Consider the following 288358-nt stretch of genomic DNA (forward strand, 5'->3'; position numbering starts at 1 on the left):
CTTGGTTTAGGATATGCTAATTGTTTATTACTCACATGTTTAGTCTATGAGATGTCTCCCAAACTGTGCAACTGGGAATTCTCCAAGCCTTTCCTGCATTTCTTACACTAACTAGGATGATCACGAGCATTGATACACTGAAGAGGTAGGTAGTAGTTTCAGAGTGGCTTTGTTGAATTTTTTAGACTATATTTTGCCTCACACTGACTTTATTCGTGTGTATGTATGCATGCATGCAGGTACACAGAAATATATCTACGTTTTCTGGGCTCTTAGGCCCACTGCTAAAAGCAATAGCATAGAGTACCTAGAGTGTGCCATACTTTGTGTTAGATGTTATGAGAGATTCGAAGATGAATAACGTAGTCTCTTCCCTCAGGGATCTCCATAGAAGAATTGTGGAAAAAAGATCTACCAGAAATATGAAGAAATAAATAAATGCAATGTTAAGGCACACCCTCGGGACAATAAAAGAGATGGCATTAAAAATACTCTATGACTTTTCATTTTAAAATAAACTTTATTGCGGTATAATTTACATACAATAAAGTGCACACATTTAAAAAAAAAGATCAGTTTGCTTTGTCATTTTGGAGCCACTTATGAGTGTATGACCATAAACTCCTCTGTGATGAGAATGATTAATGTCAGCGTCGCAGGATTATAACGAGGTTCAATTTCAAGATCATGCATGTGACATCCCTTTGTAAATTACCAAATAATATACAGATCAAACTTATCTGTATTTTGAGAAATGTTTTTTGCAGAGACTGTACAACTTCATGGTAATCAGTGTGGTAAGCATGCAACCTGAGTATCCCTTTTAGTCCCCAGCTTCCACTTAGCTAATCTCCCTTTCTCACTCCTAAGGGTACGCCCTTTGACCTTCACTCCTGAATTCTTTTTTGAGGTGTTTTTCTTTTTTTCCACTTTAGAATGCCTGAACTATTCTACTTCTCTTGGAAGAGTAAACATGATGATTTTTTGAAAACACTTTTTCAATTAAGACAGTAATTTACTATCATCATTAATATAGATAATAACAGAAACGATCATACCAAAAATGAGCACATCCTGTAGCTCAGGAAATATGAGTAATTGGCACAAAATACATAGGGATCATGTGTTCTAACCTGTAAGAAATTCAGAAGCATGTGGAAATTTAATTTTTGTAATATTATTTTCTCTCCAATTTGTATGTTGGTATGAGGCAAACAAAACCTGATTCAGTCTGCCGAGTTATTGCCCCTCCATTTCCCATTACCTAATTTTCTTCAAAGATACAAAATATCAACTCATATCATCACTGACAATCAAGAATGATGGTCAACTTATTGCTAGAATATGGAGGAATTTCTCACTAACCACAAGGCTTATGGAACAGAATTAAGATTTACAATGGTGGGCTGAAGTATTTTTTCATTCACGTGTTTTATTTCCAAAGAATCATATGGAATATTTAAAGATCACCATACCAATTTTTCTGGCTATTTGTTTTTGGTACTGTGGGGAGTGGAGAAAGAGCAAAGACTGCCATATGTTGTTTGTTTGAGGCAAGTTTGTAGTTGATAAAATTCCTGGTTGGAAAAATATTTTAAACCAGATAATTAAGCTGCATGTCAAAAGGTTTATTTTAGTAGTAAGTATTGGACTGCCGTCTAGTACTTCATACGTTTCATCTCTAATAGGGACATAGTGGGAGTAATTGACATAGAACTACTTCCTAAAAATTCAAACAAAATAAATTACATGCACTCATCATTCTCATCTATTTCCCATCCCCCAAAAATATACCTTATAGGAAAACATTGGCTCACAACCTGCTTTATTCTCTGGAATTTATTCCCTGTTTATTAACTCAAAAGGAAGTAAATACATCTTTTTTCTCTGACTTTTTCTATGATATTTATGTTATCCAGTTATTATGACAGAGAGCAATTATATTTCATATACTATAGTGCATTTGATTGGGGTGACAATTTTAGAAGCTATCTATGTTTAATAGGTCATCTGCAATTTTTCAATGTTCCTGGGTGATAAGTGAGGGCTAGTGAATTGGATTATTCATATTTGGAAAATCAAAAGATACACTCAACGTTTTGTTTTCCTTAAGAGAAGTGTTTATTTTAATCTAAATGTTAGACAATGACTTTCATAATTGTTTCCAAGATTTTTCTCTCCTTGGAACCTGAAATTTTACAACTATGTTAATTAATAATAATGTTTTGCAGTACAATGGCACCCTTCTGTCTGAGAATCTCAGTGTTTACTTAATCGTCATCATATCTTCGGGGAGATGTGACTCTGTGATGTTTTCTTTTCTGCTTCTTCCTTTTTAAATATAAAGAGTGCATTAATTCAAAACACCCACTTTTTGTCCAGCATTGCACTTGTGTGCTACATTGTACAAATAAAGGGAAGGTCTCACTCAGCTGTTGTTCTCAAGAGCTTGAATGGGCTTTAAGTACTTTCCTCCCTGCATTTGGTGAAAGTAAAAGTGAAGGCATTAGTCAGCATGCAAAAGCATTTCACAGACTTTTTGGAGGTAAAGATCACAACTTTAATTTTTTGCATTTATTTAATATTTTTCACATTATAGGTGAAGCCAAGTAACTGAACTTCATATATACACATTCTGTAGGATAATGGAATGATAAATTTTTAGGCTATGATGAATTATATTCATGGAGAGTTTTGAGAACCACAGATTAAGTCTTGATTCCTTGTGTTAGCAATGCATTGCTGCATAACAAATTACCACAAACTCAGCGTCTTAAAATAGCACACCTTTATTATCTCATGGTTTCTGAAGGTCAAAAATCTGGGCACAGTTTAACTGTGTTCTCTGTTTAGGATCTCAGAATAGTGCAATCATAGTTAGCTGTGCTGTGTTCACATCTGGAGTCTGACTGGGGAAGAATTCCCTTGCTTGCTTACTCAGGTTGTCAGCAGAATTCATTCTCTTTGGTTATAGGCCTGAGGACTTCAGCTTGTTGCTGGCTGTTGGATGGAGATGACTCTCAGATCCTAGAGACCATTTTCAGCTTCTGGCCAGCTGGTCCTTCCAACATGGCATATTCTTCAAAGTTAGCTAGAGAGACATGGTCCCTAGAGTTAATCCCCTAACAAGACATAGTTTTATAAGCATAACACAAACCTAGGAATGACATCCCCTTATCTTTGCCATTTTCTACTAGATAGAAGCAAGTGACAGGTTTTGTCCACACTCAAGAAAAGACAATAGTGTAAGGACACGAGAAGTAGGAGGTGGAGGTCATAAGGGCCACCCTAGAGTTTGCCCACCCTACTCCTTAACCTGTCTGTATCGATTAAGATTAGAGAAAGATGTATATAATGGGAAAGCCAAATTGACAGTGACAAGCAAGACAGAACTTTATTCCTCTTACATGTAAAAAACGAAGCAGATAAATGCAGAGGAAGGCACATCGTGACCAGTATTGCAACTCCACCTATTCATCTGGGGCTCTTTGTCTCTCTCTCTGTTCTGTGCAGTTCTTAGTATGTCTTCCTGGATCTCCCATAGAACAGTCCATCCATTTGTCCAAATCTTACATATAGCTGAGGGTTATATGCAGCTTAGTTACACGTAGCTGAGAGGGAGGTTGAGAAATTAGTTCCTATCTGGAGCTATTTTTGACCTAAATAAAATTAGGGCTTTTGTTTGTTTGTTTGTTTGTTTCTAAAGAAAGAAAGAAAAATAGCTATCAAATGGTAACTTTCTGTTTGTGTGATGCTGGCATTGAGAGCTCCTCACAAGGTTGCCCTGACTAAATGTTGAAGCTCATGTCCAATACTGACCTCTTATGGAAACCATGCACCTGGACCTGCCTCCAGCCACCCCTCAACAGAAAAAACTTGTTGATCCCTGCTTTTGCTGGTCCAGGTGTCTGCACCATTGAAAGTTCCATAAGTTGATTTTTGCATCATTGCCCGAGTACCTGTATTGGTATATTGGTAACATGTATAGTGAATCAACCAATAGTACCTGGGCTGTCTCTTATTTTGACTAATTCCATCTTTCATCTCCACCTTTTAGCTCCCAGAACTCTTAGGTCAGAGTCCTGGCCCAGTGCCTGCCTCTCTTCTACTTGGTGATTTATTGCCTGCTCTGGAATCCCCATCACTGTGCACTGGCTCCATTTCCGGACACAGATCACTCCCTTTTGCAGGTCCTTGTTTGGGCAGGTCCTGTTCTCTGTCCTCATACTTCTGGTTATTTTGAAGTTCTTTTACTTACAGCTGGGGCTGACCCCAGTGCCTGCCAGGTATCATTGTCTAGTTCACATTTTATCTTCCTGCAGCCTCAGTCTGTCACTCTTACAGCAATCATCCAGGTCATGCCAGAGGTTGAACAGCTGGCAGTACTAGTCTAGGTGCATAATAGGTACTTGGTGAATATTTGAACTGGGTTTAATGAGTCCGGTATTTTAGGAGAAGATTTATTAGTCTTACTGATACCAGTTTCCCTCACATACTCGGCTTATGCTCGTTACTTCTCACACAATATTCTAGTACAAGCCCCAAACCATTTAGGTCTTAGGTAATGATCGTGAGACCTAACTTTGTCAATGCCAAAAGTAATTTGAGTAGTAACATCAATCCGTGGTGAAATATTTTGGGGACTTTTAGGGCTTTGAGCCCCTGGTAACATGGCCACTGAGGTTGGGATTTTCAGGTGGAAGGAAAGTAGATCAGAAGTCTGCTGAGCTGCCTAGGGCTTCTGCTGCCACCTTTATACTTGCTATTGTTGCCTAAAACCTTCCCCTTTCTTACACTTGCATCTCTGTTGCTGGAGATCCTGCAAATGTTTTATTTCTCTGGAACTACACTTCTTAGATGATTGCCTTAGCCTATCCCACCCTCCAAGCTCACCTTCCTGCCTTAATGTCTAACCTGCATTTACCTGTAGGTTCCTAATATGAAGTTACTAGTATATTAGGCAATCTTGTCACCTTCTTCATTTAAAATGGTTAAGATATCACAATCTCAGTTTTTATTCACAGTACTAATATTTATGACACCTATCTTTGTGTAAGACACTGTTCTTGATGTTGGGATACAGGGCTCAAAAAGAGAATGTCTTTAATTGTACGTCATTTATAACACACAGAGAGACAGACAATGAGGAACTTAATGAATAAACAAACACAAAAACATCAACTAATGATAAATGCTTTCTAGGAAATTAAAATAAAGTATTGTATTAGTGAGTGACTTAGGTTTAAGTAATTAAGAGAGGCCTCTGAAGAATTAAAATATATGCTGGAAATTATTCACAATAGCCAAGATATGGAAACAACCTAAGTGTCAATGGACAGATAAATGGATAAAGAAATTGTGGTATATATGCAATGGAATGTTATTCTGGCTTAAAAAAGAAGGAAATCCTGCCAAATATGACAACATAGGTGTACCTGGAGGGCATAGTGCTAAGTGAAATAGGCCCAGCAGAAAAACACAAAGACAAATACTACATGGTATCATTCATATGTAAAATAAATAAAAAAGAGTTAAACTCATAGAAACAATAAAATGATGATTGCCAGAGGCTGGGGGTGGTGGCAATAGGGAGAGCTTGGTCGAAGGGTACAAACTTTGAGTTACAAGATGAATAAGTTCTATGAGTCTAATGTATAGCATGGTGACCATAGTTAATAACACCGTATTTGTATTGTATACTTGAAATTTGCTGAGAGAGTAGATATTAAGCATTCTTACCTCCCACAAAAGCTACGGGTGTGAGGTGATGGATGTGTCAATTAGCTTTGGTGTGGAAATGATTTCACAATATATACATATATCAAATCATCATATTACACACTTTTATATTGTAATTATAATTCTACTATAATACACACTTATATATTATATATTACAATTTTATTTGTCAAGTATACCTCAATAAAAAATTAAAGTTAAAAAATAATAAATGCTGGGGTCTAAAAAAATACCTATCCCTAGAGAATTGATAACATAATGTTTAGTGCATCCAAACAATATGCTGCCACTAAAACTAACCATTATATATAGATGTGTGTATATACATACACACACACACATATTTGTAAAAAAGAACTGTATGTGTGTTTGAGTGTGTGTATAAGTTTGCAGAAAAAGGTATGTAATAACTATCTCTGGGTGGTCAGATTAAGGGTGATCTTTAAAATTTTTCTCTTCATGTGTTTTCTGGATTTTTTTGCATTGTGTAAGGTTTTCTCTGACAGTAAGAAAAGACAAACAATAGAAATATTTAATAAAATAAAGAAAACAGAATACAGACAGGCTGCCTGTAAGCATCTCCCCTCTGCAGACAGAGGTCGATGCCTTTCATCATCACACGGAGGAGCTGTTCTTATTAACCCTTTTTTGGGGCAATAGGATTAAGTATTACCTAAGCCTAGATTTATTATCGGTCTGTCTGAACATGGATGGAGCCATGTGCAGCTTATAGTTGCAGGGAAATAGAACCTCAGACAGGCTAATAAGAGAAGAAACAGGCCACTGAAGATGTCTGCTTGTCACTGAGTTATAACTTCTTTACCCAATTACTTCTCTTCTGCCAGCTGTGCTGTGTGAGCTGATGCTTTGCCCAGGAAACCTTTTGTGTTTAATGGATTGTGGTAGAGCAAAAATTCTCTTATGCAGAAGCATTTATATGTTTCCAAAGAGGAGGATTATGCAAGTTCAAAAACAATTGAAGTCTTATACCATTTTCTCTTTTTAATGTACATATATATATTATACGTATGCTCAGTAGACTAAACAAATTTATTTATTAGGAAGACATAAGAGTCCATGCTGATTCCGAAAGAGGGAATCAGATAAATTATTATATGGGCAAATTTATCCTATTGTTCCATTTTGTTATACCTCTGGATAATTAATATTAGGTCTAGAACTACAGTCAGTATGTATTGAAGTACCATGAATATTGTACTATAATGACAATTTATAACTTTTTCAATAAGCACAGAGATTAGTTTCTATGTATGTTACAATCTACTTACTGCCCAAAGTTGGATTCAAAGCTTTAGAGTTAAACATGTCTCTTAGAAATCATCTAGTCTAGCAGTGGTTCCAGTAGTGCCAGAGTTGCTTATTCAGGAAGTTGAGGGTCACAAAAAGCAGGACAGGAACTATAAAGGATATGATCCTTACAGGCAAAAATCTTCACTGGATGGGATGCACTTTAATCTGGCTTTTCTCTGAGGGAACTCCTTAGTCCGAAAGGCACAGAGCAACTGGAAATAAGCAGAAGCCTGTTGTGTTACTGACTTGAGATGGCAGAGTTGAGGGCTGTCAGAGGGGCTGGAAATTGAGTGAAGAAATCCTGGTGAGGAGGAAGCCACAGAAGGAAGAGCTTTAAAATCTGTGTATAAATTCCCCTCAATTTCTTGGCTAACCTCTGATATGCAATATGCGGGAAGACTTTAAGGAGTGTAGCAGAAAGCAACAGCTGAAAGGTTGAATGAGGTGTCAATTGCTGCCCTCCATAAGGAAGACAGAATTCGGAATTTGAGTGTGGCCATATTGGAAGGCTTGGTAAATACACGCTATTCATGGAAATCCAAGTTTCATGCTGTAGGAGTGAAAACTATGTTCAAGATCTAAAAGATTCATCCTACATCTAAGCATAAGCCATGAGATCCACTCCCAAAAGTATAAAGCCAAGCTTCTACAAGTTCAATGTGACAATCAAAAGTTCTAACTGTCCGTTAGAACAAAAATCAACACCATCCAGAGGATAACAGAATTTAGTCTCTGCAATGTATCATCTAGAATGTCTAGTACAATTAAAAAATTAGTAGATATGCAAAGAAACAGGAAAATGTGACTCATAGTCAAGAGATAAATGAGTCAAAAGAAGTCAACTCTAAGATGATATAGATGTTGGAACTAACAGACCAGAAATTTAAAGCATCTATTGTAACTAGTCTCAAATTGGCAGTTATCTATTTATTCTTTCTCAGCTCCAAGCCTACCTTTTTTTTTCTCCCTGCTTTGTGATGCAGGATCTAGAGTCTATAAACATTTCTCTTTTGCCAACTGGCAATGTTAAGCTTTTTTAATAGAGGGTACTGAGTTGGGTGCTGCAGGAGGAAAGAGCTTCTCTTTCTGGTTCTGATGTGTGCTCTTTTTTTTTTTTTTTTTAGTTTCAGGTGTACAAAATAATGTAATAGTTAGACATTTCACCACTCACAAAGTGATAACCCCCACCCCCAATCGATTGCTCCTCTGACATCATATATATCTATTACAATTCCATTGCCTCTATTCTCTATGCTGTACTCCATATCCTGTGACTATATATATATATATATATATATATATATATATATTAAATTATAGTTGATGTACACTATTATTCAGCGTCAGCGTCACGTGTACAGCACACAGTCTACAGCCATATCATCCTGAATGCGCCCAATCTTGTCTACTGTGCTTTTAAATTTTTAAAAATTCTGGCTCCTGCAGCCTGAGGCAGTCAGTAGAATGTAAGACATTCACAGAGTGGCTTTCCAATGAGTTTCAGCAGCAAGTCAGCAGGCAGCTTCCCACTAATCTTGTCACTGGCCTTGGCACTGAAGCAGAAGATTTCCTGCTTGCCATCCCCAGCCCAAAACACATCATGAACCTTCTTGCCATCTAGGATGTCAAAACAACACTGTCTCCAATGATGTTTGAATCTCAGTCTTGGGGGTGCAAGTGACATACGACGTGTGATCAAACAATATGGTGAATGTTTAAATGAAAAAGAAAATTATTCAAAATGTAAAAAACACATTGCCATTAACCCTCCCTCAAAACATTCCCCCTCACTTCAAACACACTTATCCCATCGTTCCTACCACTTTCTGAAGCAGTTCTGGAAGTCCTTTTTCATGAGTGTCTTTAGTTGTGCTGTCGTGGCTGCAAAGATCATCAGATTGCCTTTTTTTTTTTTTTTTTTTTTGGTGTCAGCTGTAAATTTTTTTTCCATTTTTTAAAATTAGTTTCAGGTGTACAAAGCAATGTAACAGTTAGACATTTAAACTCCTTATAAAGTGATAACCCACCCCCAAACTACTACCCCTCTGACATCTTATATAGCTGTTACAATACCATCTACTATCTTCCCTATGTTGTACTCCATATCCCGTGACTATATATACCTATATATTTTGTTATAGTTGACATTCAATATTATTCTATAATACTTCAGCTTCAGGTGTATGGCACATTGATCAAGCATCTACAGTCTATGATGTGATCCCTCTGATAAGTCCAGTGCCTGTCTGGCACCTTAAATCATCTTTACAACATTGTTGATTATATTCTCCATACTGTATTAACTACCAATTTGTATTTCTTAATGCCTTCACCTTTTTCACCCTTCCTCCAACCCCATTCCGAACTATCACCCTGATAGATCTAGTACCTATCCGGCACCATACCTAGTTATTACAATATTATTGACTATATTCCTTATGCTATACCCTGCATCCCCATGACTACAGTATAACCACCAATTTGTACTTCTTAATTCCTTCCCCTTTCACCCATCCTTAACACCCCTCCTATCTTAAAGAAGTCCCTCTAAGAGTCCTTGTAATACTGGTTTGGTGGTGATGAACCCCTCCAGTTTTTTCTTGTCTGGGAAGCTCCTTATCTGTCCTTCAACTCTAAATGACAGACTTTCTGGGTAGAGCAATCTTGGTTGTATGTCATTGCTTTTCATCACTTGGAATATTTCCTGCCACTCCTTGCCTGCAAAGTTTCTGTTGAGAAATCAGCTGACAGTCATGTGGGGGTCCCCTTGTAGGTAACTAACTGCTTTTCTCTTGCTGCTTTTAAGATTCTCTCTTTGTATTTGACCTTTGGCATTTTAATTATGATGTGTCTCTGTGTTGGCCTCTTTGGGTTCATCTTGTTTGGTACTCTGTGTGCTTCCTGGGTTTGAATGTCTATTTCCTTCACCAGGCTAGGGAAAGTTTTTTGTCATTATCTCTTCAAATAGGTTTTCAATTCTTTGCTTTCTCTCTTCTCCTTCTGGTAATCCTATAATGCGAATATTAGCATGTTTGACATTGTCTTGAAGGCCTCTTAAACCCTTCTCAATTTTTTGGATTCTATTTTCTTTTTGTTCTTCTGGTTGGGTGTTTTCTACTATCTTATCTTCTACATCGCTGGTTGGATCCTCTGCTTCATCTAATCTACTGTTGATTCCCTGTAATATATTCTTCATTTCTGTTATTGTATCCTTTATTTCTGACTCATCATTTGTTATGGTTTTCATCTCCATTTTTATGCTTCCTATTTCGTTATTGAAGTTCTCCCTGAGATCATTGAGCATTCTTGAGTGTTTGGAACTCTGCGTCTGATAGATTGCTTATCTCCATTTCACTTAGCTCTTTTTCTGGAGCTTTGTTCTGTCTTTTATTTGGGACATGTTTCTTTGTCTCCCCATTTTGGCTGTCCTCCTGTGTTTGCTTCTATGTATTAGGTAGAGCTGCTATGTCTTCCTGTCTTAGAGAATGGCCTTTTGTAATAGGTGTGCTGTGGGGTACAGTGGCGCAGTCTTTCTGGTCACATGAGCCAGGCACATCCCTTGTGTGGGTTGTGTGTGCCCTCCTCTTGTAGTTGAGACTTGGTTGATAACTGCATATCAGTGTGAGGGACTGACCCTTGGGCTCACTGGTTGTGAGGACTGGCCTTGACTACAGTGGAAGAGATGTGCAGGGGCTGACCCTGACCCTATATCTCCAGCTTGTTTTGAAGCCCACCACTGGGGGTGCCAGACCCAGGACCACCTTGGAGGGGGTCCACTGAAGGTCTACTTCAGCCACAGACCATGCCCTACTGAGGGCCACCCAGCGGGAGCCAGAAAGAAATCCGCAGATGGCTGCTGCCAGTGCTGTGCTTTGAAGTGCCTTGAGAGGCCAAGCTGCAAACCAAGACTGGCTGCCACTAGTGCTGGCTTAGGGCTGCTGAGCTAGAGGCACCAGACACACTCAAGCCAGATGCTGAGTTTCTGTGTTCGGTGAGCCTTTGAGAGACCCTATGAAAGTCTACAGCTTGAGCCAAGGAGGGCAATCTGCATGAAAAATCTGCTGGAAGTGGTCTGGGTGTGCCCAAAAGTTGGGCGGGGCCAGATCTCTAATCGCCAGGGCACGGGGAACAAACTGCGGAGACTCAGATAAGGCAGCTGCACACCAGGAAGGGGGAGGGCTCAAAAAAGAAACAATGGCCTCCACCAGCTCCCCTGTCCTGGAGAAGGCTGCCTCTCCTGCCCCAGTCCCAAACCAGAAAACTCAATTTCTCACCATCTGTCTCTGCCACATTTTCACCTGCTGCCCCTGCACTGGAGCTCAGGGTGAGTGATTCCATTGGTGGGTAAGTTCAAGTGCAGTCCCTTTAAGAGGAGCACCTGTGATTGCACCTGTATTCAGTCTCACTCAGTCACAATTTCTGCTGGTTTTCACAGCCAGAAATTATGGGGAATTCTCTCCCTGGCACTGGAACCCCGAACTGGAATGGAGCTGGAATCTCTTGCCCTTCTAGGGGATGGGGGGATCCCCACAGCCAAAATAGCCCTTCTGATCTTTAATGGTCACACACGGGTATGGGACCAGCCTGTTCCACATCTCAGACTTTCCTGCCAGTCTGGGGGTGGCTTCTGCACGTCCTTAGTTGAAAGGGTTCAGTTCAGCTTGATTTTAGGTGATTCTCAATAATGGTTGTTTTGTAGATTAGTTGTAATTTTGATGTGGTTTTGAGAGAAGGTAAACACAATGTTTACCTACTATGCCATCTTGGTTCTTCCTCCAGATTGCCTTTTGTAAAAGAAAAAAAAGTAATATCTTAACTTGTAGTATAAAAGAGATACACTATCAATATAAAGATATAAGTATATAGAAAGTAAAAGAATAGAAAAACATACATTATTCAAAAAGTATATATTTGAAAGCTGGTGTGGCTATATTAATATCAACAAAGCTGACTTCAAGACAAGAAATATTAGCATATTACCGAACTTTACTGCATAATCTTTACTGCATAATGATAAAAATGGAAAATTTATCAGGGAGAATATATATATATATGTATGTATATGTATATATATATATACACACACACACATACATATATATATACATATACATATACATAGATATATGTGTGTATATATATATATCCAAAAAATGTATACACATTTTAAGAGATGGTCAGTGTTGCTCAAGCAGTAGTTCACCATAGTCAGAAGTCTCTGGACGCTGATGGTAACCACTTTGAGCACCTCTTGTAATTGTGGACGTCAAACATGACTTGTATTTATCTTTTGTTGTCAGTATATATTGGGTATTACAATTTTAATACAGATTTTTTTCTTTCTTAAACTGTATATGCATTTTTCTGGCACTCTCTATGTATATGGTCTGACAATTAAATTCACGAACTTTCCACTGTGTAAGTGCACGGTGAAAAGTTTGTGAATTTAATTGTCCGATACTGTGTGCGCATGCACGAGTGTATGTGTGTGTGATATATATATATATATATATATATATATATATATATATATATATATATATATATATATATACACAAACAGAGCTTCCAAATACATGAAGTAAAACTGACAGAACTGAAAGGAGATACAGACAAATCCAAAATCATCACAGGGGGGTATCTGCCATTCCTCTCTCTTTAATAATAAGAGAACTTGATAACAAAACAGTAAGAATGTAGAATTTATTTAACATTATCAACCACCTTGACCAATTATCATTTATAGACCTATTGACAGTTACAGAAGAATACATATCCTTTTCACCATGGGATAAACCCATGGAATCTTTGGACAGGCTGTTGATTATTAAGTCTAAGAGCTAAACGAATCCAGGCCACCTGGAGGAGTTATCAAACTAAAGGGCAAGATTTAGCACATCTCATCTTAGAAGGTAGGAGCAAGATCCAAATCCAGTGAGATTAATAAATACCAAGGCAGGTCAAGTGAGAAAGAACCCGAGGTACCAGGTGGTTACTGGCACAAGACTTGAGCTAAGAATAGCAAGACTTTTAAAAAAATAGTGCAATTTTTTTTTTCTTGAAAGCAGATACCTGCATAGAGGAACAATTTCAGAAACATCAACAGCATGAAGAGCTTAATGCTGTATCACTTCAGCAAGAGCCCCTTAATTGTTCCAGGCTAAAGGCCAGATTTAAGCCTTAAGAAAGCTCTTAGGGAGGCATTTAACAGATAACTGATAATTGAGAATCATATCTATGAAAATAAAGTGAATTCAGGCCTGCTGGATAATAAAACTAAAACTTGACTAGTAGCCTAGTGCCCTGTGATAGAGTCTGCTTCTATTATGTTAAGACAACAAAATATAATCACCATTATGAGACCAAAAAGAAACTGCTAGACTTAAGGTTCATCATCACCTCATGAGTGAGGTTGGACAACTGCCATAGGACACAGTGAATAGTAATGTGAATATTTATATTGAAGTCATTGTTTATTGAAGTCATTAAATGTTTAAAACAGTCATTTTTCAATTGACAATTGTGTCTCCTATATCTTCTCAGCCTCAGAGGAATTCTCCAAAGCAGAAATGGTATAATTACAGGCATTCAGGAAGATGACTGTGCCCAAACAATATCATATAGTTTTAAATAGTACCACCAGAGACTTTTACTTAGGATTAAGCATTGTACTCTTATAAATCCTTAAGAAATTAAGTACTCTGAAAGGTTTTAGACAGGAAATCAATAGCACTTTAGTGAGATTTATTTTTTCACTCATTGTATTAGTTATCTGTAGACGTGCAACAAAACAATGACCATTTATTATATATACGTTCCTTCCATTGGTCAGAAATCTTGGTGTGACTTAACTGGGTGTCTCTGGATCAAGTTTTCTCATGAAGTTATAGTCAAGCTATTGGCCAGGATTACAGTCATCTCAAGATTTAACTAGAGCTGAAGGATCCACTACCAAGATCCATGGTGGGGTTATTGACAGGCCTGTCCCTCTCTGGCTATTGGCCAGTTCCTTGCCTCTTCTTAGGCTGCTTGGGTGTCTTCAAGAACATCAGTTAGCTTTTCCCAGAAGGAGCTATCCAAGAGAGAGCAAGAGAGTATGTGTGACAGAGTTCCTAAAATGGAAGTCATAGGCTTTGTATAGCTGAATCTCTGATATACCATCACTTCTGTTATATTCTTAGAAGGAAGTCACTAAGCCCTGCCCAAACTCAAGGGGAGTGGATCACTCAAGGATGTGAATACCAGAAGGTGGAATCATTGGAGGCTATTTTAGAGGCTGCCCCTCCAACTCATCACTTTAATCAGTAATAGGTATTAATCTTTAGGTGTCAGGTGGTTCAGAGTATTGTATGATGTAGTGAATAATAAACACATATTTGTGTTGTAGTTAAAGGTGTTGGTAATTCTGATTAAATGCCACCTCTGATATGAATTCCATAATATGCATCACTGTAGAGTCACCATAGTTCAAATGTTACTATAAATCTGGAAATTGAAATCATGGGCACAATCAAATTTGATCCCCAAAATAACTTGTACAATCTAAATTCTTATACCAAAATAGATCTTCAGAAGTTTTAGAATGTATACAGAGATTATTTTTAAAAATTGCCATGTCTATATGTTTATAAACAGGAGCTGTAAAAATACTCAGAACATAAACAACTTAAAGTAGAATATTTTGAATACATACATAGCTCACATACCTCATCATAATATTAAATATTAATAAAGAGAATGCTAATTCTATTTTTTTTCTTAAAGAAATTAACCATCTAAGCTAGTAACAGCTTAATAGGTACTATCTCAGTGTCAGTACCTTAGGCCACAAGTAAAAACACTGAAACAAATGTTTACACCAGTTAATTTCATATGCTAATGTCTGGAAATACTTTTAGCAAGAGGTTAGATTATACAAGCAATGAGAAATGCTGTCAGTTCACAATAAGCTGACAAAATTTGGGGCATATGAGCAAAAGCAGGGAGGACAGCAACAATCAGAAATCAAGCCCAAACAAGTTATCACAAATTCAGTTTCTTTCTATGTTGGTTATGGACATCAAGCCTGGGGTGATGCATGGGGGAAGGTACGGTGTTAGAGTTATGCAGCAGTGAGGGGCCTGTCACTGTCGGATATCAATTGGGTCATTTAGCGGAGGAAACCAGTCAGTGAGAATAGACAAGGTGCAACTCTGATATCCTACAGCTTCATTAAGGAATCTTTCTCGGACTTATTTGCTGGTCCCTTCTCTTTGGTTTGAACACTACATATTTTAATACTCAGGGCTGGGTCATGAGCTTTCTTTCCTTCTGGAATCAATTGATTCCTTCTGGAATCAATCTTATCAAATTCCATCACTTTAAATATCACTATATTCTAATGACTTCCAAATTAAATCCCCATACTAGACAACTCTCCTACATTTTAAATTTGTGTGTATAATATCTTACTCAACATCCTTACTTCCATATTTAGTAGGAATCTCAAATTTAAATGATCAACATAAAACTTTTTTTTTTTAAATTTCAGCTTTACTGAGGTACAATTCACACATAAAATTATAAGGTATTTAAAGTATACTTCATAGTGATTTAATATATGCATACATTGTAAAAAGATTCCCTCCATCTAGTTAATTAACACATGTATCACCTCACATATTTATCTTATTTGTTATTGACAATACTTAAGTTCTACTCTCTTACAAATTTCAATTATACAATACAGTGATATCACCATGCTTTATATTAGATCTTCAGGTCTTCTTTATCTTGTAACTGAAAGTTTGTACCCTTTCATAACCTCTCCCTGTTTCCTCCACCCCCATAAAACTTCTAATTACTCCTTCCCTACAATTGCTCCTCAGGCTTCCCATCTCAGTGAATGGCATCATTTATCCAATCACTTAAGCCAAAAACTTAGTTTTTCTCACCTCTCATATCCAATCTATAAGTAAGTGATGTTAGTTTTATCTCCAGTATTGCCTTTAGACCTAGACAAATGGGGGACCCAGATTTTGCCTCAGGAGACCCCAATAAAAGTATTTGCTTAGGAAATTTTCTGTATCTCCCCAAAGTGCCTGGGACAAGCCTGGGCTGGCAGTGCCATCCTGACAGGGTACCCCAGTCCCTATTTGTCTCCTTTGAGGTACTCTATACTCCTTTAAGCCCCAAACACTTGTAGGTTCCATCAGCTGACCCCAGAAGCTCTGCAACGTGCACTGTGGAGTTATCCCCAGACTCCATGGCCAGGCCCTGATTTCAGTAGGCCACCTCTGATTCCAGTCTGCTCTGCGGATCTGTCCCACTGGCCTTTGGAATGGACCACCAGAAGGAAGCTGACACACTAATTTGGAGTGACTCCTATTCATGTTGGATACAGGACAAGTTCAGGGCTTGAGTTGTATTGTAGTTTATGTGTAGGCTCTTGCCATCTGTGTTCTGACCAAGGTGACTCCTCTCAACTCTACTACCTGGAGATGTCAGGGTGGAAACAGCTACCCCTTACTCTGTGTATCCCCACTGCTGGAACCCAGGGTGATTGCCCACTCCCTCTGCAGTCTCTGTGACACACATCAGGCAGTAGTCCTCCAGAGGTAACTATACTTATCACTTTCTAAGGCCTCCAGGACTGTTCTACAATGTCAACAATCAATGTCTCTTCTTGCCTCCAATTAATGTGGAGATCAGTGCCCGGGGTGGTCTTCAGTCATGCTGGATGAGGGATGATCATTCCTTGAACAGATAACAGCACTCGTAATACTTATTTTTTTCACTTTCTTAGTATTGTCTTCTGAATTCTACTTTAATAGAATATATTAAATTTTCATTTAAAGCTAATTCTTTTTCTGTCTTCTCTAAGAAATATTTTCCTATCCCCGAGATCATGAAGACATTCTTTTGTTTTTCTCCAAAAGCTTCACAATTTCACCCTTAACATTTAGATCTACAGTCCAGTTGGAACTGACTTGAGTGTGTCAAGTTGGGGTCAAGATTCATATTATTTTTATATGGATTCTAGTTGACTTAGAACCATTTACTGACATGTACATCATTTTCCTATTGCTTCACAATGTCACTTATGTCATAAATCATACTTATGTGTAAGTTTGATTTTGGCCTCTGTAATCTATTTCATTGGGCTATTTATCTTAGCATTAACACCATATTGTCTTAATTACAGTAGCTTTTTAATAAATCTTGATATTAGTTTAAATCCTCTAACTTTTGTGTGCTATTAATACTTCAAGATTGTGGCTACCATTGGCACTTGCTTGGCATTATCTTGTAAAATATAAAAAAAAAACTGATAAATACATAAATAGATACTCAACATCATTCGTCATCAGAGAAATACAAATAAAAACCATAATAATATACCAGCACCCACCTACCCAAATGACTAAATTTGGAGCACATAGAATTTTTTTAAAAAAAATAATAGCCCAACTGGAAACAATCCTAAATGTTCATCAACAGGAAAACAGCTAATGGTGTAAATATACTACAAACAATTGATATATACAACATGGAAGACTCTTAAAACATTATGTTGCATGAAAGAAGCCTGAAGAGTATATAATATGTGGTTCCTTTTATACAAAGTTCAAGAACACAAAAAAAGCGATTTGTTTCAATCATTATTATTATTTTTTAAATAGCACTGTTTCCCTTTCTTCTTCTTCTTCTTCTTCTTCTTCTTCTTCTTCTTCTTCTTCTTCTTCTTCTTCTTCTTCTTCTTCTTCTTCTTTTTATTATTTTTTAAATTGTTATTGGGGAATATTAGGAAACAATGTGTTTTTCCAGGGCCCATCAGCTCCAAGTCAAGTCATTGTCCTTCAATCCAGTTGTGGAGGGAGTAGCTCAGCTCCAAGTCCAGTTGCCATTTTCAATCTTAGTTGCAGGGGGCGCAGCCCACCATCCTAAGTGGGAATTGAACCGGCAACCTTGTTGTTAAGAGCTCATGCTCTAACCAACTGAGTCATCCTGCTACCCGATTTGTTTCAATTATTGATTGGGAAGGTGCATAGGGAGTGATAAAAGTTCTGTACAATTTTTTAAATTTAGAAGTGGTCATTACATGGATGTATACAAGAAAAATTCATTGAGATATGCAATCAGAGTTGTGCATTTTACTGCATGTAAATTATAAGTCATTAACAATTACGCTACATAAAAAGAGAACATACGTATTGAATGAAAGAGTATAAAATTATTTAATACACAAAAATGAAGTGTTCAATAAAGGCTGTAATACATTCTTCCTTTAGAACCACATTTATCTTAGTTGATTTCAAACTTTAATGCTGCATTTTTTTTTATTAAAGTTTATTGGGGTGACAATTATTAGTAAAGTTACATAGATTTCAGGTGTACAATTCTGTAATATATCATCTATATCTTACATTCTGTGTTCACCGCCCAGAGTCAGTTTTTCTTCCATCACCATACATTTGATCTCTTACCCTCTTCTACAACCCTCCTTCCCCCTTACCCTCTGTAACTCCTAAACTATTGTGTCTATGAGTTTTTGTTTCTTCATTTGTTTGTCTTGTTCTTTTGTTGTTTTCAGTTTTATATACCACATATCAGTGAAATCACACGGTTCTCGACTTTTTGTGTCTGACTTATTTTGCTTAGCATTATAATCTCAAAATCCATCCACGTCATTGCAAATGGTACTATTTCATCTTTTCTTATGGCCAAATAGTATTCCATTGTGTATATATACCACAACTTCTTTATCCATTCATATATGGAAGGACACTTTGGTTGTTTCCATGTCTTGGCCACCGTAAATAAAGCTGCAATGAACATTGGAGCACATACGTCTTTATGGATAAATGTTTTCAGATTATTTTGGTAGATACATAGGAGAGGGATTGCTGGGTCATATGGTAATTCTATTCGTAATATTTTGAGGACACTCCACACTGCCTTCCAAGGCAGCTACACCAATCTGCATTCCCACCAACAGTATATAAGGGTGTTTTTTTTTTCTCCACAGCCTCTCCAACACTCGTTACTATTTGTCTTGATGATGATAGCCATTCTGACTGGGGTGAGGTGATATCTCATTGTGGTTTTTATTTACATTTCTCTGATGATTAATGATGTTGAGCATTTTTTTATATGTCTATTGGCCATTTGTATGTCCTCTTTGGAGAAATGTCTCTTCAGGTCTTCTGCCCATTTTTCAATTGGATTTTTTTGCTGTTTAATTGGATTTTTTTTGCTGTTGAGTTGGATATTATCCCCTCATTGGAGGCGTTGTTTATAAAAATCTTCTCCCATTCAGTCTGTTGCCTCTTTATTTTGTTGATGGTTACTTTTGCTGTGCAGAAACTTTGTAGTTTGATATAGTCCCATTCATTTATTTTAGCTTTCACTTCCCTTGCCTTTGGAGTCAAATTCATAAAATACTCTTTGAACCCAAGTTCCATAAGTTTAGTACCTATGTTTTCTTCTATGCAGTTTATTGTTTCAAGTCTTATGTTTAGGTCTTTGATCCATTTTGAATTAATTTTGGTACATGGTGACAAATAGCAGTCTAGTATTCTGTCCTTAATATGTACCTACTATCTTGACAGTATAAGTACAGGATCACCTAATGTCCTGGATATTTGTTTGCTTTTCCAAGTATATGCTCCACCTTTGCTACTGGGCTCTGTGCCTTGGGAAACTGACTACCTTAACTGTACCACTCACAGTCTTTCACTTTAGATTCTGGTTGAATTTTGCAGGTGACTTTTAGCAGCCAGATATTGGTAAGTGGGAATAGAGAGATGGGGTATTTATTTTGAAGGTATTGCAGTGATTGCATTCCTCTATCTAAGGCCATTGTTATTGTCAGGTAACCCCTCTCCCACAACTATGCATGTTGCTGAGTTATGTTAAAAACTGCTTCCCTTTACCTTTTTAAACCAAAGGAGGCAGAAGTTTCCTGCCATTTCTAGTCCCAGGATTCTTCACCATTTCTTGTGTGTTCCTGTAACTTGCTCAGAGCCCCTCAGGTCATCTCTTAATAAAATTCTCTTTGCTTTCCTCTTTGGGTCTGCCATCTCCCAAGACTCTTATTAATACACCTGTTTAATGTAAAGCAAATAAAAAAAGAGGCTTGAATATGTGACAATCTCAGAGGACATGGATAGTTTTGCTCAGTTTTAGAATAAGTTGCATTTCTAGAGGTTGTGTGTGTAGATTGCAGCAGCAGCCTGGAAGCATCGTGGAACTCTGTCTACATTTTAGTAACTGGGGTTTACCTAGTCTGCAACTTTGGGTTTCATGTTTGTAGGAGATTTGAATCACAGAATCATGGAATTAGAACAAGAAGGAACTTCAGCGATCCTCTACTATAATACTTATTTTCAGTTATACTCATGGGAACCAAGTAAGGCCCTAGACTGTAGAACCGATGGAGGAGCTGAGCGGACAAGACTCCAGCATCCCTTGAAAACCCCTCTGCATGAGCAGCTTCACTTTAATCTATTTTATAGCTTGAGTTTTTACAAATAGTAGGGTTTGAACTGTGTCATTTAAGGTCAAAGCTCTGGACACAAATATTATAGAAATAGTAAACAATACCTGACATTTATCAAATGTTCACCATACATTAGGATGACTGATTTACATTCATACATCATTTAATTATGACTCATTCGACATTCCCCCTGCCACTAAAAAATAAAGAGTAATGAAAGTTCACCCAGACTCTGGGAGTTTTATCACATTTGTGTATAACCTTATGTGGCAAAGTTTGGCTCTTTCAGTTGATAGCTGTCAATAGGATGAGAAAATTAAAAGGATACATATAAAGATATCTTTGAAGTTTATTCATTGGAAATATTTTATTCCTCTAATAAAATTCATTACCTGAAACAGTATACCTAGATGAATTTTATCATGGTGACTGACTTGTGATGAGGGAATGCTTTCAATTAACATTTACCGAACATTCACCGAGTATTTGCTATGTGTAAGATATTGTTGTTTTAATAATAAAAAGATGGACAAGGTAAAGCTGTGCTCTCAAACAACTCACAACCATGAACATCAACAAAATGATCATGCAAATATAAAGTGTCACCTAAATCTCTTAATTATAATTTATGAAAGACCCTCGGAAACCACCTAAATTCATCTTGTTTATTTTACACATTAAACCCAACTATAAATGGCACATCCAGTTTCCAGATCTTCTGAATTCATGGGCTCTTTAGCTTAATGTATATATACATATTAAAATGTATTGGGGTGATAATTGTTAGTAAAATTACATAGGTTTCAAGTGTACAATTCTGTAATACATCATCTATATATCACATTGTATATTCACCACCCAGAGTCAGTTCTCCTTCCATCACCATATATTTGACACCATTTACCCTCATCTACTACCCCCTCTCTCCTTACCCTCTGGTAAACACTAAACTATTGTCTGTGTCTATGAGTTTGTTTCTTTATTTGTTTGTCTTTTTCCTTTGTTGCTTTCAGTTTTATATCCCTCATATCAGTGAAATCAGATGGTTCTCTACTTTTTCTGTGTGACTTATTTCGCTTAGCATAATAATCTCAAGATCTTTGGCTTAATATTTAATATCTAAATGACTAGAGGCCCTCTTCCCATGTATTCAGGGAGTAGTGTGTCTTGCCCAGCACATATTATTTGTCAGGGATTTTTACATTTTTATGGTCTTGTTCCACTCCAGTTTCATGTTTTTAAGAACCTTGGTCTTATTCAAGTCTTCCCTCCTGCAACCATTCTGTCCTTAGTCTCTGATCAAGACATGGATCAGAAAAGTTTCTGTGATTTTTCAGAAGCATCACCCACACAAAGTAAGTCAGCAGTTTTGAAGGTAGAGATGTACTGCAGCAAACCAAAGCACATAAAACTTAATATTTAACATCTGGTTCATCAAAGTGACTTGGATATTCCCTACATGATGAATTATGTGGAAGAAGTAGCATAATGAGCCAGGCTTTGAAGACAATAGTATTTTTACAGTCAGAAATTGGGGAGAAGGGCATTCAGAGAGGACACTTTAGACACAAAGGTAAGAATAGGGGATGGAGCATGAATAAAGATCTTTCATGAAAATGTCGTTCCAGATTGTCCACCTCTGTTCTTACTTACACACTGTTCATCTGGCCACAACAGGGGCCTGAACTGGCCTAGGGAATAGTGGTTTGACTAAACCGAGTGGTGGTTTGGGCTATCGGAACACATAAAAATGGGATTAATGAGTGTGGTGGATTACAATGGGGAGAAGTTGAAAGCAGGCAAACTAGTAGTAAAGAATAGGATGTGCTCCCCAAACGGAGGGGAGTGGTGCTGGGGTGTTGTTCATAGAAAGCTTTCGGTTGTTACACTTGCCAGGGATTGTCTCCCTGCAGAGATCTACCACAGCCAAGGTCAGGCCCTTTGCAGGAGCAGCTCATATCCAGTGACTGCTCTATGCAGGACTATAAAGGCCTAGACGTCTTGTACCAACTTGGGGCAACTCTGAAGGGTCATTGTGGCATGTGCGCTTTCCATGGGGTGGGGAGTGGGCTTAGGCTGTGCTTGGACGTGACTGTAGCTTGACTTCTTTCTCTGTCCATTCCTACTTCCTTCACCTCCCTCCCACAGGTATTGATCCCAAGGGCACTTAGTAAATATCCTGCATCCTAAACTCCATCTCAGAGCCTGTTTTCCAGAAAACCCAAATCTGCGACATTAGTCAGAACATGATTACACTAATCTAGGTGATAGGCAATAAGGACCTCAATCAGAGTAGTGTCATTTGAAATAGAAAAGTCAAACATAAAGGAGTCAGGTCATCCCTGAAATGGTTTTGCTGTCATGTAGACATCATTGGAGATTGGGCAATTAGGGTTCACTAGGACCAAGTCTCTGTGATTGCACAAATGATACAGCTTAGTCCATCAAAGCATAGGTGAAAACATGAATGAGTGAACAAATTAATGAATAATTCAACAGGTGAAACAGATGTGGTAAGTCTGTTTATAGTTTCACGAATAGAGTGGGTCCAGAAATGCAGATTCTATTGTTCATAGGGGTATGGTAATAAGCCATAGAGAAGCTGACTGGCTGTCTTTGTGGTTGCATCTGATTCTGCTGTACTTGTATACACAAAGACTGTGACGAGGAAAGCAGTGCAGAGCATTTTCAATGAGATATTTACTGTGCTACAATTGCAAGCCCCATGAATGCTAATCGGGGATTTGAGATATCCTAAAATATGCATCTTACCACAGTCCACTGCCAGCTGGGAAACCCGAAATGGCCCTTTGTTTCCCATTTAAGGCACCAGCTTTATAAAACGGTGCACTAAAGCTTCACCTAACCAGACTAAAATAATTGCAACTGTGAAGCATCCAGGATTTCTTTTTCCTTAATGCTTTTATTTTATGAACTAGTAAAAATAAAACCAAGTGGTAAACAGAATTTATAGTAAATAAGCTTGTTCTGGTGTAATTCATCTCTTTGTACTGAAGACAGCAAATAAAACCTAGATAATTTTAAATACTGTTAGAGGATACAGGCTAATAGGCTTTTTATCCTATTAAGAAAAGATAGTTCAGAGGATGGCCTACTTTCTACACTGATACAAGCAGCTTTCTATCCTAAGTATGTCCATATCTCAGTACAATGTAACAGTCCTTAGAGACTAAAATATACTTAATAACCAAATAAAGTTCATTTTTGCTCAATATGTTATCATTATCAAAGCCATTCTTATTAATTCAACAAATATTTATTGAGTACTAAACATGTACCAAATACCATGCTAAGCAGCGATATTTGAGATTATGAGAGTAAAATCAGCCAAGGAGAAAGGGAGGAAGAGGGAGATTGGGAGGGAGGGAAAAAGGTGTCTAAAAGGAAGGCATCTTGACAGTGTCAATGTTCCCGAGGGTCCAAATACCATAAGAACCAAAAACACCCATTTGATTTAGTATCATGCACATTGTAAGTAACTTTTGAAAGGCAGTATCTGCAAGGTAGAGACCAGAATGTGGTGGTTTCATGTGAAAAAAGGACATGCACAATGTGATATATAGATGATGTATTACAGAATTGTACACCTGAAATCTATGTAACTCTACAAACAACGGTCACCCCAATAAACTTTAATTAAAAAAAAAAGAAAAAAGGAAGTGGACACAGCAGGTTTTGAGTAGCTTTCAGGGAGCTTGATTCAAAGCAAAGTGAAAATTCAGGTTGACTTGGGGAGAGAAACTAAGGCCGAGGAAGAAGTTATTTTTGTTGTTTTCCAGATGTGAGAGAATTGATCTTACACACTGAAAGAAAAGAACTGATAGAGTGGAAAATGTGGAAAATATGGTAGAAATATGAGGTAAATGAAGTGAGCTTCCTCCTGGAGGCAGCTTTAGATGGGACTGAGGGTAGGCATTAGGATTAGGTTTGGACAATACCATAATAATCACAATAATGATAATTAATAAGTATTGATCACTATGTGCCACACCTGCATAAGTATTGCATACGTTATTTAATCTTCCCCCAAAGCATTATTACATGTGTATAATTATTACTGCATATATATACATAGCTGAGAAAAGCAAGACACAAAGAAGAGTACCGTGTTTCCCCAAAAATAAGACCTAGCTGGACCATCAGCTCTAATGCGTCTTTTGGAGCAAAAATTAATATAAGACCCGGTATTACATTATATTATATTACATTACATTACATTATATTAAAGATCCGGTCTAACATTATAATAAAATAAGACCGGGTCTTATACTAATTTTTGCTCCAAAAGATGCATTAGAGATGATGGTCCGGCTAGGTCTTATTTTCGGGAAACCATGGTAGTAGAGATGGAGACAAATTTTTAGGGGAGGAAAGAAATTGAGGTGTTTATTACTTGGACACCTCAATTTGGTCCTATAAAGCAGAAGGTGAGGAAATCTGCTGAGAATGAAGAGGAAGCTGATACAGTAAAGAACTGGAGTTGGATTTTGAAGGTTAGAAATAGTTGGGAAGGGTCAGAACATGAGCTCTAACTACAAATCACAGGAGGCTTTCTGAGCATCTCTGAGGACCTAGCTTAAGTTGAAGACCATGGGTTTTCACTAGTTCTTATTAACTTAGCTTCCAGCATTGGCTCCTAGGAGCAGAGGAGATGAACACTTGGCATTGACACCATTATTACAACTCTTCTCTGCCCCTCTAAGAACTTCCAGCCTCCTGAAGCCCATCAGTGTCCACATGAAGGCCATTCTTCCGTCATCAAACTTTCTTGACCCTCTCTATTCCAATTGCCTTCCTTGCCACTCCGTTTCATCCACTTGTTCCATGGACATTTTGTGAAACTTATTGTGGACCTTATTCACATAATACATGTTCTAGGACCAGATTGAGACTTCCAGCTTATGTGTCTCCCATATGCTCCTTCCTATAGCTCTCTGCATGACTCCTCACAGTTTGCAAAGTGATTATTAGTTTGTTTTCTGGTCTCCCACACAACGAAATCGTGCAACCCTTGAACACTGGTATTGCATTTTTGTTTAATGTCTGTATGTGTATAACCTCACATAGTGACCTCTCATAGAGTGATTGCTTAATGAACACTTGAAAGATATAATCGATTTCTTTTTAACATTCAAGACTATACAAATGTTCCTCCAACTACTATTTCCTAAACTGGAAAATAAAATTCTGAATGGAGATATATATTCATTATGCAAGGATTTACTGAGCCCACACAAATAAACTAATTTTCAGTAAACTACACAAGCGTTCAGGAGTTTTGATGCTGTATTTATCCTCTTATGATGCATCACATGCCATTCTTGAGAAAATATCTCAACATTAACATCAGTGATGTTAACACTGGACTGAAAAAGTTATTATACTTCAAAGAAAGTATTTTTTAAAAGAGAATTATCTTTAGATTCCAAAGCTTTGTGCCAAGTTTTATGATCATAGAAAAATTAACTCTGTGATCTGACAGGGCTCAGGTTCATTCTCTCCATTTCTTTAAACTTGGTGTTGTGCAAATCTGTCCTCAATGGAGACAAAACATTGTTTTTGCTATTAATAGAACATTTGACTATTTAAAAGTCTTTAAAAATTAAACTGTCATTGATTGAAGAGTTGTATTCCATTTCTTTTTTTTAAATTAAAATTTATTGAGGTGACAATTGTTAGTAAAGTTACATAGATTTCAAGTGTACAATTCTGTAATACATTATCTATATATCACATTGTGTGTTCACCACCCAGAGTCAGTTCTCCTTCCATCACCATATATTTGACCCCATTTACCCTCTTCTTCCCTTCTCCTTCCCCCTTACCCTCTGGTAACCTCTAAACTATTGTCTGTGTCTATGAGTTTTTATTTCTTTGTTTATTTGTCTTGTTCCTTTGTTGCTTTCAGTTTTATATCCCACATATCACTTAAGTCATATGATTACATCAATAGATGCAGAAAACCATCTCAAAGAGATATCTGCAACCCCATGTTTATTGCAGCTTTATTCATAATAGTCAAGACATGGAAACAACCAAGTGACCATTGATGGGTAAATGAATAAAGATGTGATTAAAAAAAATTATATATATATATATATATATATATATATATATATATATATATATATATATTCTGTAATAAGAAAGAAGGATATTCTGCCACTTTGACAACATGGATGGACCTTGAGGGTATTATGCTAAGTGAAATAAGTCAGACAGAAAAAGACAGATACTGTATGATCTAACTTTTAAGTGTAATCTAAAAAAGCGAAATAGATAGAAACAGGGAATAGCATGGTGGTTACCAGGGACTGAGGGCTGGGGAAAATGGGAAGATGTTAGTCAAACAATATAAACTTTTAAGGTGAATAAGTTTCTGGAATCAAACAGAGCCTGGTGACTATAATTACAATACTGTATTGTGTATTTGAAAGTTGCTACGAGAATAGAGTTTGAATGTTCTCACCATAAAAACAACAATAACAAAATGATAATATGTGAGGTAAAGAATATGTTAGCAGACTTTATTGCAGTAAACACTTTGCAATATATACATATATGAAATCATGTCATTGTATACCCTAAACTTACATAGTGTTATATGTCAGTTATATCTCAATAAGGCTGGGGAAAAATAGTAACTTTACTCCTGAATTTGATTCTATCAACTTCTCCCTCTTTCATATTCTCTCCTACTTGTCTCTGTGAACCCAGTTTCTCTAAGTTTTCTTTTTTCTTCTTAAATAAGGAAGGGAAACATTTATTATTTTGATTAGAAGAAGACAAGAAGAGAAAGGCAAGGCCAGTTGTGGGAAATAATTGACAGTCTTTCTTGGAAAGAAGGAGTTGGAAGGTAGATCTTGACATCCCCAAAGTAGGGCAAACCTCCTACTTTGTTTCAACTGAATTAATGCTAGTAACTGTGAGATTCCTGGGGAAAGTGTTGCATTTCTCTTGAAAAGGAAAGGAAATCTAATAAAAGACCATATAGTTCCTCGTAGAGTGGGTGCTGTCAGCTCCTACCCTCAGGTTTAGCTACAAACCAGATACCATATGCAAACTGCCCTCATAATGCAAAGGAACTGAGCTGGGCACGATATCGTCCGCATTAGTGATTGTTAAAAGTCTTATATAGCTTTATACCAAGGATTCGAATATTGGAAGAAATTAAGTTCTTTTGTGTGTTTTAGAGATAATAACAATTGTCCAATTTCATGGAGGTCAGTCTGTCCAGTCTTTTGGGTTCCAGAATTTCTCTCTCTCTGCTAGGTCTTCGGACTCTGTAAGGCATTTTACACTGTATCCAAGCCAACTGGCTGGGACTTACATTCCTTTCTCATTCCTGCTCAGCTTTGTTTTGAGTAGTCTATGGTTCATCTCAGAAAGAGATTATCCAGGGCATGTCTCTGCTGTCTGGTTGCCATGTCATTTTCTGCTCTGTCCTCCTGGAGTCAAACCTTTGTTTTGTTTCTTGAACTTGAAAGTTTGCTAATTGATGTGAGCCTTGGTGGCCAGTCTTTCCTAGGATCAAACATTTCTACACTTGGTGGTGCCTTCTCACTCCTGCTAATTCTCTCCTCCCTCATAAGTCCCCCTGAGAGGAGAGAACATGGATGGGAACAAGCAACAGACATGATTAAAGCTCTTAGAAGCTTGGTTTCCTGTGGCTGGATACTTCTTATGTCATTACTCAGTTAATTAATCAGCATTATTGAGCCTCTCTCTATTCACACTATTCCCAACCATGCTAAATATTAGGTTGGTGCAAAAGTAATTGCAGTTTAAAAGGTTAAAAATAATTGCAAACCTCAATTACAAAAAAACCTTTGCACCAGCCTCACATGTACCATGGAGGAGACATAAGAGGAATACTCATAGACCCAGACTCTAAATAGTCTATGATCTAATGAGTATATGTAGAAACAAGTGAAAATGAGTGAAAAGTAACTAGATCTTAATCCAATAGTGCTTTCCTTCTCTATAGCATACGCATATAGAACTCATCCCTTTAGATTGTTGTGAGGATTAAATAAGACTGTGAATATACAAAGCATGGTGTCTGACAGACACAGTGAAAAACTCTCATTATTCAAGCACTCCATCAGTAAGGGTCCAATCAGGTAAACAGAAACCACTGAGTTTTTGGAATAGAAAATGTAATGCTCACAATTAGCTATCCAGGTGCATAGAAAAGATGCAAAGACCACAGAGGGGAGGGGAGAGGCAGCCCAGACATTTGCAGCAGCAGGAAGCCGCTATCATCTGTAGACTGGAGGGAGAAGGGGAGAGTCTGAGTTAAAATTGGGGTCACCCAGAGAAAGATGGAACTACAGGAGCACCTAGAGCAGGAGCCGGAGCCACAGAGAAGTTGCGCTTAATGCTTGAGAAGGAGACCTTAGCACAGAGAAAGGGAAAGAAATAACTTGATTTCTCCTTTCCTTCTGCCCCCCAATCTTCAGTGAATGCCACCCATTCACTGAAGCCAGCTGGGAGCCAGTTTACTCGAAACTGGGAGTGCAGCTAGAAAGGTTTATCCTTATTCCCCAGCTACAATACAAGCACACAAGAACAAGGGTTAGAAAAAAATGTAAGAGCAAGCAGGACTGGTGTTGGCAGGGGCACTTGCTTTGGGCATGTGTGTTGGGTGGGTGGGTAGTGGGGTTAGGAATGTGTAGCGCATGTGCTAGAGAGGGGAATGATATGGGTAGTGGGACAGCAGGTCATGTGTGAGACCTAGGGAGAGTAAGTCTAGGCCAGTAGCCTATTTAAGGAAACCAGATTGAAGGGATGTTGATTGCTGAGCGAGAGCAGTGCCAGGATAAGTATAGTGTCTATGCCAGGACCTGGTAAGCACTGATTGCATTTCAGGGCCAAATAGATTAAGTGCTTAAAATTTAAATGATGGCTACCCTTAATCATCTACCTGCTGGTCTTATGTGGGTAGTAAGAAACTAAAACCCACACAGTTATTTATTTTTTAAAGACAATTTTTTTTAGCAGTTTTAAGTTCGAAAACCCCATACTTTACCTGGGAATAATATATGAATGCAAACGAGACTCTCAAGAGTTTTCATGATTTAGTCATTATTAAAATATACCTGACTTTACTCAGTAAATGTAGGACAGAATTATCACTTTAATTAAAAGATTATTTACAGAACTTTATTTTTACACAGCTGCTTTGGAAATTTATAGTATTGTAGAATTTAATTCTATTTCTAATAAGTTTTCTTAGATGTCTCTGTGTAATATAAATCTGGTATCTCAGATAGCAGATGATGAAGCAGAAAAAGGTATGTTTCATGCCACATGGTAAATTGGTGGTGCTGAGATACGTACTGAAGAGTTTCTATTACTCTGCAGTGTTGTGTCCTTAACATTCGTATTGCTCCCTCGCTAGGTGCTGAGCTCCTCCCGAGCAGGATGTGTTCACTCATATCCCGGTATACTAAGGACCTAGCACGATGTCTGACGCATAGTAAGGACCAAGTGCATGCTTGTCAGTTTTCGATCATTAAATTAACTGCAGATATTCTTACCAATGAGGCCACAAGAGGATACTCTTTCTGTCTCCTCTGTTTCTCTGATGAATGATCCTAATGGGACTTGAAGCAGTGCTTCCAACAAGCAGCAGACTCCTGTGTCCTGTCATGCGCTCTGTATGAGATGTAGTCAGATTTCTGCTGTACTGTGTGAAATTAGTCTCTAGTCACATGACAATAGCTTCTGGGAACCTCAGCTTTCACATTTGTAAAGTAAGCTACCCATAATTACATTCAGAGAGCTGTGAAGGTAAAAGAAAATCACATAGCTGGAAGTGAATAATCATTATTAAGCACTTACTATGAGGCCGGCACTGTGTTACTCAGCCATTAATCTGCTAGAACACTAGTTATTCTCATGGGGCGACACTTTGGATTGCTTTCTTCATGATGATCTGGAAATCTAACTGAATTTAAAGCTACACAGTTAACTTCAAGGAAGTTGGTTAGATGTGCTACAGCTGCTTAGCTAATTATACCATCACTACATGCCTTTAACAAAATAGAATTAAAGATTCTGAGTCACCTTCATTATTTCATTTCTCTTGAATCATTTTGTGTTACTCACTTTGTATGCTATTGTATGGAGCAGAAACTGGATGTCCTCTTAACATGATGTAGAGAATGAGTTCTCGATTTTTCCTAACATCTGTGTTGCCATTAGAACTCTGATTGTTAATGGAATATGTCACATCATTTGAGAGAAACAGAAATTAATCTAAAACCCTCCTTGAAGTATTAATTGCATGTATATGAAAAGGCAAGCAAAGGAGTATGGGAGCAGGTAAATCCAGGAAATAAGGATTATAAGACTAGTGGGGGAATGTCCAATAAGTCCTCAGAAGGAGGCTCAAAGGAAACAGATTCTGCTTCAGTGCAATAGTAAAGGTCACCCTTGCTTATTTTGGCTGCTTAGGGGAGAGAAGAGAGGCAGACTTAAATATATTTGAAGGCTTAAAACAGAATAAAGTTGAGACTGTCTGGGTTATCTGGCTGTTGGACTTTTTCAGTTTTACTAGATACTAAACAGAATCCATCTATGTGAGGTATTTAAAACCCACACTGAGAAAATAGATAGAGGACACAGAACCACAAAGACTCCATGGAAAACAAACCAAATTTAAGAGAGCTAGTATGCGGGGTTTATGACCTGGCATATGTAAATATCACCTGTAAATGTCATGAAACAAGGTATATCTTGAGTCTGGTACCTTATAAAGTTAGTTTTATTATCTTCCTTTAAAATCTGTGAATATGTGAACTTCTGATACAAAATCTAAGAAAGTAGTTTGATACATTGAAACATAGCACTAAATGTGTACTTTAAATGTTTTAGAGTGAAGAAGCTTTATTTAATATAATTGATCAAGCAGTGATTTGTCCAATATCTAATTTGTGATATTTACATAATAGTACTGTGGGGACAGAGCCCCAGAAAGCAGTTTCCAGGCTCTCAGCCTCACATAGAAAGGTGCTGGCTCAGGTAGTAAATGGCCATCAACTGTGATTGGATGGCCATCAGCTGTGGCTAGTTGGCCGTCAGCTGTAACCAGTGAGCCATTGGCCACTAATATAACTGCTGTGGCTATGCTAGCTGCAAATGGGGGTTAGCAAGAAGATGGTGGCTGGGCTGGCAAGCAGCAGAGTGAGGGTTGAGGATTGTGTGGCTCCTGTTTCCTGTTTCTCCAACCCAGCCTCCAGCAAGAGTATAGTGGTATGACTCCCCCACCTATGGCTCCGTGGGTGTTCCTTTTTGGCCTCACCATATCCTGCGTTCTTATGTGGGGAGCAGGACCAGAGACCCCACAGGTCACCCCACACAACAAGTATATTTCTTTAAATGTGTGATAATGTGTCCCCACATTATCCAAGTGACGGTCAGTAAAGACTAGATGGTGAGAGAGATGATGGTGGCTCATTCCTCACCAGCCAGAAAGCTGCCAAGTGTAAGAAACGAGTCTCAGGAGAAGGAGCTGGAGTGAAGGCCAGTTATTTAGATCAGATCACAAGCTGACCTGAAACAGCTCCCACCTATGCCCTTCACTCTCCCGGGACTCTACGTCCTTTGGATGAACAATGGAATCCTAGGTCAAATCCAGAAAGAATGAAAGTGAAGGATTACAACTAGAAGGGAACACAGAACTGTAAGTAGCTTAGACTACTGCACTGGAAGCAAGTGAGTTTTAAGATCCTAAGGAAGTTGTGGATAATGCAGAAAGGCAAGATGGGATTAGAAAAGATTTTGTGATGTGCTTAGAACTGCCTTGGATGGTTCCCCCTGGTGAATTAAAAGTATGATTACAGCTTCTTTTCCATCACCTTTGGTCTAGAGGAGTGATCTCACCAGACACCCATTCCTGCCATGCACCAGTGAAAGCCATCCTGAAATCTTTTCCATCTTGAATCCTAGCATATATTATCATGCTAAGATTTAGTTATGAAGAGAATCAATTAGAAAAACCTGAAAAAAAAAGAAAAACCTAAGCTAGAGGACTACAAAATAAAAATTCAGTAGAAAGTTTCTGAGAGAGTTCTCTATTAGCAAAATGGGGTCTTGAGGCTGTTATCAAGGTAGGTTAGACCACTGAATTCTCCTAAGTATCCATGTATAATTGAAAATAAGGTTTAGAATTATTTTTATTTGGTTTACCTCAATTTTATTTTGGTTGTTTTGTCTCAATTTTATTTTGCTCAAAAGGGTTTATTGTAAGGGTAGGAACAAGCTGTGGAAAGCATTCTTAGCTTAGATTATACCATTTAGTGTTATAGAGGTCTTAGAAAGAAAATAATCCAAAATTCTCACTTTGCAGTGGTGAGAAAGCCCTGCCAAAATGAAAGAGACTTAGTCAAAGTTACATAACCTATTCATTTATTCCTAACTATTTTTATAGTCTACAATGTTCTAGGCAGGTACACCAAATAGTGACAAAGCCACGACAAGAACCCAGGTATTCTCTACCCTAACACAGTGGCCTTACTACTAAACCACAGGTACTTTGTTGACCATTAAGCTCACAAATCCTTCTGGTTACATCATCTCCTTTAGAGGAAAATGGTGCCAACTAGTTCTTTTATACATAAAGAATCAAGTAATGGGAATCTGTCTCTCTGGCTGTGGGTCAAGTGAAAGGAAATCTTCACGAGGTTGCTGCAATTCAATATGAAATGCCTTGACATTTTCAAATTTGCTCTTTGGCAAGAATAGATACTAGGAGAAAATAGGTGGGTTACTCAAGCTTTGTTGGTCAGTTTGGAGAGCACAAGGCCTAGATTGACTATATGATGATGAGGCAATTCCTTGAGCAACCTGCATGCCTATTATATTTGCCATAAATCCAAGGGGGAAATAAACAATGCATTGCATCAGGGACTGAGGGATATGAAAAAGCTGCATAGCTTTGTTCAGAGGGAAAGGCCATAAACTGAAGGGAAGGTATACAACATAAGTTGAAGGAGTAAAAAGAAATCAGAAGAGGTAACACAAAAGGATTTGAGCCACAGTAAGGAATTGGGATTTATTTTGGCAAAGAATAACAAGATCAATTTATACCTTTAAAGTTGTCTCAATGAAACCTAAAATTTAAAATTTAACATTGAATTTCTATAATATATTAAGCAATTGTTATTGATTGCATGTAGAAAAGATGGAATTCCATTAAATTTAAAATTAAGATAAAAAAGAAAAAATGTATTTCAAGTGACCAAACACTAGAGAGATAAAGAGAGAAATTTTGGTAGGCCTTCTGACCTCATCTACCCAACAAGGTCTTTTGGGATCCAGCTTCAGATTTTTATAATAATGTATACAAAGTTTCATCAGTATATCAGTGAAAATTTAGAAAAATATTTTCAGGGAATAAACAATAAAATTATGGATCATATTAAAACATTATCAAATAAGTTTAATTTATGACAAGTAATATATCTTCTTTCTACAGCAATTGGTGGAGCTTCACTTAGCATGAGTGATCAAAGAAGGTGGAGAATAAAGGAGTTCACAGTACCCTTTGTATTAAAAATTTGGATGATTATCCTAAGGCTTCTCTTAAATTTCCTCCAAGGAATAACTAACTCTATGCCCACAAATTTAGGCAACCTAGATGAGATGGAGCAATTCCTTGAAAGATACAACTTGCCAATATTCACATAAGAAGAAATAGACAATCTGAATAGGACTATATTTATTAAAGAAATTCAATATATAATCGATAACCTTCCAAAACAGAATTAATAAGTTTCAGATGGGTTCACCGATGAATTCTATGAAACACTTAAGGAGGAAATTATACCAGTTATCTATAATCTCTGTAATTGTAGACTAAACCAGACAAAGACATTACAAGAAAACTGCAGACCAATATTTCTCATGAACATACTTGCAAAAATCCTCAACAAAATATTAGCAAATCAAATCCAACAACATATAAAAGGAATTATACACCAGGACATAGGGGTTTTTATCTTGGTTCAACACTCAAACATCATTAATGCAATCTATCCCTGGCTAAAGGAGGAAAATCACATGATTTAATCAACAGATACAGAAAAAGTATTAGATAAAATCTAGTATCTATTTATGATAAGTAGGGATAGTAGATTCAGATTGTATATTTCTTCTCATGTGGGTTTTGGTAAATTGTGTCTTTCAAAGAATTGGTCCATTTCATCTAGGTTGCCCAAATTTGTGGACAGAGAGCTATTTGTAGTATTTCTTGATTATCCTTTTAATGTCCATGGGGTCTGTAGTGATGTTTCCGCTTAAATTTCTGATATTAAAAATGTGTGTCCTCCTTTTTCCTTTTTTAGCCTGGCTAATTTTATTGTTCTTTTTCAATGAACCAGCTTTTAGTTTCATTGATATTCTCTGTTGATTTCTATTTTCAATTTCATCGATTCTGCTTTAATTCTTATTTTTTCTTTTCTTCTGCTTACTTTTGATTTAATCTACTCTTCTTTATCTTTTTTTTTTTTTTTTTTTTTTTTATTTCCTGAAGTGGAAGCTTAGATTATTGATTTTAGGTCTTTCTTCTTTTCTAATACAAGCATTTAATGCTATAAATTTCCTTCTATTGCATCCCACAACTTACATGATAAGTTGTATTTTTCATTTTCGTTTAGTTCAAAACATTTTCAAATTTCTTTTGAGATTTCTCCTTTGACCTACGTTTTATATAGAATGGTATTATTAATGACTCATCGTATGCAAAAGAGTCTCCATAAGACTATTGGTGAATTTCTCAGCAGAAACTTTGCAGGCCAGGAGAGAGTGGGATGACATATTCACAATGTTTAAAGAAAAAAACTCATCCAAAAGTACCATGCCCAGCAAACCTTCAGAAATGAAGGAGAGATAAAGCCTTTCCCAAACAAAATATGAAGTTCATCACCACTAAGTTTGACTTACAAAAATTACTAAAGAGAATTTTTCAAGCTGAAATGAATGGACACTAATTAACAATAAAAAAATATGACGTGATATATACATGATGTATTGCAAAATTGTACACTTGAAACCTATGTAATTTTACTAACCATTGTCACCCCAATAAATTTTAATTATAAAGAAAATAAAAACTGAAAACATATGAGTCTATAAAACTCATATGTTTAAGGTAAAGGTAAATATAAATGGTAAAGGTAAATGTAATGGTTTACCTTTATAACCATTATACCTACATATAATGGTTATGGTAAAGGTAAATATACAGTCAAATTCAGATTCTCTAAAATTGTAATGGTGGTACATAAATCATTCAATTCTAGTTTAAAAGTTAAAAAACAAACATTAAAATAACGATAACTTTAATAATTTGTTATTGGATACAAGATATAAAAATGTAAATTATAACATCAGTAATCTAAAATGAGAGAGAGAGAAGTAAAAGTATAATGTTTTTGTATGCTATTAAAGTTGTTATTAGTTTAAAATAGGATGCTGTAACTATAAGATATTTTATGTAAGCCTCATGGTAACCATAAAGAGAAAATCGTTTTTGTGTAGTTGGTATAGAAAAATTAAGAGAAAGGAATCAAGGTATATCACCACAAAATGTCATCAAATTACAAAAGAAGACAGCAAGGGAGGAAAAATTGGAAAAAAAATCTACAAAACTCCCAGAAGTTAATTAACAAAATGGCAGTAGAAAGTCCTTATCTATCAATAATTACTTTAAACACAAATATATTAAATTCCCTAGTCAAAAGACATAAAGTGGCTGAATGGATAATGTAACAAGATCCAATAAAAGGCTGTGTTTATAAGAGACTCACTTTAGCTTTAAGGACACACATAGGTTTAAAATGAAAGGATGAAAAAAGACATCCCAAACAAATGGTAACCAAATAAGAGCAGGGATGGCTGAACCAATACAAAACAGACTTTAACTAAAAATTGTAACAAGAGACAAAGAAGGCCATTATATAAAGATAAAAGGATCAGTTAATCAAAATAATTATAAATATAATAATTGTAACTATATTCACTCAACATTGGAGCACCTAATTATTTAAAAGAAACATTAACAAGATTGAAGGGAGAAAAAAATAGCAGTACAATAATAGTAAGCAACTTCAGTACCCCATTTTCAACATTGGACAGATTACCCAGACAGAGAACCAGTAAGGAAACAACAGACCTGAATAACACTATAGACAAAATAAACCTAATATATACAGAATATTTATTCCAACAGCACCAGAATATACATTCTTTTTTAGTGCACACAGAACATTTCCAGGGTAAATTATATATTAGACCAAAAATCAAATCTTAATAAAATTAAGAGGATTGAAATTGTATCAAGTAATTTTTCTGACCACAATGCTATGAAATAGAAATCAATAATTGGAGAAAAACTGGAAAATGTATAAATATGTGGAAATTAAACAACATGCTCCTGAACAAGCAATGAGTCAAAGAAGAAATCAAAAGAGAAATCAAACAGTACCTTAAGAAAAATGAAAATGGACACACAACATACCAAGATTTATGGGATGCAGCAAAAGCACTTAGAAGAGGAAAATCTATAGCTATAAATGCCTATATTAAGAAAAGGAACTCAATCAAACAACCTAACTTTACACCTCAACGAACCAGAAAAAAGAACAAACTAAGCCCAAAGTTAGAAGAAGGAAGGAAACAATAAAGACTGGGCCAAAATAAATGAAATAACGAATAGAAAAATAATAGAAAAGATTAAAAAAACTTGAGTAGGTTTTTTTAAAAGATAAACAAAATGAACAAACCTTTAGCTAGACTACCCCCCAAAAGAGAGCGAGAGAGATAAAGGTAACTTATATAGCTAAAATTACAAATAAAAGAAGATATATTACAATCAACACCACAGAAATACAAACGATCATAAGAGACTACTATGAACAATTTTACACCAACAAATTGGACAATCTAGAATAAATTGATAAATTTCTAGAAACAACCTACCAAGTCTGAATCATGAAGAACTAGAAAATATAAAACAGACTAATAATGTGTAAGATTGAATTAGTAACAGTAATAAACAACAACAACAACAACAAAAACCTCCCAAGCAAGAAAAGCCAAGGACTGAATGTCTTCACTGGAGAATTCTATGAAATATTTAAAGAAGAATATAAATGCCAATCTTTCTCAAACTTTTCCAAAAAATCGAAGAGGAGTGAACACTCCTAAGCTCATTTTATGAGGCCAGCATTGCCCTGATCCTATTACCAGATACACTGATACTTAAGCCAGATGAGGACACTACAAGTAAGGAAACCACAGGCCAATATCCTGGGTGGGTCTAATAGATGAAAAAATATAAGTAATATAGATGCAAAAATTCTCAACAAAATCTAGCACATACAATAGAATATTATCCAGCTTTTAATAGGAAAGAAATTCAGAAACACACTACAAAATGGATGAACCTTAAGGATACTATACTGAGTGAAACCAGCCAGACACAAAAGGACATTGTATGAGTCTGCTTATGTGAAGTAACTAGAGTTGTCAAGCTCATAGAGACAGAAAGTAGAATGGAGGTTGCCAGGGGCTGGGGGTTGGGGATGGGGAGTATTGTTTAATGGGCACCGAGTTTCAGTTTTGCAAGATGTAAAGAGTTCTAGAGATGGATGGTGGTGATGGTTGCTCAACACAGGATGGCTAGAGTGGACTGGAGTTGGTTATTTCCCTTCTCCTATGTGGAAGGCTAGCAGGGGCTGGAGTTGAGTATTTCCTTTCCTACCTGGAAGACTAGAGATAGCTGGAGTTGGGTATTTCTCTCAGGTCAGTTAAGCTCCAATTAAACACCAGCAGGTTAAGCTCTGGTTTCTCCTGAGGGCAGACCTTAAGGACAGAACACTCTGGCACATTTCAAAATGGTGCCTTTCCCTTCCCCCTGTAGGATGCACTAGGGAATGTTTTCTCTGATATTCATTTAGAACCTGGTAGAGTTTCAGGAGGTAAAATTTGCAGAAGTGTCGGGGCCTTCTGATGACCGTGTCCCTGGAGTTTTTATCTCTCAGACTTGCCCATACTAAGCCTCCAGCAATTGGTTAACTACAATTCAGATTTTCCTATGAAGATTTCTACAGACTCCAGTGAATTGTGATTCTCTGGCAGTTTTCCCTGTGGCCTCAGTTCTCTTATAGATCAAAGAAAAATTGTTGATTTTTCATTTTGCTTGTTGTTAGGAAGAAGTGGTAACTTCCAAGCTCCTTACATCTAGACCAGAAACTGGAAGTCACAATACATTAAAAAACATATATTGGATAAGTAATGCTGGACTAAAAACCATATGAACTTGGATTTGAGAGGGTAATCAGAGTTATACAGACAAACATAATGTCATGCGGGGGACCCTGCTCGCTGCACCATTTGTCATGCAGGGCGGCCTGCGGGGTCTCTGCTCCCGCTCCCCATACAAGAACGCAGGATATGGTGAGGCCAAAAAGGAACACCCACGGAGCCATAGGTAGGGGAGTCATACCACTATATTCTCTCTGGCGGCACTATACTCTCAATGGAGGCTGGATCCACACTGTCCACAAACCGCCATCCACACTGGCCAGCCCAGCCGCCATCTTCTTGCTAGCCCCCATTCTTCTCTCTCTCTCCCTCTCTCCTCTCCTCCGTAGCCGCAGCAGTTATATTAGCGGCTAATTGGCTAACTCGCTACAGCTGACGGCCAATCAGCCACAGCTGACGGCCACCTACTACCCGAGCCAGCACTCCTCCACGTGAGGCCGAGAGCCTGTAAACTACTTTCTGGGGCTCTGTCCCCACACATAATTAAAAATAATTTTCCCAAATGGAACAAAACTGGACTTTTTGTCTAATTTGCAGATGTTTCATTTACTCATAGAGCTGATATCTTTATCTATTTCCACTACCTATAGCAAGAGTCAGTAGTCACCCTGGAGAGGGTGAGCCCACAGGAGGAAATGTTGTGGTATAAAAATAAACTTTCCACCTTTCTATTTTCTCTGTGACTGACAGAAACTGAGTTATCTTTGGAACATACAGCTCTTTAAACTGTATTTCAAGAATATCTTGGTATCATTCAGCTGGGAAAAAAACAAATTTTCTGTCTTCATGGTTCCCTCCAATTCCCAGGGGCCTTTTAGGACAGAATCATAGACTAAAAATAGCTTAGACTAATTTAGGCTCAGTTAGGCAAGCTATTTACCCTGTTGTACATAGTTGTTTTGTTTTTCTTTTTCCTTTGCAAATATCAAGTCATTCCATTAATGCTATGAAAGCATCTATGTGGTATGAACAAGACTGCTGTACATACTGAGTCACTTCCTTGAAAGTAATTCTCAGAATTCAGCTTTTGTTGAACATCTATTGTTTGTCCCTCACATTGCATTTTATTACATACTGTTAACTCATTATAACCACCAATTCTTTACCATCACCCTAAAACAACATATTCGGTTATGTAAGCATTATGATTGTAACTAAAAAAAAATTAGATCATTTTATACATTTTCTTTAATTTCTGAGTTTCATAGGTGTGGGGACAGAGCCAGGAGTGCAGTTTCCAGGCTCTTGGCCTCATGTGGAAAAGTGTTGACTCAGGTAGTAAATGGCCATCAACTGTGATTGGATGGCCATCAGCTGTGGCTAGTTGACTGTCAGCTGTAACCAGTGAGCCATTGACCACTAATATAACTGCCATGGCTACGCTAGCAGAAAATGGGGGCTAGCAAGAAGATGGTGGCTGACCTAGCAAGAGCAGATTGCAGCTAGCAAGTGAAGTTGGTTGGCAGAGAGAAGTGGCGTGGTGGAGTGCGGATTGTGGATCGTGTGGCTCCTCCTTCCTGTGTCTCCAACCCAGCCACCATGGAGAATATAGTGGTATGACTCCCCTATCTATGGCTCCGTGGGGGTTCCTTTTTGGCCTCACCATGTCCTGCGTTCTCATGTGGGGAGCGGGACCAGAGACCCCGCATGACATCCGGCATGACAATAGGTCACGCTGTATTGAGTATTTGACTCCAGATATTTTTGTGTTTTTCTTTTCACATATAAACATGTTATTTGAGTGAAAATACTTTGTTTTCTTCCTTGAGCACAGTGCTCATCATTCATTAATGCTTCACCCATGCTTAGGTTTCTTACTCATTCTAGCTTTCAAGTTTTTCCTTCAAGTTTCCTTCAAGGTCTTCAAAATATGTTTAAATTTTTTTATTTTTATACGGCTTTTTATGAGGGTTCAGTTTGTGATTCTCTCAGTGGGTGCAATAGCTGAAAGACTAATGGTAAATATGTACTTTCACATAGTTAAATACTTCCTGGTTAAGTACTCTCAACCATGTTTTAAGTAACTATTCCATCTTTTAACTCACTGTATCAACCCCACCCCCAAGAAGTGTCAGGTTCTGGTGTATTATATTTTGCTAAATTAATAAAGGTTAAAGTGGTTGAATCGGTAAGACCCAAGGTATATTTCAGATGTGGCAAATAATCTTGTGAAATCATTTAAACCACAGAGACCTATAAATCTCAGTCTCACATAAAGGGTCAAAGCAAAGGTGTGGCCATGAGGCTCACTGTTAACATTCTGATGAATTTAGGTGCATGGAATAAACCCTGTCAAGTGAAAAAGGGTGTGGAGCTCTCACTGCAGCCTGATACGGGCAAGGTGTCTGCACTTGCAAGAGATAGTGTGAGAGTAAGAAAGAGTCATGGGGTGAGAATATAAAAAAATATGGCAAATCTAAGAAATGTGACTAGAAAAAAATGTGGATTGTGGGGGCAGAGCCTCAGAAAGTAGTTTCCAGGCTCTCGGCCTCACATAGACAGGTGCTGGCTCAGGTAGTAAATGGCCATCAACTGTAATGGGATGGCCATCAGCTGTGGCTAGTTGGCCGTCAGCTGTAACCAATGAGCCATTGGTCACTAATATAACTGCTGTGGCTATGCTAGAAGGAGAAGAGGAGAAAAAATGGGGGCTAGCAAGAAGATGGTGGCTGGGCTAGCAAGAGCGGATTGCAGAGAGGCGGATGCTGCCAGCGAGAATATAGTGGTATGACCCCCCCATCTATGGCTCCGTAGGTGTTCCTTTTTGGCCTCACCATGTCCTGCGTTCTCTTGTGGGGAGCGGGACCAGAGACCCCCAAGGCCGCCCTGCACGACAAATGGCGCAGCGAGCAGGGTCTCCTGCACGACATGGATAATCACTGGAACATGAAGCTGACTGGAATCAAATGGAAAGAAATTTTCTAAATTTCAAGAAGAGTATCCTGCCAAAGGAACTCTGAACCCACAGTAGAACTGGAGCTTTCAGCTGCTTCCCATTTGAATACCGTCAGGGATAAAATGGTTTGGGTGGGTGGCATTGATTCAATTCTCTGACCTATATATATTGCATATATAGGTTTTTGCTTTTATTAATCAAGTCTATAAATATTTTCCTTTATTGTTTCAGCTTTTGGTGAATGCTTAGAATGGTGTTATCCACCAAAAGATTACATATTTTTCAAAAAGAGTTCACCTGTATCTTTTTTCATACTATCTTTTCATAGGTTTTATGGTTTTTAAAATTATATTCAACTTCTTAATGTATCCCATTTATTTTGGCAAAGATGGAGACAGAAATGTCTTACCCAATTCCATTTATTCAATATTCCTTCATTTCCCTTCTGGGGATAGAGTCCCAAAGAGCAGTTTCCAGGCTCTTGGCCTCATGTGAAAAGGAGCTGGCTTGGTTATTAGATGGCCATCAGCTGTAATCAGATGGCCATCTGCTGTGGCTGGGTGGCCATCAGCTGTTACCGGTTAGGCATTAGCCACTAATATAACTACTGGGGCTATGCTAGGGGCTTGGTTGGTTGGTTGGTTGGGAGGCAGAGACGCGGATGGCAGATTGAGGCTCCTGATTCCTGTGTCTCCCACCCAGCCACCAGAGAGAATACAGAGGTATGACTCTCCTATCTATGGCTCCTTTGGTGTTCCTTTTTGGCCTTGCTATATCCTGCATTCTGGTGTGGGGAATTGAGAGGGAGCTGAGACCTTGCATGACACATGACGCAGCAAGCAGGGTACGGTGCCAGCCAAAGCTCCCCGAACGGCAGTGGAGCAGTTTGTGTGTATGAACACTCAGCCTCAAGAAGACCAGGAGGAGTGGCGCCGGGAGCAGATGTGGATGGTTCTCCGACCAGCATAGTAAAAGCCATGCAGGTGCCAGAGAGCTGGACTCCCATGGAGGGGTGGGAAGACAGTTCTCCAACCAGCATAGGCCAGAAAAAGCGAAGGTCATTGCGGCCCTGTGGGCTGGGAAGTGCTTGCTGAGGCAGCCCAGGTGCGGGTCTTGTCGTCCTAGAAGGAAACGCTTACTGAGTCCTCGGCGGAGGATGTGGGTGAGGTCAAGGTCGTCCCTCACCCCCATGTTGGGGAGGACTTGGCGCTCTCTCCCTGCAGAGAGGGCACACATTGTGAGGCCAACACACAGCCCTGGCAAATGACTATGGACTATAGGGAATTGCCTTCCGTCCCTGATTTGATGGACGACTTGGCTGTTTGCTTGGGAACGTACCACAATGTAGTGGAACAGGCAGATGTTTGCTTCCTGTGTCTCGCCTGGCTGCCAGCGAGACTGTGGTGCAGGAGGACCCTTTGTTGGAGTACAGGCGGATGTTTGCTTCCTGTGTCTTGCCTGGCCACAGTCAAGAATGTGTCAGCACCTTGGCTGTGCACCACTATTGTTCCAGCACGGTACCCTGAGAACCCTGGCTGTGCCCAGGAAGTTTGGCTATGCCCAGAAAGGCTGGTGGTACACTGAGAATCCTGGCTGTGCCCAGGAGGTCTGGCTGTGCCCACAAAGTAGATGAACATCAAGAAACACCCCCTGGGACATTACTTGAAGTGGACTGAAACTTTTTCTCATGAGCTGGGCTCCTGACAGAGGGCCCCTCGAGGAAGACGCTTGTTGTGTAGATTGTCAGGTGAGACCCTGGAAGGGTGGAGTGTGGAGACAGAGTCCCAGAGAGCAGTCTCCAGGCTCTCAGCCTCACATGGAAAGGTGCTAGCTCGGTAATTAGATGGCCATCAGCTGTAATCAGATGGCCATCACTGTAGCTGGGTGGCCATCACTTGTTACCAGTTAGCCATTAGCCACTAATATAACTGCCGTGGCCACACTAGGGGTTTGGTTGGTTGGTGGGCAGAGATGCAAATGGCAGATTGCAGCTCCTGCTTCCTGTATCTCTAACCCAGTTGCCAGAGAGAATATAGTGGTATGACTCCCCTACCTATGGCTCCATGGGTGTTCCTTTTTGGCCTCACCATATCTTGTGTTTTGGTGCAGGGAGTGGGAGCTGAGATCCTGCATTATATCCCCCACTGAATTAAGACATGTACTTTATTATACTATAAAATATTTTATATCCTGAAGCCTTTGACTAAACTTTCTGTTATAGTCTTTTAATGTTTCTATTTTGTGAATACTAATCTATTTATTGTGGTTTTACTAAATAATTTAATGTTTAACATGGGAAGTTTCTTTCATTGCTTTCTTAAAATGATTTTTGTTTTTGCCTTTGTCACATTTACTCTTAGAAAAAATAAATCATAGAGAAAACCTGTCCCTAGAGGGGAAGACAATATCAAAAATACTACATTCTATCCAAATTAGTCTATAAATTTAATATCATTCTCATCAAACTATCAATAAAATGTATTGTATAATCTGGCATAATCTGATGTAGGCCTTGGACTCGTTTTTAAATTTCAGGTATTAGTAAAGCTTTATAATTATTTTTTCATTGATCTGATATTTCTTGGTTAAAATTTGTAATCTTTTGGTGGATAACACCATTCTAAGCATTCACCAAAAGCTGAAACAATAAAGGAAAATATTTATAGACTTGATTAATAAAAGCAAAAACCTATATATGTCAATATATATAGGTCAGAGAATTGAATCAATGCCACCCACCCAAACCATTTTATCCCTGAGGGTATTCAAATGGGAAGCAGCTGAAAGCTCCAGCTCTACTGTGGGTTCAGAGTTCCTTTGGCAGGATACTCTTCTTGAAATTTAGAAAATTTCTTTCCATTTGATTCCAGTCAGCTTCATGTTCCAGTGATTATCCACATTTTTTTCTAGTCACATTTCTTAGATTTGCCATATTTTATTGTATTCTCACCCCATGACTCTTTCTTACTCTCACACTATCTCTTGCAAGTGCAGACAGACACCTTGCCCGTATCAGGCTGCAGTGAGAGCTCCACACCCTTTTTCACTTGACAGGGTTTATTCCATGCACCTAACAGCGAGCCTCATGGCCACACCTTTGCTTTGACCCTTTATGTGAGACTGAGATTTATAGGTCTCTGTGGTTTAAATGATTTCACAAGATTATTTGCCACATCTGAAATATACCTTGGGTCTTACCGATTCAACCACTTTAACCTGTATTTAGCAAAATATAATACACCAGAACCTGACACTTCTTGGGGGTGGGGTTGATACAGTGAGTTAAAAGATGGAATAGTTACTTAAAACATGGTTGAGAGTATTTAACCAGGAAGTATTTAACTATGTGAAAGTATATATTTACCATTAGTCTTTCCAGCTATTGCACCCACTGAGAGAATCACAAACTGAACCTTCATAAAAAGCCATATAAAAATAAAAAATTTAGACATATTTTGAAGACCTTGAAGGAAATTTGAAGGAAAAACTTGAAAGCTAGAATGAGTAAGAAACCTAAGCATGGGTGAAGCATTAATGAATGATGAGCACTGTGCTCAAGGAAGAAAACAAAGTATTTTCACTCAAATAACATGTTTATATGTGAAAAGAAAAACACAAAAATATCTGGAGTCAAATACTCAATACAGCGTGACCTATTGTCATGCCGGATGTCATGCGGGGTCTCTGGTCCCGCTCCCCACATGAGAACGCAGGACATGGTGAGGCCAAAAAGGAACCCCCACGGAGCCATAGAGGGGAGTCATACCACTATATTCTCCATGGTGGCTGGGTTGGAGACACAGTAAGCAGGAGCTGCAATCTACCATCCACTTCTCTGCCAAACAACCAACCAACCAGCCCCCTAGTGTGGCCATGGCAACTATGTTAGTGGCTAATCGTACTATTTAAATCAAACATTTATTAACTAATTCATTCAAGCATTAAAGCTGTTGAGTTGGTTTTTTTCTTTTCTTTTTTTTTTTATAGCAGATGCTATAAAAAACACACTTCAAGCAAAGTAGTTTATTGCTATGTATATTTACTGGGAAATAATAAGATTTTTAAATTATGGCTCCATGTGTTGAGAGATCAAATAGGAGATTCTTAAATCAGAACTAACATACTTCAGAATGATCAACATGAGTTTTTCAGGGATGTTCTTTTAATGCCCAAGAATGTTTTCTTTCTTTCTTTGTTTTCTCTCCTTCCTTCCTTCCTTCCTTCCTTCCTTCCTTCCTTCCTTCCTTCCTTCCTTCCTTCCTTCCTTCCTTCCTTCCTTCCTTCCTTCCTTCCTTCCCTTTCTCTTCATCCATCCATCCATTTCTTCCTTCCATATACATCTTTGCCAAGTACATAACCAGGCTCTCAGGATACAATCGTTCCTATCTTCTCTGAGCTTTAGTTCTTAGCATACTGTCTAAGTCAAAAGCTGTAAATTTGTGACCTTTTCCCCCCTCTATCTTGATTGCTGTTGCTCACACTTGCAACATCCGTTCCATTGTTCACCAAAGTGAAGGTACCATTACAGACAGGATTACAGCCTGGCTTTCTTCAATTCATTTGCCATGGACTTCTGATCTTTTCATGTCTGGCTCCTTGCTGACAACATCCCCACTTGACTAGCCCCTTTGGAAAGGTCTGTTGTAAACACCCAATCAGTCAGTCCCCAGTTACTATGATATCAACTTGTCTTATTTCCATTGCAGTTTGTCTTTATTTTCTCAGTTGCTTGTTTAATCTCTGTTTCCCTCTCTTCCATAAAAACTCTGAAGGCAGACAAAAACCTTGTCTGGCTAGTTTGCCTCTGAATCCTAAAATGGTTCTTGGCACACACTTGGCATTGATTGAATATTTGCTGAATGAATGAGTGGATTCCTGATTAATTACTGCTTGAACTACTACAGATACTGATTCATCCTTGTTAAGAAGTTTTTAATTCTCACTTATATGAAGATTAAATCAGAATTTAAAACTAAGTCTTAAAATTAAAAACAGTTTGTGTCACCCCAACAAACTTAAAAAAAAAATAAAAACAGTTTGAAAATGTGGGGAACATCTGGCAGAGAAATAATTTCAGGATTTGCAGTGATGGAAGGAAAGTTTTTCTCTAAAGTAAGCAGGTTGTTCGCCTCCATTGGTATCAGCGGAAAATGCTTGCCTATTTTTGTTAGTTTGCTCAGGAATTGGGAACATCTGGCACTGGGAACACAGACGTTGTTCATTTTAAAGTGAAGAGTTGTAATAACTTTGGGGGTTGGGAATGAGAGAGAAAATGCCTTAAGAAAATAAAGGCAGCCTGGAGAAAGGAGAGGCTTGTGTCTTTTAAAAAAACAGGTTTCCTTCGTTCTTCAGGAGTCTTACTTTAAGGGGAGCTTCCTAGAAAGTTCTTAATTTGTATGGTTTCTAAATAAGCAGACTCTTGAGGGTGGTTGGGGGGGATGTGGCTCCGCCTCGTTTAGGTTCCTCCTAGCCCTGAAAGTTGTGGCTACAGGACAGGCTTTGGCCTCTGCTTTCTAGAACGTCGTTCCGATCCCTTTAAAGGTGGGGATCATGACGGAGGATGCGGGGGAAGAAGGCGGGAGCCAACGGCTGGAGAGTCTCGGTTGACATAGTAACTCTTCAGCTCTGTCTCCCCGGCTCTCAGGCTATACTACCACCCGCCACCCCGCCAGTGCTCGGTCGGCTCAGGAGACCCGGCCGCCTCCCTGCGGGGTCCCCTAGGCCGGACGTGCTCAGGTCAAGATCCCCTTAGTGACCCCCTAAGTGGTGACTGCTCCCCGGGTCAGCAGGGAAGCCTCTCTTGGAGCTCAGACCGCTGGGTGTCCGCACCCCCTGCCTCGCCCTCATCCCCTGGGCACCGGTCTGCTCCGGGCCAGTCCGGCGGGTGACGCTGAGCCTCCGCACCGCGTCCCCTCCGCACGGCGACCCCTTGGAACTGCTGAGGCGCCGCCCCAGGAACAGGACCTCGGCCAGTCCGGCGTTCCCGCCATGAACCAGAGCTCAGCGTTCGGGCCCCGGAGGGGCGGCTCTTCCCGGGTCCCGGCTGGGGCCGGCGCGCCGCGCAACGAGAGCCAGGACTACCTGCTCATAGACTCGGAGATGGGGGACGACGGCTGCCCGCAGCCTCCGCTGCCTCTGTACGGCTACTACCCCGGCTTGTAAGTGCGGGCGCCGTGGGCGGGCGGGCAGGCGCGGTCTGCGCTGCGGGAGGCTGTGCGCTCGCAGGAATGTACGAACTGCATCGGCGCGCGTGTGAACACGCGTGTGTCCCTCCGAGGGCCTTGCGAGCTTGGGCTGAGACCCCAGGGAGCGGGGGGCGTAGAGTGGGGGTGCGTGAGGGTCTAGGTTTGCTCTTGGTGAGCAAGTATGGGTATGTTTTTGCCCACGAGAGTGAGACTGACACCACTACGGGTGGTCAGGTACCTGGTCAATTTTTTTCAGTTCTAATGTCACCTCTTGCCCTCAAAGAGACAGAGTCACTGCGCCAAAGGCATGGTCTGGGCAGGGGACTGATTCAAATTTGTGCTCCTGTGACTCTTAGCCCATGTGTCAGAGATGACTAGAACGCTGAGGGTCCTTGGCGCTGCCTTCGTGCGTCCGGGGAGCTCGCGAACTGGTGAGCGCAGCAGGCTACACGCTCTGCCGGCTTTAGCCCTTCAGGTGGCGCGCACAGGCCTTCGGGGTCCCAGACGGCGGGAAAGTTCGAAGGTGTGCGTGGGAGAGGGTGGTTTTGTCCTGGGGATATCCTCCTCCCCGCCTCCGGGTCACCGGATTAAGTCGGGGAAATAGAGTTTTTAGGTTTCCCCACCCACCGCGCGAAGCTTTTACCAACCGCATCCAGGGGAGATGAGCCTGTTAGAGGTGAGAGCCTGGAGACAAGTAAACTGTAGAAACGAGGGGATCAGGTCATTTGTAATGGACTCAGAGTAACTACGAGATTTTATTTAAGAATCTGTTTTGTTTTTGTTTTGTTTTGTTTTGTTTGTTGTTTTGAGTGGGGGGAGGTCGCAGAGGTGGGCAGAACGCGGAATACAGGCGAAGTCTCCCCTCCTCCACACCCCTGGGCCCACTTGTGCAGCTGGCAGATAGCATTTCTGCCTTTGTGCTCTTTTACTTGATTGGGTAGTTTGGTTTCCTGAAATATCACATCCATCCACGTGCGGTTTCCCTCCAGAGGAAAGCAGTTTTCAGTAGCAGTTCCTTAAGCAGCTCTAGAAATACATGTGTGTGTTGGGGAGGATGTTCCCGCCCCCCGGTGGCTCCTGCCAGACCCTCATGATACATGGGCGCCCCTTCCAATCTTTGGTCAGGGCTGCCCAGAATCAAGGCCTGCTGCGATTCCCTTTCACAGTAAAAGGTGGACTCCAGGAAATGGTACATCTAATTTTCCCCCAGGATAGAAAAGAAGTTGTAACTGGTTCCATTCGCCTATGTGCTGTACAATTTGAAAGCATTTACTATTACGTTTTTTTGTTTTGTTTTGTTTTTTAAATCAAGATGTACTTCACATACCATAAAATTCACCCCTTTCAGTTATACAGTTCAGTGGTGGTTCGTATATCCAGAAAATACAACACTATCTAATTCCAGCACATTGTCATCACCCCCCAAAGAAATCTTGTACTTGACTTTAAGTTAGAAAATATTTCTGTTTTATGCTACAGATCTTCTCAAACTTTCATAGGCATGTGAATTATCTTGGGATTTGTTAAAATGCAGATTCTGATTTGGTAGGCTCTTGGTGCAGCCCAAGATTCTGCATTTCTAACAGTCTCTGAGAAACGTGGAGGCTGCTGGGCCATCTGTAGACCCCTCTCTGAGTACCAAGGAGATATATGCCAAGGAAAATAGAAAGAAAAATAAATTAATCCTGGATATTGTGAATACAGCTATTGTCAAATTGCTTTGAAGGTATATGTTTAAGACATAGATGGACCTTATTTATTGGCTTAGACTTGAGATCTACTAAGAGGCTAAGTTAAGCAACTTAAAAAAAGCTGTGTTGCTTTTAAAAAATCAGACTGTCCCATAGACAAAAATCTTCTCTGTTTTCTTTTAATTATCTGATCAGTATATAATCACTTATTGTGTCTGAGAAAAATAATTTGATTTAAAAAAACTAGTGAGAGAGACTAAATAATTCCATGTTGTCCTGAAAACTTTCCCCAATACTTTCTTCAAATGTGGTTCACTGCCTTACTGATTTATCCAGTTCTTACATTACCTACTATTTGTTTTTTATTTTTTATTTTTTTTAGTTAAATGTATTGGGGTTACAATGGTTAGTAAAATTACATAAGTTTCAATTGTGCATAATACATCATCTATATATCACATTGCGTTCTCACCAGCCAAAGTCAGTTTTCTACTATTTAGAGAATAAGTATTTTTTTTCCCTTAGTTCAGGAATTCCAGACCACTACTCTTAATGGATAGACCTGGGCAGCAGAGAGATGAACAGAAATATTTGAGGGTGCTTCAATTCATAACGTGTCATGTCAGAGGTTCTATAATAAATTTAAGGGTGAGCCTTGTTTCAAAATTAGACTTTGGTCTTTGTGTCTGAATCTATTTCCAAAAGGTTCTATAGTTACTTTTCATCACTGTTTACTCTGGCCAGGTTTTTATTTTCACCAGTTGAAAAATTAAGTAACGGAAAAAATTTAACCACTAACCACAGTACTTCACGCCTATGATATAGGAGAAGGAGCTCAGAAAATTACTTCTCTCTGGCAGAGTGTCCAAATAGACCCTTCCATGGGCTTTTGACTTGCAATTTAAACAATTTCATACATTTTCCCCTAGTTGGGGGTGTATTATTTGTGAAGGTGGCAATCACTAGTACACGTTAGATATGTGGATTGCCATTTTCTCAAATCATTGAGATTTTTCCCTTATAACATCACAGGTTTTTTGCAAGTTGTCTGGGGTACATTCTGTGACTCTTTCTAAAAAAAATTCTGTTTCATAGTTCACTTACATAGAAAGATTTTTACATATATTTATGATTTTGCTACTGAAAATTGTGGCACACTATCTTGTTTGGGAGCAATTACATATTCTCAGACCTTAACAGTGTAGGTAGTAACATTTTGAAATGGTGTTTAGAAGGAAAATACTCAAATTCTCCCCTTTTCCAACTTTTAATGGGAAATCAATTCCTACCAACTATTTGGATCAATTTGTAATGCTCATTAGTAAGAAATGATCAATGTTCTGCTAGGATCCCAGAAGGTGTAGCAGAGAGTTCCTTCATTTAGAATTTAAAAATATGTCTTTAGTTCATCACTTCTGAACATGGGGAAGAATTCTGGACATAAAAAAATAATGTCAAGAGTTTCTAAATTCTCAAGATCTGAAACACAGTCCAACTAAACATTCTATTTGGGAAAAACTGACTTAATAATTATGAAAAATGAAACAGTAAACTGTCTGTAGACTAAGCTCTGTCAATACAGTAGACTGAAATAATTTAAAAATTTTATGGTTGCAAACCCCTAGCAATGTTGGATGAAACATTTAAAATAATTTTAAAACATCACCCAATTTTGCAAAGAGTAAAAGGGACTACCATGTGCCACAAGCAAAGAAATTAAAAGCCAAAGCCGGAGTATAACCTGTGAACTGATACTGTGGCTGTCTTGGGGATTATGGATTTGAGTGACCAGGAGATTGGGATCTAATGTCCATATGAAGTGGAGGGAGGCTAAGGCCTTGGTTCCTGATGAGGCAGAGCTGGAACTGAGACATTCCTACTCCCTCCTCCCCCGCCGGGTAAAACTAGGATCCTTATTTTAATGACAAGTTAGGCTAGAAAAATGTCACCAGTATAGTGAGAACAAGAAACTTTATTAGCAAGAGGAAAAGAAATCTTCCTCTAAGAATTTCATTCTTTGGCCTGAATATCATGTGAATTTCTGTATACTACTTAGCTGACCTAGAAATCTTCACGCTGAAAATACTCCAGGGGCTCCTAGAAGAGTAAAACACAAAACCATTTTGAGAGAATAGTACCAGCCGTCTCGAGTGCCAAAGATTTTCAAGAAAACAGCAAAAGATACAACAGCACAGCTAAAGATATGCTCACTATAATACAAGGAAACAATTAATCAAGAATGAGAGTCAGCAGATGATACAATCCATGAGGGAGAGTCAACATATGACATAACAGCAGTATTGAATCCTTAGGAACTTGAGATAATATAAGAACATGAAAGAGAATATAAAATTCATATGTATAAAACGGTGACAATATGTAAGAAGAAATCAAACCCTAAGAAAAGAATAAAACTTACTTTGAAAAAAACAAATAGAAAATCTACAAGTGAAAATATGATTTTGAAATGAAAAACTCAGTGGAAGGGCTAAAATGCAGATTAGACGTAGCATAATTGATGGCAATACCCAGTATGCGGAGACATAATGAAATGGAAAAATAAATATTATTGAGTCATGCATAAAGATAGTAGGAATTACAAAAGTAAAAAATATAGAGAATGGGGGAGAGGCAACATTTGAATAGATAATGGGTGATAATTTTCCAGTAACGTGAAGTTCTCATGTTTATGAAATACAACAATATTAGTGCAATAGAGAAAAATAAACCCATTTAAACATATAGTGAAATTGCAGAGCACTAAAGATGAAGGAATATTAAAATGAACCAAAATACAAGGGACTTGAATAAGTTTTAAAATACATGCAATGGAAATACACTCCTGATGTATCTTCATACTTAGGTTATATAATGTGTGGCTTGTAAGAACTATGGTTATTGTTTTACATAAAGGCGCTGTTTGTTCTCTAGGAACTAATGTAATGTTTTATGCAAAGTTAGTGTTCCATTGCTGATGAGCTCTCTTTAAACAAGCATATGGACAAGAAGGGGTTCCTGTTTAAAGGGCAACTTGTCAGGGGTCGCCCCGGTGGCTCAGGCGGTTGGAGCTCCATGCTCCTAACCCCGAAGGCTGCCGGTTCGATTCCCACGTGGGCCAGTGGGCTCTCAACCACAAAGTTGCCAGTTTAATTCCTCGAGTCCTGCAAGGGATGGTGGGCAGCGCCCCCTACAACTAAGATGGAATGCGGCACCTTGAGCTGAGCTGCCACTGAGCTCCCAGATGGCTCAGTTGGTTGGAGCACAGGCTGTCAACCACAAGGTTGCCAATTCGATTCCTCCACTCCCCCAAGGGATGGTGGGCTGCGCCCCCGGCAACTAGCAATGACAACTGGACCTGGAGCTGAGCTGTGCCCTCCACAGCTTGAAGCTGAACTGCACCCTCCACAATTAAGATTGAAAGGACAACAACTTGACTTGGAAAAAAAAAAAAGTCCTGGAAGTACACACTGTTCCCCAATAAAGTCCTGGAAAAAAAGAAAAAGGGGCAACTTGTCATTGAATCACAGTCTTAGGAGAAACCCAAAGAGATTCTTAATTCTGTTCTTTATTCCACATGACAAAAACAAAAATGACTTTTTAAATGGGTCATGAATTCTTCAAAATTTTTATTGACTTCAATATGATTTTAGGTGAAATCTATCTGTGAACCCTGGGACCCAGACTCTGAACTCTTGATTTAAGAGAGCATAGATAAATAAAATTTCCCAAACACAGACTTCTTTACTCCAGGCAAAAAATGTGTCTTGAACACATTTACGTATAAATAAGCATATGAAAATTTCAGATTGCAGGCTAGGAAATGTTTTCTGACATTAATTGCTGATAGAGCACACTATTCTCTTGCAGAAGTTTAAGATTAAAATTAGAGTATGGACTCAAGCTTGTGAAACATATTACATTTTTATGTACTTTGTTATTTCTCCCTTGTTTTTGCATTCATCTATCTAATAAATATGTCTATTCAAACATTTGTTACACTTTTTTACATTTGTCTACTTATGGACAATTAAGTTCGTGAATTTGTTGCAACGATGTTGCTAACCTTTTTTAATACAGAGGGATTGTTCATTATGAATTTGTACCAACTGGAAAAACAGTTAACCAAGTTTACTATTTGGAAGTGCTGAAAAGGCTGCGTGAAAAAGTTAGACGACCTGAACTTTTTGCCAACAATTCATGGCTCTTGCATCAGGACAATGCAGCAACTCACATGGCACTGTCTGAGGGAGTTTTTAGCCTGTAAACAAATAACTGTAACACTCTCCCTGCTCACCTCATCTGGACCCAATGACTTCTTTCTTTACCTGAAGATGAAGGAAATACAGAAAGGAAGATATTTTGATGATGTTCAGGACACCAAGGGTAACACGATGACAGCTCTGACGGCCATTCCAGAAAAAGAGTTTCAAAATTGCTTTGAAGGGTGGACTAGGTCCTGGCATTGATGCATAACTTCCCAAAGGGAGTACTTTGAAGGTGACTGTAGTGATATTGAGGTCTGTAGCACTTTTTCTAGTGTGAGCTTGCAAATTTAGTTGTCAGAGGTATATCTCTTTCCGTCTCCTAGTAGACTGTAAGCCTCTAGAGGTGGGGTGATCCTCCATCCCTGTACATTTAGCATAGTGTCTAGCAAAGAGAAGGTAAGAATTAATTTATTCCTCAGCAAAGATATGATCCTGTGCTCAATATTTGTTTTAATAAGGAATAAAGTGATGCTGGCTCTTTTCATAAAATAGCATCTGAGTCCTCTAAGTTAGGCAGAAGAGCCAATGTCCACATAGAAGGTGATACACAAATCTTATGTTCCAGCTGCCTGCCCCGAGAATCACATTCTTCTGGAGAATCGGTTACTGATCAGTACTGACACTACCATGCTGCTCTCCTTTTAGCTCTTTAGTCCCAAGTTCTTCCCTTCAAGTTTCTTCTGACATGAGGTCCTTTATCAGGACCTGTCAAATGCTCAGGGATAACCAGAGAATTCACCTACAGAGAAGAACTCCTGGCTGGCTATAACTGTTCTTCCAGCTTATATGTGGAGTCTCCTCCCTGCCTAGCATCAAGCTTCATCCCACTGGCAGAGAGCATTCTCCCCTCCCTTCCTCAGGCCATCCTCAAACAATCTACCCTTAATAAATTCTAGCCCAGACATACAACCCACCTCTCTTCCAGTGTAAGGTATGACTTTCAAACTCCATTTCTTTTTGTAGGGTCTTCTTTTCTGAATCATTGACATTAGGTATGTCCATTTTTTTAAAGCAAAGACCTTACCCCCTACCCATAGACCCCTCAAAATGGCAGTCACATTAGAATATAACCACCTAGCAGCGTTATAAGGATAAAACCAAGGGACTCATTTTTTTTTTTTTTTACAAGAACATACTTATCTAATGATAAATAAAATCAATCAAAGGAGCGTGTGTGACATCTTGATTTCTTCTGCATATGCAATGGTTTAGAATTTAGAGATAATTCTAGTATCTGTTATGTCCTTTGAAATAACTTCTATAACCATAAAGCAAGGACCCTTGCTTTATAGATTTGCATTTTGAAGCTGTTCCCAGGGGAAAAGCAAGTGTAAAAAATCACCTTTAGATCTGCTTTTCTTTCATTTAAGAATCAACATCTTCCCCAGCACCTTGGATTAATGGTGGGTCTCTTTTAATTTACAACTTTGGAGGTCTGTGTTCTGCATGACAGAAACCACCTGTTTTGTTTCCAAACTTCCCCTGGCTTGAAGTAATCAACATCCGTTGATAACAAATTAGTATCATGAAACTTAGGGGACCAACATTATAGGTTGTGGAGTTATTATTACCAGATGTGCTGAAATGCCAACACTTGTTCTGTAACAGAATGTTTGTTTACCTCTAGGAAGACATTGCATAATTTTTTTTCTCTAGACAGTTATGTTCCTTGAGTTATAAGAAAGAACTTCAAGGCAATTCATCTTTTTCCCTTAGAGTGTCAGTCATACAAGTGAAACATTTTCTTAAGTCCATTCTTGTTTTTCTCCCTCTTTTATAAAAAAATGCTAAATATAATTGGATCCAGTTGGATAAAATTACCATCTGTGATTGCTCTTTGTTTATGAATCTTCTGCTTGCTCTCAGTACAAGGAAAAGTGCTCATCTATATGCCAAAATTCAATTAGGCTTTGGCATCTAAAATTTGGTATGCTGTTCAAGACTCTTAAACCATTGGAATTGATTGAATGATATTTCCTATAGAACGTCTGTTTGTAACAGCATACATGAGGTCTGACAATTAAGTTCGCAAACTTGTTGCAACGATGTTGCTAACCTTTTTTGATACCAGAGGGATTATTCGTTATGAATTTGTACCAACTGGACAAACAGTTAACCAAGTTTACTATTTGGAAGTGCTGAAAAGACTGGGTGAAAAAGATGAAAACGAACTGAACTTTTTGCCAACAATTCATGGCTCTTGCATCACGACAATGCACCAGCTCACATGGCACTGTCTGTAAGGGAGGTTTCAGCCAGTAAAAAAATCACTGTATTGGAACACCCTCCCTACGCACCTGATCTGGTCCCCAATGACTTCTTTCTTTACCTGAAGATAAAGGAAATATTGAAAGGAAGATATTTTGATGACATTCGGGACATCAAAGATAATAAGAGAGCGCTGATGGCCATTCCAGAAAAAGAGTTCCAAAATTGCTTTGAGGGGTGTACTAGGCACTGCATAGATTCCCAAGGGGAGTACTTCAAAGTGATATTTAGCAATGAGGTATGTAGCACTTTTTCTAGGATGAGTTCGCGAACTTAATTGTCTGACCTCATATGAGTAGAAATGAATGTTACAGATACCCATGCAACATACATGATTGTGTTATAACAGTTCTCTACCTAATTCAGGTAACTCAGCCAGGAAAAGGGGAGAAATGATGTTAACAAGAGTTACTTACAGTTCAATGCAAGTTGCTATTTCTGTAGAGGACTAATCTAAAATCTCTACATATATTTTGGGTAGGGGCATTTTTTGAATACCTACCCAGTAGCAGGTCCTTTTCCAGTTGTCATGCAACTAGTTGCTCTTTAGAGAAGCCACTTAGCTATGTTAAATTTCCATTTTATAAATGACAATACTTGAATTCAGAGATGTTAAGCAATGTTCAGAAAGTTACACAGTTGGTAAGTTGTTGTGAAGTGGACAATAACCCATACATTGTAGATAGCACAGGCTGGATGGAACACATGGACAGAAAGGCTGAAGGTAGGTTGCAGAGTCTCCTGTTCTTTCAGCATCCCATAGACTCATGCTTGTGCCTGGCACAGCTGGATACATTGGTGGGTTTAACTCTTGGAGAGCACATTCACCATTCCTTTTCCTCTTATTCCATAAGTCCTTAAGAAGTCACAGATTGGCTCTCACCTACTGAACCAAGATTCCTATTCTGTGCTCATTATATCTAAATTATATTCTGAGTAACAGGAGAAAAGAAGAAGAAAGGTTACAGATAGCAGTAATAAGTATGTTTAACCTCCACCTTCTTTTTCTATTGAAATCTTAACCATGTTTTAAGGTCAAGCCCTTTATATTTCACTTCTTCTTTCACCAATTCATTAATCTATTTATTCATTCATCTTTTATATGGTTATGTTGAGCAATTATAAAAAGAATAGCTAGATTTATTAGGGGATATTATGTGGTAATCCCTACTCTAAATGATTTATAGATATTAACTCATTTAATACTTAAAACAAACCTACGAGTTTTATATGTACTTTTATAATCCCTACTCATAAGAATTTTACTAATAAGAAAGAGAAAAATACAACAGCAAAGAGAAGTTAAGTGACTTATCAAAGATTACATAACTAGTAGCTGACAGAAATGGGAAGAAACAAAAGAAGAAGCCGAAGATTATCTTTTATCACTTATCTAGATAAACAGGTTTTCAAAAACTGCCAATCTTTGTCACCAAAGGAGGGTTATGAATGTACCCAAACTAGGTAATATGTAGATTATTTTACCAAATGGTCCACAAACTTAGCAGACTCTAAAGATTACAAATGATCCTTTCTTTTACTCTTGATTTCTCTCTATCATGTGGATAAAATTGCTTGTATGCTACAATGTGGTTGTTTCAGAAAAATGAACCTGACTCAAATCGTAGTATGAAGCTGGAGATTTCGTTGTAGGATTTTGCATAAATTTTAAAAGCATTTCACATGGTATTTATGTGGAAGTGTATATTACCAGACATTAATTACAGTGTGGATAGTCATATTAAGATTGGTTGCCTATTCATGGAAGATTTCATGTTTCAGTTACAGCAGCTCTGGTTTGCAGCACAAAGAGCATTTTGTCCTGACATGTAGTTGGTCAGCACAAAACCCTTGCACAAAACTGGAAAGATTTTCCTTCTTCGAGGGAATTACTAAGAGAGTTATGGTAAGAATTGGAAATCATGTGGTTTCTAAAGCTCTTTTTAAAATTCTTTTATGCAGTTAAACTGTTATAAATAAAACTCATTTTTATTATTACTCTGTTAACCCTCCATGAAACAGAATTTTGCATTGAATAGGTTGCAGAATGACAGTGGTGGCTATGAAAAGCTGTGATAAACTTTGCTACTTACCAGGAAAATGTTTTCTGCAGGACCCCTTGACTTGCAGGGGAGTTCAGGGCCAGACATTGTATTCCACCTTGAAGGATGCATTAATTGCTTTCAACAGATGTTTGTTTAAGCAGCTTTGATGTGCCAGGTACCTTACTGAGAACCACAAACATCATATTTTATCAAATCTAAGTTTCCGTTAATTGTATACTGCTTTGATATAAGATATACCATCAAAAAACAAGCAAAATAAGGTGCTATCAATTAAACTATACCTTATATTTTTATTTTATACCTATTGAAGCAGCTCTTTGCAATAGATTTGGGTCATACATAACTGTTATGCACACATGTAAAAACATATCTAAAACAAAGTTTAGTTAAAGTATTCCCAAAGCTCCTTTCCATTCAGAGATGGTCACCTTTTTGGTTACTTTTCAACCTAGCATCTTCAAAGCCCATGTTTTTCTACACACGATTGTCCTCTGTGCCAAAAAGCATATTGTTGATGCAGCATTTCTTTAAAGAATGCAAAGAACCCATGGTAGACCAAAAGCTTTTGGTGCTAGGCAAGTAAACTGACTTTACGTTACATAGAGCTAGACTATTTTGATTAACAGTTCCTAGATGTTGCTAAACAAATCTGATTCACCATTGCTCCTCATGTTTGTCCCACCCTCCCCCAACACATACATGCACATACACACACATACAAGGTATCACAATTAAATTTGCGAACTCATCCTAGAAAAAGTGCTACATACCTCATTGCTGAATATCATTACAGTCACCTTTGAAGTACTCCCCTTGGGAAGCTATGTACTGATGCCAGTGCCTAGTCCACCCTTCAAAGCAATTTTGGAACTCTTTTTCTGGAATGGCCATCAGAGTTGTCATCTTATTACCCTTGATGTCCTGAATGTCATCAAAGTGTCTTCCTTTCAATATTTCCTTTATCTTCGGGTAAAGAACCAAGTCATTGGGGGCCAGATCAGGTAAGTAGAAAGGGTGTTCCAATACAGTTATTTGTTTACAGGCTAAAAACCCCCTCACAGACAGTGCCGTGTGAGCTGGTGCATTGTCGTGATGCAAGAGCCGTGAATTGTTGGCAAAAATTTGGGTCGTCTTTTTCACACAGCCTTTTCAGCACTTCCAAACAGTAAACTTGTTTAACTCTTTGTCCAGTCGGTAAAAATTCATAATGAATAATCCTTCTGATATCAAAAAAGGTTAGCAACATCGTTGCAACAAGTTTGCAAACTTAATTGTCAGACCTTGTGTTTGTTTCTTTGGCTTGGAAGGAATGCTTAGCTATTGTTTCCAGGATCTATTTACAAGCCACTGCCATCCATTCTGAAATTTTGGATGCAATTGCTTTTAATGCTTGTACATGCACTGGCTGCGAAAACTATGTCATGGTAATGATTGATGTCTGACTGGCAAGAAGGTTTAGATCATAAGACGTGTTCTCTAGCAGATAAGTTAAAATGGAAGAAATATGTGTCTTAAAATCAGTGAAATATGGTGTTTGGTGTGTTAGAGTTAAGGTAAATGAGACATGAAAGATTACAAGAAACAAGATATCCTTTATGATCTGTCCAAAGTTTGAGAGGTTTAAACTTTAGTCTCTAGCTCACTTTAAAACACAGATAAGACTATGACAGTTTTTTGCTTTATTTATATTAGCTCATTTGGTCTTCAAAGCAAACCTGTGTGATAGGCAATGTTATTTTTGCTTGTAAACGAGGAAACTGAAGATCAGAAAGGTAAAGTAACGTGCCTACGAATTTATGGCTCTCCAGCATCTAAGCCAGTACTGAGCCAAAACACATATATGATTGTTTGTTTGCTTGTTTGTTTTTGACCCTCAGTGTCTGTACTTCCCCTCCGGTGGAATGGCAGCTCCATGAGGGCAGAGATCTTGTCTATAAACATTGATTAGCATTTGGTGGGGACTCAAAAAATGTTATTGTGGATGAATGAATCAATGTCTCCCTTATACAAAGTGATTTCAGTGGATTGGCCTTATCTCTAAAATTCTTTCCTGTCTGGGCCTGATATGGTATTGCTACACTTTGTCTTTACCATGTTTTTGTTGTAACCTTTTCAGAACCCTACAATATTGGAATTTTATATTCTTGCAGCTTCGGTCACTTAATGAGTTCTAAGAGCTTTGCAGGATATGCTTGATCTCTAAAATGGTGCTTTTTAAATATTTTTATATAATCCTACAGACAAGAAAATATGAATAGAAACTCTTCCTTTGTATTGTGTTGACAGAACACCCATGAGGATTTATCTTTTTTGTTTGTTTATGTTTACTAAAATACACAGAAGAAAGGTACTGGAATTTTTATTTAATTAAGTTGAAAGAATTTGTGAAAACTGAACTTCCTGAGACCAAAACTCATTACCTCCAAGAAAGTCTTAAATACTTAAATGAAATAATTCAATTTGAAATTAAGGAAGTGAGAAAAGAATGGTTAAATGGAAATTGGTTTAGAAAGTTACATACAATTGATAATCTAATTTTTTGAATATTTTTTTAAATTAGTTTCAGGTGTACAAAAACAACATAATGATTAGACATTTACATCCCTCACAAAGTGATAACCCCCCCGCCCCCAAGTCTATTACCCTTCTGACATCGTACATAGCTGACAATATAACTTTGATTTGGACAAGTAGTGCCTGGGTAAAACTTAGTCAAAGTCCAATAGTTGATTTTTATTGCAATCTGTCTTCCAGAAATTAATTATTTTCAAATTGGATTACAATTCCTCTTATACCAAGAAAACTTAGAAATGATCTTCATCCCCCTTCTTCCATGCAAAAATCTGATATTCCCTGACTAGAAAACTATAGTGAGAGATATTACTAAAGGAAGAATGTTGCACATTAAGTGATGTAAACACAGAGAAAATATTAGCTAAACACGTACACCAGATGACGTGGATTAAGAAAGATTTTAATTAACGGTTTGTAAATCTGGTTATAAGAATCACCTGGATGATTTTTTTAAAATATAAATTACCTAAGAATTAGAAGAGTTTAAATAAATGAGAATTTGGGGGGATATGGCCTAGGAATAACATTTAAAAATTTTTCCAGATGATTTTAATAAGGAGCCAATTTTAGAAAACTATTGTTTCAGATACTTTAGATTCACCATGAAAACCAGAGTTAAGCACTAAATCTAATTTCAGTCAAGAAAGCCATTACTGTATATTCATTCATTCAACAGTAAAAATATGAGATTAAAAAACTGTTGTTTTTTTTTTAACTGAGGATCCAGTAGTCAGATATTATTAGAGAAGCTGGGAAACAGGATATTTTAATTCAGCAAATTCTCATCAAATACCACCACAGATCTTTAACTTAACCTCTAAAATTTTTCAGCATAAGTTTAAACACTTGCAAAGGTTGCAAATGTATATTGTGAAAATTAACATTTGTAAATAAATTTGATCCATCACCTTTAAAATTATATTTCATTAAACCTAAGTGGTAGCAATGTAATATTCATCACCATTAATTTTAAAATGCACAAGCTTTTTAATGAACATATTTTGCTTCCTTTTGCTTGAAATCATATTTTCACACAACCTAAATATCATGTTATACAATTTTTTTCTTGACAGCTTTTCATTGATGACCCTATAAGTTTCTTGAAACAAAAGGAAACCTATATAAAATTTAAAAATAATAAAATTCTTCTGAGTTATTATTACAATTAATACGATTACAACAACACAATAACAACAACAGAGTAGCTCACACAGAGCATTTCCTATGCGCCAGGTACAATTCTAAGCACTTTACATATACTAACTCATTTAATGCTCACAACCATCCTAAAAGGAACTTAATATTATTATCTGAATTTTATAGATGAGGAATTTGAGACACAGGGAAATTCTGAAGATTTCACAATAAGTAGTAGTGGGTTTGAGATTGGATCATAGGCATTTGGGCTCCAGATTTTCGACCTTTTTGGATCAAAGTCTCACACATTTTGATCAGTAATAGTTTGTTTTTTGTTTAATAATGATTAGAAATGCATTTCTTAAAAGGATGGGTGGGGAGACTTTTAGTGCCTTGATTATAGGAGGCTTAGTTTGATTTGGGACAATTATTTAATATTCAAGAGGCCTTTACACATTAGGGCAATGCTCGGAATAGGTAAGGGTTATACTTTTCCTTAGTAAAGTGAGGGAAGGTAGATTGTGAAATGGAAAGTGGAAAAGGAGAACTAGTGTGACTAAGTGACTACAAGAGTGTTCTAAGGGAAATCTGAGAGAAGTTTTAGGAAAAAAATGCATATGGGTACAGAGGACTCAAAAATAGATTTCAGTAAAAACTACTTCTGTCCTTGTATCTCTTGCAAAGATGTTATATGCTCCATGGATACGGATTCTCCAGTTTAAAGACAGTTGCCCTCGAACAGGATTTCTCAAAGTGTGTGCCCAGCATCACCTGAGAACTTGTTAGGATTCCAAACCGTTAGGCCCTACTGCGGACCTACTGAATCAGAAACTCTGTGTGTTTTTGTTTTTTTTAATGTGCAGCTTCTGTTTGGACTCCTGTTCTAATTGTCATAGGCTCTACACAGCTCTCAGGGCATGATGCTACTTGGTGCTACAGTTACTATATTTTATCCAGTTGAAGGCATCACCACTGTAAGATAAAGTCCAGCTTTAAAGGCTTAAAAACATGAGGACATGGGTGTCTGAAATTGAATGAAATATGGTCTTGCCTTGTGTACAAGACTGGGCCTCTCTGCTGTCAAGAATCCTGGCTTCCTCACTAGTATTCTTCTCACCTTCCAGTGCTTAGTTGAGTGTGAGGTGTTTAGTAAATACTTGCTGCGTGCACATCAATATTGGGCTGCTTTGTTTATTGTGTTTTCCTGAGGAGGTAGTAGATGCTTAATAAACATCTGTAGATTCATTGACTGATTATGAAAGGGGCTGTAGGCTGGTATGAGGAATTGTAGTCAGGTAGGAATTCGAGAACTTGCCTTGTCTTTGGCTATGGAAATAGCCACTGGATAGTGAAAGAAGGGACAACATATCTTTTGCTGTGAGGAAGATGGGATTAGAGTCAGGAGATAAGGAAATAGTCTTTGATTGGCTAGTATTTGTCTGTTCATTATCTGAAATGACATTGTTTGTTTGCTTGACTTTTCCCCTTATATCCTTATTAGTGTATAGTGTCAGTGAAGGAAGGGACTGGGCTTCATTTCCCACTATCTTCTTAGTGCCTAGCACCTGTCTCATAGCAATCAATTCATATGTTTTAAATTAACAATGTAATAAATGTATCAGCTGAGATTTACTGAAGCCTGAGAGGAAATTTTGTGTGTGGAAAATTATTTACAATAATTGATGTTTAAATTTAATCTGCTTACACTGGGTTGCAAAATTTAAATCCTAGTGTTTCTCAAGCTTTTATTCTTTAAATAATTAAACAATTTATTTTTATTGAAATATAATTGACATATAACATTATATTAGTTTCAGGTGTACAACAAATGATTTCATATGTGTATATTGCAAAATGATCAGCACCTTAAGTTTATTTAACATCCCTCACCACACATAGTTACAATTTTTTTTCCTGTAATGAGAACTTTAAAGATTTACTCTCTTAACTACTATCAAATATATAGGAGAGGATTATTAACTGTAGTCATCATGTGTACATTACATCCTCATGACTTATTTATTTTATAACTACTTGTACCTTTTGAGCACCTTCACCCATTATGCACCTCCCCCCTCCCCAATCTCACGCCTCTGGCAACCACCAATCTGTTCTCTGTATCTATGAGTTCAGTATCTTGTTTGTTTATTTATTTATTTATTTATTTATTTATTTATTTATTTATTTATTTATTTATTTATTATTTCACTTGTAAGTGTAGTAACCTGTGTTTTAACAAGTTCTCCAGGTGATCCAAATACCTGCTAAAGTTTGAGAGCCACTGCCCGAGAGAAATTCTTACCCATGTGCCCCAGGACAAATACACAGGAATGTAACAACAAATGTAAACATCATTTGTGCAAACATCAATGTAACAAACAATGTAAACATCATTCTTTCTAATATTTATTGTTTCTAATAATAATATAATAATGCAACATTCCTAAGAAGAAGTTGTAGGCTGCCCATAGGTCTGCCTGAATCACTGAATTTCCCTCACCTTAGGCTCTTATGGGAGACGGGAGACCAGGTTTGTTAGACTCTTGCAGTGTGTGCGTGGACGTTACCATTTCTATAACTGCACGCAGTAAACACATAACCCTTTCTCCCAGGCCGTCTTTTCTCACTCTGGATGTACAAGTAGAAAATGGAACAAGAAGGAAAATACTTCATATGAAACTAGCTGGAGCGCTCCTAGGCAAAAGGATGAGGAGGCCACTGTGCTCACTTTTCTCTACACCCTCTCCACACTCACCCCCTCCTCGTATGCTCCATGTACCCAGCTTTGATAGAACCCTTAGTCTCTCTTCCTCCTGCCCTTCTCTTTCCCCCTCCTTTCAGCCTCCTTTCCAGACACCTCATCCTCACCATCCTCAGTCCATTTGTATTTGACTTTTTAAATCCATGAATTCAGCAAATGTATGGTGAATGCCTAACCTTTGTACTAGGAACAGGGAATAGAAAGGGTGAACAAGACAGACATAGTCTAGATTCTAATCAGGGAGACAGACAATAAATAGCTTTAAAATGCTGTAATGTTTTCCTACCTAAAAATCTATTCACCCTTCATGTCTCCTTAAACTTCATTTCCTGATACATCTCCTGCACCGTGGCCCTTGCAGGCACATGGGACAAACAGACACGTGCACATACACAGTGTCCTTGGTACTTCATACAGCATCTGGTCCACAGGAAACCCTCACTCAGCATTTACTGACTGCCTGACAAAACACATTCTTGTCTTTAATCCATTCCCTTGGGTCTCTGTTGCTGTTGTTACCAGTTTCTAATACAGCACGATGCAATGGAACTTCCTGCAGTGGTGGAAGCATTCTATATCTGCTCTGTACAAGGTGACAGACAGCCCGCTGGTACTGGGCACTTGAAATGTGGCTAGTGTTACCAAATAACTACATTTTAGTGTTATTTAATTTTAGTTAATTTGAATTAAAATTTGAATTGCTACTTGTGGCTACAGGCTACCATATTGGACAGTGCTATTACACCTTTACACAGCTTTGTTTTTCAGATTCTTAGCAGGGGAAACATTCATAAGGAATACACTATGTGCCAAACACTATCATAAGCATTTTACACATACGAACTCCTTTAAACCTCACTGTAACCCTATGGGGGCATTCTTGCAGTTTGACATGACACTTTTAAAATAGAATTCTCTCCCGATGATGACTTGAGCCCTGACATTCGATGGGAGAAGCAGCAGAACCTGTAGGATCTTATTTGCAATTGACATCCTCTATTGTCATTTTGTGCCTTTTTTTTTTTTTTTTTTTTCACATCTCCTCTATGTTTCACAGGAAAGGAAAGATGATACTCAGTTTTAAACATTAAAAGTGTTTTTATCATAAAACTAAGTGGGTTTTATAAGAGTGTTTTTTACTTTTGTAGATTTTTTTATTAAGTTATCTATGTGACCTTTCACAACTATTCAAATGGAGTATTCCATATCTTTTATCATAAATACCCAGAAAGAACAGCCAATTTTTATTTTTATTATTTTTTCTGTCTGAGGCACCCCTGACATTCAGCGCATCCCAGCCCATCCTGTCCCTGCCTGTCCATCAGGACCCAAACTGACTCCCCCAACACACCACATGTCACATTGCACACCGTATGGGCTCCAATTGTGCCCTGTTTGCCTTCCTAGGAAACCCCACTCTCCACCCACCTACACCGTTATCTCCATTTTCCAGATTAGTAAACGTAAGGCCAGACATCTAAAATAACTTTTCCAAAGTCACACAGGTAATTGACAGTTTGACTACTGAGTCTATATTCTAAATTCTTACTCTATATCCTCTTAGATAAGGCATTTGTAATACCCACTTCCAATATCATATTCCAAAGAGTAAGAAACAAAGACAAAGGAACTTTTCCTATTACATTTGAACTCACAACAGTAGGTAGCTACATACATATGAGTATGAATTGCAGTATTTTATTAGGCAAAGTAGAATTTTTGGTAGGAATATTTGGGACAAAATCCAAGCCACTTATGCTAAAAATTCAGCTTGTGCAGAAAGAAGTGTCTTTATTTAATGAAAGGTGTAAAAAGGGAAGAGAATAGAGAAGGAATTTGAAAACATGTGATTTGCAAAGGGATTTACCCTGCAACATTCTGGGACTTAGGATGAAGTCATAGCTTCTTGATTTAGGGACTGCCCCAAATTGATAGATACTAAATATATAACTGCTTATTCAAATCCTTGCAAGTCCCACTGAAATTGGGTGATTTCTCCTATCCTTCTTCCTCTTTGCACTTCTTTGTTTATTGTTAAATACAATCTTTATTTTAAATCCCTGTATGTTTTTTTCTCTTCCTTTCTATGACCTGGTCTATCCATTTTCAGGAGGATTAGAGGAGGAATAGAGATCAGAATTAGGAACCACCCATAGTCAAAGCATGTTTGGATTTTCAGTATGTCAAAATATTTATTTTACCACAGATTCACTTCATTTATCCTGGCAAATGAGACCATCTTTCTGTGATGCTATGATGTATCTTAGGCATTTGGGAGGTGTACCCCAGGCAATTCATTAATAATAAGAGTTAAAGGACCAAACTCTCAAAAGAATTTGCTTTTTAAAAAATTATAGTTTATGAGATTTAAAATAATCCCTAGAATCCCCTGATATTGACATGCTTTTTCATCTGTTTTCCTGAGTGGAAGAGAGACTGGAGAGTGTATAACTCAGCCTATACCCTCTATATGCAGCCTACGGGAGCTTTTCTGCCTTTTGACGTTCCACCAGGTCAGATTCAGAGTAGAAGGATAAAAAGGAGGACAGCCACTGTTCTTGAACATTCTCAAGAGGCTGCATGAAAGTTAAAAAAAAAAAAAAAAAAAGTTGGGGGGGTGCTTCTGAGTAAATGAAAGAGTTGACATGAAGCTCATGAATACAATTTATGAGTGCTCATTCCAACCTAAATAAAAGACTTACTATATGTATATAGTTCTAGTAAGCTTCATCCTTTACTTTTAACTTATAGTGTATCAAAAAAACAAAAACAAAAAACAAATGAGAAGGGAGAGACAGTACTTGAGACACCTTACTTTTCTGTCAATTGCTGTCAATTTACCTAAAAGCAAAAAAAAAAAAAGAAAAAAAGTTGCTCAAATTGAATATTATAGAGGAAAAGTCCCATAACCCTTAAACCCACTTATAGCATTGTTATTTTATTGGCAACATAGTATAAGAATTTACATCTATAGTGGTGTCCTTGAGTCATCAAAAGAAACTTAAATTGATCATTCCGAACATAATTCAAGAAAGGAGAGACATATGCAATGCATTTTGGAAAGATTTTAAATCCAATATAGTTAACAAAAATGTTCATGCTATAAGACATGATAGTAAACTGGAATGTTCCTGTATGTGGATTGGCTTATTGACAACAGTCAAATATAATCTGAGGACCTACTGTGGGACAACTTGTCTCCTGGCTTCTACCATCTGACTTCCTTCTTTATCCAACATCAATTCTCCTCACCTTCTTCCTGATCTTTATGTTCTCACAATATATGTACTGATGCTCTTGACTGCTATGCCTTTCTTTAGATAATTCACTCTGCCTCGATTACCTTTGCCTGCTTTTTTATCAGGCACACCCCTTCAGATTCTCCTTCCCTGAACCCTCTCCACCACTCCAGGCTGGTGTTGTTTTGCCTCAGCATTCTCTCCATTCTGAGAGAATTTCTTCATTGCTCTTAACAACACTGTAGTTCAATGATTCATTTCTATGCCTGCTGTATGGGTCTTTCAGATATGTCAGGGTAGGGGATATGACTTAGTAATTATGCTTGTTAGTCCCAGAACAGTGTGTCATACACAATATCTAAAATTATCTGCTGTGTGGAAGGCTGGTTGAATGAATCAGTCTTGCCAACTCAAATGCCTAGGCAAGTAAGCAAGTCTGATGTAAAGGCAGGGAGAGCTGGGGATGTAGTGACCTTGAGAGGGTGACCTATGTAAAAGTGGCAGTCTCCACTTAGCCCTGGTCAATTGTCATTGGGAGGGACTAGAGGGCTGTGTTCTTAAATCCTCTGATTTTTAAAGAGAAGCGAGAAGAAAGATTTTTATATGTGAAAGGTTTCGACTTTTAACACCAAATGGTCTAAAAGGACTACAGGCCAGCTCTAACTCCCAGACTGACCATTTTTAAAGATTTAGAATGCATAAGGGGTCAGTTTCCATGAAACCCTAATTGAGGGTTGAATAAATTTTACTTGCTAATATGCCACTATAAAGAAATATATCACTATTGACCCCCATGCGCCCTCCAACCATGTAATCATCTTGGTTTCACGCACGTATTAATTGTATTTCTCAACTTGGGCTGGCAGATGTTACTTTTTCACAAGATGGCCAGCTATTGCTTTACAAAGAAAATGTAAGATATTGAATTTATAGTAGATATTTTCATGTTTATGGAGAAATAAATCTTGAAAAATCACTGCAATAAAATTCCTTTCAAGTTATCAAAAAATTCTGTTACCTCCCTGTTAAAAATCAGTTCACCTTTACTTAGAGGTATGTCTGTGTTATGTCATGACTATTAGGCTTAAAGTATTTACTCTGTTAAAATCTATAGAGATAACTTCATGGAAAACCACTTCCTAGGGAATAGCTGGGATAGTGTGCCTCAAAGTTTTATAAATCAAATTTTATTTACATAAAAATTTTCAGCATTTTTTGTCCTAAGCACAGGAAGAAAAAAATGTCTGGTTCTTATAGAAATCTGGTACAACTCACTGTAAATACAAATAGTCTTTGACATCTGTTTTACATTAAACGTTTTCATCCTAGTCCATAAAGCTCCCATGTTTATCTGAAAAGAAAATAGTTTTCCACCACCCCTTCTTCCAAAAAGATGTAATATGTTTATTCATAACTCTGTATGTCATTAGGTCTCGCCACAGGCTCGGGGGTACTCATAACAGGATGGGGAAAAGCCAGTGAGTGACTCACATCAGTGACTATGAGCAGAAGATATCAACTCAATCACTCCTCAAACTTAGATCATGAACACATATACTGAGCACATCAGACCTTCCTAGACAGGAAAAGGTAGATAGAGGGGCCAAGAGGGGAGCCATTAAAACAATGGGTTAACAGGAAGGTCCATTTCACATGGTGAAAGAGTAGGATGCCATGTGACAATGTTGAAAGGAGAGGTATTTGAAACGGCAGAAATAAGATGGAGCACCCCATATGTTCTATGACCAGTTGACACCAGCCCAAAGCATCTTGCCTTTGAAGAATAGGTGAAGAGAGCTGATTTCACCTACAAGAGAGTCAGTGGTATCACCTAGTGAATGCGCTCTCCACATCATTAACTAGTTATACAGAATAAGTTCCAAAGCCTCATACAACGCAACAGTATGTACATTGCCTAGCATAGGGGTTGCCACAGAGCGAGGGCTCAGTGACTATCAGGCCACACTGTCCTAGCACTAAAAATCATGAACAGTAGGAAACAAGAGGAAGCAAACTCTAATATAGCCTGGAGCAACTTGAACCTGTCGAATAGAATCTTTGTGGCCTGTTTTAAGACTCTGAAGTGCAGAGAACATGATAAGCTTAGGGAGACTAGTGACGGGAGGGAGCAAGGGGGCCAGTGCCCACACTGGGGTGAGGAAATAGGGCTGGGATTTATTGAGGGAGCATGAGTTCTGATAGCTGGAGAAGCTGCTCTCTGTCTGCGCTTGGAGAGTAGAATAAGTTTCTTTAATCTTTAGTTAATAAAGAATTTTGTTGGTTGTTTGTATTTCATTTTTGTTTTTAATGTTTTTCTCATCATCTGGGTGAAGCAGAAAAAGGGATGCAGTGAGATGGATAACTTGCCTTTTCTTGTTGCCTGGCGCTGGGCTGCCATGAGCTGAAACTGGCCAGGAGCTAAGGAGTACTGTAGAGGTCAATATCTCTCCTTGGAGCCAGGAAGTCACCATACTCCTAATCCTTATATGTTTTATACATGGAGTCATACAGGCATGGGGAATATGAAGGATTCCCATGTACTGAGGCTGTTGCTTATTCTCTTAATGAGGTAAATTTTGTATTGGTGCTCAACTTTCCAACAAACTTAGGTGCCTAGTTAATATACCAAGCATAATATAAAGGCAAACAAAATTTTTAAAACATGAATATATGCAAATCAAAACTTTTCTGCACAACGTCTCTGAAACTGGCCCCTTAATAATAATAATAAAACAAAGCAGAAATAAAAAGGAACAATTTCCGCTTTCCGTTCTTCCTGTTGAAATGACACAGTCGACAGTCTCATACATCCTTTTTCATTGCATGTATGGGTTTGTCTGTCTGGAATGCAGATTCTCCCTTCCTCTTCACTAATAGAACCTCTTTGCATCCTATCAGTGCATCCGTGTACTTCAAAATCCCCTCCCTGTGAATTCAGCTCCAACTCAGGCTGAATTCACTGTGTCTGTTTCTGTATGCTCATGTGCATTGTATGCACCTCTAGGACAGCATTTAAACCAAATGCGCAGCGTGCTCATATGACCGTTTCTCTGCTGAGCTATGAACACTTAAAACAGCATCTAGTATAGAACAGACATTTACAAAATGCCTCTTTTTGCAAGTGTCTTATTTTCCTTGATATACATCCTATTGCTGTTTACTTTTCTAGAATGAACTATGGGAGCCAAAGGAGATATGAATAAAGGAGCTTTTTCATACATGTGTGGTAGAATATTTTATAATTCTTAGTGGGCCTGATGTATTGTAAGCTGAGATCTCAGCAGTTGAGCTGTTTAAGAAGGTAAGAAAGCAGGAAACTATTAGGAACACAATCTGGGAGGATTCTAAAGTATTGATCAGCAGTCTAGGTTATAATGTCCAAAGGCATGAGTCTAATATTGCTTGGTGTAGGTTAACAGTGATACCCAAAAGATCTGATCCAAAGGGTGGCCAGGCAGCAGGAGTTAACTGATAGTGAGATATTGGGATTCATCCTACGGTGTCACCTGAATTATTTTTTATTTATCCAGTTTGAAATATAATACCCATTATAATAAAGATTCAGGGAGAAGATTACAAAGCCTAGTCAGGCAGAAACAAAAGCAAAAAAATAAAAATAAAAATTGGCTGACATCAAGGTTGGCAGATACGAGATAGGTTATAAGGAAGAGTACAGTACAGGGGGAATTTGGTTTTTGCATCAGGACTGTTTCAATTCTAAACTTCACAGGCTGAAGTAATTGCTTTGGTCAAGACTAGCTCAGGTTCTTGGTCTTCAGCACCAGCTGCTGAGTCAGGCACTGAAAGCAGGGCCTAACTGCCTCTTTTTGATTATGCTTCATCTTATGGCCCCTATCTTACTTCCCATTAATACCCTACTTCCTGAATGTCTACAAATTCACACTTTAAGGAAGCTTCTCTTTTAATTAACTGGATACAACTTAGTTTCTTTTCCATTTTTGGAGTAAAGAGCAATTTCCCAGTCCTGATATTTTCATTTCATTTCTGCCACTCGAAACAGAAAAACCACACTGGATATTGTCTGACAGTATTTGTAACTATCATTCTTGTTCATGCCATCGTATTTACACGTTTTTCTAGGCACTATCCAGAACTGAGAATTAGACCTGATCCTCATTCACTGGGGAAAGATAAATATTCAATACTAATAGAAAAATAATTATGCAGGAATTATAGAGCAAATGTACAGAGTTTGAGACATGAGCTTAATTAGGCAGAAGTTTTAAAAGTTAGGTAATCTGATAAATAAGACTAAATTTCTTTTAGAATTTGTTGGAGTATTGATCACTGCTCTCTTTTTGCTTCAAACAACAAGTAAACAAAGCGAAGTGGAAAGAAGAGGTGTCTCAAAAGCAAAACATTTCTCGCTCACCTCTTTAATTTCTGGTTTGTGCCAGGATGGATTTATTAAAGTTTTATTATTTGGTTCACACACTTCCTGAACCATTTTGGTTCTTGATATATAAGCCACAGAGACAGAAGGTGATACAAATATTGAGAGCCAAGTGATTTTGGATAATTAGAAAATTCTACCTCATGTGGCTTTGTTATTATTTTTCCAAATATAGGTCATTGTGTATTTCAATGTGGGTTATGTTTATTTCTCTTCATTGTATATTTCTCGTGTCTCTTACAGCTAAGGGTGACCTGCTGCCCAATAGAAAATGTACACTGAATGGCCCTGGCTTCACTTAGTTAAAAAAATGATAACCTCATTGTTTTGTACACCTGAAACTAATAAAGAAAGAAAGAAAATGCAGTTTTCAGACCTAAAAAAAAAAAAAAAAAAAGATAACCTCTAGATCCTGCGAATAATTTCTAATTTGTAAAAGTAAATTATATGATCTTATTGATGTCCAGAAATGTGAAGGGTCTGAGATTTTACTTCACTTGCAAACTTACAACATAGCCTGTCACATGGATACTGGTGGAAGACACAAACCTCCAGGGACAGAGGTAAAGGATAGTTTATTATCCCCACAATAACAGTAGCCAGTGTATTCTCAGTTTTGGATTCGTTCCCCAGTCCTCAGTTTCCAGAAGGAGACATGAAAGGACGAGATGTCACTTCACTCACAGTGAGTTGTGTTACAGGAGAGAAACTCTGAGCTTAGGGAACCTAAATGCTCTGGAGGGAAACACTATCTCTGTCTTCCAAGGATGTTGGCTCTACCAAATCCTTGAAATTGTAGTTTGGAACAAAGCACAATCATTGCCTGGCACATAAGAAACTGTAGACCCATCTGTGAATAATTGGATTTCAGAAGTCTTTCTAAGTAATTGGTAGAGACACTATATAGGGAGATAAGTGATTTAAAAATTATCTACAACTACAGAAAATATTTGCAGACTTATAACTGTATGAGGAAGTAAAAAAAAGCAATTTAACTTAGGTTAGAAAATTTAGGTTTTTCTAAATGTTATCTCTTGGGAGAGTAATTTCAATAACATTACTTATTTTTTGAAAAGAGAAGCTGTGCCAGAAAAAGAAAAATAGTTTAAATGATCAAATCTAATATATTTTTGGCTTTCTTTTTGACCAACTGTTCATAAAAATATTTAAAAAAAAAAAATAAGATCGTCACCCTAAATTAGCCATAAATACAATTTACTCTATAATGCTTTAAAGTATGCCATGCTTAATGAGTGCCAATTCATGATATTCATTTAGTTCTTTTAATTCGTTTAGTAGTTTCACTGAATGCATTTACTGATTAAATGTTAAATACTCATTTCCAGGAAGTTTAAAATTGAACTATTTTTTTATAGAAGTATGTTCACATGAAAATATGTCCCTATATGGGTAAACTATTTTCTGATTACTGAAGTACAGAAGCAGTTTCTCCAATGAAGCCAGACAGTAGATGCTGACTACTTTGTCCTAAATACTTGTGTATTGGTAGTCATATAAGTGCTCTTAATGGAAATGATTATTTTAAGTTTGGTTAATGCATCACCAAAATTAAATATTTAATTTTTAAGTCATATGGCTCAATTTCTTCTAAATATTACAATCCAATAAAAAATAGAAATCATCTCTTGTCCTGTGACAATATTAAAGAAACCTAATAAACATATAATTAAGCATGTATATTATTTTCTAAATTAAAATGAAATACGTCAATGTGGAATATGAAAAAGTACTACATTTGATACAAACACATTTTGACAAAGTGTAATCAGTTATAGTACTTGCTCTGCATGCATCATGTATTTTTTTTTACTTAATCTGTTTGTGGTTTATGATGTATCACCTTGCAAAGTCTCTAAGAAACATTTATACTATATAAACAATAATATAGTTATTCAACTGCCCTTTGTCCCTATTTATTAATGCTTATGGCAAATTAAAAAAATTTCAATGGAAATTAATTTTTCTTTTTCCTTTTGTTACTTAAAAACACAATATGTTTTACTGTATAAAAATTATTTTTATTAGTTGCACACATATTTTCATTAACAGAAATCTAATTAAAATTAAGAAGAAAGGTATGAATACATTCAAATTCTAACAAATGAAATCATATTTCTCTGTTACCCATCTATATCTATGAGTTTGCTTTGATTGTTTGTTGCTTTTTGTTTTATATCCCAATATGAATGATATTACATGGTTCTTGTCCTTTTCCATCTGTCTTTTTTCACTTAGCATGATACTCTTAACATCAAATTGCCGTAAATGGCAATATTTCTTTTTTATGGTTGAGTAGTATTCCACTGTACGTATGTACCACATCTTCTTTACCTAGTCATCTGTTAAAGGACACAGGTTGTTTCCATGTCTTAACTATTATGAATAATGCTGCAATGAACATAGGGGTACATATATCTTTACATATAAGTGGTTTTAAATTTTGGGGGTAGATACCCAGGAGAGGGATTGCTGAGTCATATGGTAGCTGTATTCTTAATTTCTTGAGAAACCTCCATAATGTTTTCCATAGTGGCTGCACCAACTTATATTCCCACCAGCAGTGTTCGAGGGCTCCCTTTTCTCTACATCCTCTCCAACACTTGTTATTTCTTGTCTTATTGATAGCAGCCATTTTAACAAGTGTGAGGTGGTATCTCCTTGTGGTTTTGATTTGCATTTCCCTTATAACTAGTGAAGTTGAGCACCTTTTTATATATCCGTGTATATCTTCTTTGGAAAAGTGTCTATTCGGGTCCTCTGCCCATTTTTTAATTGGATTGTTTGTTTTGATTATTGTTGAGTTGTAGAGTTCTTTATATGTTTTGGATATTAGCCCCTTATCAGAGCTTTCATTTACAAATATCTTTTCCCTTTCAGTTGGTTGCCTTTTTGTTTTATTGATTGTTTTTATTTTTGTTTTTTTTGGTTTTTTGTTTGTTTGTTTGTTGTTTTGCTGTGCAGAAGCTTTTTAGTTTGACGTAGTCCCATTCATTTATTTTTTCTTTTACTTCCCTTGCTTTTGGGGTCAAATTCACAAAAAACCCTGTGAGACCAAGGTCCGTAAGTTTAGTGCCTATGTTTTCTTTATGTATTTTATTGTTTCAAGTCTTGTATTCAAATGTTCAATCCACTTTGAGTTGATTTTAGTGTATGGTGTCAGATAGCAGTCTGGTTTCTTCCTCCCTCCCTCCCCCTTCCTTCCCCCCTTCCTTCCTCCCTCCCTTCCTTCCTCCCTCCCTCTTGCTTTCTCTCTTTCTCCCTTTCTTCCTTTCTCTTCCCTTTTACCCCACACTCCAGCCTCTAGTAAACCACCATTCTACTCTCTGTAACCATGCATTCAGCTCTTTTTTTAAAAAATATTCCACATATAAATGAGATCATGCATTTTTGCCTCTCTGTGTCTGACTTATTTCACTTAACATAATGCCCTCAAGTTTCATCCATGTTGTTGAATTTTTAAAGATTATATATATATATATATATATATATATATATATATATATATATATATCTTTACCATTTAACCATCTATGGACATTTAGGTTGCTTTCATATTTTTGCTCTTGTAAATAATGCTTCAGTGAACATGGGAGTACAATTCTATATTCAAGTACTGATTTTATTTCCTTTGGCTTTATACCCAGAGTGAGGTTGCTGGATCAAATAGTAGTTCTAGTCTTAGTTTTTTAAGAAAACTTCATACTGGTTTTTATAATGGCTATACCAATTTTCATTCCTATCACCAATGCACAAAGGTTCCTTTTTTTTCATTGCCTAAAGAATTCTGTTAACTTTTGATTTTTTGATAATAGCTATCCTTGTAGGTGCGCGGTAATATCTTATTATGGTTTTGCTTTGCATTTTTCTGGTGATTAATGATGTTGAATCAATCTTTTCATATTGTTGTTGGCTGTTTCATGTTTTCTTTGGAAAAATATTTATTCAGGTCCTTTGTCCATTTTTCAATTAGGTTATTATTATTTTTGCTCTTGATTTGTAAGAGTTCCTTATATATTTTAGATATTAACCCCTTATCAGATAGATGGTTTGCAAATATTTTCTTCATTATGTAGGTTACATTTTCACTTTTTTGTTTGTTTCCTTTACAGAAAGGCTTTAGTTTAATGTAGTCCCACTAGTTTATTTTTGTTTTTGTTGACTGTACTTTTTGTGTCAGAGCCAAAAAATCATTGCCAAGACCACATCAGGAGCTTTTTTGTGTGTTTTCTTCTAGGAATTTTATGCTTTTGGATCTTACATTCAAGTCTAATCCATTTTGAGTTTATTTATTTTGTATTTTTTAAGCATTTGCCATATATTGTATTATTTGACAAAACACCTATATCTAAGATATAGGATTAACTTCCATAAATCATTTAGAAAAAGACAGATAATCCACCCCCCAAAAATGGGCACAGATTTGAGTAAGCACTTCACAGAAAAGATAACCACATCAAAATAAGTATATCTATTAAAAGGTGCTCCACACGATTACTCATTAGGAGAATGCAAATGAAAACTTCCATGAGGTACCATTACCCATGGCCACAATGTGAAAATAAACCACTGACAAGACCGAAAGTTAGGGAGGATGTGAAGCTACTGGAACTCTCATAATGGCTATGTTACTGTTAAAATTACTTGTGTATACTCTTTGGTGGTTTGCATTATTTTTTGAAAGGAACTTACACAGACAAACTATCTCCTTAATAGGGGATAGTTAAGAGGACTTGGATCCTCTAGACACAGCTTTAACAAGCCCTCATTGTTCATGGGAAATAGTTCTGAGGCTGTTCCCTTTCTAGACTCCCGTAGTTACGTGCTCCTTATCACAGTGCTATAATAACTTGTGGACACATCTGTTCTCCCCAGTAAACCATGAGCCCTGCAGTCTTCTGGGGTGGCCCCAAGTTGTGGAAGTTGGTGAAGGAAGGAAGGATCAGGTGACAAGGTACCCTGGGCATGGCTGTTCCCACAATGCTGTGACTCTTAGCATTAGTGGCATTCTTGTTTTGGGGTTGATTAGTCTGTTAACAAGTCTGTCAGGCTCACCTTGTTCATAAGGCCCTTCTCTGCAGAACCAACAGGATTGTCTAAAGATAGGCTTCTTAATCTGGGGCCCATGGGTTCCAAGATGATCCAGAGTTGGATGAGTTTTAGAGACGGGCTAGGTGGTGACGGTCTAAGCCCCCATGAAATGTATGGGACATTTTGGGTGTCCTTTTTCTGGGTAAGGTAATCGTTCCCATCATACTCTATTTTGAGTTTATTTTTGTATATGGTGTAAGATAAGGGTCCAATTTTATTCTTTTGACAATAAATATCTAACTTTCCAATACCATTTATTGAATAGACTATCCTTTCCACTTGTGTGTTCTTGGCACCTTGTTGAAAATTAAATGACTGTATATTATGGGTTAATTTCTGGGGCTTTTATTCTGTTCTATTGATCTATGTGTCTGTTTTTATTCCAATACTACACTGTTTTGATTACTATAGCTTTGTAATATAGTTTGAAATCAGGAATTGTGATGCTTCCAGCTTTGTTCTTCTTGCTCAACATTAGGGCCCTTTTTTGGTTCCGTATGAATTTTAGGATTGCTTTTTCTATTTCTGTGAAAAATGCCATTGAAAATTTGATAGGGACTACAATGAATTTGTACATCACTTTGGGTAGTATGGGAATTTTAAACTATTTAAATCTCACATTTCTCATCTTTAATGTAAGTATAATACCTATATTCTTAGGCTGTTGGGAAGATTAAACAAGGTGGTAAATTGTAAATACCTGGCATATAAGACAAGAAGGAAAGGAAAGAGAGAACTATATTACAGCAAGCCTTCTTTGTTGAAGTTCACTTGGACTATGGTTGGTTTTATAGAAATCCTATTTTAGACTCATTACTAACATAATAGCTTCAATATAGATGACGAGACTTGCACGCTCTGAACAGCCTTTAAGGCGTCTGATAGTCATAATTGGCATCTCCTCGAGACAGTTTATATGTGAGAAGTATGTGCAAATATATTTGAATGTAGCATATTTATTGACATAACGGTTACATTTTGGTGTCAAAATCGGCTGGTAGTCTCATTTTAGTGTCGCTTCGTTTGCTGTGTAATTGTGACTATTGGAAATTCATGAATAGGAGAAGAGATGCAGCAGGCTAGGATCATATAGTGCCCACGGAGACCAAAGGAAATATAACTGTGTATATCTGTTCCATTCTTCATGTCCCTTGTTGGTGTGTATGTGGACTTTAGCAGCCTCATAGGACACAAGTCTGAAACACTCACAGAAAGCTTACCACCTGGATGTGTGTTAGGATAGTTTGTCTTCTGTATAAAGTTTCAGTACAAACTCACTGCTTTTTGAATTACAGACGGGAAGAGACAGTCATAAGACTGAGGTATAACAGAAATCGATGGTTCCCTGGGGGTATGCTTGGCACAACTGCAGGGATCATAAATTCTGAGTTTGAAACAAAGAGATTTTGGAGCTTTCTAAATCAGGTACTAGAACCCTGAGAAATGTTCTTGGCAGCAGAGTTTTTGTTCTATGCCATTCATCCTATGCACACTTTGGAGAACTTGAACTACTTTCTCATTTCCCATATCCAAAAGGAAAATTTTATGGTATTGATGTTTGTGAGAACCTAGGAATCTTAGGGACCACCTAGCTCCTAGGTGTAAAGATACTTTGAGGGATACTGAGAACACTGGATGCAAAACACCTTTGTGAGTTTCTTTCTTTGATGTCTCTCCACTTGAGACCACAGCCTGAGATCATGTCCTCTTTTTATTTATTTTTTTTATTTTTTACTCATTCCATCATTTATTTTTTTGTTAACACCTTCATGCTCACAACTGTAACCCAGTATTTTCATCCAAGTTTCTGCCCCATGAAGCCTACATTTTCAGGGGGGAAACCTGACCAATACATAAGTTAAACATAAAAAGTAATTTTAGAGAGTGGTAAGCTTTGCTTTTGGAAAATAATTTGTGCAGTGGGACATAAATTTGGGAGAGCTACTTTAGCTAGGCTGTGCAAGGAAGTAGTGTCTGAGGAGCAGAGAGCTAAAACGATGACCCGGAGGCAATTATATGTCAATCTGGAGGGAAGTTCATTCCAGGTAGATCAGAGAGACCTTAAAACAGAAATGGATGGACCCGGCATATTCTAGGAACAGCAATGATGAGCCAGTGTCTCTGGAACAGAGTAAAGATGGGGAGAAGTATGAGCCATGTATAATCAGACTGCTAGTTACCTACGTGATTTTTCCCCCCTGATCTGCCTTGGGAAAGAGTTTGACACTATTTGATAACAATGGGGAGTTATTAAAATTTGTTTGTTTGTTGGTCTTTTATATTTTGAAAAAAGTATTTGAACCTCTCCATAGGGGGCAAGGATGGCTGCAAAGAGACCAGTTAGGGATTTATTATAGGAGGTCAGGGAAATGGAGATGGAGGCTTAGACCAGGACTTTAGAAGCAGGCATTTTGATAAGTATTGGATTCCAAATGTATTTTGGAATTACAATCAATGAAAATCATATTGATACGTAGATACTGGATATAGGGAAAAGACAAAAATTAAGGACTACCCCAAGGTTTCTGGCCTAAGGTAGGTGAAGCGGCCATTTGCTGAGTTAAAAATGACTGAAGAACAGGAAAATATGAAATATAAGGGTACCATTAAATTTTAGGTGCCTATTAAGCATGAGGAAGTGGGATCAGTAAGTCTGGAACTCAGAGATTAGCCCAGATCTGGGGATATTGATTTGACATTTAAAGCCAGATACTGAACGAGCTCTTCTAAGAAGTGAGTAGAAATAGAGAAGAGAAGGGAACCAGGACAAGAGCCCTGGGCATTCTAACAGTTAGAGGTCAGGCAGAGGGGGAGGGATTAAAAAGGAGAAGCTAGTAAGATGGGAGAAGAAGAGGGGAATTTGACATGTCAAGAGCCTAGAGGAAACAAATCTTTCAAGAAGGAGGAAATACTTACATGTGTCATTGATACTGGGACAACAAGCAAGATGTGAGTAGATGAATCGATTGTTGAATTTTCAAGCTAGAAGTCAATAACAACCTTGACGTAAAGTATTCAGTGAAGTAATAAGTAAAAAATCCTGATAAAATAAGTTGAGAAGAGTATAGGTTTAAGAAAATGGAGACAATAGGTCTATGCAACACTTGAAAACTTTTGCTACCTATGGTGAGATTTTTTGAGCCTAACTTTCAGTATCCTCTTCTTGCCTCTTTTTTTTCATACATTAACCTGTTCAAAATGCAATAAAATGTCCTTTTATGTGGCCCTATTGGGACCAGTAGTTAATAGTTCAATTGAAAGAGTGAATTGAAGCAGAAAATTATGAAAAAGGCTTTATAGTTTAAGTTAAAACATACATTAGGATTGATTCACTGATATTTTGATGTAGTGCCAAGGTTATTCATTGAACATATTCAAGACTCAGCGTCACTGACTGGTGCTTTGTGTCTTTCTTCTATCAACTACAGCAAAATGAATAATTTTTTATGTACAACATTTTTTTTTAAAACATAGAATGCAAAGTTAAAACTCCAGTGCAATCTGAGTATAGGATTTTTATTTTTCATCTATAGTTGCTTTGCTCAGTTATATAGCAATTTTTTTCTTAATACACTCTCTCCTATTAAGTCTTCCCAAAGAACACAAATTACTCTTTATAAAATTGACAGATCTCATTTTACATTCCTATTCTATTAATAAACATACATAAATAATTTTTGTTGGAGCTGTTGAAGCAGAGTGCCATGTACACTCGCAGTAAGCATTCAGTGTGGTAAGAACATCATTGATTTTTCTTTTTCCCCAAATGTACCGCATTGGTTAATCTAGATAAAAGGAGGTCATTTAAGAGAGTACGTTGTATGGTTGTTAGATTGTGTCTTTAAGTTGAAGAATGCAGGTATATTAATTAATGTAAGGGTTTGTATTTTACTAAAAATCTCTGACTGGTTTCATGCACATAGATTTCATGTGTTTGTGAAAGAAAAGCAACATTAATTAAAAACAATCGATGTCTAAGAGTAATGATAACTGTAATTTTGTTCTCATTCTTTATTAGAGACATGTCACATATACAGAAAAATAAATAAAACAAACATGTACAATTTAACTAATACTCGTAAAATGAACCCTATGTAACCAATGCCAAGCTCAAGAAATACACCATTGCCAAAACCCAGACGACTCCCATGGGCCTTTCTAACCTGACTTTTATAATGATCATTTCTTTGTCTTTCTTTATTGTTTACCACCTATGTATTTATCCTTAAACAATAGTGTTTGAACTCTATGTAAATGGATCATGCCATTTGTATTCTTTTATTTCTTGCTTAATTTACTGACATAATTTTGGGATTCATTAAGTTGGTGGGTAGCTCTAGATCTTTTGTTTTCATTAATGTACAGTTCTCATTGTATAAATATACCATAATTTATTTTACCATTCTAATATTAATCAATATTTGTGTTATTTCTAAGTTTGGACGATTATAATCAGTGCTGTTCTAAACATCCTTATATGTATATCTTAGTGTGTGTTTATTTGCATTGCTGTAAGGCTGCACTGTCAACTATGGCAAACACTAGACAGTGACTATTTAAATTTAATTAGTTAAGATTAAATAAAATTAAAAATATAATTCCTCAATTGTGTTAGCACATTTCAAGTGTTCATAACCATATGTGACTTATAGTGATAGTATTGGTAGCACCAATTATATTTCCATGACTCCAGAAAGTTCTATTGAACAGCTGTTTTGTGGCACATACCTAAGTGGAATTGTTAGGACCTGGGATAGACATATCTTCAACCTCACCAGATAATGGCAAATTGTTTTTCAAAGTGGTTGTACTAGTTTATATTCCGCTTCACAAAGTCATTGAGAGTCCTGCTCCTAACTCTTTTACATCCTCAACAACACTTGGTTTAGATATTCTATTAGTTTGCTAGGGCTGCTATATAACAAAGTACCACAAACTGGGTGACTGAAACAATAACAATTTATTGTCTCACAATTCTGGAGGCTGGAAGTTGGAGATCGAAATCAAGTTGTCATGCTTGGTTCCTTCCCAGGGCTGTGAGGGAAGAATCTATTTCTAGACTTCTTGATGGCTGTCTTCTACCAATGTCTTTACATTGTCTTGCCTCTGTATGTGTCTTTGGGTCCAAATTTTCCCTTCTTATAAGGACATCAGTTATATCGTATTAGAGCCGACCCTAATGACCTCATTTTGACTTGATCACTTTTGTAAAGATCCTATCTCCAAATAGAGTCACATTCTGAGATACTGGGATTGAGAACCTCAGCATTTGAATTTGGAGGGGAGGGGCACAATTCAGTCCGTAATATGTTTTGGAAGTCTTAACATTTGCCAATCTGGTAGAATTATAATGGTATTGCATTGTAATTTTAATTTTATTTTTCTTAATTACTGAAGAGGGTGAGCACATTTTTGCATATTTATTGCCCATTTGGTAGTCTTTTTTTTTTAAGGACCCGGTCAAGGTTTTTACCCTTTTTTTCTATTAGGCTGCCTACTTTTCCATATTGTTTTATAGGATTGCTTTTACTATTCTAGACCCTACTGCTTTTTTGATTATAGGTGTTGCAATTATCTTTTCCTACTCTGTTGTTTGCTCTTTACTTATTTTGATTAATAAAAATAAATTCTTAAATTTAACACATCTAATATAATAAAGATTTCCTTTATGATTGGTGCTTTTTGTGTCTTTTTAAGAAATCCTTACTTATCCTGAGGTTATAAAGATTTTGTTTTTCTGTATTGTCTACCAAAAGCCTTGTAGCTTTGCTTTTCTCATTTAGATCATTTTTCTACCTGAGATTGTTTTTTGTTTATGTTAGGTAGGGGTAACTTATTTTTTCAGTAGAGAAAAACCAGTTTTCTCAGCATCATTTATGGAAAATTCTATTCTTTCTCTAAAAATGTGTGATGTCATCCCTGTTATATAAAAAATGTCTATAGGCCTGTTTATACTACTTTTATTTCTAAATTTTGGTCTTTTCATCTACCACTATGCCAATATTATACTTTCTTCATTACTAAAACCTTATAATAAGTCTTATCTGATAGGGCAAGTCTTCCTAACTTGCTCTTTTTCTTCAAGAGTTTCTCAGCTGCAATTGGCTCTTTGCATTTCCTAGTTTTTATAAATTGGTTTGTCAGACTAAGTTCCCTTCTATTCCTGGTGTGCTAAGAGACTTCTTTTTTTAAATCATAAATAGTGTTTGAATTTTATCAAACATTTTTCCTGCAGCTGCACTGTACTTTTTTGAAAATCCACTACATCCCAAATGGTGTGCTAGATGCTTTATACACATCCTATCTTCAAATCAGTTTTGCAAAGTAAGTATTATAATTCCCATCTTGTAAATGAAAGCGGAAAAAAAAAAGCTCAAAAAGGCTGTGTAGCTTGCCCACATTTTCAGGTACTCAGTGGAAGAGCTAGGATTCAAACTCAGGCTTTTCTGGGCCACTTCATGCACTCACTCATTAATTCATGCATGTGTTTATTCGATAAGTTGTTATTGAGGTGTTGCAGAATCCAAGACTGGAAAGAACCCAAGTGGCACTCAGAGAGTTTAGGAAAGTCAGCTTTATTACAACGGCGGGCTCAGCGGGATCCTTCCCAAAAGACTGAGCCCCTAGCAAGGGTTTGAGCAGGTTTTTATGGGTTGGGGACTTTCTTGAGTCAGGGAAGGTGTAGGTGTCATCTGGTGATTGGCTCAAGGTGTGACTTGGAGGGGATTATGTGGCAGTGGGCTGGGGCTTAGGCTGGGACCTCTCTCTCCACTTGGGCCACCATTTTAGGTTTGTTCCACATGGCAGGGAACCATTTTAAGGTCAGTTTCCCCATCAGAGGAACCTCTATGTTGCCTTGAAATCTGTGCAGTTGCTACTTTTACCTCCTTTTCACCTGAGTCTGAATAGAAAGGGTTCTATGATGTGATCCTAAATCCATCACTTTTCTGTTTCCGGTGAACTCAGATAATTTTTCTTCACTTTCCTCTCTTCTTTATTGCTGTATTCATAGAATGAAACAAGCTGATAGTCACAGGCCAAAACAAATACATGGAGGGCCCGTCTATGTGACAACTAGATGACACTGGGGGTGCTACAAGGGCAAATGGGTCAGGTAAAACTGATGCCTATCTCTAGCAGCTGATGTGAAAAATAAAGTTCATCTTAGCAGAGTAAGGCAAAGAGAGAGACGTAGTAGTTAAGGGATGAAAAAATAATAAAGACCTCCATCATCTGCTTAAACATTTTTTGTTTTAAATAATGGTGAAAAACTTCTGCCCTGTCAGCCAATAAGAAATGTTTTGGGGCTGAATGAGAACTGAATGAATAAAGCTAGATAAATGCTTTATCCAGCTGTTGGGTTTTCAGCAGGAGATTCTGTGGTATGGGGAATAGAGTATTAGATTTGCACACTGTTAGACACTATGTCTCATGAAAGCTTTTTAATGGATTATAGACAGAGGCCATTGTGCCTTGTAAACACATCAGTTTTGTTTTTTCAAATATGATGGCAATATTATGGGTACATAATATGTACCCATATACGTGACATGGATATGTATAAAGACTAGTACAGACCTGTTTCTTCTTGAGAAGCACAACTCTTAGAGGAGTCACACACTTCAAGGGCTTAAAGGCAATCTTCATGAATCAAACCCATCAAATTCCTAAGATGCTGAAGGTCAGAGTTTCTATATATAGCAGATTGCTGGTGCTCCCATTCCATTCCTTGAGAAGTTAAAAAAGTGTCAAGTAATTTGAAGGCAGATATCTATTTTCTATGTATTTTTTTATGGCATTGGATATTGATGTGTGGGATCTAGACAAGCTAATAATTTGACTTTCTTCAAACATTGCTCTTCTTAAATGTAAACATGTAAACATGTCATTCATTGAAAATGACTGTGCATGGTTCATTGGATATCAGTTAATTTACAGTGAGATTTGAACAAAGTAAATTCCCATGGCATTTTAAAGAATCTCAGAGATTCGGTTGACATAAAATCTAATTTTTGAAAAACTTTAATTGAGTTATAAATTACATACAATAAAATTCACCCTTCTTAAGCATATAGTTCAGCGAGTTTTGGCAAATGTATGCAGTCAGGAAATCACCACCAAAATCAAAATATAGAACATTTTATTAATCCCCAAATGTCCCATTTATCTCTTGGCAGTCACTTCCCTCTCTTGATCCCACCCCTCTGTAATCACTGACTTATTTTTTTGTTCTATAATTTTGCCTTTTCTAGAAGTTCATACAGATGGAATCACACATATGTTTTGTTTCTGGCTTCTTTAGCTAAGCAGAATGTTTTGAGGTATATCCATGTTATTGCATGTCTCAAAAGCTTATTCATTTTTATTGATGAGTAGTATTTTATTAGATGGATGTACCATAATATTCATTCACCAGTTAATGGACATTTGAGTTTTTCCTATTTTTTTTTCAATTGTGAGTAAAGTTGCTATGAATATTTGTATACAGATATTTGTGTAAACATATGTTTTCATCTGTCTTGGAGTAGGATTGCTGGATCATAGTGTACATGTAGGTTTAACTTTATAAGAAACTGCCAAAGTGCTTTTCAAAGTGGCTGTACAATTTTGCATTCCCAACAACAATGTGTGAGCTGCTGGTGCTCCACACCCTTGACAAACTTGGTATTGTCAGTCTTTTTAATTATCCATTTCATAAATAATTAGGTTGAGCTTCTTTTTCACATGCTTATTGGCCATTTGTATATTTGCTTTGTTGAAGTGTCTTTTAAATCTTTTGTTCCCCACCCCTTTTTGAATTTTTGTCTTTTTGAGTTGTACAAGTTCTATATATGTGTATTCTGGATACAAAATCTTTATCACATATATGTTTTGTAATACTTTTCTCCCCAATGGCAGTTTGTCATTCCATTTTCTGAGTGTCTATCAAAGAGCAGAAGTTTTTAATTTTAATGAAGTATAGTTTATCAATTTTTAATGGTTTCAAGCTATATATGAAATCTTTGTCTAATCTAAAGTCACAAAGGTTTTGTCATATGTTTTCTTCTAATGTTTTTATCTCTTATTTTGGGATCTAATGTCCATAGCATGTTAATCCATTTAGATTCATCTTTCATTTCCATTTTTTTTATCATTTAGAATTATAGATATGTCACATTCACGAAGCATAATGATAGCTTATATAAATCTAGCTATAAAGACTTCTTTAAAATTTGTTTAGACACTTCATTTTACTGGCCTCAATGGCAAATATTTTTACATTTTACTAGACACTAATCTCTCTTCAGTTTCTGTGTGTGTGTGTGTGTGTGTGTGTGTGTGTGTGTGTGTGTGTGTATGTGTTTCTGAATAGTGTTACTTTTTAGGACTCATAATAACGGGTTTAAATTTTGGATAATGAAACACTCACTCAAAGTAAAATTCATGACATAGGCATCATTTGGTTTCTGAATATCAACTGGGTTTGACTGCCGACTTTAATGATGATTATTAGCCAATTGAAATTGGTTTTTACACAAGACAAACTGGCAAAACCATCCAACAGAGCTAGTTCTGTCCAGTAAAATGGGTTTTCAGATGTTCGTCTAAGGGCACTATCTTCCTCAGTGGGACTGAGTAAGTGACCAATTCACATATTTTCAGTCATGAAGAGTTAGTTGGCACCATGTTTATGACTGATTCCAGTGTTAATTCATTATCGATTTAGATAGGTGTCCCCAGAGTTGGGACAGGTACCCAACTCTGCACTTCTATTTGACTCTGTGTCCTAGCTGATTGTGTCCTTGAATTACAATAGTTAAAACAGTAGAGACCAAGACACTAGACATTAGAGACAATCAGTAAACTAAGTACAACAATAATTCCAATTTCAATTCTTTTAAGAGTTTACCCAGGGATTTGCCTTCTCTTTTAATAGAGCATCCACCAGCCAGTCTACCAGTAACACTTTACACCTGACAATTCCCGATCCCAATCTGAGCAGTTCAAGAATTGCCTGATATTTCCAGATACTCCAGACTTCCAGACACAGTATATTTTTCAAGTTAATAGAAACTATATGGATGGTTCCTGGTTGGAAGAGTTCTGCTTAATGTCCTGCCTCTAAGCCACTTAAAAGTACATTGTCATTAATAATGATAAACATGTATGTATGTTAGCACTCTCTGAGCTTTATTTCTTGAAGTATAGAGACTACTAATAGGGTAATGCTAGTTTTCCCCAGCACTGAGTGGCAATTGGAAAAGGCATCCTTTAGCCCAACATCCTCCAAGGTGTTTTGCAGCTCTTGTCAAAATTGGTGATCAATTATAGACATGAGTGGAGCCCCTAATCAGAAATTGTGTATGAAGAATTCCCTGATCATATATCATCCATTCAGCCTGCCCCAGCCTAAGCTTTCCATCTCATAGAGACTGTGAGAAATACAGTCATTTTTACATGTCGCAACCCAGTTAAAAAAGAATGAATTTCAATATACTCCAATCACGTATGATAAATGTAGACATTTAACACTACATAAGCCTGGGGAAAATGCATATTAAAAATCTTTAGATATATGTACTGTGAAAACACCACGCTTTTCCTTTCTCTCATGTCTTTAAGAACGGTAAAAATTAAAAATGATAATTGTTTTGAGTACCTAAATCTACTTAGTTCTCCAATTATTCCTTAGACCCTGCATTGTTTTCTGTTTCTTCATCTGCTCTTGATCTGCTTATACCCTTGCAGCTTTTTAGCAGAAGCCTTAGACAGTTTTTTGTGTGTCTGCTCTGTGGTGTTACCTCATTTCCACTGCTGATAATTGTTTCAGCATTTCCTAGAAACCGAAAGTTTTACACATATGCATTGCTCAGTGCTAAGAGGAACTAAAGAAGTTTTGAATAACATTTTTATCTTTTTATATAACTTGCTCAATTCCCTGCTGTATTTTGACATAATTGGAAGCTCAAAAATAATTTATGTTTTAAATCTATAATTAATCACAGATAAAAATGATCCCATTGAAATTTCCATGAGTGACTCTGAATGGCTGTTGCTTCACCACCTGACAATTGCTTAGCATTGATGCACCTTGTCTGTGTTTTATAGATTGGGCTCACTTTATAAACACCCTAAATTCATATAATGGATAGCCTAGGACATAATTAATAAATTTTTAAGTAACCCTCTTTACAGACAAGCTTATTAAATTTCTTTTTTTTCCAGTTTCTCTTTTTTTTGCTTCTGTTTGTTTGTTTTGTTTTATTTATTTTTTTAATTTATTGGGGTGACAATTGTTAGTGAAATTACATAGATTTCAGGTGTACAATTCTGTATTACATCATCTATAAATCCCATTGTGTGTTCACCTACAAGAAGATCTGCCATTAGGGGATTGCACTATAACCCAATTTTTAAGAATAATGTTTACAAACAATTTTTCAAAAATATGTCTACATTAGGCCCAGGATTCTGGGAAGATGCTGATAGCAGAAGAAGCATAGTTTTTTAAATGTCTTCAAATTCCTATAAACATATAAACATACAAACAACCAAGGCACCTATTTAACAAAACCAGAAACCAATGGACAACAGTTACAGAAAAATTGGTGACAGAGTAGTTCCACAAACCCCCAAAATGCAGGCTGATGGGATAAACCAGCAACAGCCAGAAGGCCTGCTTGGTATCAGTGTCTGAACTGCATAAAGCAGAGGGATACTCAGTGTGGCATCTGAGAAACTGACAAGTTAGTTCACAGCAGTCAATAGGAATTTACCAGAAGGCCCAGGCCAATTTGTTAACAGCAACTGAAAATGAGAGGGGTTTTGCTCACTCCAACAGCAAGAGGGCAAGAGGCTTATGGTAAGTCCTAAACATGAGAGCAGCCTAACCCCTGTGACATCTCAAAACTGAGCTTTTAGAGCTGCTATCTTGGACAAGCCCTCATAATGAAGAGTGGGATCAAAATTGAGAATGGTAAGGATGACAAAGAGAAAGGAAAATGGAAGTTCAAATAATGTGGGTGAGCCATGAAAAGACATGGAAGAAACTTAAATGCATATTACTAAATGAAAGAAGATAATCTGAAGTGATTCCAGTTATATGACATTCTGGAAAAGGCAAAATTATGGAGACAATAAAATGATTGATAGTTGCCAGGAGCGACGGTGTAGTGAGGGATGAATAGACGGGGCACAGAAGAATTTCAGGGCAGTGAAACTTCTCTCTATGATATTGTAATGATGAATATATGTCATTGTGCATTTGTCTAAACTCACAGAATGTACAACACCAAGAGTGAATGCTAATGTATGATCTTTGGGTGATAATGATGTGTCATTGTTTGTTCATCTATTGTAAGAAATGTATGGCTCCGGTGGAGAACGTTGATAATAGAGGAGCCTATACATGACTGAGGGGCAGGGGATATATAGAAAATGTTTGTTCCTTCCTCTCAATTTTTCTGTGAACCTAAAACTGCTCAAAAAACTAAAGTCTATTGAAAAAGTAGGTGTGTTTATTTTCAATTACTACTGTAAAAGATTGCCACAAATTCACTGACTTAAAACAGAATAAGTATCTCACAGTTTCGTAGATCAGAATTCTGGATGATTTTAGCTGTCTGTTCTGAGTCTGAAATTTTACATAAAAACAGGCAAAAGCAAAGTATATATATAGCCCTTTATTTAAAAACAAGCTAAGATTGTTCTTTCACATGTGTGTCATATTTTTTAAGTATGACACAACATGTAAAACAACAGTATTCATCAGAATGGGAAAAATTCCAAAAAGAGGTAATAGAATGTAGGTATTAGAAACAAAAGGAAAAATTCAGCACAAGAGAGAACAAACACAACAGAGAATGCTTTAAGAAAAATAGGAAGTGGAAAAAGACAACATAGTAAATATTAAAAAAAAAATGGAAAAAGGAATTTAAAATAGGATTAGCGAGAAAGTTAAAAAACATTGAGAATAGGCAATGAAGATTCAACCATGAAGGTAATTGACATCCCTGGAAAAAATTAAAAACAAAGCAAGGGAACAGGAAAAAACAACAATAACAACAACAACAAACCCACTAACAACAGTAACTTAAGAAAACTTTTCTAAAAATATGAATATTTGAAATTATATATTGCGAGCACACTGAGTACCTAAGAATATTAACCCAGAATGACCAACATCAAGATATGGTCTTGTAAAATTACTGCACTTTAAATAAAAAGTAATTTAGCATCTGGGCAAAACCAGCAAATGATTAATAAGGGAAAGAAAATTAGTTTACAATCAGACCTTTTTGATAACAATACTTTATGCTAGCAGTAAATGGAATAACATATTTAAGATACTCAGGGAAAGAAATGTTAGCAAAGGATTTTTTCAGCAAACTAACCTTCAGATATAAAGAGTATAGATAAACTGTGAACAACATACAATAAGTCAGGGAAATAGTTCTCAAGATTCCTCCCTGAAGAAGTTTCTAGAAATATGTTCTTAACAACTAAAATAACAGAGAAGCATCAGCATAAGGCCATGTGGTAGCATTAAATGTATAGTTACTTAAATAATTCCGACTGAATGATGTTGAATGGAAGAGAGTATGGTATACAATGGCTACAAATCCAACTATACCACAAAATAGAAGTAGAAAAGCACATATGCAAAAAAATTAACTTATTCCCAGTAATTACCATGTAAGTGATAGTAGTATTAGTATTATTATTCTGAGACTGTTATGTGTGTAATGTGGGTAAAGTAAACGAATATATATGGGATATTCTGTCATCCCTTGTATCCTTGATATATAGGATTGTTAGTGTAGGCAAAAGAGATATGGATATATTATGAAAGGTTAAGTAAAAAACCCTGTTGTCCTCAATTTGGATTTGAATTGGAAGTATCAGTATGATTTCATCTTAAAATATAAAATTATCTTAAAAGAGTTCCTAAAAGAAGTGGCCCTCAGTGACTGCATTGTTATCCCAGAGTCCTATTTCTCCAAGGGTAGATTGCACTACTACAACCCTGGACGCTCAGTCCAGAGACTTGATAAGCATACTTATCCCTTAAATTCCTTAACTCCTTCCTCATCCTCATTGTTAACAGACAATAAGTCTGCAAATCCTGTCAATTCTACCTTTCAAGTATTTCTAAAATCCATCCACTCGTCTCTATCCTGTCATCATCGTCTCTCACTTGGAGTACTGCAATAGTCTCCTATCTGGTCTCCTTGCATCTGGCCTTGCCACCCTCCAATCTGTTCCTCACATGGCAAAGTCATCTCTGTGAGACGCATATGATCACCACTCCAGTGGCTTCCAAGAGTCCTAAGAGTGGCAACAATGGCCTGAAGCATATAGGCCCTGACTAATTCTAGAGCTCTCATCCAGCTCTCCGATTCTCCAGCCCTACTGGGCTTCTTTTGGCTACTCAAACATGCCAGAATCTTAAGAACCATCACATTAATTGTTTACTCTTCCTACAAAGCATTCTCCTCCTCCTACATCTTATTCTTCCTTCAAGTTTCAGCTTAAATATCACCTTTTGCAGGAAGATTTTCCTGATCCCTACCCTAGAGTAGAGAATAAGCCCCCGAGTGCATAGCACTCTGAACTACTTAGTAACATTCTGAGCACTTGTAATTACATTTTCAATGCCATTTTCCACCAATCAACATAGAAATTCCATGAAGAGAGAAACCTATTTCCTGTCTACCTATTTCCCGTATTATCCCTTATTTCCTAGCACATAGCAAATACTGATTAAATATTTATTGAGTGGATAAGGAATCGACTATCTAGACAGGATTGGAGCATAACAATGTCTGTTATCATTTTTGCTCTAATCTTTGCGTTTATTAAAGCAAGTGTGATTTCATCTATTTTAATTTATAGGAATATTATTTGAAAGATATTCTCACATTCCACAGCCATTAATCTGGCTGTCACCTTTTTTAGTTAAAACTTTCGCAGGCATGTCATTTAATTTATCTGCAAAATATTTCATTCTTTCCATTCTAACTGTTAAATACAATACAAGCTGATTAAATAGTACCCCCAATTAGCAAAACTTTTATGCTCAGCTTTTAACAGACTAGTCAAATCATAATGGAGAAAAAGTCTATTATCAGGGATTATACTAAAATGTAAGCAAAGCTACTAAATCGTATCCCAGAGTCAGCCTATGTTCTATATTTGGGATGAGCATAAATATTCAGAATAATGACACCATAGTCCTCTGAAGTCAAGTCATGAAAAAAAGATTTAATTATCTTGGCATAAAAGTGGTTAAATATCTTTTATGAAGACTTTCAGTAACAAAGGTCAAAGCAAAAAACAAAATAAAATAAATTAATTACTTGACTAGTATCTAAATTAACCATAAAGTAAGTTAACCAGAACATGTTACTTTTGAGCATTCTGGTAACTTTTGAACTCTTCTTTTTGCTATACATTTCTTTATTGCTTTGGCACCCCTCAATGATTTATATGCATTTCTTTTCTCACATAAATCTTATAGCAATGTGTGAACTGTAAGTGGTTTCTGCTGTATAAGTCAGGATTTCCTAATAAACCACTGTTTTAATTTCTGAAAAATCACACAAGGTTAAAACTTCACTTTGCTGTGAAATGGGTGTGTTAAAGAGATGTGAACCCTCTCTTGCTCAATGTATATTGGTTATTATTTAATCTTTCCTTCAATAAGATTAGGAATGTATGGAAATATTGATCTTTTGCCTATAGTATTATTTGGCCACCTATTTTTTCTCTTTACTAAAATTATTGGGGTGACATTGGTTAGTAAAATCATACAGGTTTCAAGTGTATAATTCTATAATATATCATCTATATATGTATTGCATTGTGTGTTCCTCACCCAGAATCAGTTCTCCTTCCTATTTTTTTAAAACTTCAAGTGTAACTCTAGATGAATTTGCTTGTTTGGGGTAATGTGGTTTAAATAACTGTACACCAAATCCTTACTGTTATATCTTGTAATGATCACTTGAGCATGGGTAGTAGCACAGATTATATAAGAAGTGAAGGGGAGCTAGTGCTGAATGCAGAATCGAACACTCCGGAAGGACATTAACTGAGGGAACTTCCTGATGGCAGAGACTTACTATGAAAGAGTAGTGTCCTAGACTAGATGGAATGGAAGCTTTCAGATAGGCGTGTGGAGTCCAGCATCGAGGAACCTAGCAGGCATGGAGGTGGGGGAGAAGATTTTGTATAGAGGGAAGAGCTACTTCACATTCAAGTTAGCCTCAATACTTCATGAAACAAAGTAATTCCTCAAAAGCAGTGGGAGGCAGCCTGTGGACATGAGAAACATTTCATTTGATTTCCAATTTTCCAAGTACCTTACCCACATTTCACCTGGAAAGTATGATTAAAACCAAGTTCAACCAGAAGAAGATCAAGGCTTTGTGGGGCCTGATGCTTATATAATGTTAAGGGTCCTGTTAAATAATAATAATAATAAACAGATTACAAAGTTATGAGTACAAACTTGCTAGAGTCCCTTGGAAGGGACTTTGGGAGCCTTTGGAAGGGACCTGTGCAAGTGAGAGGCCCTGAAGGTTGAGCTTCTTAGCTTGGGGATAAATGTGCCTTGGGTTCAACTGCGGAGTGCGGTTTGCTTGATCTGACCTTTGAGCTTGCTTTTGCCGTAGCACCATGAGTGATTGGTCTGATGTTGGTTCTTGTCCATACAACTATGCCTCTATCTTAGGATATAGCTCACCTCACTTCCAATCTGCAGAGCTGTCTCCTTCTCAAGTCCCCCTGACCAACCCTTCTCTGCTATGACTAAAGCAGGCAGAGGGTAGATGGAGAGAACACTTAGGGCACTTCTGCGATAGTCTGGGTAATAAGAGTTTCAATTGCAATGAAGCAGAGAGAATGAGAGAAGAGGTAAGGAACTTACTTGATTGGTTACAGGGGATGGCAAAAGAAAAGCAATACATAATGCCAATACCATATGACTGGAGATAGGAAATAGATGTGGAAAAGTTTCTGATTTGGGCCTGCATATTTAGATTAGTTGAAGACATGGCAGATAGTGAAACTGTGTTAAATACGAAAAGCCTCAAAATTAGGTTCACTTCATTCATCATATTCATGGGATTCAGGGGGAGTTTTTGGCAAATAATCTTCTTTGGTAAAACCAAACAGATTTTCTTAGAATCAAAATTGTTTGTCTAAATATTTCTTGCATAGAGGCTATACATGTTGCCTGTACACTCTGTCATATCCTTTCATATCTAGAAAAAGTAACACTGAGTGTCTACCTGGATAAAAGGCAACACATTAAAGAGGTGAAAGGCGCAGAGTTGGGGGTCAGACTTCCTGGGGTCAAGTCCCTGCTCTGCCGCTTGGGAGCTGTGTGGCCAAAAGCAAGTTACTTACGCTCTTGTTTCTTAGCTTTTCCATTTGTACAGTGGGGATACTGATAGTGTGTACATCACAGGGTTATTATGAGGATGGGGTTATTATTTATAAAACAATGTTTATAATTGCACCTGACATGTACAGAATAAGTGGTATCTAAGTATTTCATAAATAAATAAATGTTTTCTAAGATCCCTCCTTATTCTGAGATTATACAGTTCTATAGAATAGTCTCTTCTTCCCAACCATTAGCATTGTTTCACTTTGCCTTCAGATAATTCTGTATTAAGACAATTTGAAAAACACTGTGTATGTCAGAGGACCTAGTTAAAAGATACAAACTGCTCAGTGCACACTCTTGCTTTCACCCAGGCCATTTAATTCTTTTAATGAAGCAGCAGCCTCTGCTGGTTCCTTGACGACAGTGCTCCAATGGCATGGCTTTCTGAGTCAGGATGCCGCCCTGCTGTTTAGCCTAGATTTCCATTTCCTCTATGTCGCTACATTTTCCCGGTTAATAGACGGATGTGCATTACCCTACTCCCATCTTCAGCAGTATGTGAACTCCTTTAATCCTTCCTGAATTTTCTAGGCTTTTGGCGAAATTTGAAGCTTTTTCTCATCTTTTGATCTATAAACCCCTGTGTCACAAAATAAAGTTTTGTGGATCCACAAGTCTGGTATTTAAAATACGTGTGGAGTCCTTAGAAAAATGTATTTATTATTCTTTACTTTCAATTGAAATTAAGTTTCTTAGTCGTTAATAGGACGAAAGTGGTGCCTGTTCATAGTTCATGCCTCCTCCCTGCTTTCACTCATTAGTTATAAATATTCAGGATGTATGGCTTGGAAAGAATCATTAATATTTTTATGATTCTAGATATCAATTGGCTTGTGGAATCATTTTATAAATTATTCTTTCATATGTACTTGTCAGTCAACTTAGCCTTCCAGAAACACCTAAGAATCTTTTCGGTCAAAATTCTGTTTGGCTCCAAGAATTTTCATTGACACATTACATTATTATAACCTCACACTCCTAAGTATGTTTATATTTTTCTAACAGGCTCAGAAAGCATCTTAAGTGGCAAAAGCAACGCTCCTGCATCCCCATAGATTTATATGATGAGAGAAAACAGACTACATATGAGAGTTAATAACAACAACAATAATAAAATAATGATAATAGCATTCACTGAGTGTTTAAAGTGTGCCAAGTGCCAAGCTAAGCAGCTCTTTTATGAGTTGCTCGTATATACAGGGCAATAACACTCCAAGGTAATACCAAATGTTAAAGATAATTTTTAGCCATAGTATTTCAGAGTAAGTTCATATTAGTAGATGAGATCACAGTGCATATACTACTTAATGGTCTGCATTGTGTTTGCCGGTCATAGTTGGTAGACATCTTTTGATATCAGTATCTCAAGATCGAACAGTTGGATAATACTTCATTAGTCTGACTTTTATTTTCCATCATACACACTTAAAATAAGAAATAATACATAAAAGTAACATACATTTATTTATTCAAATAGATAGATATAAATCTGGCTGTAGATACAGATATACAGACAGACATACACCACTGCATTTCAGAAAGGATTTGGGGTGGCAATAATTTGAACAAAGAACTAAAAACAACATAAAATGAAGTAAATAATTTCATGAAGTTGATTAATTAATAAATTTCAAATTGTGTACCATTGTTCTTATAAAAGCTGCAAAACGTCCATGCAAATAATTAAATAATATCTCACATTTATACACTCATACATAAACATACCCTACTTTACAAATGCGTATAGTCTCTTGTTAACCTAGTATGTAGCTTTGGGACTCTGTCATGAAAAAAATGTAAATTGTTTTCCCTCAATGTTATGTAAGAATACTTGCTTTCTCAGTCCAATCATATGGGCATAAAATGATAAAAAGCAAAAAGATTTTGCTTCATAAATTTTTTAATTGTCCTAGAGGCATCTATTTTAATGGAATATAACGATTTTAAGTGTTGTTTTTCAAACTTGAGAGTAATTGGTAAAAATATGTTTAACTAAGACTTAGAGACAATAATTCAATAGAGCTTGCAAAACCTGGAAATCTCATTTGGCATTTTCAGGGAAAGTGCAAATTTCAGAGGGAAATAAATACGTTGTAGGAAATAAAAAAATAAAAGTAAATTCTTTTTATTCTTGAAAAATTATAATTAAAATTGCTCTTACATATTTCCTTCACCAGTGTCAGTACTATGCTTCGTAATTGCAGTCTTGCACCTATACAATGTGTTTGACATTGTAGCCTTAGCCATCCCTTCATCATTTATGTGTATAGTTATGTATAGTGAATAGTATAATTCATTAGAAACAAACTGATCAGTTATGCTTTAAAATTTTTCCTATATTTTGGAAGCTAAACCTATTTAATTAAAGCATTTTTTTATATTCAGAATATTCTACAAAAGATTCATATATACAAACAAAGAAACAATTTAGGAATGATACACCTGGAAGTGTCCACTCAGTGAAAAATAAGCACAGTTGATGATCTTGATTTTAAAAGGTGAAAGGTAAAAGGAAAAGTAAAATATACAGACACTTATTTTTTCTGAAAATTAAAAAATATATACCTTATATATAAGCTTCTAAGGGCAGAAAATATACTATAGTTGACTTACTGTTTAGTGTTTAATACAGTTCACATGGAAATTGGCACTCAAAACTTTTATGAGGGTAATGGTGATCCTGTTTCTATTGGTGGAAACAATTCCAGTAGTTAGAGGTATCTTCATTGTTCTCATGAATGGCCATTGTTAAAAGGAGAGGTTCAGAGTGGGAGAGGGAGATTCCTATTTACACTCGTTCATTAATACATACAAACTGAACACACTTCACACGCTGGAAATTATGTGAGGAACTGGAAATAAGACATGATTCTTGTCCTCTTGGGACTTATATTCTACTGTGTAATTGAAATGTACTGTGATAAGCGTCTTTGATGAGGGTAGTGAGCATGAAGGGCTATGGACCACAGAAGAGAAGCAGATGCCCCCATCCTAGAGGATCTGATAAGACTTTCTTGATGTGTCCTTTAGTCCCCATTCTGGCTACCTTACTTTAGGCCTTTGTTGTCTCATACTCAGCTTTTAGCTATAGTCTCCTCACTGGTCCTCCTTCTTCCTGTCCCTTGTTCCTCTCTTCTCCAAATCTGTTGCAGATGCTTTCAGTCTTTTCATTTCCCTCTCAGGATAAATTCCAAACACAGCATTATAATTCACAAGGTCTTTCATGATTTGGCAGCTTTTTTTTTTTTTTTTTTTCATATCCTAATCTCTAGCTACTCTGTTATACTTGATCCTCAAGGTACACTAAACTCATTTGAGTTCCAAGGATATGTTATGTTCTCGCTCACCTTCTGCCCTTTGTTCATGAATTTCTTCTTTCTAGAACATTCTCTTTTTCCTTACTGCACGTTTACCTGTCTAATTCTCAGCTCAGACATGTTCATCCAAACCAGATATGTGAGTGTCATCCTAGTCTCTTCCCTTTATCTTCTTTCCATTTAATTGATCACCAAATCTCGAAAATTCTAAGACTAAGCATCTTTGCTGTGGGCTATTTAAAAATATTTTCCTACTTATTAAAACAAACCTGAAAAGTTGGTATTCTTATTCCCCTTTCATAGGAAGTGAAACTGAAGCTAAGAGAGCTTAAGTTACTGGGTTAGGATCACACACTTAACATGTCACAAATCAGAGATTCAAATTTCATTTGATTCCAAAGCCAAAATGCTCTACTGCATTGCCTTTCCAAAGCAAGAGATATACTAATGACCATTATGTGTTTGTTCCAAAAATGTTATTACTTTGGGATATTTAACTTCATTTCATTTCATTGTTTTTTCCATGGTTATACAAAAATGAGTGGTTAATGTAATTGGACCCTAGGCTTTTACACATTTTCAACTCTTTAAGATTTCTACTTAGCAGTGGCTATTTTAAGTGAGACAATGAAACTTGAGAGTTGCATATGTATTTCTAAGAGTTAAAAAGTGAGAAATAATTAGAAAGTGAATGAAGTAGGCGTTTTTGAATCAAAGAAAATAAATTACTTAAAAAATATTGTAGGTGGATCTCACATGTGGAATCTAACAAAGTTGAGTAACTAGAAGCAGAGAGTAGAACAGAGGTTACCGGGGTGGGGAGGGGGGAGAATGGAGAGATGTTGGTCAAAGGGTACAAAGTTGCAATTATGCAGGATAAGTAAGTCTGGAGATCTAATGAGGAGCATGATACTGATAGCTAATGATACTGTACTGAATATTAGAAATTTGCTAGCAGTAGATTTCAGGTGCTCTCACCTCATGAAGAAAAAGATTACTATGTGAAGAGATGGATATGTTAATTAGGTTGACTGGAGCAATCATTTCACTATGTAATGTATGTCAAATCATCATGTTGTATACCTTAAATATATTCAATTTTTATTAAAAACAAAATGAAATTCTTATCAGGAAAAAATGTCATTAAAGTTCTGGATCTGCTATACAAATAATAAATAAACAAGGAGATAAATAAATAAAAAGTATTGCAAACACACTGTAGGAAATCCTATCACCCAGCTATCCATAGCTCTTGTTATCAAATTTTGCTGTTTTATAAAGATTGTATATATAACACTGTATATACACATATGACCTGCAACTCACCATTTTGAGAAATGAGGGATATTGAAATGAAAGACCCAGGCTTAAAAAAAAAAAAAAAAAAAAGCTTTTGGAGTATGGTAGAATTACGTTTGATGGTAGAATTATGTTTTGACATAAATACATTCAGGTATAAGGAACAATAAAGGCCTGGCATGTTGAAGCCCTTGTCTCTCCATATGTTAATAAGTTTACCTGAGTGGCAATGATGGGCCTACAATTCCAAATTTATAAAAGTAAAGATAAAAAGTAATATGAAGGAGAGGCTACTTTTAATTTGGAGGAATACTAATGAATTTGTTACATCCAGGCAGTTGGCTGTCATTGAGTAATCGTGTATTGACTTTGGCAAAGACAAAGCCTGTCCATTTTAGGGAGATATCTTTCAAATTAACAGCCATTATAATTTTAAAACCACAAATGAATTCAGGGATGAGAAGTAAGAGTAAAAGAAAGAATATTTCATCAAATGTTGATGTAAGAAGGGCAGAAAATTTCATATGGAATCACCATATCCATTCTTTTTTGTTATTATTAGTTTCAGGTGTACAAAACAATGTAATAGTTAGACATTTATACCCCTCACAAAGTGATAACCCCCCTCCCCAATCTACTACCCCTCTGACATCGTATATACCTGTTACAGTTCCACTGACTCTATTCCTCATGCTGTACTCCACATCCTATGACTATATATATATATATATATATATATATATATATATATATATATATATATATATATAAAATCATAGTTGACATTCATTATTATTCAGCTTCAGCTTCAGGTGTACACTGCAGTGGTCAGGCACCTACATCATCCATGAAGTGGTCTCCTTAATAAGACAAGTGTCCATTGGATACCCTACAAAATCTTTACAACATTATTGATTATATTCCCCAAACTGTCTTTTGTATCCCCGTGGCAATCTTGTGGTTACCAATTGTGCTTTCTAATCCCCTCACCTTCTCCCTCATCTCCACCCCCTCCCATCTAGCAACGGTCAGTTTTTTCTCTATATCTCTGAGACTGTTTTTGATTAGTTTGTTCATTCATTATATACTTTAGATTCCACATATAAGTGAGGTTATATGGTATTTGTCTTTCTCTGTCTGACTTATTTCACTTAGCAAAATGTTCTCTAGGTCCATCCATATCGTTGCAAATGGTAAGATTTCATTCTTCTTTATGGCCAAGTATAAACGTACCATTGTATAAATGTACCACAGTTTCTTAATCCAGTCACCTACCAATTGGCATTTCAGTCGTTTCCATGCCCTGGCCATTGTGAATAGCACTGCAATAAACATAGGAGAGCATAAATTTTTTTGAATTAGTGTTTTGGGTTTCTCTGGATACATACCTAACAGTAGAATTGCTGGGTCATAAAGTAGTTCCATTTCCATTTTTTTGAGATATCGCCATACTGATTTCCTTAGTGGCTGCACCAATCTGCAATCCCACCAGCAGTGCACGAGGGTTCCCTTTTCTCCACATCCTTGCCAGCACTTGTTGTTTGTTGATTTATTGATGATAGCCATTCTGAATGGAGTGAGGTGGTATCTCATTGTGGTTTTTATTTGCATTTCTCTAATGACTAGTGATGTTGAGCATTTTTTCATATGTCTGTTTGCCATCTGTATGTCCTCTTTAGAAAAATGTCTCTTCATGTCCTCTGCTGATTTTTTAATTGGGTTGTTTGGTTTTTTGGTGTTGAGTTGAATGAGTTTTTTTTTCTTTCTTTTTTTTTTGGATTAATTTTGGATATTAACCCCTTATCTGATGTATCATTAACGAATATCTTCTTCCATTCAATAGGATGCCTTTTTGTTTTATTGATGGTTTCCTTTGCTGTGAAAAAACTTTTTAGTTTGTTGTATTCCCATATATTTATTTTTTCTCTTACTTCCCTTGCTTGAGAGGATATATCAGTAAAAATATTACTAAGGGTAATATCTGCAAATTTACTTCCTATATTTTCTTCTAGGAGTTTTATGGTTTCAGGTCTTACATTTAAACCTTTAATCCATTTAAATTTATTCTTGCATATGGTATAACGAGGTGGTCCAGCTTCATTTTTTTGCATATGTCTGCCCAGATTTCCCAGTACCATTTATTTAATAGACTGTTTTTACGCCAATGTAAATTCTTATTTCCATTGTCATAGATTAAATGACCATATAAGCACGGATTTATTTCTGGACTCTCTATTCTGTTCCATTGATCTATGTGTCTGTTTTTATGCTAATACCATGATGTTTTGATTACTATAACCTTGTATTATGGTTTGATGTCAGATATCGTGATACCTCCCACTTTGTTCTTATTTCTCAAGATTGCTGTGGCTATTTGGGATCTTTTATGGTTCCATATAAATTTTAGGATTATATGTTCTATTTCTGTGAAAAATGTCCTTGGTAGTTTGAAAGGAATTGCGTTGAATCTGTATATTGCCTTAGGCAGTATGGACATTTTAACTATATTAATTCTTCCTATCCATGAGTGTGGTATGTGTTTCCATTTATTTGTACCTTTTTTAATTTCTCTCTTCAGTGTCTTATAAATTTCTGAGTACAGGTCTTTAACTTCTTTGGTTAAATTTATTCCTAAGTATTTATAGTTTTTGAAGCAATTGTAAATGGGACTGTTTTCTTAATTTCTCCTTCTGATAGTTTATTATTGGTGTATACAAAAGCAATTAATTTTTTATCCTGCTACTTTACTAAATTCATGTATCAGTTCTAACAGTTTTTTTGGTGGAGTCTGTGGGGTTCTCTATATATAGTATGATGTCATCTGCATATAATGACAATTTTACTTCCTCCTTACCAATTTGGATGCCTTTTATTGCTTTTTCTTGTCTGATTGCTGTAACTAGAATTTCCAGAACTCTGTTGAATAAAAGTGGAGAAAATGGGCAACCTTGCCTTGTTCCTGATCTTAAGGAGAATGGTTTTAGCTTTTCCCCATTGAGTATGATGTTAGCTGTGGGTTTATATTATATGGCCATTAGTATGTTGAGATATGATCCACCTATTCCCGTGTTTTTAAGAGTTTTTATCATAAATAGCTGCTGGATTTTGTCAAATGCTTTTTCTGCGTCTATTGATATGACCATATGATTTTCATTTTTTTAATGTGGTGTATCACATTAATTGATCTGTGGATAGTGAACCAACCTTGCATACCAGGAATGAATCCCACTTGATTGTAGTATATGATCTTCTTAATATTTGCTGAATTCTGTTTGCTAATATTTTATTGAAGATTTTGCATTTATATTCATTAAGGATATTGGCCTGTAGTTTTCTTTTTTTGTAATGTCTTTGTCTGATTTGGGAATCAGGGTGATAGTGGTCTCACAAAAACAGTTTGGGAGGCTTCCCTCCTGGCTTTGTTGGAATAGTTTGAGGAGAATAGGTGATAATTCTTTTTTGAACACTTCGTAAAAGTCACCTGTAAAGCCATCTGGTCCAGGGCTTTTGTTTGTTGGGAGCCTGTTGATTACTTATTCAATTTCACTGGTAGTAATCAGTCTATTCAGATTTTCCATTTCTTCTTGAGTTAGCCTTGGAAGGTTGTATGCTTCTAGAAGATTATCCATTTCTTCCAAATTGTCTAATTTATTGGTGTATAGTTCCTCATAGTATTTTCTTAAATTATTTTGTATTTCTGTGGTGTCTGTTGTCACTTCTCCACTTTCATTTCTGATTTTATTTATTTGGGTCCTGTCTCTTTTTTGATGAATCTAGCTAAAGGTTTGTCGATTTTGTTTATATTCTCAAAAAACCAGCTCTTGGTTTCATTGATCTTTCGTATTTTTTTTTTTTTTTTTTTGGTCTCTATTTCATTTATTTCTGCTCTGATTTTTATTATCTCCTTCCTTGTGCTCCCTTTTGGCTTATTTTGCTGTACTTTTTCCAGTTCCCTTAGGTGTAAGGATAAACTGTTGATTTGAGATTTTTCTTGTTTTGTTAGGCCTGCATTGCTATGAATACCATATCCATTCTTAATGTTTTATGCAACATTAGAACAATTTTGAACTACTTTATTTTCCACTTACAAGTGCCTTGAATAATGATTTCAAGTAGAGCAGAATATTTGAGTAATGATTGGATACTTTTTTAAAATCTCAAATGTAGTACCACTGAAATGATTTATTCTTTCTCAATTCATTGTATTTAATTTCAGCCAACAATAAATCTCTATTAGGTGAAATGCTGTCTAACTCTATGAGAAAATATAGAATTTTTGCTTTTTTACTCTCCACTGAAGATCAAAGTTTGTTTCACCACAGAGTTAGTCTCTTCAAAGTTTAGTGGAATCTCTGTTTTATTTAAAATATTTTATGAGAAAGACAAAAGTACAGAAAATTCCAGGTAGTTGAGGACACTGGGAACTGCCTAGTTTCATCTTCTAATATATCTTAGAAACTATACAGAACAAGAAAGAGTAAGTAAAACCTCATAGAAATCATGTCTATGGCATAACTTGAAGACAGGGAATGACCAAACTTTAAAATAACTGAAGGAAGAAAAAGAAAACACCTACTAAAATCCTTAAAAGAACAAAATTCAACCAAGTAAATTGGAAGATCTAATTGGCTTTATTAAATTATTCATGAATCAGGCAGCATCTCATCTCCCAACTGTAAGGGCACTACTAGGGGCTGTACAAAATGGAAGGTTTTTATAAGGAAGAGGCATGGGCTAAGGGATGTATTAACAAAAGAAAAAAAAGGATTATTTTAGAGTAGGACATATTTGGGGGGGAATTGAACTGTAGGGGTTTTTGTTATGCAGATTGCCTCTTCTTTCAATGAGGATGGAGAAGACCTATGTGACAGATTACCTCATGATGTTGACCACAAAATTCCAGACTGGTTGATTAAGATTATGGGAGAGGATGAAACAGCAAGTAGGTCAGATATTAAATCTAGGTTTGGTATCATGGACTTTAGCACAAGTGGCACCATTTTGGGTTTGTGGTTTTTCTCTTTGATAATCCTAATATGGACTCTCTCATCCTCCTGCCACACCTCCTCCACCCTGGCCTGCTTTGGAGCAAATGAGTACTAAGAAAATCTACAGGGAAGAGAAAAGAAGAAAGCTAGTGAATAGCCTCAGGTTGATCTAAAACTACTGTCACAAAAACTACGCCTACCCTAAGTCTGAAAAAAAAGGTGTTCTTGTAGATCAGGGCATGAACTTTCAGGGAAATAACTTAAAAGTAGGCACAGTTTGAAAGACAGTTCTTCAAAATGTGTACCTTCTAGGGGAAAGGCAAAAATGAAGTGAAAAGCATCTTTTGTTTGTTAAGTAGTAAAAGAGAAAAGAGGCAAAAGGGAAAAAGCTTTTGTCTTGGAATTCAGTAGATAATCAAAATATTGAAGGAGCAACACCATCGCTCACCACCAAAACAACCAACAATACACTAAGGTATCTGAATTTTGCAATTCTGACAGAAGAGGATGCCGCTCACTCGTGATCAGCCTCTACCTAACCCACAGGGGCCTTTGCAAACTCTCAGGGAAGCTGGAGTGAAACAGTGAACCAAACTCTGCTTTGCCTATCATATGATTGGAGCTTTCCTCCAATAAGGTAACAGTGTCAATATTTCCCTTTCCTTATTATGCCGGGTTTGTACTAAATACTTACTTTTTCCAAACTAATCTATATTCTTTAGGACATACAAAGATAGAAAAGCTGTAAAAATAAAGTCAAGAGAATGTTTAAAACAAAAACGAGGTGGTATGGTGGTCACTTGTTGAAGTGGAGGGGGAGATAGTAATTCAAAATTGGCACACGGAGGTCTTCAAAGTTATCAGTGGTCTAACGTGGTTTTAGATGCAGGGGAGGCAAGTTATATTGATTTTATTATTAAACTTAAAATGTGGCTCTCTTCATGTATGTTTTCTGATAATAAAAATAAGATTTAAAAAATGAAATATGACATCTATAAACCTAAATTTATAATCTTGCTTTACCATTTGTGGTAAGTATGAACTTAAGAAAACATTTTCTGTATATCATGACTAGTCCTAGACATTGTAGGGTGTTTTTGTTGTTGTTGTTGTTGTTGTTTTAAGGGTATTCAATCTTAGCTCTTTTCAGCTGTATTAAAAAATAACACTTTTCCTGATGTTCTCGTATACCATCCCTATTTTGGGTCAATCCTGAAACATTTCTTCATGTGTGAAGTTGAAGCAACAACCTTACCAGCTACAGTAAAATTAAATGAAATAACATTGATAAGAGACTGGCACAAAGTAAACATATAGTAAATATCAGTTCCCATTCTCCCAATTCTAGTCAAATTAAGTTAATATATGTTCATAAGAGTTTATCCAGTAGTTTTATTTATAAAGCTGGAAAAGTAAGTGTATGTATATAGTAAACTTACAATTTACTTGACACAAATTAGTTTGCACAAAATCAAACAACCAAATTGCCATATTTCATTTTTACTGAGAGAGGATAAATATGGCAAGTAAAATTACTTTAAAATATAGTAGAATAGTAACAATTAAGACTACTTATTGAACACTTATTATTATCAAGTAGTAAATGCTTTACATTATCTTTACCTCAATTGTTAAGAAGATTAATTGAGTTAAGACTTGTAGAACACTTAGTATTATGCCAGGGCTATAAGTAATATTTTCAAGTAAAATGCACATAATGTGAAATAGGAACATTATAATCTTTATTTTGGAGGAAGCCAGAGAATCAACAAATGGCCAGGTCAGAACTGGAACACATGTCTGGTTACTTCAGCATCTGTGTTTTTATCGACTGTGAATCTGGGGTGTTTGATGGAAATTTATGAATTTGGGCCCTACAGGAGGAAAAAAAATTGTAGCTAGAAAATGTCTGATATTATGATGCTAGGAATGATATAAAGGACAAAATTATGAAATATACATAAGTTTTGAAAGTCATTGGGCAACATTTACTATTTATGATGCTTTCTAACCTTTTGGCCTTTGTTTCAAAGGCAGCAGCCCATTTAAAAGAGGGCAGTGTGAATTACTGGAAGATCTTATCATATTACTATGTAAAACTTGGTTGACTTAGTTTTGTGACCATATTCATATTCAAATATAAAATTCTCTTATTCCCACAGATCTATGATCTAAAAACTGGTGTGTTACTAATGAGATCACATCCTCTGGTAGGAGAAATACTAAATGAATAGACTGTCATTTTTATGGGAAGTGAAGCAAATGTGGTTACAGCTTCAGAGTGGTCTGTCTACCTTCCCCTCAGCTGCCTGAATGATGCAGGAACATTAGGAAGAGTCACGTTGACTTCATAAATACAGGATACACTTTTCAAAATTTAACTTTCTGAAGGCAGAGGTAGTTTGTGTAATATGGTTGATACACATTTGGTTATTGATAAATGACATTCTAACTGTATAGTAAAAAATAGGTTCTTGATATGGAATAAAAGAGTTTTGGAGACTCCTAAAAAATGGGACAAAACAAGATGATCTCTATTCATTTCTTTTATCCATACCCTTTTCTTTCTAGTATTCATCCATTATGACATTGATTCATAAAACATTTTGTGCCTCTCCTTGTAATCAGCACTGGAATATAAGGTGAGCTCAGGGTTTAAGAGCCCATGTATACAAGAAGGGTAAGGGAAATACATAAATGGGGATGAAGAGAAAAGAATGGAACACGTTTTAAGAATACTGCAAACAAGGCTGCAACACAGAATATGCTGAAGATTAAAAACAAAAAACAAAAACACTAAGGCAATGAAAATGCTTTTTTAGCCATGTTTATGTACAGAGCAAGAAAAGGAAAAGAGGAAAGGTCAATCTGTTGTTTGGGGCACATTGTACAAATGTAAGAGATGACATTGGGGAAAGAGAAGCTGTTTAATGGCTACTTAGCTTTCATCTTGTTTATTAAGCATACCATTTTCAACCTGGTCAGCATTAAGCAATCATGATTAAGAAGAGCATGAAATCCATAATAGATGAGGGATCGGATTACCTTAAACTGAATTTCACCAATCAGGAATTTCACAGTAACCCTGCAAAGTAACTTACTATCCCTTCCCCCACCTCACCACCCATTGTATAGCTAGGGAGTCTGAGGCTCAGGGAGATGACATAGCTGGTAAACAGCAAATCAGGATTTCCGATAAAGCCTGGCTTTCTTCCAAGTTATGTTCTTTCCAATATTGCACATGGCTCCCCAGAGTTGCTTCAAGTTCAGATCCCTAAGTACTCAGGTCTCAGCAATCCTAAATTTATCCTTAATTTTTTCTAAACTTGGGACCTTGAATTATGTAAGCTGCATATGGCTCAGAGCAAAACTCCTTGAGCTGGGGACTCAATACTTGAGTTCTGAAGCTTGAATCTCCTAAATTGGAATCCTTAGCTCTTTGGGAGTTACCTAAATTTTCATATTTCAGCTCTAGGGTGTAGTCCTAAGTGCTGAACTGAGAACAGCAATGGAACCCAGACCCTAGCCTTCTACCTGCATTTAAACTGAGCCAGGAATCAGAAGTGCCTTGAGGGAGGGAACTCTTGTGCATCCCAGCTACAATGGACATCTTTCTGTTTTCTCTGGGTTATTGATTTACATAGTAAATGTGGTTCTCTCTGCCTATAGGGCTTCTTCTTTTCTCTCCTCTCTTCTAGCCTTTCCTCATTCTTAGAATAAGAGATATCTCTTCAGAAGGCTTTCCCTGACCCATAGACTGTCATTTACATAGTACATCCCATCTTCCCGTTGATAAAAGATTGCCCTGTAATCTTTTATTTACTTCTCTTTTTTTTCTGCCATGCTTAAGTGTTTTTTTCCTGCTGTATTCCCCATGTACCTAGCACAGTGCCTGGAACTGTAAATATTTGAACTAATGAATGAATGAACTGTTAAGATCCTGATGGTGGATGTGAGGTTTGATAGTGTTATATAAAAATCATACCACATCAGCAAAGAAAGACATCCACAATTTTTATTTCTAAATAAATTAAACTATGTACAGCATTGTCCAAACTTCCATTTCTCTACATTGCCCTCTTTAGACATGCCCGACTCACATAGACTTACACCTGCATTGTGAACAGTTGGCCCATGTGGTAATGGTTGAGGGCACGTTCCAGAGCTATTGTGGAAGTCCATTTCTTTAGCACCATCATCTCTGCAGTCAGCAGCTTTGGCTTGTGATGTACACACAATTTCAACAATTCTGAGTGTTTCTGTGACATCACATTACCCTCTTCACCCTCAGAATCAGAGTTGTTCATCCTAAGTCTCATATGAGCATCAGCTTAAAATGCAGATGGATGAATCTTAAAGGTTCATTTTTTAATTTTTAAGATAATGGACTGCCTGAAATTGAATGTGGGTGTTTTTCCTGATAGCTTATAGAAGGGAAAAATAAGCTCAGAAAGGTGAGAACTGATGATATATCAGTGACTCATAATAAAAAATTATACACTTATCATTTGATTAATCATAGCAGTCAAATTCACTTATAAGTGTGTGCTGGCTGTTGTTGTCTTGGCTCTCCTGGCCACTCTCCACCATTTGCACATTGTCCTCTGCCTGGACAGATGGCATCAGTGCAGACCTGTGTGGATTGATCGATGGTATCCTTTGTTCCCAGGCTTTCAGTTGGTGCAGCCCATGGGAGGCCACTATGAGATAGCAGAGGGCAGGAGAGTGAGGTTGGGGCATGAATTTCCCAGGCTCTCTCTTTGAGGGTTGGTTGTTAATCTCTACCAGAAACTCTGTCAAGTGGCCCTTGCCTTACAGTTACCTCCCTGGTTTAAATTCTGGTAACTGCTCCCGCCTTATGCCCCTTCAGGCCTAAGACTATACTCTCTTAGAACTGGGTACCCCAGGGTGCCATGTTGGATTTCCCTCACTCCTACTCACGTATTCCTAGAGTTTCTTCATTAAACTCCTCAGATTGCCCAATTTAAATATGCTGTCTTTTTCTTTCCTGGAATCTGTCTTACACAGAAGTTATTTGCAGAGTGGGGAAATGTGCTTGTGTAATGTGGTGGCTATTGGTAATGGAAACAGAGTTTAAACCTCGGTTTTAACGTGATAATTGGGATATATTTTGCTTGTATTACACATAAAGTTTTTAATATTTCCAAGAGTACACTATCTAAATAGATCAAAATAAATGCATGCACCCAGAGATCTCCTGAAGAACATTTCAAACAGGGAAGACATCACACATGAAATAAATTAAACCACAAACAGTAGGCTGAAAAGAAACAATGATATTTCAAACTTAATTGCTTTATTAAAAAAGTTAAGTTTCTATAACTGTTCCATTATTTACTCATGTTTTTATTCTTTCACATAGTTAGGTTTCTAATCTATACAAAAATTGGTGATAAAAATAAGCAAAAAATATGTAACACACACAAGACATTTTTCACTCACACTTTTGCTGGTTCCCAACTAAAAGTGACAAGCAGTTCAGGCTACTATCATTTTGCTTGAGAAGTAATAAGGCAGTGGTATGGTGTCGTGTGACTGATCAAAAGGAAAGTTAGTATTTTGATGAAATGAGAGGAGTCCATGGGGAAAATCAGAACTGATTGAATCAAAATAAACTATCTGGAGGTTAAGGGGATTTGGTAAGGGATTATGAAAATGGGTAGTTATGCTCTCTCTACATGCAATGTCAAGGGTGGGCACAGAGAGCAGGAGAGATGAGAGAATATTAGTTCTGCCTTTAAGGACAAGAAAATCTCCATTTCTGGATCAAAGACAAGTCACAAGGGTGTCCTTAAAAAAGATGGTAGTGGAGGTGGGGGTAAAGGGGAAGGTGAAGGGTTTAGAAAATAGTCGGTAACCACACGATGGCCACGGGGTTTTGAAAATTAATTTGGGGAACGTAATCAATAATGTAAAGATTTTGTAGGGTATCCGATGGACATGTGTCCCAGTTGGGAGACCACCTCAGGGATGATGTAGATGCCTGATCTCTGAACTGTACACCTGAAGCTGAACAATAATGAATGCCAAGTATAATTATATATATATATATATATACACACACACATATATATGTATATATATATATATATATATATATGTATGTATATGGTTACAGGAAGCGGAGTACAGCATTAGGAATAGAGACAGTGGAAATGTAATGGCTGTGTGCGATGTCAGAGGGATAGTGGATGGGGGGGGTTCACACAGTGTGAGGGATATAAGTGATAAACATCTAAGTATTACTTTGTCTTGTGCACCTGAAACTAATAAAATTAAAAAAAAAAAAAAAGATGCCTTTCAACTTTCTTTGTTCCCTACTGAGCTTGTTGCTTATTTGAAAAGAATATAAAATATCTTATATACACTGGGACACACTGTGGTTCAACCTTTATGTTGTGTTTCTTTTCTGTTTGTAGGATTGTACCTCATAGTGATTTGCTATCAGCTTAATGGGGAACAAACAGGCTTTGAACTTTATTCCTTTGGCGAGAGGGATTCATGCATTTGACAGTTATGTACATAGTGCTTACAATGTGCCTGTCTGCTGAGCACTTGGGATTCAGTGGTCACTAAGGCAAAAAAGTCCTTGTTCTCATGGGATGAAGGGAGACCACTTTAATTGTTTACTGCTCCCTCAACCCTGGAGGAAGGGCAGGGTAATCATGGATGAAGTAGACAGAGTAATAACACTCTCATTTTAATAAAATCAGAATCAAACTAGTTTTATTATTCATCCTAAAGTAGTCAACAAAATTGCTAGTTGTGTTGATTGTTAATCTCTAAATACCCAAGTCTAATTTTTTCCATGGATAACTTCATGTGATAAAATACATATTCTGGAATTTCCTTTGTTTTCGCCTTCCTAGGGTGAATCTAAAAGTCTACTCTTCTGACTCTTCCATGCTGCCAGGAATAGTTACATGTTATTTACATTTCTAATGCTTTTGCTTTAGTAGAATTGTGTTAGAATTCAAATATTTTCAAGGATTTTGAATCAAAAAGCAAAAGTTAAGCTAGATACTCAATATGGAGCTTAGTTTATATAGGAACAGTTTCATTTGATAAAAGTGCATCATGTTTGAACAGGAAGTAGGGGAAATTACTGCACAGGCTCTGGACTCAAGTACACAGTCCATTTGACTCAGAAACTAATTTGTGTTGCTGGCATTTTCAACAGAGATGAATTATTTCATCTCTCACTATCTGGGGCAACAGGCACTATTCCGCCAGCAAAAAGAATCAGGAAAATGAGGTATGTAAAAACTGTTGATTTTCATGACCTAATAATAAATATTTGAATACCAATGGAGGCTATTTTTACGCTCTGTCCTAGAACTGGTATTTATATATTGTGATTTAACAAATTTTAAAAATACAGACATAAAATGTACATAACTAAATATTTAACCATGCTAAATATGGCTAAATGGATGAAGAAAAGTTCTTAATAAATATTTTCCATAGAAGAACCACCTTTGCAAAATGTGTTCCCTTTAGGTGGAATGAAAATATTTCTTTTGTTGACATAGTTCTTTGGGCTGTTCGTCTTTCTAGTAGATGATTTTTCTAGGTTACACATATAATTAATGTAGAATTCTACAATATAGTGTTATGAAATCCATTCTCAGGGAGGTAATCTAACCTAGCAATATGTAGTATCTTTCTTAAAAGGCTACAAATGTTTGTTAGTTAAAAAGTTGTTGTACACCTTTTACTTTTGCCTCTGAAAGTCAGGGATTAAGCAATAGCACTTGTGAAAAAATAGTAGGTATGGAGACTTTTGTTGCTTTAGACTGCAGTTAGGGAAGATACGGAAACAACAAAGTACACATTTTGTTCTGTCAACATAAAAACAACTTTCCCTTTCTCTCACTATCCTGGCAAGGGGTACTGCCTTCATTGTGCAAGCAATAGTTATCTTTCTGGAGCAATTGTAAATAACCTCTATAAACATTCTGTATCTGACTTTTGTGTTGATGGAGTGCTAAAGAGATGATAATCCAGGCCTTTAAAAAAATCATGATATAACTGCATATCTGATTAATATTTATGATCCCAATGACAGAGACAGGAGATGCTTTAAAACTGAAGAAAACATTTTCTATGGAAATATTTTTGTTGTTCTTTCAAAAGGATGGAAGTTATAGGTATGAAAGCCATGATAGTTTAGAAGGGAATAAGACATATTATTAACAGTAGTGATTTGCTAAAGTAGAACTTGCTATTACTCAAATAAACAGCGATTTAAATTATAAATCATTATTTTAAAATTTTAGAATTAAAGATGTCACAACTCAGGCTTATTATTCTACCTTAGTATAAATAATTTAGAGGTGTTATGTGAAAAAATAAAATTTGGAAACCAGATTAAAAATTGAGGTATGAGTAAAGCTACTGATTATATTTGTTCTTTCTGTAAAGAGACAAAAACCATTTACAACAATTACCATTGCCGTCCTTGCCTTTTCATGGGTCTTTTAATTGAATAACAGCTGAAAAAATGATAAAATCAGTGTCCTTCTTGTTCATGTGAGTGCACATTCCTGTAACTATAAAAAAACAATGAAATCCAAATTTCACTTTTCACATTCATAATTTTAATTGACTCTGGAAATAATCCTGTGACAGGCTGGAATAATTATTTCTCCCATTCTTAGGAATACAAAGAGCCCAAAACAGGCTTGGTTCTGGTCTTTTAGTACTTGGTACTATTTTTTTTTGTTTTTTTCAGTTACAGTAGAAATTTTCTTGCAAGTTCTCACTCTTAGTACTTGTATTTCACTTTTATAAATCCCATGATCATAGCTCTTTTCTCCCTTAATTTTACATTTTTTTTCTTTTGCAAAGCATTATCCATGTTCAGCAGATACCTCCCTTCCCCCTAATCATTGAACTTCCTCTTGTCTACACAGAAACTATAAAATGCAATATTTACAAAAAACAAGAGAGGAGGTAAAGGCTAAAGAGTCACTAGACCGGAAAAGTGCCAGAGAGGAAAGAAGTGAGAGCAGAATTTCAGATGGAAGATGATATATGGTTGCTCATATAGCAAGTCTTTGGTGACCTCTTGTTTCTTCTACCTCATCCATCCTGTTAACTCAGAAATAATTCTGCTCTTCTAGAAACTCACCCCCAAGAATCATCTTTTGTCCAAATCAGTATTAGTGTCTGGCTAATTCTGAGGGAAAATTGCACTCTCTTTGAAAAAAACATTAGAATTAATAATTATTTTTTTAAATGGAAAAGAATATCCACCAAGGATCACTAGCTATTTGAGGAAAAACTCTAATATAAGATATAGAGAGCAAAGCAAACAAACATCAAAAAGTAACTTAGGCGTAAATTTTCTGAAGTGCTCTGTTCTATGTGGTCTTTATCACCAGCATCTCCAGAATTAGATAAGAGAAGATAGTGTGTCTTTGAAAGCTGAAAAGGTGTTATAAAAAGAAACAGTTGAAGAACAAAAAGATGTTATTAAAAATTAAAAACATAACAGCAGAGAAAAATTTCAAAAGATACATTGGAGCATAAAATTAAAGCAGTGCTCCACAGTATAATGCAAAACAATAAACATTTGGAAAAATGGGAAAGAAAAGATAAGAAAGTTAAAGTATAATTCCAGAATGTCCAACATCCAAAAAGGAGTTCCAGAAACAGCATTGAAAGCGGCAAACAAAATTATCGGAAAATATTAATAAGTCAAAAATGTTTTTTTCAGAAAAGAAGGACACACTTTTCCAGATTAAAAGGTTTACTGAGTGCTCAGAACTATGGAGGAAAAGAAATTCCCGCCAATAAAAAAATCATGAAATTTTAGGTTACCAGACACCAAGAGAATATCCAGAACCATATTTCTTAATAGCAACTACAAAAACTAGAATCTAACAGAACAAGACTTTCAAAATTAGTATCAACCTAGAATTCTCTACCCAGCCAAATTACCAGTTAAGGTTGGTGATAGTAGAGAGTCATTTCTGGACATGCAATATTTCAAGAAATTTACCGCCCCTGTATGCTTTCTCAGTCAGCTACTGGAGGAGGTGCTGTACTAAACAAGGGAGTAAACTAAGATAGAGAAGGATCTGCAATACAGAAAACAAGAAACCCAACACAAAAGAGAATCTTGGGGATGATGCTAAAAGGAAGATTCAAGAACAACATACATTTTTCACATTTACACAGCAACCAGTCCAGATTAGCAAATCAGAAGGCTACAGAAGAGATTCCTCCAGAAGTTAAAATTGAAAACACACATACGCACACAAAGTGTGTTGAATGTATTAAAATAAGATTTACATTGAAGAAGAGAATTTTGCTGAATTAGTCATAAGTACCTAGGACATTAAGCATATGAATACTTAATTCATAGTATTGAATTATGAGAATTCAATTGAAGAAAGAGAATTTTTAACTGCTGGGTTTCAGGACATAGGGCAGCTGCACCAGAAAAGACACCACAGTATATTGCTTGTCATAGCTATGCCTAGCATTTGCATTGTTATAATGTAAATAGTATCTAACAAAGGTTATGATATAACTATCTTGGAATAATAAGGGACCATGAAGCTTGTTTGTGTGTGTCTATGTGGGTGTATATGTGAGAAAGGTGTGAAGGTATGGTAGGAAATTTTGAGAGTGAGTTAAATCCTGAACTTTTTTAATGGGAAGCCCATAGATAATGCTAAACCTCGAAAATCAAGAAATAGCAACATTACCAAGTCATATGGATATAAGGATTTAACTTATCAAATAATCAGATAAAACAGTTGACATGTATTGCCTCTGGGGATCCAGAAGTAGAGAAAATGAAGAACAAGGGACTGCTGTTTTTTGTATCAAGCTTACAGCGTCCTTAAAATATGTACATGTGTAACTTGAATAAAATTAAAAATGGAATTGAAAACAAAACAATAGTTTTTGAAAACAAAACAGTTGTAGAAATCACTCCTTTATTACTTAATAAAAGTTACATGTACATTATCTAAAGATGCATGTTGGAAACTATTAATTTTATAATGTATGTCTGGCTATTGGCCCTTTCCATCATTTACAAGGTTGTCTCTTTAATAAAACATCAGCCCGGTTGGTTTTGAAGAGGCCTTGGATAGCTCAAAGATTCACTGTTGAATGAAAATCTGTGACAAATATTTGTGAATATGGCAGCACACCCTTCAAGCTACTTTGAGAACCATAATCTATTTCTGAGTTGCTAACTTATTAGGGCATCAACACTACCACAGACAACATTGCCTGGAGATTTGGTATCAAGAGGGATCTGTGTTAGGAGAGAAAGAGATTTAAGTTATCTAGGCCTGGACACATTGGAGGTGAAGATGGTTTATGGGGTCTTTGGATTTATTTAAATTTTCTTAATGCTGGGAAGTATGTGATTGTCTTTAAAGAAGGAGGGCTCTTAGAACATTTATAAAGACAGGAAGCATCTATTACATCAATAATCAATCACAACTTTTTCCCTCTCTTCAGACTCCCCCATAACCTGGCCCTTCCCTGTTCTGTAGGAACTTGTTCTCTTTGGGTTTTCAGTTAGTGGTAATGAGAACGCTTGAGCCTTTCAAGCTCAAAAAGACCTTAAGACATAAAGTTATGACTCAGTAAGGAAAAAAAAAAATCGCCATTGTAGCATTTTGATCAGAGGAGCAGTCACTTATTATCACAGACTGAAGGCCCACATTGAAGGCAGGCCACCTCTTTTAAAACTGTCTTCATCACAGAAGAATTCCTTCCCACCTAGCACCTTGATCACAGTTTCCTCAAGTTTCTAATAATTTTTAGAACAACACCTAGCAGAGTCCAAGCATTAATGGTCCCTGTTAATGAAACCTATGCTGTAGCATCTAGTTGATCCCTCTGCTGGAGAAAGCTCTCCACCTGCACCTGACCCATGTACCACCCTCCTATACACACTCTCACCTGACTCCTACTCATCCTTCCATTTTTAGCATGTCACTTTCTCCTAAAAGCTAGGTTAGATGATCCTGGCAAGTCATTGGTTTATCATGACAATTAAACAGCTGACAACAAGGTAATATGCTCATTGCCCAGTTTCTCTTTAGACTACAAGAATTATAAGGGCACAAAAGTTTCTGTTTTTTTTCACCATTGGTTTTTCTGGGCCTTGCACAATGTCTGGGCCTGGCGTAGGAGACCCTCAATAAATATGTGTTGACTTGAATGGATTTGCTATTTTTCTACTTTTTAAAAAATATCTTCATACTCTATATCGTAATGGTGACTGATTATTGGTCTTTCTTATGTCTATAGTATCTATAATTGTAAAACACAAGTTAGTCTCTATGTGATTGCCACAGAGAGATGATGGGAATTGCAAGAGTCTCCACCCCAAATTGGAATGTTAGCATATGCAAAGTGCTTGCTTTCTTAAAGGAGAAGTTCTTGGAATTCATTAACAAATAAATGCATCTTCATTTTACATTACAGTTGGTCTAGAGACCATGAGACACCATCTAATATGCTGGAGGATTGCATTAGATGGCAAGTCATTTGGCACACTAAAATGCTCTTAATATGATTTGTTCACAATCTTTCTATTTTATTACAGCCGAAGCACCGACAATAGAATGGCTCACCGGCGGCAGACAGTTCTCCGGGAGAAGGGGAGAAGGTTAGCTAACCGAGGACCAGCATATATGTTTAATGATCATTCAACAAGCCTGTCTTTTGAAGAGGAACGCTTTTTAGATGCAGCTGAATATGGCAACATCCCAGTGGTGAGGAAGATGTTAGAAGAATGTCTCTCACTCAATGTTAACTGTGTGGATTACATGGGCCAGAATGCCCTGCAGTTGGCAGTGGCCAATGAGCATCTGGAAATTACAGAACTTCTACTCAAGAAAGAAAATCTCTCACGTGTTGGGGATGCCTTGCTTCTAGCTATTAGTAAGGGTTATGTTCGGATTGTAGAAGCCATTCTTAGTCATCCAGCTTTTGCTGAAGGAAAGAGGTTAGCAACCAGCCCCAGCCAGTCTGAACTCCAGCAAGATGATTTTTATGCCTATGACGAAGATGGGACACGGTTCTCCCATGATGTGACTCCAATCATTCTGGCTGCCCAGTGCCAGGAATATGAAATTGTACACACCCTCTTGCGGAAGGGTGCTCGGATTGAACGGCCTCATGATTATTTCTGCAAGTGCAGCAAATGCAACCAGAAACAGAAGCATGACTCCTTTAGCCACTCCAGGTCTAGGATTAATGCTTATAAAGGCCTGGCAAGTCCAGCTTACCTGTCATTGTCAAGTGAAGATCCAGTCATGACAGCTTTAGAACTTAGCAATGAGCTGGCAGTGCTGGCCAACATTGAGAAAGAATTCAAGGTAGGTCTTTAACAATAAGGACTTCACCCTCTACAAGAGGAAGTCAAGGTCTATTTACAAGCTTCCACTGTGTGCTCAGCATTGTGCTAGTTATGGTGGACAGTAGGTAATGTTATGGTTTTTCAACAAACTCGGTTATTATTATATGTAGTACAAGTGGTGATCGCTACCATTTAGAGTATTCTACTATGTACTAGACATTTTATATTTATTATGTCTAATCTCTGTCACAACCTTGAGAAGATATTAGTTCCTTTTCAGATGGAGAAATGGAGGTATAAAAAGGTTAAGTAAGGCCCAAGATCAACAACTGGTAAATGACAGAGCTGGGATCAGAATCCAGGTATGCTGTACTCTAACACCCATGTTCTTTCTCCTCTAAAACTCTGTTTCTGTATTCAGAGCATGGTGATAGATGCTGTTGATGTCAGAAAGATGAACAAGCTGAAGGCAGTCACAGTTAGACTTTAGAAACACATACATACACACTAGCTGCATAGTGTAAATACTGACATTGAAACATAGAACTCTGAAATTGCTCCTTCAAGTGTATCTGGGAGCTTCTCACTGCTACAATGATTTGATGCCCGTCATCACCTAGTTTAAAAATAAGTGAATGACTTCTTCCTTAACATTCAGAATAGCTACATCTTTCCTTCTTCTCCTTGAGCTTGTATTTCCAGTCTAATTTCCTCCACAAATGTGATTCCTAATATAATAGTTTTTTTGTAAAGTCTCTCATAATTACTATATGTATGTGAAATTTTATATATGTATATACTTACATATGTATATATGAAATATATACATGAAATTTTAGAATTTTTTATTTCCTGTGGTTATAAGGCTCTGGATATTAAAAATATTCTGGAGTTACTATTACATCTATTATTTGTGCATTGAATAAAACTACATACATTGAACACCGTTGTTCAAAATAAAAAATAAATACAAATTTTGAAAAATTAATTTTGAATATATGACACAATACTGGAAATGAATTTTTAGTTGGATCAACCATGTTCACAGTTTTTGCTATGTATTTAACAAAAGAAAAAGGTATATCCTGCTAAAAGTATCTTGGTATGTTACTTCAGTATACACACATGCACACATACACGCAGGGCACCAGAAAAGTGTATATACATTTTAAGAAAGGAAAAAACTATATTAATATATAGCAATAACAAAAGATGAATACAAGTCATGTTTGACTTCTGCGATTACAAGAGGTGCTCAAAGTGGTTACCATCAGCATCCAGACACTTCTGATTACGGTGAACTGCTGCTTGAGCAACATTGACCAAAGTGTTAATCTCTTAAGATGTGTATATATTTTGGGGGGCTTTAATTATATATACATATAATTAAAGATTATATGGAATAAAAATGAAAGAGGGATGACAGTAGGTGGAATAAATACATCTTGATATGATTTGATAAATACCTTACTGAATTACTCACACTGAGTCTGAAAGAAATCCATGTATTTTAGCCAATGTCCCATGAAAATTTTGAGTTCTGGAAACCATTTCAAGTCACATTAAAAAGACTCAGCCTCACTAATCTCTTCTGCCTTGCCCATTTGAGCTGCTTTTCTTTCTAGCTAATGATGCATCGTAAAGATAAGTATTAAGAATAGTTTAAAAGAACCACTTACATTTAAAAACATAAAAACATTATTTTTGCATTCAGTATTCCTGGATACTGATGCCTTCTTTGCCATCTTCTCACTGGACTCTCATTCAAGAGTGATGTACTCTTTGACAATTTTTGAAGAATGAAATGGTGAGTACGTTAATGAGGACAAAAATTATCATTGTTCCTGTCACCACCAGCACCATACATCTAAATTCAGAACATCCTAACATGAACCAGCATATTGTACTTTTATCACTAAGCTTTATCTTCAACAGAAATGTGTATTAGGGAAGGGGAATTCAGAAACCCCTCAAGGTCTATGGTACCTGGATTAATAGTTAAGGTAGGACTCCTCATTGTTTGCTACATCAGTGGGGGAAGGGGAGAATTCTTTTGTAAAGGGTTAAAAATCTATTTTCAAGGAAATCAGTTTTAGGAAAGGTGAGGATCTGGAAACTGATTCCTTTAAAACTATTAATGTTCTATAGCCCCTTGGAAAATCTTCACATATCTCTGTTTGAAGGCAACAAATCTGTTTTATGAGTCAGAAAATGAAAACTTTCACAAAAACTTTTTAAGCTCTAACAGTTTTTCTAAGCTCCTCCCAAATTCTCCCCTTCCATAATAAGGCCGGAGGAGTTGCTACTGAGTTCCTCAGGCAATTGGTCTTGTGCCTAGAATCTTCTAAACTGAACAAATTGCATTTACTACTCATATAACCAGGTCTGAATGCAGAGGTAACAATCAGACAACATCAGAGAAATGTAACAATTTGATGGAGCCATAGGAACAAGAAGAAAAACAATAGGCCTGAGGAATTGCATGCAGGTCTTTAAAAAGAGTGGGGAGAAACCAGATTCAAAAGTTTTTCAACCATTCAAATTCAATTTTTATATTGAATTTTTATCAATAATTTTTTGCTTTGGTAGCATGAAACCTCAGCCACCTTAAACTTGAACTTGGGTTAAGCTTAATTTTTGCAGCAAACACCAAATCAATTAAAAACAAAACAAAACGAAAAACGTAATGCCCAGAACTTTCACTGTTTTTGATACTGAAGAGAGCATAACTCCTGGCTTCTCTCCTTGACTCAAGACTAAGCTCAGGTAAGGCAGAATAATCTTACAGACAAGAAGATCGGTACCAAGGGTAGTTTTAAGAGCAAATGTCTTCTCCCAAATTTCTAATTTCCTTTTAGGATCTCAATATGTACCTATGACTCATGTCTCTAAACCCCTTTTGAACCTATTTATGTTTTAGATTGTTTGTGTTAACAAACAATGTTTTCCTTAGTTACCTCCAAATCACCTCTTTTAGACATCAGAGCTTGCCCTCTTCCCTGTCATTCTGGATAAGTAACTTTTCTGGAGCTTTGCCAGACCTTTCCTGTCCTCCTGGGGCTGTGCCTGAACTTGTACATGGCTCTCCAGATGCCTCTGCTGTTGGTTTTAAGAAAGAGGGAGACACAGAAACTCCTGCCGTGTCTGTTTTTAAACCGTTGCTATGTTCTGGTGTTCAAATGTTCAAACACATCTGGCATTGTCTGAAAGAGAAATAACCTCTAGCAAAGTGACTGAGCTGAAAAGTAGTTTTTGTTAGCAGAAAAGCAGTGTGACTGTATCAGACCTTAGCAGGGTGACAAAGGGTGTCACTTCGTAGCCAAGAGGTAAGAAGCTACAAGGCGGAATCACTGCCTCAGAAGCACAGGGATGGGATCTAGACCAAAGAGCAAGGAGGAAACGGACCTTCGTTGAGCTTTATGAATTGTTCTAAGTGATTTACACTCTAACTTTCAGATATAGCAGTGTTTATGTTCCCCACAATTAGAAGAAATTAGCAGAAGGCCAGAAAATAAAGTAACCTTTCTAAGATCACATAGTTATTAAATCGCAGGACAAGAATTAAAATCCAGGTATGTGTTGTACCCAGCTATGTTCCTTTCTTTATATCATTCCACAAAATTTTTGATTACCTACTATGTGCCACACACTGCTAGGATGTGTGAACTCAAAGATAAGTAAGATACAGTCCTTGTTCTGACGGATATTTGAATCTACTCAAGAGAGGCAGATACGTAAAAAAATAAATGCACTGAAGTGCATGAGTGTGTGTGTGTTCTTACCTTTGAATTTCCTGTCCTAGTTCAAAATAGACAGATGGAGAAAATCTCATTCTGGCAGAAGTTTAGATCAAAGGCTAGTCAACAGGTAGGGAGGGAAGTTACATACAGCAATTTGCATTATAAGAGGCCTCAAGCCCTGAAAATACATGTTTACTTCCTTGCTGCTCCTCAAGCTTCCTAGCTTCAGTGGGACTTGAGAATTTCTATGTGAAGAGAACAATAAAAGCTGGTTATCAAACACTATATTAAGTTATATACATAGGGACTGATGATGACAACAATGAATATAAAAGTCAGTAGCATCTGACATATTTAGAAAAACGTCTTTAATTCACATTTGAAATTGTATTTATGTCTTCACCTTTTCTCTAGAGTAGGGTCTGATTAACTTTTACGTCCCTTATAGCCCCACATAGTAGGTGCTGTGTAAATGCTTGCTAATTGTCACAACATCAGCTGTGACAGAGCTCAGTGGTCAATGTGACATTAGTGACAATTATTCTGAAGAACAGGAAACACCTAGCATTACATGTAGTCTCCAGAAGCATGGCTGGCTAATAGATAATAATATGCTATATTTACCTTAGTTTCCAAGTACATGTCATTTTACAAAACAGCTGTCTTAGTAAGAGTATGGTATCACAGAACCGGTGTGTAGGGTATTTGTTGAAAGAACCCAAGAATGAATAATTGTTTTGTTTTTCAATGTATGTACAAATGCTACCCAGGAATCCTAACATGCCTTTGTATTTGTTAGCATAACTTTGGGATGAGGGACTGAGAACACCTGAATATTGTTTATGAAACAATGGAAACAATAATAATCATAATAATTACCAGGAAGTTGGCATTTTTTATTTCTTATAAACTTCACAGCAACCCTGAAAGTGGTTACTGCTATTATCCTCATTTCACACATGAGGATTTTGAGGCTTTAAGGGATTAAGTCATTTGCCCCAAGTCATACAGCTAGTAAAGTGGGTGTGCCTAGTTTCAAACCCAGGTCTGCCTGTCTCCAAATCCCAGACGGTGGATTAGTGAGAAGGCTTGCATTTTCCCTGTTAATTTTTATGAAGCAAACTTCATTCTTTATATAGGAAGAAGAGCCAGACATTAAAATTACAGACCTTAACATCTCTTCCACTATATAAAATCCAGCTAAGATGACTCTTTGAAAAGATAATTTTTAACAGAGACATTTTTGTGTCTTATAATCTCTAAACTCTGTTCTATTAGTTCACTATCAGTCATCTCTTTTCAACTCAAAGGTTAATAGGCAAGTACCCACATCTGATTTATAGTGTATGGTGTGGGTGTGCGACCCCAAGACATGACCCAGAATTAAATCAACCCGCCAGCTTCACTTTTCCATTCAAGGAACCAAAATCACAGTACTGCATCTGGCTAATGAACTACTGCCCACGTTTCATTATAAGTGAGTTTAGATATCAACTTTAGAGGATTTAAAATATGAAAACATTTGTAAATGGATTCCCAAGATGAAAGAAAAAAAACATGTATTTCTAAAAGTGGAGTCTTATTCTTTCCTTTTTTTCATATATATATATATATATATATATATATATATATATATATATGTATATATATGTATATATATATATTTTTTTTTTGCTTGAGAATATGTCTTAAGAATTGGCAGTAAATTGGAAACAGGTATTAAACAGCACAATGCTCCTGTACTTTACCTTTTCAGTCCACATGGTTTCTACTAAAAAGTGTTACCCCCGCAGTTGATGGATCATGCTCTCTTTTTAAAAGTCTAATTTCACCATGAGCCTTTTTAAAATCCTAAAAGAGCATTGACTATTACTTTTTTTTACTTTAAAATGACTAAGAATACATCCAGAATTGAGTGATACATACAAGCGAGGCTAGGTATATTAGATTTTGTCTTAGCTCATGGGTTCTTACCAATGTCAAGAAATGGCCTGTTTTCGGATCTTGCCTCTGATAACATAAAATAAAATAATTATGTTTTATCGAATCCTTGCTAAATAAATGCTCAGCACCATGCCATGAACTTTGCATGTGTGATCTCTTTAACTCTTATTTAATTTCATTAAGTGTCAGTTTTCTCATTTGTAAAATGAGAATAGTAATAGCCCCTACCTCATACAGTGGTTTTAACTTATTTAAGAGCGCGTGGTTAAAAATGGAAGACCTGGGTTTTGAGTCCAGGTATATTTAACTCTAAATGCCCAAACTCCTAACTACTATACTGTGGTATAGTGGATGTGCACAATGTCTGCCCTTCCACACCCCAAAGTTTGTCCCCAGGACCCTAACTGACTATTTCATGAAAGGGGTAAAGTTGTTTCCTTATAACTCTGCTTATACCATCTTACCAGATACCTGTTTAGAACTAGTTTGAGCCATTCTCAGCTAAGACATAATTTGTTTTCCCAATTTGCTTTTATAGAATCTGTTTGGACCTACAGGTAGCAAAGTATAGCCTGTTTCAAAGTTACTGAACTGTATTGAAAGGTCACTTGACATGATTTACAGAGAGGAGCTCTAGTAGGTGCTTTACATAAACCCAGTATAAAGCTATTTTCCATATAGACTGCCTCAAAATATTGCCTTATTGATTGACACCCAGAGCCAATCATATTTCTCCAACATCTTCCTTTCTGGATCTTTCCAAGGGATCTTTGCATCCTTCATCCTAAAACACATCAGTGGTTTCAGGATGGAGGAGACACTAACTCTGAATCTGCAAAGCTGGCTTTAAGAGAACACTGCCCCTGAAGCTGTGTGACTTCAGGGCACCTGACTTTTATTTACGTGCAAAATGAGAATAGTATTTGCCCTCCTTGCCTCTCAGTTCTTCAAAATAAAAATAGAAAGCGTTTTACAAAGAAGCAACAAAGTGATATATTCTTAAAGGCAAAGGGTATGGAGCCCAACAGAATTAGGTTTAAACCTAATTTTGGCAGTGGTTGCGTGGTCTTGGACACATTATTTAACCTAACAGAGGAGGAGACTGTGAAGATTAAATGAGATAATGTAATTCACTTGCTATGTAACAAGCTCCAGCTGGCAGGCTTTCTTGATTAACATTGGGTTACAAATGGTCTTATTTCAATGTAAGAGAATAAAGAAGAAGGGACTATTAGAAAGATCTGAATAAAGATGTGAATACATGCTGTGTATGAGTTTGACATGAGCTTTGATGTTTAAATACGATCTGCACTCTGTAAATCTTTGTAGCGTAGTACTAGATCATTGACAATAAATTACAATGAAATTATTTTCATTCAACTCTCTTTGCTCCGAAGAGCAGAATCTCAGTTTGCAGATTTTGTATTACATTTGCCTTTTGACACTATGCTCGGCACATAAAGTTCCTCAATAACAATTTATTAAATAGATGATCGATGTGTTTTGTTTTTCTCTGTAACCTCTCCAAATGTCCTATGTTTTTCAAGTTAGCCAATACAGTTTACAAAGTCTTCCAAAGATCTATCAATTGTATATTATGTGCCTAGCTGATGAAGTTATAGACATAAGAGACATAATGTACACAAAATAGCGGGAAAAATTGCTTTATATTTCTCCTGAATCAACAGGTGAGTTTGGCACAGTATCCTAATTTTTTATGACTTTGATTATGTTTTAGATACACTTCTTTTTTTAGGATATGAAGAAAATCTTTATGGCGCGAAGATATTTTAGAGATCACTCCGCAGAACAGCAATTAAAGCACGTTAAAAGAACAGTAAATCTAAAACAAGACATTTTCTCTTTGTTTTCTCTACAAGCCAAGTCACTGATGAATTCTGCTGAGTAACACAGTAAAAGGTGCTACTTCTACAGTATGATTTTTGTTGTTGTTGTGCTTTATCTTTCCTAGAATGACTACAAAAAACTATCAATGCAGTGCAAAGATTTTGTTGTTGGACTCCTTGATCTGTGCAGAAATACCGAAGAAGTAGAGGCCATTCTGAATGGGGATGTTGAAGTACACCACAGTGGTGGAGATCACAGTCGTCCAAATCTCAGCCGTTTAAAACTTGCCATTAAATATGAAGTAAAAAAAGTAAGGTCAGGCATGAAGCCTGTTTACATTACTTCAGTTTTTATTCATGCTAAATAAGGATGAAGGGTTGGCATAGTTAAATTGAGCTGGGATTTTCTAATTAACCTTTGCATTAGGCAGATTCTGTAATGAATCCTAAGAGCCTAGTTGTGAGGCATCTAACCTACACTGAATGCTGCTCTTTAAAATCTAGACCTGTTTATGCAGTGATTGCCACTTTCCTTTACTTAACTAATGACATAACCATGACTTTCATGTGTCCAAATTACAAGACAGGTGTTATATGACAGAAACATCATTATTTAAGACCCAACTCCATTTTCCCCTTTGTTATTGTATTCCAATTCTTTCTTTAGTGCATTGAATCTCCTCCAACTGTATGGAGGAATATTTTTAGTCTCTGTCTTCATGCAGTAATCCAGTTCTTGACTACTTTCTTAGGTTAGGTAAGATATGTTTTTTTAAAAGTTTTTAAAGCTAAGTTTTATAATAAAAATAATACATGCTTATGGTAAATTCTCAAATAGTACAGACATATCCCCTTTCTATCTCCTCAATTCTTATAGAAGGCAGTTGATCACTATTATATTTCTCTCTACAAATTTACATCTTAGATGTCTTTATTAATAAATAAACATCCACTTCATCTTTTCAAAGGCTGCATTGTTATATCATTCTGTTCACTTAATTGCTTTACTATTTAAGGGTGTTCATTATTTTCTTTAAGTTGGTTATTGTTATTACAAGATGCTACACTAAACACACTTGTTTATATAGCTTGCTTACTTGCATGAGATTTATCTGCAGACAAAATTCCCAGATGTGGAATTAATATGGCACATTTTTATATTTTGATTTCAAAACATTTGCTAAGTTTCCCTTCAAAAAAGGCGCACCAGTTTACACAGGCCAACGGTGTATGAGAGGGCTTATTTCTTCTGCTTACAATGGCTATTATTAAACTTTACCATTCTGTGATGATGAACATCGTATCGTGTTTTGTCTTTGAGGTTAACCATCCTTAGGAATCATTTGTAATTCCTTTATGTAACCTGCCCTTTAGCCAACCTTTTAATATTCTTTACCAATTTTTTTATTTTGGGTTGTTGCTTTTTGTATATTAGATAACACTATCTTTTGTCCTATATAGAGATCATTTAAAAAAATAAATATATGAAGCAAACTCATAGACTTAAATAACAGTATGGTGGTTACCAGAGGGAAGAAGGCAGGGTGGGGGAGAATGAAGAGGGTAAATGGAATCAAACATATGGTGATGGAAGGAGACTAGATTTGGGTAGTGAGCACACAATGCAATATACAGATGATGTATTATAGAATTGTATACCTGAAAATTATGTAATGTTATTAACAAAAGCTACCCCAATATATTTAATTTAAAAATTAAGTATGTGAGAATAAAACTATGAAAAATAAAAAGTGAAATTTATTTGTAAAGTTTTCTTAATTGAAAGTGTTTAAGGAACAGGAATAGAAAGCAATATCAATAGAATAAATAGGCAGTCCACAAACAGATCCATATATATAAACGAGAATTTTTATATGAGTACAGGAAAGATGGTATATTTATAATTTTTCATTTTTCAATTACAGTTGACATACAATATTATATTAGTTTCAAGTATACAACACAGGGACCAGGCATTTTTATAACTTATGAAGTGATCACTCCAATTAATCTAGTAACCATAAATAGTTATTACAATATTATTGACTATATTCTTTTTCTAAAGATTTTTTATTTAATTACAGCTAACATGCAATATTATATTAGTTTCAGTTGTACCTCATAGTTATTCAACAGTACTCACCTAGCACTATAAAGAGTTATTACCACATTATTGATTTTATTCCCTGTGCTAAAGAAGTGATCACTATGATAAGTCTAGCAACCATCTGACCTGTACCATGCTATCACAATATTATTGATCTTCCCCCACCTTTTTAAAATTTTTCAATTAGTGTTGACATTCAATATTATTTTATATAAGTTTCAAGTGTATAGTATAGTGGTTAGCTATTTATGTAATTTAGAAAGTAATCCCCCTAACTAGTACCACCTGACATAGTTACATACATAGTTATTACCATATTATTGAGTATATTCCTTATACTTTATATCCCTATGACTATTTTGTAACTACCAATTTGTGTATTTCTTAATATCTCACCTTTTTCACCCTGCCCCCTATCCTATTCCCATCTATCATCCTGATAGATCTAATACCTATCTGGCACCATACATAGTTATTATGATATTATCGACTATATTCCTTACACTATACCCTACATCCCCATGACTACTGTGTAAAACCAATTTGTGCTTCTTAATCCCTTCCCCTTTTCATCCATCTCTAACCCAACTCCCATCTTAAAGAAGTCCCTCTGAGATTCCTTGTAATACTGGTTTGGTGCTGATGAACTCCTTTAGCTTTTTCTTGTCTGGGAAGCTCTTTATCTGTCCTTCAATTCTAAATGATAGTTTTGCTGGGTAGAGTAATCTTGGTTGTAGGTCCTTGCTTTTCATCACTTTGAATATTTCCTGCCAATCCCTTTTGGCTTGCAAAGTTTCTGTTGAGAAATCAGCTGACAGTCTTATGGGGGCTCCCTTGTAGGTAACTAACTGCTTTTCTCTTTCTGCTTTTTAGTCTCTCTTTGTCTTTAATCTTTGGTATTTTAATTATGTTGTGTCTTGGTGTGGGCCTCTTTGGGTTCATATTATTTGGGATTCTCTGTACTTTCTGGGATTGAGTATTTCGTTCACCAGGTTGGGGAAGTTTTCTATCATTATTTCTTCACATAGATTTTCAATTCCTTGTTCCCTTTCTTCTCCTTCTGGCACACTTATAATACAAATGTTGGTACACTTGATGTTGTCCCCGAGGCCCCTTAAACTCTCCCCAATTTTTTGGATTCTTTTCTCTTTCTGCTGTTCTGATTGGGTGTTCTCTGCTACCTTGTCTTCCAAATCTCTGATTTGAGCCTCTATTTCACCTTTTTTACTGTTGATTCCCTTCAATGTATTATTTATTTTAGTTATTGTAGTCTTCATTTCTTAGTGCTTATTTTTTTTTTCTATGTACATTTTTATGTTTCCTATCTCTGTTGAAGTTCTCACTGAAATCCCTGAACATCCTTATAACCAGTGTCTTGAACTTGGTATCTGGTAGATTTATTGTCTCCATTTTGCTTAGTTCTTTCTCTGGAACTTCGTTCTGTTCTTTCACTTGGGACATGTATCTTTGTCTCCACATTTTGGATGTCTCCCTGTGTGTGTTTGTTTGTATGTATTAGATAGAGCTACAATGTCTCCTGGTCTTAGTAGAATGGTCTTACATAGTAGCTGTGCTGTGGGGCCCAGTGGCACAGTCTCCCTAGTCACCTGAGCTGGGTGCTGCAGGTGTGTCACTTGTGTAGGTTGTTTGTTCCCCCTGTTATAGTTGAGCCTTGGTTACTGTTTGTACATCAATGACAAGGATTGACCCTTGGGCTGATTGGTTGTGAGGATTGGCCATGACTACAGTGGAGGAGCTCTTGTGCAAGGGCTGACCCTATGGAGCAGGATTTGCTTTAGCAGGGCTCTGGTGCCTGCCCAGGCTGCCCTTTGGGTGTGTTATTTGTGGAGGTGGTTGGGTGGTGCTCTGGTGTGGTCAAAGATGGCTACTGGGTATTTTGGTTCTGGGGCCTTTTTGGAGGAGCTCTGTTGCAGGCCAACATCAGCACTGCCTGTGCCCAGCACTGCCTGTGCCACTTGGCATGAGCTGCAAAGTGATCTGCAGATGGTTGCCACCTTTGCTGGGCTTGGAAGTGCCTGGAGAGGCTAAGCTGTGAACTGACATTGGCTGCTGCTGGTGCTGAGCTTTGGGGCTGCTTAACCAGTGGTACAGGGCATGCTGAGGCAAGATGCTGCTTATTTGGGGTTTGTGAACCTTTGAGAGATTTCAGTCAAAAGTCTGCAGTGTGAGCCAAGATAGGCCATTTGTATGGAAAAGCTGTTGGAAGGGTTGGGTGGACCTGCAAGTTGGATGGGGCAGGAATCACTAGAGTGGGATGAATAGTGTTAGACAAGTTGATGGAGACTCAGATACAGTGCCTGCCTATGTTCGCATGCTGGGTGGGGAGAGGGCTCAACAGAGGAACAATGGCTTCTGCAAAACTTTCTGTCTGGGAGAAAGCTGCCCATCTAGCCCTCACCCTGAGGTCAGACAATTCAGTTCCTCCCCATATGCCCCTAGAGCCTTTTGAGCTGTTGTCCCAGCTCTGGAGCTCACAGAGTAAGTCCGTGTGTGGGCCTTTTAAGAGGAATACCTGGAACTCCAGCTGCTCTCCATCTCATTTAACCACAGTTTCCACTGGTTTTCACATGGGGACTTCTCTCCCCACTGGAACCCTGGGCTGGGGAGGCTGATGTAGGGTTGGGAACACTCACTCTTCCAGTGGACCTCCACATCCGAGATATCCTCCTGATTTTTAACCACCACACACGTGGGTATGTGACCAGTCTGTTCCATGTCTCTGCCCCTCCTTGAGGTGGCTTCTGAATATAGTTAGTGATAAGATTTCTATTCAGCTAGACTTCAGGCAATTCTCAATCATGGTTGCTTTGTAGTTTAGTTGTGGTCATGAGAGGAAGCAAGCACAGTGTTTATGTACTCTGCCATCTTGACCAGAAGCCTAAAAATGTATTTAGACTTCTGGACTAGAAGGGTCTTCACATTGTTCCTTCTAGGTAGAAAAAAACATATAATTATAAAAGTCCTTGTGTAAAACATTCATGAATCTTTTTATAATACTAAATTTCAAAATTTTTTCTATGCTTTGAAAGAAAGCCCATTTGTCATAAAGGAGAAGTCTGATGAATCAGAATCTTCTAATTTATATGATACATGGTAGAATGACTTGCCATTTAACTTGATGCCTGTCAACCAGATGTTTTATGTTTGTTCCTTAATTCTAACAACATTTTTCATGGGAAAGCACCAAACAAAATATTAGAACACAGTAAAATTGTTTATGTGGAACTTCAACATAAAGTTATGTTGAACTTTAACAGCACACTGAAATGTTTTGTCACTTTCTTGCTAGTTTGTAGCTCATCCAAACTGTCAACAGCAGCTTCTATCCATATGGTATGAGAACCTTTCCGGTTTGCGGCAGCAGACAATGGCAATCAAGTTTCTCATAGTCCTCGCTGTTGCCATCGGATTGCCCTTCCTGGCTCTCATTTACTGGTTTGCTCCGTGCAGCAAGGTATGTCTGTGAAATCCGGATCTAGAAGTATGTTTAGTTGAATATATCAGAGCCAGTTACACACGGGAAATTCTATTTCCCAAATGAAAATTTTAGGAAGGTCAGAGTTGGGTTTAAATAATCTTATTGTCTTTAATGTTACAAAAATAACACATATTAGCTAGGGAATAGAGAAAGAAATGGAAAAACGAGAAAATTGACCTATAATATCACCACTATTAATATGTAAAAGGAATCTCAGTTACTATGTTAGTATATTTCCTTTTTTGTCTTCCCTCTAGTCATGTCTATGAATATACTTTTATATTTTTAAATGAACTTATAGGATGCATTGAGCAGATCTTTCAAATAATATCCTAAAAGATGAACATATTTCCTGTCTTTATTTATCCTCTGGCAAAATTTGATATGAAAATTTTTGTTTTGTATTTATTTTAGCTAATATGACCAGATAAATCTTAGTTGAAATAAAAGCAATCATGTAAATATTAATGGAATTCTTGTTTCAGTGAAGAATATCTATTTTATAGACAGAGGACATTTTACCTGGCAGCAAAGAAAACCTGGGTTTTGTTTGTTTGTTTGTTTGTTTGTTTGTTTGTTTTTGTTTTTTCAGCAAAATCTGCCCAGGCTTTGGTGAAAATATGTCCAAATGGACCTAGACTTCCATTAGTGTAACAAAACAAGTTTGAAAAATGTTCAGATGTTTGATTCTGTTAACAAACACAGAAATTTATCTGTCTTGAATTGCCAACAATCTTATTCTTCATGTTTTTGAAGCCACATTTCTGTAACTGTTTTAAGTTACAACTCTGCGAGTCAGACTGAAATATTTCTAAAGCTATAGAGCTGAAATGTCGTCTGGACCATCTATTTATGTACTGTGCGGAAATGTCAGTTGAATCACATGCAGTTCTTAAACATGGACTTGATTTATTTTCAAACATTTATAACAAGTGGGTGCAAACACAAGTATCACCATTACCAACATACTATTTTATTACTTAGTTACATATTTGATGCTTTAGTGTTATAGGGACTTTTCTATAACACTAGATATATAGTAACTGGCTTTTGGTAGAAAGATGGTGCAAAGCCTTTTACAGTGGGAACTTCGTAATTACTTCTAGTGATGATGATAGTAACTGCTGGAAACTGGGTATTTTTTCACAAGTGTAAAATCTATCATCACAGACTTTTTCCCCCTTAAAATATATAAGGCCAAATTGATCTCTTATAAATAAAATATAAATGAGGAAAATAAAATGAAAATAGTAAAATTTACCAGAATTACAAATATATAGCATAGTTTTTCTTCTAGAAAATTATAATTGTTTCTTCTCTCTTTGATAGAAATCACAGATTTCACTTTGAAAACAAAATTTTTTATTTTCCTCAATAGAACATGGGCTACATCTATGTATGGAGTCTCTGTTCTGCTTCTACTCGCATTTCCTGAGTCTTCAGAGATTTAACATGAATTAAATAGGGAGGAGTTTCTAAATTATCCTTGTTATCACTCTGTGACCAGTTAAATTATAACTATATCTTTTGTAAACTGAATAATTGTCCTTTCCCATAACCAGTGAGTTCAAAAGCATAATGCCCTCCAGACTATTTGGTGTTTTGACAGATTATTTTTGGCTGTCCTTATAGTTACACGTTTCCTAAATTTTGATTGAATCCTAATTAACCTGATTTCCTTCACTATTTCTTCTTCCCTTGCTATGTTACTTTCTTGTATCTGTTTTCCATCCTGGTTTATGACAATGAGGTAAATAATCAAATTAAAAGGACACTGTCAAGATATTTTTTTCTCATATCTAAAATTTATTTTACTGACTTATTTAGCTTTTGAAGCATGACGATAAAATTTATTTTACAATTTTTTCATTTAGCAATGAATATAAACATTATTTACAGGTTACAGAATTGATTTGTTTATGGGGGGAGATTGCTTAAACTATATCGATGTCTTTATTTAAAGTAGTATTTTAAATATTTAAAATTTCCAATACATCCATGCAAGTTAAGCCAGATCAAATTGCAGGCCTATGCACCTTGTCAGAGTCCCATTTCTGTTTAAAGTTGGTTTTCTTTGCTCACGTTTTCTCTTCTCCTTTCAGAAACGTTTTTGTTCTTACTTGTTCTCCTTTTCCACTGTAACCCAAACATCAATTGTCTTATGCTCATTAAAATAAAAATAGGTCATGGTGTGATTTCAAATTATTTTGGTCTAAGTTAGTGTCAACCTTTTTTATTTCTAGTGGTGCTTGATAGTTAGGTATTTGGTCATCAATAAATACTTGAAAAGAGTACTGACATATAATATTTAAAGGCAAATATTTCTTTCAATGCTTCTGCTCAATAATTTGCCAGGTATATCAATTGTTCACCTTGTTCAACTGATGAGTTCCCTCTTTTACAGTTAGTTTTAAGAAATTTGTTTACATCTCAGAAGATATAAATGACAAATGTTACTAAAATGGATAACTCACTTAAATTCCTAAAGTCCATTAAATGGTGGCAAAATCTGCCTTAGTTTAAAGAGAAACATGACTCTCAATCATTTTCAATAGGAAGTAGAGGATATGACTATCCAAACACACCATTTTAGTTTCCTGCCAACTTTTTGTTTTTTTATTTGTTTGTTTTTCTTTGAGCTAGAACGTTTAATAAGGAGCAAAACACCTGGCTTTGTTCTCCTCTCTCCTTCTGAATAAAATAAAGGAGTAATATTACATAAGGGCCAGTAATTAAATGAAGAAGGCAGGCAAGGCAGGTCACGAATGAGGCACAGATCAGACATTCTGCCCTGAGTAAGTGAACATTGACTTTAGATGTGTCCTGGACGACAAAACTGAAGTTCCAGTTCTCAGCTTTGTGGCCCACTCTAATGTGGCTTGTTTATTCTCAACTCTGTTCTGTGTCCCCAACCTTTTCTCTTCTCCTTCTCCTTTGCCCTCTCCTTCTCCTATTTTAATTTGTGCTGTCTCATGTTTTGCGTACTCTTGTATTTTGAAAGCTGCCCCTAATTCTTTTCTGGAATAAGGCAGGGAATAAATAAATTTTCCATGGATTTCACTGCTAACAGTCATTATCCCAATCCCAGTTTTCCACAGCAGTCAAATAAATTGAGCACTTTTTAAAAATTGTAGAATGAAAATTGTACACACATTGAAAAAAGAAATTAAAGACGCATTAATTGTTAACAATCTATATTTTTTAAAAATAGCTAAGGACAACAAGCAAAGGAAAAATCAATCCTACTTTGTTTTCCATTTGTTTTAACTTTGCCCTCATTTGATTATTTGAGAGTTCTATTTAAATAGGATCTAAGAAAACAAAAACAAAAAATGCTTTTTGGGTCTATTAATGAACATTCTTATGGAAATATGGTTTTTAGAGATCATTTTTATAGGAGGTTTTTACAGAGTAACTTTGGATTGGCTCTACAATGTATCTAACTAGATGTACCCATTTGCTTAAAACTATATGGAAAGATACACACACACACACACACACACACACACACACACACACACATCCTGATGTTCTCTGACCTGAGATTCTAAATATCAAGAGACAAGGAACTGAACTATATGATTCATTCTAGCTCTAACTTGTATGATTTTGAAAACAATAACAATAAAGACAAAGCTTATAGGAACAAAAAACATTGACTTCATTGATTTCATTCATTCTATGATAGCATTTAGCTTTTTTGTATTTTTTTTGGTTTGTTTTTCAATTACAGTTGACATTCAATTTATATTAGTTTCAGGTCTATAGCATAGTGGTTAGACATTTATATCATTTACGAAGTGATCCCGTCGATAAGTCTAGTACATACCTGGCAGCTTACATATTATTGCAATATTATTGACTTAAAAAGAACTTTCTTTGTTTTCTCTAAGAATTTACATATACCTGTACTTAAATGATAGAATATGAAAGTATTTTGCAAACAAAATTAACCCTGACACAAGAATGTCTGGGTTCCAATTCCAACTCTACCATTTATAATTTGTGTGACCTTTAAGCAAGTTTCAGGCCCTCACTTCCTCAGTTTCTTTTTTATCTGTAAAATTTGCATTTAACAGCAACTACCCCTTTGGGTTGTAATGATTACATGAGTGAGCAAAGTAAAGCACTTAAAAACAGTTCTTGGCACATAACAAATACTGGCTGTGTTGTAGGTATTATTATTAGTTTATGTCTTTATCTGTGGTAATAAACTTATTTGAAAAGCTGCTAACAGAAAGTCATGGTCCCTCTCCTAAGGAAAGAAACACTGCACACACACGCTGAGTTTTGCTTACCGTTTCAGGGGATGCATAGAGCACTTGAGACACAACCTGGCACACACCACCCCTGTGCACCAGCTAGAGTTTGTGCATCTCAGAGGGAAATGAATCCTGTACTATACAGGAATGAGAGCTTTTACTGTCCCCATATTTCATATGAAGAATCTGATTTTCACATAATTTAGGAAATGCTCTTATTGCCACTCAGCTAATGAGGGAATGAAACTGGAACTTGAACCTAAAATGTTGGACTTTAAATCTAGTGTCATTCCAGGACATTGATCCAGTCTATTATGGGAACTATCCTGCTGTCCTCTCCTCAGCTGGGAGTTCTCTTCTTGGTGCTCATGACTTTTACTCCATTTACAGCATCACCAACATAGTGACATCACTTGATGCCTGACTGTGCTCATGTCAATGAAATATACACGAGGACAACAGGCAAGGCAAATACCCAACCAAGGCTCTGTGCCTTGTCAAGTAGACTCAGTTTAATTGTTTCAGTGCTGCTTCCTCAATACTTCATGCCCTTTAAATTAGTTTACTTTTCATGAATGATGATGACACAGTGCTCTGCCTTTTGTCATTATATTAATATTATTTTGCCAGTTATAAAATATTTTAAGAACTTAAATCTCATTTAATAGAAGAGTTAATTTATTTAAATATAAATCCAGAATATCAACATATCTAGATGAGAAATGTGACCAAAATTTTATAGCAGCATAAAAATTATTATTCTATCATTAGTTACATATATATATATATATATATATATATATATATATATATATACACACACACACACACACACACACACACACACACACATAATTACCTTAGGAGAACACTGAATACACAGATGTTGAGTCTTATGTATATGTAGGTGTCTTGCAAAGTGTACCAAACAAAGTTAAGATTTTCTTTTTGTGTGTGTTGTGGCAGATGGGGAAGGTAATGCGTGGACCATTTATGAAGTTCGTAGCGCATGCAGCCTCCTTCACCATTTTTCTGGGACTGCTAGTCATGAATGCAGCTGACAGATTTGAAGGCACTAAACTCCTTCCTAATGAAACCAGCACAGATAATGCAAAACAGCTGTTCAGGATGAAAACATCCTGCTTCTCGTGGATGGAGATGCTCATTATCTCGTGGGTAATAGGTAAAGGCTGATTTTCTGTCATCATTTATTTTTGCAGCGTTAGCAGTTGGACTGAATGACAATGATTCTTTCACACATCAGTTATACAAATGTATACAGCATGATACAATGCACCACACACCGTGATTTGCTTTGTGTTTTTAAAGAGGAGTTATCTTGGGTTCATTATCAGTGCCACAGTCTTCTCACACCACAGGGCTTTTGAATTTCCAAGAAAAACCCAGGAAGAAAATGAACAGGACAGTATTAATCAAACCTCATCAGTAACGAAAAACTGCCATTCATATTGTGGGAGAGCTGTGACTTGAAGCTTAAAAACAACCACATGATTTTATGTTGAGATTTAATAGGAACTGAAGCTAATAGCCACTCGTATTTTTGAACATTATGTACCAGAAACTGTTCAAAGCATTTTACATGCGTCAAATCACACAATCTTTCTGGGCCTCAGGTTTCTAATCTGTAACATAATAATTACATCAACTTTACAGCATTTATGTGAGGATTAAGTAATTTGCTTTAGATCTTCCAGATGGCAAGTGAAGCAGAGGGAATGCAGTGTTGACGACTACACTATTTGTCATTCAATCATATGTATGACTTGTCCTTAAATATAGTGCAAATGAGAGAGATATTTCAATTGGATATTTATGGTTGAATAAATTTAATAGCTATTAAGTTCCTTTGTAAAGTAATGAGGATACTGAAGTGAATGAGACACAGTCCTTACACTCAAGGAGGTTTAAGTCTGGGGGCAGGTCAATAAATAAATCAGTAATTAAAACCTAAATGATGAATACTATAATTGAGGAGCTGTTAGGGAATTATGAACGTACACAGATTCATCTAAATTTGAATGAGGTGGAATGTGGAAGAGGCAGAGAAGGCCTCCTTGGACAGTACCTTCAATCTGAGACTTTGAAGAGAAAGAAATGTTAACTGAATCCAGTATTTATGGAGGAGAAGGATACTACAAGGCATGAGAGGTGAAGATCTGGAACTAGAACAACACCTGGCACACTTGAAATATGATGTTAGGCCCGGCTGGAGGACAGGTGCATTTATGGATACGGATGACAGGAGATAAGGGTGGTAAGATGGCCAGAGGATGATTTTCAACATTGGTGATGTGATCAGATCACGTTTTAAAGGTCACAGTGATTGTGAGGTAGAGGGTGGCTGGGAGGAGAGGTAAGTCTGGACTCTAAGAGACAACTGAAATGATCCCTGTGAGGAGGATGAGGGCCAGAATTCAGGGGGTGGAGGGAAGGCCCTGAGGGCTTCTTAAAAGATACATTTCAGAGAACTTGATGAATGATTGTACATGGAAAGGGCAAGCTGTGGAATCTGCCTTGGATTACTAGTTGGTGACTGCACTTCTCTAAGAGGGAGAATATAGAAGGAAGATCATCCTGGGGTCTGGGAAAATGAAAAGCTGATAATAAAGTTTGGGTTGTGATCGACCTTGAACGCCCATGGGATTTCCATGTGAAGATGTCCACTAAATAACAGAAAATACATCCCCTGGGAGAAGCCTGGGCTGTTTATAAAGTTTCAGCAATCTTTATTTCCTAGATGGCACTTAAGGCCCTGACTGTACATGAAATCATCTAGGGTGAAAAGATATAGGGTATAAAGAGAAGAGGGCTCAATTTTAGATTCCTGGTTCAGTTTCTGACGCTGGTAGTTTTCTTTTTGAAGTTATTCATGAAAGAAAGTTGTTGTGCCTCCTGGAAATACGAATAAGAAGTGATCTACTTAGCTCAGATGCTGGTCATCTTGAGGGAAAGGACTCTCATTATTGGTCACAGAAAGCAAACGTATTTAATTTTTGGTTGGCAAAAAATCTTTGCTAACAATTGTCACCCCAATAAACTTCAATTTAAAAAAGAAAGTCAAAAGGCTGAATGACAGAGTTGACATTCCAGGGGATTTTGACAAGGCTAAATGTTGAGCCCAAATCAATGAGAGGAGGTGAAGCAGGGATGCAGGCAGGGGAGATGCTTGATAATACTTCATGTGAAAAGGTCCTAAAGAGCACTTTTAACTTAACATCTAGTGTGAGCTGAAGAGAAAGCAAATGTGGTGCTTAGGGTGACTCTTCCACAAAAGGAGAGGACTGCAGCCAAGGGCTGTCATTGCCCACTGTCCCATGCTCTGGCCAGACCACACCTGCAGGATTGTGTGTGGCTCTGGGTACCACTTGCAGGCACACTAGGGAGCCTCCCAAGGAAAGCAACCAGAAGAGTGAGTGACTGTCCACAGGACAGCACTTCAGGGGACTGGGAAGCTTGCTTTGGAGGGTGGGGGAGGAGTGGAACCCAGGGATTGTGGAGCCTGAAGTTTATTTGTTTGAAGGGCCCTATTTAGAGAAAAAGAAGACAAAACTGCTTTAGAAGGAGCCTAGGCAAATAAGTATCTTGAAAGTTAAGTTTCATTAGCTTCGTGGTAAACCTGCCTCTGATGGAGAAGAATAGATTTAATGAGTGCACAGGCGGTTTTGCTTTGTTTTATTTTAAGAAATTTAAAGCCGAGGGAGCAGACTCATTCACTAGCGCCCTAGAGGGCTGAATGAGCACCAACAGATCCACAATGAGGGACTACTTTCTGAAAATTCAACAACGGGATGAGCAGCCTTCAGAAGTAGTAAGCACCTCATATCCAGACATATTCAAGCAGAAGCTTGACCCCCGTGAAGTCTCTTGCTTGCCAGAGAAGTTGGACTAGATTGGGGATTTCAAATTATGCTTGGCAACGACTGGGGGCTTTCAGGTGAAATGAAACAGGAAGTCTTTCTTCAGGCAGAATAGTTTACTGTATTTGTTTTGGTTTTGAAACTTTGGTAAGATATCATTTTTACCAAGAATTCTATGAGAGAGAGAGAGAGAGAGAGAGAGAGAGAGAGAGAGAGAGAGAGAGAGAGAAAAGAGAAGAGAGAGCAGAGAGAAGAAGAAGAGGGAAGGGGAGAGGAGAGGGAGAGATGGGAGGAAGAAGGAGAAGCTTTGAAAACAACTAGACCATATGAGTTTAAATGTCCCACTAATCCCTATGCTTCAGTTACTCTAAACTATCCTTGTCCTGGTAAGAGGCTAGCAGGACCATAAAAGGCAAGCTGCCTTCAGATTTTTTCATGCCTGCTCCTAGTTTTGGGGGTTGAGGGAGGAGGTATATGTGTGTTTGAGTATACACATGTAATAGTTCCTGTTCTAAATTTGATCCACTAAAATATGTATCAATTTAATCCTCGTCTCCTCTTACCATGGAATAATTAAAACTAAGTAATAATTGAAGTTGTTTTCTCAGAAAACCATGTCCTCTGTGCTTCACTGAATATTGGTTTTGAGAAAAGCACAGGGTAAACTGTTGATGAGCAGAGATTTGGGCACTGTCTTCATTCCTACAGGCCAGCTCCACAGCCATTCACACGGCAGGTTCTGGGATAGAGGTTCATGACAAATGTAAGAATTTGGGGCAGGTGGTTCCTGGGAGGAAGGGGAGAAGATTAATTTCAACTAGGGGATTATAAAAGACTTCTTGATGGAGGTAGGTTTTGATTGATTGTAGAAATCCAAAGACTGTATTCCTCCACATGTATCTAAGGGGAGGCAGGATAGGATATCAGAGAGTAGGGTATCTTAAAGATAATAAGGGGAAAGTCACTTCTTTTTAATAAAGTAAGATTCCTCAAATCAAGAAAGAAGATATGTGCCAATTATAGAAATTTAAAAATAGTAAGTGCTCAATAAATGTTAGTCATTTTTTCTAAGTGCCAGACGCTATGCCGTGCAATTTTCATGTGTTATTTTATTTAAATCTCATAACAATCCTATGAGGGAGGTAACTTGCCAAAGATCACACAGCTAATAAGTGGAGGGACAAGCTCTCAAATCCATGGCAGTCTGATCCCCAAACCTATGTTCCTAGGTACTACACTCAATTTAGTGCAATATTATTAATAATTTCACCAGCAAGAGACAACGACTATTAATAGGATCCTTTAATTCCTTCTAGTCTTTTACTCTGCTTGCTTTAAACATAGTCATAGAATATACAACATACTTGACTTTTTTACTTAACATATTTAAATGCTTATGACATAAACATTTTCCACTATGTATTAGTTCAGGTCCTCCAAGAAGCACATGCAAAAACAGGATTAAATGTATGACAGCTTTATTAAGGGAGATTGAAATTTTTTTAAGGGAAATTTTATGTGAGAGAAAATGGGGAGGGAGCTGAGGAAGGTTGCAAGGGCTATCAGACTGTGATGCAAGTCTGACCCTGAGCGAAGGAGAGAGGGCAGGAAAGTTGGGAAGAAGGATCCTAGCTCTCCGTGCAGTCTAAGGAAAGTTTGGCAAGGCTGCCAGGAAATCCTTGAGCCAAAATCTTTGAACTAGCGGAGTCCCACAGCTTCCAAGAAAGAGTGCCCTCAGTCATTCGCTGGGAGCAGCCCATTGGAAGCATGACCTTGGGACAAAAGTGGCAACAGTTTTCAGAATGCAGTAGCTGAGGCCCATGGTCAATTAAATTCCTGTAGTTGGAGGTCTGTGAGATACTATTCCATGGCAATTAAAATATCGTACCAAATGGCTGCATACTACTCCATTTGTAGAAGTCCCATAATTACTTCGATTTTGAGTTTATGAGTGGGGGTAGGTTTGCGTATTTTCGTTATAAAGAATCCTACAATGAACACCTTTTTAATATATATTTTTATGTATAGAATTAATGGATCAAAGATGTTTTAGGAATCTTGATGGCCTTTGTCAAATTGTTTTCAGATAATGCACTGCTATTGCTGGACTGGGGGTTTGTGGGGGACATGGGAATTATGGCTGGAAGGTTGGTTTAGGGCCAAATTTTGAAGGGTTTTGAATATCAGGGTGAAACCTTTCAAATTTAATTTGTCTTATTAAAAAGCTAAGGCTGGAATGAAATAGAATTGCTGTTTTAACCCCTTTCCAATGCAGGCATGATATGGGCTGAATGTAAAGAAATTTGGACTCAAGGCCCCAAGGAATACTTGTTTGAGTTGTGGAATATGCTTGATTTTGGTATGTTAGCGATCTTTGCAGCATCATTCATTGCAAGATTCATGGCATTTTGGCATGCTTCCAAAGCCCAGAGCATCATCGATGCAAATGATACTTTGAAGGATTTGACAAAAGTCACTTTGGGGGACAATGTGAAATACTACAATTTGGGTGAGTTTATAGTACACAGTCAATATATGTTAATAGAAATGCAGAATTTTCTTATAAAAGTACATGTCAGTAGTAGTTTGATTGCTACTCAATTCTCATTGAATTGATGGTTAGTTTCCAGCTTCTTCAGAGTATCTGTATCTGAAGAAGCAAGTTTTCTACTTCTTCCTTTGATTTTTCCTCTTGATAGAAACCTCTCTTAATCGCAAGAATCACTTCACTACCTCTTGGATCACTTGGCTAATTACCAAACACCACTGAGGAGGTCTGTCTTATGTCTTATATTTATAGTTTTCCTTTTGCCTACGAAAAATAGTACACATTTGAGTACCACTTCCATTTAAGATATATAAATTATTGGAAAGCAAGGGAATTGTTGAAGTCTCTGAGAGGGCCCCCAATAAATAACACCTCCCAGGCTTTGAACTGCTTGAGAAATAAAACAAAAAGTTAATATACAGGCCAGATCATCATCTCTAATATGATAAATTCAGGGTGGATGACATAGTTCTGAGTCTATTTGTCAATGGGCACAATAATATTGAACCCCAGAGTTAGGCAGATGTATCCTCCAATATCTAGACAGCAATGGACAGGACAGTCCTCCCCTAGAGGGGGATGGCAACACGTGCTTGATCATGTGCGATTCCTCTGTGGAAGATCAGAGGAGAATTCTCAAGAGAATTCTCAAGAAACCAAGTATGCAATTATCCATCCCAATTTAGCAATCTAAGAAGTCATTCCATCTCCCTAGGAAGAAAGTGACTAAGGGATGGAAATAGGTTCAGTTACTTGCTTAGGGAGAACCTCTTCTTGTAGAAACCTGGAGTGGGAAAAATAGATTCCTTTTGAATACTTATTTTAAACACTCGGATAAGAATACAGTTCACATTCAACAGACATAGATTTATTGGTTATATCACATAAGGATTTCTTTTATTAACTTTTAGTAATTATTTTGTTTAATTAAATTTTATATACAGACTTTTAAAAAGTCAAAGCTATCTATTTATATGTAGTACTTACATCCAAAACATTATAAAAAGGAAATTACTTTTATTAGTTTCTTGTATCCTCTCCTAATTCCATTTCTCAGCAAATAAGCAAACACAAATTTATAATCATATTTTTCTTCTTTCTTACACATTGTTTTTGTGTTTTCTTCATGATGCTTTCTTAATTGGGTTTTCCATGACCTGATATAATAATGTCAGAAAAATTCGTAAGTGCATAATTACTACATTTTTGTGATAAAAATAGACTTAAGTGACCAATAAAATTTACTTTAGTAAGTTTAAATAATTACAAATATTCCACAGCCCCAAATTACACTATAGTGTAATTATAGTTTAAAATTAAATAATAAATGCTACCATTTATTTAGTGCCAAACACTTTTTAAACATGGAACATATGTTGACTTATTGAATTTTCACAACAAAAGAGAGAGGTAGGAATGGTATTATCTCACTTTTAAGCATAACAAAATAAGACTAAAAGAAGTTAAGTAATTCGTACCAGTTTTTTCCAGATGAGACATCCCTATCTCTATCTCTATATCTCTATCATCTCTATAACTACATCTATATACTGGAATTTTTACATATACTGAGGCCATAGTTTGAGCTCTTAATCATTGTTCTACACCTTTATGGCAAATTGCCAGCAATCCAGGAGGGGCATTTTTCTCAATAAATTCATGAGCTCAAATATACCTGACACTTAAATAAGCCCTTTAAGATTAGAGACTTCCAGTGGAAAGTAGATTGGTAATGTAATTATATTCTTAACCAGAAAAGAAGTTACCTAAGTAAACAGCTTAAAGAAACTCACCATAACTACTGTCTTTGCTTTTTCCCAGCCAGGATAAAGTGGGACCCCTCTGATCCTCAAATTATATCTGAAGGTCTTTATGCAATTGCTGTAGTTTTAAGTTTCTCCAGGATAGCTTATATCTTACCAGCAAATGAAAGCTTTGGACCTCTGCAGATATCACTTGGAAGAACAGTAAAAGACATCTTCAAGTTTATGGTCATATTCATCATGGTGTTTGTGGCCTTCATGATTGGAATGTTCAACCTCTACTCCTACTATATTGGTGCAAAACAAAATGAAGCCTTCACAACGTATGTGACCTAAGATGTTTTGTTGATGGTGATTTCAGATGAAATAATCTGAGTTTAAATGATTACAAATTTAATCAATGTTAGTTTAAAAGTGTTTAAATGTGTCCATGGGATAAATAATGCTTTGGTAAAGATTTATCTCCAGTTCTTCTTTAGCAAAATGAGATGATTTTTAAATGAGTTGGAAGAGCTCAAAAATATAAGCACCTTCCTATATTAAGTAATACTAGCTAACATGTTTAGAGCCAGGCAGTGTAATAAATCCCTCACATGCACCATTTTATTATTTCCCTTTCACCAAAATATAAGGAAACTGAAATCCAGAAAAATTAAATAATTTGCTGAATGTTGCATAGCTGCTAGTAGAAAATCTGGAGTAACCCCTTGTCCACTGACTTGACCACTGTGCCCTCACGCTTATGAGATGCCTGGGGCACTGACAATGAGAACAACTGCTTTAATTCAGTTTATTGGATCTTATCATTGAAAAGATATTTATCGTGACTAGAGTTTTCACTTATGTTCACAATGGACACACACATTTGTTTGTTTTTTAATTATGTTTGGAATAATTTACTCAAATATTAGGTCTTCATGCTCACAACGAGAAGACTTGACTGAAGCATAACCTATTGTTACCCATGTTTTTATGAAGTGCAGTTTATCAGAGAAACGAAACCACCCAGGTTAAGCAGAAGAGCTGAGCTTTGGTCAGTAATTATGTCTAAAGCATTGAAATACCTACCAAGACATGTCGGTGATTTTGGTAACAGGGTCTATGTTTATATTGTCATATTTTCCTTACGATGCAGACAATTATTAGCTATTTATTGGATGTAAGTAGAAGTATAGATGAGCAGGAAACCTAAAAGGACTCTAACAAATTGTATTATTTTTATTAAATAATACATGTAACACTTTCAATGCCAAAGCTATTGATTATTTAAATGTTAATATCTTTAGTTATGAAGTTATGTTACTAACATTTACTGAGTGCTTATTATGTGCCAGATATTGAGTTATATGCTTCATATCACCTCATCCGTGCAACAACACTAGAAATAAAAGTTATTGTACCTATTTTACAGAAAAAAACAACTCAGGTCCAAGGAAGTAAAGATTTTGCAGACATTAAACTAACTCACTTTTATTATGGTACCACTGTCATTTATTTATACATTTTATTATTTCCTTTCTCTCTTTATTTTTTTCCCAGAGTCGAGGAGAGTTTTAAGACACTGTTCTGGGCTATATTTGGGCTTTCTGAAGTGAAATCTGTGGTCATCAACTATAATCACAAATTCATTGAAAACATTGGTTATGTTCTTTATGGAGTCTATAACGTTACAATGGTCATTGTTTTGCTGAACATGTTAATTGCAATGATCAACAGTTCATTCCAGGAAATTGAGGTATAATCTCTATACACGTGTATATTCTGTGTCTACAAATTTCAACTATTCTACCAGCAGTGGTGGAGAAAATACAGACTGCTTTCCCTCCTTTGTTCTTTGCCTGTTTGATGTACTTGTTTGACCAGTAATCTAGAAATTTTTAATTCCTTCATTCCAAATGCAGCATCGATGGGTATGGTGGAAGAGTAAGGCAAGAGGAAGAGAAATGTTATCTGATTCATTATTATTTTTTTAAATTAGAAATACTATATCAGCATGAATATATATTTCATTTAAAAATATATTGCTTATGAATATCACTGTTCTCTTTTTTGAGTAATGTTCAAAATTGACCGTTTCTCAAATTTAGAGTGATTATAAATTTTTATTCCAGAAATCTCAGTCAGTGTCCTAAATTAATCAAATGAGTGATTCGTTGCAGAATAAAAGAGTGAAAGATTCGTATAGTTTTTTTTTAGACTGTAGGAAAATACATTTATATCTTTCAGTGTATTTATAAACACATGCAAGTTTTGAGATCTGTAGTCCTGTAAGCCTGATAAAATTTTAGACAGATTTAGGAAAGTGTGTGAATAGAGCCCTAACATTTTGATAAAAATCTTGGAGCAGTCTTTGGGGGCTGAGAGTGTTCTCAGGCATCATTACTTGCATCTAAACCCACAATGTTGGAAGCATCCCAGTAATTTTGTTTATGAATTTCCTTGCTAAACTGTCATGTGTATTTGTATAGGATGATGCTGATGTGGAATGGAAATTTGCAAGGGCCAAGCTTTGGTTTTCCTACTTTGAGGAGGGAAGAACTCTTCCTGTTCCCTTCAACCTGCTGCCAAGTCCAAAGTCCCTGTTTTATCTCTTACTGAGGCTTAAAAAATGGATTTCTGAGCTGTTCCAGCGTCATAAAAAAGGTTTCCAGGAGGATGCAGAGATGAACAAGGTAATTTGACTTGATAATTTATAATTATACTTTTAAATGTTGTGGCCATTATAAATACTGTACTGCATTCCTTAAAAAAAAAGCAGTCCATTATGACAGGTCCATCCATTCCGAAAGTAGTCACCTGGCTCAGTATGCGCCTTTGGCTTAGGTCTGTTTAACAGGAGTATATTGGATATTTCCTACTTAAAGGCATATAAAAAATAATGAAATGTACCTAAAATAATATATGTTACATTTGATACTGAAAGGGAGAGCTATTCTGGGTCCCATTTTTGCTGTTGCTGCTATATGTCCGTCACTTCACCTTCAATTTATACAGTGAGGTAAAGTGTCGGTAGCTGGTTATGATTTGGGGGAATTTGACAGACTCTTAAGTAACTTCTACATTGAAAAGTTCAGAAATCAATTTCTCACATGCAATGTGGAAGATGAGGCTTGGCAGTAAATTGTTCAGGAAAGATCTAAGGGTACTAAAGTGGAAACGATAATCCCATGAGGCAATGCAATCTCAAGAAACCATAAAAGAGGTGTATTGCTTAGATGAGGGGATAGGATGGTCACAGTATGTTCAGAAATCTTTAGAGCACATGTGGAATGTTGTGTATAACTGTGTGTGGAATAGGGGGTGGGGAGGGGTGCTTACTCTGCTGACTGCAGTGCTCTAAGTCCAGGAGGACTGGATACATCGGGAGAAGGAGTACCAGGATGGGGAGAGGTGGGGATAGGGTTTCATATGATGGGGAATTGAAGGAGCTGGCTATTTCATCTAAAGAAAGAGAACCGAAGGGGGACAGATTAATACTTTCAAATTCCCACTTTTGTGTAGGAAGGACAATTGAGTTTTGTCCCTTCAAAAACAGGAAGAGAGGCAACAGGTGAAAGTGACAAATAGTTCAATTTTAATTCTATGTAAAAACAAACTTGTAATAACGAAATCTGCCAAAAGAGTGATGGGCTATCTTAGGAAGTAATGAGCTCCCTATCAATGCAAGTAATCAATAGATACTGGATGGCCAACTTTAGAATATATAGAAGATCTTCTTACACTGGGTAGGCAATTAAGTCAAATGATTATAAAAATGCCTTGCGGTTATAAGATTATACCATTGAATAAAAGGGAAGCATTCTAATTCCTGTTCCATTTGCTGCTTACTACTTGGGGTCTCAAGTGAGTAATAAACTCTCTGAGCTCTAGTTTCCTCAACTAGATATAAAAATTATGTTTACATCATGAAGATCAAATGAAATGAATATGAGAAAGTGCTTTGAGAATTCTAAGTCCCACTTTTAATGTAGTTAGTAATATAATTATTTTGTGTTGGAATTTGGGAAAAATATGCCATCTATGGTATTCTTTCAGATATATAACTTATTGAATTCAGTGGGTTGAGTGGCAAAAATTTCCCGTACTTGACATAATATAATTAAGTGTGTAGTTTAGAGGTATGATTAGAACTGCAATTTGAGAGAATGCAATGTCCAGAAGAAATGTCTAAGCATTTATCAAAGGGAAGACCCCAATAAGAGTTGAGTTTCTGTCATTGAAACTTGCTGGAGAGTTAGACCAGATGACTTTTAAAATATGGAATAAAGGAAGAATGAAATTGGCTTCATAATTCCAAATGTACAATTAGAAACAATACTCATTTTATTATCTATCATTTTTATTGTCCATAATGTAATATTATTTAATAGTGAGTTTATGAATGACAGAAAAATTATACTATGTTCAAAGTGATAACCTAAGCACAACTTGGGAAATGTCCAAGAGACAAAAGTGATTAGTGTATTTACAGGACACTTTTCATTAAGCAATTTTTACCTGACTTTACAAGTTTTCTTCTGAATTCCTAAGGACCACTTTAGCATGTCCAGTTGCAAATTCCAAGAATCCTAGAGTCAGAAAAGGTTTTAAATATACAGTTCAATCCTCCCCCCAACCCCCAATGAAGAATATCTCTCTTGGTTTTTGTAGGTGGTTGCCTAACCCTTGTCTAAATACTTTCAATAATAGAACTGCTCCCAAATTGTGGTTATTTCAAAGCATTTGATGATTGAGCAACCCTACTTGCCAAAAGGTTTTATCTTATATTGGACTAAAATCTCCCTCTTGTTCTGTAACTTCTTCTAAAATCTGTAACTTGTGTGAGTTCCATTTTTGTCATCGAATAGTTGAGCCATCATAGTTTGCAGTTCCATTTAGAGATATCAGTTGTTTATCTTAAGTTTGATCCCATGCTTGATTAAATCAATTTTCACCAATTGCTTTAATCTCTGTTTTTTGCTTACTTTCAGTGTTGCTATTTTAAGCCATTCCGCTATAAAAGTATTTTTTCTTTTATTTAATTAGTAATTTTAAAAATAATTTTTATTATATTTATTGGGATGATATTTGTTAGTAAAATTACATAGGTTTCAAGTGTACATTTCTATAATACAGCATCTGTATATTGCATTGTGCTCATCACCCAGAGTCAGTTCTCCTTCCATCACCATATATTTGATCTCCTTTACCCTCTTCTACTACCCCTCTCCCTACCTCTCTGGTAACCACTAAGCTGTTGTCTGTTGTCTATGAGTTTTTGTTTGTTTGTCTTATTCATTTGTTGCTTTCAGTTTTATATTCCACATATGAGTGAAATCATATGCTTCTCGATCTTTTCTGTCTGACTAATTTGCTTAGCATGACAATCTCAAGATCCATCGATATTGTCGCAAATGGCAGTATTTCATCTTTTCTTATGACCGAGTAATATTCCATTGTATATATGTACCACATCTTCTTTATCCAATCATTAATCAAAGGACACTTTCCATGTGTTGGCCACTGTGAATAATGCTGCCATGAACATGGGGGTGCATATATATTTACCGATAAATGTTTTCAGATTTTTTGAGTAGCTACCCAGAACGAGATTGCTGAGTCATGTGGTAATTCTATTCTTAATTATTTGAGGAACCATACTGTTTTCCAGAGTGGCTGTACCAATTTACATTCCCACAAGCAGTGTATGAGGGTTCCTTTTTCTCCACAACCTTTCCAACACTTGTTATTGCTTGTCTTGTGGATAATAGCTATTCTAATAGGTGTGAGGTGGTATCTTATTTTGGTTTTGATTTGCATTTCCCTAATAGCTAGTGAAGTTGAGCATTTCTTTTTACATCTGTTGGCCATTTGTATATCTTCTAGGGAGAAGTGTCTGTTCAGTTCCTCTGCCCATTTTTTAATTGGATTGTTTGTTATTTGTTGTTGAGCTTTATGAGTTCTATATATTTTGGATATTAGCCCCTTATCGGAAGCACTGTTTGCAAATATTTTCTCCCATTCAGTTGGTTGCCTCTTTGTTTTGCTGATGGTTTCTTTTGCTGTGCAGAAGCTTTTTAGTTTAGTATAGTCACATTCATTTATTTTTGCTTTCACTTCCCTTGCTTTTGAGGTCAAATTCATAAAATCCTCTTTGAACCCAAGGTCCATAAGTTTAGTACCTATGCTTTCTTCTATACAGTTTATTGTTTCAGATCTTATATTTAGGTCTTTGATCCATTTTGAGTTAATTTTGGTATATGACAGCTACCAGTTTAGTTTAATTCTTTTGCACATGGCTTTCCAATTTTCCCAGCACCATTTATTGAAGAGGCTTTCTTTTGACTCCCCTGTCAAAAATTATCTGCTCATTTATATGTGGTTTTTTTTTCTGGGCTCTCAATTCTGTTCCATTAGTCTGTGTGTCTGTTTTTCTGCTAATACCATGCTATTTTGATTATTATAGCTTCGTAGTATAAACTGAAGTCAGGGAGTGTGATACCTCTGGCCTTGTTCTTTTTTCTCAGGATTGCTTTGGATATTTGGAGTCTTTTGTGATTCCATACAAATCTGATGATTTTTTGTTCTGTCTATTTAAAAAATGTTATTGGGATTTTTGATGGGGATTGCATTAACTCTGTATATTACTTTGGGTAATATAGCCTTTTTAACTATGTTGATTCTTCCAATCCATAAATACAGAATATCTTTCCATTTCTTTGTGTCTTCTTCAATTTTTTTAAATAAAGTCTTATAGTTTTCAGTGTATAGGTTCTTCACGTCTTTTATTAAGTTTATTCCTAGGTATTTTATTCTTTTTGTTGCCATTGCAAAAGGAATTATTTTTGTTTTGTTTTTTTCATTTCTTTTTCTGAAATTTTATTGTTAGTATATAGGAATGCAGTGGATCTTTGTTACATTGATTTTGTGTCCTGCAACTTGACTGTATTTATTTATTGTTTCTAGTAGTTTTTTGGTGGTGTCTTTCGAGTTTTCTATATGAAAAATCATGTCATCTGCAAAAAGTGACAATTTGACTCCTTTGTTCCCAATTTGGATGCTTTTTGTTTCTTTCTTTTGCCTGATTGCTCTGCCTAGGACTTCCAATACTATGTTGAATAACAGTGGTGACAGGGCCATCCCTGTCTTATTCCTGATTGTAGTGGGAAAGCTTTCAGTTTTCACCATTAAGTATGCTATTAGCTGAGGGTTTGTCTTATATGGCCTTTATTATGTTGAGGTACTTTTCTTCTGTACCCATTTTGTTAAGTGTTTTAATCATCTATTTTTTTAAAAGAGAAATGAAGAAAAGAAATTTGGAATGTTGGGAAGTCATGAAGACCTTTCAAACTTATCACTTGATAAAAAACAGGTAAGATTATCTTTGAAAAATGAAGTCAAGCATATGATCAGGCTAATCTTTTCAGAGAAAAGAACACATGTTTAGATGCAATTTCAAAAAAAAAGTTAATAGACACATTAAAGAATTTAACTATTTTAACAGAGCTCAAAGAATCTGTTATTAAGAGATGGAAAAATGCTTATGTTCAATTAGTCAGGAAAAAGAATTACACATGTATTTAAGACATACTAAACATATTTTTGGAAACTGATGGGTGATAGAATATAGGAATAGTGATGTAAAGAAGGAAAAGTTAAAATAATAGAAGAACTTGCCAGGCACCTGATGGAGCTATGATAAACTAAACTATTGGCAATTCAGGTGGACATTATACACATCTAGCAGAACCTTATTTGTCAGTAATCAAGAAGCTGTTAAAAAAGGCACCACTAGAATTCAATGGCTGTTGTAGTCGGCACTGTTCATAATGAGCAGTGTGCACTGAAAATGCATCAGTTCCTTAATTTGGAGTGGCAGAATCCCCAGTAATGAGGACATTTGCTTGCTTCTTGTAGCATGCGTATAGTAGGGGCACAATAAATGTTTATTGCTAAGGGACATTATAAATGAGTTAATTGGGAGAATGGCAATGTATCACATAGGACTTATGTTCAGTTGCACATAATAAAAAAAACCCCACATCACGGTGTTTTACAAGACAGTTGTATCCTCCCTCTGCCCCCATTTAAATCTCTAGAGTTAGGCAGTACAGGACTGTTGCCAGGGTGGATCTATGTGATTTTCTTGGATTTTTGTGATAGTCAGATGCAAGATGACAGCTTCACCGCTAGCCGTCACATCCACTGTTTAGACATAGGGGAAGGAATAAGGGCAAAGGAAATGTGAGACGTGCCGCTGAATCTGCTACCACTCTCAGAAGGGCCTTCCACAATTTCTGTTGTTATATCACGTTAGCCAGAACTATGTGAAGGGGCCATCTCCTGGGACATAAATACTGAGGAGGGAGGGTATTTTGTTTAGTTTTTAAGCGAAGTATGCTCCCTCCCTCAACAAAATAGAATACTGTTAAGTATTGATATCATAAGAGCATTGAACTAAGTACTCAAAAGGTTGGGATATCATCTCATCTCTGCCCCTTTAGCAATTCATTGAACTTCTCTGAACCTCCATGTCCTCATCTGTAAAACAGGAATGATCAAATTGTACAACCCATCACACAGGATTGTTGGGAGGATTAAATTGTAAATTACAAACACCATACAAATGTAAAGTACTTGTCGTAGATAAGTGGCTCTTTTGCCATTTGGGTACAAATAACTCAATAAAACTTTAGCACAAATAAGTCAGGGTAAGTTGGATTGTATAGTTTTCCAGTGAGAAACTACTTGTGCTGAAATTATAATGAATGCATGATACCAAAAATCATTGGACAAATATGAGAAAAATTCAAGGAGAGTCAAGTGCATTTTTTTCTTTATAATACAGGCTCTAGTATCTCTCAAATCAAATAATTTTATTTTCTTTGTAGTTTCTCCAAAAATGTACAAAATTAAAGTTTGCTTTAATCATCTGAAAAATACATTTTATATCTTTTAAACAAGGTTTGGATCCCCTTACACTTTTCAATAGCTCGCATTTTAATCCTAGATTAAAACAAACCCTGTAAGAGCAATACAAAGCCTCTGGTATCTGACCCTAGTTGTGGATCAACAAAATATTGATTCCAATATCAGTTTAACCATCTAGAGACCCTTTTGTGTAATCATGTATTTTGGCAACCATGGAGATGTGTCACTCATACCTCCTTCAGGAGAGAGTCTGCTTCAAGGAGTGTGGTCAGCTGACAGCCGCTAGCTGCATCACCTTTGGGATCCCACTAAGCTCCCCCACCATGGACATGCTCTTTAGGTCCTGGGCGTTTCTTGCTAGCACAGGACCCCTCTTGGGGCAATTGTTGCACTGGAGCTTCCTGTTGGGCTGGCTGACTTTCTCAGACAATGTTTTTACCTTTCCCTCTTTCACAGGGGAGCTGAACCTCACAGCCTGGAAGCTTTTTCTGCCTTCTTCTGTTCCCACTCCCCATTATCTCTCATAGGCATAATTCTAAATGCATCTCATACTTCTAACTTTGTCTTGGAATTTGATTCCTGGAGAACCAAATCAATGCAAGTGTCTACTTTATTTTCCCTTGCCATGTAAGCTTCTGATGAACAAAAGTTGAGGCAAATTTCACATAGCTTACTTTTTTCATGATACATTATCTCAGGAACTATATTCCTGAGAAAATGTTTTTTAAAGCAATCATTTACATTCCCAATCATTTTTTGCCTTTTGTTACTGAGATGGGCTCCTACTGGAACCTGTTTAGCTCCGATATGCACTAAGAAAAACTCTTATTGTTCATTCTTCCTTATCCAAGTCACGTGGCTTTTGCTCATTCCTTTTCATAAAGTCTATATCTAAAATTACACAGCTAAGTTTCTATTTCACTCAGGTTTTCTCTCTGACTCCTTAAAGTTTAAGGTGGTTGGGTTGTACAAAGGCTTCCTTCACATCTGCTTCAGGTACACCATACAAATCACTAGGATGAGCCGTATAAAAATAGTTTTGAAACAAAGTAAGCAAAACCTATTTATTGTTTTTGATCATATACTTATAAAATCCACTGACTTTGGTGGTTGCTAGCATTAGCTTTTCAGATATGCAGTCGGAAAGGATAGCATAAATTAAAAGTCGATCTCTACCATAATGTGTTACATGTGTAAATCTGAAAATGCCAACTAACTTCTTGAATAATGGCTGTTTCCAGCTCCAGAACAGATCACTTTCAAGTTGTCAGTTTTAGAGCAGATTTTTACACCATATACAGTAAGCCAATATGGAGCATAGACATGCTATTTTAGCATTTTTGGTCCATTCTGCACTGGACTCAGATGTAGAAATTTTAAAAAACCAGTTACATATCCAGGACTATATCCGTTAACTTTTAATTAAATCAGAGGCTAGCTTTTTAATCATCCTATGAAACAATCACATAAAGTAGTGATTCCAATTTGTCACTCTCACCACGACCATTTTTCTGGGTGTTTTTGTACAAATTCCCAGTCCTCTTCTCGAGGTCTATTGAGTTACAGTCTCTGGCCTGGAATGAGGCCTGGAAATACGCATGTCAGTAAAATCTCAGGAGATTCTAATGCTTAGCTGAGTATGGGAATCACTGAATATTTCATTCTCTGAATAACTTAGTCATGAGCTTAGGCATGTCAGTAAAAAGCAATATTTGACAAAGTAGTTCCAGTATAAATAAACTAGATTAAAACTAGCCATGAAATAGGCCTAAAGTCACATAGTAGATAGTTTTAACTTCTGTACAATAATAACAGCTACTGACACTGGTAGAACATCTATTGTATGCCAAGCTATGTATTCTTCATACCTTATCTCCTTAATCCTTGCAGTAGCTCTAGAAGGTCGGTAATATATTATCTTCCCTATTTTATACATTGGGATCCAATAGAGGTAAAATGTTTTGCCCAAAGTCCCATTTCAGACAAGTGACAGAGCCAGAATTCAAATTCTCATCTACTTGATTTCAAAGCAAGAGGTTTACAAGCACTGTACCACATGGTTTCATTTCATGTCTGCATTTCCTGCTGATTCAGTATATGGCTTACACTTTTCAGTTTGTAGTTTTGCCCCTGACTTCAGGCCATTTAATGGCTGTGGGGAATGGGAGACACCCAGAATTGTTGCTACCTCCAACAAATTAATACATTCCAAAGACTACAGCCTACTCGTTCCTCCTAATGAATAACAAACAAGTTATTTAGTGTTCCTCACTCTAATTCTACAGTGAAGTTACCAAGAGATGAGAAATGCTAATAAACTAATTATTAGGAAATGGACATGAAAATGAAAAAGAGACAAAACATAAAGAATGCAGGAAATGTGTGGTAGAAGGTATTTTAAAAAAGGATAGGCAATGGCTCATTCAGAATTGGAGTGTATATTTGCATATTAATCAGGAACAAAGCTTATACCCAATTCTTCCTGCTCCCACTCCACCAGGTCACCCTTCCTACTCCCATCTCGTCATACATGTCAATACAATCTATAAATACCCAAATCCCTAAGGTTTAAATAGTATTGATAGTGCAAATTGAATTCCCTTAACTTTCCAGTGTATGTTAGTAGCTGTACATAGAAACAATTATATATTAGAATTTTCTGCCACCAAGTGGTAATAATGCTTCTTTGCACCATTGAGCAAGTTTTTCCTTACATACTATTGTATTATTCAATTTCAACATGTACTTATTGAATACCTACTATGTGCTAGAAACTGATTATAAAATTTCCTGAAAAAAATGTTATATATCTGGGTCCAAATTCATATTTCAGATGGAGAGCAGAACTAGTTACATAAAAATGATCCAAATGAATTTACAATTGTTTAGTCATATACCATTTAACTACATATACCAGTAGTTCCCAACAGGGGTAATTTTGCGCCCCTACCACCAGCATTCCCAGGGTGCATTTGTAATTTATGGTTGTCACAATCAGAGAGGGGAATTGTTATTGTCATCTAGTGGGTAGAGGCCATGGATGCTGCTAAACATTCTACAATGCACATAAAGCCCCTCACAATAAAGAATTGCCTAGCGCAAAGTGTCAAAAATGTCTCAATTTAGAAACCCTAAATTCTGTTCACTGAGTGCATGAAGGGGAGAGCTGTGTGTTGGGCAGAAACTACCAACACACTGTAGCTGTGGTCTCTACAACATCTACACTCTGGAAAATCCACAATCATACACACATTCTCAAATGAACAGAATATCGTTTTCTGGTTTGGGGAGATTTATTACCTCTTCTGTGCCATCCAGTGTGTTACATTATAAGGCATCTGCCTCATGCTTTGAAACCAATTCACCCTGTTTCCAGATGTATCTTTATAATGTAGTTGAGCTGTAACCAACTGATTCATAAACCTAGACTGTACATGTCTTATGTAGCAAGTTAAGTCCATTAGTGACCCCAAAGTACTTATTTCACTGATTTTACCAACTGACAATTTTTGAGCACTTGCCACATGCTGGGCAGTGCTGGCACAGGGATAGTGGGATGAACTAAACAAAGTTGGTCCTTCCATAGAGCCTAGAGAATGTAGACAATAAACATGTGACTAAGCCAATGAATAAAATAATTGTCAGTTGTGAAGTAGATTATGAAAGAAACAAAAGGCCAAGCTGGCTCCAGATCTATTTTTCATGGGTTGGGCAGGGAAAGCTTCTCTGAGAAGCTTATGTTTTAAGCAAAAATTCAAAGGATGAAACAGCAATTCAGTCAAGCAAAGAACCAGGCAAAGAGGGTTTCAGGAATTGGGAACAGCAAACCCAGAGGCCTTAAATTAGAAAAGAGTGAATGAAAGAAGGTCTGTGTGACACTAATATAATACTAACTTTCAAAAAAAATAGGTTATCTCCACAGGCATGGTGGGTCCTGGAGCTGCCCTAATGGAAGACGATTGACATGTAGAGTATTAAGGATCATACATTTGCCTTCAAAAAAATCCCAACGTAATATATATTTGATGTATTATAGAATTGAAACACTTGAAACCTATATAATTTTACTAACCAATGTCACCCCAATAAATTTAGTTAAAAAAAAAACCTCAAAGAAGCACACTTTTTCACTTTCCTATTTCCACAAGCTCCTTTTGGGTGTATTAATAGCCTCTATTGAAAGAAAAAGATATCAAATTAATGATTTGCAACCGTAGGTTGTGAGTTCATGAATGGATAGTAAATAATTGAGCACAAAGATTATTGCTTATTGATTATTATGATTAATAATTATTGATTATTATGCACAAAGATTCCCTTTGTCTGGATCTTTTCCCTCTGATTATGAACCTGTCCTCATCCTCATTTATCATTACAATTCTTTATCATTACAATTGGGGGATGAAAGTGAGCTTGAACCTGGCCATCACATTTAATGATATCCTTAAGGTATAAATCATAATTTGAAAGCCATGAATAATTATAACATTATAAAAGTAAATGAATAATTATATTATTTTAAAATAAATTAAATATTATAATATTAAAATACATTGAAGTTTGCATTAATTTCACAAATTCATAAATTAGCAGAACTTGAAGGCCTATGAAAGGTTGACTAGATCACTCCCTTCATTGTCAGAAGAGATTATAGAAATTTTCAGCATCTTGCCTCGTGTTCCACAGCTAGCACTGTGGCAGAGCCAGATTGTAGTCTTCAGGTATCTGTCAAGTGCTCTTCTTAAGAACCTAAGCTGTCTCTCTTTGGTTAATTTGGACAATTGTATAATTTTATCTTAATGTTTTTTAAAGTAAATATAATATAAAATAAACATGGACAGTTTGCTGATATTTTTAGAGAAGGTGAAAGAAAAAGGAAAATAGCTACATGAAAAAGGGTGTTATTTAAACAATATTATCAAAATAGTATATTTTTTTATAGATTTTATCAGCCTTGCCATATTTTCTATTATTATAACTCAGCTAGACCATAATTGTTTACATTCTTCATTAGTACCCATAACCTAGCATAGAACCTTAAATATAGAGGACATTCAATACCGTGTTTCCCTGAAAATAAGACCTAGCTGGACTATCAGCTCTAATGTGTCTTTTGGAGCAAAAATTAATGTTAGAACCAGTCTTATTTTACTATAAGACTGGGTCTTTAATATAATATAATGTAAGGTAAAAGGTAAGGTAAGGTAAGGTAAGGTAAGGTAAGGTAAGGTAAGGTAAGGTAAGGTAAGATAAGATAAGATAATAATATAAGACCGGGTCTTGTTTTTTTGCTCCAAAAGACGTATTAAAGCTGATGGTCCGGCTAGGTGTTATTTTTGGGGAAACACGGTACATACTTGTTCAATAGGTGAATGTGTACATAGCTGTTTTAATTCAGCCTGTGGGCATTTAAAAATTAAAACATCGAAGTCAAGGATTTTCATTGAATCTCACTGAGCTATTCTTATAATAACTTAGATGTCATTGGGAAATATGGATCGGAGCTGTCTCTGAAGACTTTCCTGAAGTTTCTTGTTCCCTGGAAACAGTTGTGTACTCAAAACATACAAATTTGGAGCTGCTCTGTTTCACTCACATTCTCTTTATTGTTTATTTGTAAAACCATTTTTTTCCCTTTGGAAAATGCCTTCAACAGTTTTTTTAATCATCCTCTTAGCATGTTAACATGGTATGTTAAAACCTATATTGCAGATTGCTTTAATTCTTTGATATTTGCTTGCTCAAGCAAATATATTATTTGAAAAGTACTGCCCAAATGGGATACTACACAGACCCTAAAATTCAAATGGATTAGATAGTGCTTTCTTAGCACCTGAATTCCGTCCCACAGGAGTCTTACCCTGATGTTTCTTCAGGATCGCATCACACACCCTAGTGCATGCATAGATGTTGTCGTCCATCGTGCTGGCCTGTTGATCTGTCATCAGTGGACTTCTGAGGTCACCGCCATTATTTTCCCAACTTGTCTGCCTTTTCCTCTGTCATAGATGTATCTATGGGAAGGTTAAAGCATGACTCTCATGCTAACATGATTGATAGCCATGAAGTCTAAAAGACTCCTCAGACAACCTCTAATAGCCACTGAGTGACTGAACACACCTGAAGTGCCCATGATTTGTCTTGGAAGACAGAATAAGAAGCAAGTTAAGTTAAATTGGCACTACATATAGTGATAGAATTACTTATACTCGTACACAATATATGAGACTATTTATTAGTTCATATATGTAATTAATAAATCTCATCACATTGTTTAAAAGAAAAATTAGATAAGAATCTTTTTTTTTTTTTTTCCCCAAATTACAGCTTGGGCATAGTAAACAATCAAGTATAAGGAGCTCAGAAGATTTTCAATTAAATAGTTTCAATAATCCTCCAAAACAGTATCAGGTAAGCAGGAATTTTTAAATAAATAAGGCCAGTTTTTGGTTAATATTTAGAATCTCAAACTATGTGATTCTTTAATTGAAAATAAACTGCTATGATTTTTTTTCTTGATATCAAAATAATGCACTAGTACAACAAATATTTATTGAGTAACTACCATGTACCAGCCAATTTCTAAGTACTGGAGATTCTTAGGTAAACAAAATAAATGAAGTCTTGGTATCATGGAGCTTAGAGGCTCCATGTTTATTGTAAAAAGTCTATCCTTCCTAAAATCATAAAGAAAAGAGTAAAACCCCACCACTGAAAAATAAAAACTACTTACTTTTGGTGAATATTCTGCATATGTATATGTATACTCATAATTTTACATGTATTTTAATATTATTGTATTAATGAGTTAATGCTTATGTAACAAGTAAGATAATACTTAATGTAACATATTCATATTAACTTTAATGATGTATAATATTCTTTTGTACAAATACTTGATTATTTATTAAAATAATCCCCTATTTAAGGGTTTATTTTTCTACTCTTATGCATAGTGCTACTATGAATATATTTGTCCATGAACCCAATTACATCCTTAGAATAAGCTCTTGAAAGTGGAATTTTACTGTCTGCCATTTCATTTTGGGCTTAGGTAGTAAGATTTGGTTTCACTACATATCTCCTCAGAATTTCCTGTACACATGCTGAGCCTCCTACTTTTCATCAAAAGTATGTAGTAAAAGCAACATTCTCATGGTAGAAGCCCAAGTACCGGAGAAATTGTATTATGTTGAAACTGGCCATTCATAAATTTCTAGCAAGCATAAAGTCAAAGCTGGTTACATTCCTTGGTTAAGGGAGGGGCAAAAACATGAATGAATGCACATTTGCTTAATTTCCCCTTTCCACATGCAGTACTGAACACCTTTAACCTGTCCAACTGAAAGGGTTTGTCTTGCTCTAATACTTTTCAAAGAAAATATGCACGATGAGTCAAGGATTAGATGTTTACTCTAAACTTGCTCTTTTCTCAAGAATTAACTGTTGAGTCATTAGCCCAGGTGATGTGAAAATTGCTTTAACAACCTGGAGATAGTATGCATTCCTGGGCAGGTAAATCATCTTAATCTTTGGTAGCCATAGCTTCTAAAGTGCTCACTACTGGAAGAAAGAGTCAAACCTGTGCCACTTAAGAGATTGGTCATGGACCTAAAACTGAGATGGATTTTTCTTTTCTCTCTCTAGAAAATAATGAAGAGGCTTATTAAAAGATACGTACTAAAAGCCCAGACTGATAAGGAGAGTGACGAAGTGAACGAAGGTGAGTTGAACACAGGGACAAGTTGGCCCCTGAACGTGAGCAGGATGTGCGGCCTGATGCAGAGCTGAGGGAGGGATGGAAAGGGGTGTGGGAAGGGGGAGCTTCAAGGGTAAGACGGGACTTCACCAATCATCAATACTATTAAATTCTGGGGAAATCGGCTATTTCTCCACAGTTGGGGAACAGATGCCACTTGCTAGATAAGTATTATGTATATGGGGGACTTGGAGGGAGGAGGAAGTGGTTGGGAAAGGTGAAGCGCTGTTCCTCTCAATATCTGAAACATTTGCCACCAGCGTTTCCCTTTAATTTACTTTCAGAGGACTTTTGTTATCATTTTTCTTTATAATCTTTCCATTAACCAAAATACTTAGCTGAGAAAATAGAAACCTGCCCCATTAGGAAGTTATTTCCTTTGAAAGGATTCAAAATACAGATTTGTGTGGAATTAGGACTGATTTCACTCTACTCTAGAATGGATAGTTTCTCTGCATTATGTATTTACAGTTGACCTCTTGTCACTCTTGTTTTTTAAAGGGGAACTAAAGGAAATTAAACAGGACATCTCAAGTCTCCGCTATGAACTCCTAGAAGAAAAAACTCAAAATTCAGAAGATCTAGCAGAACTTATTAGAAAACTTGGGGAGAAATTGTCAGTGGAAACAAATCAAGAGGAAAGCAATAGATAATGCAAAGACTCCCCCAAAATCCATATTTATTTGTTCACTTGAAGCCATATTATTTTCTGATTTATTTTTTTAAGTACCAGTGTGACCACCTTTTCAATAAGAAAATGTTCAAAGATAACTTGAGTCATCCTATCATCCAGAACCCTGATATTAAATATTTTTCATGGATAAATTTCATTGTTCAGGCTGGAGATTGAAGATTGTGATGCAGATTATGCCCAGTTGTTTGGTGCTTATTTTAGAAACTGCTTTCTTGGGTGTAAGTGTTGTGATGATGTGGTTGCCATGTAGCATCTGCCTGGGAATTATCTCAGCTGGCAGGGGGCAGACATACCATTCTGATGGTGATTTCAGGCACCTTCCTGCCTGCTCTGTGGATCCCCTGATGGTGATTTCCAGACCTGAAACCTAGAGAAAAATAATCTATGGCCATTTGGAGAATGTTGTTTAATCATCTACCCCACTTAGCCCTTATAGAATATGATTGATAATGTTGGTGCAAAATGGGGTTAAGTCTTTCCTAAATTTTCTGATTCATCTCTTTGAAAATGTTACATTTACCAGTTAAAAAATGCTTCCTCCGCTGAACCCTGGAAACATGGTTCAATTGTGTGTGTTTGTGTGTGCGCACATGCACACACATGAAATTCTTGCCCTATTTGCTTTTGCAGCCAATATAGACCCTCAAAGCTCTTTATGTTATAATTTTTTATTGTGACTGAAAAATTATTGACCAAATAAAAATACTTTATTGGAGAAGTATCAAAGCTACAAACAATTGTGGTCATTTGGCCCAATTATGGCAGTTTTGTCCCATTTCCAAGGGCCTTTACAGGTGAAGTCCCACATTTGGCATTGAATGTAAAGGAAAAAAGTGCTGAAGTTACTTGCAAATACTTACCTGCTATAGTCAGTATGTTTACCCTCCTTTCAAAATATACAAAATAGAAAATTGCATTTGTGAGCATCCACTAAGAGGTTATTACTAATTACCAATGATGTGAGGCAACAGCAAAAACAACTAAAAGAGAGAAATGGTGATTCATCTGTTCAACTACCTGAAGACTATCAATACTTAGATGATGCTGGCCATTAACTGAAAGTGTAGCTTTAAATTCAATAAAGAGAAGCTTCAAATGCAAAATTTTAACTTCATTTTAAAGATAAAATGGTCACAGAACATCTGTTTAGCCCCAAATTTGGCTGAAGTTAAATCAAAGAACTTTGACACAACCAGCAGAAAATATAGCTGAAATTTTATATTCAGTTATTTTTGTCTTTGTGGGTATTATTTATTGAGAAGTTATTTTTTTTTTAGTGATACAGAAAAGGTCTATTTTCAAATGTTTTGTGACAGTATTTGAATCAGAGGGTGCAAAAATTAACCTCCACCAAATGTGCTATCAGCAAATTAAAATAATCTAGTATCCACAAAGCTTCTGTATTGTGCCATGCAGGAGCTTGGCTTTCATGACAAGGAACATTCTATGACACCAAATGAGCTTGACTCTAGAAGAGTCTAGAAAAGATACTCAAAGTCCTCAGTGTCTTTTAAGTTGGGCTGACCTGACAAAAAAGTTTTGGGAAATGTACCAGTCTTGACTGTGGGTTCTTCAGTAAAACGCATTGCCATAAAGTGTCACCTGTTATTGCTCAAAATTAATATGTCCTAACGTCAACAGATTTTCCTCAAAGGTCAACTGAGTTGGCACCTCTTCTCATTTCTTTTTAATTGGAAGATGAGAAGATAAACCAATTATATTTTAAGAAAGGTTTTTAAAAATTCCAGCAAGAGGTTAATTAAAGGTATATCAGCAAAAGATGGTCATAGGCAGGACCATCCTTCATAAGTCTCAAGACCACTGGCTTTAAATCCTGTATTTGTGTTGCAGTCAGCTTAACATTTTGAAATAAAGTGATTAATAAGTTGAAATTTATTTATCCAAACTGTTCTCTCTCTCTCTCTCTGTCATGTTTCTCCTCTCAGATTTGGTGCTTTTGGGAAGTTTGGGTACCATAAAGGGATAGAACAGTGGTGTCTAACCCTCTGACCACATAGCTGCTCCTTGAGTCCAAGCCATTTCTACTCCTCATGTCAGACCCACCAGCAAACAAACTGAAGTCTCTCTTTTTGCAATGCCTAGTTTTACTGTCTGCTGTTTTTATTATTCTGAAATGGAGAAATAACACAAATTCAATATGATTTTACTCAGCATATAAAATGAATTAGCAGAATCTACTGTCTGCTTAAAATGAGCCAGAAATTGAAAGGAATAGAAAATGAGTGTCTGACCTCAAGGAGCTGGCAACCAAGTAAAGAAATGGGAGTTAATACAACCATAAAAAATGTTCACTGAGCACCTACCATGGGCCTGGCACTGTGATAAATGCTTTCCATGCATTATCTAATTTAATCTAACTCAGTGCTTAGAACAACTGTATGAGGTAAATACTATTATTCTCCTCATTTTAGAAATGAGAAAATGGAGGCTTTTAGAGGCTAGGTAACTTGCACCTAGAGTTAAGTGTCAGAGTTTGTAACAAAACCCAGGACTGCCTGGGTTTTGTTACAAACATACTTAGTTCCAATACATACTTAGCTTAGAAACAGACAATAGTATTAATCAAGGAAGGCTATGGGTGAAAAGATTTTGCTTCGGAAGAAATATAGACATAAAAAAGAATAAAAGATGGTGATGTATATGAAGGGGTGGGAATAGTGTGACCAAGCCAAGAGTTGGGCTTCAGTATGGAACACTAAGGAAGTTTTCAGAGAGAAATAGTATATTCAATGACCGTGACTCTGTGGAGAACAGATTGACTTATCTGGGCAGTAGGTCCCACGAATCCTAGACTATTCCAGTATGAAATAATTTTTACCGCCATGTAAATAGTAAAAACAACCCAAACATCCCATTAAAATGGAGACACTATATGGTAGTATTTGCCAACCAAGTAGACTGCCAGAGGAGTCCCCTAATAGAATCACTACGTATCAGGACAAATTTCCAGCATCAGGCCAAGGAAGAGATGCTTCTCCACGTGCCACATTCTAACTATGGCCAGCATCTGTTCAGATTCTAACAAGCAGATACAGTCTCCTTCTTTACTCTGAAGCCTTCCTTTGTCATCATGCGCCAGGCTGGGTTTATGAGAGTCTGTCAGTTGTGCCTGCAGCTCTGTTGATTGGTGCTGGATATGAGTGCTTAGGCTATAGTTCAGAGTCTCTATCCTTTGAGGTAGAGTGTGCAGATTGAATCATTGGAGAAGGAGAAAAGGACATGAATTCCTGACCCAGACATCTGTGTTGTACTCAGGAAACATCTAATTAGCTTTCCAAGGGAGCAAGTTAATCAAAGGTTGTGTAGGGGTCCAGCCCAGCATCCTACCGTGGATGGAAACTAAATATCTGTTATCATACAAAACACTGACTCATAGTCTGAGTCTTTATTTATGTGTCTGACCAGCGGAGGTGAGAGATACACCATGGACTCTCTGAAAGACCTAGGTAATTAAAGCATATTGTGTGTTTTTTTTCTTGAATCATTAGAATGATTTCTTGAGTTTTCTTCTTTACTCTGTATTTCCAGCTACAGCCATAAAAGTTTCCACAGACACTTTCTAAAACATTTCCCAAGATGAATTTGATGATAACAACACCTATTGACAAGTCACAAAAAGCTTTCATTTTAGAATCCATTTTTTGCAGAGATTTTTGTACAACTGAATAAATAGCTGGAGACACTGACCAACTATATGATAGTTTTGTTTTCATATTAGTACTATCTGATGGATAGTCAATTTATCCAGTGTAAGTGGATCATAGGGATATTGATTCACATTGTTCAAATTCATGAAAACGTCATATTGAATAGCCATCTCATTCAATGGTAAGGGAACTTATACCTACTAAAATGATCATATATTCACAATAGTCATAGCACTCCTTGAGTATAATGTTATCTAGGACATTGAAGTAAAACCATCAAAAAGTTGGTATATATAGAATCCAAGAATTTCTCACCTTTCTTCTTTATCTAATGCTCATCCTGTAAGCCATAGGCTTTTTTCGTTGTCCGCTGATAAACTGTGTGACAGATAGATAGACAGGCATGTCCTCTGGGAAATGCACAGGACATTATGAATGTTTTCTCCCTAAATCATTAGAGAAAACCTTGATATTGACATTCAAGAAGTGAGTCTTGAACTTCACTACACTGCATTTTTGTCCTAATCATTGTCCATGAAAACAGACTTTCATGTCACCATAAGAACAATCTCAGAATAAAGTAAGTTTATGTATTATCGTATCTCAGACTAAAAGAACGATGGTGCTCTGCTTTTGCCTTAACCTTTTCAGTATTCTGTGATTCAGCCATCTGACATTTACCCTTCCCTCTTCAGAAAATAGACTACTCCTCAGAAAAATTGGCAAAGGTCAAATTTTAGTGTTACCTTACATTTCAAAAAAATGTTAACATCATATTGTTGCTACTATTGGTGATATGTAGAATATATATCCACATATATACATATACAGTTTGTCATGATGTATAATATATAACCACATAATGCATATATAATATATGCATATAATGAACATATAGTCAAAGACATTTTTCAAAGCATTGTTAGGTTCCTAGGAAAAAACATTATGCTACAAATATGGGTTTTTTTGTTTGTTTGTTTCTTGTCTCACTTGTCCTTTCTTTCTTTTTTTTTAAATTTCAATGATTTTTAACGTTTTTTCTAGCCTCTATATGTATATACCTCTTCTGTTGAGTTTTTTTTTTTCCAGCCCAGTAGTATAGGATCTGGAGCCAGAACATGTGGACTTGAATCCCAGCTCTAAAAATTATCAGTTGTGCATTCTTCACTAAGTTTCTTAAACTTTCTGGGCCTCAGTATCCCACTTCTACAGATTGAAAAAAAAAAAAAAAAAAAACTACAGTTTTTGTGATATTGAAATGAGTTAATACATTTTAGGCTCAGAAAATAGTACTTAGCATATATAAGCAATTCAGTTAATGTAGCAATTGTGCAGAAAGGATGTAGCTCTTAAATTCCCTTTTGTACCCTGTCTTAAACCACCCCCTCTTAAAGCTCATAAAGTCTAATGAAATTTAGGTTTCAACTCATGCTTCTCTGATTAATTGGTACCTAGTATCCGGAGCATGGTGCTAAGTGTCTGAGGCCCCATCAGGGTAAGTAGGAAAGAATGACATAGAGACAATGAACGATGCACCATGGACATGGGAAGTTGGCCTTCATGCCACACATCTGCCATTTTGATGAAAATGAATTATATTTGAACAATATTTGGAAAAGTTTCAGGGCACATTTACATATTAATTTTGATTACAATAATTTTGCATCGTTTTATAATAGTATAAGATGGTTTAGGGTAGGTATCATATTAGATCTCACTCATAAAACTTTTACTTAAAACCTACTATAGTCATTGCAATGTGCTGGGTGCTATTGCCAGTAGCAGTACTAGAAATGGAATACAAGTAGTCAATTTATAAGCCACTGACCTAATTAATACAAACTAGTTCCATAAGGACTTCTTAATTTATTCATCCCAGATAGCTATACCATGCTTGAGAAGAAATTTTTCAACATCCACAAAGTAGAAAATGAAGCCTGGACCCTTCTGTGGTAGGGGTAGTTTATCTGCTATGGTTTGTAGTTTCATCTTAATTGGTAGAGGGTGTACCAAACCCATGTAAGAAATTTGGGGCATTATCTAGTCCTTGGGTAGTTTCCGATTAATTTCCATCTCCCTCTTAGACGGTAAGCAACTTGACTTATTCACTTCATACTTTATTCAATAAGAAAGTTATCCTTTGACTCAAAAAGTAATAGTAAGTAATGAATTAATCATATGCTGCTTTTTCTTATTAATTCATTTATGGGTCTACCCAATAGAGTTGCCTCACAGACATCATCCAGTCGGCTTTCATGATTGACTAATAGGATATGGTCAACCCTTGGTTGGTAGCATAAGTTCATTTGGCCTCACTAATTTAGCCTCACTAATGAGGAAGACACAAGCAGACTGTCTCAGTTTGTTGCTTCTGCCTGATTCTATGCATTCTGCGACCTAACTACTTTTCCTCACAAATCGCCAATTCAGTTAGGTTTGACTCTGGGATATGTATTAGCTTGAACCTCTTAAACCAATCACTGTTGCTGACAGTTTAAGATCTCAAAGCGGTTTTATAAAGAAAACTTTGGTGTGAGGAGCAATTAGGGCCCTTTATAGCCATTTGAATGGCTATCCCTCAGGACAAATCAGAAGTCCTGAAATACTGTTTGTGGTTAGTAAAAGCATTTAGTGTGTCACAGGATCAGCAAATATATTTTTTAAACTTTCTCCCGTAAGGAATCTGGGCTGAGGTTGTAACATCATGGGAAAGTAATGATTTCTTTCAGCAATTCACGAATGCCCAGTAAGAGGGAGAGTTTAGACATTAATTGCAACCTGTCTGCTGCTGTCTTCAACCAAGGATAAGCTGCATCATCTCATTGCTCCTCCTCTTCCAAGCAGGGGCCGGGCCTGCAGCCTGCAAGTATTTTACACTATTTCATCAAAATTGCAAAAATATTTCTACCAAATGCATTAACAGAAAATTAACGCACTACTCTGTGTATTTTGACTTGTGCTTTACAAAAAGAGTATTTAAGGCCACTTCCATCCCAATGGTTTTTGTGCATCTCCATGCCCAACAGAGCTCCTGGGACTTTGTGGGTGCCCCACGATATGTGGTTTATTTAATCATTTCAATTATTGTTTAAAATTCAAACAATAATCAGAACAGAGTTCCTACCCCCAGGAGTTTTTAGTCAGACACAGGAGTCAGACATGTAGCCTGTTAAATGCTGTGAAAGCCACCAGGAGGAACATCAAGGTTGGGGAAGGTGCTCATGTATTTCATGTTAAAGGGGTATCTGGTTCCTAGTAACATATTTCGGGAAAGCCTGCATTGAGACTGAAACTGTTGCTTTCATCCCTGGGGGCAATGGTTTGGCGTGCTACTTGTCTTCATGTACCCTGTTTTAGAGTTCCCCAGGAGATCTGGAATGAGGATGTGCAAGTGATTTATGAAGGGAGTTCTCCCAGGCCCAGGAAAAAAACTGAGAAAGAGCTGGAGAAAGCAGAACAGGGGAGGAGAAAGGCAAACAACTGTGTGACTCAGGCAAAATCTTCCTAAGGGTGACGTCAACCTGGTCCTGGGAGGAATTCTGAAGTTCAGCCTCTGAGCGAGACTTTCATCCCTCTTGCCCCTCAGTTCTTGGCTAAGGGCTAACCCACGGGGACGTACACACCCAGACACTTTCAGCAAAGGCTCCAGCGGCCCTGAGAGCAGCCCTCCAGAGAGCAGTAGACGCTTAGAAGCAAAAGCGCGCTGACGTCAGGGAGGGACACGCTGCAAAGGGGTCGCCAGTATCTGGCGAAGCACCAGCAGAGTCCCCTCCGCACTCGATGTACAGTGCCAAGGACATCATTCTTTGTAAGCATAGATCGCATCAGAATTCTAAGTGTTCCAATGGCGTTTTAGAGAAATTTGAGAAACATTATCTGTTGTGGAGTCTGCAGAGGAGATGGATGGGATCCTCTTGAAATCAAGGAGCGTCTGGCTTACTTGGGGTTAAACCAGGGGATATCTGTACCCTCTGGAAACAAGGCTGTCTCCACAGGTGGCTGCCACTCCATTAAATGAAATGACATGTGATGTGAGTTACACATTCATCGTGGACCGATATACCTCATGAGGCAGCTAGCCTCTGCAAGTTGCCCGCTAGTTATCATTCCTCTAAGTGGAGGTATAACACGTTGTTTTGAAATGTAACGTTAATAAGGGTGATACATTAACCAATTACGAGTATTAACCTGAATAAATTTATCTGGACCTCTAAATAATGAGACCCAGAATTGGTAACTTTAGATGAGGGTAGTTCTAAGGAAAAAATCCAGAATATGAAGACATTCAATTAAGCTACTTTATAAGCAAGAGCGCTATAGAAATGTCTCTGGTCTAAGGTAAAGCAGAAATGTAATAGAGAACTGTGGGAAATGCAAGAGCCAAGGGCAGCCTTCATAAACTGCATCGAGTAGCAAGCACCAATGACTAATTTTTCCTTATATGGCCTAGTTCATAATACTCATGTTCCTATCGCCACCAAAAAAAGACTTTGCATGACCCTTGGAGACCCATAACTCAAGGATTTATTTCACACGCATTTTCAGAGTTTCCAGCATATACTGAGTGCTCAAAAAATATTTGTTGTATAAATACATTTGCTGGATGAATTCTGCATTTGGTACCACTTGCTACCTCACTAGGGCTTGTAGCCACATCCTGGAAGAAGTAAAATAGAACAGGCTTCAGGCAGAGAAAACTCCTGAAGGGGACCATTGTCTCAGTGACCTTCTCCAGGCTCAGTCAGCATCGAGACCTGGTGAAGGACATGGCTCTCTAATGCCTGAGGAAGCTATCTTTGTCTGGCTGCCACAGGAACTACCTACACACTGACAGGAAGAACACTCAAATCTGGCTTAACTTGGACTTTTCTTTTCCCCACTGGTGAGGACTTTATTCTTATCCCACCTGTCTGGGATCACCTTTCATCCTCACTGAAAGACAGATTAAAGATGAGAAGAGGTCTGCCTGGAGATCAGAATTGCTGGAAAGAAAGAGGCAGCAGGACGCAGCTTTTATTTCTGCCACTTCCGTTGCCTTCATCGTAGGAGGAGGGGAGCCATCCTTGCTGTATACTTGACATTCTGAGATAATGGTGAGGTGCAAAACAATAATGTCTCTAAAGTGTTGTAGAATTGCTCCATAGAGCTAGGCAGCCTCCTTGCTCACAAACCCAGTGATGGAATGAATTCAGGTGATGGCATTTCATTCCTTACAGGGTATCCTTTGCTTAGAATAATTAAGACTATCTTTTACCAAAATCTCATTTACAACAAATGAGAAGAGAGCAAATGTCAACCCAGCCTTTAACTGGTTTCCTGGAAGGAGATATTCTGTGGGTCCATGGAGTCGAGTCCTCTGATTACTTTGGCTTTCTCCTCTCAAAATTCCTCCTTCATTTTTTTTTTAATGGAGACATAATTGACGTGTAATATTATATTAGTTTCAGGGGTAAAACACAATGATTTGATATTTGTCTTTATTGTGAAATGATCACCACAATAAGTCTAGTTAACATCTGTTACCATATATAGTTACACATTTTTTTGATGAGAAATTTTAAGGTCTACTCTCTTAACAACTTTCAAATATGCACTACATATTGTTAACTATAGTTACCATCCTATACATTAAAACCAATCTGGGCTCTTTTTGTTCCCATTATGCCTGGCTGCTGGCTGAACCACGTGTTCTAACCAGCCAGATCTAGGAGGTCACACTGAAGCAGTTCAGGCAGGCTGGTGGCAGGACTTGTGAGGAACCAGGCAGGAAGGGCCCAGCCTCTGGCACTGATGTCATGTGGCACTGTGGTTCAGACAAATGCACGTAGCTTCAGAGACAAAACTGGAGGAAAACCCCCACGTCATCACTTGTCACCTCCCATGTGAGCTTGGACGAACATTGAACCTTTCCAGGGCCCATTTTCCTTAGTTGTTTAAAAATGTCTCTGTTATGAGGATAAAATAAGAATATATACAAGAAACACTAGGCCTTTCAGGATCTCACAATTGAGCATCTCTGCTAGGAACTGGGTGATATAATCGTCAGACATCTTTTACCTACTCCAGAACCCAACTCAATTTTGATATGCCATCCACGCCTGTAAAATAATCCCAGGATAAGCCTCAGGATGTGCATCTGGGCCACAAAGGACCAGGCTGAGATGTGAGCTGACTTTTGCCAGGGGTGGGGTTGGGGAGAGCCACATTAAAGCATACACACCTCTATCTCGTCTATAGCCCTTGGGTAATCTGGATCCTAAGGTTTGCCTCCAAACTTCATATATATGAGGTGTCATGTAGGGTGTCATGTAGGGTCTCAGCTCCTGCTCCCCACATAAGAACACAGGATATGGTGAGGCCAAAAAGGAACACCCACAGAGCAATATATAGGGGAGTCATACCACTATATTCTCACTGGTGGCCGGGTTGGAGACACAGGAAGCAGGAGCCACATGATCTGTAAACTGCCATCCACTTCTCTGCCCTCCAATCTCACTTGCTAACTGCAATCCGTGCTTGCCAACCACTATCCGCTGCCAGTGTAGCCACAGAAGTCATATTAGTGGCCAATGGCTCACAGGTTACAGCTGACGGCCAACTAGCCACAGCTGATGGCCATCCGATCACAGTTGATGGCCATTTACCACCCAAGCCAGCACTTTTCCATGTGAGACCAAGAGCCTTGAAACTGTACTACTGGCTCTAGACCCACACGAGATCTGACAATTAAGTTCACAAACTTGTTGCAGTGATGTTGCTACCCCCCCCCCTTTTTTTTTTTTTAAATATCAGAGGGATTGTGCATTATGAATTTGTACCAACTGGACAAAGAGTTAACCAGGTTTGCTATTTGGAAGTGCTGAAAGGGCTGCATGAAAAAGTTACATGACCTGAACTTTTCGCCAACAATTCATGGCTCTTACATCACGATAATGCACCAGCTGACCCGACACTGTCTGTGAAGGAGTTTTTAGCCAGTAAATAAATAAGTGTATTGGAACATCCTCCCTACTCACCTGATCTGGCCCCCAATGACTTCTCTCTTTAAATGAAAATAAAGGAAATATTGAAAGGAAGACATTTTGATGACATTCAGGACATCAAGGGTAATACAACAACAGTTCTGATGGCCATTCCAGAAAAAGAGTTCCAAAATTGCTTTGAAGGGTAGACTAGGCACTGGCATCAGTGCACAGCTTCCCTAGGGGAGTACTTCAGAGGTGATCTTAGTGATATTCAGCAATGAGGTGTATGTAGCACTTTTTCTAGGATGAGTTCTCAAACTTAATTGTCAGACCTTCATATGTTGCCTTCAATATATGGCTTCTCTCTCTCATGGGGACCAACCTTCATGCTGGGCTTATTTTCTGACACCCCTAGTGTTCTGATGACAGGGGCTTACACACTGGTGCTCCCAATCTGATGTCTATTCTTCGGAGTCAGTTGGGTGATCAGGCCACAGACCGGAAGGACTCTATTGCTGAGTCTCATACACATCGGCACTCTGAGAGCCTTCTGGGTTAGAACCTGACCTTGACAGCTCTGTGTAAGGCCCTGTGTTCAGGGCTGATGACTCCCTGGAGCATCTATGCCCACCAATATGGTGCTGAGAACAGCAAGTCCAGCGTTTATTGTTGTACAACAAATCTGCACTGAGTGCCTGCTGTGTGCTAAGCACTGTTCTGGGTGATGAAGAGCACAGGGAAAACCTCTGCCTCCTCATGGAATTTGTATTCAGGAAGGGGAAAGCTGACTATAAATAAAATAAATAAGTGAAGCACATAGTGTGTTAAAAGGTGACATATGCCATGAAGAAAAATAAAGAGGTGAGAGAGTTGCAATTTTAAACAGAGTAGCCATAAAGAGGTCTCACACACACACACACACACACACACACACACACACAAAAGCCCTGAAGGTGGTAAGGGAGGGAGTTAAGCAGACATGTAAGGAGGGCATTCTAGGCAACGCTGTTACTGGGAATGGCATTTGTACCTCGGCTCTTGTCTTTTTGAAGGAAATAATTCAGTCAAGAGACAGAGTTTGTGCAAAACAGAAGAGCAAGAAGTTTGTTAGTAAAAGTGAGTCCACTCCGAAACATGGCGCAGGCCGACCCAAGGGAGGGAAGCTGACTCACCTTCATTGTGTGAGGGTTTTCATCTCTATGGTAGAATTGTCTCCCCCTCTCCCTCTCTGTTCTTTCTCTCTCTCTGCTGAGGTGTCCCATCCTCCCCTCTGGGTCCCAAGGTTTTTCTCAGGGCATTAAGTGTGAACCTGTTAATTTCCTATAATTTATTTGAGAAGCTCATTAAAAATGGTCCTGAGAAGCAGCATGCATATTCTGATAAGCGGGATGGTTTCTCTCCCTCTCTGGCAGTTTTCCTTCCTCTAACAACACATCTTGTTCTCAATATCTTGCTGAACAAGCGAGGTGTTTGCTGAACAAGTGAGGGCAGCGGCAGGGGGCCTCCGAACCGGGACTAGGGCTCTCCTTCTCCTGCTCATTTCTACCTTTCTACCTACCCTTTCAGGGTGAACCGGAGTACAAGGACATTGAGGCAGGAGCGTATCTGGAATGTTGAGGAGTAGCAAGGAAGGGAGGAAAAGAGTGAGATTAGGGCAGAAGAAGGGAGGAGGAGAGCAAGAGGAGATGAGATCAGGCCGGAAACAAGTGCTGGCCTGGTCGTGGAGGGCCTTGAAGGCCATAGCTTTTACTCTGAGTGGAATTGGAAGCCATAGCAAGATCTTGAAGTCAGTGAACGCAAGATTGTTCTCCAGCTATCTGGGCCTTTTTCTTACCCTCATTTTTTAGCAGCTGTGTCTTGTCTTTCCTCATTTTACATTACCGTTGTTACCTGGTTGGCAGTTTGGTGTGGCGATGTTGTAAGCATCAGAATTGGCTGAGTCAGAGACCAGCGTGGTGATGTTCTCTGCATACCTTTGCTCTTGACATACCTGCAGGCACTGGACTGGCTCAACCATGCCCCTGTTTACACTCTCTCTGATCACAACGGACGCTCTCCCCGCTCCCTCCTCATTCCTGCACACTTCTAGATGACTCTTTCTTTCTCCTCTTTCCCCACATCCTTTCCCCATAATTCCCTTGAAATGGACTATTTTGCCCCTTCATATGCCCTGAAACTGGCACTAGCCTCAGGGTTTCCTAAATGTCTACTAGAAGCTAGTGACCGACGCCAAGCTGCCTGGTGATTAGAGGGGAAGATTCAGTGCCTTCCTCTCTGTCCACTTCTATCATGAAATGACAATAAAAGCAGCACAGTGCTTGCCTCAGGAATTATAGGCCCTGCAGAGAACTGCTTTCAAAAATCGAGTCTTTTTTCTTTTTCAAATTGACTGACTTGAGCCAGGGTTTCAGGGCAAATGAAACACGCTTGTAAACACACCCTCCTTTTTTAAATTTATTGTGGTGACAATGGTTAGGAAAATTACATAGGTTTAAAGTGTGCAATTCTGTAAACATCATCTATATATCACACTGTCTGCTCACCACCCAGAGTCCGTTCTCCTTCCATCACCATATATTTGACCCCATTTCCCCATCCCCCCTCCTTAAGCAGGCCCTGGCCAGTGTGAGCCACATTCCGGAGTGACTCTCTGGCGCCACTCTGTGGTGGAGAAGGGACGACGCGGGCAGTTTAGTTGGCTGGCTCCTAGGAAGCCCATGTTCCAGCTTCTGGACAGCCTGTCAGACAGCGCAGAGAACTCTGACACAGGCTGGCTGGAGGGCTTTTATAAGGTAGGTTCTAATAATCCTGTTCATAGCCATGGCGTTTAAGATGGGGCCCTGAAGACTGTCTGAAGAGTGAATGCAATTATGGCCTTGACTTGTACAACGGCCAAGTACAAATTTTTCTGTCACATTATCTTCTCCAACAGTGAGTGGGAGTGTGCTGTGATGTTTGGATTTTGCAGGTAAATGTGTTCAAATATACCATGGAGCACATCTAAAATTTTAAAGATTCTTAATAACTTTAAAATTTTATCATTTAAAATTTTTATTATTTAAAAATATTTATTATTTGTAGAATATTTAGTAATAGCAATCAGCGATAGTTGTGAGATATTCAACACACATACATGTCAGATTTTGTGCTACGTTGCTATCTGCATTATTTCAGGTAATCTTCACGACAATCTTATGAAGTAGATATTATTGTATCAGAGATGAGAACATTTAAGCTCAGTTAGGTCAAATCATTTACCCCAAACCATACAGCTAATATGCCGTAGAACCAGGAATTAAACACATGTTTGTTTGAAAACTACAGTGAAGTGGAAAGAGCGCAGGTGATGGCGTTAAAATGCCTTTAGTTCACATAGCTGTGGCCACTTTTGTGGACAGAAGATGGTTTGCACATGTTTAATGGTGTTGCACTGGGACGTAACAGTGTTGCACAAGTAGAAGAATATATTTTCAGCTCCCACTTCATTCCCAACTCACATACTATCAGACTCCACTGAGAACATGATTCCTCAGGGAAGTTGTGACAGCAGAGATCTGCAGAAGTACAGGTTACCAAGAGAGCTTCTGCTCTGCGCTGTTCCCCACTACCCCAAAACACAACAAAACAAAACAAAAAACTAACCCACAAAGAATGGCCTAATCAGATGAGACTCTTAGTTTTGCTGTTGGTCCAGTCTGAATTCTCTTTCATTTCCTTATCACTTGAGTAAAATAAACCCCAGATCCACTTGGAGTTTGAGCTCTACAAATGATCCCAGATGTACACAGAATGTTCTGGTAAGTGTGTAGAATAAGTTGTGTTTAATTCTCCTGGCAGAGCATTTAACTCAATACTTTATAAAAGTATTTCAAAGGTTTTGTTAAGAATCACTGTGCCCTTCTGGGTATGTTCATATATTTAGATCCCATGTGACAATTAAAGTCAAATTTCTAATACCCAGAGTAAGAAAAAATAGGTGAGCAGTCCCTTTGGAGAATAGTTGATTAATGTACTATTTGCATCTTGGTGTGCTACCTGTGATATCTTAATACATTCACGTGTTTTAATCCTCACAGCAGTCCCCATACTGAGGTTTAGAGAAAAGAACTTGCAACCATTGTTCTTGCTTGAGACCAGGATTCTAATCCCAGTGGGTGTTTTGTTTTGTTTTGTTTTTTTTAATGCCAAGGCTGGTGCTTTGTGCGTGCAAGTACATAATGGTCAAAGAAGATACTATCTCCATGAGGAAGAATGTTGAAATAACCACCATACTCAGGTCAAGTTGCTCCTGTCTGTGAGCAGTGAAGTTGGGGAAAGAACAAATTGTCTCCATTCACTAGGCAAGGAGAGCAGCAAAAAGCATCTTGACAAAACTCAGCCACTAGAGGGTATCATTGTCCCTCTCTATAGTGTGGTAATGCCCAGCTTGTCCAAAGGAAGAAGCCCAGGGGAGAGGTCCCCAAACTTCTGAGGACATAAGGCCCCTGCATCTGCTTTCCAAAAAATTCAAGAGCTCAGTAAGAAAATTTTGCTTTAAGCAAATAGGGAAGTTTATGGATACAGATAACTTGATAACTGTCTTTGAAGATTTTTTGTTTGTTCGTTTTTTTTAATTCAGTAGAAAATATATAAAAATGAATATATGAGATCCAGGAAGGAAAACAACATCTCATGTTGTCTTTCTTGGAATAGGTTTAATTTACTTTTTTATATAGAGAGGATTAATCTGTGAATAATCAGCTTTGCCCAGTTCTATCAAGAGAGTCAGAGAATTTAAACTGATATAGAATGAGCTTTAATTTCATCCCCCAACCACTACAACCACCAGTTCATAATTCTCATCCAGCCACCTTCCTAGACATGGGAGTAAAACAGTGGGCAATACAGGGGTTTCTGTCCACAGTGAGCACTTAATAACTACTGGGTGAATGAATGAACACACAAATGAATGGGTGAAATCTCTGCCTAAATACTCCTAATAGTAACAAGGTGATCACCACCTACCCCAGTTACACCTCCCTACAGGGTCTTGAGCTGTCCCACTTACATGCATCAGTAGTGATCATGGTCAGATCAAGCAGAGATGACGTTTATATTTGTCCTTTGCCTGCCAATAGTTACATACATAGCCTTACACTCGTAAGATACTTCACGAATACCTGATGAATTGAGGAGGTAACAGCTGTCTCTAATGAGGAGTAATAGACAAAACTCAGCCGTGAAAAATTGAGTATGGAGCAGTTTAAGGGAGAGAGATTAAGAATAAAATCTGCATGTGTGTGTGTGTGTGTGTGTGTGTAATCGCATCCCATCGGTAGCAGTGGCTGTCCCCGACCTTAACTAACTTAGAAAAAGAAATAGGCCCAGAGGCCTTCTTCCAGGGATGCGATGAGCAGAGGAGAGAGGCAGGGCAAGCGCAGCAAAGATGCCCTAATGGGTTTTCCACATCTAGGTTGATTGACTGTTGAGAAAAGAAAGAACAGTTTGTACTATTCTGGGCAGCATGAGCACTGTAATTTGTGACAGCTATAGGTCATGTATCTATTTTTCTGTCTGACAAGGACAGGGAGCAGCTGGTGGCTGGTACAAACCCAGATTGGCTTGTTCAGGCTGTGAACTATGGAGACAGAGCCTCAGTTTTCAGGCTGAGCTATAAAGAAGGTAGGGTGTGTGGTGAATGCTTGCATGTCTGCACCAACTTAGGAGTTAACGGATTTCTTGCTGCAGGTGGGAAAAATGAAGCTTAATGATTCTAAGAACTGTGCCCTTAATTTCCTTCTGAGTATAAAAAGAAAGTCGGTTTACACCTCTCCTTTTCCCCTCTCTACTCCCACTGTGGCCACATTCAATTCAATTAAGTCTAACAAACATCAACTGAACGCTTATTAAACACCTGGCACTATGCTAGGCACTGAGGAAGTGAGATGAATATGGTGTGCTAGCTGTGCCTCCAGAATTACTGAAATACAGAAGGACAAGTAATCAAATAGGGTGGTAATTGTGACACTAGATCGATGTGCGAAAGCTACAAGATGCAGTACAGATAAAGGAACGATTTATTCTGCTGCTGTGGAATAAGGAGAATTGTAGAAAAGTCCTCAGGTTGTGGAAATGAGAACACCATACTGAGGAATCCAAATGGCTTTCCAGTACATAATCTGAAATTTTGCCTCCTGTAAACTGATTAGAAAAGAGCTGACAGATGAAAGGACCGTCTCATCCAGTAGGTATAGATTCCTTCCAGCCTGACCCCCGGAGCTCTCCCACCCCATGCCAAGGGATACACCTCCTTGCTTTCACTGTTCCCCTTGTAGCTGCTCCACCTATGCCCCCAGGAGGGTACCATAAAGGTTTGTGCGCCCAGCTTCATTTCATGTCTTTATTTTTTTCTCCTATAAAATTGTCTGTGATTTTCATTTCATTTCCTTTAGACATAAAAAAAAAAATCTTGGAAAATATATTCAGCTAGAGTGTTCTTGTCTTTTGCAGGTCAGAAGTGACAACATTTCCCTTAGGGAAAGGGCATTGTCAAAATCCCATGTAGTTAAGCCACGTGAATGCACAAAAGCTGCAACATGCTGTACAGATAAGGGAGTGATTAAATGGGTTACTTTAGATGGTCAAATACACAGGGTTTCCTGACATCTTCCAGTGGATGTTTACATGGTCATTAATTCTGTCCTCATTTCCCCTAATCCCTTCTCAACCACACCTTCCACCAACCCACATTTTATAGGCCCTCTCCCTGCCTGCCTGCCTGTTACATCTCAACAAATTAACCTCCTTGTATAAACTGTCAAATGACAAAACTAAAACAATTTAGTAATGAGTTTGATGTCCATTATTCTAGAGGGAAAAGTCCATGGGTTGGGGGAGTGCAGAGCCTCAGAAGCGATGGAGCATGCTTCCCAAGGGATTTGGGCAAGAGCAGTTCTGGAAGCCTAAGGAGAAGCAAAGCAGAAACGGCCACAATTTTGTGGCTCTACCCAAGTCTGATGATTTTTTCGTTCTATTTCTTTAAAAAATGCTATTGGGATTTTGATGGGGATTGCATTAAATCTGCATATTGCTTTGGGTAATATGGCCATTTTAACTATGGTCATTCTTCCAATCCATGAACACGGAATGTATTTTCATTTCTTTGTGTCTTCAATTTCTTTAAAAAATGTCTTATAGTTTTCAGTGTATAGGTCTTTAGCATCCGTGGTTAAGTAGAGGAAAAGATGAAATAGTGCCATTTGTGAGAACATGGATGGATCTTGAGATTATTATGCTAAGCGAAATAAGTCGGACAGAAAAAGTCAAGAACCACGTGATTTCACTGATAGGTGGTGTATAAAACTGAAAACAACAAATGAACAAGACAAATAAATGAAGAAACAAAAACTCATAGACACTGATAATAGTTTAGTGGTTACCAGAGGGTAAGGGGAGGAGGGTCGTAGATGAGGGTAAAGGAAATCTAATATATGGTGCTGGAAAGAGAACTGATTCTGGGTGGTGAACACACAGTGTGATACACAGATGATGTATTACAGAATTGTATACCTGAAGTCTATGTAACTTTCTAACAATTGTCACCCCAATAATCTTTAATTAAAAAAAGAAAGAAAGAAAGAAACAGGCCACGATTGGCTAGCAGGTTGGGGATTTCCTTATAAGTCCAGCAGGTCATATTTTTCTGAGGTCAGGTAAGCTAGCTACAGCTGAGTTGGAGGATTGTGATTGGTGTTTGTTAGGTTTCCTTGACACTGAGGTTTAGATTTGTGGCATGGACTGGACCACTGGGATGGCCTCCATTTTGTGGGTCCCAATACATAAATTAACTTTATCACTACCGTGACACTTCTTCAGGAAAAAAAAAAAAAGTGGCAAAAACGAAAGAGGAAAGTCGTAGTGTTCTATTGCTATAGGAGTGGTGATGTAGTTAACTTTTTGGGCACTGATGCAGAATAAGCAACATAAGGATGAAAAACAAGCTTGTGTGTTGAAAAATCTCATATTTGTGTAATAAAACTGTGCCCTCAGATCCTACTGAAAAGAAGTAAATAAAAACACATAAATATAAAAATATTGAAATATATCTTCAATATTATATATGAAGAAAAATTTATGGAGATTTTAAAAGAAATTGCTTGTAACAACTGAATATTACACTGTACAGCAGCAATTCCCTTTACATTGTGGGACAGTCGCCTGAGGCTAGTGTCCCTGTGTTAGCCATGGGGTATTTAAAAATTAAATTATACCCAACCATCAGACTGGATGTCAAGACTGTAAGACAACCAACAACAAAATCTCCTGAAAGAGCACTCCACCCAAAGCCTAGATCCCTAGGATTTGCTTTGAGCTTCTGCCAAGCACTTAAATCTTTTCCATTTGATCCAGGCCGTCTTCCCTCCTTGGGTCTGTCATACTCATCTATGTGGAAATGAGCCCCTGACTGCAGAGAGGAATTGACAAAGATGTTCACTCTAAAGCAATCCAGGTTATGTTTAGACTACAGCTCATCCCAGGAAGCCTCTGAAAATATATGTGTCCTGAAGGGGTTTGTTAAACATCGGGTTAGGATGTGCAATAGGTTTGACTACAAATCACAGCTTAGGAGGCCTTCAAACAGGTTAGTCTGGACTCTTGGCTGCTCCAGTGTGTCGCATAAACACGGACAGTTTATTCTGCAAACACGTGGAAGTTTTAGTGTTGCCAAAGGAGAGATTCAGGGACATATGCTATTATTCTTCATTGCCAAATGAAGTCAATCTGTGACCTGTTTTTCTCAGCCACCATGAGCTTTGTTTTCTGATAGGACCCAATTGAATCTGGGAAAAAAGGAACTGAAATAATGAACAGTATACCTTATAGTCTGGGTCTTCTATTGTTTCAGGTTGAAGGCAGGGACTGGAATTAAACACTTACGTTGTGAGAGAAGAATCTCAGACTTTAAAATAAAATTGTTCCCAGTCTTGATGGCTCTGGATGCAAGAAGCTCCATGGAGAGGGGCAACAGGGACATGCCTTATTCCAGGTGAGACTCCTTCTTAGACCGTGGATGGCACCCTACATCCTTTCTACCACTCAGCCTTGAATTTTATGAATGCCGGTCCCTGAGGAATTACTTATAGAAAGTTGCCCTGCAGAAATCATGATGAACTCACTGGGTCTTACGATAAACAATTTGGGCAAATGTTATATATTCTATCTTCCTCTTGAAGACTCACAATGCTCTTAGTAATCTTAATGACTTTGACAAGTCCTAAAGTCAAAACGTTTTCATTTTTTTGCATTCCATTACATATTTTTTAGTCCAGCATTTTAAAATTTGATTTAACCATCGTTAAAACATAAACTGAGGCATATTAAAAATGTTAAGGGTTTATTTGAGCAAAAACCAATTTGAATCGGGCAATGACAAACTGAAGAGGTGAGGAGGAATCTGACAGGAGCCGGGGGAAAGAGTAATATAGAGAAAGTGAGGAAGCGGAAAAAAGGGACTTATTTGATTGGCTATTTCTGATTGGTTGCCCTTAGGTTTCGATTTCTTAACCTTGAGGCATTTATAGGCTTGGATTTTGGTTTGCTTAGTCTACCATCGCATTAGAGCCACCTCAGTCTAATGGCCTCCTGTTTAATTGAATCAATCCCATGAAATCATTTTTGCAGAATATGAACATCTCCAGGAATCAATGTTCGACAATACACATTTTGGAAAAAGCATACCAAAGTTACGTGCACCTCACACACGCAAGTGAATGTTTACAACTACTTGCAGGTGAGGAGGGAACTAGAGAATATTTGTAGAAATCCATGCTCTCTGACCATCAGGGATACTATGATGAAGGCAGTCAATAGTGGCCAGGTGATTTCTGGCACACAAGTGAGGGTACACTTGGTGGAAGTCATTGCTAATTGCTAATTTTGGCTCAAATGGAAGGTGATTTGCATAGCAGGGCTCTCACCTCTAGATACTTCCATCAAACCCCAAGGGGACTTTTCCTGTTAGCTCACAAAAGCCCTGGACAGGGTGGATCCTGAAACCTTATCAGAACCACACAAGGATTCATCTGAGTGGGCCATGTGTGTACACAGGCCCTGTGGCTCCCTAATGGGCCACCTACAGCACCATTAAGAATAAAAGTAAAGGGACGGAGGGAGGGAGAGACCACACAAGACTAAGATCAGCAAGCTTCCTTTCATTTTAATGATCACCAGTTAAAGCTGATTTGGAATGGGTGGCCTGAGCGTAAAATGAGAGTCTTCCTCCCTGGGAGGCTGACTAGGACATTCTTCAATCCTGCTGTAGTCAGTTATAATTTATAACACTGTTGTGCAGGGGAGAAGCCTTGGGAAATAGAGTTCTGAGTCTAAGTGTATAGGGGTAGCTTGGGGACAAACAACTTTGAAGTTGTTTACCAGAGATTTGCTGAAAATATCCAGTGGGAAAAAAATTCCTCAAGAAAAACAAGTCCTTATGGAATTTCTTACTCTTTCTGGCTCTTTCCCTCATAGACTAACACCAAAAGTCTCCTCTGTGTTAGTTTGGACCCTCTTAAAAGCAAGATTGGATTAGTTGCTCAAGAGATTCTTTGAAGGGAATGACTATAAGGGTAAAGGGAAGGGGAATTGAGAAGGTGGGCAGAGACAGGCACCTGAGAGGGAAAGGGTGAAAGAAAGATGGCTGGGTAGGAGGAGACTCCACCTGCAGCAAAATGCAGTACAGCTCTAAGGAAGGTTCCAGCAAGGCCAATGGAGAATGCTGCAGCCAAAGGTACCTGTGGAAGAAATCCTGTTTCTCACAAGAATGGACCTGCAGTTTAGCCCCACCGTGCTCAGTCGTTGACTGGGACAGCCTCATACAAGTGTGGCCTGTCCCACTTTATTACTTGGTGGCTCTGATAGAACCCAACTCATAATGGACAATTTGGGTTGCCTGGTCATTTGGCATGCCACAGTCAAATATTCCATACTGGGAGCTCTTTCTCAAAAGCTGTATAATGAATTCTCTGCTGTAGAAGCCATAGCCCTGCTCCAGAATACCAAGGACCTGAATTGTGATTCTCCCAATGGGTTTACCACAAGCTCCACATGGAATATTTTCCCACCCTTGGCTGGACTGCGTGGCCCGCAGAGTTAGCTGGACTGTATTTCCCAATGAGCAGGGCTGCTTGCACTATTGCCTGGATCTGCCACTCTGAGCCTCTCTCGAGGCTGGTAGTCTTCTATGGCACCTGGCCCCTGGGCCAAATCAGCACTCCTATGGGAGGAATGCGTTGCCTCTAGACCCCAAAAGGCCTACTGGCCACTGTGCTCCTTCTTTGTGGTAGGAGAGGCAAGATGCAATTTGTCTTGTACCTTGGAAGGGATAACCCAGTATACCCCCGGCTACTGGAATCCTCGCAATGTCACTGACATGGCAGATACTTGAATCTTCCCAGGGTTTACCTCCCACTCTGTGGAATGCATGTGTCTCCACTAGCCACAGCTTTCTTGTCCTGCCTGATCATCCTGTTGTCACTGAAGTAATAGACCAGTGTAATCAGGTCTGCTACTCAGCTGAGCTTGTGGCAGTCTATCTTCAGGATTCATCTTATTGCTGTAGAGGCCAAACTGTTGAATTAAATAAAGATACAATAAGGACAACAACCACTGCGCCCTTCAGGTGTTTAATGGTGGCACCATCTCTCCTAGGATGAGCTATGTCAATCAGCTCCACGTCTGAAATTTGACTCAGGTCTGGGAACTGAGCAAAGAATCTTGACTTTTAGTTGGGATAACTGTTCTCAGCCTCCCACTCCTTCATTCTTCCTTTTTCTGGCTGTAGATTTTTATAGAAGCCTTTTTGTCTGCCGTCTATTTTGCTCCTCATCTCCAAAACTCCCTGAAAATAAGCCCCCTTGGTTGCCCTCTTTCCCTGCCAGTTATGGTAATTAGGGTCTTTTGGCTTCTGGCAGTTAAGTGCCGCCACTTAACCTCTAATACTTCAAGGCTCCATCATCCCCATAGATACTAATAAGCCCAGCTCTGCCAACTCCAAGACGGCCTCTCCCACTCTCAACCCTGGCCTGCAGATGAGAGCCACCACTACATCTTCTAGTGATTCTCCTGCCCCTGTCATCAGCACATTATTGATGGCCTTGGTGAATGGTGTGCCCTCGGGACCTTCTTGTAAAACAGAATTCTCTGCTGGGTCTTATGACCTCACAGAATATACACATGCCCACATCTCTCAGACTCTTTATTCCTTCCTCTATTGTCTTCCAAGGTAACTCAAGCATCTGCACTTTACTCAAGCTGGGCCACTACTTTCACGAGGCTTCTAATAGCCACCCTAGTAGTAAGTTTGGCCCATCCCCTAGGGTCCTTGTCTATCCCCAGATGCCCTCATCACATTTTTCAGGGTCCCAAGTTTTCCCAACATTTTCAAAGCTTTCTGGACATTTAAACATCTTAAGAGCTCTGTCTTTAACATTCGAAGATCCAATAAGCTACTCAACTGTGTCAGCTTTTCCACTGCAAGAGATAAGCTACTAGAGAAGCCCACTGGCTCTCACACTTAACATTTAAATGCTTGATAAAAGCCCTCAGTTTTTCATCAGCCCCCTGCCCGGCATCAGTATAGTTTAGCAGTCACTGAGCAGCTCTGCTGTTCTATAGACATTGCATTCCCATAGCTTTTAAACTCTTGAATCACTGTACCTGCAATGATATTCCCCTCCACTGCAGAGTTTCTCCAGGTCCCTACTTATGAAATCTTTAGCATTTGAGATGCCACCTTGTGCCAGAGACTATCCATACACCACCATATACCACTCAGGACAGTATCCTCATTGGACATGGGACAATGAGTAAGTCAGTCCCAAATTGCCATCTTACTGCCTTTTTCTTGAATCGCTCTGAGCTCTACTTGTGTTAGTTCAGTTCTTGTGAGAAGCAGATGTCATGATGGGACTTGATGTACTGGGGGAGACATCAATTAAGAATTCAGGAGAAATCACTAGAGAAGGCAGGGAGAGACTTTGGTCCATGATACAGGTCTTAAACCTGTGAAGACCAGGAGACAGCAAAGAGAATAGAGTAGTAGGAGTCTCTGACTGCAGCACAGTTCTAAGAAAATTTCAGCCAATTGGAAGTTCTCAAGCAAAGCTGCCTATTATAGGGGTCCTTGTGTTTTGCTGGAATAGTCCTGCATTAGGTCTTTGACCATGCTCATTTGCTAGCTGGGAGGAACCCATGGCGAGCATGTTGGCATGCTGCCCAAAAAAGCAGCAGCAGAGGCCACTGACCAGTTATGTTTCTTGCAGCTGGAGATCTAAGTGGCACATTTTCATGGCATTGCATCCTCCCTGATATTGTGTAGCTGTCCTTAAGCCCTGCTTGACATTGAAGTGGCATTCTGGAGAAGTCTGTGTATACCTTGAAGAGGACTGTTCTATAAACAACAAATTATTCCTATGACTGACTCCTACCAACAATTCTCCAAATGAAAGAGGTGAGGGAGCCAAGAGGCAGAGGAGAATGTAGGATCAAGTGGTAAAAGGACACCCAAACTGAAGGATGGAGTCGTGCCTCTTCTCCCTCAAAATGAATATCCGAAAGCAAAGTAGAAGCCAGAAAATAAGGAAGGGTGTCATCAGTGTTAGTCACAGAAGCAGCAACAACCAACGGAGAGAGGATTGCAACAGCCACCAGCAGCTTAGGGGAGGACAATGCTGCCTGCCCTGACTCTGCCTTGGAATAGCTTGGGAGTTGGAACTTTAAAAAAAAAAGAGAAGTAAGTGTCCCAGAGGCAGATCATGCTTCTCACTATCTGACCCAAGCAGAGAGGGCAAGAAAGAGGTTTTCCACCCACCATTTCACCCACCTCACTAAGACGAAAAACAGAGGAGGAGGTTACAGTAATCCCTACTAGGAGAGTGGCGTTTAAAACTCAATAGATTTTTAATAGAAAAAAAAATGACGTGGGTGTTAAAGTATCTCCCCCAAATGTTAGGAGACCCCTGGTTCTAGTAGGGAAGAGATAGTCAATATTGACCACTAGCAGTAAATGGAGAAAATTAGAACCATTTCAAGGTTATACTCCACCAAACTGAGACACTCCAAGAAGCGAGTTATAAGAATTTGAAGTTTTCCTCAGGGCAATGAGGTAACATCGAACTCTATTAATGAAGAAGGTAGTCTGATCATATTCACATTTAGAGAAATCACTTGGCACCATATGGAGAATGGGTTGTAGCTGAAGTAGTTTCAGTGGAAATAGAGATAAGTAGATGCATTTTGAAATGTGAATTACATTAATGTAAATTGGGGGTGGGGGAAGGAGGAGTGGTCAGAATAACGTCAGTGTTTCCAGTCTGAGCAACTGAATGAATGGCAGTGCCATTTACCTAGATGAGGAACATGGGGAACAGCATGTTTGAAGACAAGATAATTATTTTAGTTGTAAACATGCTCATTTGAAGTATTTGTGGGAAAGTTAAATGAGAGATGATGTTCAGCAAGCCCGATCTGGACTTCAGGAGAGGGGAGCAGGATGTGGGTGGGAGAGAGAGACTTTAGGGTCATCAGCTAATATATAATAGTTAAAACAATAGGCATGGGTAAGAGTGACCAAGAAGAATGAGACAGTCAGAGGTACCTGGACAAAACCCTAATGAATGCCAGTAACGAAAGGGGGGGACAATGACAAAGAAGCTGAGAAGGAAACTTTAGCAAGGAATTTGAGAGAGTTAGAAAGAACATTAGAGAATGTGCTATTCCTAAGAGAAGAGATGGTTTCAAGATAGGACAGGAATCATCAGCACCTTCAGTATATGGTCATATAACATTTGAATGTAAAAGTGACTTTAGATTTAGCAAAAACAGAAATCATTGGTTTTCTTTAAAATTATAGTTTCAAAGAAGCTGAAGAAGCTGGGGCCAGATTGCAGAGGATTGATGAGTGAATGGAAGGTGAAGAAGTGATAATAGGTGTAGAGAACCACATTCAGTAGCTGGAAGATTATTTTGGAGAGAGGTTATTGTTTTAAGATAGGACACATTTAAGCATATTTAAATGCTGGTGAGCCACAAGTGGAAGACAGAGAGAGAGGGAGGGAGGGGGGCGAGGGAGGGAGGGAGGGAGGGAGGGAGGGAGGGAGGGAGGGAGAGAGAGAGAGAGAGAGAGAGAGAGAGAGAGAGAGAGAGAGAGAGAGAGATTGGTAAAGTAGAAAGTAGTTACCTGTAGAAATAAGAGGCTGTGCAAGAGTACAGAGGAGAGCTATCCTTAGTCAGGATGGTGGTGTCTCTTTAATGGATAAGAAAGAGGAAGGATACAGGAGTGGATTCCATAACTATGTGAGTCTTGTGGGAGAGTATTTAAGGAGTTACCATCTGTTGGCTTTAATTTTCTCTTTAAAACTGGAGACAAGGGAAAGTTCTTATTCCCAAACCTTTCTGTGACGCCTATCCCTTGATCATTACTTTCATTTTTTTCCTTTTCCTAATATTTACTTGGAATCTTTTTATGATTTTCATATGGATTTTTAAAACAATCCTTTTTTTTTCTAGGATGACTGTGTAATTTTTCTTCCAAACTAAGACACTTTGGACTGGGTTTGTCCTGGACAAACAGAAACATAGAGTCAACCCTAACTATACACTGACTATTTTTAAAGAACTTTCCCTAAGCCTCCTTGATTTAACTAAATCATAGCAACTTCCTCTGAAGGTCTCTTTCATGAGCACTGCATCTTCTCTTACATTTTATCTAAGAGGAGGTCAGAGGTGTAGCCAGTATTCTCCTAATTCCTCAAAAATGTTTTCACAGTATAGTTCCATTACCTCTGGAGGTTCATGCATCTGATCATAGCACCTTCTCATCATCTTGTTTATCACTAACCACTCCCATGGTTATACCTTAGAACTTGGTCCCATCTGAAATTATTCCAATCAAAAATTTTAAACCTTGACTATTCCTCTGAGACATCAATCATCTTTGTAATCCCCTCATAACCTTATAACTACTGCAGCTTCTCTTCATCAACATGACTTAGTGTATCTTAACAGAATAGACATTTTCATCAGACTGATGGTTAAGTGACCATGGAACATTCCAGGAAAACTGACCAAAATTAAGGTGCCAAACACCAACCAAAAAAAAAAAAAAAAACCTCAATAAATTTACCAAACTAGAAATTATCTGACATAAATGTAATACGACTAGAAAATAATTCCAAAGAAACATACAAAACAAACAAAAAATTCCCATTTATTCAATTAAAAAACTCTACTAAATAACTTTTTTCAAAGCAATAAAAAACAAAATTTCAGAATATCTGAGACACTCATAATTCATATACTATTAATATAAATATATATATAAAAAGTCTACAAATATGACTAAATCTAAGACTATAAGAAAATTCACAGCTTTCAAAATCAATTGTTTAAATAATTTTTAGCTATATAAGTACTCAACTAAAGAAGCCAGAAAAGAGCAACAAAATGAACCCAAAGAATAAGAAGAAAGGAAGCAATAACATCTTAAAGGTTAGTGAGTTAGATAAGAGAAAAATAGTAGAATCACTAATACACATATAATGTGCTTTTAAAGGTACACACAATAACACAATAAAATAGGTATGACACTAGCTAACATAAACGAACAAAACAAACAAACAAAAAGCAGGTGCAAAGACAAAAAAATGAACACTGAAAGAAAAAAAAAAAGGATTCTATCAGAAATTAACAGTACTTTGAAAACTATGCAAACAGATTTAAATAGGTAAATGAGATGGATGAATTTATAAGGAAATATAAATTATCTATCTTGTGTTAGGTTATTTTGATAACTTTTTGATTTCTTAAAAGGACATTGATCTGTTTAGGTTTTTTAAGAATGAATTCCTCATAAAAGGCCTACATAGCCATTAAAGGGTTTTAAGCAAAGGAGTGAAGTGACTAGAATTGCATTTATAAGAGGTCACTCCCACCCTCCACCCAGGCCATTTCTTCTGTAGCCAGAGAGAATGTTGGCAGACAGTTAAAAAAAAACTACAGCAAGACACCAAAGAAGGATGTTGGTGGCTTTGACTGGGGTAGTGGTAGTGAAGTTAAAGAGATGTGTACAGATTCAAAAGGTATTAAGCAGAATTCACATGATTGGTGATTGAATAGATGAAAGGAAGAGCTGGGTATGGCACACAGCGAACTGCTCATATTCAGTCCTTCGCTTATCTCTGTCCTTTGTCTTCACAGCCCCAGTAGGAGCATAACATTTGCATAATAGGTTATTCTGTGTACTTTTCATTAGTTCACACAACACAAACTTTTTCTCCAATACCACTGAAGAGATACTGATGTATTTTCTAGGTGTTGCTACTTAGACAGTAAAGGTTATCAAAAATTATCTAGATGTAAAAATTGCTAAGGAAATAAAGAGATTTGAATACACAGACCACAACTCTTGGTTTGCATTAAAAAGGACTGTGGTGAATGGGCATTATCAGAATTCTAAGAACTTACATGGCCTGGGGGACATTCAGATGACCATTTTCCACAGAAAAAGACTATTAACTCAGGCTTATGATCTTATTCACAAAGACAACATCTTTTAGTTTGTCCGTGCTTGTTAAAAGCATAAGCCCATATGAGTGAATTTGAAATGATTTCTGGGATTTTAAAAGCATATAAGAAAGTACGTAATGGCTAAGCACATTAAAAATCCAATAGACTGAGATTCTACCAGGATACAATACATTTCAAGTTGTAGTCAAAATTCATAAATGTTTTTTTGTTATTTTCATAACTGAAAGCTTCTCTGTTGCCCCAGACAGAGTTTCTTGACCTTACATGTGAGAAGCACTTCACTATTACAGCATTTACACAATACATAAAAATGATTGGATTTTAGTCAGCCTCCCTCGATTTGAGTTTGAACTTCCTGAGGACAGCAACCATGTATTATTTATTTTTATGTCCTCATGGACAGTATTTGGCACACAACAATGTTTAATAAATTTTGAATAAATGGAACTCTGTGTTCACTACTCCCAACCCCCTTCCCCACCAAATATCTTTGGATTGTTGAAAGAATGGATGAGCTGAGAAAGATACGCACTTTTAAAGTGCTTCTGTTCTTTGTACCATGAGCTACTGCCAATTTAAGACTCACTCTTTTATGATTTCATCACCTAACTTCTTCTTTTTTGTCTGGGTTTCTCCATCTCAGTACCATAAATATTTTGGGCTGGATAATTCTTTTTTTGGGGGGCGTGGCTTCCCTATGCATTATACGTTGTTTAGCAGCATCCTTGGCCTTACCCACCAGATGCCAGTAGCACCGTCCTTGTTGTGACAATCAAAAATGTCTCCAGACATTGGCAATGTCCCCTGTGTGATAAAATCATCCCAGGACCATTGCTTATGTCTGCCTGGGATTTTATGGTACAAAGAGATAAGGAAAACAAAACAAAACCCTTATCTAAAACAGGTCAACCGTCATGTACAAGATTGCATGACGCAAAGTGAGAGAACCAGAACCAAACCCTCAGTTGGGTTACAAGAGGAACAAAGCCTACTCTAAAGGTATGTGATGAGAATTGCATGTGATAAAATATGTGCGCATGTCTCATATAGTCCTCAGCCCATATTGGTGTTGGGAAGCATTTTTTGCATCTGAACACAGATGTAGGATGACTTTGGAAAGATGTATTTTGCAAAAACCAACTGGTGACACAAGACATGCTTTTAGCATGTTCAGCTGCTAAAGTGGTCATTTTCGTATTCCAATACATCTAGTTTCCATCTTCTGAATCTTTTTTCAGATGTCCCAGTTGCTGCATGTAACCCATGCAGAAATCGCAGCATGTCTGTCAGTGTGCCTGGGTAAACCCCCTGCACACAGTGAGGAGGAGATGCCTACGAGCAATGTGAGCATTTCATTCCAGCTCACAATGTCTGTGACCATGTGGCTATATCAACAGGAACAATGTCTAAGTTTTCTCTTGAAAATAGAAAAAGACCACCATAATTGACTTCATCTTTAGAACAATTTCCAAAAAAAATTGTTGGCAATGAAGAAGGAAAAACTAAAATGGCCTATTTTTGTGTTTGGGATCCTCTCATGTCTTTATCTTGTGTTACCATTTAAAACAAAAAGGATGATAGCCTTAATTTTTTTTTTAAAGCTAATAAGAATTTATTTGAGCCAAACTGACGACAATTGCTAGGAAGCAAAATCTCAAAAGATTGCCTTAATTATTTTTAATGGAGATGTTGACTTTGGTCGAAATTTAATTTAGGCATTGTCCTATTAAAATTAATTTTGAAACAAATGGAGCCTCACTAGCACCAAAGTCAACATTTGACTAATTCATCCATGACTTTACATCTTCTAGAATGCTTTAGCCATCTTCAGTTTTGACTTGGACATAAAAATGGAATTAGGCAGAGGAATGAAACCTAATTCTACATGTGTTTGTGGACAAGTCATCGAAGGAGATACTAAACTATTAAGCAAAGGAACACTGTCCTTTAAATGTCATCTTTCAAAATCTGTCTTCTTGTCTTATATCCAAATATTTGAATTAATCAAATCTTAAACAAGGAGAAGCTTTTAAAAAATATATACAACTGCAACATAACATTTTCTAAAAACCTGAATGCAAAATAAGTTCCCAAACTGGATATATAGCTGAAGTGGCAGATTACAATCCATTTTCTGTCCCAGGCTTGAACATGACAGGTCATGTCGTCCTGCCGAACAGGTCTCCATGGCCTGGGGGGTACTTTCGTTTTGCTGTGGGAGAAAGAAAAAATAAAGAATTCTTCTCTCCTGCTTTCACACAGGGGCAGCTCATCTCTTGGCAAGCCTGCTGCATTTTTTTCCTGGTGTTAGAAGCATCCCACACAGAGTCTTGGAAGCCTTACCACCGTGGAACTTCTCTGAGTCTGAGAAGCATTTAAGATCATACGTGAGATAGAAGCTATCCCTAGGCTAAAGGCAGCTACCCAATCCTGCAAAGGAATATGAGTGTTCAGGTCCTCAGCCTCCACCCCCTTCCACCAACCCTCTACCCCTCCCCTGGAGCACATGCCTTAAACATCCTTCTTCAGGGCTGCCTTGGCGATCTTCTGTCAACCTGTGCTGTTCCCAGCCCCACCACTGCTCCAGACACATTTAGATCTGGTCCCTGCTGTCTGCCTGCCCCGTGACTGTGACTTCTTGCCTCTCCTGGAAGCCCTTATAAAGAATCCTGCTTTCCTTTATCTGTATGCACAAGGGCCACAGGTGCCTGTGGTTGAAAATGTGCTCCTTTGGAAGGAGGTATCTGTAAGAATGGTGATATGTGCAGGGGCCTTGTGTGCTTAAGGCATATACCCTTCTTAGCGGTCAGTAAGAATCTAATACCTTGCTTTACAGTCATCAATGCCGAAAGTCATGTTCACATTGATCCAAACTTGAAGACAGAACCAAATGCCATTCTCATTTTGAGATGTAGTTTTGGAGAAAAACAGTGCTGCTCCTTGAAATGTTTTCTGTAGTAACAATAAAGGTGTCTGCACCAGGCACCCTGGAGATGATATGTTCTCTTGCCAGCAGCTGGATTACTAAAGCTACTTACTGCTGCAGGATTGTTCACTCACAGCTGAAATGAACGGGAAAGAATGAGAACTTGGAGACAGACCAGTAATTGTCATTAATAACTCCATAGATAATGTCTTTTTTAATCCTCACATAATCCTTCAAAATTGGTATAACTATTATCCCTATTTCAACCAAAATATAAAGTGGTTATGAACCTTGCCTGATGCCTGACAACTAATAAACAATGGAGGCATTATTTAAATGGAGCTCTGTCTGATTCCAACATCTGTGTTCTCCACCCGCTAGGCTCTCTACTCCAGACAACCTAGATTCATATAAGTCCAAATTCTGGAACTTAGCTATTACTTCACCGTCTTTGCCTTGGTTTCTTCACTCATTTAAAAGGTATGTGACAACACCTACCAAAAGAGGACCTTTGTGGAAATGAAAGAGGTAATGGATGTGGAAGTGAAAATACTTAGATTTGAAGATGTATCATGTGATGACAAGATATGGTGCATTGTCGAGCTTACGGTTATGCTGTGGGGTAGCTTCCAAGAGATGTTTTTCATAACTGAATTTAAGAGAGTGTGTTCTATGTTTGTGCTCTGATCTTTTCAGAAATTCAATTTGAGTCACATATTATTCAGTGACAGAGTTGAGTTTCAAACAAAACACCTTGACATGGGCTTCCCAGCCTGGATTAATAGTCAATTTGTCACTCTGATCCTTACAGAGGAAACAACAAAGGGGTTGCTGAAACAACATCTGGCATGCTTATCATGGGAAGTTAATGTGGTAAATACAAACTTGGAGCTCTAGTCAAGGTTTATGTTTGCAGAAAAGAACTTAAACTAATGTGATTTAATAACATTTCAAGAAATTGGATGCTAATGCTTTTTGAATGCTACTGTGATCCTGCAAAACAACGAGGCATTGGAAATATCGGATGACCAACCCAAAGGAAATAAGGTTTAAAATAAGAATGGTTGAAAATAACAATGAGTCTCGAGGGGGCTGCCCTATGTGAAGATCAGGTGAGCACCATTTTACAGGCACACAGGATTCTCCTCCTACAAACTCCTTAGTGCAGTTACTGCAATGGCTGAGATTCTACTATTAGACAGCTCTTCTTGGGTCTAAATATCACTCTCTTCCTGACTTTCCCTTTGAAAAAGAAACCCTTATGTAGGGGAATCCCAGAGTTCTTGCATGTGAGTGATGTCTTCTGGTTCCCAATTATTTTACTGAAAATGTCTTGAAATGTAAATAGAGCTTGTTTCTAGGCCAAACATATGTGATTTCATTTCAAATTTCAGCCTTGCCACTTTCCAGGTTTGTGATTATAAGCACTCCGTATCTTAATGTATCTTCTATGTAACAGTAAAAATAGGAACTACATTGTAGACAATTTCATATAATTGTTACAACATACTCAAGGGAATACCTGTAAATCTGGCTTTGCTATATGGGAAGCACTTGTTAAATTGTCCCCAGCTACCCCGACTCCACCTTAGTTCCATAAGATGATTCAATTTCAATGTCAGAATGTCAGGGGAAAAAAAGAAAAGAAAAGAAAAGAAAGGAAAAAGAAAAATAGGGAACTAGAAATGGCTATAACTTAGGAATAGTCATGTCAGTTATATCCACATTTAACCAACATCTTCTCCCTTGGGTTAGCTGGAATACTCCAGCTCCTGAGAGTATTCTTGGCAGCCTTCTCATGCTGGAGTGAATAGTTAATATTTAGTTCATTTAGAATTAGCAGTTAGTATTTTTTAAACAATGGATCATCCCTCCACCCCCCGGGTTGGGGGGCTTTTTGTCATAGAGATGAATGAGGCAGAGCACCTTCCTTCAAGGAGAACCCAGTCTTTAGACAGCGATTCTTCAAATTTCAGGTTTCACACAGGCTAGACCAGGTTTCTTGTTTGCTTGTTTGCTGGACATAATAATCAGTAGGTAACATCTGTTTAAACCACATTTCCTTCCATTTTTCAGACTAAAGTGCCTCACTTCACGCAGTGCAAGGGTTTGTGCCAATATTGGAGGAGAGGGCCTTTTCCAAGGAAAATGCTGGTTGGTTACTTTTACTTAAAGCACTATTCCTGGCTTCGCTTCACCTCATGCTGTGATGGGGTATCCACCCTTCGTCGGGAACGTCCACCAATACTGCTGTCAATCTTCCACAGCATTGCAGCAGCCTGGCCCTTTCCAGAGCTTAGAATGATATCACCTAACTCTCACTGAAACCAGCACGTTTTCTGGGCTTTAAGAAATTCAATCATGTGGTCGGTATGACAGAAATAGTAGTAAACAAGACATAGCCTGTTGCATAGGTAGTTCCCATTCTAGATAGAGGAGGTCAGAGAATAAACAGGAACACATTAGAACCTGAAATTATTTCCTTTGAGGCATTTAAATCATTAAAATGGGGCTGAGAAGGAAATAAACAGAAAACATTTTCTAACTAGCTCAGTTAGGGAAAATAATATTCCAGCCTAAAGAATATTTTTTAGCAGGTCATACAAAAGGATAAAGAAAGAGCAGACCAGGTGGAGGAGCCAATGACTTAAAGAACCTGAGGAAGTAAAGCTTGGTGCCCTTAGAGGAAACCCAAAGGGACTGTGGGTAATCTGGGAGAACAGCATTCGGGGAAGGAGGCTGAGAGGTGGTTTGGACATGAAAGCTAGGGGAGAGAAAAACATACCTGCAGTCCTCTTCCCCTTCTTCATAACAGGCTAGATGAGGATATCCTCAATGAAACTCAGGTCAGGACATCTGGTTCTTGTTTCGAGGTTGGTTTTCAAAGGGTAAATATCTCAAGTGCCATCTGCCAAATCAGTTTTCCCTAAAGATGCCAGAGGGCATTTGACCTCCTGCTTGATGCCCTGAACACACCCATGTATCTTTAAGACCTGGCCTAACCACTTGACGATGCTTCTGTTCAGCCGGACAGGACTTTGCCACAGCTGATACTAAGCTGAGGGAAATAAACTATGATATCGGAATGTTTTGATGGTGGGCAGCTCTTCACCAGTACGACTTAGAAGGAATATTGCAGTCTAGTTTATTAGAGCAAGGGTACTAAAGGACCAGTTTTATAAAGTTGTCAAGGAGACCAAGCTGTCCCTCTCCTCTTCCTGAAGTTTCTTCCTCATGTCCAAGTGCTTCAAATCCCCTCATCTACTATGTGATTGACTGCTCTCTGCTAGGAGCCCAACCTGTCACAGGGCAATTTTCAACAATCTGCAATCATCTGTCCCCACTGACCACACTACTAACAAATCTCTTTTCTCAAAAGAGAATGTCAGCTTATGGTTGATGGTAAGGGTAGGAGTGGGGAGATGGCTCATTAAAATGTGTCACAGTACAATGTAAATTACTGAGATTCCACATCATACCTCCCAAAGACATTTATTTCCATTTTTGGAGAATTGTCCAATACCTCACAAAAGAATTCTCTTATGGTAAAACTCTAGAAAAGATAAGTTTAACTTTGTGTATATTAAACTTAGCTGGGCTCAATAAAAGATTAAAAACTACTGATGAGATTTCAAGAACTCACCTAGGTTTTGATCCTATTTTCTCACCTCATAATTACCTGATTCAAATCTAATAGAACATCCTTTTTAGGTAAAAACAAACTTAATGGAATAAAGTTAAGTCTTAAGCTAAATGCTGAGTTTGCCTCTAGGAAATAATCAAGTATATTGGTATAACCAGTGTAAACTTCATTTTAGAAAGAATAAGCATTAGAAAATGTGGGCCAGTGAACACACAATGGGATTTATAGATGATGTAATACAGAATTGTACACCTGAAATCTATGTAACTTGACTAACCATTGTCACCCCAATAAACTTTGATTTAAAAAAGAAAAAAAAAGAAAATGTGGGCCATTGATTCACTGTCCGTAGGATCCTGTTTGAGTAACTTTTTTATTGTCTGGGTCTTTTTCCTCATTGGTAAAATGATGGAGTCGACTAGATACAGAATTTTGGGGGTAATGGGAATGTGTGATCTATATTACTTATGAGTTAATGAAATACATAAATTTTTAAAAATGGACTAGCTAAGTTATATAGGATTCTTTTGACACAAAGTTATTCAATAGATCTTAATCACAACATCCTTCTTATAGTCAGTTGAAAATCTCATTAATCTAAAATGTGTAATTGTTCTACTAATGGATGCCTGAATGTTATGCCAACAAGGAAAATATTTTTTTTAAAGTATAGCAGTAAAGAAATGCCCCATAATATAACCATAAAATTATTTATCAAACATATATTTTCTAATTCTTGTGTTTCTACATTTGCTTTCTAGTTGACAGACAAGACACCAGATCAGTTTCCTTCATTTTCCACAATGAGATTTTTTAATGCTACACAGCTCAGTGAAAAACACATTCAGCAGAAGCTGGATAGAGCTTATGTAGTACCTTGCACATAGCCAGGCAGTGGCAGGGCTCCAAAAACAACTCCAACGTAATTTGAAGATATTTTTTTTTATCTCGTTGGCTGAGTAGTGTGACCCAGGGGTTGAATTGAGTCAAGATTTTAACCAGATTAGATTTCTGATGACAATGAAAACGAAGGTTGGGAGCAATCCTGAAAGCAAGAAGCTCATTCCTTAAATCTGCTATTTTCACCTTTTCCTTTTAACAGCCCATCAATATCCTTCATTCTAGACTTTTCTGTTCATGAACCTTTGCTTTATTTTGACTTAGAGCTCAATTGCAAACCTTCTTGAAAGGTTTATTATCTAGCCTAATTCAATACTAACAATACTTGGATTTAAATACCTTTTCTTACTTCAAAGAGTATTTTTATCTTATATTTCTTTGATTATCTGCCCTAACATCCTTCCAAATTGTACATTTTTGCCATTTTATCTTAAAGGAAATTACATTTCATTTTCCCAGGCAAATTTCATCTTGCTATCTCTGAATGATCAGTCTGAACATCTTTTTAGCACGTGGGACATTCATCACTATTAGGTAACTCCTTAATTCCTGAAATTCAGGCTGTTAGTTTCAGGAAAGAGGCCAAAAATCCAACTGAAAGGTATCATTTATGCACTTTAACTATGTACCAAATTTTTCCTGCACGAAATTATTATGCTGCTTACTGCAATTTGTTTTTTGTACAAATAGTGGAAATCCCAAGTCCCATGTAAAAATTCTACACTAAATAAAGAGGTACTTCTACTGGTATATTTAAGCTACTTATAATTTTTAAAGGAAGAAGAAGAAAGCTCATGTGCCCTACCATCTCTTCTGGGGACTAAGTCTATTTAGATATAGCTCTGGGCAGTAGGTTTAGTCTGGAATGACCCTAGTGGGGACACCACAGCCAAGCATGGCTCCTGTCTCTATATTTGTGAGTAAGTACTCAACAAATGGGTATTCCCACCAGTGCTGTTGTAATTATATTATGTCTCATGTACTTTAAGTGCTTTATAATACCTCATTTAATATTCACAGCAGATTCTTTAAGGTAAGTACTATTATTTTTATGCTACAGTTAAGGAAAATGAGGCTTAGAGAGTTTAAGTGACCTGGCAGAGGTCACACAGTGAAAAAGCAATAGAGTTAAACAATGGTAGTGATCCCCCAAAACTTGTGCTTTGCAGTATGTCATATAATAGCCCTGGAGGCTGGTATTCCAAGGATACTTAAAAACACAGAAAAGTAAAGCCATATTGGCTCCAGGAACTTAGTATTAAATGGACTACACAGTTTCCCCCACACGTCTTTAATGCCCCATTATAGTCCTGGAACTTCTCCCATCTAACTGGAAAAAATTTTCTATTCTTAGTATGTTTAAATCAAATTCAACACAGACTCCTCAGATCTGGACTCATTCAGTCCAAACTGTTCAAGCTCAAGATAAAATTAAGTCTTCTTTCAACAAATTGAGTATTTGCTCTGTGAACACTCGTAGTTTTTGATCCACAATTTGCACATCTTTTTGCTGCAAGAAGCCCCATTCAAATTGGTGAAACAATAAGGAAATGTATCATCTTACATAATGCTCCAGGGTTGGTTTCATCTTCAGCACTCTTTTCAAATACATAGGCTCTTTATGCCTCTTCTTCTCAGTAGCTTACTGGCTGTAGCAGTTTCAGGAGTCACCTCCAGATATAACAGTGTCTAGTACAAGAAGAGAATCTGTCTCGCTAAATTAACCTCTCTTAAGAGCTATAAAACTTATAGATGGGGAATGGAAATCTCATGATTGGCTGGAGTTTAATGGGTGTTACACAACCAAGAACATTATCTACTTCAACTTGTAGACTGTGTCTACCGAGGAAATGATTTACACTTAACCCTGACTCTCAAATGTATGACTTTATAACAATGCTGTTACATGGATATTACTAGATTCCCAGTTCTACAGATACAGAAACTGAAGCCCAGAGAGAGTAAGTGTCTGTCCATAGAGAAATTGCTAGCACAGTGAATGAAGCCTGAAGTGCATGCTTTTTCCACTGGGAGGAAAAAATGGACATGAATTAGTAGCTAATTATATAGTTGTTTCTCTTATTTTCAGGCATGATCCCTGAATCCAAATTGTCTCTATGGAGGCTCCTCAAAAAATTAAAAATAAAACTATCATGTGATCCAGCAATCCCATCTCTGGGTATATATCTGAAGAAGATGAACTCATTATCTCCAAGAAATATCTGCACTCCCATACTTATTGCAGCATTATTCACAATAAATAAGATATGGAAACAATATAAGTGTCTGTCAATAGATGAATGGATAAAGAAAATATGATATACACACACATAATGGAATATTATTCAGCCATAAAAAAGAAGGAAACCCTGCAATTTGTGACAACATGGATGAATCTTGAGGACATTATGCTAAGAGAAATAAGCCAGACACAAAAAGACAAATTCTGTATGATCTCATTGCTATGTGGAATCTAAAAAAGTCAAACTCTTAGAGCCAAAAGAACAACAGTGGTTGCCAGGAGCTAGAGGGTAGAGGGAATGAAGAAATGATGGTCAAAGGACACACACTTTCAGTTGTAGGATGAGTAAGTTCTGGGGATCTAATGTATAGTATGGTGACTATAGTTGATAATACTCTATTTTATACTTGATATTTGCTAAGAGTAGATTTTGAGCATTCTCAGCATCTACACAAAAGGTAACAATGTGAGGTGATGTATGTGTTAATTACCTCAACTGCGGTAATCATTTCACAATGTATAGCTATACCAAATCATCATGATGTATGCTTTAAATAGACACACTTTTATTTGTCAATGAAAAATGAAAGAAGACTAAAACTATAACAAATGTACAAAACAATAAAGGATGCCACCAAGTGGCATAATGGATGAAGTCAAGGTTCTCCAGAGAAACATAACTAATAGGATGCATGTATGTACACACACACACACACGCACACACACACACACACACACACACACACACACACACACACACACACAGATTTATTATAAGGAATTGCCTCATGTGATTGTGGAGGCTGGCAAGTCCAAAATCTGCAGAGTAGGTCAGTAGGCTGGAGACACAGGAAGAGTTGGTGTTGCAGTTCAAGTTCAAAGGCATCTGCTGGCAAACTTCCCTCTTCTTCAGCAAATGCCAGTTTTTTCCCATCAAAGCCTTTCCATCCTCACCCTGATTGGGTGAGGCCCACTCATGTTATTCAGAGTAATCTTCTTTACTCATAATCTCACCTGAAAAAATACCTTCACAGAAATTTCTAGAATAATGTTTGACCAAATATTTGCATACTGTGGTGTAGCCAACTTAAAACATAAAATTAACCATCACAGATGGTATTTGAGGAATTCCTAAAAAATAAAAATAAATGAAATTAATCATATTCACTCAAAATAGGGAATTGTGTCCAAAAATACGGGAGAAAAGAGTGAGACTAAGGTTTTTCCAGAATCCACTTTCTTCTCCACAATAACACCAAGTGATACAAGGAACAGAAGGAAGCCCTTGTGTAATCGCTAGGGTTATTAATTTGGTCACTGTGTTCAAATAGGTAGACCAGTGATTCCTTGCCCTTCTTGACTTGAGTTGAGCAATGGGCAGCAGCAACATTAGCTCACAGGTTAGAGCTCTGCGTGGGCACAGAGTGGGCAGCGGACACAGAACCCCTCAGTAAGATCTGACTCTTGGAGAGGTAGGAATTGCACTCCTAGAAGTCAAACTGAGGGACACCACACTTAGTGGCACCTTCCATACTTTACCACAATCACATAACAAGCATCTACCAAAAGGAAAACAGAAATTCTTAAATTCAGACATAAAAATCACAATCAGAACTCACCAACAGTTTGAACAAGGCATGCAAAGAACTGTAAAAAGAGCAGTTTGACTAAGAAACAGAACATCAAGGGAAAATATGTCATGAGATGACACTGGAGCGTTAGGCAAGTAGATCATACAGGGCTTTGTTAGCCAAGTAAACCTTTAAACTTTATCCTGAGAGAAGCAGAAATTCCTTAAAGGGTTTTCAGCTTGGATGTAACATGACAAATTAGAAAACAAAACAAAACAATAAAAAAACAGATCACACAAGGCTGCCAGTAGAAACTAGTTTGAAGGGACTTTTCATTTCCAGTTATGATAGACTTAGTAACCAAACCAAACTCCCACTAAAAACAACAAAAAGTGCTAGATAAAATATAAAAGTCATCAATGAACTAGAAGGAATATATGGAACTTGAGGTAAAATCCACATGAAGTCAAGAACCCAGATAGGTAACAGAACCCAGAAACCGACCTTTTGGCCTGAGTTTGACTGAACTTGAAGAACGTGAGACTTGCTTTCCTTTTTTTTTTTTTTTTTTTTTTTTGCATGGGGGAGGAAGTGTAGGCAAAATAAGACACAATGCAAGGCCAACCAAAGTAAAAAAGATAAGAAAGTCTACCTTTATTAAGCTGGCACCTCAAAAAATACCAATATTAAAGTGATTTTGAAATAAACTCATCAACTCCTAATCCTTTTCTTGTCAAGGAAAAGTGCTTGTTTCAATCACAGCACTGACTGGAAGGAGAAATTACTCCTGTGAAGTGTGACATAAATTGGCTCTCTTATGGACTGCACCTCAAATTCACACTGCCTAAGTAAAACAAAATACCTTAAGTGGTGATTTTAGTTAAAATGGTCCTATACAAGTAGTGTCTCTAGCTGTCAGAGAAGTAAAGCAAATCTGCAGCGAAGGAAACTGCCTTTATCCTAGGCATCAAAGAATTCCCACAAATGAAGCTACAAGGAAAATGAGCAGCTCACTGTAAAAATACGATAAAAACAAATCACTAAACACTAAATGAAAACCAATAGTAACAATAAACAGTTGAAACAAACAGCAAATATATAAAAATGTTTACTCTATTTAAAGTAACAAAAACAAACAAATACCAATGAAGGGAACAGGAAACTACAACGACCTAGAAAAAAATTAAAGTATCAAGTAGAAATTCAAGAAAAAATATCAATAACTAATATTTAAAATAAGCAGTGGATTGTTTTAACAACAGCTTAGATAAAACTAAAGAATTTGTGAACTGAAAAATATATCAGGAAAAGAAACCTACAATGTAGCAAAAAGAGCCAAACATATGAAACATATGAAGGAGAGATTAACATACATAGAGGACAGATTAAGAAAGCCCAATATATATCAATCTAGACTCTCAGAAAGAGAATAGGGCAGAGGCAATTTGAAAGGGTATTTGAAGTAATAATTGCTGAACACTTTCCAAATCTAATAAAAGACAACCATTCACAAATCCAGGAATTTCAATAATTCCCAAGCAGGATAAAAACAAGTCCATATTTAGGCACTCATAATGAAAGTACTGAACACCAAACATAAAGATATATATATTATGAGCATACAAACATAGAGCTTTCCAAAGGATAATAATTAGATTCAGAATTGACTTACCATTAGCAACACAATAGAAGTGAAGAGACAGTGAAATAAAATCTTTAATATGCTGAAAGAAAATAACAATCTAAAATATATTACCAGATGTTTCTGGTACTTGCAAATCAGCTTGTTGTAAGTCAGTACTTCTCCCAAAACAACTAGAGTGGCCGAACAAAATACAAAGCAAAACAAAAATCTGTCTGAAGATATCAGAGACCTACCCAAGTAGCAAGGAGTTGAGGGGCCAAGCACACAGAAGTGATCTTGACATCCTCTATCAGGTTTCTCACTAAAGCATTTGCTTAGAGGCCAAGAAGCTGAGCAAAGCTTTTGGTAAGTTTATAGGGCTGGGGGAAAATATAGCTCAGGGTCAGAACTTGGGGGCTTGATAAATACCCAAGGCAGTCAGTTGGAACTCCCAAAAGGCTACCCTTTAAGAATAGGGGTGAATTAGAAATAGACACAAACCTTGAAGCCCAACTTGGAAACAGTTTTAATCTCTTATTAAATGGAAACAATCTACCCCATCCTTATCTGACAGAAACAAAGTAAATCTTCTGTGTGAGAAGACGTTTTTTCAAAAAAATGAAAAAGATTAGTCATAGAAATGTAAATTAATACCACAATGCAATACCACTACATACCTAACAGAATACAAAAAATTAGAGACTGACAATTCCAACTGATGGCAAGGATGTGAATCTGCCATACAAAATTCTGATACTTAGGTTCATGAACTCATCCTAGAAAAAGTACTACATGCCTCATTGCTGAATATCACTACAGTCACCTTTGAAGTACTTCCCTTGGAAAGTTATGCACCGATGCTAGCACCTAGTCCACCCTTCAAAGCAATTTTGGAACCCTTTTTCTGGAATGGCCATCAGAGCTGTCGTCATATTACACTTAATGTCCTGAATGTCATCAAAATATCTTCCTTTCAATATTTCCTTTATCTTCAGGTAAAGGAAGAAGTCATTGGGAGCCAGATCAGTTGAGGAGGGAGGTTGTTCCAATACAGTTATTTGTTTACCTACTAAAAACTCCCTCAGCGACAGTGCCATGTGAGCTGGTGCATTGTCGAGATGCAAGAGCCATGAATTGTTGGTGAAAAGTTCAGGTCATCTAACTTTCACGCAGTCTTTTCAGCACGTCCAAAGAGTAAACTTTATTAACTGTCCAGTTGGTACAAATTCATAATGATTAATCCCTCTGATATCAAAAAAGTTTAGCAACATCATTTTGAGTCTTGATTTGGACTGACGGAACTTTGTTGGTTCTGGAGAATTGGCTGACTTCCATTGTGCACTTTGACGCTTTGTTTCAGGGTTGTATTGGTACACCCATGTTTCATCACCAGTGATAACATGGCACAAAACATCATCTTGCCTCTCTAAAAGGTCTTGGCAAACTTTGACTCTCCTTTGATTTTGTTCATCAGTGAGCTCCTTTGGGACCATTTTTGCACCTACCTTTTTCATGCCAAGATTTTCAGTTAAGATTTTCCTAACCATTTCTCTATTGATATTTACTTGGTCTGCTATGCTTCTCACAGTCAGCCAATGATTTCAATGTACAATTCAATGAATTTTTGCAATGTTTTTGTCAGTTCTGCTTGATACTGGCCGCCCTGACCTTTCCTCATCAGTGACACATTCTTTCCCCTCAGAAAAACATTTAATCCATTCATACACTGCTGTTTTCCTCATGGCATTATCTCCATAAACTTGGACTTACATGCCCCTGATTTCACTTTCACTCTTGCTAAGTTTAACAAGAAATTTAATGTTTGTTTGTTGCTCTATTTCAAGCCCAGACATTCTCACACCAGCACACAAAAAGACGCAACAACAATAATGAACACCACTCAGCAAGACACTGCCACATGTTGACATGAACACAGCTGTGAGACACTGATATACCAAGGTTATGAAACTTTACCCAGCTGTTTGTATAGTGCTGCCAATGTAAATGCACAGTGGCAAACTTGCGAACTGAATTGTCAGACCTCGTATGTAGTTGTTGGGAGTACAAACTGGTGCAAATACTGAAAAACTGTTTGGCAGAATCTATAAGAACATACACATATTTTATGCCCATTTGTAGATATATACCCAACAGGTCAGTATACGTACACAAAAGGGCATGTACAAGCATGTCACACGGCATTATTTGGAATATCCCCAAACTAGAACCAAATGTCTATCTAACATACCATATTTCCCCGAAAATAAGATCTAACTAGAAAATAAGCCCCAGCACAATTTTTCAGGATGCTCATAATATAAGTCCTACACCCCAAAAATAAGCCCCAGTTAAGATCATCAGCCAGACGGATGCATTTAGTGTGCCCATTGCAGCACCCGATGGACATATTGAATTATAAAATAATAATATTATTACATAATTAAATATAAATAAACAATATTATTGACATTAATACTTTAACTAAATGATAATATAAGTTATAATTAAGTATTTGTAAATTTCCAAGCAGGCGCCTTTGAACAAGAGGTAAACGCCTATGTAAACAGATGAATGTGAGACTTATTGGCGAATAACCAATCAGAGTACAGACACAATGCAGAATAATGTTGCACACTTGATAATGAATGGTTGGGGTTGTGTCTAATATGAATGTTCATAGTTCAATATGTCGTGTATTGTAACAACGTACTTAATGCACTTATGTGAAATAAAACGTTTTCTGAATTTTGGTGCCTGAAATTTCTCGTCGCTTTTGTGTGGACCATCATTCTTAACTGTCATCACTTTTATTGCCACTCCTGTCTCGTACGTCTTCAATTAACACTTGACTTAATGGCAATTTGAAGGGAATACTATTTTGACCCCCAGACAAGACGAGTGCAAAAAGAAAGACCTATTCCATCGAGTACAAGAAAGGAATCATGGAGGACACCCAGGACAAGAATCTTACGGCTTTCTGCAACGAAAAGAACTTGGATCTCCAAATGGTCCGAAAATGGCGAGCAGAGTACAATAACCTCAGTCAACAGGTGAACAAGGGAAATACTAAGAAGAGCAAGTGTGGATCAGGAGGGCAACCATTGTTTCCTGAGCTGGAAGACATCATCTGTGAATGGATTGCTGACAGGAGAGCAAAGCCTTTGGTTGTGCACAGGGCTAATAGTCAAGCTTTTGCCCTTGCAATGGCACCACAGTTAGAAATATCCCCAGAAGAATTCAAAGCATCACAGCACTGGCTGGATGGCTTCCTCCAGTGATATGAAATGTCTAAGAAGATTGACAACACTGTTCAAGCTGGAAGATACTGAAGTTATAAAATGTGCACTTGCATTCAAGTCCTTTGTTGATGGCATCGACTTTTCTAAATACCAACTCTCCAACATGATTGCTACGGATGAAAGTGTAGTGTTTATGGGCCAAGGATCTCAAATGACAATTGATCAGAGGAGTGCCTCGTCCATCTACATTCCCTCCACTGATTATGAAAGTGCATGGGTTACCTGTATTTGGCAATTCATCTGGATGGAAAGAAAGCCCCTCTAATCATCACTAAGGGCAAGAAAGATAAGGTTAAACGTGTTTCAGGTATTTATTCTTAAAACCGAAAAAGCCTGGGCAGATAAGCAGTTATAAGGAAGTGGGTCAATTTAATGCTGCCACTTGTTTTGCAAGGTGGCCAAAGAGGTGTGCTAGTCCGGGATTCAGCCAGCACTCACTGCACTAAAGACGTGAAGAACTTCATTGTAGAGAGAAGAACAGATCAAATAATGATTCCCACAGGAATGACTGCCTATCTCCAGACTCTTGATAGTGCAATAAACAAGCCAGTCAAGGACGATTTGTGTATGGAAATGAATGACTGCATTGAAAATCAGCGTGGAAACTTTGTGAAGCCTCGCCTGCAAGAGGTCATGACTTGGGTGAAGAATTCATGGGATAAAATCATTGACAGCTGTGTTGCCAGTGCACTACGAGCAGGCTACATGGACAAGAAGTGCTCATTTAAGGAGAGCTCTATTGCTGGACGTGAGATATTGGGGCCAACAGTTCTACAGGAAATGGAGTCACAAGAAATTCAAGCCAGAATTAGGGGTTTGGAGAGTTATGATGATGTTCCAGAAGAAGATGACATGACTGTATTTGAATAAATGTAGATTTTTGTACATGAATAAATGAATACATGTAGATTGTTGTACATGGAAAAAATAAGACATCCCCTTTTTGCATCTTTTGGGGCAAAAATTAATATCAGACCCAGTCTTATTTTCAGGAAAATATGGTAGAAAGGATAAATAATTTCTAGTATATACACACAATGGAATACTGTGAACAATGAAAACGACCAGATGATTGCTACACACATGGATGAATTACACAAACATATTATTGAACAAAACAAGGGAGAAACCAAAGAATACATACTGTATAAAATTATTTATATAAAGTTTGAAAACAAGTGACTTTAATCCATGGTGTTAGATATCAGAATAGAAGTTACCTCTGGAAAGAAGGGAGAAAAAAGTTATTAGGGGATTCCAAATGTTCTTTGTCTTAATCTAGGGAGTGCTTACTTGAAAGTGTCCAGTTTGTGATAATTCACCAAAATGAATACTCATGAACCGTTAATCCTCTACATATTTCAACAAAAATTATTTTGAAAGGTTATAGACAGTGAAAATATATTTAAAAAATGAGGGTAAAACAAATACATTTTCAGAAAAAGATAATATTGCATATAGCTTATTGCAGCAGACCTTGACTAAAGCTGGTTCTACATATTTCAGTTAGAAGGAAAGTGATACCAAATGGGATGTCTGAGATGCAAAAAGAAATAATGAACAAATAAATTGTTAAATAAATAGATAAATGTAAACAAATATTGAGTATTAATAATATTTTACAAAGTAATATCTTAATATCGTAACACAAAATGAAAATAAAACATATTAAATAATAGTATATAATTATGGAGTGGGTTTAAATGAATTTAATGTTTTCCAAATTTTTGTGTTGTTTAAAAAGCAAGTAGGGCATTGTTAATTTTAGATTTTGAAAAGTTAAGATGCATGCAATAGTTTCTAGGCTAGTCTCTCACAAAGCAAAAATCGTGTAAAACTTCCAAACTGATAGAGGAAAACAGGAAAAATAAAATGTAATGTATCCAAAGGAAAAAGAAATTATTCAATCAGCCCAAAGGAAAGAAAATAAAACATAGAAAAAACAGAATTGAAAGCATAAAAAGATATGATACCTATAAACAAAACAACTGGTAATCACAATAAATATGAATAACTTAAATTCCCCAGTTTAAACACACACACACACACACACACATTGCTTCTCAGCCTTTTGGCTAAGATCAAGTGTAGCATCTGTTCTTATCAGTTTAAAAACACACACACAAAAACACAGATGAACTAATATAAAAACCAAACCTAGGTGTAAACTTTACACAAACAAATATTTAAAAGATAAGAACACAGAAGGGTTAAAAATAAAAGAATTAAACATTATGTTTAATCAAATATTAACCAAAAGAAAACTGTTGAAAAGCTATGTAAATATTAGATAAAATGGACTTTGAGGCAAAAGTAGTCATAGAAATAAAGACAATAACTTGATAAAAACTGCAAGTTCAAGTTCAATACATCATACATAATCAATTATTTTAAAAATGTAGTCACTTAAAAAGTGGAAGATTTTTACACACAATTATTTTCTCTGTTCTGTGAATTTCACTCTATATATGTTGGTGATATTTGCCTATGAAACTGATAGATTAAGCAGATAAAAATCAGTGAGTTATAGAATATTTGAATAAAATAATAAGCTAAATTTGATGGACATGTTGTATAGAAACCTAACCCAAAAAACAACAGGATATACTTTTGTTTTGTCTAGCCTACATAAAATATTTACAAAACCAGACTGCAGACTGGACAATAAAACCAGACATATTTCAAAGAAAAGGAACCATAAAGATTTTTCTCTGACATCAATAAAATTAGGCTGGAAATAATGACAACAAAAAAAAATAAATAAATAGCTGAATAAATTCCATATGTTTGGACATTAAGAAACATACATCCAAATAATTCATCTATCTAGAGGAAATCATAACGAAAATTAGAAAATATTTAGAACTCAATAAACACTTTATACCAACATATGTGTGACGTGGTTAAAGTACTAAGGGGTAATTTTACAGCCTTAAAGCTTATGTTAGAAAAGAAAAATAGTTAACATTTATTGAGCTAAGCATTCATCTTTAGAAGTTGGAAAAATAACAGCAAAGCAAGCCCCAAAATGGATAGGCAGAAGGAAGTAATGGAAGGGGAAGATTAAAGTTAACGATTATCTAATGAAATGTTCAGTTGCAAGAAAACTCGTTAGTGACATTGGAGATGGAGAAAAGAAGACTAAAGAAATACTATGAGGCAGAAAAAAAACCCTCAGACTCAATTAATATAGAAGAGTGAGGCAAAGAGAAGTTGTAAGGATTATTCCCCAATTCTGGAATTAATTCAAATTCTTTTCCATTGGGAATTGATGAACAACTTGGTCAGGTATGGGAAATGGAAGTTGAATAGAAACAGAGCCAGCACTGTGCCATTCTGCATATTGGGTCTTACTAATTCTCATGACAGCCCTTTGAGTTGTATCTGTTAATATTTTTATTGGAATTGAGGCTTCAGATCTATTAACTAACCCAACTCTGGCTGATGTATAAAATAAACTGAAATTTCAATTGGGTCTTGCATTTAAAATCCATAATTTTTTCCACATTTCATTTCAAACATGTTAAATTTGAGTTGTCAGAAAAATACCTAAGAAATGTGGACAAAATGCATATGATCTTACTATTACGATGAAGGTATATTTGCAATGAACAACTTCGTCAGAATGTTACAGAATTGCATATGTCATCTTTTTCCTCATAATTCACTTTATTTTCCTTGATGATACAGGGTTTTGTTTGTTTGTTTGTTTTTCCCCAACAATGACTATGATGCAGCTAAAAAGCAGGAACTTGGGAAATGCCAATCTTACAATCAGCAAATTCTGGCTTCAATTTGTTCTGCTTATTGATTTTTGAATCACTTGTAGATTTCATTACATTTCTAAAATCCAAGCTGAAATGAATGAATCAAATCTGATGACAGTGTCCTTAAAAGTCCCTCCAAATCAGAACAGGCAGGCAGTCTTTTGACCTACAGATTAGAGTGCTTTATCTAGGGTAACACAAGGCTGAACAGAGAGTAGTCTCCATCCTTTCTACTGAATAATCTTGAAAGATAACTGTATCAGAAGAGGAAAACAGAAATTGTTCAGGGAATTTCCTATGGAGATAATAACTTTACATGAATACTTATGTTTGTTTTTTTACATGAATCTTTTCATGCCTGTCTAATCATACGCAATGAAGAAATAAGTAAATAGAAATGCATTATTCTGCTATGTTAATTTTGGACAGCAAATTTATTAAGTGCATCCTGAAGAATATGTGTCCACACATGGCTGCCTCTCCCTGGTGAAACCATACAGTTTATTAGAGTAAAAACTAACAATGCAAAAGAGCTCAGTAGGAAGATGATTTTTAAAAAGCCATTTATAGAAAAATAAGTACATTTTTAGAATACAGGAGGCAAAGTTAAAGACATAGAAACTTCTTACAGTCAACTCTGAAATATTCAGGGATTAGAAACACAGTACCGGTTCAAGATGGCTATGAAGAATGATCGTGACTTCACCTTCTCCCAGGGACAAACAGAATCTACCGCTACATATAGAGCGATTTCCTTTGTAGAAAACCCCCAAAACTAGCTAAACGACTCCCGCACATCAGAATGAGAGAGGAAAAAAAACACATTAAAGAAGGTAGGAGAGGATGAGACATATTTTTACCACAACCCTCAACCCCAGCATGGTAACTCACAATTGGAAGGGAACCCACAACCCCGAAAATCTCACTGAGGAGAAAAAGGTTTGCATCTGGCACCCCAACTTTTTAGACTTGCACCTGAGAGATGAGTCCCCAAGACATCTAGCACTGAAAGCCCAAAGGGCTTGTGTCCACAAGACCCACAAGGCAAACTGAGAAGGTCTTAAACAGCTCGCCCAGCACAGAGGCAGCCAACTGAAAAGCACCCAGACTTTTTATGAAACAGGCTTATTTGCTTATCCAAAAGCATCAGCCTGAGGGGCAGCATAATTTAACACATATCTAGAGGCCTAATGAAATACTCTCCAAAGATGGAAGCTGAAAGGCATCAATCTTTGTGCTCTCTCTCTGTCCTGCTCCAGATTGCCAGTATCTCCTGGAAAGGAGCTTGTACACTCATCAGGCACCCTAATTTTTATAGCTGTTACCCAGGGCACACTTGTAGATTACCTGGCACTAGTTGCCAGCAGGGCTTATGCTCATAGGTCCCACAGGACTATAACAAACAGAGAATGCTTAACCAGCTACCACCCCAAGGGCACAACAGAAATGCAAAAGACTGAGGTCTCCAGTCTTTTGGTGACAGGTCTATAGCCTGAAGTGCAGGCTTCTAATTAAACACATCTAAGAGCCAACTGTAATCCTCTCCAGGGACGTTGGAGGGATGGCACTATCTTCTTGCTCTCCCTTTCTGCTCTTCAGAGAGTCAGAATCTCCCAGAGGGAAGATTGTGCATGTGTCTGGTTACCTGAATTTGATGTCTTGTACCCCAGTATTGTGGCTGCCACCCAGGGAACACCTCTTCATCACCAGGCTCTGGTGGCCAGCAGGGCTTGCATTCATGGGTCACATGAGACTATAATAAACCAAGAGACAGTTCTTGGCAGGCTACCAACCACAGAACACAGTGCAGAGACAGCAGACTGAAATACAACCCAGTCTTTCTCTGAAAGAGGACTATTTGCTTATCTTAAAGCTTTGGCCTGAGGGGCAGACTTCTGGTTTGGCATACATCTAGGGGCTACTAAGGTGCTCTCTGAGGATGGATACTCGTGGGCAGCATTCTGTGCTTTCCCTCTAACTCACTCCAGTCACTAGTATCTCATGGTGGGTTGTCACCCAGGGGAAGCCTCCTAATTGTCTACTCTGATAGTCAGCAGAGTTTGTACTTGCAGGTCCTGTGGAACTGTTATAAGCAGAGAAACAGTTCTTAACTGGCTACTCCCCCAAAAGCACAACAGACACAGCAGAATGAAATGCACCCACAGTCTTACTGTGAAAGAAACCTATAAGCTTATTTTCATAGCTGTGGTCTGAGGGGCAGGTTTCTAATTGAACATACAACTAGGAGCACGCCATAATCTTCTCTATAGACTGGGGAGGCTGGCAGGTGACATCTTTGTGCTCTGTCCCATTCAGGACATCAGTATCTCCAAGAAAGGAGGTTGTGTACACTTCTGATGGCCTGACTTTTCTGTTTGATACTCACAGGACACATCCCTTGATAACCTGGCTCTAGTGGCTACCAGGGCTTGTATTCACAGGTTCACCAGGATGGTAACAAAGAAATAGTCCTTAACCAGCTATCACTCTGGGGTTCAGTGCAGAGGGAGCAGACAGAAATGCTGATCTCCCAATCTTCCCCTAAAATAGGTATATTTGCATACTTTAAAAGCTGCTGACTCAGAGTCTAACTTCTAATCAGCCTGAATCTTGGTGGTGACTCAGATCCTCCCCTTTGGGACACTGACAGGTCTTGGCACACCCTCAACTACTGGCAGTCACTAAAAATAAAGTAAGCTGCTTAAACAATCACAAATGTTTGAGAGATGAGCAAGAGCTAGAGCAGTGTTGAACACTAAGATTCATCTACTACACAAGGTCACTCCTTCGGGACTGGGGAAAGTGGCCATTTTATCTAATGCATAGAAACCAACACAGAGAAGCAAGAAAAATAAAGAAATGGAAGAACATGTTCTGCACAAAAAGACCAATATTAAACCACAGAAAAAGACCTTTATGAAATGTAGATAAGTGATTTACCTCATAAAGTGTTAAAATACGAGTAAAAAAGATGCTCACTGAGCTTAGGGGAAGAATGGATAAACAAAGTGAGAACATTAGCGGAGATAGAAAACATAAGTACCATAATACTTTCTTATAGAAGCCATAGTGCTGAAGAATACAATAATTGAGCTGAAAAATACACTGGAAGGGTTCAACAGCAGATTACATGAAGTGGAAGAAAGGAAAAGTGAATTTGAAGACAAGGAGAGAATCTTAAATGCAGCAACAAGAGAAAAACAACTGTTTACAAGGGAACTCCCATAAGACAATGAGCAGATTTTTCTGGAGAAACTCTGCAGGCCAGAAGATAATGGTATGACATACTCTAAGTGTTGAAAGGAAAAAAAAAAAAGCTCCCAACCAAAAATACTCCAAACAAAGTTGTTTTCAGAATTGAAGTAGAGATACAGAATTTTCCACACAAGCAAAAGTTAAAGGAGTTCATCCTCCCTATATTGGCCTTATAAGAAATGTTAAAAGTACTTCTTTAAGCCAAAATAAAAGGGTACTAATTAGTAACAGGAAAACATGAAAATATGAATCCCATAGAAAATGGTAAATACATAGGAAGATTCAGAATAATCTAACACTGTAAGGATGGTGTATTAATCACTTATAAAGCTAGTATAAAGATTAAATGACCCAAGTAGTAAAGAATAACTGTAACTACAATAATTGGTTAATAGATACACAAGACAAAACAATCTAAAATATGACATCAAAAAATGTAAGGGGGAACTAAAAATGTAGAGATTTAGAATGTGATCAAACTTAAGTTATTATCAACTTAAAATACATTTATATATAAGTTGGTTTTATGTAAACCTCATGGTAACCACAAAGCACAAACCTGTAGTAAATACACAAAAGACAAAGAGAAAGGAATCTAAGCATACCACTATAGAGTACAGGCACCCAAAGTTTATCATACATAGCATTATGTACAATAGCCAAGACACAGAAGGAACCTAAGTGTCCTTTGGTGAATGAATGAATAAAGAAGTTGTGCTATGCATGTATGTATGTGTGTATTATACATATTGGTTTGCTAATATTTTGTTAATAAATTTGTATCTATATTCATTAGAGATATTGGTCTAGGGTTTTTTGTTTGTTTGTTTGGTTTGGTTTGTTTTTTTTCTTGTAGTGTCCCTATCTGGCTTTGTTATCAGGGTAATACTGGATTTGTAAAATGAGTTTGTAAGTATTCACTCCTCTTCAATTTGGGGGGAGAGCTTGAGAATGATTGGTATTAATTCTTTAAATATTGGTAGAATTCACCAGTGAAAGTGTATGGTCCTGAACTTTTGCTTGTTGGAAGATTTTTGATTACTGATTCAATATCCTTAGTTATTATTGGTCTGTTCAGATTTTTATTTCTTCATGACTCAGTCTTGGTAGGTTGTATATTTGCAGGAATTTTTCTGTTTCTTCTAGGTTGTCCAATCTGTTGGCTTATAATTGTTCATAGTAGTCTCTTATTATCCTTTGTGTTTTTGAGGAATCAAGTGTAATGTCCCTTCTTTCATTCCTAATTTTATTTATTTGAGTCTTTGCTCTCTCTCTCTCTTTTGTTTTGCTAAAACAGCTCTTAGTTTTATTAATCCTTTCTATATTTTTCCAAATATCTATCTTAATATCTCTCATTTTACCATATCAACTGAGTATGCAATTACATTATGCAACAATTCTGTTGCTTGATATTTATTTTGCTGATTTAAATGACTTTCATGAATGTTTTTATCATCCCACATTCTAAGAAGTGCCAGCAATATTTGAAATCCAAAAAAGTAAATAAAACTATATTCATTACCAAACTAAGTCTATTGTCATCTCCACAATTTAAGTATTTTTAATTCTGGTTTTACTCGTCAAAGTGAAAATTCAGAAAAAGAAATCTGAACTTGAAATGGAAAAAGTTAATATTTTCATTAATTTTTTTTCATAGAATCATATTGATTATTTTTCCAATCAACTTAACTTCCTAGTTGGTACAGACTTCTTTTGGTAGGTAAAAACTTCTTGTACATGTCTCATGAGTGCCCTTCATGGTCTCAACATGTAGCATTATATGAAAGTTGAATACACAATTTCCTTAGCTTGTGGCAATAGAAAGCCTTACAGAGTGAAGGAGGAAGAACAAATCAGCGTCAAATCCATGTCAATTTTTGTTTGAGGAGGAATTCTTTTCTTTTGATGTTCCAGGCAAAATGTAGACTGATAATATAGAATCCTCCCAATAAGCACCTGGAGAGGCTGAATATTGTATGAGTATGAAATGTACAAAATGTATAGATAAATGTTTATGAATGTGCTTATGTGTGCAAGCATTCTTAGCTGAGCTTTCCAGATAGAATGTAAAATCCATAGGCGCACAAAAAGAAAACAATAACAACAACAAAAACTGGAAATCTGATGCTGATGTCAGCCTCAGCAGTAAGGGAATGAGTTTTTGTTTGTTTGTTTGTTTTTTATAGAGACTTGATCTGGTATTTCATGAAGTAGGGCATTCATTGGAATCGAGACTTTTGCTTAAGGCCAGGATCCTCAAATAGGTGAGCACTTAGCAAAAAGAAGATGAGAGACATCTGCTCATATGGATCCCCCAAAGTTCTCTCTTGCTGGCCTGCCTGATTTTTCTCAACTTTGTTCTCAGTTCCTTTGCCATAAGGGCTGGGCCTTTATGACTCTATCTTCGCAGCTCACTCTCAAGGTGTGAAGGCCCCACCTTTACTATCATTCTTCCTTAAAGAAGGACATTAGGAATATGACTTCTTCCCCCTGTATTGGATTAAATAGTTACCAGTAAAATAAAAATCTGTGGGTCTGGACTTTAAGGCCGGGTCTCTGTTGAGGAAATAGGGGTTGTAGATCTGTGGATGGAAAGAGAAGGAACAGCATACCATACCAGTTAAGGCAGGAAGATTAGGCAGGTGAGGGAATGCTTGCTCTGGGGTCTGAAATTCAAGGGAAGATTGAGAGCAGAGCTCAGAGTAGCATCTGGAAATTCATGGTTCACCAGGTATGTATGAAACAATAGTTTGTATTGTTTAATAATAATAATAAAACATTTATTAATTAAACACTATATGAAAGTTATTTTGCTTATGGTATTTAACTTAGATACTTCTGCAGATATCATTGTGTTCATTTTACAGAGCTTAAAGCTGAAACTTACTAGCTTAATGTGTCTTCCCCAAGTTCCAACAGCCAGTAAGTGCAGGAGCTGGCACCGGAGTCCACGTCTTTAGGACTCTAATGGCCAAACTATTTTCATTATTTCTTTGCCTATTTAACAGCCTTGAGGTAATTTGGCTAAGACTGCTATCCAAAATATGAAAAACAAAGAGTAGAAATGTCAAATTTAATATGTCAAAGTTGAGCTGCAAATCAACCCCCCACCACACATGTGCATACACCATTCTGCTTCACTTGAAATCTTTCTATCTCAGCTGCTATGATTCCATAATTTTAGCTATTAAGGCCATAAACTTTGGAACCATCTTTGGCTCCTTATTTTGCCCATGTCCCACACACGACCTGATAAAGAAACCTAGTTGATCCCACTTTCAAAATATATCCAGAATCTGACCACTTCTCACCACGTTTCCTTCTACCAGCATAGTCCGAGCTCCTATCATCTTTCACTTGATGTTTTGCAATAGCTTTCAAGCACAGCACACAAAGTGAGTCTGCTCACTGAGTCAGCTTTTAAAAAGCAAGTCACATCTTGTCATTCCTTGGCTAAAACCTTCTAAAGGCTCTCCAAAGCCTTGTATAACATGTCGACCAGCTCTCCATGTGCCCCCCATTGCAGACCTTGGAAAGTAAGAAATTAAATGACTTGCCTAACGTCACAGAGCCTGTGGTTATAAAGATGATGCTAGAACCCATCTCAGTGCAATAAGGTGAGAATGGTAAGTGTCAGGTTCTTCAGTCCCATTTAAACACTGACAATTTATCAATTTAATTCATAGTGGAGAAAATGTGGGAGAGGACTGTTTTTCCTACCAAAATGAAAGCTGCTCAAAAGCAGTGATTAAATTTTTTAAATTCTAGAATCTTCCCAAGATCTTTCTCAAATGAATGAACCATTCCTCCTCAAAATGACCAGGCAGGTAACACAATAACTGACTTTCAGAGTGTATGGTGTATTCTAGGTAATGGATGCCATCTATTAATATCCATCATCATTAGGATTCCAGTACTATTCTCCACTGTACCTGGTAAGACATTAAGAAAACCTTCTGATGGTATATGTATCTATAAACAAATGGTTAATAATAATAAGTATAATGAATGGTGAAAGTATTAGTTCAATAATATTAGGTAGGTGCAAAAGTAATTGCAGCTTTTGCATTGTTGAAATTTGCCATTTGATATTGGAATACATTCTTAAATAAATGTGGTTATGTTATACATCATTTTAACGCGCACGCTTGCTTTATGTTATTTTGCTAATGACTTATTACTTGCTATTTATTTTATATTTATTTTAGACTATGGAAATGATAGACAAAAAGCAAATCTGAGCAATTTTCTTATTCAAGTTCAAAATGGGTCGTAAAGTAGTAGAGACAACTTGCAATATCAACAACACGTTTGGCCCAGGAACTGCTAACGAACATATGATGCAATGGTGGTGAAGAAGTTTTGCAAAGGGGATGAGAGCCTTGAAGATGAGGAGCACAGTGGCCAGCCATTGGAAGTTGACAATAACCACTGAGAGCAATCATCGAAGCTGATCCTCTTATAACTATACATGACGTTACCAAAGAACTCAATCAACGTCGACCATTCTACAGTCATTGGGCATTTGAAGCAAATTGGAAAGATGAAAAAGCTTGATATGTGGGTGCCTCATGAGCTAACTGATAATCAAAAAAATCATCATTTTGAAGTGTCATCTTCTCTTATTCTACACAACAACAACGAACCATTTCTTGATCGGATTGTGATGTGTGATGAGAACTGGATTTCATGAGACAACCAGCAATGACTACCTCAGTGGTTGGACACAGAAGAAGCTCCAAAGTACTTCCCAAAGCCAAACTTGTGCCAAAAAAATGTCATGGTCACTGTTGGTGGTCTGCTGCCGGTCTGATCCACTATAGCTTTCTGAATCCCAGCGAAACCATTACATCTGAGAGGTATGCTCAGCAAATCGATGAGATGCACCGAAAACTGCAACGTCTGCAGCCGGCACTGGTCAACAGAAAGGGTCCAATTCTTCTCCATGACAACGCCCAACCACATGTCACAAAACCAATGCTTCAAACGTTGAACGAATTGAGCTACGAAGTTTTGCCTCATCCGCTATATTCATCTGACCTCTCACTAACCGACTACCACTTCTTTAACCATCTCAACAACTTTTTGCAGGGAAAACACTTCCATAACCAGCGGGATGCAGAAAATGCTTTCCAAGTGTTTGTCAAATCCTGAAGCATGGATTGTTATACTATAGGAATAAATAAAATTATTTCTCATTGGCAAAAATGTGTTGATTGTAATGGTTTCTATTTTGATGAATAAAGATGTGTTTGAGCCTAGTTATAATGATTTAAAATTCATGGTCCGAAACCACAACTACTGTTGCACCAACCTAGTATCTTTATACTCCTCAGACACCAACACCTTTTTTGCTAAGGTTTACTACTCTGCTGAAAATGTCCCCTTCCCCTCATCCTCACTTCTACTTCTATACAGATATGAAATAAACTCTGTTCACCTGAATCCCCCCCTTAAGAAAGCAAACATTAATCATCCATTTTGAGCCTGGTTCAGAATGTTATTTATTAATCTATGGTAGATGCTGAAAATTGAAATTCTTTAATTAGCGCTGGGTAATATGGAAGTCCCCTTTCCAGGGGCAGCAGACACTATTTACACCTTTTTCTGTCAAATCAAGGAGGCAAGTACAAATCAAGTAGATAATGTTATAAGGCCAATGTCCTTTGCCCTTCGGACATTATTCTAACTCTTATCAGTCTTCTTCATTATAGGAAAAGGGGTTCAGTTGATATTCTTTGTTCTTATTTGCAATATTTTTTATTAGTGGCCCTCACCAACATGATACTCTGGTAGTGGCAAGAGATAGATGTGAATAGATCAACATGTTAAATATAGTGTTATATAGTTACATGTTAATAATTGCAAGAACCCTGTATCAAAAAATGACACTCTTTTCAACCAGTGTTTTAGAAAAGTAATAAAAAGTAACATAACAAGTACTATTTTGAGTTCAATTCTCTGGTTAAAAATCTCTTGACGCTTTGTGTCATGGCACACAAGAGAGCTATGTTTATAAATCAGTCACTCTTTCTTACCATTTCATAGATGGGTCAAAGGGGAATCAAATCATTTGCTCAAAGGCACAGAGCAACAATGTTGGCATCCAGCCCCATGATTCAACAACCTAACATAGAGCCGCACAAGGCCATTTGTGAGGTTCTGATGAACAAGAAAGCATCAGTGGTGAGACATGGAAACAGAAGCCTTCAAAGTTTTCTTCGCTCTAATTTCCTTGATTAGAAGCAGCATCAAAATTACTCCCCATTTTCCACAGTGAAAAATATTGCTCTTAAAGCAGTTCTTAAAGGGTTATATTATGGGGACACACACAGTCTGTGAAACATACATTTCCAGGTTGTCTCCTTTCCTAACAATTACTTTCATTCAAGAAGGTAGTTTGTTTTTCATTTCACTTTAGGGATTTCATCAGAAATTGGAACATAGATAGAATATCCTCACCTGAGAGCTCCTTTCATCTTTTGAAATGTAAGAGAGAAAACAAAATCAACAAAAACTTTCCATGACATGGGAATAGTTCCTGGGGAAGTTATTTAAATGCAGGGTACAGTGTTTCCTGGTAGCTTGAATGACACTTGCTGCAGAGAAAAGCCCCTACAGAACAAAATCTGTCATTGTTGATCCTCTCCTCTCATGGTCTTTGAAGGATACAAAGGGAGAACCAAAAAAGCTATGGACAAAGATTAAACGACCTGATGTTTATTACCAAATCTTCCACTCACTAGAAATGGGACTTTGAGTTAGTCATTTAACCTCTCTAAGTCTCAGTTTAGTTGCATGTTAAATGAGAACATTAAAGCTAAATGATCACATAAATTTCTCTTCATTTTAAAATTTGAAAACTACTCTTCAACAAAGTGTTTACTGTGAACACCATCTCAGTGTTTACCCACAACCAACACATACACCCAAGTATTCTCCACATTGAAAACTCAGTATTATCTCACACTGTTGAATAAACTGTAAAACCATTCCCCCTTTTGAGGTCAGAGTTATCATTTTACAACACAAGTCTCATCATATCTTTCCCTAGATTAAAACACACTATACTTCTATTAGTGAACACCTATTGAGTTCTTACTATGTTCCCAGCACTATTCTAAGTGCTTCATGTGGTTTAAGTTCAATTCTTTCAACAACTTTATGAGGGAGGCTTTATTATCTTCTCATTTTACAGATAAGGAAACTGAGACTAAACACTCTATTAAACAGTCCTAAACACTCTATTTGCTGTCTCTTCTCGTAGAATTATGGAAAAATGCATTGTGCCCATTGTCCTTAGGATACAATTCTATTCCTAACAAAGCTGGCAGAGTGCCTTCAAGGGTGGAGTCCATGCTTAACAGTTTTATTTCTGGTTTTGACTCGTATATTCTGCCACAACTGTGTTGAACTCATTGCAGCATTTCTGAAATGCCTCCTTGAGGTGATAGGGAGAGTATGCTGTTTCCTGTCCTTCTATCACCCCTCTCTTTGCCTGGATAACAAAAATGCCATAGTTCAGCATTCACCTCCTCCAGGACACTGAGGTGTTCCAATGCCTTCCTCTTGTGCTCCTGTATATTCCTGTACTACTTCTAATGTAAGATGCCTTATGGGATATTAAAATGACCTGTTCACCTGTATGTGTCCCTCTGCTGTAAGCGCTTTGAGAATGGAAACTCTGCATTTCTAGAGCCTAATCCACGTGTAAGCTCAAATATTTGTTAAATTAATGAAAGAAAGAAGCACTGTTCGCTGTTTTCCTCTTCCCATCTCACATTTCTAATATTGTCCTGTTAATTCTGAGAAAACCTAGTGAACTCTATAGTGCCCTGAATCAATTTTTTGTTTGTTTTCTTCTTCCCCATTAAAACTTATCCATTCTATGATCTCTTCTATCCGAGTTTTGTTCTACTTGCCCATTTGTCTAATCGTGGCTCACATTTACCCACCAGTTTTCCAAAGGAGTGACTTCAAGCAATCTAGGTATTGAGGTCGATGAGATAGTTCTGAACAAGCCCACCAAAGGGCCTGCTGCTTTGTGAACACATAAAGCCCCTGTTGCACCATTATGCTCTTTTGACTTTCGGAAACATATGAGCTTTGATGTTCTGCCAATCAGGATGGTTACTGTTATTCCTGGGGATGATATAGAAAAATATCTCTAAATTAACTACGGAAAGGTTGTTTTACTAATTGTAAATATGCGCCTGACTTTTTCAGAGTTTAGGAACTATTTCTGAGATTACAATGTTTTGTTTAATTCTCAAATTTGTACATGGCTATTTTTTCATAAAGACAAAACTTTGACAATTCCATCTAAAGCAAACAATATGAAAAAGATCTGGTATCAGAAAACTAAATTGTTTCTCCCCGTGGGAGAAAAATATAAGAAATATTGAGAAGAAAATTCTTCACTTCACAGTTGAACAGCCAGCGCTCCTTGACACTTAACACCTGTGCTGTTGACTGGTTTACACAGTTTCTTGGACTGAAAGTTTGAGGTTTCTGGATTGCAAACACATAACAGGACAGAATGTGACTGCAGCAGCCAATAATGTTTGTTATAAATTTGAACCATTCTAAAGCCCTCTAAGCCATCAAATATTGTGCCACCAGCCCTTGCTGTCTTTCTTATTCTACTTATGAGATCCTGGTATATGTAATTATCCATATAGTAACAAGCCCATATTAGGTTCTCAATAGATAGTTGTGGAATGAACCAATGACTATTATAAGAAGGGAGGTGGAAGCTTACTATATGTCTGGAGAATAGAAAGGTACTTAATACACAGAAGAACCTCATTTAATCCTTACAGCTACCCCAGGAGTCAGCTGCTAATACTATCTCCATCTTACAGTGGCAAAAAAAACAACAATGAAATTTTGAGATGTTTCAGTATGCAAGTCATTGAGATATTATTAGGAGGCAGGTGTTCTATAAATTATTTAAAATAATTGTCTCACTTAATCTTCACAACAATCTTATGTGGTTGGTAGCATCACAATTTCTCCCATTTTATAGAAAACTGAAACTTAGAGAAGTTAAGTAGTTGGTCCTGGGCCAGACGGAGACCTGAGTTAGATTCAAATTCCAGAATTCTGACACTTTCCCACTGCAGAGGCCTGGGGGTCCTCTGCTGAACAAGACTTGTTCCCCAAGACCTGTGAGGACTGGAGTCAGGCTTTATGCTAGACCTCACATCCCGTTCTGTCTGTTAAAATTTTTGTTCTCCTACTAAATGTTCTGTAGGAATCATGTACTTAACATAAGTAAAACAAAATGTCAATATTAGTCTTGTAGAAATTCTCTAAATGAAAAGAAGCCGTAAGTTCTGCTTTTCTGGAGTTGTGTTTATTTGCTTAGGTTATGGTCGTCAATACCACAAACCTGCACACTCCAAATCTCCCATTAATATCAGAGAAGGTGCTGGTAGACATGAAATTCATTTTGACATGCGAGCAAGAATCACTCAGACAGTGATTATTTTGTAGAGAAGACTGAGAGGAAAGCAAAGTCCCTACAAATGAGATTATGATCTCAAGATCCACACATAAATTACAAATTTGTCCTTCCCTCTAGCTGACAGGAACACCTAGAACTGTGACACACAAACATTTTGGAGTTGTGAAATTCTATAGTGCAATTTTTTAGATTTCCAAACACTTGTGTCTCCTCCTCTAAAAAGCAAAATGAAAATGTGTGCATGTTTTTTAAATTTAGAGTGAATTTTATGTTAAGATCTTTTTGAAATTTTAATGGCACTGACTGTGATAGTTGTGCCATGTTGCAAAACAAGAATTTGGAATCACTGGTTGAGTACTACCAAAAAACCCCAGCTATATAATTTCAATAGGATGAGTCATGGGAAAACTGATTCGTGGAAGAAAAGTGCCAAAAATATCATTCCTCAAGCAAAGGCTATATCATCAGCATTTAGTCAAATAGAGGAAATAGGATATATTAATAAAAGCTATAATTTAATTCAATTCTTCTAATATTTATTAAGAATTTATTTTAGGCCCAGAACAATATAGGGTCCTGTCTTTGGTACAATGATGAATAACGTATGGTTTCTTGGCATTTACATTCCAGTGGAGGAAATGAAATACACATATAGTAGAAAAGGTAGAGTGGAATCTAATGCTTTAAATAGCACGATGTGAGAGAACTGAAGCTGAAAGAGAGAAATACCCGGCAGGAAAATCTGGAATAGATCCTGGGAGGAGGAGATGCTAGAGATGTGCCTCCTACTCAAAAACAAGGCAGGGAAATCTTGGTACACATCAGTCAGGATGCCAACCAGGGGAATACTTATCAGACTTAATCCTACTTTACCATTCTGAAGCATTTGACACTTTTAGCCACTCTGTTCTTCTTCCCTTAGTTTCTATTCTAGTTTTCCTTCTCTTCCCCTCTTTCTCTTTTCCTTTCTTTCTCTCTCTCTCTCTCTCTCTCTCTCTCTCTCTCTCTCTCTCTCTCTCTCTCTCTCTCTCGCTCTCACTTTAATTTCCTTCTCTTTTTCTTACCCATATGATATCTCCTACCATTGTTCCTATGAGCTTCTCTCTTATCATGCCATGTATTCCCCCTGGTGACAACATTCATCATATTTTCACCATATGCTGATGTCTCCAAATTCACATCCCCTATTCCAACTGTTGCTTGAGTTCCATATCTGTATGTCTAACCATTTACATTACATCTCCACTTGGTTATCTCACTGATATCTAAACACAATATGTTCAAAACCATATTCGGGTTATCTCAAACATGCTTCTCTTCCTGAAATCCCTATCCATGAGTGCTATTGCAGTGCACTGAGTGCTGGGTAATCCTAACCTCATCTGACTCAGTCCTCTTTTCAGAAAGGCCTATGGCTTCTATTTCATCAGTACATCCCTTGGTTCCATCCACTTTATGATCTCAGTAATAACTTTAATTCAGGTTTCATTCCCTTTTGCCTGGCAGTAGTATTCTTTGTGTATCCAGGTTGCCCTCATCTATCTTTCGGCTGCAGAGTAAGACTTCTAAATTTCAAATCCACTGTCTTTACCTAACATTTGCCCTGGATATTGAGTGAAGTAAGAGAAGGATTTCTAAGTCTCTTGTCTTTGCACATACGAAGTCTGACAATTACATTAATGAACTCATCCTAGAAAAAGTGCTAGATACCCCATTGCTGAATATCACTACAGTCACCTTCCAAGTACTCCCCTTGGGAAGCTATGCACCGACTCTAGCGCCTAGTCCACCCTTCAAAGCAATTTTGGAACTCTTTGTAATGGCCATCAGAGCTGTCATCGTATTACCTTTGATATCCTGAATTCATCAAAACGTCTTCCTTTCAACATTTCCTTTATTGTCAGATAAAGAAAGAAGTCATTGGGGGCCAGATCAGGTGAGTAGGCATGGTGTTCCAATACAGTTCAAAAACTCCCTCACAGACATTGCCATGTGAGCTGGTGCATTGTCATGATGCAAGAGCCATGAATTGTTGGAGAAAAGTTCAGGTCGTCTAACTTTTTCATGCAGCCTTTTTAGCACTTACAGATAGTAAACTTGGTTAACAGTTTGTCCAGTTGGTACAAATTCATAATGAATATCAGAAACGGTTAGCAACATCGTTTTGACTGTTGATTTGGACTGATGGAACTTTTTTGGCTGTGGAGAATTAGTTGACTTCCATTGTGCACTTTGACGCTTTGTTTCAGAGTTGTATTGGTACACCTATGTTTTATCACCAGTGATAACATGGCCAAAAACATCATCTTGCCTCTCCAAAAAGTCTTGGCAAACTTTAACTCTCCTTTGATTTTGTTCATCAATGAACTCCTTTGGGACCATTTTTGCACCAACCTTTTTCATGCGAAGATTTTCAGTTAAGATTTTCCTAACCATTTCTCTATTGGTGTTTACTTGGTCTGCTATGCTTCTCACAGTCAGCCAACAATTTTGAAACACAGTTTGACAAATTTTTGCAATGTTCTCCTCAGTTCTGCTTGTTACTGGCCGCCCTGACCTCTCTTCATCAGTGATACGTTCTCTCCCCTCAGAAAAACGTTTAATGCATTTTTACACTGCCGTTTTCTTCATGGTATTATCCACATAAACTTAAACTAAAATGTCCCTAATTTCACTTCCACTCTTGCTAAGTTTAACAAGAAATTTAATGTTTGTTCGTTGCTCTAATTCAAGCTCAGGCATTCTTGCGACAGCACACAAAAACACGCAACAACAATAATGAACGCCATTCAGCAAGACACCGCCACATATTGACACGAACACAGCTGTGAGACACTGATATACCAAGGTTATGAAACCTTACCAAGCTGTTTGTACAGTGCTGCCAATGTAAGCGCATGGTGGCAAGTCAAGGACTTAATTGTCAGAGCTCGTAAGGCTCCTGCCTATTTTTTTAGGCTCAGTACTTAAGCCTCCTTCATTCCCTGCTTCTTCATCCGCTCTCCCACCCCCAACCCAGATATACAAAATTACTTTCTGGGACCCCAAAGTATTATGCTGTTAAGTGCCCTTCTGCTTACCAGCACAATTTTGCTTAGGATTCCCTTTTGTTCCCTCATGCAGTGATTCAGTCTTCAAAATTCAGCTCAATTACAGTCTAATCCTTCAATTATAATCTACCCCAGAATTTCATTTATATGACATTTCTCTGCTTCCATAGAACAAATGTATACTTTTATCAAAATTGCTTTTCATTTATATATCTACCCCCTTGAACTAGACCAACTTTTTTAATCTTTTAGGAAATCATTTACACTTACATATTTGAGATTCTAATGAACAATTTAGACCTACTTTCTAGAAAAAAACGTAGAGCCACACAAATTTTGCCCCCAATTTCAGATGACATGCAGATACCTATACAAGGACTCAGGGACTCCAGCCCATGTTCCTATGCTTAGATAGTAAGCTCCTTGAGGATAGAAGTCATATTTTTTTTCCTTTAATTGATTTTCTTTTCTTAGTATCTAACACAATACCTAGCATAAAGTAGTCACTCACTATTAATAAATTAATGTTTATTAAATGAGTGAAGGATAGGTCTTTGACATTTGGATATGGTAGAAGGCTGAAGGAAAGACTGTGTGGCCTTTGAAAATAGGTGAAACAGCTTGATGGATTGCAAATTCCATAAAGGAAGACACTAGTTTTAACTATATAGATAATATGTAGTTTGTTCTCTTTCTAAGTGGTTAAAACAGTGGAGGTAAAATTTAGGGCTCAGTTAATGCTTCATAATGAAGTTGAAAATATAAACTGGAGGTCTCATAAGCCTAACCATTTACCTAAAAATTATTAAATTAATAAAGTCTAACAATATTTTATTTTTTTGCTGCTTGCCCCCAACCTGCCTGCTTTCAGTGCCTCCAACTGAAAGATAAATGGATTTATCTATGTAATTAAATAATACTGGAATTAAGGATTTATCATAGTTTCAACATCATATACAGTGTGTTACACCATCCTAAATCTGATTCAAGGATTTTGTGAGTTTTCACGTGGTTCACTAAGTCATCCATAATTTTGAAGTTGCACTGAAAATTCATTCTTACTTCTCCAAGAGATAAGGAAAAGATTAGATTATAATAACTGCTACAATAGCAGGTGTCAAACCAGTTGTATATAGTAGCATAAGAATTCAGTGTAGTCAAATATATGGTCGTGGAAGGAAAACTGACTCTGGGTGTTGAACACACAATGTGATATATAGATGATGTATTACAGAATTGTATACTTGAAATCTATGTAATTTTACTAACCATTGTCACCCCAATAAATTTTAATTAAACAGAAAAAAAAAATTCGGTTCAAGAAATACACCCAAGCTAGTTTTCCTGCTACCTCTAGCTGTTGGAAGGTTGTTCTAAAATTGTCCCTTCTCAGGGACAGTAAACAATCAGAATAATTCATCCCTGGTTGTAATCACACATTAATACTTCCTTCCCTTTGATAGTCTAAAATCCACTCAATAACATGTACTTGAAGCATGTTGTATTGATAGTGGCAGACAATCTAGACTTTGGAATCAGATAAATTGTAATGAAAATCCCTGCTCCACTAATTTCAGCTGTAGTGTTTTAGAAAACGTATTTTATAGATGAAGGAGTTGGAGTTTTGACAGGTTAAATAAAGAAAACTTAGTTTTACAAAATGGTACTCTTTAAATTATTATTATTTTAGTAAGTACACTTTGCACATTAAATCAGAAAGTAATTATGTAGAGAGTTGGATTTGACTTTGCAAGAAGAATTTTGTTTCATAGCATCTAATCAGAAAGCTGTGAGTGCAATAGTGTGGCAGCCCAGATTTTAGAATTCCTAGTAATCAGTTAAAATGGTATAAATTGGAAATGCACAGTCCAAGGATTACTCATTAGAGACCCTTGATGAATATTTACTGGATGAGTGGCATAATTTAAAAAGAACATATGGTAAATATATAATGATACATTGGATGTAGATAGCCTTTCCAAAGACATTTGCATGTGATGATTTCACAAATATGAAAGATGTACAAAAAAGTTCCCTGTTGTCACAAAGCTATTAGAATTAGATGTGTTAATAAAACATGGATCATAAGATCTAGAAATCATCTTGAAAGGAGATCAAAATTGTGTTAACAACCAACACTTGTTAAACTTTATGCCAATTATTCAATACTTAAGAGTAATTATAAAAAAATTTTTTTCATGTGTTGGTTGAAATTGATAATAATGAATGGGGAGAAAGATTTTGTTAAAGCAAGTGTTTGCTAATTCCAAAACAGGGTGCTAGAACACTGCAATGCCTGGCATGTTTACATTTTAATTGTTAATTCTAGATGGCACCCTTAAGTTTGAAAAATCACCCACCACATCAAGAAAATTGTATACTGATTTTGGACCTATTTAGTTTTCCTTGACATTACTTGTCAACCTGAAGCTTGGAGTGTCCCATATGCATCAGCAAAATTATTTATATATAATTTTATATAACACATTTGTCTAATATATTTCCTCTTGGTCTAACCTAGTATCCAAGCTTAACCTATGGTAGCTATGAGAAGTCATCAGCCCATGGATGGCTAAAGGAGCTAGGTTTTGTAGCACTTGACCCAGATGTCCCCATCATTGAATGAAGGTTAGGTACCTGACTTAAGAAAGTAATGTGATGTGGCCTGGTATAAAACAATGACTCAAGATGCCCATGAACAACAGAAATGTCAAAAGAAGCAACCAATAGGAGCTAAAGATGGTAGGTCATAATGTAGAAAGAGAAGAGAGAGACCATGATGATCATATAGCACTAAATAATGAAGTAACAGAAATTATAAGAAAACTGGAATGGTAGAAAGAGAGAAAAATAGAATTAATGTGTAGAGAGAAGGTGAGGTTCCAAAATAGAGAGCTCATATTATCCATAAGAGAGCAAAGGAAAGTTGCTGCTAGATTTGAAGACCTCAGTCTATTCCAGCCAATGGAGCTCTTTCTATTAACTTCCTATTTTTATGAGGTAACTGGAGTGATTCTTTGATTTAAAATTGCCCCAACTGTGTTTCTCCAGCATCCAAACTTAAAATCTATTAATGGCACAGTAATGTGCCATGGTATACTACATAGAAAGTTCTATTCAACCTGAAAATTAGCTGTCCCTCCAAAATACACACAGCCCTCACACATGGTGACTCATAAAGTGTACTAACAGCTCCTATTAATACAACTTGCTCAATCTCTCCCTCTTTGGATCCCAAGAGAATGATGACTTGAAATATAAAGCAATTTACATGTCCTGGTTGTTTGTGATTAGAATTAGAAAGAGAAATTTATCCCACAAAGAATTAACAATTTCACTTAGCATAGTAATCTCAAGATCCATCCATGTTGTCGCAAATGACACTATTTCATCTTTTCTTATGGCAGAATAGTATTCCATTGTGTATATATACCACATCTTCTTATCCAATCATCTATTGAAGAACACTTTGGTTGTTTCCATGTCTTGGCCACCGTAAATAAAGCTGCAATGAACATAGGAGCACATGTATCTTTACAGACAAATGTTTTCAGATTTTTTGGGTAGATACCCAAGAGAGGGATTGCTGGGTCATATGGTAATTCAATTTCAATAAAGGAGGAAGGGCAGAAAAATATGTAACCTATAATTACAAATAATTATTGTTTTGGGAGGGGATCTTAGTGTGGCTGAGACCACTAACTAGCACCTAATACCCACTATCTCCTTTCTCCTTACTAACAGAACCCTGATTGTGTTTAGGGAGCCATGACCCCAGTTGAAACGTGACATTTTCCAACCAGTCTTATAGGGGTATGTGATACTGTTTTGGCCATAGAAATTTAAGCAGAAATTTTGGGATAAGACTTCTAGAAGGATTCTGAAAAAGAGGATAGACATCTGAGATTTATTTGTCATTCATCTCGTCTTCTGGCTTCCTGCCTAGAATGAAGATACAATGGCCAGATGTCCAACAGCCATCTTGGACCATGAGGTCATAGTGAAAAAGAAGGACTAGTAAAGTATATAGAAGGAGTACAGGTCCCTGATGACTACGGAGATACCCTATTAGCCCTGGGCTACCTACCTTGGGATTCTTCTACATGAGAAAACAAACTTTCGTTTTACTTAAACAACTATTATTTTGGATGATCCACTATACGCAGTTGAACTAAATCCCATCTGTAAAGCCTGAGGGTGCTAATAGGATAGTTACTGAGTGAGACCAGATGGGTTTTGGGGAGAAGATAGAACTTAAGCTGTGATTTTTAAATCTTCACTCTACATATGACTAGAAAAATAGACTGGTGGACATATCAAGCCTGGTAGGACAGATCTCTAGGTACCGTGACAGGGAGAATGAGAAACATTTGGAAACATGTTTGACTACTTAGTATTTTCAAACAATGCTACAAACACAGCTATCAGACCATTAGGTAACCACAATGGTAAAGTTGGCCTCAGCCTTAGCTCCATGTCTATACAGGCATTTTCATCATGTCATAGGCAGTCGGAGGAAGATGAGAGAAAAGAAAAGGAATTTGCATGACTTAATATGCATCAGGGAACTTTTACCTCTTGTGTGTTCTTGAACTTAGAGTCAGTTTTCCCAGTTTTCCTGGACTCTAAGCCATAGCTCCTGGCCATTGATTTCACTCACCAATGCAGGACCTCAGTTTCTTAACATCCTTGGTAGATTTCATAAATAACTAAAATTAATCTTTTTTTTTTCTTTTTTCTTTTTTTTTTTCTGTGAATGACCAGCCAGGCACCTGTGATATTTCCATGCTTCTGTTGTCTCCTGCTGCACACTTCTCTGATCCCTGGAAACTTCTGGTTATTAATTCCATATGACAGTTTGTACTCCAGTCTATAAAACACAGGCGCACACATAGACAGACTGCATTCCCCTCCAACAGAGTTTTAGTGAAGCAGCTCTTTACATTTAATTTGGTTTCTTTGTCTGGCAAGGATCTAGACGCAGGTTTGTGGCACTGTGCAGGAAATCATTCACTCTGCTCTGCCACACTCCACTTTGGTCACTGGAGCTTTTATATTAAATCACATACTTGGTGACTACTCCTGCCTTCCTTCAGCTGAGTTCTCTCTGAGGAAGATCCTTATACAAACAGAACTCTGCTGGGCCACACTATCAGTTGTCAGAAACATCTGAAATCATCACCAATGACAGCAGTTTAGGATTCATCTGTGATTTCTGATTCACAAGCATTATTATATCAGTTGATGCTTCCCAGCTTGAAACCTAGATACTCGTTTCAAGGGTTAGGCAAGTACAAGCTCTAGGAAAGGGAATGCTGTTTGCTTCCACCTCAACACTTGTTTCCTTTTAGTCAAGAAACGCAGGTAAGAGAAGACAAAAACTTTCCTGGATTTGGATCGGTAAACAAATACAGCTTTCAATTTATCACAGTGTAAACACACAGCATTGGGGAGAGGAGGTAAACACCAGGTTGGTACTGAAGCCCATTCCTGCCCAAAACTCCATGGCACCAGGCTGGTTAGCTCCTCTGGAGAATGGATACACAGGCAAGAGACAAGAAGATAGGGAGCTTCAGTGCAGGACAAGAAGTCTCCACTCACAGCAATGTCATGGTGACCACTCCCTGGAGTCAGGCTTTTATCAGGTAAATTTATCATGACCTTGGTGAGGAGCCCTGACTGCTGCCAAGGGACATATCAGTCAGGATAGATTTTAGGGCCATCCCGTTTGGCTCATCTACTAGACAAACCAAAGAAACACATCATGCAGAACAGCTCAGCAGTCTTACATATTCTGAATACTATCATCCATCCTTTTTTTTTTTTTTTTCACAGATTGAGGAACTTCTAGTCACTATCAGTATATAATAGTTTTTCAGGTAGAGTAAGCCAGGCACACAAAACCAAAGATTTCTCCTCCACCTTTCCATGACACTTTTATAGATCTAAGTAACTTGTCCATGGTCAAAAAATCTAGTAACTAGTGAACCTTAGATCCAACCCAAATCTAATACCATGGTGGCATTTTGTATGAGTCTAGTGGACAGATTGGCTAGCCCTATTCCATCTTATAATATTGGGAATACCTTTCCTAAGAAGGTGAAAAAGAAAAAAAGATGAACCAGCAACCTCTTAAGTATCAGTTCCTCTGTCTGTTGGTCTAGCTGCTTCATCGTGACCAGGTTTTCATGGTCTCTACAGCAACCTGAAAGCACCTTGTCTCATGCTGGTGTGAATGCAAGGTAGCTCTCACCTCCTCCGTGGGGTGGGATGCAGTGGAACCCACATGATGTTCAAACATGCATAACCCAGAAAAACAGGGATGTTGATAACCTGCAGAACAAACCTTTAACTAATGGAAAATGTGGATAATTCTTTGTTCTCTCTCTTCACCAGTGGACTATTCTGATGCAGCTTATATAACTTTTTAAGGATTATCTTTTAGAATCAAGCATTTTTGTCTCGGTTCTTCTTCTTTCCTTGCTCCAGTGCCTATAGTGTAAAGGGAGATTACTGATAAAATTAAAGTACTTTCATACGTGTCATTCAGAAGCCACTATCATAAAGCATTAGCATAAATCATGCTGTAGCATGTCATGAAGTCTATTAAATTTGATAAAGCATGGTATTTTAATGACAAAGTGATGACAAACAGGTATCCAGAATTAAAAAAAGTAAAAATACAGGCTATTGTTGCTAACACTGTCCTTAAAAATGGCTTTGTTCAACCTTCTCATTTTAGAAATGAGGAAACTATAGCGAGAGAAGTTAAGCAACCTCTCTCCAGTCACACAGCTACTTGATGACAAAGCCTATGTGGCATCCAGACCCCCTAAATCTCAATATCGTGCTTTTTATGTTATAGCACACTACTGATCCTGACCAGTGACATCAACGTTCTCTCCACTTGGCAGTTTGGGCACATAGAACAAAGGGTGAATCATCAGACCAGCACAGCTTGACAAAAAGGACCCAATAAAGGCTCCAACTTATCATTCTCCATTCTCCCACATGTGTTTGGTTGTTAATCAGTTTATACAGCTGATTTCATTCCAGAAAGAGGCAGACAAGATTATTGTATATAAATATTCAATCTACCTAATAGCTACATACTCAAATGTAAATCATTGTGAATCAGTTCCCCAGAACACAATATCTCTAGATGACCAAATAAAACTCTCTTTCTTGAATTGGAAAGTCACAGGACAAGACTTCAGAGCATGTAACTATAGCAACATTTGAGTGTCTGCCCAAAACAGAAGCCAGACTCCAATCCATACAGCTTTCTCCTCCTCTTCAGTTCCAATCCATGAATGAAAAGTTTTTTCCAAAATTCATGTCAATTTAATTCAACAAATATCTGTTGAGGATCCACTATTTGCAAGGAGACGAGCTAATAGAAACTCAGCCAGCTCTTTAGGAATCTGTTCAATTCCTTTCTCTTCCACAAAAATTTTCCCCAGATACCGTAGATATCACCCCATGTGACAACAGCACTTAACCAAACCACATAAATAATGGGAAAATCAAAGTAGCATAATAAGAATTACTCATGTATTCTTACAAGTAAAGACTTTAAACTCTACAAGGCCAGGAACTGTACAGGTAGCATGTTTTGTTCATTGCTGTAATCTCTAGTGTCTACCACACTCTACAGCGTGTATTAGCATTTATTTAATACGTAAACTAATTATTGAATCAGTCTTGCTCCTCACCCTGTAGGGTAACAGACTCGTCGTAATTTGCTGGGTACTATGTTAATTTTGCACTAAAAGTCCTGCCTCTTGGGATACCACTAAGTCCCAGGCAAACGGGGAAAGTTTGGTCACCCTATTTTAGGATTTCATAAGCTGTTCAACTTGTGAAAACCACATCTTCTGAAAGTACATACCCTGAGATTCTGTGGGGTATGTAATAAATGTTACATACACATTTATCTTGATTTTTCTTCCTAGACACTCTCTAACTAGAACTATTTCAAAAGAGATTGTTTTCCCAAGCTATCCCCCCAAATCTACTAATACTACCCTTATATGACTAGAATTATTCTGGATAATCTTTTCTCTGGAAATAAATAAATTTCTCTGTCATTGAAATCTGACTCACAGAGATGTTCAAGTGACCTAGAATCAGGGCAGTTCAGAGGCAAGAGGAGAGCATAGTGACCCAACAAGCCCCTGTGAAGGACCAGGAAGGTCTTTGAAAACATCAAAGAGAAGAGAGGCAATTTCCCTTAGTTATTAGCAAGTGACTGCATCTTGTAACCCTTTGATGCAGCAGAACAGGCAGTCCATTTTTTTTTTTTTTGTCCTACATCCTGAAGGTGTGGCAATAAAAACTATAGAATGCATTTTTCATTAGCTCAAGATTTCATAGTAACTTGTTTGATTCAACTGCCCTTTTATCTTATGTCTCAGATAATGCAATGCATATATAATTGTACTAAAATAGGAAAATATATAAAGTAACCAAATGCAAGTACAGTTTCCACTCCATACCCAAACCTGACCAATTTTTCCCTCCCCAGAGGAAACTGCTGTAAACAGTTTAGTGTGTATCATTTTTGGATTTTTCTTGTGGAATTCATGCGTATATATAAACATATAATGTATTCAGAAACAGAATCATTCTTCTGCATTTGTTATTTTACATATATTTCTCAGATAATTTTCTATTACTATTAATACAGAATTACCTCATTATTTTAAAAGCTTCATGATATACCATCATATGGATGTAATAATTTAACTATTTCCCTTTGGTGCACATTTAGTTTGCCTCTAAATTTTTGCTGTCTCTATTATTGATACAAAACAATCTGTGTGTGCTTCACTGGTGTCTCGAAAGGTATATAGATTTTAAATTGATATATTCAATTAAAGGGCTTAGAATTAGTGTCATTTTTTAAATTGAATTTATTGAGGTGATAATGGTTAGTAAAATTACATAGGTTGCAAGTGTACATTTCTATTATATGTCATCTATATATCACATTGTTTACCGTCATTTTTTAAAGGCAATTTGGCAGTATCTGGGAGTACCTTGTTCACCATATTTTTACCAACCCTAGATATTATCAATCTTAAAAAAATATTGGCAATATGGCAGTGAAAATGTATCACACTACTACTTTAATATTGATTTTCATGATTATTAGCTAAACAAATTTTATTCATTAAATCAACAACTCTTTTTGGAATACTTACAACATGCAAGGCCTCTTCTAGATGCTCTAATTAGACAGGAATATAGTGGTAAGTAATACAGACAGAATCTCATGGAATTTATATTCTACTCCAGGGAAACAGACAATAAATACACAAACAAAGAAACACATGTGTCAGGTGTTCATAAATTATCTGTGGCAAAATAAAGTAGGTAATGGAGGATAGAGAGTAACTTGGGGGCATGATGTCTTATATAGGGCATCGTGGGTATGTCTGACAAGGAGACATTAAAACAGAGATCTGAAGGAAGTGAGAGGGTGAGGCATGTGGATATCTATAGGCAATGGGGTTTCAAGCAGAGGAAACAGTAAATGAAAAACTATTAGGCAGAAACAAGTTTAGCATGTTCAATTTCTTGGCCATTTGTTATTTTTTCTGTGTTACTTGTTCATACATATGCTCCATGTTGCTACAGGGTTATTATTTTTTTTCTTATTAGTAAACAGGAACTCAATATATTTTGGATAGTCATCCTTCATTTCTTATTTATGTTACAAATATTGTCTCCCAGTTTTTTTGTCACAATAATTTCATGAATGGTGTTTCTTTTATCGTTCTTGTGAGCAGTTTTGTGTTGTATGGAAGATTTTCCTGAACTTACATTTTTCTTGTAAAAGTAAAGGTCATAAGCATTCCAGATCAGTTACTTTCAACTGACTATTTCTGACTATTCTCTTAGCCCTGCTGGTATTAATGAAGAGCCCTTTGACTTACTGCCATGTCCTAGGGAAGCTTCAGGACTCACCACCAGCAGCTGTCATCCCTTCCAAGACATGGGCCTACTCCATGAATCCTACAGCTATATATGAGACACAAGTTTTTTGTTTGTTTCTTTCCTCCTTCAGATGAAAAAGAAATGAGATGTGAATTGATTTACTGGGGTTCAGAGATAAACTCAGAGTGGATTATTTCTAGACTGTCCTCTGTGTGGTTCTGGATATGGCTTAGTGAATGGATTAGTCATAAATTCCTCCCTATTCACGTATCCCTAAGAATCCATGGAAATATATGACAAGGGAATTCAGAATCTGTTAAGGAGCTGATCTATCATACCTTTGGAGGACAGGTTGTTTAGAAGCTTGGGTTGATTATAAACTCCTTAGGTATATTCTAGATCTGGGTACATCAGCTTTGAAATAATTCCCTAGGGCATGGTTCTCAGATCTAGCTGACCATCAGAATCATCTGTAGGGCTTCCTGAAAATGAAAACCTAGAACCAAGAAATTATAATTCACTAAGTCTATGGGTAAACCTTAGAAACTATTTTTAAAGCGAGATGGGCAATTTGGATGACCATCCATGATTAGGAAGCCTGAATGCAAACATTAAGCTCATATCACACTGATCATTTTATTAATTGTCTATACATGTCCACCACATTTGTTTTATTTCAAAAACAATTTCAGAGCACTTGAACATTGTGGGTTATTTAATAATCTTTAGGAAGAATGCTGAATGGCAAGTGTTTTATAAAAATGGAATGTGTATGCTTTGGTCATTCAGTTTTGTGAAATGAAACACTAAGGGTTGCCCCTCAAAAAAGTGTCTTTCAAGTTTGTAAGTTTTGTTACTGAATATGGAGAATTTTAACTTGCTTTTGTTTCATTTCTTCCCAACATCTTTTTATTTCCTCAGTAAGATTTATTTATTTTTTTTCCATCATAACATCCTAAAGGTTCAAGAACAATATTGAAAGCAGAATCGTGGTTTATAAACATATACTATCCGACTACATGCTCTAAAATCAGGAAATTGAATAAATCACTATTACATTTTAAGAGTTGGTTGCCCAAACAGAATAATTAGGTTCTCTATGTACTATCCATAAAGAAAGATGTCTTATTAATTAACAATCATCATAAAAAGTACCTCAACTCTAAGGACAAATAAAAGAACTTCCTTATCTTGAGGAAAGTTCTAAACCATAAAGAGGATATCCAACTGATGTAGTTAGAAAATGAAACACATGGTAATCCAAATATCAGAATACATAAATAAAGTGATTTCTCTCTGAAAGAATGAATTTGAGGGGTGGGGAAGACATGGGAGACATGTAGAGGATGTAGTTCCAGGCAGCCTTCGCTATTTTTATGACCCTAAAAAAACATTGTAGGAGTATGTCATTCCAACCCCAATCACAAGACAGAAAAATACTATCCCTTGCCCTAACCGCCAGACAACAGCAAAACTAAGTTTATGATTCTCTCAGGAATCCATGATTCACTTTGGAAGAATCAGAGGCTAACACAAACTGTCAAGTCTTCTGAGACACACTGGGCCAGAGTAGTCCACATTTTCAGACCTTCATCTGAGAAACTTTATTTTATTAAATTCATCTGGAGTTCAGTGGGATGCTTTTCTATGTTTCTCATCACCCAGCTTCTTCCTTACCTCTCCAGTCTTAATTTCTACCCCTGCACTCCACCAAGACTAACAAAAACATCATAGCATAAGCATCCGTGTTTTTTCTGCCTCTCAACTTTCTAAGAAGGAGTCTGTATTTGTGTTACTGAGCTTTTGTATTACTTAGCTCTGGACATCATTGTGTAGTCAAGGTAACGAACACAAAGGAAGAACCTAGGAAAAGCTAAAATGATAGAAGACAGAACAAGGAAATTATGCTCCAGACATTATTCCTTCTACCTATAAATGGTTATTATGGGTACAAAAGAGCAGGCCTCTTTCCTCGAGCTGTTGGAGGGATCTCTCTGGTGGTGTTTTATGCTAGAAAGCCCTCCCCTGGTAGATCAGGCCAAGGTTAGCCTTACCTGAAACCACATTCTTACTCAGCTCTGTCTCCTTTGTTATCCTGCGTCAGGTTCTTTCTGAGTGAATCACATGTACCCAATCTTTAACTCAGGTTCTGCTTCTAAGGGACCAAAGCTGAAACAATGTTTAAAAAGGACTTTTAGGGATTTTGCTATGAGTTATATGACTTACTACAATTCCAAGCTTTTTGGTATTAGCATTTGTTTCTTTTGACTATATCACTACATGGACATGACCTTTTGGGCAAAACTAAAAGGGTCTAGATTATTCATATTACAATAAACTTCTCTGAGTTCTATTAAATGTACCTTACCTTCTCTTCAGATGTTCTTACATGCTGTTTCCTAGGTCTAGGACAATTTTCATCTTATTTTTTTGGTTTAGAAAACTCTAATTCTTCCTCAGTCTAGATTCTTCCAAGAAACCCTCCCATATCTCTTCCTACCCTGCCCTCCTAAATATGTTACCTCTCTCTCTTTCTCTCACATATCCATAACACTGTACATCTTTCAGCCGTGATATATTATAAACTCAAGAAGAATATGGAAGGGCAGCCAGATGGCTCAGTTGGTTAGAGCACAAGCTCCTAACAACAAGGTTGCCAGTTCAATTCCCGCATGGGATGGTGGGCTGTGCCCCCTGCAACCAAGATTAAAAATGGTGACTGGACTTAGAGCTGAGCTGCACCTTCCACAACTAGAATGAAGGACAACGACTTGGAGCTGATGGGCACTGGAGAAACTCACTGTTCCCCAATATGCCCCAATAAAAATTAAAAAAAAGAAGGATATGAAATGAATTTGGCTTGGCCATTTCTAATCTTCAGAATCTAACTTTGTACCTGACACACAATAGGGATGACATTTTAAATAAAAAATGACTGAATGTGTGAATGATAACAAAATGGAAGATTTGTTGGGTGGTATTATTTATTTTCTGATACTTAGAAAGGGTTTGGACATGCTGTAGGCTTGCAGCAATTTTTCTCAACAGGTGCTTCCTCCAAATTGTTCTCTGCCACCTTTCCAAAACAGCTGCAGATGGGGGGAGGGGTGCTCCATTTGCACTTGGAATGAACTTGAATTATGGTCACCGGACCATAAGCGGCTTAATGGAAGAGAGTGTGTCTGCTTCACCTCTGTATATTCCAAAACTCTAGCACAGTGCTTGTCAAATAGAAAATGTTCAGGAAATATTGAGTAGGCAAATCAGTTTAGTTTAGTCTAATGCCATAGGAATTCATTAAGCATACACTTCTGAATCTGACTTTCCTACTTACCATTTTTATTGCTAATTTTTAATATTGTGCTTACCTTCTTCTAGAATCCGCTTACTCTCTTCTTCTATTGCCAGTCACATCCCTATGCCTCCACATATGCTGTTCTTTTTACATAGAACGACTTCCCCAACTACTTTGGGCATCCAAATCCCACAGAGTCTCCTGAAGTCCTGAGTTGGTTCATGAGGTTTTCTTTCCCAGACTCTTCCAGCTTTTGTTGACCCTCTTCTCCATTGAATTTCATAAAACTGAAAACCACAGAAATGTTGTTACTTCCTCTAGGGCAGAAGCTCTGTCTTAGACACTGGGAAGGCAAAGATAAATAACACAGTGCCTAGAGCATAACGGGCATTCAGTAAATGTTTTTGGATTTTTAAATAAGTGAGTATAGTGGAGCGGGATGTGTTAAAAATTATTTCATCACTTCCTGTTATCCAGAGCTAAATTTAAGACTAGACAAATACAGCTTGGGCCCAAGAATATTCAAATACACCTAGTGCAGTGAAAAGGTTAACGTCTTTTTAATACTAAAAGGCCAGGGTTATTTTATCCCAAGAAGGGGTGTCAACATTATATTAATTTGAAAATTATGAGTTCCTTATGTAGACTCTATGGTAATTTCAGAAGGGAAATAATTCATATTATGGTAAAGTGTATTTGATCTTAGATGCTAAAGAAAAAATATAGTTGTAGCCCTGAATTGAAGCTACCCCACAATTTCATACCCCTCTCTACTAGTTATAGGACTCCCTATTTCTCCTCAAAATAGCAAGCCTGAGAACAGAACCCACTATTCTCCTCAAAAACATTTACATTCTGTAGTTAGAAGCCATGACATTTTCAGAATCTGAAAGGAAGTATCACATAGCGTGAAGAGGAATAGTGCTTCCTGGGAAAAGTGCATGAAAATAGGAAAACTGACATGGGAAAGTTAAATTAAGAGACGCTGCACATGAAGCAGAGTGTCTGGAGATGAAGACATGTTCATATGGAACACCTTTGGTGCTCTGTGGCAGGGATCACAGCTCAAATGACTTCAAGAGCCAGAAAGTCAGGGAATGCTGGAGTCCCTATCAGATCAAAGGAGGCTTGCATATCCAGAGGCATTTAAATTAAAACAAAAAATTCTGACCACAAGTTTGTAACTCATAGCTCAGGCAGAGAAGCCTTGCACTTTGTGTCACACAGGGAAATATGCTTGATCTACAAACATGGCCCAAACCTTAAATTTCTTTGCAGCTTCAAGGAAATTACTTAAACTCCTCAGTGGAGTCCAGGTTACATCTGGGCTGGGAAGATGGTAAAGGCACAGTGGGAGTGCATGGAGGAACAGGTAACCTCACTTCCCCTGCCACTAAGGTCAATCAGTGGACGTGAAGACCACCTTGACTGTGTCACTGACTGGGGAGGAAATAGCCCCCTAGAGGGAGAAACAAATATGATTTATACTTTCACTTTCCTCTTACCAGAAGGTAGCTTGAAACACACTTGGCACCAAAAAATGTTTGTTCAAATCTCAGCTCTGTTACATATTAGCTGTGTGCCTTTGGGCAATTCACTGAACCTCTCTTATCTCCAGTTTTTCAGCTATGAACATTTGGACTGAAAGATTAGTTTTGGTTTTCTTTCAGCTTTAAATGTTACTGATTTTAGAGAAATTTTCATTATTATAAAGTTGTTTATAATGAGCAAAGATCTTGACTGTACTCCCTCAAACATTCTATACAGCTTTTAAGGGTAGAAAGTGTACAAACTCATTTGCCCTCCTAATATAATTGTATTCTCCCATTTAAACATCTCTCATAAATGAATGCTATCACTATCCTTATTAGAAGATTAATAAAGACTTTGTCAAAGAGCTTTACTGTCATCTAAACATATCTATGAAATGTCCTTGAATAAGCATAAAATTTGAAAATGGGTTTGTTAAGTATAATTTATTCTTATTATCATCTCTTCCTTTCAAAGTGTTAGTAATAATAATAATATACTCAATCTTATGGAGCACTTAGTACGTGGCTGCAATCTTTGACATGCCTTAAAGAATTTAATCTTCACAAGATCCTTGTAAGATAGGTATTAAAAATATTCTAATTTTACAACCAAGGAAACTGAGGCACAGGGCAACTATACAACATGCTGAAAGCCATACAGCTGGAAAGTGGTAAATCCAGCATTCAGTCAAGTCAGCCTGGCTGTGCCTAATAATCTGTTCCAAAATTCTGCTGAAATCATCCAGTTTGATATCTAGACCATTATATCTAGCACTCACTTCTTTCCAGTAATTGTTTAGTGTTTTCACATCTCCAGAAGACTGACACTTCTGTTTTCTGTGATTCTTCAAACACTTCAACATTTGTACTTTTTCCAAGACCTCTAAATAAATGAATTGTTCTCATATTGGGTCGCTACTTACATGTCATTGTTTTTCCCTTTCCAATGATTAGGTTCTGATGGAGATTAATGAAGTAAAAGGGAGAGGTAGTTGTCATTCTGTCTGTCATTTGTGAACACAGACATGGGTCGTCCTTCTTTACTCTTCCCTAATCTCCAGGTACTTTTACAAGTCTTTTGCACATTCATTAAAAATTCCACTAAGCTCCAGTTCCTTCTGGTCTCTGTCACTTTTTTGTATTTTGTGTCACTTACTTGTCTCTGATCATTCATCAATATTTATTGTGCACCTATTATGTACTAGCCACTATAATGGTCCTTGGGGAATCAAAGATGAAAACGGTACAGCTCCTTGCCTGTGAGGAGCTTACAGTTTGGTAAAAAAATAAATAAATAAATAAATAAATAAATAAATAAATAAATAAATAAATACACTTAGAAAATAATGGTGGGCTGCAGATAACTTGCTTCCTCTTTTACAGTAAATCAATGTCCTTGTGTCCTGTCTGGAACTCTCACTTCCAAATCCATCCTAACTTTTAGAAAAATGGTTAGCCCTCCTCTCTCTAAGGCTCATCCTTCCACCCCTGGAAAGTAATATGCCAAAATGTTACTGTTGCTAGGAGTTAACTCCCTGGAAATGACATTACAGAAGATTCTTACTTTTTAATAATTTTATGGACTACGCTTTTTTTTTTTTTACATTAAGTAGAGGCCCTTTTAAATGTCTACCTAGAACTTGCCCTGGACTAGCTAACATTTTTTTTTTTTCTTTACGCTCAGTTTGATGTCAAGAAGCAAATGCTGAGAGCTGCTTCTCTTGGGGATGTATATTTCTGGCCAAGGCCAAAGCCATGCTATTTAGCTTCTCCTTGGGATGAAATTACGTCATGTTGAGGATGTTTTCCAGTTTTCTTAGAGCCTGTCCTGCCACTTGTTGACATCTTTCTATTAGGTCATTTTCTTATACGAGCTCGTATTTGTTCACATGTTTTGTGTGAGCATAGCTCATAGCTTTCTGTGGAAGAGATGATGTTCATAGTATCACTGACAGTTAGGCCACAACAGATATTTTTCTTTTATCTTTTTTTCCTCATTACAGTCCTTTGAAAATTCTAAATTATGGAGACAGTAACCAATGTGTCTAGGGCCAATGATATAGAAATAGCAAAAGGAAATCATGTTACTCTCCTTAAAGCTCTGTCTCAAAAGATGTAGCAAAAGAAAAGAATTCCCAGACCAGTTATAAGTTGTTTCCTTAGTCATTAAGAATGAGTTCAAATAAGGCAACTCAGCTTAGCTGATGCTCTCTTGTTATCAGTTACTCTACAATTAGTGGACTAACTCTTCCTCAAGAAGCAGGCTTCTCTTAGGGTCTTCAACTGACCAAACCTCCTTTCCATACGTGGAGTCTTAGAACAGCAGGCAGAGGAAGTTATCTGTACAGCATCCAGCTCTGAGGCATGTGGGAAACTGAACTGTAGTCCTATAGACCAGTGAGAAAAGTTTACTTTCCTTTAGACTGGGGGAAAAATATCTGTTTCCAAGGGAACAGTGCTGTTAAATTGCAACTACTGGAGGAGCTAAAACATACTTCTACCTGCCCCCCTAAAAAAGCATCTATTCATTTGTACACTTTCTCTTATACTCTGAAACATCTCAGTCTTCGATTGGGTGATTTATGAAGGGATCAGCTTGACTGTGAGCCAAGCACTCTCTGTGTAGCAAGCTAGGGATATAACCACTTTTGTGGCAGCAGGGTGTCTCGACATTATGAGGTAAATTGCCTCCTCTTGGATACCAAGTGGTACCAGGAAAAAGTAATTTACCTTCTTCAGGTTACACACCACTAGAGGATAAAGCACTCACCTAGATGAACAAATTGCTTTTTCCTTATCATTATGAAATGCCATCCTGACACTGTGTTCTCTTTGCCCTGGTCCATCAAAGCGCTGGCTTTTATCGTTCATTTTCATGCTCTTTTCCCCTTTCAGTGTACAGCTAGGCAAAGAACTCAGTGAGAAAATGAAGAGTGCTGTTTCCACTGGAAACCAAAGACCACAACTCAGTGGAGTAATACTGATTTGGTTATTCCTCGGATTTGTGTCCCTAAAACACAGATGGGATCTACACAAGAGATAAAAGCACATTTCCAAAAGTGAGGCAGAACAGCGAGATACAAATATGTTCAACCAGGCTGATTTGCAGCCACATAGGAGCAGCCTGAGAATAAACATTCTGAATGGTATTTCTGACAACTATTTGTTACAACTGCGTTACAAAACTCTACCGCAATAACTCTAAAGTTTAATTTGGCATGTAATGGCTCTGCAACCCCTTAGTGAGAATGAGCAGATGACCTCTTTCAGGAGATCCATGAGTTCTTTTCAGTCATGAGGGCATCATGTTATGTCCTCAAAAACTCAATTTCATAAATTATCCTTTGTGTCTTCCAAGAGTTAATGTGACCGACCTCCTCCCAAATGACTCACTCTTTTCATCCACAGAGACAGGTGTGCCATGGATTTGATTGCATCAAAATTAAGCACTAACTAAAGATAGAATGTTTACAGAATTAAAGGCAGAAGAAAATATTAGACATATATCAAGATGGGCAGGTATAAAAATACACAAGGGTGTCCTGACCCATCATGGTTTTCATGGAAGAATTAACTTCAAAAAGGCAATGATTTTTGTGGTTTGTTTTACTTTGTTTTTTTTTTGGGAGCACTGTTATATTAATTAAGCGAAATAAAACATAGACCACAAGCTTTCATATGTACAGCTGTTATTTTGGTAATGTGATTTCACCCCTGAGCTTCATTTATTTTTAAATAAGGATTCAGTTTGCAACCATGGAAGATTAACATTTAAAAAGTAACAAATATTTAAAATATAAAATGATCCTAAACTAATGGTAACTTAAAGTAAGGATTACTTTAAGACATATTAAACATCTTAAAGTAATTCTTTGGAGGAATACCACATTAAGAGAAAAATAGTGTGAAATAATGCTGCTGTAAATAATAAGTAACAAATGAAACAGAGCACTGTTGATGTAATCCACAGGACTGCTCACTTTGCCTTGCCTCCCTCAGGTAAAGAGAAACAATGAGCTAGAAGAATCTTAGTAGTAATCTTGTCCAATTGATCAGTTACAGATAACAACTTCTGCTGTTTTTAGATTTGTACTTTACCTGTCTAATTCCCACCAAACCTTATCAACACAATTATTTGGAGAGAGAGAGAGAGAGAGAGAGAGAGAGAGAGAGAGAGAGAGAGAGAGAGAGAGAGAGAGGAGACTATATATCTAAGTAAAAAAAAAAAAAAATTAAAAATGGGTGGACTTGAAATTATGACACCTCACCTTCTTTGGATGGGCAATGGCCAGGAGGCAATCTCCAATCTGGCAGACAGGATGCTCTGTTTATTTTGGGGAAGCCCAGGTTTAAAACCTCACTTCTAACCAATAGCTAATCACTTTAGTTAGTCTTTCTTGCATTTCCTTTCTAAATTCCCTTTTCACTTCTATTTCAACTTTAATATGAAAGGAATTTTCAAACCAGCATGTGTTCTATAAACATGCTATTTGCATCTCCGTCCCCCAGTGCAGTTGGGATTTTATAGATTTGTTCATTTATTCATTTTCTCAATCAGTTGTTTGCAGAGTATTATCTGCTAGCAATCGTACTAGGCAGTGGGGTTGCTACCTTGAATAGAACATAGTTGTTCTTGCTCCAACATATAAAAATTCCACAGACAGAAAGGTATGTTGTCAATATACAATTTAGCAAAGGGCAAAAAAGTGTGTATTTTTCTTTCTTCTTTTTTTAGACTCTGAGTTGAAAAAGATGAGCAATAACAGGGTAAGAGACTTCTGCTTCTGGATAAAATGGAGGAATAGGGTAGTTTTACCTCTCTGTCTGAAATAACTAAAAACTGGACAAAATATATGAAACAATGGTGTCCAGCATCAAACATCAGGCAATGAAGGACACAGACTGGGAACAAATGAGGTGAGCCCTACAAATTATTTAGCCTCCTACTTTGAGATAGTTTATAAGCTATAGCAAAGGGAGAGGGAACCTAGGCAGAGCCTGGGAGATTCTCAGAGTTGAGCAGATGGGCCTGAATGTTCAGAGAGATCAAAGTAGCTGGAGTTGGCAGGCCAGAGTACTAAATCAGAGAAAGCTGCACACGGTGTCTCCATAGCATCCCCTTGAGTACACAGCAGAGTAGTAATAAACTTACCTATTAATAAATTCACATATATTAGAAACTACCTAAAAGAGTGGGAAAACAGCCAAAGACTTAGAAGTTACAATGCTGAGCATTCATTCATACAAGGACAGCAATAATGCCTTTCCCACACACTAGAAAACCTCCTAATTCATGCATATTGAGTAGAGTACCAGAAGTGTCTTGCCTCAATTGTGGGAAATAATTAGACTAGATAAATCACTGCTCTGATTTTACCTAACACATTTTGAAAGCAAAACCAAAAAAGATCACTCTGTTTCCAAGTAACTTAACTGCATCCCAGAGCAAAGCTCAAGAATATTTATAGCAATATGAAACTACCCAGCACCCAAAAAGGTAAAATATACAATGCTAGGCATCCAATCAAAATTCATAGAAAAAAAATAAGAAGATTTGAATCATGAAGAGAAAAATCAATAAATCAAAACAACCAAGAACTGACATAGATGTTTGATGTTACAGACAAGGATATTAAGTGGGTGCTTATAAACATATCTCATATGTTTAAGAAATTAAGTAGTGATATGGAAAATAGAAAAATGACAAAGTCAAGTTTCTAGAGATGAAAACGATAATGTCAGAAATGAAAAATACACTGAATGTGAATAATAGCAGATAAGACATTTGCAGAGAAAAAAAGTTACTGAACTTGAAGACATCGAAGTAGAAATTATAAAAAATTAAACAACAAGATAAAAAAGAATTTAAAAATATCATCAATGAGCAATAAGCAAACTTCCAGCAGCCTAGCATCATGTAATTGTTATTCATGAAGAAGAAAGAGGAGCAGAAAAATATTCAAAGAAATCATGGTCAAAATGTTTCCATATCTGATGCAAACTATAAGAAGATCAATGAAACCCAAGAACAAGGAATACTATAAAAAAAATACACGCAGGTATATCATAATTAAATTTCTCAAAAGTAGTGATAAAAAGAAAATTTTAAAAGTAGCTAGAGCTTAAAATAAAGACTTGTTATGTACAAAGGAATAAAAATACTAATGACGGCAGATATCTTGTTGGAAATAATGTGAGAAGACACTGGAACAACATATTTACAGTAATCAGAAAATACTTTCAAATCAGAATTCTCCACCAAAAAATATCTTTTAAAAGTAGAGGTAAAAAAAGACTCTAATTGGCCTGGAAAGCTAAAATAATTTATCTACAACAGGTCCACATTACAAGAACTATTAAAGAAAGTCCTTTAAGGAAAAGAAAAATGACATGAGATAAAAATTTAGATTTATACAAAGAAAGAAAAATATGAAGGCATCATCATCAGTAAACAGGTAAATACATATTTATTTATTAGCATTTAAATCTCTTTAAAAGATAACTGAGTAGGATTTCTAGAAAAATTGAGTTGACATTCTTTTCCTAATTCCTCCCATTAAGTACAACTAAAACCATGGTGATTATATATAAAACAAATATTAACAGACTCTGAAACATAGAAAGCATAAGGTGTTCTGGGAAACCTAAGAAATGACATGGTGGTGAGTTCCCTGGCTTTTCTTTCTGCCTCATATATGCCAAACTATGTGCTAAAGAAGTAAGCAACCTATAAATGCCAACAGGCACATACAGCAAATGCCCCAGAAAATCTTAATCTCTCTAGCCAAAGGACTAAGAAAAGGGTAAAACTAGGATGAAAAAGAAATTTTTTTTATTTTTTATTTTATTTTATTAAATTTATTGGGGTGACAATTGTTAGTAAAATTACATAGATTTCAGGTGTACAATTCTGTCTTACATCATCTATAAATCCCATTGTGTGTTCATCACCCAGTGTCAGTTCTCCTTCCATCACCATATATTCGATCCCCCTTACCCTCATCTCCCAACCCCCACGCCCCACCCCCCTTACCCTCTGGCAACCACTAAACTATTATCTGTGTCTATAAGTTTCTATTTCTCATTTGTTTGTCTTGTTCTTTTGTTGTTTTTGGTTTATATACCACATATCAGTGAAATCACATGGTTCTCTGCTTTTTCTGTCAGACTTATTTCGCTCAGCATTACTCTCTCAAGATCCATCCATGTTGTCACAAATGTTCCTATATCATCTTTTCTTACCGTCGAATAGTATTCCATTGTGTATATATACCACAACTTCTTTATCCATTCATCTATCAAAGGACATTTTGGTTGTTTCCATGTCTTGTCCACCGTAAACAAAGCTGCAATGAACATTGGAGCACACGTGTCTTGATCTCTAAATGTTTTCAGATTTTTTGGGTAGATACCCAGGAGAGGGATTGCTGGGTCATATGGCAATTCTATTCATAATTTTTTGAGGAACCTCCACACTGCCTTCCATAACGGCTGCACCAGTCTGCATTCCCACCAACAGTGTATGAGGGTTCCTTTTTCTCCACAGCCTCTCCAACATTTGTTACTATTTGTCTTGTTGATGATAGCCATTCTGACTGGGGTGAGGTGATATCTCATTATGGTTTTGATTTGCATTTCTCTGATGATTAGTGATGTTGAGCATTTTTTCATATGTCTAGTTGCCATTTGTATGTCCTCTTTGGAGAAATGTCTCTTCAAGTCCTCTGCCCATTTTTCCATTGGGTTGTTTGTTTTTTTGTTGTTGAGTTGCATGAGTTCCTTGTATATTCTGGATACTAGCCCCTTATCGGAGGCACTGTTTGCAAAAATCTTCTCCCATTCAGTTGGTGGCCTCTTTATTTTGTCAATGGTTTCTTTTGCTGTGCAGAAGCTTTTAAGTTTCATATAGTCCCATTCGTTTATTTTAGCTTTTACTTCCATTGCCTTTGGAGTCAAGTTCATAAAATGCTCTTTGAACTCAACGTCCATAAGTTTAGTACCTATGGTTTCTTCTATGCAGTTTATTGTGTCAGGTCTTATGCTGAAGTCTTTGATCCATTTTGAACAAATTTTGGTACATTGTGACAGATAGCAGTCCAGTTTCATTATTTTGCACGTAGCTATCCAATTCTGCCAGCAACATTTATTGAAGAGGCCGTCTTTCCTCCATTGCATGTTTTTAGCTTCTTTGTCAAAAATTATCTGTCCATATTTATGTGGTTTTATTTCTGGGTTCTCAATTCTATTCCATTGGTCTACGTCTCTGTTTTTCTGCCAATACTGTGCTGTTTTGATTATTGTAGCCCTGTAGTACAAGCTAAAGTCAGGAAGTGTGATGCCTCTAGTATTGTTCTTTTTTCTTAAGATTGCTTTGGTTATTTGGGGTCTTTTATGGTTCCAAACAAATCTGATGATTTTTTGTTCTATTTCTTTAAAAAATGCCGTTGGGATTTTCATGGGGATTGCATTAAATCTGTATATTTATTTGGGTAATATGGCCATTTTAACTATGTTGATTCTTCCAATCCATGAACACAGAATGTCGTTCCATTTCTTTGTGTCTTCTTCAATTTCTTTCAAAAATGTCTTATAGTTTTCAGCATATAGGTCCTTCACATCCTTGGTTAAGTTTATTCCTAGGTATTCTTTTTGCTGCAATTGCAAAAGGAATTGTTTTTGTATTTCTTTTTCTCAGATTTCATTGTTAGTATATAGGAATGCAATGGAATTTTGTACGTTGATTTTGTAGGCCAGCGACTTTCCTGTATTCGTTGATTGTTTCTAATAGCGTTTTGTTGAAGTCTTTAGGGTTTTCTATATATAGCATCATGTCATTTGCAAAGAGTGATAATTTAACTTCTTAATTCTCAATTTGGATGCCTTTTATTTCTTTCTCTTGCCTGATTGCTCTGGCAAGGGCTTCCAGCACTATGTTGAAAAGCAGAGGAGATAGGGGACAGCCCTGTCGTGTTCCTGAACGTAGAGCAAAGGGCTTCAGTTTTTCACCATTATTATGAGATTAGCTGAGGGCTTGTCATATATGGCCTTTATTATGTTATTTTCCTTCTATACCTATTTTATTAAGTATTTTAATCATAAATGGATGTTGTATCTTGTCACATGTTTTTTCTGCATCAATTGATATAATTATGTGATTTTTGTCCTTTATTTTGTTTATGTAATGTATCACATTGATGGATTTGCGGATGTTGAACGATCCTTGTACCCCAGATATGAACCTCACTTGGTCGTGATGAATAATCTTTTTAATGCATTGTTCTATTCGATTTGCTAAATTTTGTTTAGAATTTTTGCATCTGTATTCATTAGAGATATTGGTCTGTAGTTTTCTTTTTTTGTGTTGTCCTTACAGGTTTTGGTATCAGGGTAATGTTGGCCTCATAAAATGAGTTAGGGAGTACTGTCTCTTCTTCAATTTTTTGGAAGAGTTTGAGCAGGATTGGTATTAGATCCTCTTTGAAAGTTTGGTAGAATTCACTAATGAAGCCATCTGGTCCCGGACTTTTGCTTTTGGAAGGTTTTGGATGACTCATTCAATTTTGTTACTGGTGATCGGTCTGTTTAGATTTTCCAGTTCTTCATGATTCAGCCTTTGAAGGCTACATGTTTCTAAGAACTTGTCCATTTCTTCTAGGTTATTGAATTTGGTGGCATATAGTCCTTCATAGTATTCTTGGATGATCCTTTATATTTCTGTGGTGTCCGTGATAACTTCCCCTTTTTCATTTCTGATTTTGTTAATTAGTGTCTTCTCTCTTTTTATCTTAGTGAGTCTAGCCAAGGGTTTGTCAATTTTGTTAATCTTTTCAAAGAACCAGATCTTTGTCACATTAATTTTTCTATTGCTTTTTGTTCTCTATTTCATTTAGTTCTGCTCAGATTTTTGTTATTTCCTTTCTTCTGCTGACCTTGGGTTTCACTTGTTCTTCTTTTTCTAGTTCTTTAAGGTGTAACATGAGGTTATTTATTTGGGATTTTTCTTGTTTCTTGAGATACGCCTGTAATGATATGAATTTCACTCTTAAAACTGCTTTTGCTGCATCCCAAAAATTTTGGTAGGATGTATTTACATTGTCATTTGTTTCTATGTATCTTTTGATCTCTCTTCTACTTTCTTCTTTGACGTAGTCGTTCTTTAAAAGTAGTTTGTTTAATCTACATGCATTTGTGTTTTTTCCTGATTTCTTTTTGCAGTTGATACCCAATTTCAAAGCCTTGTGATCAGAGAGTATGCTTGGTATGATTTCAATCTTAAATTTGCTGAGGCTGATTTTATGTCCCAATATATGTTCTATCCTTGACTGTTCCATGTACACTAGAAAAGAATGTATAGTCTGATGTTTTAGGATGAAGTGCTCTATAAATGCCAATTATGTCCATTTCATCTAATGTGTGATTTAGGGCTGCTATTTCGTTATTTATTTTCTGTTTGGATGATTTATCCATAACTGTCAATGATGTATTTAAGTCCTCTAGTATAATTGTGTTTTGGTCAATTTCTCCCTTTAGTTCTATTAGTAGTTGCTTGGTATATTTCGGTGCTCCCTGATTGGGGGCATAAATATTGATGACTGTTATGTCTTCTTGTTGTACAGTCCCCTTTACCATTATGAAATGTCCATCTTTGTCTCTTGTTATCTTTTTCACCCTGAAGTCTGTTTCATCTGATATCAGTATGGCTACACCTGATTTTCCCTGGGTACCATTTGCTTGGAATGTTAATTTCCACCCTTTCACCGTGAGTCTATGTTTTTCCTTGTAGCTGAGATGTGTCTCTTGGAAACAGCATATGGTTGGATTTAGTTTTTTGATCCAGTCTGTTACTCTGTGCCTTTTTATTGGTGAGTTCAGTCCATTTACATTTACGGTGATTATTGATAGGTGAGGATTTCCTGTCATTCTATCTTTAGTTGTCTGGTAAGGCTGTGTCTCCATTGTTTCTTTCCCTTTTTGTTGTTGTCTATTATTTCTATATGGTGGTATTCTATGATGTTTCCCTCTGTTTCTTCTTTTATTACAGTATATATTTCAGCTCTGGATTTTTTCAGTGGTTACCCTTAAGTTTATGTAAAATAAAGTTTGATATTTAGAGTATTCCATTTTCTTCAGCATGCTTACTTTCTCCATTCCCATAGTCCCGTTCAAGCCTTTACTCTCCCCCTTTTTATGTTTTGGTTGCCACAAATTGCCCCTGTTGATGGTGGTCGAATAGCCTCCTTTAGTATTTTTTGTAGTGCAGGTCCTGTATTAGAAAATTCCCTCAGCTTCTGTATGTCAGGAAAGGTCTTTATTCCTCCTTCATATCTAAAGGATATCTTTGCTGGATATATTATTCTTGGCTCATAATTTCTCTCTTTCAATAGTTTGAATATTTGATTCCACTCCCTCCTGGTTTGTAGAGTTTCTGCTGAAAAATCTGATGATAATCTAATGGGCTTTCCTTTGTAGCTTACCGTCTTCTTTTCCCTGGCTGCCTTGAGAATTCTTTCTTTGTCGTTGATTTTAGACAGCTTCAGAAAGTTCTTGTAGAGTTCTTTCATTTCTTTTAAGTCTCAAGTCTCTTTCTTCTCCCATCTGTGTAATTTCCAGGTTTCTATCTTTGATGTCACTGATTCTTTCCTCCATCTTGTCAACTCTACTACCTAAGCTGGTTATTTCATTCTTAATTTCTACTATTGAGTTCTTAATCTCCAGAAATTCTATTTGGTTCTTTTTTAAAATTTCAATCTCTTTCGTAAAATGCTCATGTTGTTCTTTGAGGGGACTTGTGTATCCATATGTTCCTTGCAGCATTATTTACAATGGCCAGTATGTGGAGGCAGCCTGATTGATGAATGGATACAGAGCAAGTGATATATATATATATATATATATATATATATATATATATATATATATATATAAAATGGAATTTTGCTGAGCCATGGAAGGTAATGGGTTTTTGCCATCTTCAGTGGCATGGATGGACCTGGAGGTATTGTGCTGAGTGGAGTATGTCAGACAAAGACAGATGTAATGTGACTTCGCTTATATGTGAAATTTAAAGCACACAACAAACAAACAAATAAACAAATGAAACAGACACAAACTCAAAGGTACAGAAAACATTTTGATGGTTGCCAGATGGGAGGAGAGTTGGGAGATATGTGAAAAAGGGAAAAGGATTAAGAAGTACAAATTGGTTGTTACACAGTAGTCATAAGGATGTAAGGTATAGCATAAGGAATACAGTCAGTAATAATGAGTAACTATGTATGGTGTCAGATGGGTACCAGTTTTATCGGGGTGAAAATGGGGAGGGGGTTGGGGGGCAGAAAGAAAAAGATAAAGGAATTAAGAAGTACAAATTGGTAGTTCCAAATATTCATGGGGATGTAAAGTAAAGCATAGGGAATATAGCCAATAATATGGTAATAATTATGCATAGTGCCAGATGAGTACTAGTCTACTCAGGGGGATCACTTCTTAAATTATATAAATGCCTAACCAGTATGCTTTACACCTGAAATTAATATAAAATAATATTGAGGGTCAACTGAAATTGAAAATTTTAAAACAGGTGAGGGGGGAAGGTGAAGGGGAGTAAGAAATTCAAATTTCCAGGTATAAAACAAATATGTCATGGGGATGTAATGTCCAGCATAGATAATATAGTCAATAATGCTGTGATAGCATGGTACAGTGTCAAATGGTTGCTGGACTTATCATGGTGATCACTCCTTTAGTTATATAAATATTGACTAATTATGGTGTACACCTGTACACCTGTTAGTATATGGTGAAACTAATATTGTATGTTAGCTATATTTTAACAAAAATATTTTTATTACATTATTACTTTTATTATCATTTATGACTCTAGGTGGTGAGCATACAATGTGATATATAGATGATGTGTTACAGAATTATATACTTGAAACCTATGCAATTTTACTGACCATTGTCATCCCAATAAATTTAATTTAAAAAATCTTTTTTAAAAGATATGCAAAATGTTTACATTGAATACTATAATAATTTGCTATGATAAAGTTAAAAAGACCTAGGTAAATGGAGACATATACCATGCTTATAGATTGGAAGACTAAATATTCCATGATGTCAGGGTCAATTCTTGACAAATTAATCTATATATTCAATGTACTCCCAATAAAAAACCAAAGTAGATTTTTTTATAGAAATAAACAAGCTAATTTAAAAATCTTATGGAAGTTCAAAGGGCCTAGAGACTATCCCAAAGAATTATAAAAATGTTGGATGACTTGTACTACCTGACTGTAAGACTTACTTTAAAGGTACATAATCAAAACTATGTGGTAACTGACATAAGAATTAACACACACATCAATGAAACAGAATAGAGTCCAAAACCTGACCTGCACTTGTATAATCATTGCATTCCTGACAAAAGCATCAAAGGCACAATCCTATGAGAAAAGTCTTTTTAACAAACAATGTGAATACAACTGAAAGCCCCATAGAAAAAGATAAATGTTTATACCCTAACTCACAGTTTACAAAGATTAATTTGAAATGGATCATGGATCTAAACATAAATGCAATAATTATAAATCTTAGAAGAAAACATAGGGGAATATCTTTGTGACTTGGGAGTAGAAAAAGATGTCTTAAATTGGACATAGAAAGAAATAGCCATGAAAAAAATATTGATAAATTAGACTTTATCAAATTTTGAAACTTCTGCTCATCAAAAGATACTGTAAGAAAATAAAAAATCAAACCACAGACTGGGAAGATTTATTTAATATATATGCGTATATTCAATAAAAGTGACAAAAGATTGGTATCCAGGATATATGAAGAACTACCAAAACTCAATAATAAAGATACAAACAACAAAATAAAAAATTGAGTAAAAAATTTGAAGAGACTCTTCAGTAAAGAATATGTATAAATGGTCAAAAAACATGAAAATGTTCTCAAAATAATTATTCGTCAGGGAAATTAAAATTAAGGACACAATAAGAAATCATAACACACTCACAAGAATGGTTAGAATTAAAAAGAATAACAGCACCAAATATTGATGAGTATGTAGAGGAACTAGAATTTTTATATATGTTGGTGGAAATGTAAAATGGTACCATGGATAAGGATGTTAAATTCCCATAAAACTAAACATATACTTACTTTCTGACTTATTCCTAAGTATTTACCCAAGAGAAATAAAAACATGCTAAAAAAGACTTGTACAAGAATATTCATAGCAATTTTATTAATAATAGCTAAAATTGTAAAAAAAAAAAATTAGGTCTCCATCAATAGAAGAGCAAATAAATCATTATATATTTATACGAAAGACTACTCCTCTGCTATTTATAAGAAAAAAAACCCACAATAAACTGTGGATACACATAACAGCATAGGTAAATCTCTAAAACATCCACTGAGTTAAAAAAGCCTTATACTTAAAAGTACATATTATATGATCCCACTTATATAAAGTTCTAGAATAGGCAAAGTAGTCTATAGTTGTGGTCTCAGGGAGCCGAGGGCAGTGATTGACTGAGAGAGGGCATGAGGGAACTTTCTGGAGTGATGGTAATATTCCATATCTAAATAGATATCTGTGTTTTAAAAGTCTACGCATTTATCAAAACTCAGCTTATCTTCACTTAAAATTTGTGCTTTTGACTGGATATAAATTTTACTTCAAAAGAAAAAAGTTGCGAACATATATTGTACTAAGTGATAGGGGTAAGTATCCTGATGGCAATGTACTTTGAAATGTATGTAAAAATAAGATGAACTTAATTTTAAAGGAATGAAGACATGAATAGATATGGTATAAGGCATATACAGTGGGTGTAAAAAAATGTCTACACATTTTAAGAAAGGAAAAAACTGTATTAAAATTGTAATACTCAGTATATACTGATAACAAAAGATGAATACAAGTCACGTTTGACTTCTGTAATTACAGGAAGTGCTCATAATGGTTACCATCAGCATCCAGACACTTCTGATTATGGCGAACTACTGTTTGAGCAATGCTGACCAAAGTGTCCACTTGTATACATTTTTTGCCACCCCTTGTATAGTAAAATATTGATGGTAAAATTTGTTTGATGGGTATATGGGTGTTCACTGTAATTTTTTTCAAATTTTCTGTATATTAGCATATTTCCACCATAACATATTAAGAAAGAAAGTATTTATGCATCTGTATACCTAAAATGTATGCATTTCACTATATATTTACTTCAAAAAATAGAACTGTAATAAAGCAAGACTCCATGCACATATTCCTTGCATATTTGATGTTGTATCTTTACACTCCTTTGTATGTCTTTCTTCTCTAGTGTTATGGCAGCCTACGTAAGCAAACCAAAAATCTAAGCCTGTAAATGCCTCAAAGTTATGAAGTCAAAATGCTAAGGAAACCCAATCACCAAGAGCCAACTAGGTTTTAACCTATAGCTAACAAACAATTACCTTTCTTTGCTTCTACACTTTCTCTGTCTGCCTTTCCCTTGGCTCCTGTCTGCTAACTGCTCCTAATCACTTCCAGTTTGGTGTTGCCTGATTAGAATCAACTTTTGCTCAAATAAACTCTTAAAATTTTAATATGACACGGTTTACCTTTTAAGAGTTCATATATTTGTATAAGTGCATGTATATATCGAGAGATAGAGAGTTGGGGGAGAGAATGGTAGGAGAGAGAGGAGAGAAAATGTAAGCTGGAGGCCCCTCAAATAATTTTCTGCATAACTTTGCCCCAAGACAGCTCTAGCATTAACAACTAAATAATGTTGGAAAGGATTAAAATCATTCTACCACATCCCTGAGCATGAGGCCAAGCCTATAAACTGTGGAGGGCTCTACTCAGATCAATGGCTCTATATCCTCTCCTCCAATGTTGAAAGATTTCCTCACCATAAACAGAGCTGTGTTATGACTTTTGTGATGCCTAGGAACCTTTGCTTTTGTCGGCCACTTCTGCCATAAAACATATGAAAATTATATTTTATGGCTATGATGGTATAAAGACAAATATATTCCCGAATGGATTTATTATTATATACTTGTTATTTTCACTTTTTTTCATATTTAAAATCATTTTCATTTTCATGGATAGCTTGCCTTAAGTATCATGGGCCCTAAGCACAGTTCTTTCTGTGCCCAATGGATAAGATGGCTCTGATGGTAAGAGTTCCCTTTTGAATTTATTTTGTCTTTCAATATTTTCCTCCCCCTTCTCAACTTCCCAACCATTTCAAGTCCCCTTTTCAGTGGTGACAATGTGTACTTTGGGCTCTACACCCAGATTCCAAAATCTTTTTTAAATAATTTTCTAAGAAAAATTCCTTTCTTCAACAGGCAACCTTTTAATTTCTCTCTCTGAGAGCTGTCAGCCTGTAATACATTTATCTTCTTCTCAAGCCAAGCCTGGCTTGATCAGAGAGCTTCTATTGAATTGAGAGAGTGAGTTTAATATGCTCCGGGCTTTTGAAAGAGAGCAGTGCTAATATGCTCCTCATCCTGTTGCCTAGTACAAATGAAAAAGCCTGCTCTTTCTCCTGCAGTCCTGAAATAAATTTTAAAATACATACAAGTAGTAATCTTTTCTTACATTAAAAAAAAGCACATCAGGGAATCCAGTAATTTTGGAAAATATTAACTTGTATTACCTTTTTTCAGTTCCAAGACCAAATAACATGGAACCTGACCATTATTACAGGAAAAGCATAGACCATTCAGTACGGCATATCTATTTTTAAAATCTGTATATGCTGTGCTGTGTCCTAGGCACTGGGATGTACAAATCATGAGTAAAGCACTATTTCTGCCCTTGACGAACTTAAGTCTATAGGAGGAAATAAATATAGCAATAAATAATACCAATGAAATTTGTGAAATTCTATGATAGGAATATATAGGGAATGAGTAACATGTAACCAAAGAAACCTTCAGGAACTATCCCCAACTATCTTTCCACCTCATATGAGGGTTATCATATATCCACATCCACATCAATGTAACTTAAGGTACATGTCTATAGGGAGAGTAAATTTCCTCACCCCATTAGCAGGCGTAGCTGTGTGATTTGCCTGGGCCAAGAAAATATGAGAAGGAAAGACATTATGCTAATTCCAAGCAGAAATTTTAACATGAACTTCTTGTTGTGGTTGATCTCTTCCAGTTCTTCCCTTTACCATGAAAACTGCATGTCCTATATAGAAACAATTCTTCTTGGATCTTAGAATGAGAATATATGTGTACCCAAACAGGACGTAACCAAAACTACGCCACACATGCATGAGCAAAAGCCAAATGTTTATTGTTGTAAGCTGTTGATATTTAAAAAAAAATTATTATTACAGCAAAGACTGAAACTACAAATAACTTTGGCAATCATAGTTTAACACAGATTTTCTATATGACCATCCATACATCTCAATCTTACAAGCAGAAATTGTACTACTTAACTGGCATTAATACAATTACTTGGAAAAGAAAACAAACAAACAAACAAACAAACAAAACATAATGATTTACCATAGTTCTTTTAAAAGATCCAGATCATATTATAAAAAAATATATGGATAAAAACTGATTTTATGAACTTCTTGTGGGATTTGTACACACAAGAGGATCTTGGGATTGTAATTCTTCAAGAAAGTAATTATGTGAACTGTAAAATGTTTTTGTTTGGGCCCAATAATACTATTCCTGAAAATATATTTTAAGGAAATAGTTTTTTAATGAGAAAAAAGCATCTCATTGATTATCCATAATGGTAGAAAATCATAAAATTATGCACTATAAAATTATTAAGTGAATTATGGCAAACCAGTTTTATAGAATGTTATGAAACATTAAAGTTGCACCTATGAATACTACGTAAGGTTTATGAAATACTGTTAAGTGAAAAGAACAGACTAAGTTGGAATATACACTATAATTATAACTCAGTAACATATGTAAGCATATGAACTAAAATGAATATTGGAAGAAGTCCTTGATATCCCATCACCCTAATCCAACTAATTTCCACACTTTCTTTGATGTGTCTGAGATGGGACTGAAAAAGACAAAACCAACTATTATGGCAAACAGGTAACACTACACCAGCAATCCTCCTATACTCATATTTAGTTTCTCTGCCAAAAATTCTTTAAAGTTGTAGTTGCAAATCTGTGTCTAATCTACAAAATTGGCTTTGTTTATTCTAATCAGAATATTTTTGAACAACTGGAATTATATTTTAAAAGATACAGCACCAAACTAGAAACTGTGATATATATTTGACGCAGTTGAAACAATTAAAATAAAACAATTAATAATATTTAGCCTGGAGAAGAGATTTAAGGAGATGGAAGATTTTTCTATCGATACATGATGATTTTAATTATTCTATGGGGAAGAATAGGCAGAAATGTGATTAAAAGGTAGAAATTGGGGGGGAAGCTATCAAACTCATAAAAGGAAAAGGTTAAAGAATCGTTCCATATTGAAATAAAATAAAGGGAAATACAATGTTTTATCTGGAATGGATCCTGGATCAGAAAGAAAAAAGACTTGATACAGGTAGCAAAATTTCAGTGGGGTCTGTAGATTAGATGATATTGTTGTATCAATGGCTATTTCCTTTTTGAATAGTTGTTCTTGGGAAATATATACCTTGTTCTTGGGAAATATACACTGGAAACTTTATGGGTGATATCTGAAGCTTTCTCTCTAATAGTTATGAAAAAGATTAATATGATAAAGCAAATGTGGCAAAATGTTAAAAATTCAGAAAATCTTGATGAAAGATATAGATGTTGTAACTTTTATATAATCTTGAAATTATTTTAACATAAATTATATCAAAAATTAAACTACATAAAGAGTCAGAACAATTTCAATATGAGAAATTTAACTTAAGTTGTCCCAGTTTGATAATTCCCCCTTGGCTTTGGCAAAAACAAATCAGACCCTCTCTAGATAACAGAATCTTCCTCCAGGTTACTCAAGAGTCCCCAAAATCAAGTTCAAATAATTATGATCTTGAAATAAAAATTTACCAAATACATGAATAAATAATTCACCAAGAAAGAGTAAGCAGAAATAAAAAAACAATGAATTTAAAACTCTCAAGACTTTAGATTTTTCAGATGAAGAATGCAAAATAAGTATATTTAATGCATTTAAAGAAATAAAAGCTAGACTCCCCCTCCCCCCAAAAAAATGAGGAAGAAATAATGTGCTATCAAAAATAACCAGGCATATTTGATAATGTACCAAGATATCCTCCAGAAATAAAAATATAATTAATGGAATTTAAAACTCACTTGTTTGTAGAATAACTAATGGAAAAATTATTTAACTGGAAAACAGATCTAAAAATCTGTTATTCAGATGCAGCCCAGATATATGAAAGACAAAAGAATAGGAAAGAACAATAAGCAACCTGCAAGACAGGATAAAATCTAACACCTATCCAACTGAAATTCCAGAAAAGATAAAAACTAAGAATGAGTGAAAAGCAATATTGGAAGAGATAATGGCTGAATATAAATCCACTGGAACAAAAGTGATCAAGAGGGATAAATATATATAAAACCACACCTAGACATACCAAACTCAAATTTCAGAGCAATGAAGACAAAAAGATCGTAAAAACATACAAAGTACAAATCTAAAAGATAATTAGACTTCCTTTCTCAATAACAATGATAGAAGCCCAAAATAGGAGAATGATGTCTTTAACGTGCTGAGAGTAAAATAAATATTAACCTAGAAGTGTGCATTTTATGGGGCTCCACACATTCATGCTTTAAGTTACTTGAATGCTGTGTATGTTGACCACGTCCTTAATTTGACTCTTGCTAAAAGGCCGTGTTTTAATCGGACTTAGTTGGTTTAAGCTTTTCTCAATTTTGTCTTTTAATGTTTGGGATTGGGTAGCAGTTGCCTCTTCTAATTCCACAAATCCAAGAACTGCGGTTTTCTCTGTTCCTTTTCATTCCTGCTTGGAAACTGGCCAATTGTTCTCTGAGCACATAACTTACTAGACAGACATAGCAACAAACACACACCACAGAATTTTTTTTCTGATTTCCTTTTATAGCAAGAAGTTTGTACAAGATCTTTATCCCCAAAACACGATGGCACTATTTTCACGGACTGTTTTGCCACTGCACAAAATGGACTGTCATCTTTCCAGCTTCTAATACTAGCAATTTTCTCACTATCTATACACCCTGCTAAATTTAGCTGATGCCAACTGCTTTATATATTTTAGGTTGCTGTTAGGCATTCAACTTTGAGTACCAATTTCTATATAGATCAATATGGACTTGATAATAATCCCCAAACTCTGAGGGTCTGAAAACAATGAAGGCTTATTTCTCACTCCACAGGTTGGCTTGAGGCTTTATTTCACATCATACTCACTGAGTGATGCAAGATGAGAAAGAATCTACAAATAGGAATGTCACTTCTTATGGTAAATCAACTGTCCAGAGCCCTCTTGGAGGAAGTACTTTCTGTCCAGCTGCAGGAATTGAGTCATCAGACAGCTTCTTGAGCTGTCGGGGCCAGGATTAGATCCAGGTAAATCAGGCAAAAGTGGCACTTGTCCCAGGTGTAATATTTAAGTGGATACCGAAAAAAACCTCACTAATCAAGGTAATTCATACTTTAATCAAATATTTAAAAAATCAAATTTAATGAAAAATTCCATGATAGAAAACAATATAAAACTGAAAGCAATAAAGGAACAAGACAAAAAAATAAAGAAACAAAAGCTCATAGACACAAACAATAGTTTAGTGGTTACTAGAGAGGGAAGGGAGGAGGCGAGTAGTAGAAGAGGGTAAAGGGGATCAAATATAAAGTGATGGAAGGAGAACTGACTCTGGTTGGTGAACACACAATGTGATATATAGATAATGCAATACAGAATTGCATACTTGATACCTATGTAATTTTACTAACCATTGTTACGCCAATAAATTTTATTTTTTTTTAAAAAAAAGAATCTACATGATCTGGGTTCTGGCCATGCAGGGATGATTCACGCTCTATGAAAGTGTTGATTTAAATGTCAAGTGGCCCTATCGCATTTAGGTACTTCTTTTCACATCATTAACCATTTGGCAGGGATGCAAAAAATAAAAAAGAACAATACAAAATTTTATTAAAGGCTGGTTGTCAGCTCCTTCAGGGTCAGCCTCAGCCACAGAAAGCCCCTTTGCCCAAGGTCACCAACATCTGGTGATTGAATGAAGGCTGGGTATAAAGGCCTAGCCTTTGAATCTTAAACTGTAATGTTAAGTGGAAAAAGCAAGTTGCAGAAAAACACTAACAGTGTAATACCAATATTTAAAAATTTTTTAAATAAATGAAATAATAGGCATATAAACACATGTACTAAACTTATAACTATATATATAACATATATGTGTGTGCATGTATGTATGTACATATACATATATGTATGTAAAATTCAAACTAGTGATTATCCTTCAGCATTAGCAAAAGGACACAATTGGGAGTGGGAGACCCATAGGACTCTTAAAAGACATTAATGATTCTTGACTTCTTGAGTTAGGTGGTGTGCTCATTTTAGAGTTCTTTATATCTTTATCATCGCTATCTCTATTTCTATCTCTATATATAGATACTTAGTAGATATGTAACCAATAAACTAAGATAGATAAGCATTTATGAATGACTTCATAACTAAATATAGAACAATATGCATGATATAATCCTATATTAGATTAAAATATTTTATATGTATAATGCTAGAAAAATGCATGCATACACAAATATACACAAAATATTTGTCATTTTGTTTCTTTGAGCATTTTAAGGCATCTGGCTCCCCAGTTTTTAAATAAATGTCATAAAAAATTTTAAAAGATTGTTTTTAATAACTGTGAATACAATAATATATCTCTATAATTCTAAAACCTAAAGATATACTTCTATTGGTTTACATAACTTGACAAATATTTACCCAAAATACTAAGTCCATACAAAAAAGGGCAGAACAACCCATTCCCTTTGTTTTCCCAGGCTTGAAGCTTAATGTAAAAATCTTAACATTGTCAAATAGTTTATGTGCTTCAGATAGATGAGTGAAGAAAGCTAAAACATCACTCCTTTCTCGTAAACTAGTAAATGTGCTCTTGGCATAATAAGCTTTTGATCTCTATATTACACAAGGCAATTGATTAGATACTTCTCAGGTCATACTGTCTTTTTGATTCACTCCCATTCATACATCTTGACCTGGTATGTGGTAATAAAAGTGGGTTTGACAATCTACTAGTCCCTAAATCAAATATGAGAGAGTAAATTTGAGAAGTAAACCTTCCTTAGTAACTTCTATTACGTGAGATAGTAGCACTCCTTGTATTGTACTTCACTGTGTGCAGGGTTACACAGGCAGGGTGAATTCTCAGACCAACCGATACACAGGCTTCTGTGAAAGTCTCCAGGAAGGAAAGGAGGGTTGGAGTTGGCCAGGTGTCATTTTTTTTTCTTTTTGCCAAAATAGGTATTATGAGTGCTGCTTATATGACATGAAGCAACAAATCAGGCTAGTCAACTTTGTAAAAAGTCTATTCACAGGTTAATGTCATTATGACCTGGTTACCACCTGCAGCAGGTAAATAAATGCAACAATACTGTAGGAAAGGCCAACACAGTGAAAAATTCTGCAACAGCCACAGCTTTACTTAAGGGTCCTCAAACTTCTCCAGATCTGTTTTCCACCTGGTGTTCTCTCTCTGCCAAAGCTAAGACTCTTAGTGCCATTATGCTCTCCCTCCTCTCCTCTTACTATTCAAACATTTTTTTCAGACAGTTGTCCCTTTGGAAAGAATCAAATAAGTAAAATCATACCGATATATTGACTAAACTAATATATTAACTATTTCCAATAAAAGAGTCTTTCTAGCACAACTTTTATCATGACATATGAACCATCTCGAATTTTTTGTTTATTGTCTGTATCCCACCAGAAGAGTGAAAGTTTCATGTGAGCAAGGACCCTGTTTGTCTAATTCATTGTCCAATCTACAGCAAGCCAAGATATTATGCTATGTAACTCATGAATCAAAAGTGCTCAACAGTCTATCGCTTCTCGGCCTTTTGGCTAAGATCAAGTGTAAAAGTGCTCAACAGTCTCTTCTGATGTGCTAGAGGTAAAGCTATCAGGGTACATTAGAAAAGCCAGCCTAAAGAGACAGCTGCAACCAGGAAAATGAACAACCATCTGTCCTTCTATGCACAGCCAGTATCCTGCAATTTCTTCTCTAACTGTTCATTTCTCTTCTCTCCAGATTTTCTTTGACTAAAAGAGCATCATCTCTTCTTATCTGAAACAGTAAAACACAGCCAAATCATTTCTCACTTGTGATCTTACTTATTTCATATTTGTAACTCTGATTTGATTAATTTCTTCTATGTGTGGACAGATCTCCTATATGTTATGGAACATATTAGTATAGTGCATTAGGATATGCTGAGATTTAAAAATTGCCAAGTAGACAAGACTCAACGATAGGTATGGAAATCTACTGAGATGTGCTGGTAGTTTTCATTATTTTTCAGAAATATAACACTATTTGTTGAAAGTTAGAACCTCTGGAACACTAGATCTGCAATGTAACATTAAGGCATGCATGCGATCTCTTGCCAAAATCTTGAAATGCTAATTTAATTGAAATTTTAGCATTATTTTAAGAACATGTCCTTACTGATTTTTAAAAATCTACAGTTTCTTATTTTCCTTTCATTTTGAATGCAACCTATTTTCAAAACACATTTCAAAGGCATTTCAACTGTATCTTTCTGCAACACTACTGAATTCAACTTTTAACTTCAGTCAGTTTTTAAACCTTAACTAAAGGAAAACAGTAAGTCTTGCAACAATTTACCCTGGGTGTATTACACTCTGTTTCTGAGGTTGGTTGTATAAAGGTGATTGTTTTTGGCACATAGCTGAGGAGCAGGGACTTTGGAATAAGGCAATTGGGTTTGAAGCCCTGCTCCTCCTCTTCAGCAAGACCTTAAGTGTATTATTTCAACACTTTAACCTTTTATTTTCTCACATGAATATGAAGATAATACCTATTATGATATTATGATATAGTTGCTATGAGTATCAGGGTTAACATATGTAAAATACCTAATACAGGATAGCTAAAAAATAATAATAATAAAGCTAGCATAGGTCAAGGTAGACAGTAAGGAGGAGAAACTCAAAAGATTAGGCCAGAGATCCATTCAGGAGCCAAATGTATTGTGCCTTGTAGATTGTGAATTTTTTCATATTGTGCCTTACAGAGTATGGATTTTATTCTAATGCAATGGAAAAATCCATTGGAGAGTTTTAAATGAACTAATCTAATTTACATTAAAAAAAAAAAATCCTACCGTGCCCCTGTAAATTGAGTGGATTGCAGCGAGATAGGACAGAAAGTAGGAAGAACAGTTATGAGACTGATAAAGTAAACCAGGTGAGAGATGGTGTTGTCTTGGAATAGAAAAGTAAATATGGAGATAAATTGATGAATTCAAGTTATAGGTGTAGTATAATAATACTTGACCACAGGTTGGACATTTTAGAATGAAGATAAGGAAGGAATCAACGATAATGATGACCTGATGACAAGAGGAACCTAGATTTTGGGTTTGAGCATCTGGACAGATGGCAGTGCTATTATTCCAATGGTAAGGATTTCAACAACAGTAGGCTTGGAGTGTGGTGGAAATCAAGAGTTTTACATTGGCTGTGGTAAGTTTGTGACACCTATTAGCATCAGATTTCATCAATTAGGCAGCTAAATATATAAGACTGGAGTTCAGGGAGGAGGTCTGGGCTAGAGACAAAAATATAAGAGTATAAACATAAGTGACAATAAAAACAACAATACAGGAAAAGACAACCTGGGAAGAGCATAGGTAAAAGAGAGACCATATAACTAGACACAGAGTACTCCAATATCTACAACTCATGCAGAGTGGAATCAAGAACAATTAGTAATGTAACAAAAATCAAACAAACAAATAAAAAACAGATATCAGGACTCTGAACTGCCACGGAGATTAAAACAAAACTTTCAAAGAAAGTGTTGAGATTATTGAGAGATGAGAATAGGCAAGTAACCAGTAGTTTTGCCAACATGGAATTTGCTGATTTGCTCTACTACTAACCTATGTCATTGACAAGAGCAGTTTAAACTGGGTAGAGAGGACAAATCCCAATCAGAATAGATTGTGGGAGGGCTCATGGAGGAAGTAAAGCAATGACCATAGACATTCTTCAAAAAGTTCTTCCAAATAGAGTAAAAAGGGTGTTAACTGGAGATAGATGTAATATCAAGGGAGGAGATACTAGGTCATTTCTGTATCCTATTTAAATAGGAGCGAGAAGAGCAAGGAGGATAATGACTGGAATAAAGACCTTAAAAAGATTAGAGGAGATGGAATCCAGACAATAAATGAAGAACTAATCTTTGATAGGAGCAGTGACACTCCATATACTGTAAGAAGAAAGAAGGTAAACAGTATGGTACAAATGCAGGGAGAATGGTAGTGGGAAGATAGAGTTCGGTTACGTTGCTTCTATTTATCAATGAAATATAATGAAAAGCCATCAGCTAAGAATGATGGGGAAGAGGAGATGTGGAAAGTCAAAAGTGAGGAAAGAAACTGAAATAGTCGTTTTAGAAAAATGGAAAGCAAATATGTTATGTTTAGTAAAATTATGAAACAGTATTAAGGGTCCACTTGAGAACACAAACTTAAAGGAGGCCAAGGTCATTTTTTTCTTCAGTTATATATTCAGCCACATTTAAGCAGGAATTAGATAAATAGTAGGGTTTAACTAAAGTTGAGCTTGTTAAGCAAGTAAAGAGGGGAAAAAAATCACAGGTAGTTATAAGCTTTTGAAAGGGGGTGATTTTAACAGTAGATCATGAAATCTAAGGTTGGTTAATGAGAAATGAGGGCATGATAGATGGATATACGGACAAGGAGAAGTGAAAGCATGAAAAGTCAGTGGATTAGTGGTAAAATAAAGTACAATAAATGGTGAAATGTTAGTAGTAGAGTATATCCAATAGAAAAATAGGTGTGGTCAGAAAGTATTAATAATATATTTGATATTGAGGCAATATTTGTGAATGAAAACATCAAGTGAATTATGGGAATCAGTGGCTAACGTGAGATGTAGAAAACAATCACTAGAGGTGATGAGGTGAACACACAGAGATACCAAAATATTGGACAGATCACTTTCTTGGACACTGAAGTCACCAAAATGATGATGGGAGTGGGAGGGAAAGGAAAATACTTAACCAGGTACAAATTAATCAATGAATGAACTGAAGGTCAACAGATGACAGCAACAAGAAGAAAAAAACAGGTTGTAAATTAATAATGAAACTTATTTCAAAAGTTTGGAAAGAGAAAAAATATCTTGACTTGCATTTCAGAATCTTCGAGGGACAAGTAGATAGAGCACATGTCGCTTGAGAAGGCATAGTCTATATTATCAGGTATTTGTTTTTAGTCACAATATTTAATTTACTTTAAATTTCCAAATAACATTAGGACTTATAAGGCCTAAGGACTTATAAGTCAGTAACTAGTCAGAAAAAGAGAAAATCACTTTAGGTATTTTAAACAGAAGAATTAATGTAGGGAATTTGCTACAAAAGTGTTGGAAAGTTGGAGAAGCAAAAGTGGGAAGGCTCTGTCACCCTGGATAGGTAACTGACCTTAGGGCGGAGGGAGGAAAAGAGAGAAAATGAGAAAATGGTGTTACCCAGCATCCAGAAGCCCACACTCCTGATGTTACTGCTGGAACTGCCATCAGCTCTGTTTCTGGAACCATTTCTGACACTGAGCAGAAATCCAGGTGTCCGTGCTACTAAAAATACTGCTGCCTAAAACAGAAAACAAAATAGAATCTGTTTCTTCGTTTTTCTAATGTAAGTGGAACCTAGTGGGCAGGCTTCCAGCACGGGCACTACAGGGGAGAGGGCGAAAGGGCAGGTGTGGGTCTGAGAACCAATATACAGTATCTAGCACTGTCCATGCTTTTGGTTATTCAGTATCTGTACACAGTCTTCTAGCCATATTTAAACTTCCAAACAACTATAACAACATCACGATTTTGTTCCTCGTATCAAAGAAGATGCTTTCATAGCTTCTTCCAAATGCCGCCCGCCCTCCCTTGCAAAATCCCATTGTCTCTATATCAGTCTCCAAGTGATGCTAATTCCTCTCCCAGTTTGATAACAATCTGTCCTGGATATTCTATAATCTATACACTTAATTACAAAATTAATTATAACCACTCTATATAAAAGTAAATACAAGAGAGGGAAAAAACACATTGATAAATAACATAAACGGATATGTCACAAGCAAGAAAAAATGCTTTTCCACCACAGGCCTCATTTCTGTAACTGTTATGAAGACACAGCTTATACTAATATTTCCAGCTTCCTTCTTTAATTATACATGCTGTAGTCCCCTTGCCCTCAGCTTATCAGAGTTCTTGCCTTTATTGGTTTACATATAAAGTCCCTGAAAGGTACCCCAGAGAATCCCCTGGGTTCCAGATATAGATCTTCCTTACTTGTTGGTTTATGAAACTAAGGAGACTCTAATGGTCAAGTGATATTACCGTACCCCTAACGGAAGCTTTTTTCTCTTAGACTCTAAGACTGTTACACCAGCAGAGCACAAAGTTGTAGAGTTGGGAAGCAAAACTGTTTTTAAGATATTTGGTGTAATAGTAAAAGAAGTCACTGCTATTTCAATGTCTTGATATCCAGACTCAATTATTCTGTCTGTGAGTGAAACAATACCATATGTTGATTGCTGATCCCAAGCAACCAAACTTCACTAACAGCCGTCTCCCAGATAGTGCCTTAACTGAGTCCCCAATATGCCACTCTGTAAGGTTAATGATAGGGTACATGGTAATGGGTGTAACCAATTCCACTTCTTTTCCTGTCAAGTGAGCTTTTTGGTCAGAAGCAATATTAAGTTCAATACTGTGGCAGTTAATGAGCTCACGGGTAATAGTACTGGCAGAAGTATTGTGGGCCGAGAAGACAGATTCATGTCTAGGTTAGTGACTACTCCAAGGAGATTCATCACTTACCCCTCCATCATGGGAGGGTTCCAATAAAATTAACCTTACCGGAGTGGCTGGTTGGCTCAGTTGGTTAGAGCGTGGTGCAGGTAGCACAAAGGTGGCTGGTTTAATCCCCACATGGGGCAGTGTGAGCTTCACCCTCCTTAAAAAAAAAAAAAAAAATTAACCTTACCCCAAGAAGCTGGTAGCTTCCATCAGGTACAGCATGACAACATAGTACCATATCAAGGCCTAAGTGTTTGCTTCTGCTGTTGGCAGGTTGGTGACTAGTAACCAGAGCAACTTTGGTATGTAAAAGTGGTTACTGACATGTCTACATATTACCATCTCTTCCATCATAGACCCTTTGTTCATGAGCCCATTGAGCATGCACAAGGTGACCAAAGAGACTTAGTGACATCCACAAGATGGAGTCATTTTGTCTACCTTATTGTTAAGAGATACGCCTGCAGCAGGTGTTCTTTAATAGGCATGCATTCGCATGGTCCATTATTCTCACCTTCTCTACCCATTCTGAGAAGTCCATTCACACACTTCTTCCTTGAACAGAACTCTTTGTCACCAATATTCCACCTTAATCCTTCCTAGTCCCTAAGAAGCTAGATGCTAGACAAGCCATTAACCTCTTCTCTTAAGTTGTATATATCTCTATATCTCTGGCAATACCCTGGAAAGAACCTTCTGAGTAGAGAAAGTTCTGCCCACTGAAAGGACTTCCTTTCCCTACTCTCTTCCAAATCACCTCTGAGTAGTGCTATAATGTTATAGCAGTTTGCTTTGGACTGGTACTAGGATATAGTACAGAACCATCTGTAATCTCGGACCAAGATTTGCCTCTTTCATGAATTAATAATAAGGGACATCCCATATGTAATAAGTAATAGGTATTTGCTGAGGAAGTGGTAATAATTCCATAGCAGTAGATGTTATGAGAGTTTCAGCCACATGTACCTGTAACTTACTTGTGCAATCAGGGAATGTTCAAGCCTAAACTCATATATTTCACTCTTTGTTGAGAATGGACTCTGCTGTGCACATCCAATTTTATGACTTTGTGGATGAGATAATACCTAGTTTATATTAGGAAGCTGTGGTAACGTGGTCTTTAGTATCATGGTTCACTTGCATCTAGTCGTCGTGTAGCAGGGTTTAATAGTAAACTAAGAGCTATTTCTCAAAAGGAGAATGGTCATTTGCAAACAATAACATTGCTTTGCACTCAAACACTAGGGGCTGTGATTCTGCTGTGGGAGTTTCCCAGAGAACCCTCCCCACCCCCCAGAAGTCCTACCTTCCCAAGTCTTTGGATTTAATCAACCAACCAACCAATTCCATGCTCATTCAACTAAATTCCATTGCCACGCCTATACCCCAGGTTACTGTTGATATAAATTAGCAAAATTTTACAATTTCTTAGACATGTTGTATATCTCCTCCTGTGTCAGATTTTGTACTTGTGTTCCTGGCACATCATGGATTCTGACTCTAGTTAGGGATCTGGAGACCATGGGGTGAGGAGTGGTGATCGTTGAGGAAAATTACAAAGAAAGACTAGGTTCCTCAGAAAAGAAAGTGAGACTGTTTCTACTAACTGAGGAGATGCAGGGGGGACCTGAAGTTCCAGGTTTTCAGATTTTCCTGTATTTATTCAAATGCTGCCATTCTAATTCTCTTCACCCTACTCTGTCCAAAATAATACCTGATATTTATATAAGAGATTTAAAAAGACTGAAAAGTTAACTTGTAATTGTGTAACCAGGAGATAAAATTTTGTCATAGTTACAGCTATAGCAGCCCTGTGACTAGTAGCAATAAGGATTAGTTTACGGCAGTCATAGAAAATCATATTCTTTTAAGTCAAGAGTTTAGTCTTCAGCTTGCATTTTTATTTCTGAAGATTCTCTAGTACAGAAGCAGCCATCCCATTCCTCTCCTTATAATTATCATTCCCACCCAAAAGCGCATCCTAAAATGACCATTTATTTGTTTTAGGCTCAATGTTTTATTTATTTTGAAAACTTCAATAATATTACAGAAGAATGTGTTTATTAATCAATAGCCAGTTATAAACATGGAATCTATTCTAGGTATTTCAAGCAAAGGGGGAATTAATATAGGCAATTGGTCCCAAAATTAGTTGGAAGCACAAGAAGAGCTATGGAGGTAAGGTTATGTTATTCAGAGCAAAGCAACTGAAACAAACCATTTCAGAACTCTGGCGATTAACCCAAGGAACCAAATAAACTGAAAATTGTGTCTCCAAAAGAATCTTCTGAACCTTAGTAAGATAGTAGGCTCTGTGACATTTTGACTTGGGGCTATTCCTATCCATCCTTCCTTGCCAGTTCAGTGCCTTAGTAGCCCAAAGCTGACGGCATTGGAAAGATCTGACTGTTTATGGAGACAATGGAAAGATCTGACTGTTTATGGAGCTCCATGAAAATTACCATCCTCAGAGCACAGGCAGTATTTTGTCAAAACTTTGAGCTCTCTGAGAAATCCATTCAGAGGGCTGGCTTACTAAGATTCTGGCTTGAGTTGTCAGGTACATGGTAGTTTTATTCATTGATAGGAAACACTGAGGAGGAGGGTAGATGAAACAAGAGTTTAGTTTTGGACAGGTTGAGCTGGCCTTCCTTATGTAATTCAGGAATAAAGTGTGAGAAGATAGAAGAGCCTAGGAAAGACTGCTGGAGGGAATCTGCATGCTTAAGGGTGACCAAAGAAAGTGGAGAGGAAAAGTAGGACTGAGAAAGAATGTTATGCAAGGAGGGAGGAATACTAAGAGAATGAACATCATAGAAATCAGGAGGGAATTTTCAAGAAGGAGGAAATGATCAACAGTGTCAAATGCAGTTGTGATCAAATGAGATAAAAACAAAAAAGTATACTTTCCATTAGCAAAAGGAGGTTGTTGCAAAATTGGGGGAGATGTTCCTGAGAAGAGGTGGGAGGTGGTAAAACTGGAGTGGATTAAATGAGAGGGGGTGGGAAAGAAAGCAAATAGGCAAATAGAAACAGCACGATGGAGACTCTTTCAAAAGATTTCAATTGCGCATCACAGAAAAGATAAAATTATTCACTTTGTATTTCATTTCTTACTATAAGCTTAATGGGGTATATAAGTTTTAAAAAAAAGATTTCAATTGCTGGAGGGGGCAAGAGGGAAATAGAGGCCAGGACATGCAGAGTCTCAAAGCCATGTTAAAAATCTTGAACATGATCCCAGAAGAAAATAAGAAGTGACTGAAGCATTTTAAGCAGGAAAAGTTCATCGCACTTTAGGGAGATCATTCTGGCTTCTGAGTGGAACACAGACGTAGATGGGCATGAATGACCAAAGGAGTTAAGAGAAGTAGTTTCTTTGTTATTGAAATAAGAGTGACTGATGCATGTTTAAATATTTGATGTGAAAGACCAGTATAAGTTTATTGACAAAAAAAATTAAAAACAAAAACAACTCAATAGTGCAATTTACTAGAGAGCAAGAATACATGATTAAAAGCAAAAGTAAAGAAATAGATCTGGGGCGGCCAGTTACCTCAGTTGGTTAGAATGTGATGCTCCTAACACCAGGGTTGTCAGTTCGATCCCCGCATGGGCTAGTGTGAGCTGCACCCTCCACCACTAGACTGACACAACTACTTGACTTGGAGCTGATGGGTCCTGGAAAAACACACTTAAAATAAATAAAAGTTAAAAAAAAGAAAAAAGAAATAGATCTTACATAAGAGATGCTGATATGCCCTCCTTTCTGCTAGAATGTAAGTGAAGAGGTTATGGATGAGATCTGTTTATACTTGGTATAAACTGAGGGACTTCTAAATAAAAGTTTATCTTTTATCCATAAGGTGAAAGGTGGAAACTTTTATGGAAAATGAGTAGCATTGGTGAAGAGAATTGGAGTTCTAAGGAAAATAAAACATGTTTGATTAGTCAGTTTGAAATGAAAGAATGAGGTAACTTGAATAAATTCTTGACGGCCTTGAGGGCCTAGCTAGGACTGGATGGCTATGTCTGACAATGTGTCATTGGTTGGCCTGTCGCCATGATTTTCCCCAGCAATGTCCAGCTGCCCGGGTGCTCACATGGAGACAGTTGATTAATCAGAGGCTGTGATTTTTCCATGTGGATATAGTAGAAGCACAATATGGCAAGTAAGTGATGAAATTAATGTGTGAAGGATTCTGAGCTGGATAGGGAAGAAAGTAGGAATATGAAGAGGCTGGTGGATAACAAAAAACAAAAACTTATAAATAGAAAACAAAAACTCATAGACACAGACAATAGTTTAGTGGTTACCAGAGGGTAAGGGGGAAAGGGGGTGGTAGATGACAGTAAAGGGGATCAAATATATGATGATGGAAGGAGAACTGACTCTGGGTGGTGAACACACACTGGGATTTATAGATGATGTATTACAGAATGGTACACCTGAAATCTATGTAACTTTACTAACAATTGTCACCCTAATAAACTTTAATTAAAAAAATTAATAAAAAAATAATAGAATACAGAATGATCAAAGAACTATAGGTCCCTGTAAATTCAAAAAGTAGGCCTATTGTGAATAATGGAGTGTGGGATATTTGAATTAATGATCTCAGTGGCAGAGGGAGCAAACAAACTTGAATTTTAACTTGCTTAAAAAGGAAGTCAAATGTTGTTTCATATTTTTGGCATCAAGAAACATAAGTTTAAATAAAACTACATTCAGATGTCATTTTTCACCTCAGACAGGCAAAGATTAAAATATTTGATAATACTATGTTAGCAACAGTGTGGCAAAACAGGCATTCTTATATATACATGGCTAGTAATTGCGTAGACTGATACAACCTTTATGATGGGCAATTTCACAAATTCAATCAAAATTACAAATATGCCTATCCTTTGAGGCAGCAGTTCTACTTGCAGGGGTTTTACATGAAATTAGTTTGCGTATTTGAAAAATGTCACATATACAAAGTTATTTGTTGAAATATAGTTTACGCAAGTAAAAGATTGAAATCAACCTAAATGTATTTAAATAAGGAAATCATTAAATAAGTTATGATCTATCCATACGACAGAATTAAGAGAATTCATTAAAAAATGATAGAAGGATGTTTTTTAATGTTAATATGTAACAAATTCTAACTTGTTATTAGATGAAGCAGGAGAATGTAAGAGTATGTGATTATTTGTGTAAAAGGAAAAACTACATAGCATACATAATTGAAATACATATAATATATAATATAAAACTATAAATATATATAATTGAAGATGAATAAAATGCATAAAATAATGCTGCATAAAATAATATGTTGAATGATAGATAGCTAAGAAAAATGAAAAATTAGTTGCGTTTGGAAAGAGGAATTATGTGGTCGGGAAAGGTTGGAAATTTCCTTACTGTATTTCTTTTTATGCATTTTAAATTTAGAACAACAGTATTGAATTTCTAATTCAAATAATTAAAGTGTATACATTTTATTATCTGTTTTTTACGTGTAAACTATTGGTAGGCTTTAACTAAGAATTTGCTCCTATAAATTATTGTGTATGTATTAAACAAAGGACAGAAAACAAATAAAATATTTTTAAAGGTATAAAAATATGACAGAAGTAAAGAAAAACATCTATTATAATAATAAGTGTAAAGTATCTTTCTTGTAATTAAAAGTGATAACTATAATAACAGATACAATATGTAGAATTTCCAAATATTGTGGTTTCAATATTTTTTTTATTATTAGTTTCAGGTGTACAAAACTACATAATATTTAGACATTTATACCTCTCACAAAGTGATAACTTCCCTACCCCAATCTACTACGCCTCTGACATCGTATATAGCTGTTACAGTTCCACTGACTCTATTCCTTATACTGTACTTCACAATATATATATTTTTTCTTTTAAGGAAGGCGCAGCTTACAGTGGCCCATGCAGGGATCAAACCGACAACCTTGGTGCTATTAGCACCACACTCTAACCAACTGAGCTAACCAGCCACCCCTCAATATTTAAATATACTATTTTGCTTAATTCTCAAAGCAAACCTATGAAAGAAATATCTTTATTATGTATATTATCAAATTTTAAAAATGATCATGAAGGGGGTTAATTAATTTGCCCAAGGACACATAACTAAGAAATAAAGGACTAAAATTAGCAGAGCATTATGATATTAAGTATAAAATTATAAACCTCTTAAAGAAAAATCAACCCACATTGGACTAAAGAATAACAATCAATATGCTTTTTCTACTGTAAACATAAAATCACCAAAATATTAAAAATAAAATAAATTATGAATATGTATGTCAGATAAATATAAACAATAACACAAGAAGTGACTGAGAATTGTAAATGTTCACTAAATATTGTTTGAAAATAGGAAAGAAGGAAAAAGAAAAAGGAAGGAAAGAGGGGAGGGAGAAAAAAGAAGGATTGATAATAGAGAAGTAGGACTTTAATTTCTGGTAAAGCTGGAGTAGGCAAATTGAACCAAATATTCACTGAAGGTGGCCTAAATAAAAAAAGAAAAAGAAAAAGAAAAACATGATCTTAAAAGTATCAGAGAGCTAACAGTCTATTGAGGAATGTTTTTGCCCAAGTCTAGAAGCTCAAAGAAGGAAGTCCAATTCTCTAAAGCCACTGTTACTCTGAGGGCATTTGCAAATGGCTGTTTTTCGTTTGTTTGTTTTATAGCTTTAACAAAAAAAATGCAAATGGGTTTTGAGGGATTCTTAGGGAAGGAATACAAGAGCTACTATGAGGTAATTAATCCCCTTCAAGCTAGCCAAGGCCTGATATGACTTCCAAAGGGCTCTATTTTCAGAGTGTTATGAATTTAAATTAAGACAGGTCTCTTGTAGACCTGTGGTCTGGATACGTATCACGCAAATGGCCAGAGAATGCCATATAGGGACCAAGAACCAGTGGAAATAAGACACAACAAAATCACTTCACAAAGACTTGAGATAGTAGAATTATCCAAATTTATAGTTATAAAATAACTATTACTAATTTTAAGACTAGAGAAAACTTGCTTGGAAATATCTACAAGGAGGAAAAAAGCAACTAAAAACAAATAACCAAGAGGCAATAAAACTAGAAATAAGAACTCACATTAAAACAAATAGCCATAAATGAAGATTAAATTCTCTACTGTTCAGATCGACGAGAATAGAAGCAATAAGTTAAACCCTAAGAAATTATGAAATGTGAGTTTAAAATAGCACTGGCTGGCATCTCTCAGTGCAGCTTTTCCAAACTTTTGAAGTCCTAGGAAAAGACAGCATACAACAGAAAAGTTAGGCTGGTAATGGTAATATCAGAAACTGGATGAAATATCTACAAAGCATCCAGCTAATGGAACTAGAGGAAAACCCACTCAGGCTTATTTTCACTGATTTAATCCAAGAGTTGCCACATAAAACAGACACACTTTTTAAAAAGATATTAAGAAACATTTCACATCTCTACCACTGACTTTTCATCCAAATATCTAAGACACACACATGCACACACACACACATCCATTCTTCTCTTCTTCCCTGCAAACAACCTTCAGTGTTGCTTGTGACAACAACTCATCCAGCTAAAACTGTCCTTTTGCCGCAGAGCTTTAAATTAGGACTGGCCTTGTGACTTCATTCTCACCAGTTAATGTGAGCAGGGATTAAATGGGTAGACTTTCCAGGAAAAAAAAATTTAAGTGGCAGATTCTCATTGCATGTGTTTTCACACATTTCATTTGCCCTTTTCCCTTCTTCCTGCTTGTCTGGAGGAAATGGGGCTGCTCTCTTGTGACCCTAAGGACAACAAACAGTCTTATGGTAAGGATGGTAGAGCAGGAATACAAAAGGAGTTGAGTCCTGGTGGCATCATTTTACCTTCATACTAACACTGACTGCCTCTGCCTGCTTGTGTCCTTTTTGATACACAAAAAACAATAAAAAACACAAACGTGTCGATGTGTATAAAATCACTGTTAGTTGTTTTTCTGATACTTAAAGGTGAACTTTTTTTGTAACATATATTCAGGATCTAGACCTCACCAAAATCTGAAGAGTTATCCTTCTACGACATGAAGGCGACTTTCTGAGTGGAAAGAGGATCTCTGTTTCTCCACACTGCTGTCCTACATCTACTGCCCTCAGAATACATTTCAAATTCTTCAGCCTGCATTCAAAGCTCTATATAATGAAACATACGCCACCTGTTTAATCATTTGTCTGGATGTTCCTTACAGTTAATCCACCATGTTTCTGCTAAGAAAACTTCTTCATAGGTTCTCCCAAGCCAGATGTTCCTGACCTCCAACTTTTGCTCTCATCCTTATAAGATATCCCAGACTGCCTTGCTCACTTCCTTTACTCTCTTCTATGAATTCTCTTTGTACTTGCTAGCTGTATGACTTACTTTGTCAATTAATGATGTGCCCTTCTATAGTGTTGTTATATATAATGGGGTGCCAAAAATGTATACACATTTGAAGAGATTTTATCTATATATTACTTTTTGAAGTTGAATTGAATTATGGTAGCAATGTGTAGTATGATGTTCCCTCAAAAGATGGCATTAATCAAATGAATGCTAGTGTCACCATGCAACAGGCACAACAGTTAAAGGAAATGGTGGAAACACAGTTGTTATTCAAGGAGCACAAGACCATTTTGAAGCAGTATTTGAAATTCAAGAACGTTATGAAAGTATGACAATGGAGGCGTGAATATGCAACAGAACCTCCAATGCACCTAACAATTGCATGCACCCATGATAAGTTTGAGATGCATGGTACTGCATGTGATGTGGGCAAGGGAAGATCCAGGAAGCATCACACAGCAACAAGTCAAGCAGTAGTTTGCCATAATCAGAAGTGTCTAGACGCTGATGGTAACCACTTTGAGCACCTCTTGTAATTGCAGAAGTCAATCGTGACCTATATTCATCTTTTGTTATCGGTATTTATTGAGTATTACAATTTTAATACAGTTTTCATTTCTTAAAATGTGTATACATTTTTCTGGCACCCTCTGTGTACAAACACACACACACACACACACACGATCTGAAAATTAAGTTTGTGAACTTGTTGCACAATGTTGCTAACCACTTTTGATATCAGAGGGATTATTCATTATGAATTTGTACCAACTGGACAAACAGTTAATCAAGTTTACTATTTGGAAGTGCAGAAAAGGCTGCCTGAAAAAGTTAGACGACCTGAACTTTTTGCCAACGATTCATGGCTCTTGCATCATGACAATGTACCAGCTCACACAGCACTGTCTCTGAGGGAGATTTTAGCCAGTAAACGAATAACTGACTGTATTGGAACACCCTCCATACTCCCCTGATCACTTCTTTCTTTGACTTCTTTCTTTACCCGAAGTTAAAGGAAGTATTGAAAGGAAGACATTTTGATGACATTCAGGACATCAGGGGTAATACGATGACAGCTCTGATGGCCATTCCAGAAAAAGAGTTCCAAAATTGCTTTGAAGGGTAGACGAGGCACTGGCATCAGTGCATAGCTTCCCAAGGGGAGTACTTTGAAGGTGACCATAGCGGTATTCAGCAATGAGGTATGTAGCACTTTTTCTAGGATGAGTTCGTGAACTTGATTGTCAGACCGTGTGTGTGTGTGTGTGTGTGTGTGTGTGTGTGTGTGTGTATCCTGTATTTTCAACCAGATTGAATGTTTCTATATACACCTCCTTCAACACCTATTACAGTGCAATAGGCAGGATATATCTAACATTGTTGAATAAATAAATGAAAAAAATGATGAATAAATAAGTCTTCTTAATTATAGTCATGATGATGCAAGTTTCTTTTTAAAAGACTTAAAATCTCCATGCTTCATATGTTGCCCATTTCTGCTTACTCCAAAAGAGTAAAAGACATAACATGATAACACATCCTAGTGAGTCACCGAGGCAACGCCATAATAACATCCTTCAGAATATTGGATACCTGTTGTTTCTCATCCTCTCATATGAAACATTCTATAAAAATAAAGACCGGCATTATTATGTGGCATCATTCTTTGTTTTCATCCATGTGAGCTTTATATTAAAATTGTTCTAGAAATTTAGATATTAGAAATATTTTTAAATTGGTTGTATGTTACATACTGAAGTGCAATAAAATAATTTGCTGCATTGTTTCAAACAGAATAGAGATAAAAATCATTGTAATTCCTATTTCAATTTTAGATTTTTTAAACAATGTAATTATATTCATTTACGAATGGCAACTAACATTTATTAGGCATTTATATTGATAAGGTGCTTTCACGTTTATTTCCTCATTTATGCCTCTCAACAAGATAGTGATTATTGTCATTTACATATATGAAGAAACTCAAACATGTTTAGTGACTTACAGGAAGTGCCAAAACTGGAAAATATTTACAGGTCTTATGATTCTAAAACCAAAGTGCATTTCATTATTCCCTTTGGGCTTCAAAGAAAGAGCTTCCATTGAATGTTAAATTTAAGATCAGAAATAATAAAGTCTTTCTATGAGTTTAAGGTCCTTATGTAATCTAACCCCATTGTACATGTGTGTCCGTGTGTGTGTGTGTATGTGTGTGTGTGTGTGTGTGTGTGTGTGTGTGTGTGTGTGTCAGTGAGAAAGAAGGAGCCATTACTATCTGGCATGGTATTTAATAGCATAAGCTCTAGGCAGGGGTGTCCAAACTGCGGCCTGCGGGCCAACTGCGGCCCGCAATCCATTTTTAATTGGCCCTCAGCAAATTCCAAAAATATATTTAGTTTACTTAAATCAGGTGAGGCAATATGTACTTTACCTCGAGTGAGTGGCCCGGCTGTTTGTGTATTTTACCGCATATGGCCCTTGGTGAAAAACGTTGAAAAAAGTTTGGACACCCTTGCTCTAGAGGAAGAATACCTGGGTTTGAAGCTTTATTAGCTATGGGAAGACAGGAAAGTTACTTAACCTCTCTGTGCCTCAAATTCCTACTATATGAGATGATGCAATAATAGCACTTATCTCATGAAATTTATGTGACTTGTAAAATGCTCACCACAATATCTAACATGTAATCAACTTTCAAAATGTTACGACTACTATTCTGATTTTCTTAAAGATGACTAGCCCTTAATTTTGAATAATATTTATTATCTGTATAGTATTCACTGTGCTTGGCATGTTACCTTTGTATTTCATTTACTTTTCCAAATATTCAATCCTGCTAGAGAAATATGATTATTCCCATTTTACAAATAAAGATACTGAAGTTGAGAGTGCATCCGTGGCAAGTCCAAGGTTTTACCACTAGATATTCTGCCTAGAATCATCCATCCTCAATTTTTGTTCTCGCTCTCTGCTGCCTCTTTGATTGGATAAAATTGACTAAATTTTATGTGGGTCTAAATTTGGTAAAGTCTTAGAGATGGTGCATACAGTGTTCCCAGAGGACAGAGAGCTGTACTCCCCAAGCATGGGCTCAGAGCACCTTTGTTCTTAGCCAACACACAGACTGAATCAGGACTGCATGTGCTGCCCAAATATTGTCCCAGGAGGAAAGCTGCTATTCACCTCAGGTTCTCTGATCAATTTGTGCAACTCCAATAAACCACTGCTTTGGACGGTGATTCTCTTTAGCTAAAAGGAAGGTATGTCTGGGAGATATGTTTATGCCAAGAGGAGAATAATGAACTTAATCTCTTCTTCCTATCACCACTTCCATCCAACACACATAATTCTCGGATAGCTAATATGTAGATTCAAAAGAAGAATACACTTAAATGAATATAGGTATTTCATCTTTCGTTTAATAATAAAAATCTTAACTCCACTATACAACCTGACTTGTGAAGAGTTGTGAAGGGAATAAGAGAAACATGACCTATAAAACCATAGAAATGAGAGTAGAAATTTTTCAGGATAAGGGAACAAATTGGTGATACCAGTAACTCTCTAACGTGGGACTCTGGTTTAGGAGGTAGTGGGATTGCTTTATGGATTAAGATTACAGTGAGTATAAATCCTGGTCTCTAAATGCAGGTGTGAAAGGTAAATAAATCCCTTTCTTTTCTTCTAATCAAATTAAATATAACCTAGTCAAATCATTCATTTGATTAAAAAAAAAACACTCAATTTCAATTTTAATTGTATCTCCCAACATAGGACGAGCCTAAGAAGTGCCTGGTCTGTGGGGCTTAGAAGGTAGAGGAAGGACTTCTAGCCTCTTCTCTGTTATGCTCACCATGGACATTTTCACTGTCAAAGCCCACAGTGTCTAAAAGGCCAGAGGATCTTTACTCTGGACTCCATGTATGAAACAGGAATCTTTGCCAAGCTTAGGAATGGTCGAGCATATAATCCAGATCCCAAAGGACATTGTGTGGCCTCTCCCTTCCTCGTGTTGCCTCTTCAAGGCATCAGCGTTAAGTGACAGGACATCCTTGCTTGCTCCACTCCAATCCTTACTTGTTTTATAGTCTTAAAATATCTTTCCTTCTTCCTTCTAATTATCTTTGTTCATTTCAAAGTTATTCCCTTTTCCTCAGGGCAATAATCACAGAATCTTCAATAAATTCAAAAAAAATTTTGAAGAGAAAAAAGCATTTAACAGCAAATTGTTCTCCAGTGAAAACTAGCATGGCACAAAACTGTGGATATTGGATGAAAAAGTTCTGTGTACAATTTGTAGACAGATTTACATATAGAAAATAAAAACTAGAGAGAAATACATCAAAATGCAAAGACTAGGAAAACATATCAAAGTGCTAATGATAGTGATTTTCATCTTTAAACAGATTTCCCCCCCAAAACACACACACACACACACACACACACACACACACACACACATTTGCTAGAGTGTTGCTGTGGGTACAGTAACCAAGGAAACTAGAAGTTATAACAGGAGCCCAGGAGAAGCAGCATGTCACTCTACCTGAGGCGGTTCTGGAAGAGCCTATTTGTGGTGTCCTCACCATGCTCAGTCACTGGCTAGAAGCATCCCAAGGGACGTGTGACTCGCCTTTAACACTGCAGAAGATCCGAAGGTGTGTCAGTCTCTGACTGCCATCCAACAACTGGCCTTGCCAGTAGGCTCTCCTAGAGATCTTAGCAACGTAATTTCACTGGCTTCCAAAGTCCACCCCTTACACTGAAAATATCCATACATTTATACATGTTTAGGGGAAGCTCCTTTATGGTTCTTGTGGACCTTTCCACCTGAGGAAAATTTAGAAGGGGGACGTTGTGGAATGAAATACATGTTCCTTCAATTGGTCTCAGGGCCACAAAGGTAATCATCTACCCGCTCCTCCACTACCCATTCTAAATTCCTTTGGATGTCAACAATCACCACTGCAGGTCTTGGGGATTTACCAAATAGTGTGACCCAAACCCTCATTTTTGAGGGTAGTCTTAATTATAAGAATTAAGGGCCCTTAATTATGGTAACATTCTTAGGCTGAGGTTGCTCTATATGTTACAATTACAATTGACACTGGAGTTACAATTGGTGTGAGTAGTTACAGTTGGTGTGGGAGAACCAAGAGATGTCCAATTGGATTATCTGGGCCTCACATGTACTATCCCCTACCCCCATTACATATAAGCAGCCCTACTTCCTCCTGTCGACTAGAGCCAAACATGTCTCCCGAAATAGTGACTCTTCTCTTCATCTGTGACCCCCATCCACACGGAACCCAAAGTGCAGTCACAGCAGCACTTCAGCGGGATCTGTGTGTCCCCTGGCAAGCGTGTGCTCCCTTCACAGATGAGGATCACAAAGTCTGAAGAGCCTAGAGTTGTCAGGACAGGAAACACAAAATCGCCTTGGGGGCACATGATTTCATTTCACTCTTCTAATGGATTGATGCTGGGTAACTGATGCTTATGATTTGATTTCAGGGAAACACTACTAATAGTTAGTAGTTCTGAACACATGGTCACACTATGCTCCAGAGTCAAGTATTCGGTCTCCATAGAGCCCAGTGACATCCCAGAAACTATTACTAGAGAAGTGAATTCCAAGTCAGTGAATTTTTGTCTATTCAGCCTTATTTGTGGATCCCTTGATCAAGCACCCCCAAAATCCAATTCTAGGCATATTTCCTTGTTTCCTGCTAGGCATGGTAGCTTATTCTTGCAGCTTCTTTGGGGTATAATTTTCCCTTTCTTATCAGGCTCAGCCCATCTCCAACCAGGTTATGCTGTAATTCAATCCTACGTATAGGCCTGGCAGGCAGGAAAACATACGGGGGTAACTCTCTACGGGGTCACCTGTTAACTTGCAGGGAAGAGAAATCTGTACAGTCTTCCCATGCAGGGAAGTTCTAGCTCTTATGATGGAGAAGTTGGCTATCTCATTAAGCTCTGGGTTCTAAGCCAAATTTCTTAGGGTGGCAGCACCCAGTTATTCCTATCCTATATTTCAGTGGTCCCAGGTTTTCCCAACAAGGGTCCTGACCTTAGCATAACAGATTTTTCTGGGCTGGGCATTTACAATTCTCTGAAGCTCTGCAGTTCTAACTATTCGGGTCAGAGCTTGGTCCTCAGCTGTGTTCACTCTTCTACTGCATGAAATAAGGGCCAAGAGGCCCTTATTTAGTAAGAACTTAGTAGTGTTTCCCTGAAATCAAATCATAAAAATAATATTTAAAGTTTTTAACTGCTCTCAGTTTTCATGATGCTTGTGCAACTTATTAATCAGTACAACTTATTAATAACCAGCAACTTCTCTGTCCCTCTAGATTCTGTTCCAGCCACACTTGTCAAATTCCTGAATCTTCTCACCAGCAAGATTATTCCCATTCACGAGGATGTTTCACCAGATCAACACTGGAGAAAGTTTTAGCCATTGGCCTGCCACCTTGTGCCAGGGGTTCTCTGTGCCCCACATTCTACAGGGGATGGAGTCCTCTTTGCCAGCTGGGCAGTGAATGAGCTAGTCTTCCATCCCCATCTTACAGCCTGCTTTCTTGGGCCATTGGTAATGGCATTAATATAGTTCTCCAGGAAGAAGATATCAAGGTGGAATTAGGCATGCAAGAAAAATTCCTTTTGGGATTACCCTCGGGGGAAATTCCTGTGAAAAATAAAGGGGAGAGGTAGCAGGAGAAAGAGTAGGTAGTGGAAGCAATGATGGACTCATTCTGGGACAGGCACAGTGAGGGCCCCTGGCTGTGGAGGATGCTCTTCGGTTAAATGCTAGTTGTGCCTTCTGGGCAGAACTCCCTCATCCGTTGATTTCTATGTGCAGTGACTTGGTTCTCTGATCGTGATAGGGTCTTCTTTGACTTCATCTCCCATATCACAACTGAAATGACTACTAGGGACTATGCCTTCCCGGAGTGGTATTGAGCTTAGGTGCAAGTTTAGAAGCCCAAAGTTTATGACTTGAACAGTCACAAACTTTTTCAGAATAAGCTCATGATGTCTTTGGCAAGACAATTTCCTCAGAAATTTAGTAATCTCCAGAAATATTTGTTTCGTTATCCATAAGTTCATTTCTGGAAATAACATATAAGTTTACATTGTTTCCTTGCTCTTTTGTCCCCATGCCTCTTTTTTACCTCAGTCAGCCTCCATTCAGGCCACCTCAATTTATGTTTGACTGAGAAGTCTATATTTCTACCCACTTTTTTGACATTTAAGCAACAAAAGTCCTCTCTCCAGCTCTTTGAGGTATAGAAGCTTTGCCAAGCCTTCAAGGTCCCAAATTTATTTTAATCTCTGCTAGAAAATCTAGTGATTCTTGACAAATTTCTTTTTTTCTTTCTTTCTTTCTTTTCTTGCTGTACCTTGCTAAAAGCATCAAGGAGCAGCCCTATGAAATATGCATTATTATCCCCACAGAATTTAAATTTTGCTGTAGGTCACAGATCAGGTCAGAGCCAGGATGAAAACACAGATATACATGCCTGACTCCAAAACACATTGTTTTTCTTTTCTTTCCTTTTCTTTTTTTAATTGAAGTTTATTGGGGTGACAATGGTTGGTAAAGTCACATAGGTTTCAGGTGTACAATTCTGTAATACATTATCTATATATCACATTGTGTGTTCACCACCCAATCAGTTCTCCTTCCATCACTATGTATTTGATCCTTTTATCCTCATCCTTTTTCCACTGAGAAGAAAATTGAATTCATTTAGACTTAGGCAAAGGGGTGTCAAAACTAACCTCACTTATAACTTTTTAAAAGTAAATTGCTTCAATTCTTCATATTTAACTTTGGTTAAACCTGAACTGAATATACACAGCACTCCTGTTTAACTAGAGATCACTTTTTCAGCAATCTCTGGGATTCTTATAAATTCATTAATCTTCTCATTTATTATATAGAATGTCCACACACTATTCCGGAAACTTGGGAGATAAAAATGAGTACCCATGGTCCCAACCTGCAGGGAATTTATGGTCTAATTGGGAGAGATACATGCAAACAAATAATAACACACACTCAACAGTAATTAAAAAATGCTAATTAAACAAGATATACGCATCAGATTGGCAAAAACTGAAATTCTGTATAATGCTATAATGCTGTGTTGGCAGGAACATGGAAACCCCAAATGCGGGGATCAATATATACCTAATGGTGCATTTTGTTTTAGATATCGTGTTTCCCCAAAAATAAGACCGAGCCAGACCATCAATTCTAATATGTCTTTTGTAGCAAAAATTAATATAACACCAAGTATTATATTATATATTATATTATATTATATTATATTATATTATATTATATTATATTATATTAAAGACCCGGTCTTATATTATATTAATTTTTTCTCCAAAAGACGCAGTAGAGCTGCTGGTCCAGCTAGGTCTTATTTTTGGGGAAACACGGTATGTTAAATTTGAATTATATGTGAAACCAAGTGGAGATATCAGTAGGAAATTGGATATAACAAGTTTAGAGCTAGAAGAGCATTCACCAATTTAAGTAAAACTCTAGGACTTTTCCAATGTTTTAGCCATGGAAGCCAAAACAAAACAAAACAAAACAAACTCAACTAAAAGGTTTCTGAGCAGAGAAGTTTCAAAGTCTGGGCACTAAGTGTCATGCTGGTAGTGAAGACTGGGTGAGACATGTTTATCACGAGTTAGTACTATACCGACCTAAAGAAGGGAAACGTGTTAAATGAGGCAAAGTTGTTGGATGGGAACATGCAAATGAGAGATAGAACTTTGAGTCAGCTGACCCAGGTTTCCAGGTATTCCTTAGACTGCAGCTTTTCCTTTCTCTGGATTATGAACTGCTATGAGAATTTCATGGAAGCTATAAATCCTGCCCCAGAGCAAAGCAGAAACACATTTCAGAGTCATTTCAGAGTGTTAAGTTATCCTCTGATGGACCCCAGGTTAAAAATACCTGGAAAAATTAATTATTATTATTATGATTCTTTTCTCTTTCAGTCGTTTTCCTTTTCATCTAATCAGGTTTTTCCATACATAATCTATCCACTAGCGGTAATGGGCTTCATTGAAGATGGTAGGAAAAATGATCTTGGCACTAAGGCAGATTTCGCTGTGGCATAAGCTCTCAGCTATCCTAGACTGTCTCGTTAGGTTTGGAGTAAAAAGGGAGAACTAACTAATTCTTTTCTTGTTCCTGGAAATTTATATAAAAGGGCCCTGAATACCCTTTTGCATTTTTTTGTCTTCGTGTCTGTATGATGTGTTAGGCTGCTATTTATAAAGCTAATCTATCTTCCAGACTCCATTTCAGAGGTCAAATGGCATATTAATAGTGACAAAAAAACTAAACTTGTTTCTCCTGGATAAGGGAACTAAATGCCTATTAAGAAACAGTACATGCAGGACTTAATCCCATGGACTGAGTGACTGCCATTCCAAGTAATGGGACAATAAAAAAAAAAAAAATAACAAAGCCTTGCTAATATATGGTAAAAACTCTAGATAAAAAGTACTTTCTTTCTTCATAAAATTATGGAAATTAATGATAGGAAACGATGTTTAAACCAATGAACTTGTTGATTGCCAACCTTTTACTATTGTTTAAACTATGTGTGTGTTATTTTCCAGTTCAGCTTTAAGTCTGAAATAATGGCTTTCCCATTTTATTCCCCCTTGGAGTGGAAGGCATTTACTTCTGATATTAATTTAAAAATATATCTAGCACACATTTTATCTTCATCTCTCTATGAAAAAGTGGCACAATAGAGTGGAAATGGTCCTAAATGAAAATCAGTATCTGGGATCCAATCCTGCTACAGATAACAGCTGTGTATCTTGGAGCAAGTCCCTATACCTCTCTTATTTTCTGATTTGTAAACTGTAGACAATACTCCCCCTGCTTATCTGATACGTTTTTTACAAGGATCAAATGACGTAAAGCATATACAAAGCACTTTTGTCAAGTTTCAGGCTCAAGTTTTAAATAAAGAAACTGATGTGCAGGCAGGTCGTCTTGAGCAAATACAGAACCTCGTTATAGAGCTAGGACCCTCAACTGACTTGAAATTCACTGTGGTGGAATAGCTGAGCTTCTTTGGCACAGTGATGAGGACTTGGATAAACTGCTTGAAGGGTTTGGGTGCAAGGGTAGGGTGTGAGATACTGCCTGCATCCCCACAGGACCAGGTGGATTAAAAGTGTATCAATGGAATGAACTGTAACAGCTATATACAATGTCAGAGTGTCGGAGGGGTAGTAGATTAGGGGAAGGGCGGTTATCACTTTGTGAGGGGTGTAAATGTCTAACTATTACATTGTTTTGTACACCTGAAACTAATAAAAACATTTTTAAAAATTAAAAATAAATAAATAATAAACAAAAGATTAGACGGTTGTTGAACTACTTTATATAGAGGGGGGACCCTAATAATTATAGGGCTTTTTGTTTTGCAAAACATTGCGCTGTACACCTGAAGCTGAAGCTGAACAATAATGAATGTCAAATGTAATTATATATATATGGTTACAAGAAGTGGAGTACAGCATTAGGAATAGAGACAGTGAAAATGCAATGGCTGTATGTGATGTCAGAGGGGTAGTAGATTGGGGGAGGGTCTATCATTTTGTGAGGGATATAAATGATAAATGTCCAACTATTACATTGTTTTGCACACCAGAAACTAATAAAAAAAATTGCTTACAAATTTGAAACCAGAGCTGGGTTGTTTGACACAACAGCAGAGCTATGAAAGGCAGGGAGAAAGAAACCCTTAATGTTTGGTGATTAAATAAGAAATTTTGAATGAAACCCAAAATAGCAAATGGGAAATTGCATTAAATTGTCTGTTCTGATTTGTGGTGTAAGATGTAAACTTACAGTTTTCTCAGTCCCATGAGAAATCTTTATTATGATCACTCTTGCTCAGTGTTTCATGGAGTGGTTTGGCAGGGGGTGGGGGGTGAGGGGTGGTGTGTGTGTGGGGGGAAGCCCTGAGTTCTATCTACATCAAGGCTGAGGCAAAACCAAACAGGTGGCTGCCCCCTGGAGGGTAGCCAGATAAGACTTACATGAGGATTAACAGATAAAAAGCTGAACACAGCAGTCCATAAATATTAGTAATTATTTTATTGTTATAAGCAGCTAGCTCCTGAGTCTGAGAGAGAACACTAACAATTTAGCTTCCCAGAGAAGAGAGGAGTGGCTGTGTTATAATATATATGGTCTTTCAACTCCTCACCATAGTTACAATGGCTGTTTAGCTCTTTAAAGCTACATGGAAAAAAAACGGAACTCATTCAATGTGTTCTATCCCCATCATTAAACTTTGTTTTCTTCTGTATTCTCTCTCAACCAAAATACATCTCACCTATATCTCAGAATTAACCCTACAGGAACCTTTCCATCTTCTCATTATCAATGAATTATTCATTCTAACACAACTCAGCAGTAAACATCTTTCTTTGAAAAGAAAAGCAGCATGAATCTATGCAATCAGTTTAAAACAAACAATAAAGTCCTTGAAATTTTTGTGAGCTTAATTTGAAAATAAATTTGAATTCATTTTTGGTTATCCACTGCATTATCTACAGAATACCCAAACTTTATCTACTATACATCCAGAGTTGATGCTTGCTTTTACCTCAGTATTCCTGAAAAAAAAAAATCTTCAGCTAGGTGTATCACTGGTTCATGAGGCATCTCACACATATCTTTAAGAGCATCGTTATTGACAGAGCATTTTCTTTTTATTATGCCTACAATCCTGAAATGGAAGTTGGTAAACTTTTTGATTATGACAGGGACTGAGGGAATTACTGGATTTAGAGGATAAGAGCTAGGAGAGCCTGAACATACTGCAATGTGAGGATAATTCTGCATGGCAAGGGATTGTAATCTCCAAATGCCAACATGCCCCCACTGAGAGACCTTGCATTCTACTGACAGGCTCACAGTTACGTGGGAAGAGAATTCCAATTTATTAATCTTTGACTCATCTATATGGAGGACTGCAAAAATTAAACTACTGCTACTGTGGTTGTTTTGCAATCTTGTTTCATTCTGGAGGTGACGAGTATGGAGTGATATAGGACATCATCCAGTGTATGGCAGCTATACCGTCATAGTCTTATAATGTTGATTCACCTTTCAGGGCACCCAAATATGCCAAGGCCCACATCCACCATTACGACTACATGAATCAGAAACTTAGGGTTATTAACTGGTTGTTTTTAAATAGTTGATT

The 288358-nt window shown here is 36.9% G+C and overlaps 1 protein-coding gene and 2 pseudogenes across 2 annotated transcripts; all 3 read left to right on the plus strand.

Moving 5' to 3' along the window:
- The first annotated feature begins 47142 nt into the window (after positions 1-47142).
- TRPC6 (transient receptor potential cation channel subfamily C member 6) lies at positions 47143-162708 on the plus strand. 2 transcript variants are annotated; one of them, XM_019714510.3, is made up of 13 exons: positions 47144-47938; positions 117132-117906; positions 125544-125729; positions 130836-131000; positions 136253-136469; positions 141440-141673; positions 143534-143798; positions 145015-145210; positions 145944-146147; positions 150752-150826; positions 158713-158796; positions 160033-160108; positions 160646-162707. In XM_019714510.3, the coding sequence occupies exons 1-13, from the start codon at positions 47769-47771 to the stop codon at positions 160795-160797; spliced, it is 2799 nt and encodes a 932-aa protein (XP_019570069.2). In that variant the 5' UTR covers positions 47144-47768; the 3' UTR covers positions 160798-162707. The 2 variants fall into 2 exon arrangements, with proteins under 2 accessions (XP_019570070.2, XP_019570069.2); XM_019714511.3 differs by lacking the exon at positions 158713-158796 and having other exon boundaries at positions 47143-47938; positions 160646-162708.
- Positions 162709-207293: 44585 nt separating this feature from the next.
- Positions 207294-207411, plus strand: LOC141572603 (U2 spliceosomal RNA; annotated as a pseudogene).
- Positions 207412-216471: 9060 nt separating this feature from the next.
- Positions 216472-217504, plus strand: LOC109436152 (histone-lysine N-methyltransferase SETMAR pseudogene; annotated as a pseudogene).
- The last annotated feature ends 70854 nt before the right edge of the window (positions 217505-288358 follow it).

This window comes from Rhinolophus sinicus, chromosome 14 (genome assembly GCF_057876585.1).
Source record: "Rhinolophus sinicus isolate RSI-liver-muscle chromosome 14, RSI-T2T, whole genome shotgun sequence".
In the NCBI taxonomy this organism is placed as follows: Eukaryota; Metazoa; Chordata; class Mammalia; order Chiroptera; family Rhinolophidae; genus Rhinolophus; species Rhinolophus sinicus.

Bases quoted from the DNA above. Each gene is read 5' to 3' on its own strand.
- TRPC6 (XM_019714510.3), top strand. From the start codon at position 47,769: ATGAACCAGAGCTCAGCGTTCGGGCCCCGGAGGGGCGGCTCTTCCCGG. The intron at 136,470-141,439 runs GTAAAGGCTGAT...TTTCCAATGCAG, and splicing joins CATTATCTCGTGGGTAATAG to GCATGATATGGGCTGAATGT. The intron at 146,148-150,751 runs GTAATTTGACTT...TTTTTTTAAAAG, and splicing joins AGGATGCAGAGATGAACAAG to AGAAATGAAGAAAAGAAATT.